This window comes from Chiloscyllium plagiosum, unplaced genomic scaffold (genome assembly GCF_037043375.1).
Source record: "Chiloscyllium plagiosum isolate Xiang-an unplaced genomic scaffold, Cpla_swu_hap1 HiC_scaffold_48, whole genome shotgun sequence".
NCBI lineage: Eukaryota > Metazoa > Chordata > Chondrichthyes > Orectolobiformes > Hemiscylliidae > Chiloscyllium > Chiloscyllium plagiosum.
In genome coordinates, this window is record NW_028270186.1 from 16,638,961 (window position 1) to 16,891,635 (window position 252,675).

The window sequence follows — 252,675 nt, forward strand, 5'->3', positions numbered from 1 at the left end:
GGTAAATTGGCCATGCTAAATTGCCCGTAGTGTTAAGTGTAAGGGGTAAATGTAGGAGAATGGGGTCTGGGTGGGTTGTGCTTCGGCGGGTCAGTGTGGACTTGTTGGGCCGAAGGGCCTGTTTCCACACTGTAAGTAATCTAATCTCGACACAGAGTTTATCGCAAAAGTTCCCAGTGTGATGTAACTGAAATTATATCTTGAAAAAGACCTGGATTGTTTGTTGAGTCTCTCATCTTTGAGAGTGAACATGTCGGTTTCAGTTCTTTCACGTGTAAATCGCAGAACATTTTTTTTTAAAAGTACATTCTCAAGTGAACTTTTAACGCTTGGTGTCATGTCGGCCCAGATAATGCATTGAAGGTGTGAGCTTCCCTGTGCGAGTCTGTCTGTGTCACAGTGGTCAGACTGATTCGAATCTAAAAAAATTGATTTACAGAATCTCACATGGATTCGTGCAGTTTCTTGAGCAAAGTAAAATGTAGTTCTTCAAGCACAAATTCACCCCACAAACGTATATGTGTATGTGTGCATGTGAGTATGTGTGGAAAGGGGTTATGAGTGTCTGTGAGAGAGTGTGTGTATGTGTGTGGGAGTGAATGTGTGAGCGTGGGAGTGAATGCATGAGCATATGGGTCTGTGAGAGAGAAGAGAGTGTGTGTGTGTGTAGGAATGTGTGTGCCTATGTCTGTCTGTGTGTGTGCGTCTGTCTGTGTGTATAGTACAATGGGGTCACCTGTCATGTGACATGACCCCAAGGCCCTGGTTGAGGACATTCCCATCGGTACCAAATCATGAAAAAGCTCACCAAGTGTGATGGTACAGTTTCTTCTTCTTAGAGTTCAAAACCATAGACAGAAGTAGAAAGGGACAATCTCAGAAGGCCCTCCCCAAATGGGTGAGTCTCTACCCTGTTTTTTATTATTTCATGGGATGTGGGGCAACGTTTGTTGTTCATTCCTAATTGGTCTTTCTCAGTCTGGGTCTCTTAGACAGTTGAGAGTCAACCAACTTGGTGTGGGTCTGGAGACATGTAGATTAGCCCAACAAAGTACAGCAGATTTCTTTCGCATGAAACCTCAGGTGGGTTTTTACAGTAGACAATTATTCCATGGGCACAGTGAAACTACCATTCAATTCCAGTTTTTATTAATTTAAGGGTGTAGATGGAGAGGAATTTGTTAAGTGTGAACAGGAAAATTTTCTGATTCAAAATGTGGATGTATACTGAAGAAGGTGCAAAACTTGACCTACGCTTAGGAAATAAGGCAGGGCAGGTGACTGAGGTGTCAGTGGGGGAGCACTTCGGGGCCAGTGACCATCATTCTAATGGTTTTAAAGTAGTGATGGAAAAGGACAGACCAGATCTAGATGTTGAAGTTCTAAATTGGAGGGAGGCAAATTTTGACAGTATTAGGCAAGAACTTTCAAAGCTGATTGGGGGCAGATGTTCGCAGGTAAAGGGCGGCTGGAAAATGGGAAGCCTTCAAAAATGACATGTTGAGAGTCCAGAGACAGTATGTTCCTGTTAAGGTGAGAGGAAAGGCTGGTAGATGTAGGGAATGATGGATGACAAAACAAATTGAGGGTTTGGTTAAGAAAAAGAAGAAAGTATATGTCAGGTATAGACAAGACAAATCGAATGAATCCTTAGAAGAGTATAAAGGCAGTAAGAGCATACTTAAGAGGGAAATCAGGAGGGTAAAAAGGGGATATGAGATAGCTTTGGCAAATAGAATGAAAGAGAATCCAGAGGGTTTTTATAAATACATTAAGGACAAAACAGTAACTAGGGAGAGAATAGGACCCCTCAAAGATCAGCAAGGCGGCCTTTGTGTGGAGCCGCAAAAGATGGGGGAGATACTAAACAAGTATTGTGCATCAGTATTTACTGTGGAAAAGGACGTGGAAGATATAGAATGTCGGGAAATAGATGGTGACATCTTGAAAAATGTTCATTTTACAGAGGAGGAAGTGCTGGATGTCTTGAAACACATAAAAGTGGATAAATCCCCAAGATCTCATCAGGTGTACCCTAGAACTCTGTGGGATGCTCAGGAGGTGATTGCTGCATCGCTTGATGAGATATTTGTACTGTTGCTAGTCACAGGTGAGGTGCCATAAGACTTGAGGTTAGTTAACATGATGCCACTGTTTAAGAAGGGTGGTAAGGACAAGCCAGGGAATTATAGACCAGTGAGCCTGATGTCGGTGGTGGGCAAGTTGTTGGAGGGAATACTGAGGGACAGGATTTACATGTATTTGGAAAGGCAAGGACTGCTTATGGATAGTCAACATGGCTTTGTGCATGGGAAGTCATGTATCACAAACTTGATTGAGTTTTTTTTAAGAAGTAACAAATAGGATTGATGAGGGCAGAGTGGTAGATGTGATCTATATGGGCTTCAGTAAGGCGTTCGACAAGGTTCCCCATGGGAGACTGATTAGCAAGGTTAGATCACATGAAATACAGGGAGAACTAACCATCTGGATCCAGAACTGGCTCAAAGGTAGAAGACAGAGGGCGGTGGTGGAGGGTTGTTTTTCAGACTGGAGGCCTGCAACCAGTGGAGTGCCACAAGGATCAGTGTTGGGTCCACTATTTTTTGTCATTTATATAAACTATTTGGATGTGAACAGAAGAGGTACAGTTTATAAGTTTGCAGATGACACCAAAATTGGAGGTGTAGTGGACAGCGAAGGTTATCTTAGATTACAATGGGATCTTGATCAGATGAGCCAATGGGCTGAGACGTGGCAGATGGAGTTTAGACAGATGTGAGGTGCTGCATTTTGGGAAAGCAAATCTTAGCAGGACTTATACACTTAATGCTAAGGTCCTAGGGAGTGTTGCTGAACAAAGAGACCTTGGAGTGCAGGTTCATAGCTCCATGAAAGTGGAGTCGCAGGTGGATAGGATAGTGAAGAAGGCATTTGGTATGCTTTTCTTTGCCAGTCAGAGTGTTGAGTACAGGAGATGGGAGGTCATGTTGTGGCTGTACAGGACATTGGTTAGGCTACTGTTGGAATATTGCGTGCAATTCTGGTCTCCTTCCTATCGGAAGGATGATGTGAAACTTAAAAGGGTTCAGAAAAGATTTACAAGGATGTTGCCAGGGTTGGAGGATTTGAGCTATAGGGAGAGGCTGGGGCTGTTTTCCCTGAAATGTAGGAAGCTCTATATATCTTATAGAGGTTTATAAAATCATGAGGAGCATGGATAGGATAAATAGACAAAGTCTCTTCCTGGGGCCGGGGAGTCCAGAACTAAAGGGCATAGGTTTAAGGTGAGAGGGGAAAGATATAAAAGAGACCTAAGGGGCAACTTTTTTACACAGAGGGTGGCACATGTATGGAATGAGCTGCCAGAGGACGTGGTGGAGGCTGGTACAATTGCAACATTTAAAAGGTATCTGGATGGGTATATGAATAGGAAGGGTTTGGAGGGATATGGGCTGGATGCTAGCAGGGGGGACTAGATTCGGCATGGACGGGTTGGATCGAAGGGTCTGTTTCCGTGCTGTACATCTCCATGGCTCTATGACTCTATAACTGTCAGACTGGGACTCAGGATTAGAGTCCAGGGATACAGCCACAACTTCAATGTCACACCATGCAGCTAAATATCTTCCTCCATTTAGAAAAATGCACGGCCAATACTGGTGACTGCCTCTGATGTGACTTGTCATTGGCGAGCTGTGACCTAATTCTGCTTTGCCGATAAACCAGTCATTCCCACCCTGGCATGCAAATTAAAGGTGTGCTGCAGAGGCGTGTCAATACTGAGGGAAAAAGAATGATGAATTCCACCTCAACAAATTTGAGGAACTGGTTTGGTTGGTTTTATAGCTCTCCACTTACATTTAGAGTCAAAGAGTCTAAATGTAAACATGCATGGAAACAGAGCCTTCAATCCAACTAGACCACACTAACCATGTTCCCAAACTAAACCAGTCCCACTTGCCTGTGTTGTATCCATATGCCTCCAAACCTTTCCTAATCATGTCTTTTAAATATTCTAACTGTACCTTCATCCATTATGTCTTTGGCAGTTCATTCCACATACGTTCCACTCTCTGTGTCAGAAAGTTGCCCCTTATGTCCTTTTTAAGAATTTCTCCTCTCACCTGAAAAAAACATGGCTCCTTATTTTGAACTCCTCCACCTTGCTATTCACCTGATCTAATTCCCTTGTGACTTTATAAACCGCTGAAAGGTCTCCCCCTCAACCTCCTGTGCTGCAGTGGTTCTGTTCGCCGAGCTGGAAGTTTTTGTTGCAAACGTTTCGTCCCCTGTCTCGGTGACATCCTCAGTGCTTGGGAGCCTCCTGTGAAGCGCTCCTCTTGCTGCACTGAAAAAATTTGCATTCTAGTTTTGAACTCCTGCACCCTGGAGAAAAGACCCTCGCTATTTCCCTCGCGATTTTATAAACCTTTGTAAGGTGACCCCTCAACCTCCTATGCTCCAGTGAAAAAAGTCGCAGCCTATCCCAGCCTATTTTTATAACTCACACCCTCCATTTCCACCAACATCCTGGAAATCTGTTCTGGACCCTCTCCAATGTAGCAGGGTGACCAGAACTGCACACAGTACTCCAGAAGAGGCCTCACCAACATCCTATATGTGATGTCCTAATTCCTACACTGAGCAATGAAGGCAAGGGTGCTAAATGCCTTCTTAATCACCTTGTCTACCAGTGGCACAGATTTCGAAGAACTGTGCACCTGTACCCATCACCCAAAGCCCTACCATTAATTGTAAGTCCTGCCCTTGTTTGTTTTACCAAAATGCAATACCTCACATTTATTCAAATTAAACTCCATCTGTTACTCCTCAGCATATTGACCCAATTGATCAAGATTTCTTTCTAATCTTATCTAACCTTCTTCACTCTAACACCAATTTTTAGTGTCATCTGCAAACTTACCAACCGTGCTTCCTATGCAGGTGAATTCTCCTACACCACATGTTTCTACAACACGAATTGGCCTCAGCCACTCCAATTGGCCGAATTTAGACCAATACTTGTAGAACACAAACTTTCCTTACCTGTATTGGCTGGAACTGGATTCTGGCCCCATTTGTTTAAACGGTGCTGGCATTGCGCACTTTTCTTCTAAAGCAAGATCGCACGGGAACTGAACTATGGTTTTACAAAGGAATCTACCGATATTCTCATCCAAATCCTTCAGATAAATGACAAGCAAGGGTGGACCCAGTACCGATCCCTGTGGAACCCCACTGGTCACAGGCCTTCCGTCCGAGAAACAACCCTCCACCAGCACCCTCTGTCTTCTACCATCAAGCCAATTTTGTATCCAGTTGGCAAGTTATCCATGAATCCCAGGTGATCTAACTTTACAAATTAGTCTGGCCCTGCCAAACTTTGTCAAAGGCTTTATTAAAGTCCATGCAAACAACGTCTACTGCTCGACGCTCATCAATCGTTTTCGTTACTTCCTCAAAGAATACAATGAAGTTTGTGAGACATGATTTCCCTCGCACAAAACCATGCTGACTATCCCTAATCAGTCCTTGCCTCTCCAAATGCACGTAAATCCTATCTTTCAGAATCACCTCCAACAAATTACCCACCACCGATATCAGACGCATAGGTGTAGAGTTCCCACACTTCTCCCCACAGCATTTCTTAAATAAAGGTATGACATTAGCCACCCTCCAGTCATCTGCCAACTCACCTGTGTTATAGATCTTAGAATGTCTACAGTGTGGAAACAGGCCATTAGGCTCAACAAGTCCACACCAACCCTCTGAGGAGTAACCCGTTCCCCAACCCTGTTACTCTACATTACCCCTGACTAATGCACCTAACCTACACATTCCGAGACACTAAGGGCAATTTAGCATGGCCAATTCACCTAACCTGCATAACTTTGGACTGTGGGAAGAAACCAGAGCACACAGAGGAAAGCCATGCAGACTCGAGGAGAATGTACAAACACCTCACAGAAAATCGCCCGAGGCTGGAATCGAACCTGGGTCCCTGGCGCTGCGAGGCAGCAGTGCTAACTGCAGGGCCACTGGGTAGCCCCCACCACAAGTATTTCTGCTAGGGGCCCTGCAATTACTTCCCCAACTTCCCACAACATCGTGGAACAGACTTGATCAGGTCCCGGAGATTTATTCATCTTTGTGTTTTCTAAGACCTCTAGCACTTCCACTTCTGTAATGTGACTGTTTTCAAAGCATCATTATTATTTCCCCCGAGTTTCTTTCTCTACACTAAAAACTGTTGTAAAACATTCATTTAATATCTCTCCCATCACCTGTGGTTCCACATATATTGATCTTTAAGGGGCCCTCATCTCTCTCTGGTTGCTCTTCTGTTTTTAATGTAGTTGTTGATTCTCTTTGGATTTTCCTGAACCATATCTGTCAAAGCTATCCCCTATCGCCTCTCTGCCCTCCTGATTTCCCTGTTAAGAATACCTCTCTACTCTTTACACTCTTCAAGGGATTAATTTGATCCCCATTGTCTATATCTAATAAATGATTCTTTCTTATTCTTGACTACAACTGGAACCATTGTTCTCTACTCTCGCCAGCCTTACCCTTCACTCTATCGGAAACATAATGCCTCTGAATTGTCGTTATCACACTTTTGAAAGCCTCCCGCTTGTCACTCATCCCTTTCCCTGCTAACAGTCCACTTCAAGTTCTTGTCTCATACCATTAAAAATTTGCCTCACTCCAATTAAGCACTTTCACTTTAATGGAAGGCTTATCCTTTTCCATAACTATTTTAAAATGAATAGAATTATGATCACTCATCCCAAAGTATTCGCCTACCAACACTTCAATCACTTGCCCTGCTTTATTTCCCAAGAGAAAGTCAAGTTTTGTTCCTTCTCTAGTAGGTACATTGACATATTGATAAACACCATTTTCTTGAACCCATTGAATAAACTCCTCACTCGCCAAACGTTTAACAATGTGGTAGTCCCAGCCAATGTTTGGAAAATTAAAATCCCCAAATAATTCAACCTTACTACTCTTAGATATATCTGAGATTTCTCTACATGTTCGCTCTTCAATTTCTCCCCGAATATTGGGGAGCCAACAGTGCAATCCCATCAAGATGGTCACCCCTTTCTTCCGTCTAACTTCTACCCACATCGATTCACTAGACAATCCCTCTGAAAAATCCTTTCTGATTCAAGTAATAATGTTTTCCCTTAATCAAAAAAAACTCTCATCTCTTGCCTCCATTTCTATCCTTCCTATCGCATCTAAAACCTTATTGAGCTGCCAGTCCTGTCCTTCCCACAGCCAAGTCTCTGCAGGAACTATAATGTCCCAGTCCCATGTTCCCATACATGTTTGACTTCATCAGCCTCCCCTGAAAGACCCCTTGCAATGAAATAAATGCAGTTTAATTCTTCAGCGTTACCTCATTCTCTGGCCCTCTTGTCTGCCTTTTCTAATTAACTTGCTCTCTTCTGATTCGGAACCATCCTCAACTGTCTTTCAACTTTTACTCCTACTTCGGAACCCCTCCATCTCCCCCTCTCGACCAGTTTAAAAGCTCCCGAAATAGAAATAGGAAATCTCCCCGCTGGGATCTTGGTCCCTTTCCAGATCAGGTGGAATCCATCCCTTTTGAACAGGTCGGTCTTTTCTGCCCTCGAAGGTATCCCAATGATCTAACAATCTGAATCCTCACACACTGCACCATCTCTTCAGCCACTCATTTATCAGTCCTGTCTTTTTTTTTCCCTGCTCTCAAAGAATGGGACACTGGGAGTAAACCAGAGATTTACTATCTTTGAGGTTCTGCATTTTAACCTTCTACATGTGAAAATAGAAATAGAACTGCCCTCCTGAATGATGAGGTCGCACATCTTTGAGAAAAAACATGCATTCCCAACCGTTCCTGCCACAGGGTCCCGGGACAGTCCAAGGGGCTTCAATAGTTAATGATATTCTTTCTGAATTGTACTAATTTGCGTGTAATAAACCCCCATTAGCAGCGAGGTAAGTGATCTAATAATCTACGATACTTACCCAAAGTTTTTAGGCAAAGTTTCAAATGCATTGAGTACAGGAGTTGGGAGGTCATGTTGCTGCTGTACAGGACATTGGTTCGGCCATGTTTGGAATACTGCGTGTAATTCTGGTCTCCTTCCTGTTGGAAAGATGTTGTAAAACTTGAAAGGGTTCAGAAAAGATTTACAAGGATGTTGCCAAGGTTGAAGGGTTAGAGCTATAGGGAGAGGCTGAACAGGCTGGGACTGTTTTCCTTGGAGCATCAGAGGCTGAGGGGGAGCCTTCTCAAGGTTTATGACATCATCAGGGGCATGAATAGGGTAAATAAACAAGGTCTTTTCCCTGGCGCGGATAGTCCAGAATTAGAGGATCTAGATTTTGAGTGAGAGGGGAAAACATTTAAAAGACATCTAAGGGGCAAACCTTTCATGCAGACAGTGGTGCGTGTATGGACTGAGTTACCAGAGGAAGTGGTGGAGGCTGGTACAATTATAACATTGAAAAGGCATCTGGATGGGGACATAAATAGGAAGGGTTTAGAGGGATATGAGCCAAATGGGACTCAATTAATTTAGGATATCCAGTCGGCATGGACGAGTTCCACGGTAGGGTCTGTTTCCATGCTGTACAGCTGTATCTCCTTTGAAACTTCACATTCCCCAGCCATGTGCCTGCCTGGTCTAAGCAAATTTATATGAAAATGAAAAGCACAAGATCAAGATTCCAACACAGCAAAGACTGTCTGTTAAGTGTCTGGAATCTAGTTAAAACAATCTACGGAATTCACAGGAACATTCCCAAACAGAATTTGATGCTGAGCCACATACAGAGATGTTAAAACAGATATCCCAAAACCTGGCCCTGTTTCTCATCTACCTGATACCATTAGTTGAAAGCGCATGTTGGTTCTTACTGCACACCTCTCTCGACCCACATTCACTGTACCTATATTGTCAGACTGCCTATGGTACTGGATAAGCTGAAATTTCTCCTGAATAATCATTGCAATGACCAAAGTCGATTGATTTCCAATCCCACCACAAACTCCCTTTCATAGCGACTAACTTTGTACCTCTCCATTGCAACATTGTGACATGGAACTCAATTGTTTTCAAACGTGTTGCCATAATTGATCCCTAGATTTGTTTCCAATGTTGCCATTCGCGAGACCAACTACTTTCACTTCCTTAAGATGCCAAAAGGCTGAGGCAGAAAGAGGCGAGCCAGTTAACAGAGGTGGAAAATCGATGGTCTTCCCACTACTTAGTTTTGGATTGTTGCCAGGCAACAATCTGGATGTAGTGAAGAAGTCAAGAGATGTGGTGGTGATACAAACTGTGTGCTGTTTGAGGGCATATAGATCGTGGCTTTTTTTTGGTATTGGGCAGCTTGTAGGTGAAGATGGAGGCCAAAGATCAATATTTACAGAACTCCTGAGCAAACCACGCGGGGCTGGGAAATGAAGCCAATAGCAGGAAATTCCATAGTGACTGTTGCTTGAGTAAGGATGGACTTCGGCAACTTCACTCCTATCCAGAGGGGCTCAGTGGTTAGCAATGCTGTCTCACAATGCCAGGTGCCTGGGTTTGATTCCACTCTTGGGCAATTTTCTGTGTGGAGTTTGTATGTTTTTCCTGTCTTTCTTCCAGATGCTCAGTTTCCTCTCACAGTCCAAAGATATGCAGGTTAGGTGGATTGGCGATGCTAAATTGCCTATAGTGTCCAAGGATGTGCAGGCCAGGTGGGTTAGTCATGGGAAATGCAGGGTGACGGGGATAGGGTCGGGGGGTGGGTTGGGTGGGATAGTCTTCAGAGGGTCGTTATGGACTCGACAAACTGAATGAACTGCTTCCACACTGTTGGGATTCTATGTGAAAGGTCGCGGGATTGTTGCCAGCATTCTCCACTCCATTTGTGGGCGGCACCGTGATTCAGTGGTTCGCACTGCTGCCTCACAGTGCAGGGGCCTGGGTTTGATTCCCGCGTCAGGTGACTGTCTGTGTTGAGTTTACACATTCTCCCCGTGTCTGCGTGGGTTTCCTCTGGGTGCTCCGGTTTCCTGCCACAATCCAAAATGTGCAGGTCAGCTGAATGTGGAATTTGCTCATTCTCCCCGTATCTGCGTGGGGTTTCCTCTGAGTGCCCCGGTTTCCTCCCAGAGTTCAAAGATTTGTAGGTTAAGTGAATTGGCCGTGCTAAATTTCCCATTGTGTTCAGGGGTTTGTAGGTTCGGTGCATTAATTGGGGGTAAATGTAGAATAATGGGGATTGGGTTTGGGTGGAATACTCTTCGGAGGGTCGGTGTGGACTTGTTGGGCTGAAGGGCCTGTTCCCACACTGTTGGGATTCTAAGATTAAAAAAAAGAAAAATTTCCCATAGTGCATTAGTCAGGGGTAAATCTTGAGATGAGAAATGGGTCGGGGTGGATTGCTCTTCATAGGGTTGGTGTGGACTTGTTGGGCCAAATGGCCAGTTTCCATACTGTCGGGAATCTAATCTAAAATCATGATTTGGACTTCAGTCGAGACATTCTTGGAGGAAAATAATGTGGTCAACCATGTGAAAGGCTGCAGATAGGTCTCAAGGGTTGGGGGTACAGTTTTCCATTGTTACAGCCACATATGAAAGCATTTGCAACTTTGTAAAAGTCTCCTGGAGTACTGGGGCTGAACCTTGGAGGAATTCAAATATGGCATCCTGTGCAAAGAAGAGCTCAGATTAGGTAGGGAACAGGATTTGGAGGAGGAAGTGGCAGTTGGAGAAATTGACTGTTAATCTTACTCCAAAGAAAACCTTCAAAGAAAATTGCCACCATTCAAAATAGGCTCATAATACCCATGCATATCAAAATTAGGCTCTAACTGGGAATGCATAAAAAAAGGTCTTGCAACATCTTCAAAACTCTTCAATTAGTGCCTTCCGATTGACCGATAACCAGCTATTGCTTTCTCTGTAATTCTACATAAATATATTTGGCCAGACAACTTTATTATAGTGCAGTTTACTGAAAACCGACAGATAGCTCAAGTTTAAATTTAGAAAGGCATGCTTCTGGCAAGACGTGATGTTCCTCGTGGTTATTAAGTGGAGATGAATTAAAGGAAAAATGTTCACTGATGACTAGAATTTGCCGGATCCTTGTATTTGAGACTCTCTCGTTCAGATCTTGTGGTGTCAGAATGGAAAGGAATATCTGATTAAATTTGGAAACTTTAAGAAACAAGGGTCAATCAATTGACTTTGTTTCAGCTCACGACATTTCAAGTTGTTTTTACTTTGAATGCCAGTGTCCTAATGATAACTGACAAGTCTTTGCCAACCCATTCATTTCGTTGCTGCTTCTCGGCTAAAATTAGCACCAAGAAAGGTGTAACCAAATTTTGTTCAAAACTTCGGGTCCAATTGTTGGAGAGGAAAGAAAAAGTTAGCGTTTCCAGTCTTTGGAAGAAGTCATGTGGGAGAGGAAACGTAAACTGTGTTTCTCTCCACAGATGCTGCAGCACCTGTTGAGTTTCTCCAGCACTTCCAGTTAATTTTGTTTCAAGATTCCCAGCAATTGCAGTATTTTTGTTCCTTAATCGCAAAGAGTTGTATGCCCAAACATCGTGGGCAGCAAAGGTTGGGGCATTTCATAACAATGGACTCTCTCAAGCTGCAGGAGAGGCAGAGCAAAACCAGATTCTGGGTTAGTGGTGCTGGAAGAGCACAGCAGTTCAGGCAGCATCCAAGGACCTTCGAAATCGACGTTTCGGGCTAAAGCCCTTCATCAGGAATAAAGGCAGTGAGCCTGAAGCGTGGAGAGAAAAGCTAGAGGAGGGTGGGGGTGGGGAGAAAGTAGCATAAAGTACAATGGGTGAGAGGGGGAGGGGATGAAGGTGATAGGTCAGGGAGGAGAGGGTGGAGTGGATAGAAGGAAAAGGAGATAGGCAGGTAGGACAAGTCATGGGGACAGTACTGAGCTGGAAAATCAGTGTCTTTTTGGGAAAATTAAGAATCATGCAGCACCAGGTTATCGTCCAGCGGGTTTATTTGGAAGCACTAGCTTTCGGAGCGCTGCTCCTTCATCAGGTGGTTGCGGAGAATAAGATTGGAAGACATAGAATTTATCACGTCTATTTGGGAAGGCAGTCAGGGCAGGGATGAGGGTTGCTGAGGGACAGAGTGGAGCCCAGGTCTGGATAGGTATCCATTCCAGCAGCCAATTGGCGGCGGGGTCCCCCAAAGGGCAACGTTCCAAAATGGAACGCGGCCCGGAGCCCGCGCCATGATCGACAGCGGCAGCAGCCAATCCCGGAGCGGCGGTCGCGGTCAGAGGTGGGGGAGGGGACGGGGACTGGGACTCGGACTCGCTCTCGCTCTCGCTCAGCTGTTGCGGCAATGGCGCTGCCCTGGGTACTGTGTTCTCTGCTTGCGGCTCTGCTCAGCCCGGGCCAGGCGGACTCCGGCACCGAGGAGTATCTGAAGCGAGAGCACAGCTTGGTGAAACCCTACCAGGGTAAGGGCTGCCTTTACTTTCCCTTCCTTCCTTCCTTCTGCTGCAAACGTTCGAACGGATTGCATCGAATTGCCTGCAAGCCACTTCCCCCACCCACTTCATCCAATCTCTTACGAGCAAAGCCTCTCGAACCCTTGGGGGTAAAATGCAGGGATGGCAATCACCACATTCAGAGGGAATAGACTTTATTGGTATCCTGTGCACTGTTTGGTCGCCATGTTATGCAGTGAGGGATAGAGAGGCGCTGTGTAAATGTATGCAGGCACAAGCATAAATTAGAAAAGCTAACGACCTTATTGGTTATGGACAGGAGATAACTACAAAAGTAGGAGATTGTAGTCCAGTTACATAGAAAATTAGAGAGACGAGATCTGCACAGTGTAAAGAGAGATATAAGGAACTTCACGAACAGAGAGCAGGATCTTGGGGTGTTTGTCCAAAGATCCCTAAAGGGGGCAGGCCAGGTTAAGAGAGGCAGGATAAACTCAAGTTTTGAAGCGGACAAGATTGAAGGGGTCCGATTTGAGGTGTACAAGATTGAGGAAGCATGAATAGGTTGGTTAGAAATCAGCTGTTCTCCTTAGTTGAAGGGCCAATGACAAGGGCCATCACTTTAAGGAAGTTCCCTCTTTAGAAGGAATTTGGGGAAAAAGAAAACACAGAGTGGTGGGAATCTGAAATGCACTCCCGAGGGAGGATAGATTAGATTAATAGGGAAACAGGCCATTTGGCCCAACAAGTCCACACTGACCTACCGAAGAATAACCCAGAGACCCATTCCCCTACCCTATATTTACCCCTGACTAATGCACCTAACACTGTGGGCAATTTAGCGTGGAGAAAGCTGGAGCACCTGGAGGAAACCCACACCGATGTGGGGACAATGCGCAAACTCCACACAGCGAGTTGCCTGAGGCAGGAATTGAACCTGGGTCCCTAGTGCTGTGAGGCAGCGGTGCTAACCACTGAGTCACTGTGCCACCCTGTCTCCTCACAACTTTTAAAAAGTACTTGAATGAGGACTTGAAATGTGACCACATTCAAGGCTATGGGCTAGTGCTGGAAAGTGGAAGGAGTGCAGATTTACACTAATTTTCTTTTTGTCAGTGCAGACTTGATGGGCTGAAGGACCTCCTCCGTATAGTTTGATTAAATGGAACTAGAAGCAGTTCAGGGAAGGGTTACCAGACGAATACTGGTAAAGGGCAAGGTGTCTTGGGAGCAAAGGTTGGGGTCAGACTAGGTTTGTCCCTGCTGGAATTTAGAAGATTAAGAGGTGATTTGATTGAAAGATGCAAGGTCCTGCTCGGGTGCATGTGGATTCTCCTCATGTGGGAGAATCTCAGATCAGGGGTCGCTGATTATAAATCAGGGGTTATCCATTGAAAGGTGATTCTTTCCTCTGAGGCTGATGAGCCTTTGCAATGCTCCTCCTGAAAAGGCAGAATTTGCAGAGTCCTTTGATTGTAGTCCATGTGGAAATAGATTCTTGATAAGCAAGGGAGTGGGTGAAAAGTTATCGGGCAGTTGGGAGTGCAGATTTGAAGATGTAATCAGGTCGGCCAAGTTCTTATTGAATGGGAGAAGCAGGATCAAAGGGCGGAATGGCCTACATCTTCTTCCACTCACGTTTTTGAGAGTGACAAAGTTGCAGGATTTTGACCCAGTGCCGGGAAAGTAATGATCTAGTTGAAGAGCCCACTCTTGTTTTTTTGGCTCTCTTCCCGGCTAAGTGCTGCTTGTTTCTTTCTCTCTTGTAGGTGTGGGAGCCACAGGTTCTAACACTCACTGGGACCTCCAGGGAAACACAATGGTGACCTCCCATTTTATACGACTGACCCCCGATCTTCAGAGCAAACAGGGAGCCATCTGGAATCGTGTAGTAAGGGTTCATTCCACGTTTTGATGTATTTGTAGGTCTTGGAATAAGCTTGTTAGCACAGGGAAATAAATGCTTTCCACACAAGTGTCAGCATCAATGTGGTGAGTACAAAATGGACTGGGTACAGTGTAAAGCGCTCCCCACATTTTTCCCATCAAACACTCCCAGGACAAAAAACAGCACGGCGAAAGATACAGAGTAAAGCTTGTGTCCATCAAATGCAGGGTTAGATATAGTCTGCAGCTGTCTTTATTCTTAAACAGAAAGTAAAACTCCTTCAATGTTGTACACATCCCTCCCAGGAGAGGGACAGCACCCTCTAAGTTTTTGGCAGAAAATAAAGCCTACTCAACACTGTCCCAATGAACACTCCCCAGACAAGTACAGCAAAGTTATAGGAAAGCCAAGGCTATGTTTTGTTTGTAACTTGTGCATTAACTATCTATCTTGGTCAGTACAAAGCTACATGAAAAGGCATGGTTAAGCAATAAAAATAATCATTTGAAGGACCCGGGCATTACGTCACTGGGCAGATACAGCAGTGACTTGCACACAGAAAAACTCCCTCTACACTCACCCCATCAAACACTTGCAGGACAGGTTAAGTAGAGGGTAGATACAGATTAAATCTCTCTCTGCTCTTTTAGCTGAAAGTCAAGCTTTCTCTATACTATTCCCTCCAAACACTCCTAGGATAGGGAGAACATGGGATTGGATGCAGAGATTGGAGGCAACTTTTAGGATGCATAGGATAGGGAAGGAAACAGCAGGGGATGGGCACCATTGAAATGTGGAGCTTATTTAAGGACCAGCTAGTGTGGGTCTTTGATAAGTATGCACTGGTGAGGCAGGGAGGAAGTTGTCGAGCGTAGGAGCTGTGGTTTACTAAGGACGTTGAATCTCTTGTCAAGAGGAGAAGGCGACTTATGTAAAGATGAGATGTGATGGTCCAGTTAGGGCGCTTCAGAGTTACAAGTTCGCTAGAAAAGACCTAAAGAGAGAGCTAAGAGCCAGGAGGGGACATTTGAAGTCATTGACAGATAGGATCAAGGAAAACTCTAAGGCTTTCTATTACTATATCAGGAATAAAAGAATGACAAGAGTAAGATTAGGGCCAATCAAGGATAGTAGTGGGAAGGTATGCATGCAGTCTGAGGAGATAGGGGAAGCGCTAAATGAAGACTTTTCATCAGCATTCACACAGGAAAAAGACAATGTGGTCGAGGAGAATAGAGATACAGGCTCATAGGCTAGATGGGATTGACATGCATAAGGAGGAGGTGTTAGCAATTCTGGAAAGTGTAAAAATAGATAAGTCCCCTGGGCCGGATGGGACTTATGCTAGGATTCTCTGGGAAGCCAGGGAGGAGATTGCCAAGCCTTTGGCTTTGATCTTTATGTCGTTGTATACAGGAATAGTGCCCGAAGGCTGGAGGATAGCAAATGTTGCTCCCTTGTTCAAGAAGGGCAGTAGAGACACCCCTGAAAATTATAGACCTGTGAGCCTTACTTGGGTTGTGGTTAGTGTTCCAAAGGGTTATAAGAGTTAGGATTTATAATCATCTAGAAAGGAATAATTTGATTTGGGATATTCAACACGGTTTTGTGAAGAGTAGGTCGTGCCTCACAAACCTTATTGAGTTCTTTGGGAAGGCGATCAAACAGGTGGATGAGGGAAAAGCAGTTGAAGTGGTGTATATGGATTTCAGTCAGGCATTTGATAAGATTCCCTATCGTAGGCTATTGCACAAAATACGGAGGCATGGGATTGGGGGTGATTGAGCTGTTTGGATCAGAAGTTGGCTAGCTGAAGGAAGACAGAGGGTGGTGGTTGATGGGAAATTTTCATCTTGGAGTTCATTTACCAGTGGGGTACCGCAAGAATCTGTTTTGGGTCCACTGCTGTTTATCATTTATATAAATGACCTGGATGAACAAAGAACATTACAGCACAGTACAGGCCCTTCAGCCCTCGATATTGCACCAACCTGTGGAACAAATCTGAAGCCTATCTTTCCTACACTATTCCATTCTCATCCATATGTTTATCCAATGACCATTTAAATGCCCTCACCCTCAGTGAATCTACGGATGAGGGCATAAAAGAATGGGTTAGTAAATTTGCGGATGACAGTAAGGTCGGTAGAGTGGTGGATAGTAATGAAGGATGTTGTAGGTTACAGAGAGACAAAGAGAAGCTGCAGAACTGAGCAGAGAGGTGGCAAATGGAGTTTAATGTGGAAAAGTGTGAGGTGATTCACTTTGGAAGGAGCAACAGGAATGCAGAGTACTGGGCTCATGATAAGATTCCTGGTAGTGAAGATGAGCAGAGATCTCGGTGTCCAGGTATACAAATCCTTGAAAGGTGGTACCCAGCTTGATAGTTGTTAAGAAGGCATATGGTGTGTTAGCTTTTATGAGTAGAGGAATTGAGTTTCGGGACCATGAGATCATGCTGCAGCTGTACAAAACTCTGGTGAGGCCAAGTTTGGAGTGTTTTGTGTGCAGTTCTGGTCACTGCATTATCGGAAGGATGTGGAAGCTTTGGATCGGGCTGAGGGACTTGAGGCCATTATTGTTAGAGAGAAGAAGGATGACAGGTGTCTTAATTGAAACATATAAGATAATCAGACGGTTAGATTGGGTGGACAGTGAGAGCCTTTTTCCTTGGATCGCGATGGCTAGCACGAGGGGACATAGCTTTAAATTGGGGGGTGATAGATATAGGGCAGATATCAGGGATAGTTTCTTTACTCCGAGAGTAGTAGGGGTGTGGATTGCACTGCCTGTGATGGTCGCCAGCTTTAAGGGAATTTAAATGGTCACTGGGTAGGCATATGGTCCCTGAGAATGGAATCGTGTAGGTTAGATGGGCTTCAGATTGGTTCCACAGGTCGGCGCAAGGGCCTGCATTGCATTGTAGTGCTATCTGTTCAAGAGTAAAGCTCCCACTACTCTTTTAGACAAAGCTCCATCGACACTATCCCCATCAGATACTCCCAGGACAGACAGAACACAGGGCGAGATACAGAAATCAAGGAAACAATGTGGACTTTGCCTTTTAATGGCTTGGTGCTGTAAGTTACTTGTGCTGTGGTTTCATATTTAATGCCTTCAGCAATTGCCCATGCTCACTCTGTCTCTCTTCAGGCCTGTTTAATGCAAGACTGGGAGGTGCAGGTTCACTTCAAAATTCATGGCCAAGGGAAAAAAAATCTGAATGGTGACGGGTTTGCGATATGGTATACCAAAGATCGCATGCAACCAGGTACAGTGATCTGAAACCTCCAGGTACAGTGGGCTACTGACTATGCTTAGAATGTAGATTCCTGCTTGGGATTTATTGACTCGAACCTAATCATCGATCGGAAAGATACCATAAGAATGTCCCCTCTCTAATACCGTAACGCAAATGTAAAATATCATGGTTGCTTGAAATCTGAAATCACAACAAAAGTGCTGGAGGAACTCAGCAAGTCTGGCAACATCTTGGAGAAACACAACAAATGTTTCAGGTCTGTGATATTTAATCAGAACTGGAATAACGTGATGTGAAGTATGTCACTTATCTGTCGAGTCACAGAGTACAGCAACAGACCCTTCGGTCCAACCAGTCCATGCCGACCATAATCTAAACCAGTACTTTGTCCCTCCAAACCTTTCCTATTCATGTAATTATCCAAATATGTTTTAAACTTTGTAACTGTACTTACATCCACCACTTCCCTAGGAAGCTCATTACACACACGAACCACTCTCTGTAAAAAAAACAAATTGCCCCTCATATCTTCATTAAATCTATCTTCTCTCATCTTAAAAATATACCCCCTCAGGAAAAGACACCTGCCATTCACCTTATCTGTCCCCTTGATTATTTTAGAAACCTCTATAAGGTCCCCCACTCCATTGAAAAAAGGTCCCTGCCCATCCAGCTTCTCCTTCTAACTCAAACAACTTAAATTCCACTTGTTGCTAAGTTTGGAAGTTGTATTTTTGAATCTGTGACAAATGGGTTTTTCTGGGTTCGAAGCGTTTCATGAGTAACCTGTATGTTTTTTTTCCTGCAGCAGTGGTGATTTCTCTTTAAAAACAACTTGATGGAGAAGTGCCTCAGAGAACTAATCGGCTTTTGTATACATGTGAAAAATTTAGCTCAGAGCAATTGCACTTCAGGATTTCTGTTAGAAATTTCTGGACTTTGTTTTTTAAGCTGGAGGGGCGGGGCGAGGTTGTTTTGCAAGTTTGGTGCAGTCCTGCAGAAATTCGTGAATGAAGATTGATGTTTTCCTGGGAACGGGGAAAGATAGACAACAGATTACCTTAAAATAAGACGTGTTGTAATAGACCTGGAATGGATGTGTTTGAGTATAATCTTGAAAAGCTTATTTGAAGCTGAGTAAACTTGAGCTCAAATGTATGATGGGTTTTTTTCCCTGGATTTTTTTCAGATTGAGAGGTGATGTCACAGTTAAGTTAAACCTGTCAAGGTGTTAGATAGAGAAAGGGGCTCCGGTGTGAGTACTGTGCAAGGGGTGCTTTTGGGATGAAGTTTAAACATGTTTCAAAATTTTTATGTTTGTATGATAGGCAAATAGTCTGTTCTATTTTATCTTTGTTTCTTTTGCTTTATAAGCTTCTCATTCATTGTTCAAGTTAATTCTGTAACATTGCATACTTATGTTGCAGTGAGTGACCAGAGAGTCATTGAATGTGGAAACTTGGGTACAGGGCACCCCTCGATCCAACTTGTCTGTAAAAATAAGCCAGGTTTCAGCCTGGGATCTTAGTAATAACAAGCTGGGATCATATCAATAATAAATAAGATGGTAAATACGAAACGCAAATTTAAGCCAGTATATATCTAGGACCTCCATAGCTCCAACTCTATCCTTCTCCCTGCCAACTGTTTGAGACTAATCCTTGATGTCATATTTGACTTTGAGATAGAATTTCTATACAGGACAGGAACAGACCCTTCAGCCGACCATGTCTGCGCCAATCACAATGCCATTCTAAATTAACCCCAGCTGCTTGCACATGGTCTGTATCCCTCTATTTCCTGCCTGTTGATACAGCTTCGAAATGTCTCTTAAACATTGCCATCATATCTGCTTCTACCACCTCCCCTGCAGCGCTTTACAGGCACTTACCACCCTCTGTTGAAAAAAAACTTGCCTCACACATCTCCTTTAAGCTTTCCCCCCACCTCACCTTAAACCTGTGCCCCCTAGTATTTGACATTTCTGCCCTGTGGAAAAAAAGACTCTGACTATCCACCCTATCCATGCCTATCATAATTTTACACACTTCTGACGGGTCGTCCCTTAGCCTTCAATACTCTAGCGAAAATAATCCAAGTTTGTTCAACCTGTCCTTATAGAATATACTCCAAACCAGGCAACATCCTGATTAACTCTTTTACATCCTTTCCAAAGCCTCCACAGTGTGGTGACCAGAACTACACACAGTACTCCAAATGTGGCCTAGCTAAAGTCTTATACAGCTGTAACGGGACGTGCCAACGTTTATACTTAATGCCCCAATCGATGAAGGCAAACAGGTCACGTGCCTTCTTTACCACCTTATCCACTTCTGTTGCCACTCTCAGGGAGCGATGGACTTGCATCCCAGGACCGCTCTGTATATCAATGCTCTTAAGGGTCCTGTCATTTACTGTTTACATTCCCTTTACATTTGATCTCCCAAAATACACACTTCACACTTGTCCGAATTAAACTCCGTCTGCCATTTCTCCACCCAGCTTTCCAACTGATCTATATCCTTGGACAAACTGCCTGACTCTCCATAATTTCACCAATCTTCATGTCATGTTTTCATATCCCTGTCTGACAAAGATCACCTAGTTCGACTTTCTTGTCCCGATTTGACTCCCATCTCAGTTCATCAGCTGCTGACACCCTTGTCTTTCCTTCAGGACTCAGTTACACCAGCACACTCCCACATTCTACCCTCCTTAACCTTCAGCTCACTGAGAACACTGCTGCCTGTGTCTTAACTCAGGGCAAGTCCCATTTTGTACTGTCACCCACCCTGTGGGTGACCTCCTGATCAACTAAGTTCTTGAGTTTTAAAACCCTCATCCTTCTTTTCAAATCCAACTATGTCCGCATCCCCCCCCCACTCAAAAGTTTTTAGAATCTCTTCTTGCCCCACCCCACTCTGAGTTGTCTGTGCTCCTCTGATTTTGGTCTTGTGTTTCCTGGGTTTCAATAACTCCATCGCTATTGATTGGCCCTTCAATTGCCTGGCCCCCAAGCTCTGTAATCAACACACATCTCTGCCCATCTCTCTCTCTCTACCCCCCCCCGACTCCCTCTGTCCATATGTTTCTCTGTCTGTCTCTTTGTGTGTGTGTCTCTCTCTCTCTGCGTCTCTCTCGCTCTCTGTCTCTCTCTCTCTCTCTCTCTCTGTGCAACTCTCTCTGTCTGTCTCCCCTCTTTGAGGACACTGCTTAAAACCAACCTTTTTGACCAACTATCTTGTTGCATGGCACAGTCATGTCTTGTTTTCGAATCTGTTTGTGAAGGTCCTGTGCATGTTTTATGCGATGAAAGGTGATATATAAATACAAGTTGTTCTTGAACGTCTCTTTGGCCAGGTTCCTAAATGACCACTGCCGTTGGAGAGTTGCCTTACAAAAGTTGCCCACCTATCTGTTTGAGATGGGGGAGAAGTTGTGGCGGTGAGTGGGCGGAGAGGGGGAAGGAACCCGATGCCCAGATCGGGGGATCGAGTTTTACAGTTTTAAAAATGCTTTCTCCCCTGCAGGTACAGTGTTCGGAAGTAAGGATCTGTTCTCCGGACTGGGAATATTCATGGATACCTACCCCAACGAGGAGAAACAGCAGGAGGTGAGCTCAGGGATTGCAGTCTAATTGTAATAATTAGCTGCTCTTAAGTATAAAAATTAGTATTATGATAGAATTCTAAACAGCTTTATCAATGCTCTTTGTTGAAACAAGGATGTTGTGAAATAATGATATTATCAATTTAAAATCTGTTTTGATTAATCTATCAGCAGTAATCAAAGGTATTAGTGGCAGCATTGTTTCTTTTGATTGCCAAATTTTGTTAGACCATAAGATATAGGAGCAGAAATGGGCCATTTAGTGCACTGAATATGCTCCATCATTCGATCATGGCTGCTATGTTTCTCTACTCCATTCTCCTGCCTTCTCCCTGTAACCCTTGATCCCTTACCAATCAAGAACTTCTCTGTCTCTGTCTTAAATACACTCAGTGACTTGGCCTCCACAGCTCTCTGTGCAAGTGAGTTCCACAGATTCCCCACCCTCTGGCCGAAGAAATTCCTCCTCACTCTCAGATCTAAAGGCTGTGCCCTCAGGTCCTCGTCTCTCCAACTATCTTCTCCACGCCCCCTCTATCCAGGCCTCTCAGTACTCTGTAAGTTTCAATCAGGTTCTCTTTCATCCTTCTAAACTCCCCTGGCTGGTAGACCCAGAGCCCTCATTACTCATATGACAAGCCCTGCATCCCTGTGAGCTTTCTTGCAAATGTCCTCTGGGCCCCCTCCAATGCCAGCACGTCCTTCCTTGGATACGGGGCCCAAAACTGCTGACAATATTCCAAATGCTGTCTGACCAGAGCCTTACCCAGCCTTACCAATACATCCCAGCTCTTGTATTCCAGCCCTCTTGAACTGAACGCTAACACTACATTCGCCTTCCTAGCTGCCAAGTGAACCTGTATGTTAACCTCAAAAAAATCCTGAACCCAGAACTCCCATTTCTGCTTCAGATTTCTGAGTCCTTTCCCCGTTTTGAAAATAGTCGACTATTTCCATTCAAAGTGCGTAATCTGACATTGTGGGTTTCAGAATCTTAAAAAAAAAACTTACATGCCCTCCCGCTCACTTTGGAGACACTCACTTGCGCTCCAATGACCATTTGCCAGCATTGTTTCCTTTACATCCACACGTGGTCGCAGTCAGGAAAATATATCATTCCACACGGAGTACAGAAGGTTTGCTTGTCAGGGCTGACAGATTTCCGATAGTCTGAAACGCACACTGAAAAATGTGAGTTTGGCAGCCATTCATAGGATCCTCAGCAGGTCCCAGCGAGGTCGCCGAAGTCTGATCAAAATACTCGTGTTTATATCCCATCTCATCGAATCGTCACAAAAGCACCACTTTGTGAATTTAGCATCTAAGTGGCTGGCACCTCTGGCACTGCAGCACTCCCTCAGTTCGACCTGTTCTCTTGCTGATGATCCTGTTCGCCAATCTTGCAGTTCCCTTCCGTTGCACCTTCCCACCCCAAATTGACAAATCACTCGGTGGGGTCGAAAGATTGACCAAAACTGGGCATGGTGCTGAAGGTGGGGCTTGACCAGAACTGGGCATGGTGCTCAAGGTGGGGCTTGACCAGAACTGGGCATGGTGCTCAAGGTGGGGCTTGACCAAAACTGGGCATGGTGCTGAAGGCGGGGCTTGACCAGAACTGGGCATGGTGCTGAAGGCGGGGCTTGACCAGAACTGGGCATGGTGCTCAAGGTGGGGCTTGACTAGAATTATGGGATGTGATCAATTCTGATCCATTTCTCGTTTTCCCCTCACGGTCAAACAGACTGCGACAAAATCAGAAATGGACCCCATCACGATAACATTAAAACCACATCCCTATCCCCAAGTCATTTCCTGATTTCACAATCGGTCACTGTAGATGTAATCCATTGGAATAGCCTCACCTGGAAAGACTGCACCGAGGCTATCATAAGGGCCACTGCAGTCTCCGAGCGGTGAGAGAAATCCATGTGTTTTGTTGCGTGCTGGTCGGTATCAGCAGCAGATTGCTGTTTGCAGGAATTGCATGCCACTCTGTTGACTCCAAGAAATGATAAGTTATTGAAATTCCTGTTTTATCTCATTGCTACTATTTGGGATTGTTACCGGGGATGTGCAGGCTAAGAAGAGGAGATATTCGTCTTCCAACCAGGTAGTCTTGTGTTCCAATCTCCGTGCTCTCTGGCATGTCTCACTTCCTTGCTTTTCTGTCTTGAGTTTATCATACTGCATTTTTTAAAAAAAATATGATTCTAATGCAAGGAAAACTATTAGTTTGCGGTGTTTGAACTTTTTGTCCTGTGGTGTGCTGTCTTCTCCCCACCCACCATCTCCCAAGTGCTTGGAGAGATCAGAGCATCTCTCACAGGCATTGGTTGGGACTAAGATTTCTTTCAGAGGGAGACTGGGGAGATTATTGGATGCTGCGAGGGAGTGGGAGGAGTTTGAAAGCTTGATGGTCAAGCTCCATTGGATTCCTTCTGCATTCTCTCACGTTCAGTTCTGAACCAGTGTGTTTGCACCACAGAGTTCGATGCAGTCTCCTGGAGTGCTGAGTTCAGACGATTACTTATGAATAAGTAACAGTAGAACCGCCTTGAGATTAAGAGAACCTGTATTAAGGAGTTGAATTTGTCTCCTTTCTGTCAGTTTGGAAATCAATAGGTCGCCATTTGCTCCGAGGCCTGTTTTTGAAGGATGTTGAGCTCATTGCTTTGTGTTTGTGGATTGACCTGCTTTTTCCACCCTCTTGCCGCACAGCGAATTTTCCCGTACATCTCAACAATGGTGAACAATGGGAGCCTGTCGTACGATCACTCACGAGACGGACGGCCCATCACCATCGGAGGGTGCTCCGCCCTCGTGCGCAATCTCAATCACGACACCTTTGTGGTGATCCGGTACCTGAAACGGAGGCTCACGGTGAGTGCTACCAGAGGAAGAACAAGTCTTTCAGCTCCCAACAAAATGTGAGGTTTCCCAACTTGACCAATCCCCTTTATCGGGCTACAGATTTTGGATTGAGACGTGAACCTGGGACCCTTACTGGCCCCCTGCGCTAACTGTCTCAGTTTGCTGTAGTGCCTTGTTCAATTCCTGTTGATCTAATTGTTGACCTGTCTTGAACAGACCTCTGTATCCTGCTGACCCGGGCATACAGGCTGCCCTGTTAGTACAAGAGAATTAAAGATCAGCTTTCTGGTCACATGTCAAGAGCAGACAGGAAACATTTTGAAGTGAGTTGATGAATTTATTTTGCAGGTCATGATCAACATTGAAGGCAAGAACGAGTGGAAAGATTGCATTGACATTCCTGGTGTCAAACTGCCTTTGGGTTACTACTTTGGGATCTCATCAGCGACTGGCGATTTGACGGGTATGTTGTGTTTAATCCCTTTCTCGGACCTTGCTTTGCACCGGGTAGCCAGAGAAGTGCTTGAGAAGAGGGACTTGCATTTAGGAACTTCCACGATTACAGGGTTTGCGGCCAGCGACGTCACAAGGTGGGATGTTAGGCAACCAATGTGCACACAGCAAGCTGCTACAGTCCGCAGTGTGAGGATGACTGGGTTCTGTTCTGTAATGTTTGATGGATAGGTCATAGACCCAGAGCACTGGGCAGATCTTACCTGGTCACCTGAGAAATACCGCCATGGTATACTGCTCATAGACTGAGGGAATAAATGAGGCTTCGCCTCAAAGTTAAATCCAAGACTGCCCCCAGTAGTGTTGCACTCCCTCAGTACTGCACTAGTGTTGTCACTCTGGAATTTGAACTCACCTACTCAGGCCACGGGCTGACTCATTTTGAGGAGAGATGGATGGTAGGACTCGTATCTGGATCCAAGGGACTCCAGGGCCGCCTTAAAGACTGTAGGTTCCACGTCAGGTCAGAGGGTGGGAATCCTGCAGAAGTCCCAAACGCACCACCTGACTCTCCAAAGCCTGTAGCACCATTGACAAGACACAAGTCAGGAGTGTGTGATGCAATACTCCCCACTTGCCCTGGATGGGGGCAGCCCCAACAACACTTCAGAAGCTCAACACCGTCCAGGTCAAAGCAGCCCCTGCTTGACTGGCACCATATCCACAAATATCCACTGCCTCCACCTCCGACGCTCAGTGGCAGCTGTGTGTATTAACTGCACGGTGCATTGCAGCAACTCCCCCAGGCTCCTTTGATAGCACCTTCCAAACCTCCTACCACCTATAAGGATAAGACAGACACAAGGGAACGCCATCCTTCCAAGTCACACACCATTCTTACTTGGAAATATATCACCATTCCTTTAGTGTCACTGGGTCAAAATCCTGAAGTTCCCTTTCGAACAGCAATGTGCGTCGACCGCCACCGTAGTGACTGCAGTGCACCACCACCTTGGCAAGGGGCAATTAGAATGAGGCAGTCAATGTTGGCCGAACCAGCAATGCCCACTTCACAAGAATTAGATCAAAAACAGCCGGTTTTCTTGCCTTCTAGTTGGTTATATGAACATTTAGAGCCACACAGCATGGTCCAACCGCTCCATGTCAGCCATGTTCCCAAACAAAACTAGTCCCACTTAGCTGTGTTTGGCCCTTATCCCTCCAAACCTTTCCTATTCATGTACTTATCCAAATGACTTTTAAATGTTGTAACTGTACCCATATCCACCATTTCCTCTGACAGTTTGTCCACACTTGAACCACTCTGTTAAAAAAACAAAATGCCCCTCGTGTGCTTTTTAAACCTTCCTCCTGTCACCTTAAAAATATGCCCCCCAGTTTTGAACTCCCCACAGTCGGGTAAAGATCCTTGACATTCATGTTATCTATGCCCACATGCTTTTATAAACCACTATCATGTCACCCTCAACCTCTTGCACAGCAGTGAACAAGTCGCTGTCGATCCAGCCAGCTTTTTTAATAACTCAAACACTCCAATCCTGGGAAAACCCTGGTAAATCCGTTCTGAACCTATTTGAATTTAATAATAATATTCCAACAGCAGGGCCACCAGAACTGCACACAGTACTCCAGAAGAGGCCTCACCAATTTCCTTTACAACCTCAACATGACATCCCCCCCCCCCTCCTGTGCTCAAAGGTTTGAGCAATGAAGGCAAGCATGCTAAACGCCTTACTAACTACCCTATCCATGTGTGATGCAAACTTTAAAGAATTTTGCACCTGAATCCCTCAGTCTCTCTGTTCCACAACACTACCAAGAGCTCTACCATTAATTGTCTAAGTCCTGCCCTTATTTGTTTTACCAAAATGCATACCATACCTCGCATTTGTCCAAATTAAACTCCATCTGCCACTCCTCAGCCCATTGACCCAGTTGATCAAGACCTCTTGTAATCTTAGATGATCTTCTTCACTGTCCACGACAACCAATTTTGGTGTCGTCTGCAAACTTAGCAACCATACCTGCTATATTCTCGTCCAAATCATTTGTATAAATGATAAACAGAAGTGGACCCAGCACTGATTTCTGTGAAACACCGCTGGTCAGAGGCCTCCAATCCAAACAACAAAACTTCACTCTCTGTTTCCTACCATCAAGCCAATTTTGTATGCAATTGGTAAGCTCTCCCACGTGATCTAACTTTACTCAGTAGTCTACTGTGCAGAACCTCGTCAAAAACTTAGCTAAAGACACCGTGGTTCCTCCCATTGTTGTCCTCCTGGCCTGTGGGTGCACTGTTAGTGACCAGACTTCCCTTCTAAGAGGGAAGTGGTGGTGACGATTGCAGATGGAGGTTTAAATTCAGAAGCAGCCTTTCCCCTTCATCTTTGCTTGTCTTGCCAAAGAAGGGCTGGCACACCCAGGACAAGGACCTTGAGGAGTGGGTAGCTACCACAGATCTGGAGCTCAGGGCCGTAACTGAACTGGCCAAGAGGTAGGAAGTGTAATTTTCGAGTGAGTGACACATGATCAGGTCCTCTGACCCCTTTTTTTTAACAACATGTTTTCCCTGGTAGATAATCATGACATTATATCAGTAAAGGTCTACCAACTGACAGTGCAACGAACAGCTGAGGAGACTGAATCGGATGACATCGTGCTGGTTCCAAGTGTGGATAATCTCAAGTTTGAAGATGGTAGGACAAATTGTTCTGATTTTCCACTTGCAAAGAACAGACACCAGTCTGTAAATGCTCACCATTCTTGGACATTGACAGAAAGCCTTAGAATCTTGCAGCACAGAACGGGGCCATTTGACGCTTTGTGCCTGTGCTGGCTGTTTGGAAGAGCTGTCCAATTACTTTTTCGCGAGAATGTCTGCCCCTTATTTTATCAGAAGGAGTGGAAAGGCGAGAATTAATTTGAAGAAATGTGTTAAGGACAAGCCAGGGAACTATACACCAGTGAGCCTGATGTCGGTGGAGGGTATCCTGAGGGACAGGATGTACGTGTATTTGGAAAGGCATGGACTGATTCAGGATAGTCAGCATGGCTTTGTGCATGGGAAATCATGTCTTACAAACTTGATTGAGCTTTTTGAAGAAGGAGCAAAGAGGATTGATGAGGGCAGAGCAGTAGATGTGGTCTAAATGGATTTCAGTAAGGCGTTCAACAAGCTTCCCCATGGGAGACTGATTAGCAAGGTTAGATCTCATGGAATACAGGGAGAACTAGCCATTTGGATACATAACTGGCTCGAAGCTAGAAGGTGGTGGTGGAGGGTTGTTTTTCAGACTGGACGCCTGTGACCAGTGGAGTGCCACAAGGATCAGTCTTGGATCCACGAGTTTTTGTCATTTGGATAAATGATTTGGATGTGAGCATAAGAGGTACAGTTAGTAAGTTTGCAGAGGACACCAAAATTGGAGGAGTAGTGGACAGCGAAGAAGGGTTACCTCAGATTACAACGGGATCTTGATCAGATGAGCCAATGAGCTGAGGAGTAGCAGTTGGAGTTTAATTTAGATAAATGCAAGGTGCTGCATTTTGGGAAAGCAAATCTTAGCAGGACTTATACACTTAATGGTAAGGTCCTAGGGAGTGTTGCTGAACAAAGAGACCTTGGAGTGCAGGTTCATAGTTCCTTGGAGTCGCAGGTAGATATGTTAGTGAAGAAGGCGTTTGGTATGCTTCCTTTATTGGTCAGACCATTGAGTACAGGAGTTGGGAGGTCATGTTGCAGCTGTACAGGACATTGGTTAGGCCGCTTTTGGAATACTGTGTGCAGTTCTGGTCTCCTTCCTAATGGAAGGATGTTGTAAAACTTTAAAGGGTTCAGAAAAGATTTCCAAGGATGTTGCCAGGATTGGAGGATTTGAGCTATCAGGAGAGGCTGAATAGGCTGGGGCTGTTTTCCCTGGAGTGTTGGAGGCTGAGGGGTGTGACCTTAGAGGTTTATAAAATCATGAGGGGCGTGGATAGGATAAATAAAGTCTTTTCCCTGGTGTGGGAGAGTCCAGAACTAGATGGCATAAGTTTAGGGTGAGAGGGAATGATTTAAAAGGGACCTAAGGGGCAACTTTTTCACACAGAGGATGGTACGTGTATGGGATGAGCTGCAAGAGAAAGTGGTGGAGGCTGGTACAATTGCAATATTTAAAAGGCTTTTGGATGGGTATATGAATAGGAATGGTTTGGAGGGATACCAAACCAGCAGACAAGGGAGGCGCGGTAGTAGTTTGGCGCACCGACCTCTACACCGCTGAGGTCAAACGCCAGCTCGCAGATACCTCCTCCTACTGCCCCCTTGACCATGACTCCACCCCCCACCACCAAACCATCATCTCCCAGACCGTCCATAACCTCATCACCTCGGGGGATCTCCCATCCACCGCCTCCAACCTCATAGTCCCACAACCCCGCACCGCCCGCTTCTACCTCCTGCCCAAAATCCACAAACCTGACTGCCCCGGCCGACCCATTGTCTCCGCCTGCTCCTGCCCCACCGAACTCACCTCCGCATACCTTGACACCGTCCTGTCCCCCTTAGTCCAAGAACTCCCCACCTACGTTCGGATGAACTCGGATTTCACCAGTTTCCTCATTTCCCCTCCCCCCACCTTGTCTCAGTCAAATCCATCGAATTCAGCACCGCCTTCCTAACCTGCAATCTTCTTCCTGACCTCTCCGCCCCCACCCCAGTCTGACCTATCACCCTCACCTTGACCTCTTTCCACCTATCACATTTCCGACGCCCCTCCCCCAAGTCCCTCCTCCCTACCTTTTATCTTAGCCTGCTGGACAAACTTTCCTCATTCCTTAAGAAGGGCTTATGCCCGAAACGTCGATTCTCCTGTTCCCTGGATGCTGCCTGACCTGCTGCGCTTTTCCAGCAACACATTTTCAGCTTGGAGGGATATGGGCCAGGTGCTGGCAGATGGGACTAGATTGGGTTGGGATATCTGGTCAGCATGGTCGAGTTGGATCGAAGGGTCTGTTTCCGTGCTGTACATCTCTATGACTAAACCACCAACTGCCAGCCCTCCCCGTGGAAATCTCAACCGTGACTTCTTTCAAAGTTGCTTTAAGTTCTGAAGAAATAACGCTGGACTCAAAACATTTACTGTGTTTCTCTCTCTGCCAGACCTGCTGAGTTTCCCCAGTATTCTGCTTGTTGTTTCGAGGTCGCTTTATTTCGAGCTTGGCTTTTCCTTCTCCCTTACGCAGATGACCTGGATTACGAGCCGATGAGTGGTTTGACCCTGTTCTTCATTGTTTTCTTCTCCCTCGTTGGCCTGATGGTGCTGGCCGTGATCGGCATCATCGTGTTCCAGAAGTGGCAAGAACAGAGCCGAAAGCGTTTTTACTGAGGCCCAGCTGAGGAGACAACGTTTCAGACTCGGGAACCTTGGGGAGAGGAGGGAGATTGGGCACAGCACGGGTTTATTTTCCTCATCTCTGGTGTCTTCGGATCATCGCCAACTGCAGTTCTTTGATCTTGCTCCCAACTCTACGGAGTACAGTTGGAAAACTGTATTGTGAACTCGTTCACTGCTGAGATTCTGGGACTGACTAACTATCAGCGATAGGCAAAAAAACCCACCTTTATCAGAAGAGGTTTCAGCAAGAAGAAAATCCAAGAGGCAAAATTGTTAGTATTTCTGTTTTTGTCCCTCTTTCCAGATGTGTTTGATACATTTAAAATGTCTTTCATCGGTGTGTCTGTGTATGTATGTCTATAGATATATATGGGTTGCTGTGACTAGTTTCCACAATCTTTCTTCCCTAACTTGAAAATAATCTTGCAGAGTTCCTCCAGACCAGACCGTGGCTTTTGCAGAGTTCAAGAACAGGTTTGCAAGTTGGTCACAACTTATTCAAAAACAAAGGTCAAATTGAGGAAGAATATCATCTCTCGAACTGTTCCCCTTTTTCCTTACATAAATCACTCAGGATTTGGTGCGTAGTCTGTTGTTGATTGGATACAGCATGAGTTTTTTTTAAATTTCAATTTGCGTTTTCCACTTTGGTGAAAATGCATGGTCTTTTTATTTTGGGAAAGGACAGGAAGGGGGATTTTGGGACAGGTGGTGATTTGTTTGGGAGAGCTCCAATGCCTGCTTTCATTTCCTTTTTTTGAATGTTCCTCCCCCCCCTCCCCCCCCCCCCCCCCCCCCCGTTTGCATCAAAAGGCACAACAGTCACAGAAAAGTTGTTTTTTTCCCCTTTCCGGTGAACCTTCCTCTCAATGTGCGGAGTGGCTGTGTTGACTTGATGGGATTGCGTATCAGGCTCGCTCCAAACAGTCAGGATGAGCTCACCCTTGCGAGGTTGCTGGGGCTGTGAGCCCCAGTGAGTGCTATCTTGAGCCAAGCCCTTGCCTGCACAGGGCGGTGGGGTGGTTGTAAATTCCTGGGCGATCACAACGTGAGCTGCTGGGACCAGTCAGGTTTTGACAATCCGTGTTTGTGTGTTGGGTATCTGTGTTTGTCAGGTCGGTTAGCTGTGGTTGCGTGCCCTCCTGTTCAATGATTCCTGATTTTAATGTGAAACCGTGAGAATGATGGGCTGAGAGAGAATGCATTTACATTAAATTTTTAAAACTTTAGTTGCTCGTCATTTGAAGAGGAGGGACGATGTCTCTCTCATCAAGTCTTCATTGACCTGCAATTTGATGAGGTTTTCTTGCGCACTCCTGGACTTAACCATGCTGTAGACAAATTGAGGGAGCCACACTTGAAATTGGATTCTGTGACCCTTCCGGAGGTGCCCATGCACATGAACCTGTCTGAACAAAGGGGCTCCATTTGCTGTTCAGCAGCACTGCTGAGAGGTGCAGCTGTGAAAGGGAGTGTGTTCATGCATGAGTGAAAGTAGAGGATTACAGGGCTGAACCTGATGGCAACATTATTCATTGATGCTCACTCAGTGGAGTGTTCCATCACTCTGACGCAGGCAGGAAAATGCACACAATACTGAAGAGGAGCTTTGCCTCTACAATAGTGAAGTAATCCCTCCTTCTCATAACTGTAAACTGTCAGTCAGTGATGTTGCAGTTTACACATTGTAAAAAATGTAATCTTGCATTCTATACCACCTCCAAGTTGCACAACAAGCACTGAAATACCTTGTAATGCAGAGATGGTAGCCCATTTGTTCACAGCCAGCTCCTGTCAATAGCAAAATGATAATGACCAGATAGCACATTTCTTTCTCCGGTGTTGGTTGAATCATAATCTTGCTCTGTGATCTGGATCTTTCAGGCACAGGCAGAACTGTTTGAGAATGGCAATTTTATCTGAAAGGAATGGGACTGGAAGCTCTAACTCTTCCAACATCAAGTGTCCAACCCTAAGCTGCTGCTATGTGATCAGTGAAGGAAATATGTCAGTTTTTGTTGTCGAGTGAACTCTGTGACCTCATTTGTGGTTGAAGGGCAGAACACGAAGGGATAAATCTGTTCGCTTCAAAATAAAAGCAAGTGAGTCAGGGGATTTGTGAGTTGCTTACAGACAGATCCATGCCAACATAACTGGAGTTCCTACTTGCTTCAGGATGCGGAGATGCAGGGTGGGGTGGGTTCATGTTAATCCCATCCACAATGGCTGTCCCTTGCTGAGTATTACATTTCAGCTTAACAACTGCAAACAGCCTGCAGACCATGGAAACTGAGCCAACTGGTTATTGTGTGGACGCAGTGGTTTTCGCAAGGTGTGGGGCAAAACACAAGCTTCTCTCTCATGTATTGACAAAGTCACTTGAGTTGATTCATATCTAGTTCATCACTGGAATCAATGAAGATGCAAATGTCAGCATTAAAGTGTTTATAACTACTGTACCATTTTTGTTTAGTCTATGGGATTACAAGTGTTTGGATCAAACAAAGTGGCAAATATCAGCTCTGCAGCGGTCTAAACAGTGTGCGCAGCTGAGTTCAGTAGTATATGATCTTGCTTGGGACATAGCAAGGCGACTGACTTTTTTAAAAGTCTTTTGGCATGATCCAAAAGCCAGACATAGAGGAGTATTGATAATTGCTTTTGTTGGTGAACCTATTATCAGACCACTGTTCTTACATGCTGCTGTTTCAATATCAAATAAATCCCATCAGAAATTTACAGGAAAGCAGTGTCTTTATTTTTTTTCAAGCGTGTTCTCTTGGTCACTGTATGTTACTCAAACTTTAATCGCCCAGGATCTTGTAATCAGTGAAGAACCCAGAACTCACATTCAGCACTCCCTGGACAGACACAGCACTGATAACAGATGCAGAGGAAAGTTTCCTCTTTCAAACAGGTAGTAAAGCTCCCTCAATATTGTCCAATCCAAAATTCCAAGCAAAGGGCCAACACTCATTTGAATAGAGAATAAATTTTAACTGAAAATAAAGCCTTCTCTACACTTAAACACAAAGTAAAACTCTCAGATGCTGTCTCCATCATACGCTTTGGACACAGGTACAGAGTCCCTTCTACTCAGTGAAACTGAAGTAAAGCTTTCTCCCCCCTGTCCATATCAACCATTTGCAGTACAGGGACCGCACACTGTTAGACACAAGGTAAAGGTTTCTGCTCTTTTAAACTGCAAATAAAACTCCACTCTTTTATACAGATTGTATGAAGACACTTCTCAATGTCCCCATTTAACACTCCCAAGACAGGGAAAGCACGCAGTTAGATACCAAGTAAAGCTTCCTCTACACTTTTAACCTGAAAGTAAGGTTCTTTCTGCTCTTTTAAAATGAAACTAAAGCTCCCTTGATACAGTTCCCCCATCAACCACTCCCAGGACAGGGACAGCACAGGGTTAGATACAGAGTAAAGCTCTCTCTACACTGTCCCCCCCCCCATCAACCACTCCCAGGACAGGGACAGCACAGGGTTAGATACAGAGTAAAGCTCTCTCTACACTGTCCCCCATCAAACACTCCCAGGATAGGGACAGCACAGGGTTAGGTACAGAGTAAAGCTCCCTGTACACTGTCCCCCATCAAACACTCGCAGGATAGGGACAGCACGGGGTTAGATACAGAGTGTAGCTCCCTGAAAACCATCCCCATCAAACACTCCCAGGCCAGGGACAGTACGGGGTTAGTAACACAGTAAAGCTCCCTCTGCTCTTTTAAACTGAGAGTAGAATTTTCTCTTCAAAACAGAAAGGAAATCTTCTTCGACACTGGATCTAACCCTGGGCTGTTCATCTCCTCAGACTGTTTGGTAGAGACAGAGTTAAAATACTAGCCGGTCTGTCTGATTTCATTCCTTTCTTTAGACTTTGTGGTAATTTGGTACAACTGATTGGCTGGCGAACAATATGCATTTTTACAGTGTTAGTTACATGGTTGACGAAGACCAGCTTTTAAATCCAAAGTTCTTTTTTATTGAGTTCAAACATGATCATTAGCCATGGTGCCATTTGAACCCGTATCCCCAGAGCCTTCGTGTGGGGTGCTATGTTACTCGTCCAGTGACACTAACACCACACCATACCACCCTCCCTTGGGTAATAACTCCTGGGAGTGTCAAAACCACAAAAATACATCTTGAGATTTACACAACTGCCTTATGATTTTGAACTGGGATTATAACTTTGACATCCAACCTCCCCCTCCCCCACCACAGCTTACCCCTCTCATCACATCTCGAGAAGACAATTAAAGGACCCCTTACCTCTTCTTTGAACTTCAGACGTCTCTCAAAAGCCATTCTTCAATCCCCGAACTCCTCAATCAAACTGCCGCCGTGTGGTACCCATTATAGATTCCAAGTATAAACCGTCCCAACTGCTGCATTCGGATGCAGCCTGTAACTTGCTCGAGGGTGTCCATTACTCTACAACAACATGCTTCTCAACCCTTTAATCAGCTTCCAGTCTCTCCCTGTAATCTCTCGGCCCCCCCCAGTGAGAAACAAATAGTCCGTTAAATAACAGCATCTTTGCATTTTATTTACAGTGGGCTGATACATATTTAACAAGTAAAAAATATTTTTTGTATATGTCATCGCGACAAATTCTTTGGAAAAAGAAACAAAGGTCCCCTTTTAAAAACAGTTTTTTTTTTGGGAAAAAAACATGCAAGTAAACGGGAAACTCTCAGATGGGCTGCAAGTGGAAATCCGACATTACAAGTTTCCAAAGCCCTGATTCCTCAAAGCCTTCCATAAAGCGTTCAATTTTGGGTTCATCGACGCGAGTCCGGCATGGAACACAAAGGAGGCTTTTTCTTTCTTTAGTTCAGGCAAGCCTTCTCCGGAATGTTCCACCCACAAACGCAGGACTCTGTTTTACCCCTCTTGAGGCCTGCATCTCTGGCACATGCACGCACGCACACATACACACACATAAAGGCAGGCACGTGGCCAGCTACTGTCAACGCCAAAGTAAGCCGCAGCGTGGAATGAGCTTCTCCCTTTCTGTTACCGCCGTGCCGAGCAACCCCCCACCCTCGACCACGAGGCTGGATGCCTTCCGACTCCAGATGGCCTCTCTCTCTCTCCTCACTTTTTCTTCCTGTGGTATCTGGTGGACTGCAACAAAAAGTTTGCTAGAGCATTCTGTTAAAAAAACAAATTCGAGGAAAGAACACATAATATCCAAGATAGACACCGCCTCCCCCCCAAAAAAACCACAACATCATGGTGGGTGGCGGCTCTGTCACCAGGCAAGTATAGGGGGGTGGGGGTGAGGTGACTGCCAAATGGGGAACCCAATGGCCAGAAGTGCAATGATAGTTCTCCCCTCACCCCCCCCCCGCCCCCCAATTGCCCACGGGCTCAAGTCCTCGGCGTTTTCTCACTTGCACGTTGGCACATCAATTCTCTCCCCTCAGCTCTGAGGGGCAGTCTGAGGAACCTGGTGCAGGAGCCTTGTTTGGAAGGATGAGGGGCCATCTTCTGGAAATTTCTGAGGGGGCTTGACAGAACGGGGTGCTGAGACGCCGCTGCCCTTTGTTGGGAGGGAACCTTGAGGCATGGTTGCAAAGTCAGGCGTCCCAAAACAGAGAGGTGGTGGTCTTGGCCCTCTCGAGGAATTTGGTAAGTGTTTGTATTCCACTTCCACGTGGAGGTTAGTTCAGTGCTGAGTTTGACAGATTACTGATCAATGAAGGAGGTTATGTTACAGTTGGGGGTGGTAAGCAGTAAAATGGCCACAATCAGATAAACCATCCCCCGATCTGATGGCAGAGCAGGATTGGTGAACCGAGCAGCCTCCACCTGCTCCTATTCCTTAGGATGGTTGGGTGAGAGTCCGGATATTGATGCGGGAAGATGAGATATCTGATCTTCCCTCATGAGGATTCCTCACGGGAGCAGTTTGCACGGCAATCTCCTTTCTCCTCCTCCACTTCCCTAACATCGGCATGGGACATCCATACCATCTCCCTGGTGCTACACTGGCTGAGATGAGATGACACAGCACAGGGTGTGCATTTGCACAGAGTATAAAGTGTCAGCAGCAAATGTCGGGAACATAAACTAAGACCAAGTAAACATTTTAACAGCATGCCATTCAATACCAGGCCATTGGTGTCGATTCACTGGGGCCAGAGCGACTTTAGACATTTCAGTTTAAACTCGTGCCTGGTCATTGCATATCTGAGTTTACTGATAACAGAACAATACAAGACAAAACCATAAATGCAGCAATTACTATCCCCAGAAAGTGTTCAGCCTCCGGTACCACAGACAGACATTTGGGAGAAAAACATAGGACTTTTTAGAAGAAAAATCAATTTGACAACTAAATTTCCCCCGTGCCCGCAGATGATCCATCGATCGCTTCACTTTTACCAATTTAAATATTGAAGCTTCTACCTAGAAACGTGTCAGGGCAGGTACAGCACGGGATTAGATACAGAGTAAAGCTTCCTCTACACTGTTTCCCCCATCAAACACTCCCAGGACAGGGACAGCATGGGGTTAGATACAGAGTAAAGCTCTCTCTACACTGTCCCCCCATCAAACGCTCCCAGGACAGGTACAGCATGGGGTTAGATACAGAGTAAAGCTCTCTCTACACTGTCCCCCCATCAAACACTCCCCAGGACAGGGACAGCACGGGGTTAGATACAGAGTAAAGTTCTCTCGACACTGTCCCCCATCCAAGACTCCCCAGGACAGGGACAGCACGGGGTCAGATACAGAGTGAAACTGCCTCTATGTTACCATTAAACACCCTCAAGACTGGGACAGAATGGGGTTAGATATAGAGTGAAACTTCCTCTACACTGTTCCCCATCAAACACCCCCCAGGATGGGGTTAGATATAGAGTAAACCTCCATCTACACTGTCCCCCATCAAACACTCCCAGGACAGAGTAAAGCTTTCTGTACACTGTCTTTTGGAGCTGAGATTCGTGCGGTGTCGCACGGTGTGAGCTTGCAAAGGCAGCAGGGGCTGGTTGACATTAGCTGGTGCTCATATGATTAGGTTAGATTAGATTCCCTACAGTGTGGAAACAGGCTCTTCGACCCAACCAGTCCACACTGACCCTCCGAAGAGTAACCCACCCAGACCCATTTCCCTCTGACTAATGCACCTAACACTACGGGCAATTTAGCGTGGCCAATTCACCTAACCTGCACACCTCTGGACTGTGGGAGGAAACCCACGCAGACACGGGGAGAATGTGCAAACTCCACACAGACAGTTGCCCGAGGCGGGAATTGAACCCGGGCCCCTGGTGCTGTGAGGCAGCAGTGCTAACCACTAAGCCACCGTGCTGCCCCTAATATATAGGTATGCTACCATTTGAGCCCTTTCTCCAGTATTCACTGCAGCTGAGAAACCTGCGTATCTGTGGAAACAAGCAGGTCCAGTTCGGTCCCAGGGACACAGCGCTCCCCCTTCCACAGCGGCAGTCACGTCTGCCTCTCCGGTGTGATGAGGTGCCGAAAGCTGTGGGGTGGCTCAGCACAGGATTCTCAATGTGGCTCTGTGTATTGCAGCCCTTTTGAAATACTTACGGGAATCGCGTGCAGGAGGGCTACGAGGAAGATTACTGGTATCACCAGGAGCAACGTGCAGATAAGCCACCACTTGTACTTGCGCCAGACAATGTGCCTCATCGCCTTCAAGGGAGAACGGAACCACAGGAAGGAGGTATCTGGCCGGCTGTAATCATAAAAAGAAAAGGCTTAAATACTGTAAAACAGGCCCCATAGAAGAAGGTCTCTGTTGGCTGTCAGATCACACATCACCAATATCCAAGGTCAGATACACAAACTGCTGATCTTTTCCTTCATCCTGTCTTGGGAGAAGGGCATAGGATGCCCATTCCAAATTGCCACTGAGCTGAATGTTTCTGAGTGCTGTTCAGAGTCAACAGCGTTGCAGAGGGTTCAGAGTCACCTCCAAGCCAGACTGGGTAAGGACGGCAATGGGCGGCACGGTGGTTAGCACAGCTGCCTCACAGCACCAGAGACCCGGGTTCATTTCCCGCCTCAGGCGACTGTCTGTGTGGAGTTTGCACATTCTCCCCATGTCTGCGTGGGTTTCCTCTGGGTGCTCTGATTTCCTCCCACAGTCCAAAGATGTGCAAGGTAGGGTGGATTGGCCGTGCTAAATTACCCATAGAGTTAGGTGCAGGGGTAAATGTAGGGGAATGGGTCTGGGTGGGTGCGCTTCGGTGGGTCAGTGTGGACTTGTTGGGCTGAAGGACCTGTTTCCACACTGTAAGTAATCTAAGAAATCTAATCTAATCTAAGAAATTAAATCTAAGATTTCCTTCCCGAAAGGGCACAGAGTCATAGAGCTGTACAGCACGGAAACAGACCCTGGGGTCCAATTCCTCCATGCCAACCATATATCCCAACCTAAGCTAGTCCCATTTGCCAGCACTTGGCTCACATCCCTCCAAACCCTTCCTATTCACGTACCCATCCAGATACCTTTTAAATGTAAATGTGCCAGCCTCCACCACTTCCTGTGCCAGCTCATTCAATACATGCCCCACCCTCTGCGTGAAATAGTTGCTCCTCAGGTCCCTTTTAAATATTTCTCCTCTCACCTTAACCCAGTCTAGAGCAGGAAAGGGCCCTTCAGCCCACGGTGAATCTCAATCTCTCCTCACAAGCCAACACTCTAGAATCAACCAGGTGAACTTCCTCTGCTCTCCTGCAGTTCAAATCCCATCACAGCAGATAGTGGAACCTAAACTCAGTTAGTGAAAATATGGAGATGAGAACTCATCTCATCACATCGATGGCAAGTGCATTTGAGAGAAGGAAATCTCCCACCCTCGCTTGGTCTGGCCTACACATAGAGTCATAGAGATGTACAGCACAGAAACAGACCCTTCGGTCCAACCTGTCCATGCCGACCAGATATCCCAACCCAATCTAGTCCCACCTGCCAGCACCCGGCCCATATCCCTCCAAACCCTTCCTTTTCATATATCCATCCAAATGCCTCTTAAATGTTGCAATTGTACCAGCCTCCACCACTTCCTCTGGCAGCTCATTCCATACACGTACCACCCTCTGCGTGAAAAAGTTGCCCCTTAGGTCTCTTTTATATCTTTCCCCTCTCACCCTGAACCTATGCCCCTCTAGTTCTGGACTCCCCCACCCCAGGGAAAAGACTTTGTCTATTTACCCTATCCATGACTCCAGACCTCCAGCAGCATGTTTGGTTCTTAACTGCCCTCCGAAATGGCCAAGCAAGTTACTCAGTCCAAGGGCAGTGAGGGATGGGAATCGAATGCTAGCCGATCCAGCGATTAAAAATTAACACACGGCATGTGTGTCATGCGTACAACAGTCTGGATAGTGGTGGATGTTTCCAGTGATCTCAGGGCTGCTAAAGTCTCTCAGTGACTACACACAACACTCAGTCACTTTTCTCCTTGGCTCATGGCAGGTTGAGGCAGAGGCTCACTCAAAGTGCTTAACATTATCAAAGGGTTTTTTTGGTCACACACCCACAAATTCGGGTCCCTCTGTCCCGTGACGTCATGCAAATCAGTTCAGAATTTGGCAGCTCGCCCTCACACAGTGTGGAGAACTAATGTTCTGTTGCTCGAGTTTCAGTCACGGGCCTCAAAGACTTTGTGAATTCAAACCCTGTTGCATCTCATTGACAAATAGAGTAGCAGGATTCGCACAATCATAGAACAGTGTGGAAGCAGGCCATTTGAACAACTGAGTCCACACTGACCCTCCGAAGAGCATACCACCCAGACCCAACCCCCTTCCCAATATCTCTCCAACCGGGCATTTCCCATGGCTAAACCACATAGCCTGCACGTCTCTGGACACAATGGACAACTGAGCATGGCCAATCCACCTAATCTGCACAGCTCTGGACTGTGGGAGGAAACCCACGCAGACACGGGGAGAATGTGCAAACTTCACACAGACAATCGCCCAAGGCTGGAATCGAACCTAGTTCCCTGGTGCTGTGAGGCAGCAGTGCTAACCACTGAGCCAACAGCCTTAATTCAGCAGGTAACACAGAAAGCTTTGTATTTCTCAAGGAGAAATCAGGACAATTGCAAAACTTCAAAGATAGCGACAATTTATACCACGTGGGAAAAGGGTGCTGATTGGTTGCTAAGTCATCTCCTATTGGTCAAGAGGGTACACCAGGGAATTACCGTCCTCTGCTCATTTGTTTAATTCAAAAACGGCATAATGCCTGGTCATATTCCTTTTGGCTGCAGAGGAGAGGTCCCTCAGAATAAATAATAGCAGGCTTCTGGCAAATACAAGCGAGCCACGTTACAAGCTGGACTGATAATCTTCATTAAGTTGTTAAAGTGATTAGCACACTTGGGATTGTCCAGCCAGTTCTGTCCAATCTTGGAATCACACCTAACATTACGCATTATGTTCTGTGCCATATATTCTGTGTTAGCCAGTTGAGATTACTGGCACAGTGCAAGCCTTGGGGATGTAATTTCTATGTCAGATGGGGGGAATGTTTTGGTGACTCTTGTGTTATGGACATACTTTGGAGGTTCCAGTCTGGGATTCATATTAGGCTCATCTCTTCCCTTCCCGGCTGGCCGCTCTTCAGCTTCACGTTCCGTCAGCAATTCCAGGGTCAATTCCAGTTTTCCCTAAACACATCAAATAAGGAATGAAACATGGAAATGAGACATCAGCTGGTGCTGGGAGTGTAACAGCTTAATGTATGGGCAGTGCAAGGTGAGGAAGATGTGGGCAACGGAACAGGAAGGCTGTGGGGGTGCAGGAGACAGACAGAGAAGAGACAGAGACAAAGAGAGAGGGCTAAGGGTGAGAAACGTGGTGATGGGACACAGAGAAAGGGCAACATGAAAAACAGTCAAGGAGGGCACGGATTCTGAACAATGTGTGTGTGTGTGAGACTGAGAAAGAGAGAGAGAGAGAGAGAGACTAATGGACAGAGAAAAGGAGGAGGGAAAGAGCCAGATACTTGGAGGCAGAAAGATGGATAAAGAAGCAGAGAGAACTGCAGGAGAGAAAGAGTGAGAAAGAACGAGACGGAGAAAGAGAGAGGGAAAGAGAGAGGAAAAGAGAGTGAGAGAGAGATGCAGGCAGTGGCAGAGACAGGCAGAGGGAAGGAGAAGAAAGAGAGAGACTGAGTATCAATTGTGACTGCTGTAACCTCGCATTTATCACAATATGTAAGAAAGACAAGTTTGCACGTTATACACAGCCTTTCTGTAAGAGCAGGAGGAGACCAAATGTACTGTTACTCCCCTCAGCGAGATTCCTTGTCCTCCCATAACCACTGAGGTCAAGACATGGCTCAGTCTGACCTCGCTGTGTCTAAACCCTAAACTCATTCTGTCACCAAGTCAGAGTGTCAAATCCTCCACTCCTGCATTCTCTTTCACTTCCTCTCATTGCCTCGTGAAGAGGTTGAACAGGAGTGAACTGAACTCCATGGGGAGATTCCAGGACTTTAATCAACTCTTCCCCAGAGAGCAGGAAAGTGGAGTTTAACCCATGGCAGGTCAGCCTTGATGAGAATTGAGGGGCCGAATGATCCTACTTCTCCTGCGAACGAGCTCAAGTAATGAAAACAACAAATGCTGGAGGTCATTAATTCCTGGATTTTGATTTTGCTTGGGAACTTTTCAGGCTTCCCTTCATCTCATCTGACCATGCACCAGAACGTGACTTGGGCACAAGGTAATAAATTGTGAGGAAAGGTTGCCTGTCCGAGACTTGAGTACAGAAGATTAAGGGACGGTGAAGTTGGGGGAAGTTTAAGATGCTTGAAGGAATTGATAGGATCGATTCAGGAAACAGGTTGGGAAGTGTGGAGGGGTGGGTAAAGAGTCAGGGAAAAGGCAGAAGAGGCGATATTCAGGAATCTGGAGACATCTCGGAACAGAGGGAAGGCCTTTTATCATGATAGATGCAGGAATGCTCAGCGAAAGGATATTTGCTCTTACTGTCAAATGAGGTTTGCCCTCTTCATATGTGACGCACGGCCACCAGCCTTTAATACTCTTCTGCTTGAAGAGGGAAATCATCTTCTGCAAGCTGTCAGACGAGGAGTCCTCCAGCTTAAAGAACTTCTCCAATGTGCAGTTATCCGCCCACTTTGTTGGGCACCGGAAGGCGTTCAGATTAATCTCAAGGTAGCCTGCCGAGGAGAGAGAGAAAAACCCAAGGGTCAACACAGAGCTGGGCACTCAGGGAGCAATCAGTCAGCCTGAGAAAAGGGTGAGAGAGTCCCAAACAGTTCACCGCAACTCATCAACATCAGTAAACAGTGCGGTGCCATGGTGTGCCGGACAGGGGAATGACAGCAAGGATCATTGCCGTGAATGATAAAATTCCACCCCCAGGTAGAGTGTGGAAGTGAATTCAAGCCAGGATTCCCACTCGCTAATCATCACGGTCTGATGAGTCCAAGAATGTGCAAGTGTGCTGCCTAGCACTGTGGGTACAGCCAGCTGGTGGTGACGCATTCAAGTGGCACATGTTGACATACATGCCTGTTCAATTCTGTGCCTGACTGAAGTGCCCCTCTCTAAAGTGACCCGGGTGTTTGAATCCCCGATGTGGCAATGGACTGCAAATGGGCTGAAGGTGGGGTTGGCTGCTCCATGTCTAATTCTCAACTCCAGAGTATGTGCCAGCAAACAATTAGGATTAGTCTCAGTGACACCACCAACCCTCTCTGAATACAACACTCCTCTGCCCTCACCTGACACCAGTTGGTTAATGCAACTGGACAAATCCAACACTGAAAAACTAACAAGTCTGGAACAAAACACACAGTCACCCAAAACAGGTTTTATTTTAATCAATGGAGTGGCAACAGTCATTGACCCTCTCCCTCTCTGGGCTCTCACCACGAGCAACCTCCTTTACACACACTGTTCTTTCTTAAATACAGGGCACAATGATTTCCCATGTGTCAGGTTTAAGGTCCCTTCTAAGTGGTAACCCAAGTCGCTTAACCCGGTGCTCTCCACTAATGTACAAGTGCTACGTAGTCTGCAACATAAGAACTTAAAATATATGATCTACCTCAACTCTACTGACCTGCACCATCCCTCAGCCTCCTTAAGAATTAGAATTAGAATGAGAATCCCCACAGTACACAAACAGGTCCTTCGGTCCAACAAGTCCACACCAACCCTCCAAAGAATAACCCACCCACACCCATTCCCCTACCCTATATTTACCCCTGACTAATGCACATAGGCTACACATCCCTGGACACTACAGGACAATTTAGCCAATTCACCGAACTTGCATATCTTTGGATTGTGAAAGGAAACCGGAGCACCCAGAGGAAACCCATACAGACACAGGGAAAATGCGCAAACTCCACACCGACAGTGGAGTTAGTATCCAATTTATCAAGTTGTCTTGAATGATATGTGAACAGGAAAGGATTGGGGGGGATACAGGCCAGAAGCAGGCAGGCGGGACTAGTTTAGTTTGGTTTGAGATTATGTTTGGCAATGGACTGCTTGGACCGAAAAGTCTGTTTCCATGTTGTATGACAGAGTCACCAATGCCGTCTGGGGCAGAGAATTCCAAAGGAGTAGCCATGGGCACCCGCATGGCTATGCCTGCCTCTTCGTCGGATATGTGGAACAGTCCATCTTCCGCAGCTACACTGGCACCACCCCCCACCTTTCCCTCCGCTACATCGATGATTGTATTGGCGCTACCTCGTGCTCCCACGAGGAGGTTGAACAGTTAATCCACTTTACTAACACCTTCTACCGACCTCAAATTAACCTGGACCATCTCAGACTCCTCCGTCCCCTTCCTAGACCTCTCCATTTCTATCTTGGGCGACCGACTCAACACATTTACTACAAACCGACCGACTCCCACAGCTACCTAGATTACACCTCCTCCCACCCTGCCCCCTGTAAAAACGCCATCCCATATTCCCAATTCCTTCGCCTCTGCCGCATCTGCTCCCAGGAGGACCAGTTCCAATACCGTACAACCCAGATGGCCTTCTTCTTCATAGACCACAATTTCCCCTCCAACGTGGTCGACGATGCTCTCCACTGCATCTCCTCTACTTCCCGCACCTCCGCCCTTGAACCCCACCCCTCCAATCGCCACCAGGACAGAACCCCACTGGTCCTCACCTTCCACCCGACCAACCTCCGGATACATCGTCTCATCCTCCGTCATTTCCACCACCAGGGATATATTTCCCTCCCCTCCCCTATCAGCATTCCAGAGAGACCACTCCCTCCGCGACTCCCTCGTCAGGTCCACACCCTCCACCAACCCAACCTCCACTCCCGGCACCTTCCCCTGCAACTGCAAGTAATGCAAAACTTGCGCCCACACCTCCCCCCTCACTTTCCTTCAAGGCCCCAAGGGATCCTTCCATATCCATCGCAAGTTCACCTGCACCTCCACACACATCATTTACTGTATCTGCTGCACCCGATGTGGTCTCCTCTACATTGGGGAGACAGGCCGCCTACTTGCGGAATGTTTCAGGGAACACCTCTGGGACACCCGCACCAACCAACCCAACCGCCCCGTGGCTGAACACTTTAACTCCCTTTCCCACTCCACCAATGACATGCAGGTCCTTGGCCTCCTCCATCGCCAGACCTTGGAGGAAGAGCGTCTCATCTTCCGCCTTGGAACCCTCCAACCACACAGGATGAATGTAGATTTCTCCAGCTTCCTCATTTCCCCTCCCCCCACCTTATCTCAGTCCCAACTCCCGGATTCAGCACAGCCCTCTTGACCTGCAATCTTCTTCCCGACCTCTCCACCCTCACCCCTTCTCCGGCCTGTAACCCTCACCCTCACCTCCTTCCACCTATCGTATTCCCAACACCCCTCCCCCAAATTCCCTCCCCCCTACCTTTTATCTCAGCCCGCTTGGCACACCAGCCTCATTCCTGAAGAAAGGCTTATGCCCGAAACATCGAATCTCCTGCTCCTCAGATGCTGCCTGGCCTGCTGTGTTTTCCCAGCACCACACTTTTCAATTCCAAAGATTCACCACCCTCAGAGCGACGAAATTCCCCCTCAGTCTTGAATAGGTGAATTCTCATCCTATGCTTAAGTGTATTATGACGTTCTAAGTGTCCCATCAGCAGGTCCCTGAGAAGACATTTTCCCTGTTACTGACCTGAGCCTAAGTGCCCTATAGTTATAGTTCTCGCTCCTGCATTTTTCTTGAATAAATCCATTCTCAAATTTAGGGCTTCTCAAAAATCTCTTTCATTCTAAGTGAGTGTTGCCAGTGAGGCCCGAAGTTTTTGGCAGTCTCTAATTGCCCTTGAACTGAGTGGCTCGTCCAACCAAGTCAAAGGGCAATTAAATGCCAACCACGTTGCTCTGGGGAATGGAGTCACATGTCTGTGAGGCTGGATAAGGACAGCAGACTACAGGGACAGTAGTGAACCAGGTGAGGTGCTCAAAGCGTGTTTTGCAGAGGCTACCTAGCGACAGCAGTTTCTGGAAACGAAAGCCATACACAGAGCGTCCCAGAGGCTGCACAGTCAAGCAGCTGAAAGGGAGAGTTCCCAGCTACTATGGCAGGGTTTGAACCCGTGTCCCCAGAACATGAGCTGCGCTTCCAGATTATTCGTGCCCCAGGCTGTTACTTGATATCCCCAGAAATTGTGGAAGATCAAACAGCAGAGTCTATTAAAGATTACCTAAGTAGTCATCAAAAGACACTTTATCGTTGTCCCAAAGTTGGAGAATTAGCTTAGGAGGCATCTTCATCTCTGTCTCATCCAAGCTCCAAATGTAGTTCTGAAAGAGGCAAAAAGACTCTCTAATGATTGCTCCTGGCTGAATCACTGAGAAAACAGAGCCCGCACGCAGTACAACTAACATAAAAGCGAAGTACTGGGGCTGCTGGAAATCTGAAACAAACACAAAGTGCTGGAGAAACCCAGCAGGTCTGGCAGCATCTGTGGACAGAGAGAAACAGAGCTAACGTTTCGAGTCTGGTATGACGCCTCTAAGTTTTATGACTGGGAGAATTTGCACAGATAGACAGAATAGACAAAGAAATAAGATTGACAAACAATAACACAAGGCATTTATATCAAACATGCTTTTTGATACACGTTTGTGCTCTCTGCCTGCACTCAGAGAAATGGAAACTCTAACTTGCAAATTGCTTCAACTCAGTATCCCAATGAACCAACCACAGTGATAAGTGGTGGTAAGTGCCCAAGTGTTGGTTAGGGAGAAAATCTGTAGCAATGATTAAAATAAGGAGAGCTAGTGGAATGAATTTACATTTGCTGGTGGGAAATGGAAAGATGCAAGAAAACTGAACAAGTTCAAATGAGTGGGCAAGATGCAGAAAGTGAAAAATAATGTGGAGAAATGTGGAATTACATATTTTTTAATACAGTCGTGGAATGGGGTTTCACTGGCTGGGCCCAGCAGTTATTGCCTGTCCCTAAGTGCCCCCTTGAGAAGATGGGGGTGAGCTGCCTTCTTGAAACACTGCAGTCCATGTGATATAGGGACCCCCACACAGTGTGGGTAGGGAAAAAGTTCAAGGATTTTGACCCAGTGACACTGGTGATATATTTCGAAGTCAGGATGATGTGTGACTTGGAGATGAACTTGCAAGTAGGGATAGTGTTCCCATGTATCTACTGTCCTTACCCTTCTATATGGTAGTTTTTTGTGGATTTGGAAGGTTGTGGATTTCAAGAGAACCTGGGTGAGTTGCTGCAGTGCATCTTGTAGATGGTACACACTGCTGCCACTCAGTGTTGGTACGGAGGGAGTGAATGTTTGTCAATGTTGTGCCAAACAAGATGGCTGCTTTGTCCTGGATGGTGCCCAGTCTCTTGAGTGTTGTTGGAGCTGCACCCATCAGGCAAGTGGGGACTTGACCATCATACTCTTGTGGATGGTATGCAGACTTTGAAGAGTAAGAAGGTGAGTTACCTGCAGCCTCTGACCTGCTTTTTAGCTACAATATGTATATAACTGGTTCAGTTCAGCCTCTGGTCAATCTCTGGAATCACAGGTGGTAAAAGGTCTTACTGCAATTGTATGAGTGGAAATGGTTTGAATCATTGGGATTCCATACAATGAAGTGAATTAGGAAGGGGATGGATCCATTATTTCCTTCTAATTGTACACAATGAGAGTGGAAGGTTTGATCGACAGGGATGGTATACAAGAGTGGGGATTCATTCATGAGATTTGTATACAACGGGAGTAAAGAATGGGGTTTGATGTATGGGCACAGTATACAATGGGAGTAAAGGGATAGGGTTTGATGCACTGGAATTGTATACAATGGGAGTAAAGGGATAGGGTTTGATGCACTGGAATTGTATACAATGGGAGTAAAGGGATAGGGTTTGATGCACTGGAATTGTATACAATGGGAGTAAAGAGATAAGATTTGATACATTGGGATTGTATACAATAGGAGTGAATGAGAAACGACATATTTCATTTTGATTGTAGACAATGAGCTTCAAAGGGATGTCAGGTATACAGTTACATGATCCCTCCATTGCTGGAATAAACCATTCCCACCTTTCAGTATAACTCAGCTCCTCACCTTCTTGTTGATGACAAGGACTCGCTCCACTGTTAAATATTCAAACTGGAAAATAAACCTCCAGTTGAAGTTGCCCTCTCCATCTAGTGACCTGTAGTGCACGTCAGTATTCTGTTTCTGCTCCTCCAACCCAACCATCCAACTGGTGAAGGAACAAGAGGTTTGATTAATAGCCAAAAGATCTGAGGAAAAAGAAATTCCCAAAGTCTTTTCTTTCTTCTGGGCCTTGGGTTGTTATTTTGCTTAACTGTGTCGAGGTGGTGGTTGCAGAGGGTGGAAGCCTCTAGTCGTGATGGTAAATCAGCTTTTATTGCCAGAGGGTACAAGAGCAAAGAATTCTTACATGGGCATTGGTGATACCACATCTACATTATAGGGAACAGTACTGATCTACCTTAGGGGAAGCACAATAATCATGGGATTGATGCCGGGCATAATAAGGGTATCCTATGAAAAAGGATTCATTGGGCTAGGCCTACACTCGCTGGAGTGTGGACAAATGAGACAAATCAGTTGAAATATATGAAATTCTGAGAGGACTTGACAGCAAAAAGCTGACAGACTGAGCAGTCAGTCCATGGGTTTGGAAGTGGGGGGGGGGGGGGGGGGGGGGGGTGGTGGGGTGGTCAGACACTTACTCTGACAAGGAGAAATGTCTCCCTTCAGAAACTCAGAGACTTTTGAATCCCCTACTCCAGAGACTTGAACGAGATCAACAGATTTTCGGGAAGGGAATCAAGGGATCGGGCTGGAAGGAAACTTGGTGGCAGAAGATGAACAAAGGTCTTACTGAATGGCAGGACATGTTCAAGGGTTTACTTTTGAGGACCGTGGCAAAACATCGCTCGACACCTATATTCCAAAATAACTCGGGGGAGGTGGGGAAACTGAAGTGCAAAAGTAGTGTTGGGGAAAAAAAACAAAAGTGCTGGGAGGATCGCCAGCAGGTTGGAGTGCAGCTGAGCAGAGTGAAGCAGGGTTGTTCTTCAGTGTGTGTGTGTGTATGAGTGTGAGAGTGTGTGTGTGTCTGTGTGTGTGTGTGTGTCTGTGTGTCAGTCTGTCTGATCCATTGCCAAGTCCATCAGCAACGGGCTCACTGGCCATTCTGCACCAGAGCACACAAAAAGCATTGAGGTGAATGGTCAATGAGCCTGTTCCTTGCAGTGCTGTAGGGAGAAACATCAGCCAGGAGAGCTCTCTGCTCAGCAGTTTAATCTCTGATTCAATGAATATTCACAGTGTTTTGCCTTCTCAATATTGCGCTGAACTGTCAAGTCCAGCTGATATAATTGCCGATAAAAAGAGATGTGCTGCCAAGGCTTTACCATTTTGCATTCATCAGGACACCACTGCAAGAACAGCAAATCTCAAAGAGAACCACAATTTCCTGTATGAGAAAAGGAATGTTGATTGGTGGGAAAGCACCCTTCCTCGTGCTCCTTTGGAAATTTGGCATTCTTGCATTAGTCCTGAAAAGTGCAGGATGAAAAGCGTTGATAACATGCCTCTTTTACTTCAGGAATACTCAAGTTCTGTACGACTGGCGAGGGAATTACACAAGGATCTATAATTTACTTACCCTTTAATATATATATCACTCATCCTTTCGCCCATTATATTGGTTTCCTGCAGAACTACGTCGCTCGTGTTCCAGACTATACAGCGCAGAACATACCTGAAGAATCCAGAACAAAATTCAGAAATCAAGGCAGAGCTGTAAACAGTCCCTGACTCAAGCCTTGCCCCTTTACCAGGCAGGTTAAACAAAAGTTGCTATAGGGCCCACCCTCATTACAGAAAGGTTAAGGGTCACCACACCTTGGGTGAGGGTGAAATTTGAGAAGGCAGGAAGGAACGTTCATGGTGTGGGAATTGAACCAGAGCCCTGCATTCCAAACCAGCTGTCCAGACAATCAAGCTAGCCAATGGCCACCAGATAGGGTTAGTCAAGTACAGGATTTTCAGTGATCAAGTCTCCCATTGGCCTCATTGCAGCAACTCTGCTCTCCAGGAGCTGTACAGTGGAGCTGTCTCGTGTTTAACTCGATCGTAGAATGAGGAGACCACTGGCTGGGCCAGCACTTATTGTCCTTCCCTCATTACACTGGAGACTGTGATGGTATGCTGCCATTTTGAACCGCTGGAGTCAGAGGTATAATTATGACCCTCATCAGCGAAAGCAGAAAGAGAATTTCTACACTGTAAATCATTGACCCTTGACTTCGGCAATGCTTGGGATGAACCTTGTCCCAAGATGTGCGCCTTCATGGCTGAAAGGGTGAAAATTGATGAAACAATTAAAAGCCTTGCCTTTCATGGTGCAGATGTCCCATGATATTAGACAACCAATGAATCATTATGACACTGCAGGCAATTCAATGAGGAAGACTGGATGATCAGGTTTGCTTGTGATTATCGATAAAGGATATGCACTGGGGATGGCTCTCCAGTTCCTACAAATAGTGAGATTTGTTTTACAGCCACTTGAGTGGGCATGGGGGCCTCAGTTAATATCTCGTCCAAAAAGATGACACCGTTGACCAAGTGGCATCCTGCACCAGAATGTTCGTCCAATTGTGATGCTCACATTCTTAAACCTTAAACCTATAACCTCCTGACTCTGAGCAGAGTGCTGATCCAAGAGGTGATAAGAAAACATCAGAAAATTAAAGCCATGGATGTACAGACTTTTGACCTCCAGTGTGTAGATGGCCAGCATTAGCAGTCACATGCAAACTCTCTCAGTCATTATTACCAGCAATTAAGTTCACTCACCGGACAGGACCCCGAGGGGTGATGTTAAAAGGTGGACCAGGGAGACCCAACTTCTTTGGAAAGATGTCGATCCACATTTGCAGTTTCCCCTGTGCAAAGAACAAATGTTAGTATAACCAATGTTTTAAAAGAAAGAGAGACGTGTAGCGATTGTCTTTTCGTCTCGCAATCATCAGGCCAGATGCAAGAATGCTCCATTTTAAAAGGGAGCAACAGTGTGCACTATACAAGAAAACAGTCAATTACTGCTTCACAAGTTGACTCCAATAGCTCAAGGCTTTGGCACAGAGAATGCACCAAGGCTCTACTATCCCCCAGTCTTTTGTTTAATTCCAATTCCTGGTCTTGTTCCTTTACCCCATTTAAATAATATTATGTTCTTTCCTTCTCCCTTCCAAAATGACAGTGAATATACATAGCTTCTAATGAGTGTAAATACTTGCAAGCTGAACTGATAATCTTCAAATGACAATGTAATTCTTAGCATTCCCCCGATTGTTCAACAAACTGATGTCAATTTACAGAATCATTCTAAAGTTATACATTACATTCTGTGGTTTAAAAGCACATGCCAGTTGGGTCTGGACGGTACTCTGCTCACAGTCAAAGGGACACGCCACTTCATAAGATTCCCTCAGTGCTAGGATGTACCTCTTCAGGATCTGACATCACAACGGCACTGAAATTTGTACTTTCCTCATTTACATGATAGGCCATAAATCAAAGGAAACGGTGGGAGGGTCGGCCATTCCATTCAGCCCCTTGAGCCTGTCCCACCATTCAGCAGGATCACAACTGATCCGATATTCCCCATCACCCTTGATTCCCATACCGATCAAAAATCTATCAATCTTAGCCTTAAATATAAACAAGGGCTCTGTCTCCACAGTTTTCTGTGGCAAAGACTCCCAACCCTCTGACAGAAGAAATTTCACCTCATCACAGTCTTCAGTTGGTGCCCCTTTATTCGGACAGTGTGCCCTCCGGTCCGAGACTCTCCTGTGAGGGGAAACATCCTCTCAGCATTTGTCCCTGAACACTGCTTTGAATTTAAATCAGTAGAGTCCCAAACTGTTTAGCCTTGGCTCATGAGAACAATCCCTCATATCAGGGATCATCTCAGTGAACCTTCTCTGAACTGCCTCCAATGAAATAATATCCTCCTTTAAACGAGAGGACCAAACCTGCTCACAGTGCTCCGGATGTGGTCTCACCAGCACCTTGCCCGGTTGCAATAAGATTTCCCTATTCTCATACTCCAACCTTCTTCAATTAAGGGCCAACTTTCCAACAGCCCTTCCTGATTACCTGCTGTACCTGTGTGCCAGCTTTCTGTGTTTCGTGCACAAGTCCTCACAAATCCCTTTGCCTTACAGCTTTCTGCAGTCTTTGTCCATTTAAATAATACCCTGTTCTTTTGTTCTCCCTTCTGAAATGATCAACTTCACATTTTCCCACACTGTACTCCATTTGCTAACTTTTGGCCCATCACGTAACCTATCAACATCTCTCTGTCAACTGTTGGTATCCCTCTTGCAACTAACATATATTAAGACACCGTCTGGACAATGGCGTGTCGCGGCGAACAACTGAGCTGAGCTGCAGATAGCTGTGTTGCACAGTCAACACACACGTGCACAGATAAAGAGTCTGGGATCTCACATGGAGAACTGCCACACTCAGGCTGTGAAGATAATACGAGATTAGGGTGACCATCTAATTCATCTGGTACCCTCCACCCCCACTCCCGAACATTAGCTTATGAGGAAAGGTCAAGTGGTTTCAGCGGATGTTCACTGGAGCTTTGAAGAATGGGTGGTGATCTTATTGAAAGATAAGATTCTGAGGGGGATCTAACAGGGTGTTTGCTCAGAGGAGGTTTCCCTCTGTGGGAGAGTCTGGAGTGAAGGGACACAGTTTATAAATTAGAGGCTATGAAGATCAGGAGGATTTCTTTCTCTCAGAGGGTCATGAGTCTGTGGAATTCTCTTCCCTGGAGAGCAGTGGAGGCTGGGTCATTGAATATATTCAAGATGTGGAGGTATTGGTGTTGGAATGGAGTGGACGAAGTTAAAAATCACACAACACCAGGTTATAGTCCTACAGGTTTATTTGGAAGTACAAGCTTTCGGAGTGCTTGCTACCTAACAAAGGAGCAGCGCTCTGAAAGCTTGTATTTCCAAATAAACCTGCTGGGCCTATAACCTGGTGTCGAATATATTCAAGGCTAACTTAGACAGATTTTTGACTGACAGGAGTCCAGGGTTCTGAGGCACAGTCAGGAAACTGCAGTTCAGGTCATACCAGAAACACCATGGCTGTACTGAACGCTGCAACAAATCCAATGGGCCGAATGGTCTATTGCTCCCCATACTTGTGTTCTTCTTGCGTTGTGTGTTGCAGTGCTTGACAAACCATGCAGGCACATCCAGGAAGAGTCAACATCTTCAGAAGAGGTGGTGCTGGTCTGGGGGAAAATACAGTGGCTGACTTTAACACCAGCTTCAGCCATGTGGAGGGGAAGGAATGGTGACAAGCTCAATAGTTGTGAATGTGAGGAACCGGTGGACAGCCCTGACTGCTGGAGGATTCACAAAGTTTCACGCCACAGGTCAAGATCCAAGGGAATGAGCAACGGTGAAAGATTGCTTTTTGGGGACACAATTCATGGTGTACATTGAATTAAGCTAAGCACTCGACCTGATGATAAGCACAAACATAGACCGATTCAACCCAAGAAACCAGTTTTGACTTTACTTACAATTTCCAACAGTCGACAGGACACGTAACCAAACTAGCCCTTGCTGGCATTTCTACTCCATATAGATCTTCTCCAAGTTTTCTGTTTCTTTCGCCTTCATGTAATCATCCAACTCCCCTTACAATGCATCTCTGCTATTTACCTTAGCTACACTGTGTGAGAGAGAGTTCCACATTCTCACTAATCTCTTGGAGTTCAGGTTCATAGTTCTTTGAAAGTGCAGTCACAGGTAGACAGGGCTGTGAAGGAGGCTTTTGGCACACTAGCCTTCATCAGTCAGGGCACCGTGTATAGAAGTTGGGAAGTTATGTTGCAGTTATACAGGATATTGGTGAGGCCGCACTTGGAGGATTGTGTTCAGTGTTAGATTAGATTAGATTATTTACAGTGTGGAAACAGGCCCTTCAGCCCAACAAGTCCACACCGACCCGCAACCCACGCATTCCCCTAACACTACGGGCAATTTAGCATGGCCAATTCACCTGACCTGCACATCTTTGGACTGTGGGAGGAAACCGGAGCACCCGGAGGAAACCCACGCAGACACGGGGAGAACGTGCAAACTCCACACAGTCGCCTGAGTCGGGAATTGAACCCGGGTCTCTGGCACTGTGAGGCAGCAGTGCTACAGGAAGGATGTTATTAAACTGTTAAGAGTGCAGAAGAAATTTACAAGCATGTTCCCTGGACTCAAGGGTCTGAGTTATAGGGAGAGGTTGGAGCAGCTAGGACTCTTTTGTTTACAGCATAGGAGACTGAGGGGGGGGTGGATCTTAAAAAGGTGTCTAAGAGCATGAGAGGCATGGATAGGGTGAGTGCACTCACTCTTTTTCCCAGTGTTGGAAAATCGAGGACTAAAGGGCATCGGTTTAAGGTTAGAGGGGAAAGAATAAAAGTGAAACTCAGGGGCAACGTTTTTACACAAAGGGTGGTACGCATATGGAACGAGCTGCCAGCGGAAGTGGTTTATTTACATTAACATTTAAAAGGCATTTGGACAAATACACGGATAGGAAAGGTTTAGAAGGATATGGCCAAGTGCAGGGAAATGGGGTTAGCATGGACGGGTGTCTTGGTCGGCATGGACCAGATTAGGCTGAAGGACCTGTCTCCGCGCTGTAGGACTCTATGATTCTCAATAAGGTTCTGCTGAATTCTCGAGTAGATTTGGAATTGTAATTCAGAATTGGAAGACAATCTCCACGTTTTTTAGGATTGTGACAGCTCAGCCTTCTCTCTTCTCCAACAAAGAATTACAGCCTATGCAGTTCTTACAGTCTCTCAGCTCTGCTATAATCTGGATGTTGGTTTGCTCGCTGAGCTGGAAGGTTCATTTCCAGGTGTTTCATCACCCTACAACTCTTTGGGTTGGTGATGTCATTGCCTAAAATGATGTCATTTCCCATGGTGAAGTCATTTCCTGTTCTTTTTCTCAGGGGGTTGTAGACGGAGTCTAACTCGATGTGTTTGTTGATAGAGAAACCCAAACATATAAACAGAAAGCAGGAATCATTAGCAGTGCTTCGCCCAGAGGCCCACTGAAGATGTTACCTCGTAGGGTGATGAAACATCTCAAAAATGAACCTTCCAGCTCAGTGAGCAAACCTACATCCAGAACCTCAACATGAGCTACAAATCTTCTTAAAACTCACTCTGCTATCATTGTTATAATTTTTCCCTAGTATCTTTATGTCCTGTTTTTGTGTTAAATGGAGACCAGGACAGTGCATGGTACTCAAGAGTTCCCTAATCGAGAGTGTGTACAAGTTTAATGTTACCTGGGCTTGGAATTGTGGCTCGCCAAGGCTGTGCCACCTGGGGCTTCTGAGGGAGGATAACAGACAGAATGGGCAATTCAGAACCAAAGGCTGGCTGCTGCAGACCCAGTGGATAGCTCCTACCTGCTCAATTCCTGGTTGAGTGCTGTTGAACAAAGTCCGGGTTTCCACGTGTTCTGGCACCAGATTTTGCAGTCGCAGAATGTGGAGAGCGAGTCGTTCTTCTGGGGGACCAGGGAAGCTGTAAGGAAGTTTCCTCGGCTCTGCAAGGTGAGAGACAAAAGGAGGAGGGGTGGGCATTTAGGAAGGAGACACAGTGGAAAAATACCGTCTGAAACAGTTTGTGTGTATGCAGTGTATCCACTCTCATAAAACATCCCAATCTGCTGCACTATACTTGACAACCAGTCATACTGAGGAGGTACAGGGGCAGGCAGGCTGGAGTTTCGAGTTGCAGGCAAAGAGACAGTGAGCTTTAGGAAGGCAGCCTCAAGCCTAGGAGGGTGAATTTCCAAGTGGCTCTCGATGTCCTACCACTGCTGATTGTGCCAGTTATTTTCATCCCCCCCGCACCCCCTCAACCCAACCCCCCCGCACCCCCCCAACCACCCCCCCCCCCCCCCCCCACCACCACCACCCCCCCCCCCCCCCCCCCCACCAAAACCAGCAAGCAAGGAAAATCTTGCCACCTGGATCTGTTGAGGTAGACCACTGCCTGGAAGCAGAGGTGGTCTCGTGGCACAGTGGGTAGCGTCCCTAGCTCTGAGCCAGACGCTCCCAGGTTTGTGTCCTGCCCCAGGTTGAGGTTGAATCTCAATCTGTGGGCCCTTCCAATGCACACCAACAGTTGTGCCATCGCTGGACATGGCTTTCCGCTACAACGTACATGTAAAATGTGGAGGCTGCACAGCAACCCTTAGTGAAATGGAAGACACATACCATCCCTGTTTGAAACACACTCCCAGAGAAAATGATCCTGTCCCCGAACAATTTTCCCCTCTGTCCAAGGAGAAATCTGTCGCTCAGCAAACCTTTTTAAGAAAAAAGTCAAACAAAAACTCAAAGAACTGTTGATGCTGTAAATCAAGAGACAAAAAAATAGACATGTCTGGAAATGCTCAGCAGGTCTGGCAGCATCTGTGGAGAGAAGTTAACTGAGTTCTGAGGAAGGATCACTTGACCTGAAACACCAAGTCAAATAAGAATTTGACCCATCACTTTGGCACCGATCAACAAAGATCTGAGTACACTTATCAACTCTTCCTTCTTAGCCCTGAAGGCTATGGCAATGTAGGTGGATATTTAAACACCGGTTCAATATTGCAAGAGTTTCTGACTTAACCACCTTTTCATGAAGTGTGTTCCAGACATCTACTGGGTGAAAATTCCTCTCCAACCCTCCTCTTAAGCCTACCATCTCCTACCTTAAAGCTATGCCCCTCCTTACTGCTCCTTCTACTATTGGAAGAAATGTCATCTATGTCTCTCAGAACCTTATACACCTCGATCAGGTCCCCTCTCAACCACCGCAGATCAAAGGAAAAATACCCCAGTCTATCCAAACTTCCCTCATGGCCAGAGCCACCAGCCCAGTCAGCATCCAGGTAAATCTCCTTTGCACCCTCTCTGGTGCAATTACTCCGATAATGTGGTGACCAGAACTGCATGCACTACTCCAATTGTGGCTGAACCAACATTCTTTGATTTCATTTATTATTGTCCCATAGAGTCACAGAGTCACAAAATATGCAAACAGACCCTTTAATCCAACCCGTCCATGCTGACCAGATATTCTAATCTAGTCCCACCTGCCAGCACCCAGCCCATATCCCTCCAAACCCTGCCTATTCACAGACCCATACAGATGCCTTTTAAATGCGTATTTGTACCAGCCTCCACCACTTCCTCTGGCAGCTCATTCCATACACGCACCACCCTCTGTGTAAAAAAGTTGCCCCTTAGGTCTCTTTTATATCTTTCCCCTCTCACCCTAAACCTATGCCCTCTAGTTCTGGACTCTCCCACCGCAGGGAAAATTCCTTGTCTATTCACTCTATCCACGCCCCCTCATGATTTTATAAACCTTGGTAAGGTCACCCCTCAGCCTCTGATGCTCCAGGGAAAATAGCCCCAGCCTATTCAGCCTCTCCCTGTTGCTCAACCCACCAACCTTGGCAACATCCTTGTAAATCTTTTCTGAACCCTCTCAAGTTTCACAACATCCTTCCGATAGCAGGGAGACCAGAACTGAACACGGTATTCTAAATATGGCCTAACCAATATCCTGTACAGCTGCAACATGAGCTCCCAATCTCTAGACTCAATGCACTGACTAATAAAGGCAAGCATATCAAATTCCTTCTTCACTATCCTATCTACCTGTGACCCTACTTTCAAGGAGCTATGAACCTGCACTCCTTTTGTTCAGCAACACTCCCTAAGGCCCTACCATGATAACCTGATTTGTACCTTGGTACAGTGGAAAAACTCTGTGTTGCGTGCAGTACAGACAGATCATACAAAACAAAGAATGATCGAACGGAGCGGGGAAAACAAAGTTACGACTGCGAATTAGATGCACGAAAAGCATGATCAACATTATATTTGAAATTTGAGAACTCTATGATACATGTGTTTACGCGTTTGTATCTTCTGTTTGACAGAAGAGGGCGGAAGAGAGTATAACGGGTGGGAGGGGTCTTCGATCATGTTGGCTGCCTTTCTGAAGCAGCGAGAAGGATAGATGGAATCCGTGGATGGAAAGTGATGGACTGGGCTATGTTCACAACTCTCTGTAGTTTCTTACAGTCCTGGGCAGAGCTATTGCAGTACCAAGCTGCGATTGCATCTGGATAGGAAGCTTTCTACGGTATAATTCACGTCCAGCTAACCAACTTGTTGGATGCCACTTTGGAGCAGGATCTTCAGTTGTCGGCACGTCACTTCCGGAGGCTTGTGAAGACTGGCGAGTGAGCAGTGTCTCACTTTAACAGTACCTGGGACTTATGGCTTTCTGTAATGCACGGAGATAAGAGAAATTGGGATTGTTCGCCTGAGAGAAATTAAGGGCAGGAGGGATTCAATAATCAGAACCACGAATGAGAGAGTAAGTAAGGAGAAACGGTTTCTCATGACAGGAGAGTAAGTAACGAGAGAACTCAGACTGGAGTTAACTGAAAGGAATCACAGAAGATAGGAGGAGAATTTCTTTTGAAAATGCAGCGGGAATGTGCTGCTTGAAAGGCGGTGGAAGCAGACTCTTTCAGACTGGAACAGGGCAAAGAGGGAAGAGTGAGATTGTTAGGCAAAACAAACGACTCTTTCAAGGTAACTGCAAGAGCACAATGGGCTGAATGAGCTCCCTCTGTGATGTCACATCCTGTCGGTCGAGATAAACCAGGAAGCCAGGAATCCACTCAACTCTGCGGTTACATGGTGTCAAAAGCCTTCAGCTAACAACAATACCCTGCTGTTTCCCCGTCCAGCCCACACTCCTTACCAAAGTCATCCAGAGAAAACTCCTTCTCGCCGATGGTTATCTTTTGCCCGTTGTTTCGAATGACAGGCAGGGCATAGTTCTTCATGGTGCTCAGGTTTTTCAGCAGCTCTATCGGGGTCAGCTGATCACGCCATTGTGTCGAGCCTGATCTGGGGTGGGCAAGAAGACAGCACTGTCAAGTACAACCCCTTTCCTTCTCCTGATTCCTTTTCGTGTACTTTACATTCCTTCCCTCTCCCCCAGGCTGCAGACAGTGACGTCAGACATCTCGGCTGCCTGGCGAATGTCTCACAAGGGACTGAGATGAAGCCACCGAGAACCACCTCCAGGGGACTGCTTACCTTCCTTCCCCCCCCTCTGCCTAGGCCGTCGCCCTGTCGGAATGACAGTGCTGCCCTCCCTCAGGACTAGCCCTCCAATACCACTCCTCCAACATGATTTGGAGATGCCGGTGTTGGACTGGGGAGTACAAAGTAAAAAAATCACACACCACCCGGTTAGAGTCCAACAGGTTTAATTGGAAGCACGAGCTTTTGGAGCACTGCTCCTTCATCAGGTAGTTGCCACAACCACCTGGTGAAGGAGCAGCACTCCGAAAGCTAGTGCTTCCAATGAAACCTGTTGGACTCCAACCTGGTGGTGTGTGATTTTTAACTTTGTACTCCTCCAACAGTGCAGCACTCCCTCTAATGTCCCTTTCTGAGTGGAGCACACAGTTGTCCAGAAATGCTTCCACAGCACCTTTTTTAAGAGCTGGGAGATGTTCCCACGATCCTGGGACAGCTTTTATTCCTCAGTCAACACCACAGGAAGAAACTATCCGGACAGTGTCACATTGCTGTCTATCAGAGCTCACTGTGAGCAAATTGGGTGCCACACTTCCGACACAGCTAGTGATGAACGTTGCCAGTGGTTCATTGGCTGGGAAGAGAGTTTTCAGACATTTACTGGGCCCTGAAAAGTGCCGAGTAAATATAAGCCTTTCTTTTTTATATAAAGTACCAGCTTACATGCAGTAGGTCCTGGGCAGGCCACAACGCGCTCCAAACCGTGACAGGTACCGGTTTTCCAAGTCGATCACCGTCTCTCCGATTTTGTCATCCTGGGAGACTAGATCGTAGTCGTACACAGACACCTTGAGATCTTTATTCAGCGGGACGGTGGCGTACAGCTGAAACATTCTGCAGAAAGAACCCATGACATCAGAAGGGGTTTCGCTCTCTCAAGCGGCGTCCTCCCTGTCTCGCTCCCGACACTCCCTGGAGCCCAACACCAACAGCCTCTCTCCTGGCATCCACCCCACACAACCAGCTGGTGTCTAGTGGTTATTCCACAACGCAAGGCATCACACTCGAGTATGACTCTCCTGGTAACACTCAAATGGATGCACAGGTTCACAAATGCAGCCAAGCACTCGCGATCTCGCAGACATGCGTGTAACACTGTTAATAGGAGAGTAGCCCATGTTTGATTTTGAACAGGATTGAGGTGCTACTCCCAGAGTTTGCACCACTACCTTTACACGAGAGCTGTTCATTCAAAGATCTAACCAAGCTCCCACCCAGAGAAAAGACACTCCGGCTTTAGGGAGAATATAGCAAAGGGAAGGTCATGGAGTTTTCACATCGGGGAAGATGCCCTTTGGGCCATCGGGTCCTGCTGGATGAACTAGATTAGACTCACTTATGTTACCGAGTTCACACCAGCTCTCTGTACAACAATCTAGCTCTGTCCCACTCCCCTGTTCTCTGCCCCCAGCCCTGCCTTGAGACTGGGGAGCTCAGCACTGGAATCTTTCTTAAAAGAGAAACAAGTTGCCAAAGCTTTTCATCCTGCACTCACCAGGGCAAAACACAGGAGCAGCCAATTTCAATTACAACAATTTGTATGACAGCAGAAAAAAGTGCTGATTACTTGGATAGTCAATGGCTAGTTGGCTGAAGTGTTGCCATGGCATCAGTTAGAATTCTTTGTGGAGGTAATGAGCAAATTAGACAAAGCAGTGCTGGTGGATGTGATCTATTGGATTTTCCAGAATGCCTCTGACAAGGTGCAGCACAGGACGCTGCTCAATAGGGTAAGAGTCCAAGGTGTTAAGGCATGGATACAGGACTGGCTGACTGGCAGAAGGCAGAGGGTAGGTTTAATAGGGTCCTTCTCAGGATGGCAGCTGCCGACTAGTACAGTTCTGCAGGGGTCCATGTTAGGACACAATCTGGATGAGGGAACTAAGGGCTCAGTTTGCAGATGCCACAAAAATTGGTGGAGGGACAGGTAGTGTTGAGGAAGTGGGAGGCTGCAGAAGGACCTGCACAGCCTAGAAGAGTGAGTGAAGAAGTGACAGATGGAATACAATGTGGGAAAGTGTGAGATAATGGACTTTGGTCGGAAGAACAGAGGCAAAGACTGTTTTCTAAATGGGGAAAGGCTTGGGAAATCTAAAACTCGAATGGACTGAACAGTCCTAGTTCAGGATTCTCTGAAGGTTAACATCCAGGTTCGTTTAGTGGTTAGGAAAACAAATGCAGCATTAGCATTCATTTTGAGAGGGCTAGAATACAAGAGCAGGGATGTACTGCTGAGACAATATCAGGCTTGGGACAGACCGCATTTGGAATAATGTGAGCAGCTTTGTGCCTGCATCAAAGGAAGGATGTACTGGCCTTAGACGGGGTCCAGGCAAGGTTTACATCCAAGGGATGAAAGGCTTGGCAGATGAGAAGCGGGTGAAGACTCTGGGTTTATACTTGGTGGAGCTTAGAAGGATGAGGGAGGGGGATCACATTGAAACCTAGAGAGTACTGACAGGCTTAGATAGTGTGGACATGGGAGATGTTTCCACTAGTTCAGTACAGTCTCAAAGTGACCCTTTAGAACTAGGATAAGATGACATTTCTTCAGCCAGTGGTGAAACTGTGGAACTCATTGCTGCAAAGGCCTGTGCAGGTCAAGTCATTCTGTCCAGTTAAGACAGAGACTGATTGGTTCTTGATTGGTGAGGGGACCCAGGGTTACAGGCAGAAGTCAGGAGAGTGGGCTGGAGAAACATATCAACTGTGATCAAATGTTGGAGCTGACTCAATGGACCGAATGGCCTAATTCTGCTTCTCCATCTTACCGTTTTATGGAGCTTAATGGTTCCCCAAGTATCTGACTAATTGAGAAAAGGTCCAAGGCTTGACATTTCCTTTTGTTTACAGGGAAGGGGCATGAACATGTGTCAATTCTAGCCAGTGTAAATGAGCCACATTAGGAGCTCAAGTGAGTTTCCGACATTGGTTGCTCGGGGCAACTGTTCATGCATTCAGAATTGCTCAGCAAGTGCTGTCCAAACACAACATCATTTCTCAAAGTAGATGTTTTGCGTTTTACAAATACAGACAAGTGTAGAATCCCTTTCGCGTGGAAGCAGGCCATCCAGCCCATCGAGTCCACACCGACCCTCTGAAGAGCATCTCACCCAAACCTATTCCTCTACCCTATGCCTGTAACCCCACATTTCCCGTGGCTAATCCACCTAGCCTGCACATCCCTGGGCACTATGGGACAATTTAGCACGGTCAATCCACCCTAACCTGTACATCTTTGGACTGTGGGAGCAAATCCGCAGCATCTGGAGGAAACCCACGGGGAGAATGTGCAAACTCCACACAGAGAGTCACCCAAGGTGGAAATCGAACCTGGGTCCTGTGAGGCAGCAGTTCTAACCACTGAGCCACCGTGCCACCCATATGGTCTGTACTCTAGCTTAAACAACTGAAGAAACGTGTTGTATGATTCAATCAGCCAGTTGTGGGAACATACTGCCGACCTATGAAATGGAGCATTTTTGCATTTGACTGAATGAGTGCAAGAGGAAACACTTCAGCAATGCGACCTCTTAGCTATTATGAGGATAGGAGGGCAGAGTGAGCGAGAGTCTTCAAATGTGGCACATCAGCAAGGCAAATCAGCCTCGGATGATTGTAAAACCAGCCGTTTGCCCGACTGATAACTTGGTTTTCGCTTGTCACTCCAACAGTCGCACTCTGGTCACCCGAATGTCACACGGCCATGGCAGACCCCAATAGATCTATGACAGAGCGAACAATCTTCTGTTCATTGAACTTTAATAATATTGTTGGGCTATAGGTGAAGACTGCTAAGAGTGCACGAGGACCTGTTACAAGATTGGGAAAGGAATTAGCCAATAATAGAAAGAATGATTCCAAAGTAAAACAGAACTTACTTGCCAAAGACAGGGTTGAGATTATTAGCAATGTAATGCTCACGATCATCGATGGTCTCCTTGCCCAGCGAGATTTTAATGTAAGGATCACACTAGCAAAAGAGGAACAAGAGGTCAGTGAGCGTGCAAACACGTTTGATGAGCTACTCTTTGCTGAGAGCCCTCTCCCTCTCTGGAGCTTCCTCAGTCTGCAAATATGAAACAAGTATTCCATTCGATTCAACTCTTGTGGCCTTGTGCCCTGAGGGGTGCTTCATGGAAAAACAAAATCTGACGCTGAACTGAAACAAGCTGAGTCAAGTGTCTTAAAGGAAGAGAAAGTGGGGAAGAGGTTTACGGAGGGAAATCAAGAGCTTGACGTGCCTTGGCAGCTAAAGGTGCAGTCCCCAACTGGTGATATGATACAAGAAACAGGATCGGGGTCAAGAAACTATCTTAGGGTTACCCAACATGGAACAGGTGCAAAGGGCCACTCTTTTACTCAAAGTCCAATGAGTGGATCAGAGTAGGAGACAAGTTCACCTGGATCCGAGACCTACCTGACTCAGGAGTGATCCATGGCCGCACTTGATCGGTAATGAATGCAAAATTGCAACCGCTCCCCCTCTGGAACACTCTTTGTCCCAGTGAGATCAAAGTTCGCCGAGCCAAGGTGGTGCCAAGATCCAGGGGCTCACTGTAACCTGACCCATCCTTGGAAAACTGAGAGGGATTGGAGGAAATCCTGGACTTGATATTGGACTCCATGGATCAGGTAAACAGGAAGGAGAAAGGAATAGAAACAGAAATTGCTGGAGAGGTTCAGCAAGCGTGACAGCACCCTGTCGAGAGAAAGCAGAGTTTACATTTCAAGTCCTTTCTCCAGAACTGATGGTAGCTAGGAAAATGCAGCAGATAGGGGGTAGGGGGCTTCCCTGCATGGATAGCATTGTCAGAACAGATGTGAAGGGTCGAAGAAATTGGGAAAAGGGCAAGGAGTCCTTAAAGGATGCAGGGTGTGGAGTTGTACAGTCCGAGTAACTGTGGGAGATGGAGGGTTTGTAATGGTTATCAATGTGCAGCCCATCACCAGAAATGGAAACAGAGATGTCAAGGAATGAGGAGTCAGAGGTGGATCAGGTGAAGGGGACAGTAGGGTGCAGTTTGGAAGTGAAAGTGATAGATTATCCCAGTTGTGAACAAGAGAGGGATACTGTTGATGTACTGCAGAGAGAGTTGTGGGATTGGGACAAGGAATGTTTCACATACCCCACAAAGAGACAGACATAACGGGGTTCCACGCTGGTACCCAGGGCCACACTTTTGGACTGAAGTAAATGAGAGGAGTTACAGGAGAAGCTGTTCAAAATGAGGACAGGCTTTGTCAGGTGGGGGGAGGGTGGTGGTGAATGGGGACAGTTCAGGCCTTCTTTCCAGTAAGAAGCAGAGAGCCCTGAGACTACCCTGATGGGGTTGGACATAGAGTCATAGAGCTGTACAGCACGGAAACAGACCCTTTGGTCCAACTCGTCCATGCCGACCAGATATCCTAAACTAATCTAATCCCATTTGCCAGCACTTGGCCCATATCCCTCTAAACCCTTCCTATTCATATACCCATTCATATATATGTCATTGTACCAGCCTCCACCACTTCCTCTGGCAGCTCATTCCATACACGCACCACCCTCTGTGTGAAAAAGTTGTCCCTTAGCTCCCTTTTATATCTTTCCCCTCTCACCTTAAATCTTTGCTCGCTTGTTTCCCCACCCCAGAGAAAATACCTCATCTATTTACCCTATCCGTGCCCTTCCAGATTTTATAAACCTCTCTAAGGTCATCCCTCATCCTCCGACGTTCCAGGGAAAACAGCCCCTGCCTGTTCAGCCTCTCCCTGTAGCTCAAACCCTCCAACATCCTTGTAAATCTTTTCAAGTTTCACAACATCCTTCCTATAGCAGGGAGGCCAGAGTTGCACGCAGTACTCCATGTCGAGGAAGAAAGGAATATTGGGTTAGATGAGAAAGAGCAGAGGAGGCTTGAGTGGAGCAAGATTGGTTTCTGATCATCTGTCATTTCATCTCTCATCTTGCTTCCCCACTGTCTTTCAGCTCCTGCAACGTTCCAATGCAGCTCAACTCAAGGTTAAAAAAAAAGCACTTTATTTTTCGATTAAGCACTGAGTTTATTAATTGGCATGGGGCCAATTTTCTTTCCTTTCCTTTAAGTTTTTGGGTCTCATTCTTGTCTTTGCATTTGGGGTTTTGTCATTCTCACACCTCCTCCAGACACATCTTTTGTCTCATAGACTGTCCCATTCCCACTCCTTTTACCCTTCCATGGGGCATTCTTTTGCCAATTACTATCTCCTGAATTCCACACGATCATAAACCTCCCTCCTGTCCCCAAGTATTACTATTTGCTCAAAATATTTCTCAGTTCCAAGGAAAAGTCATCGAGCTGAACTATTAATTGGGCACCTCTCTCCCCATGGATACTGCCAGATCCACTGAGCATTGCCAGCATTTTATATGTCTGGTATCGGTGGGATAAATGGTTTGGCTCTGGGCTGCAAATTCAGCAGAGGAGGCCACTCAGCCCAATGAAAGTGCTGGTCAGTCAGTTCCCACTGTCCAGCGTTTTCAACAGAACCCTCGGTCCTTCAAATAGCTGTTCAATTCCCCCTTGGAAAGTTGCAATCGAACCTGTCTCCAGCACCCTTAAAAGCAGTGGATTCCAGATCACAGCAGCTCAGTGTGGACAAGGTAACCCGCATAAAATGCCGGCCAGCGTTCTCCCGCTTTTCGGAAGGTCAGCCACACCCATTGTGAATTCGTGAATTGGTCATATGTTATCTCTGTGTGCGGAGACGGCCAATACGTACTGTCCCGGAGCGATCCTTCGGCTGGAGGCTGAGCGCGCGGACAATGTAAACTCTGACTAAACAGATCTGCGGCTCGCTCGAGGGCAGCTGGCGGAACTGTGGAGGGGGCACAGGCTTTGCTGGATCTTCTGGCAGAGGGTAGATCCGAAACGAACCCTGAAGGAGCAACACAACCGAACTGTGAATGAGGGCAGAATAAAATTGCGACAGAGAAATGCGTTAAGAATTCCCAAAGGCTGTCTGGGATTAAACAAAACACGATCATTCGGTCAATCGAGTGACTCTACCCCTAACGCAGAATCGAACAATCTGAAACCACCCTGCGAATTCAAAATTCACGAGTAATCTTTGGGTCTCAGTCTTTCGTCAGTTGAAGCTGTGTCCCTTGGCTTTTGACCCTTCAACACAGCAAACAGTCCCTCCTATTTCCTCCACTGTAAGCCCACTCCCTCAGTCAAATCGTCCCCTCTGCTGCAGGAGAACCATCCCAACATCCCTGGTCCACATCCGTGACTGTAGTCTCTCCAGTGTCATCACAGCGTCCACATCTTCCATTAAGGTGTGGGGCCCAGAACTGGATTGATTCAGCCTTGAGGCTGAACAGGTACTTGGCACAGTCAGCTTATAAAGGAAAATACTCCTGACAGACCTAATTTCACCCATTTGCATTTCCCCCACACAGAATTTCTGACAGCAAGTTCAAGTGATCTCCTTGAGGTATATACAGGATGCCCTGATGGTCTGGGATGAGGTTAACAGTCATTATCAGCAGCAGAATAGGAAATCCAATAGAAGGATGCCTGGGATCAGTGTGGGACACTAACACCGAATTAGCTCCCTTGGGCACACCCATTGTTTGGCCACACCAACCAATCAGAGCTGAGTTAAACCAAACTCGAGCAGGAAATGAAAGGAAACTCTGGGGCGGTGGCTACAAAGGGTAGGCGATGGTCTTGTGGAAATATCACTAGACTATTAATCCAGAGACCCAAGTAATGCTCTGGGGACCTGGGTTCAAATCTTGCTGTGACAGATCATGGAATCTGAATTAAATAATAACGAGTCTGATGATGACCATGAATCGATGGTCAGAAAAAAACCCATCTGGTTCACTAATGTCCCTTAGGGAAGGAAATCTGCCATCCTTACCTGATCTGGCCGAGGCGTGACTCAGCAACGCGGCTGACTGTTAACTGTTAATGAGGGATGGGGAGCAAACGTCAGCCGAGACAATGAATGAGGTAAAATAATGACCTCACCCACATCCTGAACTGGCACCAAGAGACCATTCAAACACAAGTGGAACGTGGCCGGTTTATCATGTTTGGCCAGATCGCTCTGTGTTGTTTAAAGGGTGTTGGAAAAAGGAGAAAGAAACGTTGTCACCGCTGTGGTTCATGCCCACATGACGGCACCGAAAAGCTGCTGCTCACGCTGACAGCAAGGTCCAAGATGCCACATTGTTTTCAGAGTGTGGAGCACCACCCACTGTGTACGAGGCTGATCAGAATGCCTGGATGACTTCCAGAGATTTGGAGGCCAGGAGCAGGAGGATGCACCAAATTATTCAAGGGAAGGCTGTCACCCCAATGACCCTCTGAGAGTTTGCTGAATACCCAACCTCTGATGTTCCCGTCTCTCGGGCTGCAGCCATAGAAATGTTCCACAATTTCGCACTGCAGCGCGGAAATCATGGGAAAAACGTTGGACAGCACTGACAAGAGTACTCAGCAGGGACAAGCTTTTCCAGCGCTGACTCCATCGCTAACTCCAGCCAGTCAGGACAGGCTGTTACAAAGACTGAACAAATTGAGAAGTAGAGGCTTTTTAAAAAAATATACTGACTGCCTCAATCCATTTTCACTGGGGGTCTTTCACATACAGCATGTCTGGAGGCAAACTGGGTTACAGAGGGCTACCTCAACACTCTATTTAATGTGAAATTGTCAGCAGGTCCCCCCTGTGATGATGTACTGCAATTTGACGTTGTTGAAAGAACCCAGTCAACCGACTCAAAGGCCTGTTAACAGAGGAGTGGCTTTTGCAGTCTGCTGAAGCACTTTTGAAAGCTTTAACGAAGGAACCATGGCAGCTAATTCGTGCCCAGGAAAGGTCTCTGAGCTGCAGTGAGTTAATGACGTGACAATCTGTCTCTGTGGTGCCAATCGAGGGATGCATGTATTGGGTGGGAGCTCTCCTTCAAAATAACAGTACCCCCAGCTTGGATTCTGGATTGGATATCGCTGCAGAGTGAGAGAGCTACCTACTGAGGCATGGCTGAGCCCAGGAGGTCAGCGGGGCTCCCCGATAGTAGAAATATAGCAGAACCGAGTACTGGTTATGAGCCAATCTCAAGCAGCAATCTTTTTTCATTATTCATTCACAGGATGAGCGTGCTGCTGGCTATTTATTGCCCATCCTGGGGGCCAGCCACACTTCATCACGGAATCCCCACAGTGTGGCATGAGGCCTTTCAGCCCATCAAGTCCACACCGACCCTCTGATAGTGTCTGACCCAGACCCAACCGTATCCCCATGAGTGGGTACTTCCACCCTAATCTGCACATCTTTGGACCGTGGGAGGAAACCAGAGCACCTGGAGGAAACCCACGCAGACACGGGAGCAATGAGCAAACTCCACTCAGATAGTTGCCTTAGGATGGAATCGAACCGGGTCCCTGGCGCTGTGAGGCAGTGGTATTAACCACTGAGCCATTGTGCCACCCTCAGAATGTTAACCTGAGGTCCTGGATTGCTAGTCTCGTTACAATTTCACAACCACGCTCCCCCAGAGCACAGGCAGTTAAAAGCAAGACAACCAGTTGAAATCAGGTGAAGTCAGACAGAATGGATGACCCAAGAAAATCTCTTGAACTGTCAACTGTGTGCCAAATAACTCCTTTGTTCATTACCTTAAATTCGCCTACAACCATCGGATCCTCGATATCCCCGTACACTTTCCCCCGGTACAGTTTGAAGGTGTGGCAGAAATCCTGCAGCCCCTTAAACTGAGGTATATCTTCCAGGGGACATGGGTAAATCTGTACAAGTACGGGAGACGGTGTGGGGGATGGGGGAGTCAGCAAGGAGAAAGAGGCAGAGAAAGAACGAGGCGGAGTGAGATGGGGTGGAAGAGTTAGAGAGGTGGACAAAGCAGTCAGAGAGAGAGAAGCAAATCGAAAGGTGGAGAGAAAGACAGATAGGTGGGGCAGAGAGAGAGAGCGGGGGTCAGGGAGAGAAAAAAAAATCACTGTGAGCAACTCTAACAACTTCGGATAGCCCTTACCATGGGTGAGGGGCAACTATATACACACAGGTGCTGGGAAATCGCAAGAAAAGTGTCACTGCAGCACCAAAGCGGAAATGCTACATAATTCAATGAGCTGTCCGACCAGAATGTTTACAGCACAGGAGGCAGCCATTTGGTCCATCATGTGTGTACTGGCTCTCGGTTAGACCTCAATTCTAATCTCAAACCTCCATCTTTGCCCTACAGGTTGGTGGTTTTACAATTCCTCAGAGAGTTCTTTCATTCTCTCGTGAATTAAAACTGCTTCCAGTACGCTCTGGCAAGTGCGTTCCAGGCTGCAGTACCAAATTCTGAGCTCTGGGAGCTCTCAGGAAATGGGTTGGCATATAATTTCTACATCCACCACTTCAATGCTTCCCGGTGCATTAATCATTTGAATCCCCAAAATAAGTGACGAGTGAAATGAAAATTTCGCCCAGATAAAGAGACACAACAGTTGCAGCTTCTTATACTCATGATCACCAGTCGCCTTTCATGAATAAAAACAAGCTAGCCTCTAGTTTACCTCAAAATCAAGGTCAAACTCTTTAAAAAAAAAATCTAAGCCGAGTCAAATTTACATTTTATAGCAATCTTATTTGAGAATCATTATTCTAAAGTAATATCAAAGTGCAAATATCTATTAATCTCAGTTATGAATATGCATGTTATGTCAATGCTTGGTAAATGTGTCGATTTTTAAAGAAATGTGAAGCATGGAACTAGCTTCTGATATTAAACTTTCCACGGTCTTGGGTTTCACAATGGATGTAAATGATGTAAAGTTCCACAGCCACACTGAGACAACAAATAAGGTCAAACGATATATTCATTAAAGATTTATAACCTATCGCAGCAGCATCTGCCTCTGAATAACAGTGACTCCTGCTAGTAGTTTTAGATCTGGAGAGGGGAAATCAGTGTAAAATCTGAATTCATTTGGGAACGGGTTCACGGATGGTGGTTTTCTGTCATTGAAGTTAGAATGACTGTGAATGCGTGTGAAGAAAGAGAGAGAGATTGAGAGGATGAAAGGGAGAGAGGAGAGAGAAAGTGTATGAGAGCATATGACAGTAAGTAACAATGATTGTGTGTGCATGAGGAGTGATTGCGTGAGCATGAGAATGGGACTGCGTGTGAGAGTGACTACGCATGCGAGTGATTGTGTGCATCATTGAGTGTGATTCGGTTGTAAGAGTGATTGTGTATGCATGATTGTGTGTATGAAAGTCACAATGTATGACTGTGGCTATGAAAGTGATTGTACGTGTGTGTGCTTGTGTGCATTAATTAACACAGTGCACATTTTTGAATGATTGTGTTAGAGCGTGTGTGTGTGTGTGTGAGAGAGAGAGAGAGAGAGAGAGAGAGAGATTGTGTGTGAGAATACCCCATACACACTCTCTCTTACAGCCTTTCCTCGCTCCAGCTGCCCTTTTCACCCCTCCCTGTCCCCCATTCTATTCACAGTGATTTTCCTATCACTGCACATCAGCTGAAACAATCTTGTTAAATCTTATTGTCATTTATGACAGAAGGAGGGAAATGTCGGTGACAAGAACGCAGGGGGATTTGAAATCAAGGATGCAGCCTTGAAAACTGAGGTGACACTGCACTGGGAATCAAGGAACGTGTGCAAGCACAGGGCAAGGAGGCTGGCTGGTGAAGGGGCACAGACCGCAGCAACATCACAAGACGATTGCAAATCATCGTGGGCATGGAGTTACCCAGAGGGTGGAAAAGCCCTATTACCTTGATTGTGTCATACCCCTGCAACAGATAGTCTGTGTAATCGTCATGCTCCCCTGACGAGGCATAGAACTTACACCACCAGTCAATGGTGTCATCTTCCTTGAAAGAGAAAGCAAACAGAAAAACGTTATCGTTACTGGATTCGTGGCAAACGCGCCCCAAAGCTGGGTGTCAGGAGCCAATGCTGTTAGCTTCCATCCTCTGGGAATCCTGGGTCGCTGGAGGAAGCCATTCAGACCACTGTGTCGATGGAAATCATCATCCAATTTCATACCACCCCTCTCACAGCCCTGCAATTTTTTCCATTCCCCTTTATTTCCCCTTTTCCCCAATGAACCTGTTTCCACCATCCTTTCAGGCAGCTCACTGCATTAAAAGCATACCAACTAGGATCAGGAGGAAAGGCTAGTCAGTCTGTTCCACCATTCAGTAAGACCGAATGTGTGTTTCAAATTCCACATTCTCCTCCAACCCCACCGATAAGCTTATTTAGAATGTCTCGCAATGGCAGATGAAATGAACAAATATTTTGCTTCTGGTGATACAGGTACAATCATTAGAGATGACCTTCGTTCAAGAGATCAGGATGTAGAATTGGTTTGAGTGGAGATGAGGGATTTGGGCGGTAAGATGTGACAAGTGCCACAAGGATCAGTGCTGGGCCCTTTACTTTTTGTCATTTACATAAATGATTTGGATGTGAGCATAAGAGGTACAGTTAGTAAGTTTGCAGATGACACCAAAATCGGAGGTGTAGTGAACAGCAAAGAAGGTTACCTCAGATTACAAAAGGATCTGGACCAGATGGGCCAATGGGCTGAGGAGTGGCAGATGGAGTTTAATTCAGATAAATGCGAGGTGCTGCACTTTGGGAAAGCAAATCTTATCAGGACTTATTCACTTAATGGTAAGGTCCTAGGGAGTGTTGCTGAACAAAGAGACCTTGGAGTGCAGGTACATAGCTCCTTCATAGTTGAGTTGCAGGTAGATAGGATAGTGAAGAAGGTGTTTGGTATGCTTTCCTTTATTGGTCAGAGTATTGAGTACAGGAGTTGGGAGGTCATGTTGCAGCTATACAGGGCATTGGTTAGGCCACTGTTGGAATATTGCGTGCAATTCTGGTGTCCTTCCTATCGGAAAGATGTTTTGAAACTTGAAAGGGTTCAGAAAAGACTGACAAGGATGTGCCAGATTTGGAGAATTTGAGCTACAGGGAGAGGCTGAACAGGCTGGCGCAGTTTTCCCTGGAGTGTCGGAGGCTGAGGGGTGACCTTATAGAGGTTTACAAAATTATGAGGGGCATGGATAGGATAAATAGGCAAAGTCTTTTCCGTGGAGTCGGGGAGTCCAGAACTAGAGGGCATAGGTTTAGGGTGAGAGGGGAAAGATATAAAAGAGACCTAAGGGGCAACTTTTTAACACAGATCATGGTACGGGTATGGAATGAGTTACCAGAGGAAGTGGTGGAGGCTGATAAATTGCAACATTTAAGAGGCATTTGGATGGGTATGAATCGGAAGGGTTTGGAGGGATATGGGCTGGGTGCTGGCAGGTGGAACTAGATTGGGTTGGGAATATCTGGTCGGCATGGACGGGTTGGACCGAAGGGTCTGTTTCCGTGCTGTACATCTCTATGACTCTATGGCTCTAAGTGGGAGCAGCCGATAGGCCCCACAACAGTAACCACAATGTGGGACAAAGTACATATGGTGCAATACTGGACACTTGTGATAAAGGGACACCCCAATCAAATGTCCCAACATCAGCTGCTCAAAGGAGAACAGTCCTGGCTTCTGCCGCATTTCCGTCTAAGTTGGTTTTCTGAGGGGAAACAGCGCTGTGGTAAACAAAGGCACCTGAGACAGCATTTTCCAAACCTACAACCTCTGTCTTCTTGATGGACAAAGGAGGCAGATGCACGCGAACACCACTCCATGTAAGTTCCCCTCTAAGTCCCACACCTTCCTGACTTGGAAAAATATCAACGTTCCTTCAGTGTCACCGGGTCAAACTCCTCGAGCTCCCTCCCTAAGGGCGCTGTGTGGGGGTCCCTACACCACACGGAGTGCAGCGGTTCAAGAAGGCAGCTCACCCCCCAACCTTCTCACAGGAGCAACTAGGGATGTGCAGTAACGGTTCTAAAGTCTGGTTTCTCACCTTAGCTATTCTGCTCAGTAAAGAGACCAAACTAGTTTGCTGACAGGATTCTCAAAATGACTGAGAATTATTTCTGCATCCAAGTGCTTCCCAACTCCTGGGAACGCAGCAGGATCTGCAGAGGAAGCCTGGAGTCTGCAGAGATTCCAGGAACAACAGGATAGAAAAATGTTTCTGCGGGCTGAGAGCTGAGATACAACCGTGACAACAGAATGCCCCGTCGCAACTCACGAGCAGCCCTTCCGTGGCTTCCTGTTCTGATTTCTGAGCATCCTCTGCAGCTGTACTCTGAAAGACAACAAATTTCACCTCATCAGATTTATAATTATTCGGCCCATCGAAAACTCCCAGGACAGGGACAGCACGGGGTTAGATACAGAGTAAAGCTCTCTCTACACTGTCCCCATCAAACACTCCCAGGACAGAGACAGCACGGGGTTAGATACAGAGTAAAGCTCTCTCTACCCTGTCCCCCCATCAAACATTCCCAGGACAGGGACAGCACGGGGTTAGATACAGAGTAAAGCTCTCTCTACACTGTCTCCCCATCAAACACTCCCAGGACAGGGACAGCACGGGGTTAGATACAGAGTAAACCTCTCTCTACACTGACCCCATCAAACACTCCCAGGACAGGGACTGCACGGGGTTAGATACAGAGTAAAGCTCTCTCTACACTGTCCCCCCATCAAACACTCCCAGGACAGGGACAGCATGGGGTTAGATACAGAGTAAAGCTCTCTCTACACTGTCCCCCATCAAACACTCTCAGGGCAGGGACAGCATGGGGTTAGATACAGAGTAAAGCTCTCTCTACACTGTCCCCCATCAAACACTCTCAGGGCAGGGACAGCATGGGGTTTGATACAGAGTAAAGCTCTCTCTACACTGTCCCCCCATCAAACACTTCCAGGACAGGGACAGCACGGGGTTAGATACAAAATAAAGCTCTCTCTACACTGTCCCCCCATCAAACACTCCCAGGGACACGGACAGCACGGGGTTAGACACAGAGTAAAGGTCTCTCTACACTGTCCCCCATCAAACACGCCCAGGGACAGGGACAGCACAGGGTTAGATACAGAGTATAGCTCTCTCTACACTGTCCCCCATCAAACACTCCCAGGACAGGGACAGCACGGGGTTAGATACAGAGTAAAGCTCTCTCTACACTGTCCCCCATCAAACACTCCCAGGACAGGGACAGCACGGGGTTAGATACAGAGTAAAGCTCTCTCTACACTGTCCCCCCAAATACACCCAGGACAGGGACAACACGGGGATAGATACAGAGTAAAGATCTCTCTACACTGTCCCCAATCAAACACTCCCAGGACAGGGACAGCACGGGGTGAGATACAGAATAAAGCTCTCTCTACACTGTCCCCCCAAACACTCCCAGGACAGGGACAGCACGGGGTTAGATACAGAATAAAGCTCTCTCTACACTGTCCCCCCATCAAACGCCCCCAGGACAAGGACAGCACGGCGTTAGATACAGAGTAAAGCTCTCTCTACACTGTCCCTCCATCAAACACCCACAGGACAGGAACAGCACGGGGTTAGATACAGAGTAAAGCTCCCTGTACACTGTCCCCCCCCATCAAACACTCCCAGGACAGGGACAGCACGGGGTTAGATACAAAATAAAGCTCTCTCTACACTGTCCCCCATCAAACACTCCCAGGGACAGGGACTGCACGGGGTTAGATACAGAGTATAGCTCTCTCTACACTGTCCCCCATCAAACACTCCCAGGACAGGGACAGCACGGGGTTAGATACAGAGTAAAACTCTCTCTACACTGTCCCCCATCAAACACTCCCAGGACAGGGACAGCACGGGGTTAGATACAGAGTAAAGCTCTCTCTACACTGTCCCCCATCAAACACTCCCAGGACAGGGACAGCACGGGGTTAGATACAGAGTAAAGCTCTCTCTACACTGTCCCCCCAAATACACCCAGGACAGGGACAGCACGGGGACAGATACAGAGTAAAGCCCTCTCTACACTGTCCCCCATCAAACACTCCCAGGACAGGGACAGCACGGGGTGAGATACAGAGTAAAGATCTCACTACACTGTCCCCCCAAACACTCCCAGGACAGGGACAGCACGGGGTTAGATACAGAATAAAGCTCTCTCTACACTGTCCCCCCATCAAACGCCCCCAGGACAAGGACAGCACGGGGTTAGATACAGAGTAAAGCTCCCTGTACACTGTCCCCACCCATCAAACACTCCCAGGACTGGGATAGCACGGGGTTAAATACAGAGCAAAGCTCTCTCTACACTATCCCCCATCAAACACTCCCAGGATAGGGATAGCACAGGGTCAGATACAGAGTAAAGCTCTCTCTCCACTGTCCCCCCCATCAAACACTCCCAGAACAGGGACTGCACAGGGTTAGATACAGAGTAAAGCTCTCTCTACACTATCCCCCATCACACACTCCCAGGACAGGGACAGCACAGGGTTAGATACAGAGTAAAGCTCTCTCTACACTATCCCCCATCAAACACTCCCAGAACAGGGACAGCACGGGGTTAGATACAGAGTAAAGCTCTCTCTACACTGTCCCCCATCAAACACTCCCAGCACAGGGACAGCACGGCGTTAGATACAGAGTAAAGCTCTCTCTACACTGTCCCCCATCAAACACTCCCAGGACAGGGACAGCACGGGGTTAGATACAGAGTAAAGCTCTCTCTACACTGTCCCCCATCAAACACTCCCAGGACAGGGACAGCACGGGGTTAGATACAGAGTAAAGCTCTCTCTACACTGTCCCCATCAAACACTCCCAGGACAGGGACAGCACGGGGTTAGATACAGAGTAAACCTCTCTCTACACTGTCCCCCATCAAACACTCCCAGGACTGGGACAGCATGGGGTTAGATACAGAGTAAAGCTCTCTCTACACTGTCCCCCCATCACACTCCCAGGACAGGGACAGCACGGTGTTAGATACAGAGTAAAGCTCTCTCTACACGGTCCCCATCAAACACTCCCCAGACAGGTACAGCACGGGGTTAGATACAGAGTAAAGCTCTCTCAACACTGTCCCCATCAAACACTCCCAGGACAGGGACAGCACGGGGTTAGATACAAAGTAAAGCTCCCTCCACCCTGCCACCATCAAACACTCCCAGGACAGGAACAGCACGGGGTTAGATACAGAGTAAAGCTCCCTCTACCCTGCCTGCATCAAACACTCCCAGGACAGGGATAGCACGGGGTTAGATACAGAGTAAAGCTTCCTCTACACTGTCCCCCATCAAACACTCCCAGGACAGGGACTGCACGGGGTTAGATACAGAGTAAAGCTCACTCTACTCTGTCCCCCATCAAACACTCCCAGGACAGGGACAGCATGGGGTTAGATACAGAGTAAAGCTGTCTCTTCACTGTCCCCCATCAATCACTCCCAGGACTGGGACAGCATGGGGTTAGATCCAGAGTAAAGCTCTCTCTACCCTGTCCCCCCATCACACTCCCAGGACAGGGACAGCACGGTGTTAGATACAGAGTAAAGCTCTCTCTACACTGTCCCCATCAAACACCCACAGGACAGGGACAGCACGGGGTTAGATACAAAGTAAAGCTCCCTCCACCCTGCCACCATCAAACACTCCCAGGACAGGAACAGCACGGGGTTAGATACAGAGTTAAGCTTCCTCTACACTGTCCCCCATCAAACACTCCCAGGACAGGGACAGCACGGGGTTAGATACAAAGTAAAGCTCCCTCTACCCTGCCTGCATCAAACACTCCCAGGACAGGGATAGCACGGGGTTAGATACAGAGTTAAGCTTCCTCTACACTGTCCCCCATCAAACACTCCCAGGACAGGGACAGCACGGGGTTAGATACAGAGTAAGGCTCACTCTACTCTGTCCCCCATCAAACACTCCCAGGACAGGGACAGCACGGGGTTAGATACAGAGTAAAGCTCTCTCTACACTGTCCCCATCAAACACTCCCAGGACAGGGACAGCACGGGGTTAGATACAGAGTAAAGCTCTCTCTACACTGTCCCCATCAAACACTCCCAGGACAGGGACAGCACGGGGTTAGATACAGAGTAAAGCTCTCTCTACATTGTCCCCCATCAAACATTCCCAGGACAGGGACAGCACGGGGTTAGATACAGAGTAAAGCTCTCTCTACACTGTCCCCATCAAACACTCCCAGGACAGGGACAGCACGGGGTTAGATACAGAGTATAGCTCCCTCTACACTGTCCCCATCAAACACTCCCAGGACAGGGACAGCACATGGTTAGAGAGAGAGTAAAGCTCTCTCTACACTGTCCCCCATCAAACACTCCCAGGACAGGGACAGCACGGGGTTAGATACAGAGTAAAGATCTCTCTACACTGTCCCCCATCAAACACTCCCAGGATTGGGACAGCACGGGGTTAGATATAGAGTAAAACTCTCTCTACACTTTCCCCCCATCAAACACTCCCAGGACTGGGACAGCAAGGGGTCAGATACAGAGTAAAGCTCTCTCTACACTGTCCCCCATCAAACACTCCCAGGACAGGAACAGCACGGGGTTAGATACAGAGTAAAGCTCTCTCTACACTGTCCCCATCAAACACACCCAGGACAGGGACAGCACGGGGTTAGATACAGAGTAAAGCTTCCTCTACCCTGCCCCCATCAAACACTCCCAGGACAGGGACAGCATGGGGTTAGATACAGAGTAAAGCTTCCTCTACACTGTCCCACATCAAACACTCCCAGGACAGGGACAGCACGGTGTTAGATTCAGAGTAAAGCTCACTCTACTCTGTCCCCCATCAAACACTCCCAGGACAGGGACAGCACGGGGTTAGATACAGAGTAAAGCTCTCTCTACACTGTCCCCATCAAACACACCCAGGACAGGGACAGCACGGGGTTAGATACAGAGTAAAGCTTCCTCTACCCTGCCCCCATCAAACACTCCCAGGACAGGGACAGCATGGGGTTAGATACAGAGTAAAGCTTCCTCTACACTGTCCCACATCAAACACTCCCAGGACAGGGACAGCACGGTGTTAGATTCAGAGTAAAGCTCACTCTACTCTGTCCCCCATCAAACACTCCCAGGACAGGGACAGCACGGGGTTAGATACAGAGTAAAGCTCCCTCTACACTGTCCCCCATCAAACACTCCCAATACAGGGTTAGATACAGAGTAAAGCTCCCTCCACACTGTCCCCCATCAAACACTCCCAGGACAGGGACAGCACGGGGTTAGATACAGAGTAAAGGTCTCTCTACACTGTCCCCCATCAAACACTTCCAGGACAGGGACAGCACGGGGTTAGATACAAAATAAAGCTCTCTCTACACTGTCCCCCCATCAAACACTCCCAGGGACACGGACAGCACGGGGTTAGACACAGAGTAAAGGTCTCTCTACACTGTCCCCCATCAAACACGCCCAGGGACAGGGACAGCACAGGGTTAGATACAGAGTATAGCTCTCTCTACACTGTCCCCCATCAAACACTCCCAGGACAGGGACAGCACGGGGTTAGATACAGAGTAAAGCTCTCTCTACACTGTCCCCCATCAAACACTCCCAGGACAGGGACAGCACGGGGTTAGATACAGAGTAAAGCTCTCTCTACACTGTCCCCCCAAATACACCCAGGACAGGGACAACACGGGGATAGATACAGAGTAAAGATCTCTCTACACTGTCCCCAATCAAACACTCCCAGGACAGGGACAGCACGGGGTTAGATACAGAATAAAGCTCTCTCTACACTGTCCCCCCATCAAACGCCCCCAGGACAAGGACAGCACGGCGTTAGATACAGAGTAAAGCTCTCTCTACACTGTCCCTCCATCAAACACCCACAGGACAGGAACAGCACGGGGTTAGATACAGAGTAAAGCTCCCTGTACACTGTCCCCCCCCATCAAACACTCCCAGGACAGGGACAGCACGGGGTTAGATACAAAATAAAGCTCTCTCTACACTGTCCCCCATCAAACACTCCCAGGGACAGGGACTGCACGGGGTTAGATACAGAGTATAGCTCTCTCTACACTGTCCCCCATCAAACACTCCCAGGACAGGGACAGCACGGGGTTAGATACAGAGTAAAACTCTCTCTACACTGTCCCCCATCAAACACTCCCAGGACAGGGACAGCACGGGGTTAGATACAGAGTAAAGCTCTCTCTACACTGTCCCCATCAAACACTCCCAGGACAGGGACAGCACGGGGTTAGATACAGAGTAAAGCTCTCTCTACACTGTCCCCCCAAATACACCCAGGACAGGGACAGCACGGGGATAGATACAGAGTAATGCCCTCTCTACACTGTCCCCCATCAAACACTCCCAGGACAGGGACAGCACGGGGTGAGATACAGAGTAAAGATCTCTCTACACTGTCCCCCCAAACACTCCCAGGACAGGGACAGCACGGGGTTAGATACAGAATAAAGCTCTCTCTACACTGTCCCCCCATCAAACGCCCCCAGGACAAGGACAGCACGGCGTTAGATACAGAGTAAAGCTCTCTCTACACTGTCCCTCCATCAAACACCCACAGGACAGGAACAGCACGGGGTTAGATACAGAGTAAAGCTCCCTGTACACTGTCCCCCCCCATCAAACACTCCCAGGACAGGGACAGCACGGGGTTAGATACAAAATAAAGCTCTCTCTACACTGTCCCCCATCAAACACTCCCAGGGACAGGGACTGCACGGGGTTAGATACAGAGTATAGCTCTCTCTACACTGTCCCCCATCAAACACTCCCAGGACAGGGACAGCACGGGGTTAGATACAGAGTAAAACTCTCTCTACACTGTCCCCCATCAAACACTCCCAGGACAGGGACAGCACGGGGTTAGATACAGAGTAAAGCTCTCTCTACACTGTCCCCCCAAATACACCCAGGACAGGGACAGCACGGGGACAGATACAGAGTAAAGCCCTCTCTACACTGTCCCCCATCAAACACTCCCAGGACAGGGACAGCACGGGGTGAGATACAGAGTAAAGATCTCTCTACACTGTCCCCCCAAACACTCCCAGGACAGGGACAGCACGGGGTTAGATACAGAATAAAGCTCTCTCTACACTGTCCCCCCATCAAACGCCCCCAGGACAAGGACAGCACGGCGTTAGATACAGAGTAAAGCTCTCTCTACACTGTCCCTCCATCAAACACCCCCAGGACAGGAACAGCACGGGGTTAGATACAGAGTAAAGCTCCCTGTACACTGTCCCCACCCATCAAACACTCCCAGGACTGGGATAGCACGGGGTTAAATACAGAGCAAAGCTCTCTCTACACTATCCCCCATCAAACACTCCCAGGATAGGGATAGCACAGGGTCAGATACAGAGTAAAGCTCTCTCTCCACTGTCCCCCCCATCAAACACTCCCAGAACAGGGACTGCACAGGGTTAGTTACAGAGTAAAGCTCTCTCTACACTATCCCCCATCACACACTCCCAGGACAGGGACAGCACAGGGTTAGATACAGAGTAAAGCTCTCTCTACACTATCCCCCATCAAACACTCCCAGGACAGGGACAGCACGGGGTTAGATACAGAGTAAACCTCTCTCTACACTGTCCCCCATCAAACACTCCCAGCACAGGGACAGCACGGCGTTAGATACAGAGTAAAGCTCTCTCTACACTGTCCCCCATCAAACACTCCCAGGACTGGGACAGCACGGGGTTAGATACAGAGTAAAGCTCTCTCTGCACTATCCCCCATCAAACACTCCCAGGACAGGGACAGCACGGGGTTAGATACAGAGTAAAGCTCTCTCTACACTGTCCCCATCAAACACTCCCAGGACAGGGACAGCACGGGGTTAGATACAGAGTAAACCTCTCTCTACACTGTCCCCCATCAAACACTCCCAGGACTGGGACAGCATGGGGTTAGATACAGAGTAAAGCTCTCTCTACACTGTCCCCCCATCACACTCCCAGGACAGGGACAGCACGGTGTTAGATACAGAGTAAAGCTCTCTCTACACGGTCCCCATCAAACACTCCCCGGACAGGTACAGCACGGGGTTAGATACAGAGTAAAGCTCTCTCTACACTGTCCCCATCAAACACTCCCAGGACAGGGACAGCACGGGGTTAGATACAAAGTAAAGCTCCCTCCACCCTGCCACCATCAAACACTCCCAGGACAGGAACAGCACGGGGTTAGATACAGAGTAAAGCTCCCTCTACCCTGCCTGCATCAAACACTCCCAGGACAGGTATAGCATGGGGTTAGATACAGAGTAAAGCTTCCTCTACACTGTCCCCCATCAAACACTCCCAGGACAGGGACTGCACGGGGTTAGATACAGAGTAAAGCTCACTCTACTCTGTCCCCCATCAAACACTCCCAGGACAGGGACAGCATGGGGTTAGATACAGAGTAAAGCTCTCTCTACACTGTCCCCATCAAACACTCCCAGGACAGGGACAGCATGGGGTTAGATACAGAGTAAAGCTGTCTCTTCACTGTCCCCCATCAAACACTCCCAGGACTGGGACAGCATGGGGTTAGATCCAGAGTAAAGCTCTCTCTACCCTGTCCCCCCATCACACTCCCAGGACAGGGACAGCACGGTGTTAGATACAGAGTAAAGCTCTCTCTACACTGTCCCCATCAAACACCCACAGGACAGGGACAGCACGGGGTTAGATACAAAGTAAAGCTCCCTCCACCCTGCCACCATCAAACACTCCCAGGACAGGAACAGCACGGGGTTAGATACAGAGTTAAGCTTCCTCTACACTGTCCCCCATCAAACACTCCCAGGACAGGGACAGCACGGGGTTAGATACAAAGTAAAGCTCCCTCTACCCTGCCTGCATCAAACACTCCCAGGACAGGGATAGCACGGGGTTAGATACAGAGTTAAGCTTCCTCTACACTGTCCCCCATCAAACACTCCCAGGACAGGGACAGCACGGGGTTAGATACAGAGTAAGGCTCACTCTACTCTGTCCCCCATCAAACACTCCCAGGACAGGGACAGCACGGGGTTAGATACAGAGTAAAGCTCTCTCTACACTGTCCCCATCAAACACTCCCAGGACAGGGACAGCACGGGGTTAGATACAGAGTAAAGCTCTCTCTACACTGTCCCCATCAAACACTCCCAGGACAGGGACAGCACGGGGTTAGATACAGAGTAAAGCTCTCTCTACATTGTCCCCCATCAAACATTCCCAGGACAGGGACAGCACGGGGTTAGATACAGAGTAAAGCTCTCTCTACACTGTCCCCCATCAAACACTCCCAGGACAGGGACAGCACGGGGTTAGATACAGAGTATAGCTCCCTCTACACTGTCCCCATCAAACACTCCCAGGACAGGGACAGCACATGGTTAGAGACAGAGTAAAGCTCTCTCTACACTGTCCCCCATCAAACACTCCCAGGACTGGGACAGCACGGGGTTAGATATAGAGTAAAACTCTCTCTACACTTTCCCCCCATCAAACACTCCGAGGACTGGGACAGCACGGGGTTAGATACAGAGTAAAGCTCTCTCTACACTGTCCCCCCATCAAACACTCCCAGGACTGGGACAGCAAGGGGTCAGATACAGAGTAAAGCTCTCTCTACACTGTCCCCCATCAAACACTCCCAGGACAGGAACAGCACGGGGTTAGATACAGAGTAAAGCTCTCTCTACACTGTCCCCATCAAACACACCCAGGACAGGGACAGCACGGGGTTAGATACAGAGTAAAGCTTCCTCTACCCTGCCCCCATCAAACACTCCCAGGACAGGGACAGCATGGGGTTAGATACAGAGTAAAGCTTCCTCTACACTGTCCCACATCAAACACTCCCAGGACAGGGACAGCACGGTGTTAGATACAGAGTAAAGCTCACTCTACTCTGTCCCCCATCAAACACTCCCAGGACAGGGACAGCACGGGGTTAGATACAGAGTAAAGCTCCCTCTACACTGTCCCCCATCAAACACTCCCAATACAGGGTTAGATACAGAGTAAAGCTCCCTCCACACTGTCCCCCATCAAACACTCCCAGGACAGGGACAGCACGGGGTTAGATACAGAGTAAAGGTCTCTCTACACTGTCCCCATCAAACACTCCCAGGACAGGGACAGCACATGGTTAGAGAGAGAGTAAAGCTCTCTCTACACTGTCCCCCATCAAACACTCCCAGGACAGGGACAGCACGGGGTTAGATACAGAGTAAAGATCTCTCTACACTGTCCCCCATCAAACACTCCCAGGATTGGGACAGCACGGGGTTAGATATAGAGTAAAACTCTCTCTACACTTTCCCCCCATCAAACACTCCCAGGACTGGGACAGCAAGGGGTCAGATACAGAGTAAAGCTCTCTCTACACTGTCCCCCATCAAACACTCCCAGGACAGGAACAGCACGGGGTTAGATACAGAGTAAAGCTCTCTCTACACTGTCCCCATCAAACACACCCAGGACAGGGACAGCACGGGGTTAGATACAGAGTAAAGCTTCCTCTACCCTGCCCCCATCAAACACTCCCAGGACAGGGACAGCATGGGGTTAGATACAGAGTAAAGCTTCCTCTACACTGTCCCACATCAAACACTCCCAGGACAGGGACAGCACGGTGTTAGATTCAGAGTAAAGCTCACTCTACTCTGTCCCCCATCAAACACTCCCAGGACAGGGACAGCACGGGGTTAGATACAGAGTAAAGCTCCCTCTACACTGTCCCCCATCAAACACTCCCAATACAGGGTTAGATACAGAGTAAAGCTCCCTCCACACTGTCCCCCATCAAACACTCCCAGGACAGGGACAGCACGGGGTTAGATACAGAGTAAAGGTCTCTCTACACTGTCCCCCATCAAACACTTCCAGGACAGGGACAGCACGGGGTTAGATACAAAATAAAGCTCTCTCTACACTGTCCCCCCATCAAACACTCCCAGGGACACGGACAGCACGGGGTTAGACACAGAGTAAAGGTCTCTCTACACTGTCCCCCATCAAACACGCCCAGGGACAGGGACAGCACAGGGTTAGATACAGAGTATAGCTCTCTCTACACTGTCCCCCATCAAACACTCCCAGGACAGGGACAGCACGGGGTTAGATACAGAGTAAAGCTCTCTCTACACTGTCCCCCATCAAACACTCCCAGGACAGGGACAGCACGGGGTTAGATACAGAGTAAAGCTCTCTCTACACTGTCCCCCCAAATACACCCAGGACAGGGACAACACGGGGATAGATACAGAGTAAAGATCTCTCTACACTGTCCCCAATCAAACACTCCCAGGACAGGGACAGCACGGGGTTAGATACAGAATAAAGCTCTCTCTACACTGTCCCCCCATCAAACGCCCCCAGGACAAGGACAGCACGGCGTTAGATACAGAGTAAAGCTCTCTCTACACTGTCCCTCCATCAAACACCCACAGGACAGGAACAGCACGGGGTTAGATACAGAGTAAAGCTCCCTGTACACTGTCCCCCCCCATCAAACACTCCCAGGACAGGGACAGCACGGGGTTAGATACAAAATAAAGCTCTCTCTACACTGTCCCCCATCAAACACTCCCAGGGACAGGGACTGCACGGGGTTAGATACAGAGTATAGCTCTCTCTACACTGTCCCCCATCAAACACTCCCAGGACAGGGACAGCACGGGGTTAGATACAGAGTAAAACTCTCTCTACACTGTCCCCCATCAAACACTCCCAGGACAGGGACAGCACGGGGTTAGATACAGAGTAAAGCTCTCTCTACACTGTCCCCATCAAACACTCCCAGGACAGGGACAGCACGGGGTTAGATACAGAGTAAAGCTCTCTCTACACTGTCCCCCCAAATACACCCAGGACAGGGACAGCACGGGGATAGATACAGAGTAATGCCCTCTCTACACTGTCCCCCATCAAACACTCCCAGGACAGGGACAGCACGGGGTGAGATACAGAGTAAAGATCTCTCTACACTGTCCCCCCAAACACTCCCAGGACAGGGACAGCACGGGGTTAGATACAGAATAAAGCTCTCTCTACACTGTCCCCCCATCAAACGCCCCCAGGACAAGGACAGCACGGCGTTAGATACAGAGTAAAGCTCTCTCTACACTGTCCCTCCATCAAACACCCACAGGACAGGAACAGCACGGGGTTAGATACAGAGTAAAGCTCCCTGTACACTGTCCCCCCCCATCAAACACTCCCAGGACAGGGACAGCACGGGGTTAGATACAAAATAAAGCTCTCTCTACACTGTCCCCCATCAAACACTCCCAGGGACAGGGACTGCACGGGGTTAGATACAGAGTATAGCTCTCTCTACACTGTCCCCCATCAAACACTCCCAGGACAGGGACAGCACGGGGTTAGATACAGAGTAAAACTCTCTCTACACTGTCCCCCATCAAACACTCCCAGGACAGGGACAGCACGGGGTTAGATACAGAGTAAAGCTCTCTCTACACTGTCCCCCCAAACACTCCCAGGACAGGGACAGCACGGGGACAGATACAGAGTAAAGCCCTCTCTACACTGTCCCCCATCAAACACTCCCAGGACAGGGACAGCACGGGGTGAGATACAGAGTAAAGATCTCTCTACACTGTCCCCCCAAACACTCCCAGGACAGGGACAGCACGGGGTTAGATACAGAATAAAGCTCTCTCTACACTGTCCCCCCATCAAACGCCCCCAGGACAAGGACAGCACGGCGTTAGATACAGAGTAAAGCTCTCTCTACACTGTCCCTCCATCAAACACCCCCAGGACAGGAACAGCACGGGGTTAGATACAGAGTAAAGCTCCCTGTACACTGTCCCCACCCATCAAACACTCCCAGGACTGGGATAGCACGGGGTTAAATACAGAGCAAAGCTCTCTCTACACTATCCCCCATCAAACACTCCCAGGATAGGGATAGCACAGGGTCAGATACAGAGTAAAGCTCTCTCTCCACTGTCCCCCCCATCAAACACTCCCAGAACAGGGACTGCACAGGGTTAGTTACAGAGTAAAGCTCTCTCTACACTATCCCCCATCACACACTCCCAGGACAGGGACAGCACAGGGTTAGATACAGAGTAAAGCTCTCTCTACACTATCCCCCATCAAACACTCCCAGGACAGGGACAGCACGGGGTTAGATACAGAGTAAACCTCTCTCTACACTGTCCCCCATCAAACACTCCCAGCACAGGGACAGCACGGCATTAGATACAGAGTAAAGCTCTCTCTACACTGTCCCCCATCAAACACTCCCAGGACTGGGACAGCACGGGGTTAGATACAGAGTAAAGCTCTCTCTGCACTGTCCCCCATCAAACACTCCCAGGACAGGGACAGCACGGGGTTAGATACAGAGTAAAGCTCTCTCTACACTGTCCCCATCAAACACTCCCAGGACAGGGACAGCACGGGGTTAGATACAGAGTAAACCTCTCTCTACACTGTCCCCCATCAAACACTCCCAGGACTGGGACAGCATGGGGTTAGATACAGAGTAAAGCTCTCTCTACACTGTCCCCCCATCACACTCCCAGGACAGGGACAGCACGGTGTTAGATACAGAGTAAAGCTCTCTCTACACGGTCCCCATCAAACACTCCCCGGACAGGTACAGCACGGGGTTAGATACAGAGTAAAGCTCTCTCTACACTGTCCCCATCAAACACTCCCAGGACAGGGACAGCACGGGGTTAGATACAAAGTAAAGCTCCCTCCACCCTGCCACCATCAAACACTCCCAGGACAGGAACAGCACGGGGTTAGATACAGAGTAAAGCTCCCTCTACACTGCCTGCATCAAACACTCCCAGGACAGGGATAGCATGGGGTTAGATACAGAGTAAAGCTTCCTCTACACTGTCCCCCATCAAACACTCCCAGGACAGGGACTGCACGGGGTTAGATACAGAGTAAAGCTCACTCTACTCTGTCCCCCATCAAACACTCCCAGGACAGGGACAGCATGGGGTTAGATACAGAGTAAAGCTCTCTCTACACTGTCCCCATCAAACACTCCCAGGACAGGGACAGCATGGGGTTAGATACAGAGTAAAGCTGTCTCTTCACTGTCCCCCATCAAACACTCCCAGGACTGGGACAGCATGGGGTTAGATCCAGAGTAAAGCTCTCTCTACCCTGTCCCCCCATCACACTCCCAGGACAGGGACAGCACGGTGTTAGATACAGAGTAAAGCTCTCTCTACACTGTCCCCCATCAAACACCCACAGGACAGGGACAGCACGGGGTTAGATACAAAGTAAAGCTCCCTCCACCCTGCCACCATCAAACACTCCCAGGACAGGAACAGCACGGGGTTAGATACAGAGTTAAGCTTCCTCTACACTGTCCCCCATCAAACACTCCCAGGACAGGGACAGCACGGGGTTAGATACAAAGTAAAGCTCCCTCTACCCTGCCTGCATCAAACACTCCCAGGACAGGGATAGCACGGGGTTAGATACAGAGTTAAGCTTCCTCTACACTGTCCCCCATCAAACACTCCCAGGACAGGGACAGCACGGGGTTAGATACAGAGTAAGGCTCACTCTACTCTGTCCCCCATCAAACACTCCCAGGACAGGGACAGCACGGGGTTAGATACAGAGTAAAGCTCTCTCTACACTGTCCCCATCAAACACTCCCAGGACAGGGACAGCACGGGGTTAGATACAGAGTAAAGCTCTCTCTACACTGTCCCCATCAAACACTCCCAGGACAGGGACAGCACGGGGTTAGATACAGAGTAAAGCTCTCTCTACATTGTCCCCCATCAAACATTCCCAGGACAGGGACAGCACGGGGTTAGATACAGAGTAAAGCTCTCTCTACACTGTCCCCATCAAACACTCCCAGGACAGGGACAGCACGGGGTTAGATACAGAGTATAGCTCCCTCTACACTGTCCCCATCAAACACTCCCAGGACAGGGACAGCACATGGTTAGAGACAGAGTAAAGCTCTCTCTACACTGTCCCCCATCAAACACTCCCAGGACTGGGACAGCACGGGGTTAGATATAGAGTAAAACTCTCTCTACACTTTCCCCCCATCAAACACTCCGAGGACTGGGACAGCACGGGGTTAGATACAGAGTAAAGCTCTCTCTACACTGTCCCCCCATCAAACACTCCCAGGACTGGGACAGCAAGGGGTCAGATACAGAGTAAAGCTCTCTCTACACTGTCCCCCATCAAACACTCCCAGGACAGGAACAGCACGGGGTTAGATACAGAGTAAAGCTCTCTCTACACTGTCCCCATCAAACACACCCAGGACAGGGACAGCACGGGGTTAGATACAGAGTAAAGCTTCCTCTACCCTGCCCCCATCAAACACTCCCAGGACAGGGACAGCATGGGGTTAGATACAGAGTAAAGCTTCCTCTACACTGTCCCACATCAAACACTCCCAGGACAGGGACAGCACGGTGTTAGATACAGAGTAAAGCTCACTCTACTCTGTCCCCCATCAAACACTCCCAGGACAGGGACAGCACGGGGTTAGATACAGAGTAAAGCTCCCTCTACACTGTCCCCCATCAAACACTCCCAATACAGGGTTAGATACAGAGTAAAGCTCCCTCCACACTGTCCCCCATCAAACACTCCCAGGACAGGGACAGCACGGGGTTAGATACAGAGTAAAGGTCTCTCTACACTGTCCCCCATCAAACACTCCCAGGACAGGGACAGCATGGGGTTAGATACAGAGTAAAGCTCTCTCTACACTGTTCCCCATCAAACAATCCCAGGACAGGGACAGCACGGGGTTAGATACAGAGTAAAGCTCTCTCTACACTGTCCCCCCATCAAACGCTCCCAGGACAGGGACAGCACGGGGTTAGATACAGAGTAAAGCTCTCTCTACACTGTCCCCCCATCAAACGCTCCCAGGACAGGGACAGCACGGGGTTAGATACAGAGTAAAGCTCTCTCTACACTGTCCCCCCATCAAACGCTCCCAGGACAGGGACAGTATCACCTATTCAAATTATTACAGACACCACAATTTGTGATTTCAATCCTCTCTCATGACTTAGGATGCAACACCTGCTAATCCTAAGGGCTGTGAAAATCCCATCGGATCACCTCTGAACAATCCAGCTGCGAGATGTTGGTACACGGGAATGCATTATGGGATATGCATGTTCAGAACTGGAAATGGGATGAATGTGCTGGAGGAGGATCTGAAATTATTGTCGAAATTACTGTCAAAATAACTAGGAACTACTGGAGTTCCTGCCTTCCATTTCACTGCTGTGCCTCACCACTTCAGTAACTCGCGCCCCCCTGCACTTGCTGGTTATTTTGTAGAAATTATCTTACCTCAATGTTGGGTGTTTCCACATGAAAACTCTTGTTTGACATCATTGCGACATCTGTGGGGTGAGAAAAAGAGCGATTTGAATGAAGAAAATGCAAAAGCATTGGTTTCAGTTACGTTTGGAGGACAGTAAAACCTGGCCTCCTTCTGAGTGGTAACCCCAGTGGGTGTTTGGGGAACTGCAAGGTCCTAAGCTTCCCTGGTGTCTTGTTGGGACCCCACCACCAGAGATATATTCCTCTCCCAACCCCTATCAGCGTTCCAGAAAGAGCCATTCCCTACGTGACTGCCTTGTCAGATCCACACCCCACTTCTGGCATCTTTCCCTGCCACCACAGGAAGTGCAAAATCTGCGTCCACACCATTCCCCTCACCTGGGTCCAAGGCCCGAAGGGATCCTTCCACATCAGTCAGAAATTTACCTGTCCCTCTACCAATGTCATCTACTGCATCCGCTGTATCCAGTGTGGTCTCCTCTACAGTGGGGAGACCGGACACCTTCTTGCGTATCGTTTCAGAGAACATCTCTGGGACACCTGCACCTAACAACCCCACCGCCCCGTGGCTGAACACTTCAACTCCCCCTCCCACGCTGTCAAGGACATGCAGGTCCTGGGCCTCCTCCATCACCAAACCCTGACCACCCGACACCTGGAGGAAGAATGCCTCATATTCTACCTTGGGACCCTGCAAACACACAGGATAAATGTGGATTTCAACAGCTTCCTCATTTCCCCTCCCCCCGGCAATGTCCTAGTCCCAAGCCTCCAATTCAGCACCGCCCTCCAGACCCGTCCATCACTCCCCCTCTGATCTATCACCTTCTCCCTCACATTCATCCACCCTATCGTTTTCTCAACGACTTTCTCCCCAACCCCACCCCCCCCTCCCATTTATCTCTCAGCCCCCAGCCCACAAGCCTCATTCCTGATGAAGGGCTTCTGCCCGAAACGTCGATTCTCCTGCTCCTCAGATGCTGACTGACCAACACTCTCGACTTCAATGGTGTCCCCAAGTTCCAATGAAAAGACCTCCTCCATCTGAACACTTCACTCAGATTATAAAAAGGATAACAAACTTGTTTTCTAAGTTGAGTTCAACAATGTCAGGTTCCTTCAATTTGCTCTACAGTCAATTTAGTCCTTTGGAAGTGTAGTCTAATGGGAGGTGGTATATTGCTAATGTCACTGTGCAGCTCATCTTCTGGCGACATGGGCTCAGATCCCAACAAAGACAGATGGTGAAATTTGCATGCAATAAAAAACTTGCCTAATGTCAATTGTCATAGCAACCCACCTGGCTGACTGAGGTCCTTTAAGGAAGGACATTCGCCTCATCTGGCCTACACACGAGACTCCAGGCCCATAATAATGTGGTTGACTCTTACCTGGCCCCCCCCGGACATTCAATGCTGGCTGAGCCAGCAACACCCATATTATCCCTATGCATTAATAAAACAAATGTCACAGTTGCAACGTAGCTGCCAATTTGTGCACAGCAAGCTCCCAGCAAACGTAACAGGACAATCTCTTTTTTGTCATGCTGATTTCAGGATAGCGATTGGGCCGGTCACCATGGATAAACATCCTGCTGGTACCTGAAATAGTACGATGGATTCTTTTACATCAGACAAGGTGGAACTTGAACCGGAAACTGAGGTGTGATTGATGCTCCTGGGAGGCTGGTAACCACGGGAAGATCCCATGTGTGGTGATGCTATCACTTTCAGAGATGATTTTGTCCTGGTTTTTATTTTGAAGTGAGGTTGTAAGCCAGAGGACCGGAGCTATCTCTGAGAAAGTAAACAATTTGATTTGATTTATTCTTGTTGTCACGTGTACCTCAGCTTGGTGTTATTTTTTTAAACTGGAACAACGGAGGCAGCTCTCACACACCAGGCTTTCTCGTTTCCAAGTTTCCTTTTAAGCAGAAGCCCTTGGGGTCTGAAAAGAATTGGAAGCTTCAGCGAGTGTCTCCTGGCTGCTCGTCTCTCTGAATCTTCTCTCGATGTTTTTATCCCTCCGTGACTGGAGAACTGCATGTGAGAATCTGTATTTGAATTTGCCATTTTGCCAAGGGGTGTGTTTATGAGATGTTACCATATGGGAACAGTTTCTTACAGATAGGTATTATATCTACTGTTCAGTTAAGTTTTCCAATTGTTATTCTAAATTCCTCTTTCTGCTGTTTGTATCTTCAGTAGTGTTGAAATAACTTGTGTTTTGCTGAAAGTCTCGTAGTTTTGACCAGTGGCATCATATCTGGAACACGGCACTTCACGTTTACCTTTAAAGTAAGAAAATATTAGGGTCTAGGCTAAAATATTTTGAGGGAGTCCAGTCTGGCCCATAACACTTGTATGAAAACTTAATGCACATCGATTGAGGTACCCACAGGTTACCTTCAGTTTCGAGTGAGCCAGCGAAAGGATCGCACATAAACTCGCTGAGAGATTTCACTGTCGTCTGCCCGACCACTGGTTTGTACCCGAACGGTCGATAATCCAGCACCTTCAGCACAATGGGAGGGCTGTAGATGGAATCTACAGGGAGAAACTGAGGCAAAGTGACAATCATAAATCACAGTATTATCACTGCGGAACAACCACAAAGCTGGCACGTTTGATCATTCATCCCCGTAGAAGTGAGGCTGAGGCTTAAACCCTATCTGGGTACCCTGCCCGCAATTCACACAGTGATCACCCGTACCCAGGATGAGAGAGTTTTATAACCTTGTGCGATCTCTCCAACTCGTTCTGCAATTTCCCTCCCTCCTGTACAAGGTGATTTTGCAATTACTCCCACGAGAACCCATTGGCATTGAGAGTTCGACCATCTGCTATCGAGGGGAGACTGTTATGTAAGGGATTATGTCACTGGATTAGTAATCCAGAGGGTCAAGATAAGGCTTTGAGTTCAACAAACCCCAACACACCAGGTGGTGGAATTTCACGTTTCATTCATTAAAATCTAGCCAGTCTCAGTGATGGTGACCACAACACTATCGTCAATTGTTATATAAACTCATCGCATTCATTAATGTTATTCAGGGTAGGAAGTCTGCTGTCCTTAGCCAGTCTGCCTGCAATTGGTCCCAGACCCATAGCAATGGAGCTGACTCTTAACTGTTTCTGAAATGGTTGAGTGAGCTACTCAGGTCAAGGGCAATTAGGAATGGGTGATGGCAAGTATGGGCCTCAACAGTCGCACCCACATCACATGGAAGAATTAAAAAAAATCAAAAATCGCAGCGCCAACAGCAACTTAAGAAGCAAACGTTGAAGCAGCTAATGACCAAAAGATATGGCGGTAGAAGTAAGCCATTCAGTCCATGAAGTCTGATCTTCCACACTCCAATCAATATTCAGCCTTTAGGTGTCTCCACTTCCACCAGTTAGACCTTTGGTCAACAAGGTGTCACGGTCACCCTGGGTGTTCAACTGGGCCACAGTTCCCAAGGAACGTTCGAGATTTGAACCTCCAGTTAGAATTTGCTCATCCAAGTGTCAATGAAATGTGACAATTAGCCTCAGCACCAGTGGGTGCTGAACCCTGGGTTAGAGAGAGAAAGGTGAGGGGAAATGAGGCAGGGTCCTTATACCTGATCAGTGCCCACTGACCCCAGGGCAAATCAGCCAGGGTCCCTATACCTGATCACTGCCCACTGATCCCAGGGCAAATCAGCCAGGCTCCCTATACCTGATCACTGCCCACTGATCCCAGGGCAAATCAGCCAGGGTCCCTATACCTGATCACTGCCCACTGATCCCAGGGCAAATCAGCCAGGGTCCCTATACCTGAACACTGCCCACTGACCCCAGGGCAAATCAGCCAGGTCCCTATACCTGATCACTGCCCACTGACCCCAGGGCAAATCAGCCAGGGTCCCTATACCTGACCACTGCCCACTGATCCCAGGGCAAATCAGCCAGGTCCCTATACCTGATCACTGCCCACTGACCCCAGGGCAAATCAGCCAGGTCCCGATAACTGATCACTGCGCACTGACCCCAGGGCAAATCAGCCAGGTCCCTGTATCTGATCATTGCCCACTGACCGCAGGGCAAATCAGCCAGGTCCCCATACCAGATCACTGCCCACTGACCCGAGGGCAAATCAGCCAGGGTACCTATATCTGATCATTGCCCACTGACCCCAGGGCAAATCAGCCAGGTCCCTATACCTGATCACTGCCCACTGACCCCAGGGCAAATCAGCCAGGTCCCTGTATCTGATCATTGCCCACTGACCCCAGGGCAAATCAGCCAGGTCCCTATACCTGATCACTGCCCACTGACCGCAGGGCAAATCAGCCAGGTCCCTATACCTGATCACTGCCCACTGACCCCAGGGCAAATCAGCCAGGTCCCTATGCCTGATCACTGCCCACTGATCCCAGGGCAAATCAGCCAGGGTCCCTATACCTGATCACTGCCCACTGATCCCAGGGCAAATCAGCCAGGGTCCCTATATCTGATCACTACTCACTGACCCCAGGGCAAATCAGCCAGGGTCTCTATATCTGATCACTACCCACTGATCCCAGGGCAAATCAGCCACGGTCCCTATACCTGATCACTGCCCACTGACCCTAGGGCAAATCAGCCAGGTCCTGTATCTGATCACTGCCCACTGACCCCAGGGCAAATCAGCCAGGGTCCCTATATCTGAACACTGCCCACTGACCCCAGGGCAAATCAGCCAGGTGCCTATACCTGATCACTGCCCACTGACCCCAGGGCAAATCAGCCAGGGTCCCTATACCTGAACACTGCCCACTGACCCCAGGGCAAATCAGCCAGGTCCCTGTATCTGATCACTGCCCACTGACCCCAGGGCAAATCAGCCAGGGTCCCTATATCTGATCACTGCCCACTGACCCCAGGGCAAATCAGCCAGGGTCCCTATACCTGACCACTGCCCACTGATCCCAGGGCAAATCAGCCAGGTCCCTATACCTGATCACTGCCCACTGACCCCAGGGCAAATCAGCCAGGGTCCCTATACCTGATCATTGCCCACTGACCCCAGGGCAAATCAGCCAGGGTCCCTATACCTGACCACTGCCCACTGATCCCAGGGCAAATCAGCCAGGTCCCTATACCTGATCACTGCCCACTGACCCCAGGGCAAATCAGCCAGGGTCCCTATACCTGACCACTGCCCACTGATCCCAGGGCAAATCAGCCAGGTCCCTATACCTGATCACTGCCCACTGACCCCAGGGCAAAACAGCCAGGTCCCTATACCTGATCACTGCCCCCTGATCCCAGGGCAAATCAGCCAGGTCCCTATACCTGATCACTGCCCATTGACCCCAAGGCAAATCAGCCAGGGTCCCTATACCTGATCACTGCCCACTGATCCCAGGGCAAATCAGCCAGGGTCCCCATATCTGAACACTGCCCACTGACCCCAGGGCAAATCAGCCAGGGTCCCTATATCTGATTACTGCCCACTGACCCCAGGGCAAATCAGCCAGGGTCCCTATACCTGAACACTGCCCACTGACCCCAGGGCAAATCAGCCAGGTCCCTATACCTGATCACTGCCCACTGACCCCAGGGCAAATCAGCCAGGGTCCATATACCTGACCACTGCCCACTGATCCCAGGGCAAATCAGCCAGGTCCCTATACCTGATCACTGCCCACTGACCCCAGGGCAAATCAGCCAGGGTCCCTATACCTGATCACTGCCCAGTGATCCCAGGGCAAATCAGCCAGGTCCCTATACCTGCTCACTGCCCCCTGATCCCAGGGCAAATCAGCCAGGTCCCTATACCTGATCACTGCCCACTGACCCCAGGGCAAATCAGCCAGGGTCCCTATACCTGATCATTGCCCACTGACCCCAGGGCAAATCAGCCAGGTCCCTGTATCTGATCATTGCCCACTGACCCCAGGGCAAATCAGCCAGGTCCCTATACCTGATCACTGCGCACTGACCCCAGGGCAAATCAGCCAGGTCCCTGTATCTGATCATTGCCCACTGACCGCAGGGCAAATCAGCCAGGTCCCTATACCTGATCACTGCCCACTGACCCGAGGGCAAATCAGCCAGGGTACCTATATCTGATCATTGCCCACTGACCCCAGGGCAAATCAGCCAGGTCCCTATACCTGATCATTGCCCACTGACCCCAGGGCAAATCAGCCAGGTTTCCTATACCTGATCACTGCCCACTGACCCCAGGGCAAATCAGCCAGGTCCCTATACCTGATCAGTGCCCACTGACCCCAGGGCAAATCAGCCAGGGTCCCTATACCTGATCACTGCCCACTGACCCCAGGGCAAATCAGCCAGGGTCCCTATACCTGATCATTGCCCACTGATCCCAGGGCAAATCAGCCAGGGTACCTATACCTGATCATTGCCCACTGACCCCAGGGCAAATCAGCCAGGGTCCCTATACCTGATCACTGCCCACTGAACCCAGGGCAAATCAGCCAGGTCCCTATACCTGATCACTGCCCACTGACCCCAGGGCAAATCAGCCAGGGTCCCTATATCTGATCACTACCCACTGATCCCAGGGCAAATCAGATAGGGTCCCTATATCTGATCACTGCCCATTGACCCCAAGGCAAATCAGCCAGGGTCCCTATACCTGATCACTGCCCACTGATCCCAGGGCAAATCAGCCAGGTCCCTATACCTGATCACTGCCCACTGACCCCAGGGCAAATCAGCCAGGGTCCCTATACCTGATCATTGCCCACTGACCCCAGGGCAAATCAGCCAGGTCCCTGTATCTGATCATTGCCCACTGACCCCAGGGCAAATCAGCCAGGTCCCTATACCTGATCACTGCCCACTGACCCCAGGGCAAATCAGCCAGGGTACCTATATCTGATCACTGCCCACTGACCCCAGGGCAAATCAGCCAGGGTCCCTATACCTGATCATTGCCCACTGACCCCAGGGCAAATCAGCCAGGGTCCCTATACCTGATCACTGCCCTCTGAACCCAGGGCAAATCAGCCAGGTCCCTATACCTGATCACTGCCCACTGACCCCAGGGCAAATCAGCCAGGGTACCTATATCTGATCATTGCCCACTGACCCCAGGGCAAATCAGCCAGGTCCCTATACCTGATCCTTGCCCACTGAACGCAGGGCAAATCAGCCAGAGTCCCTACACCTGATCACTGCCCACTGACCCCAGGGCAAATCAGCCAGGTCCCTATACCTGACCATTGCCCACTGACCCCAGGGCAAATCAGCCAGGGTCCCTGTACCTGATCATTGCCCACTGACCCCAGGGCAAATCAGCCAGGGTACCAATACCTGATTATTGCCCACTGACCCCAGGGCAAATCAGCCAGGTCCCTATACCTGATCACTGCCCACTGACCCCAGGGCAAATCAGCCAGGGTCCCTATATCTGATCACTACCCACTGATCCCAGGGCAAATCAGCCAGGGTCCCTTTTCCTGATCACTGCCCACTGATCCCAGGGCAAATCAGCCAGGGTCCCTATACCTGATCACTGCCCATTGACCCCAAGGCAAATCAGCCAGGGTCCCTATACCTGATCACTGCCCATTGACGCCAAGGCAAATCAGCCAGGGTCCCTATACCTGATCACTGCCCACTGATCCCAGGGCAAATCAGCCAGGGTCCCTATACCAGATCACTGCCCACTGACCCCAGGGCAAATCAGCCAGGGTCCCTATACCTGATCACTGCCCACTGATCCCAGGGCAAATCAGCCAGGTCCCTATATCTGATCACTGCCCACTGACCCCAGGGCAAATCAGCCAGGTCCCTGTATCTGATCATTGCCCACTGACCCCAGGGCAAATCAGCCAGGTCCCTGTATCTGATCATTGCCCACTGACCCCAAGGCAAATCAGCCAGGTCCCTATACCTGATCACTACCCACTGACCCCAGGGCAAATCAGCCAGGGTCCCTATACCTGATCACTGCCCACTGACCCCAGGGCAAATCAGCCAGGTCTCTGTATCTGATCATTGCCCACTGACCCCAGGGCACCTATATCTGATCATTGCCCACTGACCCCAAGGCAAATCAGCCAGGTCCCTATACCTGATCCTTGCCCACTGACCGCAGGGCAAATCAGCCAGGGTTCCTATACCTGATCATTGCCCACTGACCCCAGGGCAAATCAGCCAGGGTCCCTATACCTGATCATTGCCCACTGACCCCAGGGCAAATCAGCCAGGGTCCCTATACCTGATCACTGCCCACTGACCCCAGGGCAAATCAGCCAGGGTTCCTATACCTGATCATTGCCCACTGACCCCAGGGCAAATCAGCCAGGGTCCCTATACCTGATCATTGCCCACTGACCCCAGGGCAAATCAGCCAGGGTTCCTATACCTGATCATTGCCCACTGACCCCAGGGCAAATCAGCCAGGGTCCCTATACCTGATCACTGCCCACTGACCCCAGGGCAAATCAGCCAGGGTCCCTATACCTGATCATTGCCCACTGACCCCAGGGCAAATCAGCCAGGTCCCTGTATCTGATCATTGCCCACTGACCCCAGGGCAAATCAGCCAGGTCCCTATACCTGATCATTGCCCACTGACCCCAGGGCAAATCAGCCAGGTCCCTGTATCTGATCATTGCCCACTGACCCCAGGGCAAATCAGCCAGGTCCCTATACCTGATCACTGCCCACTGACCCGAGGGCAAATCAGCCAGGGTACCTATATCTGATCATTGCCCACTGACCCCAGGGCAAATCAGCCAGGTCCCTATACCTGATCACTGCCCACTGACCGCAGGGCAAATCAGCCAGGTCCCTATGCCTGATCACTGCCCACTGACCCCAGGGCAAATCAGCCAGGGTCCCTATATCTGATCACTGCCCATTGACCCCAGGGCAAATCAGCCAGGGTCCCTATATCTGATCACTGCCCATTGACCCCAGGGCAAATCAGCCAGGTCCCTATACCTGATCACTGCCCACTGACACCAGGGCAAATCAGCCAGGTCCCTATACCTGATCACTGCCCACTGACCCCAGGGCAAATCAGCCAGGTCCCTATACCTGATCACTGCCCACTGACCCCAGGGCAAATCAGCCAGGGTACCTATATCTGATCATTGCCCACTGATCCCAGGGCAAATCAGCCAGGGTCCCTATATCTGATCACTGCCCATTGACCGCAGGGCAAATCAGCCAGGTCCCTGTATCTGATCACTGCCCACTGATCCCAGGGCAAATCAGCCAGGGTACCTATACCTGATCATTGCCCACTGACCCCAGGGCAAATCAGCCAGGTCCCTATACCTGATCACTGCCCACTGACCCCAGGGCAAATCAGCCAGGGTGCCTATACCTGATCACTGCCCACTGACCCCAGGGCAAATCAGCCAGGGTCCCTATACCTGATCACTGCCCACTGATCCCAGGGCAAATCAGCCAGGTCCCTATACCTGATCACTGCCCAATGACCCCAGGGCAAATCAGCCAGGGTCCCTATACCTGATCATTGCCCACTGACCCCAGGGCAAATCAGCCAGGTCCCTGTATCTGATCATTGCTCACTGACCCCAGGGCAAATCAGCCAGGTCCCTATACCTGATCACTGCCCACTGACCCCAGGGCAAATCAGCCAGGGTACCTATATCTGATCATTGCCCACTGACCCCAGGGCAAATCAGCCAGGGTCCCTATATCTGATCACTGCCCACTGACCGCAGGGCAAATCAGCCAGAGTCCCTACACCTGATCACTGCCCACTGACCCCAGGGCAAATCAGCCAGGTCCCTATACCTGACCATTGCCCACTGACCCCAGGGCAAATCAGCCAGGGTCCCTGTACCTGATTATTGCCCACTGACCCCAGGGCAAATCAGCCAGGTCCCTATACCTGATCACTGCCCACTGACCCCAGGGCAAATCAGCCAGGGTCCCTATATCTGATCACTACCCACTGATCCCAGGGCAAATCAGCCAGGGTCCCTTTTCCTGATCACTGCCCACTGATCCCAGGGCAAATCAGCCAGGGTCCCTATACCTGATCACTGCCCATTGACCCCAAGGCAAATCAGCCAGGGTCCCTATACCTGATCACTGCCCATTGACCCCAAGGCAAATCAGCCAGGGTCCCTATACCTGATCACTGCCCACTGATCCCAGGGCAAATCAGCCAGGGTCCCTATACCTGATCACTGCCCACTGACCCCAGGGCAAATCAGCCAGGGTCCCTATACCTGATCACTGCCCACTGATCCCAGGGCAAATCAGCCAGGTCCCTATACCTGATCACTGCCCACTGACCCCAGGGCAAATCAGCCAGGTCCCTGTATCTGATCATTGCCCACTGACCCCAGGGCAAATCAGCCAGGTCCCTGTATCTGATCATTGCCCACTGACCCCAAGGCAAATCAGCCAGGTCCCTATACCTGATCACTACCCACTGACCCCAGGGCAAATCAGCCAGGGTCCCTATACCTGATCACTGCCCACTGACCCCAGGGCAAATCAGCCAGGTCCCTGTATCTGATCATTGCCCACTGACCCCAGGGCACCTATATCTGATCATTGCCCACTGACCCCAAGGCAAATCAGCCAGGTCCCTATACCTGATCCTTGCCCACTGACCGCAGGGCAAATCAGCCAGGGTTCCTATACCTGATCATTGCCCACTGACCCCAGGGCAAATCAGCCAGGGTCCCTATACCTGATCATTGCCCACTGACCCCAGGGCAAATCAGCCAGGTCCCTATACCTGATCACGGCCCACTGACCCCAGGGCAAATCAGCCAGGGTCCCTATACCTGATCACTGCCCACTGACCCCAGGGCAAATCAGCCAGGGTTCCTATACCTGATCATTGCCCACTGACCCCAGGGCAAATCAGCCAGGGTCCCTATACCTGATCATTGCCCACTGACCCCAGGGCAAATCAGCCAGGGTTCCTATACCTGATCATTGCCCACTGACCCCAGGGCAAATCAGCCAGGGTCCCTATACCTGATCATTGCCCACTGACCCCAGGGCAAATCAGCCAGGGTCCCTGTACCTGATCATTGCCCACTGACCCCAGGGCAAATCAGCCAGGGTACCTATACCTGATCATTGCCCACTGACCCCAGGGCAAATCAGCCAGGGTCCCTATACCTGATCATTGCCCATTGACCGCAGGGCAAATCAGCCAGGTCCCTGTATCTGATCACTGCCCACTGATCCCAGGGCAAATCAGCCAGGGTACCTATACCTGATCATTGCCCACTGACCCCAGGGCAAATCAGCCAGGTCCCTATACCTGATCACTGCCCACTGACCCCAGGGCAAATCAGCCAGGGTGCCTATACCTGATCACTGCCCACTGACCCCAGGGCAAATCAGCCAGGGTCCCTATACCTGATCACTGCCCACTGATCCCAGGGCAAATCAGCCAGGTCCCTATACCTGATCACTGCCCAATGACCCCAGGGCAAATCAGCCAGGGTCCCTATACCTGATCATTGCCCACTGACCCCAGGGCAAATCAGCCAGGTCCCTGTATCTGATCATTGCTCACTGACCCCAGGGCAAATCAGCCAGGTCCCTATACCTGATCACTGCCCACTGACCCCAGGGCAAATCAGCCAGGGTACCTATATCTGATCATTGCCCACTGACCCCAGGGCAAATCAGCCAGGGTCCCTATATCTGATCACTGCCCACTGACCGCAGGGCAAATCAGCCAGAGTCCCTACACCTGATCACTGCCCACTGACCCCAGGGCAAATCAGCCAGGTCCCTATACCTGACCATTGCCCACTGACCCCAGGGCAAATCAGCCAGGGTCCCTGTACCTGATTATTGCCCACTGACCCCAGGGCAAATCAGCCAGGTCCCTATACCTGATCACTGCCCACTGACCCCAGGGCAAATCAGCCAGGGTCCCTATATCTGATCACTACCCACTGATCCCAGGGCAAATCAGCCAGGGTCCCTTTTCCTGATCACTGCCCACTGATCCCAGGGCAAATCAGCCAGGGTCCCTATACCTGATCACTGCCCATTGACCCCAAGGCAAATCAGCCAGGGTCCCTATACCTGATCACTGCCCATTGACCCCAAGGCAAATCAGCCAGGGTCCCTATACCTGATCACTGCCCACTGATCCCAGGGCAAATCAGCCAGGGTCCCTATACCTGATCACTGCCCACTGACCCCAGGGCAAATCAGCCAGGGTCCCTATACCTGATCACTGCCCACTGATCCCAGGGCAAATCAGCCAGGTCCCTATACCTGATCACTGCCCACTGACCCCAGGGCAAATCAGCCAGGTCCCTGTATCTGATCATTGCCCACTGACCCCAGGGCAAATCAGCCAGGTCCCTGTATCTGATCATTGCCCACTGACCCCAAGGCAAATCAGCCAGGTCCCTATACCTGATCACTACCCACTGACCCCAGGGCAAATCAGCCAGGGTCCCTATACCTGATCACTGCCCACTGACCCCAGGGCAAATCAGCCAGGTCCCTGTATCTGATCATTGCCCACTGACCCCAGGGCACCTATATCTGATCATTGCCCACTGACCCCAAGGCAAATCAGCCAGGTCCCTATACCTGATCCTTGCCCACTGACCGCAGGGCAAATCAGCCAGGGTTCCTATACCTGATCATTGCCCACTGACCCCAGGGCAAATCAGCCAGGGTCCCTATACCTGATCATTGCCCACTGACCCCAGGGCAAATCAGCCAGGTCCCTATACCTGATCACGGCCCACTGACCCCAGGGCAAATCAGCCAGGGTCCCTATACCTGATCACTGCCCACTGACCCCAGGGCAAATCAGCCAGGGTTCCTATACCTGATCATTGCCCACTGACCCCAGGGCAAATCAGCCAGGGTCCCTATACCTGATCATTGCCCACTGACCCCAGGGCAAATCAGCCAGGGTTCCTATACCTGATCATTGCCCACTGACCCCAGGGCAAATCAGCCAGGGTCCCTATACCTGATCATTGCCCACTGACCCCAGGGCAAATCAGCCAGGGTCCCTGTATCTGATCATTGCCCACTGACCCCAGGGCAAATCAGCCAGGTCCCTGTACCTGATCACTGCGCACTGACCCCAGGGGAAATCAGCCAGGTCCCTGTATCTGATCATTGCCCACTGACCCCAGGGCAAATCAGCCTGGTCCCTATACCTGATCACTGCCCACTGACCCCAGGGCAAATCAGCCAGGGTACCTATATCTGATCATTGCCCACTGACCCCAGGGCAAATCAGCCAGGTCCCTATACCTGATCACTGCCCACTGACCGCAGGGCAAATCAGCCAGGTCCCTATGCCTGATCACTGCCCACTGACCCCAGGACAAATCAGCCAGGGTCCCTATATCTGATCACTGCCCATTGACCCCAGGGCAAATCAGCCAGGGTCCCTATATCTGATCATTGCCCATTGACCCCAGGGCAAATCAGCCAGGTCCCTATACCTGATCACTGCCCACTGACACCAGGGCAAATCAGCCAGGGTCCCTATACCTGATCACTGCCCACTGACCCCAGGGCAAATCAGCCAGGTCCCTATACCTGATCACTGCCCACTGACCCCAGGGCAAATCAGCCAGGGTACCTATATCTGATCATTGCCCACTGACCCCCGGGCAAATCAGCCAGGTCCCTATACCTGATCCTTGCCCACTGACCGCAGGGCAAATCAGCCAGGGTCCCTATACCTGATCACTGCCCACTGACCCCAGGGCAAATCAGCCAGGGTCCCTATACCTGATCACTGCCCACTGATCCCAGGGCAAATCAGCCAGGTCCCTATACCTGACCATTGCCCACTGACCCCAGGGCAAATCAGCCAGTGTCCCTGTACCTGATCATTGCCCACTGACCCCAGGGCAAATCAGCCAGGTCCCTATACCTGATCACTGCCCACTGACCCCAGGGCAAATCAGCCAGGGTACCTATATCTGATCATTGCCCACTGACCCCAGGGCAAATCAGCCAGGGTCCCTATATCTGATCACTGCCCACTGACCGCAGGGCAAATCAGCCAGAGTCCCTACACCTGATCACTGCCCACTGACCCCAGGGCAAATCAGCCAGGTCCCTATACCTGACCATTGCCCACTGACCCCAGGGCAAATCAGCCAGGGTCCCTGTACCTGATTATTGCCCACTGACCCCAGGGCAAATCAGCCAGGTCCCTATACCTGATCACTGCCCACTGACCCCAGGGCAAATCAGCCAGGGTCCCTATATCTGATCACTACCCACTGATCCCAGGGCAAATCAGCCAGGGTCCCTTTTCCTGATCACTGCCCACTGATCCCAGGGCAAATCAGCCAGGGTCCCTATACCTGATCACTGCCCATTGACCCCAAGGCAAATCAGCCAGGGTCCCTATACCTGATCACTGCCCATTGACCCCAAGGCAAATCAGCCAGGGTCCCTATACCTGATCACTGCCCACTGATCCCAGGGCAAATCAGCCAGGGTCCCTATACCTGATCACTGCCCACTGACCCCAGGGCAAATCAGCCAGGGTCCCTATACCTGATCACTGCCCACTGATCCCAGGGCAAATCAGCCAGGTCCCTATACCTGATCACTGCCCACTGACCCCAGGGCAAATCAGCCAGGTCCCTGTATCTGATCATTGCCCACTGACCCCAGGGCAAATCAGCCAGGTCCCTGTATCTGATCATTGCCCACTGACCCCAAGGCAAATCAGCCAGGTCCCTATACCTGATCACTACCCACTGACCCCAGGGCAAATCAGCCAGGGTCCCTATACCTGATCACTGCCCACTGACCCCAGGGCAAATCAGCCAGGTCCCTGTATCTGATCATTGCCCACTGACCCCAGGGCACCTACATCTGATCATTGCCCACTGACCCCAAGGCAAATCAGCCAGGTCCCTATACCTGATCCTTGCCCACTGACCGCAGGGCAAATCAGCCAGGGTTCCTATACCTGATCATTGCCCACTGACCCCAGGGCAAATCAGCCAGGGTCCCTATACCTGATCATTGCCCACTGACCCCAGGGCAAATCAGCCAGGTCCCTATACCTGATCACGGCCCACTGACCCCAGGGCAAATCAGCCAGGGTCCCTATACCTGATCACTGCCCACTGACCCCAGGGCAAATCAGCCAGGGTTCCTATACCTGATCATTGCCCACTGACCCCAGGGCAAATCAGCCAGGGTCCCTATACCTGATCATTGCCCACTGACCCCAGGGCAAATCAGCCAGGGTTCCTATACCTGATCATTGCCCACTGACCCCAGGGCAAATCAGCCAGGGTCCCTATACCTGATCATTGCCCACTGACCCCAGGGCAAATCAGCCAGGGTCCCTGTATCTGATCATTGCCCACTGACCCCAGGGCAAATCAGCCAGGTCCCTGTACCTGATCACTGCGCACTGACCCCAGGGGAAATCAGCCAGGTCCCTGTATCTGATCATTGCCCACTGACCCCAGGGCAAATCAGCCTGGTCCCTATACCTGATCACTGCCCACTGACCCCAGGGCAAATCAGCCAGGGTACCTATATCTGCTCATTGCCCACTGACCCCAGGGCAAATCAGCCAGGTCCCTATACCTGATCACTGCCCACTGACCGCAGGGCAAATCAGCCAGGTCCCTATGCCTGATCACTGCCCACTGACCCCAGGACAAATCAGCCAGGGTCCCTATATCTGATCACTGCCCATTGACCCCAGGGCAAATCAGCCAGGGTCCCTATACCTGATCACTGCCCACTGACACCAGGGCAAATCAGCCAGGGTCCCTATACCTGATCACTGCCCACTGACCCCAGGGCAAATCAGCCAGGTCCCTATACCTGATCACTGCCCACTGACCCCAGGGCAAATCAGCCAGGGTACCTATATCTGATCATTGCCCACTGACCCCCGGGCAAATCAGCCAGGTCCCTATACCTGATCCTTGCCCACTGACCGCAGGGCAAATCAGCCAGGGTCCCTATACCTGATCACTGCCCACTGACCCCAGGGCAAATCAGCCAGGGTCCCTATACCTGATCACTGCCCACTGATCCCAGGGCAAATCAGCCAGGTCCCTATACCTGACCATTGCCCACTGACCCCAGGGCAAATCAGCCAGTGTCCCTGTACCTGATCATTGCCCACTGACCCCAGGGCAAATCAGCCAGGGTACCAATACCTGATTATTGCCCACTGACCCCAGGGCAAATCAGCCAGGTCCCTGTATCTGATCACTGCCCACTGACCCCAGGGCAAATCAGCCAGGGTCCCTTTTCCTGATCACTGCCCACTGATCCCAGGGCAAATCAGCCAGGGTCCCTATACCTGATCACTGCCCATTGACCCCAAGGCAAATCAGCCAGGTCCCTATACCTGATCATTGCCCACTGACCCCAGGGCAAATCAGCCAGGGTCCCTATACCTGATCACTGCCCACTGACCCCAGGGCAAATCAGCCAGGGTCCCTATACCTGATCATTGCCCACTGATCCCAGGGCAAATCAGCCAGGGTACCTATACCTGATCATTGCCCACTGACCCCAGGGCAAATCAGCCAGGGTCCCTATACCTGATCACTGCCCACTGAACCCAGGGCAAATCAGCCAGGTCCCTATACCTGATCACTGCCCACTGACCCCAGGGCAAATCAGCCAGGGTCCCTATATCTGATCACTACCCACTGATCCCAGGGCAAATCAGATAGGGTCCCTATATCTGATCACTGCCCATTGACCCCAAGGCAAATCAGCCAGGGTCCCTATACCTGATCACTGCCCACTGATCCCAGGGCAAATCAGCCAGGTCCCTATACCTGATCACTGCCCACTGACCCCAGGGCAAATCAGCCAGGGTCCCTATACCTGATCATTGCCCACTGACCCCAGGGCAAATCAGCCAGGTCCCTGTATCTGATCATTGCCCACTGACCCCAGGGCAAATCAGCCAGGTCCCTATACCTGATCACTGCCCACTGACCCCAGGGCAAATCAGCCAGGGTACCTATATCTGATCACTGCCCACTGACCCCAGGGCAAATCAGCCAGGGTCCCTATACCTGATCATTGCCCACTGACCCCAGGGCAAATCAGCCAGGGTCCCTATACCTGATCACTGCCCTCTGAACCCAGGGCAAATCAGCCAGGTCCCTATACCTGATCACTGCCCACTGACCCCAGGGCAAATCAGCCAGGGTACCTATATCTGATCATTGCCCACTGACCCCAGGGCAAATCAGCCAGGTCCCTATACCTGATCCTTGCCCACTGAACGCAGGGCAAATCAGCCAGAGTCCCTACACCTGATCACTGCCCACTGACCCCAGGGCAAATCAGCCAGGTCCCTATACCTGACCATTGCCCACTGACCCCAGGGCAAATCAGCCAGGGTCCCTGTACCTGATCATTGCCCACTGACCCCAGGGCAAATCAGCCAGGGTACCAATACCTGATTATTGCCCACTGACCCCAGGGCAAATCAGCCAGGTCCCTATACCTGATCACTGCCCACTGACCCCAGGGCAAATCAGCCAGGGTCCCTATATCTGATCACTACCCACTGATCCCAGGGCAAATCAGCCAGGGTCCCTATACCTGATCACTGCCCATTGACCCCAAGGCAAATCAGCCAGGGTCCCTATACCTGATCACTGCCCATTGACGCCAAGGCAAATCAGCCAGGGTCCCTATACCTGATCACTGCCCACTGATCCCAGGGCAAATCAGCCAGGGTCCCTATACCAGATCACTGCCCACTGACCCCAGGGCAAATCAGCCAGGGTCCCTATACCTGATCACTGCCCACTGATCCCAGGGCAAATCAGCCAGGTCCCTATATCTGATCACTGCCCACTGACCCCAGGGCAAATCAGCCAGGTCCCTGTATCTGATCATTGCCCACTGACCCCAGGGCAAATCAGCCAGGTCCCTATACCTGATCACTGCCCACTGACCCCAGGGCAAATCAGCCAGGGTCCCTATATCTGATCACTACCCACTGATCCCAGGGCAAATCAGCCAGGGTCCCGATACCTGATCACTGCCCATTGACCCCAAGGCAAATCAGCCAGGGTCCCTATACCTGATCACTGCCCATTGACGCCAAGGCAAATCAGCCAGGGTCCCTATACCTGATCACTGCCCACTGATCCCAGGGCAAATCAGCCAGGGTCCCTATACCAGATCACTGCCCACTGACCCCAGGGCAAATCAGCCAGGGTCCCTATACCTGATCACTGCCCACTGATCCCAGGGCAAATCAGCCAGGTCCCTATATCTGATCACTGCCCACTGACCCCAGGGCAAATCAGCCAGGTCCCTGTATCTGATCATTGCCCACTGACCCCAGGGCAAATCAGCCAGGTCCCTGTATCTGATCATTGCCCACTGACCCCAAGGCAAATCAGCCAGGTCCCTATACCTGATCACTACCCACTGACCCCAGGGCAAATCAGCCAGGGTCCCTATACCTGATCACTGCCCACTGACCCCAGGGCAAATCAGCCAGGTCTCTGTATCTGATCATTGCCCACTGACCCCAGGGCACCTATATCTGATCATTGCCCACTGACCCCAAGGCAAATCAGCCAGGTCCCTATACCTGATCCTTGCCCACTGACCGCAGGGCAAATCAGCCAGGGTTCCTATACCTGATCATTGCCCACTGACCCCAGGGCAAATCAGCCAGGGTCCCTATACCTGATCATTGCCCACTGACCCCAGGGCAAATCAGCCAGGGTCCCTATACCTGATCACTGCCCACTGACCCCAGGGCAAATCAGCCAGGGTTCCTATACCTGATCATTGCCCACTGACCCCAGGGCAAATCAGCCAGGGTCCCTATACCTGATCATTGCCCACTGACCCCAGGGCAAATCAGCCAGGGTTCCTATACCTGATCATTGCCCACTGACCCCAGGGCAAATCAGCCAGGGTCCCTATACCTGATCACTGCCCACTGACCCCAGGGCAAATCAGCCAGGGTCCCTATACCTGATCATTGCCCACTGACCCCAGGGCAAATCAGCCAGGTCCCTGTATCTGATCATTGCCCACTGACCCCAGGGCAAATCAGCCAGGTCCCTATACCTGATCATTGCCCACTGACCCCAGGGCAATTCAGCCAGGTCCCTGTATCTGATCATTGCCCACTGACCCCAGGGCAAATCAGCCAGGTCCCTATACCTGATCACTGCCCACTGACCCGAGGGCAAATCAGCCAGGGTACCTATATCTGATCATTGCCCACTGACCCCAGGGCAAATCAGCCAGGTCCCTATACCTGATCACTGCCCACTGACCGCAGGGCAAATCAGCCAGGTCCCTATGCCTGATCACTGCCCACTGACCCCAGGGCAAATCAGCCAGGGTCCCTATATCTGATCACTGCCCATTGACCCCAGGGCAAATCAGCCAGGGTCCCTATATCTGATCACTGCCCATTGACCCCAGGGCAAATCAGCCAGGTCCCTATACCTGATCACTGCCCACTGACACCAGGGCAAATCAGCCAGGTCCCTATACCTGATCACTGCCCACTGACCCCAGGGCAAATCAGCCAGGTCCCTATACCTGATCACTGCCCACTGACCCCAGGGCAAATCAGCCAGGGTACCTATATCTGATCATTGCCCACTGATCCCAGGGCAAATCAGCCAGGGTCCCTATATCTGATCACTGCCCATTGACCCCAAGGCAAATCAGCCAGGGTCCCTATACCTGATCACTGCCCACTGATCCCAGGGCAAATCAGCCAGGTCCCTATACCTGATCACTGCCCACTGACCCCAGGGCAAATCAGCCAGGGTCCCTATACCTGATCATTGCCCACTGACCCCAGGGCAAATCAGCCAGGTCCCTGTATCTGATCATTGCTCACTGACCCCAGGGCAAATCAGCCAGGTCCCTATACCTGATCACTGCCCACTGACCCCAGGGCAAATCAGCCAGGGTACCTATATCTGATCATTGCCCACTGACCCCAGGGAAAATCAGCCAGGGTCCCTATATCTGATCACTGCCCACTGACCGCAGGGCAAATCAGCCAGAGTCCCTACACCTGATCACTGCCCACTGACCCCAGGGCAAATCAGCCAGGTCCCTATACCTGACCATTGCCCACTGACCCCAGGGCAAATCAGCCAGGGTCCCTGTACCTGATCCTTGCCCACTGAACGCAGGGCAAATCAGCCAGGGTCCCTGTACCTGATCATTGCCCACTGACCCCAGGGCAAATCAGCCAGGGTACCAATACCTGATTATTGCCCACTGACCCCAGGGCAAATCAGCCAGGTCCCTATACCTGATCACTGCCCACTGACCCCAGGGCAAATCAGCCAGGGTCCCTATATCTGATCACTACCCACTGATCCCAGGGCAAATCAGCCAGGGTCCCTTTTCCTGATCACTGCCCACTGATCCCAGGGCAAATCAGCCAGGGTCCCTATACCTGATCACTGCCCATTGACCCCAAGGCAAATCAGCCAGGGTCCCTATACCTGATCACTGCCCATTGACGCCAAGGCAAATCAGCCAGGGTCCCTATACCTGATCACTGCCCACTGATCCCAGGGCAAATCAGCCAGGGTCCCTATACCAGATCACTGCCCACTGACCCCAGGGCAAATCAGCCAGGGTCCCTATACCTGATCACTGCCCACTGATCCCAGGGCAAATCAGCCAGGTCCCTATATCTGATCACTGCCCACTGACCCCAGGGCAAATCAGCCAGGTCCCTGTATCTGATCATTGCCCACTGACCCCAGGGCAAATCAGCCAGGTCCCTGTATCTGATCATTGCCCACTGACCCCAAGGCAAATCAGCCAGGTCCCTATACCTGATCACTACCCACTGACCCCAGGGCAAATCAGCCAGGGTCCCTATACCTGATCACTGCCCACTGACCCCAGGGCAAATCAGCCAGGTCTCTGTATCTGATCATTGCCCACTGACCCCAGGGCACCTATATCTGATCATTGCCCACTGACCCCAAGGCAAATCAGCCAGGTCCCTATACCTGATCCTTGCCCACTGACCGCAGGGCAAATCAGCCAGGGTTCCTATACCTGATCATTGCCCACTGACCCCAGGGCAAATCAGCCAGGGTCCCTATACCTGATCATTGCCCACTGACCCCAGGGCAAATCAGCCAGGGTCCCTATACCTGATCACTGCCCACTGACCCCAGGGCAAATCAGCCAGGGTTCCTATACCTGATCATTGCCCACTGACCCCAGGGCAAATCAGCCAGGGTCCCTATACCTGATCATTGCCCACTGACCCCAGGGCAAATCAGCCAGGGTTCCTATACCTGATCATTGCCCACTGACCCCAGGGCAAATCAGCCAGGGTCCCTATACCTGATCACTGCCCACTGACCCCAGGGCAAATCAGCCAGGGTCCCTATACCTGATCATTGCCCACTGACCCCAGGGCAAATCAGCCAGGTCCCTGTATCTGATCATTGCCCACTGACCCCAGGGCAAATCAGCCAGGTCCCTATACCTGATCATTGCCCACTGACCCCAGGGCAATTCAGCCAGGTCCCTGTATCTGATCATTGCCCACTGACCCCAGGGCAAATCAGCCAGGTCCCTATACCTGATCACTGCCCACTGACCCGAGGGCAAATCAGCCAGGGTACCTATATCTGATCATTGCCCACTGACCCCAGGGCAAATCAGCCAGGTCCCTATACCTGATCACTGCCCACTGACCGCAGGGCAAATCAGCCAGGTCCCTATGCCTGATCACTGCCCACTGACCCCAGGGCAAATCAGCCAGGGTCCCTATATCTGATCACTGCCCATTGACCCCAGGGCAAATCAGCCAGGGTCCCTATATCTGATCACTGCCCATTGACCCCAGGGCAAATCAGCCAGGTCCCTATACCTGATCACTGCCCACTGACACCAGGGCAAATCAGCCAGGTCCCTATACCTGATCACTGCCCACTGACCCCAGGGCAAATCAGCCAGGTCCCTATACCTGATCACTGCCCACTGACCCCAGGGCAAATCAGCCAGGGTACCTATATCTGATCATTGCCCACTGATCCCAGGGCAAATCAGCCAGGGTCCCTATATCTGATCACTGCCCATTGACCCCAAGGCAAATCAGCCAGGGTCCCTATACCTGATCACTGCCCACTGATCCCAGGGCAAATCAGCCAGGTCCCTATACCTGATCACTGCCCACTGACCCCAGGGCAAATCAGCCAGGGTCCCTATACCTGATCATTGCCCACTGACCCCAGGGCAAATCAGCCAGGTCCCTGTATCTGATCATTGCTCACTGACCCCAGGGCAAATCAGCCAGGTCCCTATACCTGATCACTGCCCACTGACCCCAGGGCAAATCAGCCAGGGTACCTATATCTGATCATTGCCCACTGACCCCAGGGAAAATCAGCCAGGGTCCCTATATCTGATCACTGCCCACTGACCGCAGGGCAAATCAGCCAGAGTCCCTACACCTGATCACTGCCGACTGACCCCAGGGCAAATCAGCCAGGTCCCTATACCTGACCATTGCCCACTGACCCCAGGGCAAATCAGCCAGGGTCCCTGTACCTGATTATTGCCCACTGACCCCAGGGCAAATCAGCCAGGTCCCTATACCTGATCACTGCCCACTGACCCCAGGGCAAATCAGCCAGGGTCCCTATATCTGATCACTACCCACTGATCCCAGGGCAAATCAGCCAGGGTCCCTTTTCCTGATCACTGCCCACTGATCCCAGGGCAAATCAGCCAGGGTCCCTATACCTGATCACTGCCCATTGACCCCAAGGCAAATCAGCCAGGGTCCCTATACCTGATCACTGCCCATTGACCCCAAGGCAAATCAGCCAGGGTCCCTATACCTGATCACTGCCCACTGATCCCAGGGCAAATCAGCCAGGGTCCCTATACCTGATCACTGCCCACTGACCCCAGGGCAAATCAGCCAGGGTCCCTATACCTGATCACTGCCCACTGATCCCAGGGCAAATCAGCCAGGTCCCTATACCTGATCACTGCCCACTGACCCCAGGGCAAATCAGCCAGGTCCCTGTATCTGATCATTGCCCACTGACCCCAGGGCAAATCAGCCAGGTCCCTGTATCTGATCATTGCCCACTGACCCCAAGGCAAATCAGCCAGGTCCCTATACCTGATCACTACCCACTGACCCCAGGGCAAATCAGCCAGGGTCCCTATACCTGATCACTGCCCACTGACCCCAGGGCAAATCAGCCAGGTCCCTGTATCTGATCATTGCCCACTGACCCCAGGGCACCTATATCTGATCATTGCCCACTGACCCCAAGGCAAATCAGCCAGGTCCCTATACCTGATCCTTGCCCACTGACCGCAGGGCAAATCAGCCAGGGTTCCTATACCTGATCATTGCCCACTGACCCCAGGGCAAATCAGCCAGGGTCCCTATACCTGATCATTGCCCACTGACCCCAGGGCAAATCAGCCAGGTCCCTATACCTGATCACGGCCCACTGACCCCAGGGCAAATCAGCCAGGGTCCCTATACCTGATCACTGCCCACTGACCCCAGGGCAAATCAGCCAGGGTTCCTATACCTGATCATTGCCCACTGACCCCAGGGCAAATCAGCCAGGGTCCCTATACCTGATCATTGCCCACTGACCCCAGGGCAAATCAGCCAGGGTTCCTATACCTGATCATTGCCCACTGACCCCAGGGCAAATCAGCCAGGGTCCCTATACCTGATCATTGCCCACTGACCCCAGGGCAAATCAGCCAGGGTCCCTGTATCTGATCATTGCCCACTGACCCCATGGCAAATCAGCCAGGTCCCTGTACCTGATCACTGCGCACTGACCCCAGGGCAAATCAGCCAGGGTACCTATATCTGATCATTGCCCACTGACCCCAGGGCAAATCAGCCAGGTCCCTATACCTGATCACTGCCCAATGACCGCAGGGCAAATCAGCCAGGTCCCTATGCCTGATCACTGCCCACTGACCCCAGGACAAATCAGCCAGGGTCCCTATATCTGATCACTGCCCATTGACCCCAGGGCAAATCAGCCAGGGTCCCTATATCTGATCACTGCCCATTGACCCCAGGGCAAATCAGCCAGGTCCCTATACCTGATCACTGCCCACTGACACCAGGGCAAATCAGCCAGGGTCCCTATACCTGATCACTGCCCACTGACCCCAGGGCAAATCAGCCAGGTCCCTATACCTGATCACTGCCCACTGACCCCAGGGCAAATCAGCCAGGGTTCCTATACCTGATCATTGCCCACTGACCCCAGGGCAAATCAGCCAGGGTCCCTATACCTGATCATTGCCCACTGACCCCAGGGCAAATCAGCCAGGTCCCTATACCTGATCACGGCCCACTGACCCCAGGGCAAATCAGCCAGGGTCCCTATACCTGATCACTGCCCACTGACCCCAGGGCAAATCAGCCAGGGTTCCTATACCTGATCATTGCCCACTGACCCCAGGGCAAATCAGCCAGGGTCCCTATACCTGATCATTGCTCACTGACCCCAGGGCAAATCAGCCAGGGTTCCTATACCTGATCATTGCCCACTGACCCCAGGGCAAATCAGCCAGGGTCCCTATACCTGATCATTGCCCACTGACCCCAGGGCAAATCAGCCAGGGTCCCTGTATCTGATCATTGCCCACTGACCCCAGGGCAAATCAGCCAGGTCCCTGTACCTGATCACTGCGCACTGACCCCAGGGGAAATCAGCCAGGTCCCTGTATCTGATCATTGCCCACTGACCCCAGGGCAAATCAGCCAGGTCCCTATACCTGATCACTGCCCACTGACCCCAGGGCAAATCAGCCAGGGTACCTATATCTGATCATTGCCCACTGACCCCAGGGCAAATCAGCCATGTCCCTATACCTGATCACTGCCCACTGACCGCAGGGCAAATCAGCCAGGTCCCTATGCCTGATCACTGCCCACTGACCCCAGGACAAATCAGCCAGGGTCCCTATATCTGATCACTGCCCATTGACCCCAGGGCAAATCAGCCAGGGTCCCTATATCTGATCATTGCCCATTGACCCCAGGGCAAATCAGCCAGGTCCCTATACCTGATCACTGCCCACTGACACCAGGGCAAATCAGCCAGGGTCCCTATACCTGATCACTGCCCACTGACCCCAGGGCAAATCAGCCAGGTCCCTATACCTGATCACTGCCCACTGACCCCAGGGCAAATCAGCCAGGGTACCTATATCTGATCATTGCCCACTGACCCCCGGGCAAATCAGCCAGGTCCCTATACCTGATCCTTGCCCACTGACCGCAGGGCAAATCAGCCAGGGTCCCTATACCTGATCACTGCCCACTGACCCCAGGGCAAATCAGCCAGGGTCCCTATACCTGATCACTGCCCACTGATCCCAGGGCAAATCAGCCAGGTCCCTATACCTGACCATTGCCCACTGACCCCAGGGCAAATCAGCCAGTGTCCCTGTACCTGATCATTGCCCACTGACCCCAGGGCAAATCAGCCAGGGTACCAATACCTGATTATTGCCCACTGACCCCAGGGCAAATCAGCCAGGTCCCTGTATCTGATCACTGCCCACTGACCCCAGGGCAAATCAGCCAGGGTCCCTTTTCCTGATCACTGCCCACTGATCCCAGGGCAAATCAGCCAGGGTCCCTATACCTGATCACTGCCCATTGACCCCAAGGCAAATCAGCCAGGGTCCCTATACCTGATCACTGCCCATTGACCCCAAGGCAAATCAGCCAGGTCCCTATACCTGATCACTGCCCACTGATCCCAGGGCAAATCAGCCAGGGTCCCTATAACTGATCACTGCCCACTGACCCCAGGGCAAATCAGCCAGGTCCCTATACCTGATCACTACCCACTGACTCCAGGGCAAATCAGCCAGGGTCCCTATACCTGATCACTGCCCACTGACCCCAGGGCAAATCAGCCAGGTCCCTGTATCTGATCATTGCCCACTGACCCCAGGGCACCTATATCTGATCATTGCCCACTGACCCCAAGGCAAATCAGCCAGGTCCCTATACCTGATCCTTGCCCACTGACCGCAGGGCAAATCAGCCAGGGTTCCTATACCTGATCACTGCCCACTGACCCCAGGGCAAATCAGCCAGGTCCCTATACCTGATCATTGCCCACTGACCCCAGGGCAAATCAGCCAGGTCCCTGTATCTGATCATTGCCCACTGACCCCAGGGCACCTATATCTGATCATTGCCCACTGACCCCAAGGCAAATCAGCCAGGTCCCTATACCTGATCCTTGCCCACTGACCGCAGGGCAAATCAGCCAGGTCCCTGTATCTGATCACTGCCCACTGACCCCAGGGCAAATCAGCCAGATCCCTATACCTGATCACTGCCCACTGACCCCAGGGCAAATCAGCCAGGTCCCTATACCTGATCACTGCCCACTGACCCCAGGGCAAATCAGCCAGGGTCCCTATACCTGATCACTGCCCACTGACCCCAGGGCAAATCAGCCAGGTCCCTATACCTGATCACTGCCCACTGACCCCAGGGCAAATCAGCCAGGGTCCCTATACCTGATCACTGCCCACTGACCCCAGGGCAAATCAGCCAGGTCCCTGTATCTGATCATTGCCCACTGACCTCAGGCACCTATATCTGAACATTGCCCACTGACCCCAGGGCAAATCAGCCAGGTCCCTATACCTGATCATTGCCCACTGACCCCAGGGCAAATCAGCCAGGGTCCCTATACCTGATCACTGCCCACTGACCCCAGGGCAAATCAGCCAGGTCCCTGTATCTGATCATTCCCCACTGATCCCAGGGCAAATCAGCCAGGTCCCTATACCTGATCACTGCCCACTGACCCCAGGGCAAATCAGCCAGGGTCCCTATACCTGATCACTGCCCACTGACCCCAGGGCAAATCAGCCAGGTCCCTATACCTGATCATTGCCCACTGACCCCAGGGCAAATCAGCCAGGTCCCTGTATCTGATCATTGCCCACTGACCCCAGGGCAAATCAGCCAGGGTCCCTATACCTGATCACTGCCCACTGACCCCAGGGCAAATCAGCCAGGTCCCTGTATCTGATCATTGCCCACTGATCCCAGGGCAAATCAGCCAGGTCCCTATACCTGATCACTGCCCACTGACCCCAGGGCAAATCAGCCAGGGTCCCTATACCTGATCACTGCCCACTGACCCCAGGGCAAATCAGCCAGGTCCCTATACCTGATCATTGCCCACTGACCGCAGGGCAAATCAGCCAGGTCCCTGTATCTGATCATTGCCCACTGACCCCAGGGCAAATCAGCCAGGGTACCTATATCTGATCATTGCCCACTGACCCCAGGGCAAATCAGCCAGGGTCCCTATACCTGTTTGCTGCCCACTGACCCCAGGGCAAATCAGCCAGGGTCCCTATACCTGATCATTGCCCACTGACCCCAGGGCAAATCAGCCAGGTCCCTATACCTGATCACTGCCCACTGACCCCAGGGCAAATCAGCCAGGGTCCCTATACCTGATCACTGCCCACTGACCCCAGGGCAAATCAGCCAGGTCCCTATACCTGATCACTGCCCACTGACCCCAGGGCAAATCAGCCAGGGTCCCTATACCTGATCACTGCCCACTGACCCCAGGGCAAATCAGCCAGGTCCCTATACCTGATCATTGCCCACTGACCCCAGGGCAAATCAGCCAAGGTACCTATACCTGATCATTGCCCACTGACCCCAGGGCAAATCAGCCAGGGTCCCTATAGCTGATCACTGCCCACTGATCCCAGGGCAAATCAGCCAGGGTCCCTATACCTGATCACTGCCCACTTGCACCCAAACCTGCTGGTTGAGAGTATCCAGCGATTATCTGTCGAACCCACCACTGTGAGGAAGTAGATCGGGTTTGGAAAGTTTGGGTTTTTCTTGTAGTTTTTGATGGGCGCTGTTTGAATTGTCTCGCCATTGCACTCCACCACCAGGCTGGGACTTGTCACCTTCATCATATTGTAGTTTTTGATGTTTCTCAATCCCCAGGCAAGGATCTGAAGGTGAACACAGACTGACGTCAGATTGGAGGCACACACCGACTGCTTCACAGTCCACAATGGACTTCGCTTTTTGGGAAGAAGCAAAGGCAGCGGCCAGCCGGCACACAGGAAGATCCCACACAGAGTGACTGGACTTGTTGGCAGGATGACAGTTTGTCGGGGGGGAGGGGAGGGGAGGGGGGGGGGGGGGAGGTTCTTCTTCAGCTTCTGAACTGCCAGAGAGACTGATGGAGGCGACTACAATAACAGCATTTAAAAGACATTTGAAGATGGATTGGAAAGGTTTCGTGGGATATGGGCCAAACACAGGCAAATGGGACTCGTTTAGATTAGGAAATCTGATCAGCATGGACATGTTGGGCCGAATGGTCTGTTTCCGTGCTGTATGACTCTACAAGTAACTACCAGCTACAAAGGGAGGAATAGTCAGTCTGAATAACACGGGGCTGGATCCTCCTAACTCTTTCCTGATTCAGTATGTGGATGTACCTACTGCAAAACTTGACCTACTCTTGGCAAATACGAAGGGACAGGTGACTAAGGTATCAGTGGGGGAACACTTTGGGGCCAGTGACCATAGTTCTATTAGTTTTAAAATAGTGGTGGAAAGGGATAGACTGCATCTAAAAGTTAAAGTTCTAAATTGGAGGCCGATTTTGACGGTATTGAGCAAGGACTTTCAAAAACTGATTGGAAGCGGATGTTAGCAGGTAAAGAGACGACTGGAAAATGGGAAGCCTTCAGAAATAAGCTGAGAGTTCAGAGACAGTATGTTTCTGTTCAGGTGAAAGACAAGGCTGGTAGGTGTAGGGAATGCTGAATGACGAGAGAAATTGAGGTTTTGGTCAAGAAAAAGAAGGAAGCATATGTCAGGTACAGACCGCAGAAATCAAGTGAATCCTTAGAAGAGTATAAAGGCAGTAGGAGTATAGTTAAGAGAAAAATCAGGAGGGCAAAACGGGGACTTGAGATAGCTTTGGTAAATAGAATTAAGGAGAATCCAAAGGGTTTTACAAATACAATAAGGATAAAAGAGTAATCAGGGAGAGAATAGGATCCCTCAAAGATCAGCAATGGGGCCTTTGTGTGGAGCCGCAGGAGAATGGGGGAGATACTAAACGAGTATTTTGCATCAGTGTTTACTGTGGAGAAGGACGTGGAAGATATAGAATGAGGGGAAATAGATGGTGACATCTTGAAAAATGTCCATATTACAGAGGGGTGGTACTGGATGCCTTAAAACGTATAAAGGTGATAAATCCCCAGGATCTGATCAGGTGTAGCCTAGAACTCTGTGGGAAGCTCGGTAGGTGATTTCTGGGCCCTTTGCTGAGATATTCCTATCATCGATAGTCACAGGTGAGGTGCCGGAAGACTGAAGGTTGACTAACATGGTGCCACTGTTTAAGAAAAGTGGTCAGGATAAGCCAAAGAACTACAGACCGGTGAGTTTGACATAGGTGGTGGGCAAATTATTGGAGGGAATCCTGAGGGACAGGATGTACATGTATTTGGAAAGACAAGGACTGAGTAGGAATAGTCAACATGGCTTTGTGTGTGGGAAATCATGTCTCACAAACTTGATTGAGTTTTTTGAAGAAGAAATGAAGAGGATTGATGAGGACAGAGCAGATGATGTGATCTATATGGACTTCAAAAGGCGTTCGACAAGGTTCCCCATGGGAGACTGATTAACAAGGTTAGATCTCAAGGAATAAAGGGAGAACTAGCCATTTGGATACAGAACTGGCTCAAAGGTAGAAGACAGAGGCTGTTGGTGGAGGGTTGTTTTTCAGACTGGAGGCCTGTGACCACTGGAGTGCCACAAGGATCGGTGCTGGGTCCACTGCTTTTTGACATTTATATAAATGATTTGGATGTGAATGTAGGATGTTTAGTTAGTAAGTTTGAAGATGAAACCAAAATTGGAGGTGTAGTGGATAGCGAAGAAGGTTAGCTCAGAATGCAAAAGCAACTTGATCAATTGGGCCAATGGGCTGAAGAGTGGCAGTTGGAGTTTAGTTTAGGTAAACGTGAGGTGCTGCATTTTGCAAAGTCAAATCAGGGCAGGACTTAATGATAAGGTCCTGGCGAGTGTTGCTGAACAAAGATACCTTGGAGGGCAGGTTCCTTGAAAGTGGAGCCCCAGGTAAATAGGATAGTGAAGTCGTCATTTGGTATGCTTTCCTTTATTAGTCAGAGCATTGAGGATAGGAGTTGGGAGGTCATGTTGGGGCTGTACAGGACATTGGTTAGGTCACTTTGGAATATTGTTTGCAATTCTGGTCTCCCTCCATTGGAAGGATGTCATGAAATGTGAAAGGGTTCAGAAATGATATACAATGATCTTGCCAAGGTTGGAGGGTTTGAGCTACATGGAGAGGCTGAATACGCTTGGGCTGTTTTCCCTGGAGTGTCGGAGTCTGAGGGGTGATGTTACAGAGGTTTATAAAGTCATGAGGGGCATGGATAGGATAAATATATAAGGTAATTTCCCTGAGGTGGGGGAGTCCAGAACTAGAAGGGATAGGTTTAGGATGACAGGTGAAAAATTTAAAAGGGATGTAATGGGCAACATTTTGACGCAGAGAGTGGTGTGTGTGTGGAATAAGCTGCCAGAGGAAGTGGTGGAGGCTGGTACAATGACAGCATTTAAAAGGCATTTGGATGGGTAAATGAATAGGAAGGATTTGGAAGGATATGGGCCAAGTGCTAACAAATGGGACTTGATTAATTTAGATATCTGGTCGGCTTGGACGGGTTGGGCTGAAGGGTCTGTTTCCGTGCTGTACAACTATGACTCTATAACTCAAGAGAAGGGGAGGGGGGAGGAAGAGAGTGTCAGAGGATAGGAAGGGGCAAAGGGTGAGGTCAGGGAAGAGTTGAGGTGTTGCTGTTCAGTGGGTGGAGGGCAATAGGCAGCTATGTGCACAGGGCCGGAGTGCGCGTGGGGAAGAGAGAAGAGGGTACATCACCTCAATCGTGCTCAACTGCAGCTGCGGCCTGACTCCCAGAGGCACCATGTACGATTCGGAGTCTCTCATTGGCGGTCGCGGAGGTAAATTCTGATCCCCATCCTGAGCGATCACAATACAAACAAAGTCCGACATCATAAAGGCACAAGGCTGACTGGTCCGCCATCTAAAACCTTCCCCCTGAACTTTTGTTTCTGCCACACGGTGCTCCATTGCTTTTGCTCGGTACAATGATTATCCCAATCATGACTAATGGAGTGACATGGAGGTACTTCACTGTAAACATAACCAGGCCCTCCCCTTCACTTTCCTCCCAATCCGGGTTTGCCAGAAGCCCTGGCATTCCAACCCTGATCCTTCTTCCTGTTGAAAACTAAGATGCATGGAAATCTGAAATGGGAATGGGGCAGCACGGTGACTCAGTGGTTAGCACTGCTGCCTCACGGCGCCACGGACCCGGTTTCGATTCCCGCCTCGGGTGACTGTGTGGAGTTTGCACATTCTTCCCGTGTCTGCGTGGGTTTCCTCCGGGTGCTCCAGTTTCCTCCCACAGTCCAAAAGTGTGCAAGTCAGGGTGGATTGGCCATGGGAAATTGCCCATAGTGCTCAGAGATGTGCAGGTTAGGGTGGATTGGCCGTGCTAAATTACCCATAGTGCTCAGGGATGTGCAGGTCAGGGTGGATTGGCCATGCTAAATTACTCATAGTGCTCAGGGATGTGCAGGTTAGGGTGGATTGGCCGTGCTAAATTACCCATAGTGCTCAGGGATGTGCAGGTCAGGGTGGATTGGCCATGCTAAATTACCCATAGTGCTCAGGGATGTGCAGGTCAGGGTGGATTGGCTATGCTAAATTACCCATAGTGCTCAGGGATGTGTGGGTCAGGTGGATTGGTTTTGCTAAATTGTTCCATAATGCTCAGGGGTGTGCAGGTTAGGCTGAATTGGCCATTCTAAACTGCCCATAGTGTTAGGTGCATTAGTCAGAGGGGAATGGGTCTGGGTGGGTTACTCTTTGGAGGGTTGGTGTGGACTTGTCAGGTCGAAAGGCCAGCTTCCACACTGTAGGGACTCTAATCTCTCATCTAAAAGTTTGCGTCGAATAGTTTTTGGGAAGGTGTGGTAGTGTTGGGGGGGGGAAGGGGAGTTCAAGGACTGAAGAGATGGAAAGCAGGAGCGACTGAGTGAGGAATGAGTTCATCGTCCAGGGTCAAAGGGAAGGGAGATAGGGTGAGAAACAAGGTAAGTGCTGAGAACCAGTGAGCTGCTAACTGTGACAGGATTCAGGCTCACTTCGGCACCAAAAGAAAAAGGAAGATCAAGCCGAAACAAGCAAAGGACGCACAACGGCAAAAGATAATACTCTCAAATTGTTGACTCAGAGGTTACGGTGGCTTCATCATTGGATTCTTCTGAAGCAGCGACAGACAAGCTTTTGGGGGTCACAACATATCGAGGAACAGGGGAGAAAGTTGAAAATGTGAACGAGGAGCAGAAATGGGCCCTTCGGCCCCTCAAGCTGGTCCTGCCATTCAATAAGATCGCGGATGACCTGTTTGTGTTTCAAATTCCACTTTCCCATGGAAGCCCAATGACCGTCCATTCCTTTGTCTGTCTATAGAAGGTCAGCCATCATTGTACCAAGTGGGGCAGCAGGCTCCAGCAGCCAAGTTGCGTCCACTCCTGCTCTGGTTGTTTTGCTGCTATCCCTTCCACAGTGCTGATTGGCCTGGCTGAGTCTGACAGATCTCTACCCCAAGCTGAGAGAATGCCAAGAAAAACACCCAATCCTGTTAGCTTCTGGCCCAGAGCCAATCAGCACAGGAGGAGGCCACTAGGCCATCACTTTGCCAGCTTTATCTGACTGGTCTCACTCTCCATTGCCCTTCCCTGTCGCCTTGCAAACTTTTACGTTTCAAGTACTGATCCAATTCTCTTTCTGAATGTTATCCACTGAATCTGCTTCCAAAAGCTTTTCAGGCAGCACATTCACAGATCACAGAATCCCTACAGTGTGTAAGCAGGCTGATCGGCCTATCGAGTCCACACCGACCTTCTGAAGAGCATCCCAACCAGACGCAACCCTCTACCCTGTCCTTGTAACCCTGCATTTCCCACCCAGCTTGCTCAACTCTGGACTGTGGGAGGAAACCAGAGCACCTGGATGAAACCCACGCAGACATGGGGGGGGGGAGAACATGCAAACTCCACACAGACAGTCACCCAAGGCTGGAATCGAGCCTGGGTCGCTGGCGCTGCGACAGAGCAGTGCTAACCACTGAGCCAGATCAGAGTTCAATAGTGTGGGTGCTGGAAAAGCACAGCCGGTCAGGCAGCATCCAAGGAGCAGGAAAGTCGACATTTTGAGCATAGGCCCATCATCAGGTCAACCTCACCCTCGACACCCCTAAATCTCAACCCCAGGTTCTTCTGCCCAATATGTTAAATCCTCGAATCCCTGTTACCAACTCCCCTGCCACTGGGAAATGCTTGACTTTCATTCCAAAGCCTTCAGGGTTCAGAATGCCTCTACTCAATCCCAGCTTAAGCTTCACTGCTTGCATGAGACTCGACATCGGGTTGGCAAAAAATCAAGTTAGCGATCCAGTAGCTCAGTACACGCACTTCTAACAAGGTAAGAAAACTCAATTACTCTCTGCTTCATGAGTAGTTCAAAGGAAACCAGCAGCTCGCCACTGAACCGTTCTCCCCGGAAGACAGGATGCCACTGGAGAGCAGAGACGTACTGTGCCGTTGAGTCTAGCCTCACACTCGGGAAGCACAGGGCAGCACCCAAATATTCGTGTTTGCTCTGTCAAAACAGAGGAGGAAACATCAGCACTTCTCCCCGTTCTCCCAACACCACTTTACTCAGAGCACCAATCAGTTCCATGGTCCGAACGGGAGACAGGATTCAAGTCACCCAGTGAGGGATGAACTCGATCAAGGGTCAAAGAGTGCAGTGGGAAAATAGAACAAAGGTCAAAGAAAGTTTACAGCCCAGGAACAAGCTCTTCGGCCCTTCAAGCCTGAGCCGATCTAAATCCACTGTCTAAACCTGTCGGCCAATTCCTCAGCATCTGTATCCCTCTGCTCCCCACCTACTCATGCATCTGTCCAGACATCTTAAATGAATCTACTGTGCCTGCCTCTACCACCTCTGCTGGCAACGTGTTCCAGACGCCCACCACCCTCTGTGTGAAGTACTTGCCGCGTGCATCCCCCTTAAACATTCCACGTCTCACCTTGAAAGCGTGACCTCTCATTATTGAATCCTTCACCCTGGGAAACAGCTCGTCTCTATCCACCTTGTCGATACCCTTCATGATTTTGTAAACCTCAATCAGGTCCCCCCTCAATCTCCTTTTTTCTAATGTAAACAAACCTAAACTACTCAAGCTCTCTTCATAGCTAGCACCTTCCATACCAAGCAACATCCTCGTGAACTTTCTCTGCACCCTCTCCAAAGTGTCCACAGCCTTTTGGAAATGTGGTGACCAGAACTGTACACAGTATTCTAAATGCAGCTGAACCAATACCTTGTACAATTTTAACATGACCTGCCAGCTCTTAGACTCGATACCCCGCCCAATGAAGGCAAGCAAACTATACGCCTTCTTGACCACTTTAGCCACCTGTGCAGCAACCTCCAGGGTACAACTCAAGGGCTGAGTTTGAATCCCACAGTAGGGGCTGTTAGATTTTAAACAGAATTAATGAATAATTCTGGAATAAAATTATCGGATCTCATTAAGAGCAATCACAACCTGTTGGATTGCTGGAAAAACCTATCTGGTTCACTGGTACCATTCAGGGAAGGAAGTCTACCATCCTTACATGACGTGACCTAGACCCTAGACGCTCTCATCCCATCAATCAGAGTCGGAGAGTCATACAGCACAGAAACAGACCCTTCAGCCCAACCAGTCCATGCTGATCATAATCCCAAACCAAACTAGTTCCCCCCACCGCCTGCGTTTGACCCATATCCTTTCAAACCTTTCCTATTCATGTACATATCCAAACGCCTTTTAAACGTTCCAACTGTACTTGCATTTACCACTTCCTCTGGGAGTTCATTCCACACACAAATCACACTCTGTGTAAAAAATGTGTCTTTTTAAATCTTTCTTCACTCACTTTAATAATATGCCCTGAGTCTTGAAATGCCCCACCCCAGGGAAAAGATATCTGCCATTCATCTTACATGTGCCCCTCATGATTTTATAAACCTTTAGAAAGGTCACCTCCCAACCTCCCGTGCTCCAGTGAAAGAAGTCCCAGCCTGTCCAGCCTCTCTCCGAACTCAAACCCTCCACTCCCAGCAACATTCAGGTAAATCTCTTCTGAACCCTCTACAGCTTAATAGCATCCTTCCTACAGCAGGTCGACCAGAACTGAACCCTACCCCAGAAGAGGCCTGACCAAAGTTCTGAATAGCCTGAACGTGATGTCCCAACTCCTATACTCAACGGTCTGAGCAATGCAGGCAAGTATGCTGAACACCTTCTTAACCCTGTCAATATGTGATGCAAACTTGAAGGAGTTACGTACTTCAATCTCTCGGTCTCTCTGTTCTACAACACTACCAAAGGTCCTACTTTCAATTGTCTAAGTCTTGCCTTTGCTTGTTTCATCATTTATCACATTTATCCAAACTAAACTCCATCTGTCACTCTTCAGCCCATTGACCCATTTGATCAAGATCTCTTTGTAATCTTCCATAACCTTCTTCACTGTCCATTATACCATTAATCTTGCATACTTAGTAACCATGCTTCCTCTATGTTCGTTTATATAAATGACAAATAAAAAATGGACTCATCAGCAATCCCTGTGGAACACTGCTTGGCAAAGAACAGAAGAAAATCTCTGCCAATGGGCTAGCACAGACATCGCTGGACTGAGTGGCTTTCCACAGTCTGCAGAATATTCTCTACCACAACGTTTACAGACACTGTGGCACGCTGGCATGTAGTAGGAGTTATCTTAATACATGGGACCCTGATTTTACAGACAAAAAGATCATATATCCACACCGTGCCTGCTTCAATTCAACACAATAGGTAGCAGCCATTCACAAGGCAGGGTAATGTCTTGATCACCCAGTCCATCTGCCTGGTTCACAATGTAAATAAAGCCTGGCAGTTAACTGTCACTCATCATGAACTGGTGATGATCCACAAGGAGGCTACTAACTTGCAACAGTCAAAAGGCATGAATGGAATAGGAATGAATATGAATATGAATAGGAAGGGTTTGGAGGAATATGGGCCGGGTGTTGGCAGGTGGGACTAGGTTGGGTCGGGATATCTGGTCGGCATGGATAGGTTCGACCGAAGGGTCTGTTTCCATGCTGTACATCTCCATGGCTCTATAATCAGGGTCCACATATTAGCCAATCAGTGTTCTCCTCTCATTTGGTATTAATGTTGAGTCACCCATGAATTGGTATTAATACGAATTATCCTGAGGAGCGCAAGATGGAAGGTTTTGATAAAATATTTGCTGTTCAGCAAAACTGAAGTTATGCATCACGAGATTACAAAATGCCAACTTTCTCAAGGAAGGAATAACCAGTAAATTGGGGCGGTGGGGGGGGGGGGGGGGGAGCGATGCGGATGAGACCATGCTTCAGAAACAGACAAGGGCAGCAATGGTATAACTCTGCTGTTGGTGGATAGTGTTACATTGCCCAGCAGACTGCTTGCCCAGATGGACCAGTTGGCTCTCAGCTCCAATGAATGGGACAAGGGAAATAACACAAGCACGAGGTCACAGGTTAGACCAAAGCACGGCTGGGATTTTTAGTTTCGGAAGGAAAGGCCCAGCGCAGTGTGACTTACTGCACGGTTACTGTCAAAGAGTTCCAGCGAGACAAAAGGTGGGCACTCAACTACTTCCCTCAGATTGCCGTAGATTTCCACCTCCTCAAAAATCAGCGTCTGGTCCCAGATAGGGTTCAGAGTCCCTCTGATAATGTCTGTGCGTTTGCTCTGGTGCAGGAGTGACACTTGAATGTAAGGGTCTGAAACAAAAGGAGAAATTATACAATTAAAGGTCAGAGCCCTGGGTACGGGATATCTCCTGTTTGGATGCATACAGTGACAATGATACGTCTGACCAGAGCGCCATGGAGTGAGAATCACGAAGCATGACCCTGTTTTGCAGCAGGAGAAACTGACAGAATCGAATCCTGGATCACACTCACTAATGCCACAGTCGCAACTTCCTGCCAATACAGGTGTCACTTCCAGGACAGCACGGGGTGAGATACAGAGTAAATGCCCCTCGACACTGTCCCCCCATCAAACACTCCCAGGACAGGGACAGCACGGGGTTAGATACAGAGTAAACGTCCCTCGACACTGTCCCCCCATCAAACACTCCCAGGACAGGGACAGCACAGGGTTAGATACAGAGTAAAGCTCCCTCTACACTGTCCCCATCAAGCACTCCCAGGGCAGGGACAGCACGGGGTTAGATATAGAGTTAAAGCTCCCTCTACACTGTCCAACCATCGAAAACTCCCAGGACAGGGACAGCATGGGGTGAGATACAGAGTAAAGCTCTGTCTGTACACTGTCCCCCCCATCGAACACTCCCAAGACAGGGATAGCGCGGGTTTAGATACAGAGTAAAGCTCTCTCTACACTGTCCCCCCCATCGAACACTCCCAAGACAGGGATAGCGCGGGTTTAGATACAGAGTAAAGCTCTCTCTACACTGTCCCCCATTGACCACTTCCAGGACAGGGACAGCACGGGGTTAGATACACAGTAAAGCTCCCTCTACACTGTCCTCCATCAAACACTCCCAGGACAGGGACAGCACGGGGTTAGATACAGAGTAAAGCTGCCTCTACACTGTCCCCCCCATTGAACACTCCCAGGACAGGGACAGCACGGGGTTAGATACAGAGTAAAGCTCCCTCTACACTGTCCCTCATCAAACACTCCCAGGACAGGGACAGCACGGGGTTAGATATAGAGTAAAGGTCTCTCTACACTGTCCCCCATCAAACACTCCCAGGACTGGGACAGCACGGGGTTAGATACAGAGTAAAGCTCCCTCTACACTGTCCCCATCAAACACTCCCAGGGCAGGGACAGCACGGGGTTAGATACAGAGTAAAGCTCTGTCTGTACACTGTCCCCTCATCGAAAACTCCCAGGACAGAGACAGTACGGGGTTAGATACAGAGTAAAGCTGCCTCTACACTGTCCCCATCAAACACTCCCAGGACAAGGACAGCTCGGGGTTAGATACAGAGTAAAGCTCCCTCTACACTGTCCCCCCATTGAACACTCCCAGGACAGGGACAGTGCGGGGTTAGGTACAGAGTAAAGCTCCCTCTACACTATCCTCTATCAAACACTCCCAGGACTGGGCCAGCACGGGTTTAGCTACAGAGTAAAGCTCCCTCTACACTGTCCCCTTCAAATACTCCCAGGGCAGGGACAGCACGGGGTTAGATACAGAGTAAAGCTCTGTCTGTACACTGTCCCCCCCATTGAACACTCCCAGGACAGGGACAGCATGGGGTTAGATACAGAGTAAAGCTCTCTCTACACTATCCTCTATCAAACACTCCCAGGACTGGGCCAGCACGGGTTTAGCTACAGAGTAAAGCTCCCTCTACACTGTCCCCTTCAAATACTCCCAGGGCAGGGACAGCACGGGGTTAGATACAGAGTAAAGCTCTGTCTGTACACTGTCCCCCCCATTGAACACTCCCAGGACAGGGACAGCATGGGGTTAGATACAGAGTAAAGCTCTCTCTACACTGTCCCCCATCAAACACTCCCAGGACAGGGACAGCATAGGGTGAGATACAGAGTAAAGCTCTCTCTACACTGTCCCCCATCAAACACTCCCAGGACAGGGACAGCATAGGGTGAGATACAGAGTAAAGCTCTCTCTACACTGTCCCCCGATCGAACACTCCCAGGACAGGGACAGCACGGGGTTAGATACAGAGTAAAATTGCCTCTACACTGTCCCCCCCTTCAAACACTCCCAGGACAGGGACAGCACAGGGTTAGATGCAGAGTAAAGGTTCCCTACGCTGTCTCCATGCAAAACCAGGACAGATAAAGCCTGGGGTTAGATACAAAGCATACACGAGCACAATCCTGCTCTACATGTGGACCGCCTGCACATCCGACTGCACACAGATCTAAGAACTTATACCTTGTTAACCTACTAACCTGCAGAGCTGCTGATATCAGTGGGGAGCAAACCTCTTGCCTGATAAATGTAGCCACGAAACTGGAAGGCATTGGGTGCTGTGTAAAGGAAGAGAAGATGACGGAATGGATCAAGAGAATCGCTAACCATTGTGCAAAAATGTTCATCCTCCCCCCTCACTGAGACGAGCGGACCGATATCCTGCTCATGCTATAACCACACAATTACTCGTTGAGTCTTTCTGATCCCACCATGTTAAAACAGGACACTCCAATGTATTATCACGGTTTGAACAAAGAATTTTTCTTTTCCTCAGTATCACAGAATGGAGGCACACGTTGTCAACACCACATTCATCAGGACAAATGCCAAAGTTCAAATGCCCACTACATTTTATACTGCGGGGTTCTGATCAGTTTGCAAGTTAACTCTTACTGGCCACGTGTTGCCTGCAAAAATAATATTAACAACTTGTGCGTTTTTGCAATTACTGCAGGTCGGAGGGACCCTGCAGTTGCCGGTTGCTTTTGCCTCAGCCAATCAGATTATAAATTGTAGCGATCATTTGAAACTTGGCATTCGCACATTTGTCCTGATCAGCGCAAGACAAAAGTCGGCCACAACCTGCCTCTCGGTTCAGTGAGATTCTGGTTTGAATTTCCCCTAAAGCTTCATCTTAAAACGGGAGTTGAATATTGTAATGCTTTAAATATATACTCTCCGCCCGAATGCCTCAGTCTCAAGACAACAGGAAATTTGCTGAAGTGAATCTCAGAACTGGAAGCGCAATCCGTGTGGATAATGTAATCTAAAGGCTGGAGGGGAAAACAGGGAAAGACCTGCATTTCCGTATCATCTTTCACCCCCAACTCAGGACAGCCAATGAAGAATTTCACAAAGAGGAGTCCGTGCTGTATGGCAGGAAATGTGGCAGCCAGTTTGCATGCAGCAAGCTCCCACCAAAAGCAAGGTGAACGATGACTGAATCATCTGGTTTGGTCATGTCGACTGAGGGACAAATATTGACCAGGGCGAACTCGCCCAGCTCTCCTTCAATGAGCATCATGTGACCTTTCACATCCTCTTGAGTGGACAGAGAGGGTCCAGTTTAATATCACAGTGAAACGACAATGAAGCAGTCCATAAGTACAGCACTGGAGTGGTGAGAGTGCCACAGTTCTCGCAAACCACCTTAAACTTACGGTCCAGAATGCAAGATATAAAGGGCGCAGTCATCCCGTAAAGTTCCTGATGGCCAACAGGCTTCTCCTGTTCCTCAAGATCCTCTAGGTGCACCTCACTGCTTTCCCGACACTAGAAAAGGTAACAGGCAGGCTCTCACACACAGCACTTCCTCAACGAACACTCATCAACCCACCAATTCTCTACCCAAATGTCGAGGCAGCTCTCACTCTGTATCAGCTCGCACTCATCAAGCGAAGCATCTCTGCTTTACAGAGATTACAGCCCCTTCTTAAACTTCAGGCAGCCTGTGGTAACACCGAGTACTGCGTACAGAGCACAGTTAGAACCAGAGAAATGGTTCCTCTGCACTGTCCCCATCAAACACTCCCAGGACAGGGACAGCACGGGGTTAGATACAGAGTAAAGCTCTATCTACACTGTCCCCCATCAAACACTCCCAGGACAGGGACAGCACGGGGTTAGATACAGAGTAAAGCTCTATCTATACTGTCCCCCATCAACACTCCCAGGACAGGGATAGCACGGGGTTAGATACAGAGTAAAGCTCTCTCTACACTGTCCCCCATCAAACACTCCCAGGACAGGGACAGCACGAGGTTAGATGCAGAGTAAAGATCTCTCTACACTGTCCCCCCATCAAACAATCCCAGGACAGGGACAGCACGGGGTTAGATTCAGAGTAAAGCTTCCTCTACACTGTCCCCCCATCAAACAGTCCCAGGACAAGGACAGCACGGGGTTAGATACAGAGTAAAGCTCTCTCTACACTGTCCCCCATCAAACACCCCCAGGACAGGCACAGCACGGGGTTAGATACACAGTAAAGCTCCCTCTACACTGTCCCCCCATCAAACACTCCCAGGACAGGGATAGCACGGGGTTAGATACACAGTAAAGCTCTCTCTACACTGTCCCCCCATCAAACACACCCAGAACAGGGACAGCACGAGATTAGACAGAGAGTAAAGCTCCCCCTACATTCTTCCCATCAAACACTCCTAGAATAAAGATGCCTGTATTGTTTTCATGTGAAAGTGAAGTTCTCTCTACTTTGTCCCCATCAAACATTCCAAGGAAAGGTCCAATCAAGAGTAGGTACTATTTTCAGAAATGTCAAGGAAAGGCAGCATAGATGGCAGAAAGGTTCAGTGGTTCGCGCTGCTGCCTCACAGTGCCAGGGACCCGTGTTCGTTTCCACCCTGGGGTGACTGTCTGTGTGGAGTTTGCATATCCTCCCTGTTTCTGTGGGGGTTTCCTCCCACAATCCAAAGTTGTACAGGTGAGGGTGGATTGGCCATGCTAAATTATCCCATAGTGTCCAGGCTAGGAAAGTGAGCCTTGAGAAATGCAGGGTGACCGTAGGTCGGGGAGGAATGCTCTTGAAAGGGTCGCTGTGGCCTGTTGCCACACTAAGGTGTCGATGATTCTATGAAGCCACGTTAACACTTCATAATTCACTGGCAAGGCTTCAGGTGAAGGATTGTGTCCAAATTTTGGTGCTGGGGCGCTTGAGGATGCAAGTCACTGGAGAGGATGCAGAGGGGACTCAACCCAGGATGGTACACAAAACCTTCCATTTACTGGTGGGCCGAAGAGCCTGCTTCCACACTGCAGGGATTCGATGGTTTGGAGGTGAGAACGGAGAAGGTGGACTTTGATTCTCCTTCAAAAATAACCACACCACCTGAATGGGTATTGGGGGCCGATTCTATAGCCACTTTCAGAAGGAAAGTTTGATAAATGCAGGCAATTTTCAGGGCAGTGGAGAAATGAATAACTGGATTGCGTTTTCAAGGTGATGACACAGGCAATGGATAGGCTGAAAGACCTCCCTTTCCACGCAGTGCAAATCTATACCCGATCACTGCTCTGTGGTGCTATCGTAGCTGTCATCTACTAACAACCAGTGTGGGTCAGTTTTTTGGCAAACCCCTCCTCCCTTCTGGTTGACAAGTTTCAGCTAATTTGGTCCCAAAGTACCGTTGAGCAAGTGACTGACCGCCTAACAGCACCGGGAAACATACCAAAGAGCCTTCCAGCCTGAAAATGGCCGCCGGGCCCATCTGCTCCTTCGGGATTAGTCGTCTTCTCCAGCGCCTGCGGCGGTAAATGTCTCCCTTGTTCTGTTTTATATGGAACTTCCAGCCAAACAGAGGGGCGTACTCCCAGCCATCCTGATCAATCTCTTCTCTCTGTGTGAGGAACATCAGATCGTAAATTGGAACGCCCATGTTTCAAACAGTCATGGTGCGGCCCTAGGAATGCTCCTAAAAGGAAGCCCCTGACTGGTTGCACACGTCCTCACTCGATGTGAAGGCTTGAGGGTGCACTGTTTTGATCAACTGAGGGCAATCACGATCTTCAAGTTAGAGTCAGGACACTTAGAAGTGAAATGTGAATGTTTTAAGGAGGGAATTCCAGAACTTGGAGTCCAGGGGACTGACAGCACAGCTGTCAATGGTATGATTAAAGTCAGGATCGCTCCAGAGGCCATGAATGCAGATAAATGGAGAGGAGTGTAAGGTCGGGAAGATTACAGAGCTCGGAAAGGAATGAGGCCTCAGAGGAATTTGAGAATTTTAAGATCGAGGTGTCGTTGACTAGGAGCTTAGGGCAGGGGATGACAGGGGAAGTGGACTTGAACATCGAAAGACAGGCCACAGAATTTTGAGTGACCTCGACAGAGTGTGGGAGACCAGGCAGGTGTGTTTTGGAATAGTCAAGTCAAGAGGGAATGGAGGCAGGGATGAGGGTTTTAGTCACAGGTGAGTTGGTGTTATGTGGGAAAGGCAACAGCTAACGAAAGTACAGCAACCTCCCATCAACGATGACATGATGACGATAAGGTGAGCTGGTTTATTTGGGGAAAATAACCACCGACGGGACACCAGGGACAAGTCCCCTGCTCTTTCTGAAAATAAGCCAAGGGTCCCTCAACGTCCACCCGAGGTAGGGGGAAATGGTTTAAAGTTTCAAACGGCAGATGGGTTCCTCCAATATAATCGCTGGAACCCACTTCCCCCCCCATCCACACGAACGTGGCACGTACCGATACTGTGACAGCCCACCTTCATCTGGCGAGAGCGATCAGGCTTCCTCATGCGCTCGCGCTTCCACCGTCGTCGCCGGTTTGTGTGGTAGGCTTTCTCCGTGGGGTTCCAGTGCCTTGGCATCGTCTCTGGTGGTACAGCCTTTCCATACTCCCATCCTGCAAAATGGAGCAGAGGGCACGTTGTGGTAACAACCACCAAATCGCCTTGGCCCCCCAAGGTGAGGAATCAGCAACCGGAGAGGGGCGGTGTCAAAGGGACTCACACCACAGACTTGGTGAGGGCCCCTGGAGTTGTAGACACTGCTGTAGTGTTGGGCACAGACAGCTCCAACAAGCAGCAGGTATATATGACCAGGTAGGCTGCTTCACTGACCAGCATGGTGGGATGAATATTGGCCTCTCTTTGAAATAGTGCAGACACTGCTTTTACACTCACTTCACTTCTTTGTATGAAAATTGACACCCTCAACTGGGCCATCGACTTTCACTGTTGTCTGACAGTGCAATGCTTCGTCAGTGCAGTTGCTCAGGATGCGCTGCACTGCAGCAACACAGACACACAGACAGTGCGGCGCTCCCTCAGTACTGACCCTCCAACAGTGCGCCGCTGCCCCAGTACTGACGTTCCAACAGTGTGGCACTCCCTCAGCACTGACCCTCTGACAATGTGGCACTCCCTCAGCACTGACCCTGTGACAGTGCGGCACTCCCTCAGTACTGACCCTCTGACAATGTGGCACTGCCTCAGCACTGACCCTCCGACAGTGCAGTACTGCCTCAGCACTGACCCTCTGACAATGTGGCACTCCCTCAGCACTGAGCCTCCGACAGTGCGGCACTCCCTCAGCACTGACCCTGTGACAGTGCAGCACTGACCCTGTGACAGTGCAGCACTGACCCTGTGACAGTGCAGCACTCCTTTAGTCCTGACTCTCCGACAGTGCACTGTTGCCTCAGTGTTGAAATGGAATGCCTTCCTGGACCCTGTGTTCATTTATGTGTGTTAGAACATACACATGCAATGTCCTAAATCAGAGCTGAAGTCTCATGCACAGAACAAAGATGACAATTTTGGCATGCAGTAATGAGGAAGAGCATATGGGATGGGGTTCTTGAAGCCTTGAAGGACTGAGAGAGAAGGGCAGTTGAGCACTCAGTTTCCTGACCTTGATAAATAACACTGAAAACTGGGTTGAGGTAACAGGAGCCAGATTCATCGATAATCCAGAAAGGATCAACTTTAACAAAAGAAGGTAGTTACAGTTCAATAGTGCCAAGTCTTTGGCCAGTCCCACTGGCACATGCCTACTTACCATGTTCATCCACTGCCCGATAAAGATCTGCTATCCAGTCCTCCTTCCATTCCCACCCAACAGGGCATTCAATCTCTTCCATTGGCAAGTGTCTATTCCCTTTCTGAAATCCAAAAGAAAAAACATTGGGTGGACTTGCCAGGAGAAAGTGAGGACTGCAGATGCTGGAGATCAGAGTTGAGAGTATGGTGCTGGAAAAGCACAGCAGGTCAGGCAGCATCTGAGGAGCAGGAGAATCGACGTTTCGGGCATAAGCTCTTCATTAGGAATGAGGCCTCATTCTGAAACGTCAATTCTCCTGCTCCTCGGATGCTGCCTGGCCTGCTGTGCTTTTCCAGCACTCACTCTCTGGACACAAGAGCATTTGCATCAAACTCTTCTCAAGCAACTGTGATCAAAACGGCACGGTGGCTCAGTGGTGAGCACTGCTGCCTCACAGCACAGGGTCCCAGGTTCAATTTCCCACCTCGGGTGAGTGTCTGTGTGGAGTTTGCACATTCTCCCCGTGTCTGCGTGGATTTCCTCCGGGTGCTCCGGTTTCCTCCCACCGTCCAAAAATGTGCAGGTTAGGGTGAATTGGCCGTGTTAAATTGCCCGTAGTGTTAGATGAAGGGGTAAATGTAGGATAATGGGTCTGGGTGGGTTGCACTTCGGCGGGTCGGTGTGGACTTGTTGGGCTGAAGGGCCTGTTTCCACACTGTAAGTAATCTAATTTAAACAAAAACTGTGTTCCCCATCTTGTACGTATCAACAGTAAAGCTCTGATAAGGCCACAAGTGGAGCACAATGCCCAATTCTGATCTCTGCACTTCAGGAAGGACGTGAGAGTCCTCAACATGGTGCAGACGGGGATGGACCAGAATGGTTCCGGGGTGAATGATTTTCGCCACAGGCCTCTGTTGGAAAAGCCTGGGGTGTTGTCCTTGAAGTGAAGGCGATTGAGGGGGGATTTGGACAAGATTCTGACACGTTCAGATATTGAGTGATACAGCACAGAAACAGATCCTTCGGTCCAACCAGTCCAGGCTGACCATAATGCCAAACAAAGCTAGTCCCGTCTGCCTGCGCTTGGATCATGCCCCTCCAAACATGTCTTATTCCTGTACTTATCCAAATATGTTTTAAACGTTGTAAGTGTACCTGCATCCACCACTTCCTCTGGAAGTTCATTCCACACACAAATTACTCAGTGTGTAAAAAAGGTTGCCCCTCGTGTCCTTTTTCAAATCTTTCACCTTTCACCTCAAAAATATGCCACCTTGTCTTGAAATCCCTAACCAAAGGGACCACCCACCAAAACCTCTCGAAGGTGACGCCTCAACCTCCTGCATTCCAGTGAAAAAGTCCCAGTGTCTCCAGCCTCTCCTCATCACTCAAACCCTCATTCCCGGCAACATCCTGGTCAATCTTTTCTGCACCCTCTCCAGCATAATAATAGCCTTCCTTGAGCAGGTGGGAGGCGGAGAAGTATTGTTCCCATCACGTGATGATGCAGAGCTTATTTGGGAGACACGGATTTCATATTTTGGGCAAGAGATAGAAGGGGAGGATGTACGATCAAACGTTTTTCCACAGCGAGTGGTAATGAGCTGGAACTCACAGCCCATGAGTGAGGAGGAAGCAGAGATAATGAATGACTCCAACATAAAATCAGACTTAAAAATCACACAACACCAGGTTATAGTCCAATAGGTTTAATTGGAAGCACTAGCTTTCAGAGTGCTTCCAATGAAACCTGTTGGACTATAACCTGGTGCTGTGTGATTTTTATCTTTGTGCACCCCAGTCCAACACCGGCACCTCCAAATCATAAAATCAGACAGGTGCTTGAGGGAAATAAACTGCAGGGAGGAGTAGGGCAATGGGACTGACTGGATTTCTGTTCCGGACTGACAATATGACCCTCTGCCCTTTTTTAGCTCCACGAGCTGGACTGAAGTCCGGCCCAATTATAGGAACTATGAGTCTTTTCTTTCTCGCATTCATCAAGAGTCCACCACATGTGCCATGTTTAACTCCTGCGGACATTTCGGTCAGATTTCTCAGAAGGAGTGAAACACCTACTTTGTCTGTCCACTGTTCCAAGGCTGGGCTCCATTCCCCTCCAGCCAAATGGGTTTCATTCTCGTAAACTTCGTCAGTGAATTCATTGTGGCCTGCATCAGCGTCAAACAACAAACTGTAAAAGAGAGGGAGAAACAGAATTGGACAAAAATGTCCATGGAAATGCAGAGACAGTGACCCATCCTCAACTCGACCCTTTCCAAATTCCTCTGTCAGTCCTCCTCCGTCCTCAACCTCAAATGCATGCAACGCACTCCCCATCCCTCCCTCAATCATTCCTTGTCGCTCTGTCTGGTCGACAGCGCGTCCTTGGCTTGCGAGGGAGCACTGAGTCAGAAAGGTCATGGGTTCACGTCCCATTCCAGGATGTGAGGGTGTGCTTCAGACTGACGCCCCACTGCGGCATCGAGGGAGCACTGCTGTGTGGGAGACGCCGTCTTTCGGGGTGAGGTGCCCGCTGACGGCCCAAACAAACCCTTGTCCCGTGAACACAAGTAAAAAGGTGTGCATGATGATCAATCGCAATGCTTTGGAAGACCCCCTCCCCCCACTGCAAGAAGGCAGGAAGCAAACTCACCACCGCTCAGGGTCGATGGTCCATTTTCCGTCCCACTGCCAGCCCCGGAGAGGGTAGAAGTCCTTTCTCGACAGCCTTATTTTACCCGACGCATCGGAGAACGCTGGATGCTGCAGCAACCCACTGGTGCCCCAGTGGCCCATGACCCGCGCCTGGTTTTCATACTGCAAACAGAACCACAAGAAGGCGTTTGGTATGCTTTCCTTTATCGGTCAGAGTATTGAGTCCAGGAGTTGGGAGGTCATGTTGCGGCTGTACAGGACATTGGATAGGCCACTGTTGGAATATTGCGTGCAATTCTGGTCTCCTTCCTATCGGAAAGATGTTGTGAAACTTGAAAGGGTTCAGAAAAGATTTACAAGGATGTTGCCAGGGTTGGAGGATCTGAGCTACAGGGAGAGGCTGAACAGGCTGGGGCTGTTTTCCCTGGAGCGTCGGAGGCTGAGGGGTGACCTTATAGAGGGTTACAAAATTATGAGGGGCATGGATAGGATAACTAGACAAAGTCTTTGCCCTGGGGTGGGGAGTCCAGAACTAGAGGGCATAGGTTTAGGGTGAGAGGGGAAAGATATAAAAGAGACCTAAGGGGCAACTTTTTCAGGGTGGTACGTGTATGGAATGAGCTGCCAGAGGAAGTGGTGGAGGCTGGTACAATTGCAACATTTAAGAGGCATTTGGATGGGGACATGAATAGGAAGGGTTTGGAGGGATATGGGCTGGGTGCTGGCAGGTGGGACCAGATTGGGTTGGGATATTTGGTTTGGCATGGACGGGTTGGACCGAAGGGTCTGTTTCCGTGCTGTACATCTCTATGACTCTAAGTCATGACACATCGTACAGACAGCCCTGCCCAGCGTGGAACGGAGAGGCACGAGACCAGGAGGGGCTCGGCTTCACTGTGACCAGGACAAGGGAACGTGATATTCGCCGGAAGTGAGGAGGTTTCACCTACGGAAACATTGCCATAATGTAGCCTGCGACTGACACCACCCCCAGCCTTGCTCCTGCGAGACTCCACTCGTTCTTGCGAGCTTCCAGACACTCCCAGGAGCCTCCAGAAAACAGCCCTGAATTGCTAATGGGGCACTGCAGAGGACGAGAGATGGACTGGGCACGGGAAACTGCCAGGAATGAGCACCGAATCTCTCCAGACTCCCTCACAGCTCAGTGCGAGTTCCCCCTGACAATCAGGTGGCCATGAACAAAGATCAGTACAGCACAGGCTCACCAAGTCTTTCGAAATTAAAAACCTTCTGCATCTACGCGGCCCGTATCCCTCTATCCCCTGTCTATTCACGTATCTGCCTCTTAGATGTTTCCATTGCATGCACCTCCAACATTTAAGAGGCATCTGGATGGGTATATGAATAGGAAGGGTTTGGAGGGATATGGGACGGGTGCTGGTCGGTGGGACTAGATTGGGTTGGGATATCTGGGACAGCATGGACGGGTTGGACCGAAGGGTCTGTTTCCGTGCTGTACATCTCTATGACTCTATAACCTCCTTTGGCAGTGTAATGCAGGCACTTACCATCCTCTGTTAAAAACAAAACCTGCCTCTCCCATCTCCTTTAAACCTCCAGATCGGGCAACACCTTGGTGAAATTTTTCTGTACCATCTCCAAAGCCTCCATATCTATCTGGCCGTGTGGTAACCAGAACTGTCCGCAATAGTCCAGGTGCCACTTTCAGGGAGCTGTGCATCTGGACACGTCTATCCCTCTGTATTTTAATGCTTCTAAGGGTTCTGCCATTTACAATGTGCTGCTCTCCTGCACAAGACCTTCCAAAATACATCACCTCGCATTTGTTCGGATTAAATTCTGCCTTCCAAATCTTCTGCTCAAGTCTCCAGCCTATCGATATCCTGCTATAACCACAACCCCACTACAACAACAACCACACCACCCTGTGGCCGACCACTTCAACTCCCCTCCTCCCACTCTGCCAAGGGCATGCGAGTCCTGGGCCTCCTCCATCGCCAAATCCTAGCCACCCGACGCCAGGAGGAAGAACGTCTCACCTTCCGCGCTGGGACCCTCCAATCACACGATATCAATGTCGACTTCACTAGTTTCCTCATCTCCCCTCCCCCCACCTCATTCCAGATCCAAACCTCCAACTCGGTACCGCCCTCTTGAACTGTCCCACCTTCCACCCTCCCCTCTGACCTAACATCATTACCCCCACCTGCATCCATCTAATGCCTGCATCCACCTAATGCCTTCCCAGTTACCTTCGCCCCAAAGCCCCACCTCCCCCAATTTATCTCTCAGTCCCCTTCCCCCACCTCCATATTCCTGATAAAGGGCTTATGCCCGAATCATCAATTCTCCTGTTCCTTCGATACTGCCTGACCCCGCTGTACTTTTCCAGTGCCATACCTTTCGACTCTGATCTCCAGCATCTGCAGCCCTCACTTTCTCCCATGTCCTGCTACACCCTCACTATCCGCAGCTCCCTCATCTGCAAACCTACTGATCAGACCACCTGCATTCTCATAGAATCACACAGCAAGGAAACAGACCCTTCGGCCCAACCAGTCTGTGCTGACCATAATCCCAAACTAAACTAGTCCCACCTGCCTGCTCCTGGCCCATATTCCTCCAAACCTTTCCTGTTCATGGACTTATCCAAATGTCTTTTAAACATTGTACATCTACCACTTCATCAGGAAGTTCATACCACACATGAACCACCCTCTGTGCCTCAGATTTGCCCCACTGTCTTTTTAAAATCTGTCTCCTCTCACCTTAAAAATGTGACCCTTTGTCTTGAAATCCCCCATTCTCAGGAAAAGACAACAACAATGAACTCTATCTATACCTTTCATTTTACAAACTTCCATAAAGTTGCCTCTCAACCTTCTACACTCTAATGAGAAATGTCCCAGCCTATCCAGCCTCTTTTCAGAACTCAAAGCTTCCATACCTGGCAACGTCCTGGTAAATCTCTTCTGAACCCTCTCCAGCTTAATAATATCCTTCCTATAACTGGGCGACTAGAACTGGATACAGTGCTCCAAAAGAGGCCTCACCAATGTCCTGTACAACCTCAACATGACGTCCCAACTGCTCCACTCAAAGGACTGAGCAATGAAGGCAGGTGTGCCAAAAGCCTGTCTACATGTGACGCAAACTTCAACCTCCAAAGTCAATGATACATATCACTAACAGCAGGGGTCCCAGCACTGAGCCCAGTGGAACACCACTGGTTACAGATATCCAGTCAGAAAAACACACTTGAACTGCTACCCTCTGTCTTCTATATATGCCAGCTGTGTATCCATCTCACCAGCTCACTGCAGATCTCATATGACTTCACTTTTTGTGGATCAGCCTGCCATAATGGACCCTGTCGAAGGCCTTGTTAACATCCAGGGAGACAATACCCACTGCCCTGCCCTCATCAATCATCTTTGTCACTTCCTCAAAAACTTCAATCAAGTTTGTGAGACATGACCTCCCCTGCATGAAGCCATGCTTCCGATCATTAGTAATTCCACGTTTTTCCAAATGTCAGTAAATCCTGTCCCTAAAATTCTTCTCCAATAATTTCCCTACCATCGGCCAGTAACTTCCCGGATTATCACGATTGCCACACTGAAACAAAACAGCAACGTTGGCTGTTGTCCAATCCTCTGGGACCTCTCCTGTAACGAAAGCGGATGCAAACCTTTCAGACAATGCCCCCAGCCATTTCTTCCTTCATCTCCCTCAGTATTCTGAGACAGAGCCACTCGAGTCCTGGGGACATGTTTGCCTTATTGCTTTTCACAACTCCCAACACCTCTTCCTTTTCTACATCAACATGTCCTAGAATATCAACATATATCTCTTGAGACTCATCATCTGGAATACTGCTGCAAAGTATTTGTTAAGGACCTCACCAACGTCCTCCTACTCTACACACAGGATTTCCTCCTTGCCTGCACCTACCCTTTCCCGAGCTACTCTCTTGCTCCTTCTATACATATAAACTGCCTTTGGATTTTTGTTAATCCTGCTTGCCAAGAACATTTCATGGTCCCTTTTAGCCTCCCTAACTCCTCGTTTAAGTTCTTTGCTGGGTTTTTAAAAATATTCTTCAAGGGCTCTGTCCATCTTCAGTTTCCTCAACCTTATGTAACCCTCCTTTTCCTTTTTTGGACTAAGTTCAAAATTTCTCAGTATCCAAGGTTCCCAAATCTTGCCATCCTTACTCTTCATTGTCACAGGAACAGGCTCATCCTGAACTTCATTCAACTGGCATGGGTTTCCTCCCCAATCCAAAGATGTACAGGTTACGTGGACTGGTCATGTTCAATTAGATTCCCTACAGTGTAGAAAGAGGCCCTTCAGCCCAACAGTCCACACCGACCCTCCGAGGAGTAACCCACCTGGAGCCATTCCCAGAATAACGCACCTAACACTATGGGCAATTTCGCACAGCCAATTCACCTGACCTGCACATCTTTGGAGTGTGGGAGGAAACCGGAGCACCCAAGGGGAACGTGCAAACTTCACACAGACAGTCGCCCAAGGCTGGAATCGAACCTGGGTGCTATGAGACAGCAGTGCTTACCACTGAGCCACCATGCTGTCCAGAGATGTGCAGGCTAGGTGGGTTGGCCATGGGAAATGCAGGGTTATTGGGTGGGGGGGGAGTGGATATGAATGGGCTGCTCTTTGGAGGGTCCGACGGGCTGAATGGCCTGTTTCCACACCGTAGGGATTCTATGATTCTATGAAATGCACTGCAAAGATAAATAAATGCAAAATACCAACAGCAACCCAGGACTGCGAGACTCACTCTTTCTGCAGCGACTAAAATTTTCCCATCGATGTACTTTTCAAACTCCTCTTCGTCAGTAGACAGGCCCATCCAGATCCGCACTCGGAGCTGAGCGACAGTCCTCTGGTTTTGGGACTTGTCCAGTGGTTGCTGTGAACATCGGTGTGAGAAATGACGTTACTCATCATTGGAAAGCATCAGGTGGCCTGACAGGCAACTCAGTGCTTCACAGACAAGAACAACCAACCTCACGTTCCCTTGCCTCACTAACTTTAACTCCGCTGCACATTTTCAAATAACCAAAGAGGAATATACAAATAGAAAGTGTTTCGAGGGATAAGGGCCGGGTGCTGGCAGGTGGGATCAGATTGGATTGGGATATCTGGGTTGGCATGGACGGGTTGGACCGAATGGTCGGTTTCCCTGCTGGACATCTCTATGACTCGATAAATTTGAATCATACTCAGAAAATATCCTGTGGATGGTAATCCAACAGTCAAAACATACATGCAACTGTTCTAGACGTTAAACATTGTCAACCAGAAGGGAGTTTCAAAAGCTTAATGACTTCATGGACTTCATCTCTCTCATGGGACTTTCCATTGTGATACTTTGAAAGGGAATGCAATATAAAAGTAGGGAAGTCTTGCTCAAACTGTACAAGGCTCTCATCAGACACCACAGCTGGAACACTGCAAACAGTCTTGGGGCCATATATCTAAGGGAAGATCCATTACCATTGGAGGCAGTCCAGAGAAGGTTCACTCGGCTGATCCCAGATATGGAGGGACTGTCTCATGAGGTGAGGTTGGGCCTGTACTCATCAAAGCTCAAAAGAACAAGAGGTGACCTTATTAAAGTGGACACGATTCTCAGAGAGCTGGACAGGTTGCTTGCCCTTATGGGAGAGTCTCAGATCGGAAGGAGATGCACACTGAAGGGAGATAGGAAGGGGAATTCCTTCATTCAAAAGTAAGTAGCTCAGAAGGTCCCCTGACCTGACTGGGTGCTTTCATGTGAGATCATGTTGGCCTTCAGCACATGGCATACTTCAGGGTCACGTACTTCATGAGGCGTCCTTCAAGTAGGGTGGCACGGTGGCTCCGTGGTTAGCACTGTTGCCTCACAATGTCAGGGACCCGAGTTTGATCCCTGCCTCGGGTGACCGTCTGTGTGGAGTTCACACATTCTCCCCGTGTCTGCGTGGGTTTCCTCTGGGCGCTCCAGTTTCCTCCCATAATCCAAAGATGTGCAGATTAGGTGAATTGGCCATTGCTAAACTGGGCTCATTAGTCAGGGGTAAATATCGGGTCGGGGAAAGGGTCTGGGTGGGTTACTGTTTGGAGGGTCAGTGTGGACTTGGGCCAAATAGGTTGCATACTGTAGGGAATCTCATCTTGGGTCTTCCGTGATCAGTCAGCACTGCTGAGGGTCACCATCAAGAAAAGATTTTTGCATCTACTTTCATCCTTCTCTGATTGACTCTGGATCCAATTACAAATGCATGACACACGCTCACACGCACCCACACACATAAAGACACACACAGACACACACCGTACAAAGTCATGTGTCCGTACCCACACACCCCAGCACAAGTGTGGACTGGGGAGGTACGTGGACTTTGCAATGCAGAACCAAGTCAGGTCCGTCACCGGCACCGACACCCACCCGAAGTGAGCTGTGACCCACCTTCATGAACACTGTTTGCAACTTCCCGCAGAATTTGCCACACGATTTCTCACTGTCCCTGGAAAACAGGACCGAGTGTGCTTTAATCCGAGCGTAGGCGACTCGCTTCTCACCAGCCAGCATCCAGAGAATCACATCAGGCAGGCTGTTCTGAGGCTGGGAGGGGCACACGAGGAGAGTGCATGAGATTCCAGTGGCTCTGGCTGCCAGGACCTACGTAGCCCACCATCCCTGTTCCTGGCATGTAAACCGTGCACAAAGTGAAACGGACTGGCCTGCAGTTTAACTGTCAGAACACGTGCTTCCCAATAGAATTCCGTGCATGACCAGGAAACCCTCCCTCTTCCTAAATGTTCCCCTTTCTGTTCAACAATCCTGTGCAAGGCATGATGCTGGACAAAATATTAGAGCAAATTTACCAATAAGTGGCAACAACCTGCTTCACAGAGGACAGTCACCAACTTAGAGCAAATCTTGATGACTTACTACAGCACAGTACAGGGTATGTGCCAGTGTTGAAGAGTCAGTGCTGAGGCAGTGCCACACTGTCAGAGGGTCAGTGTTGAGGGAGTGCTGCACCGTCAGAGGTTCACTACTGAGGGAGTGCCGCACTGTTGGAGGGTCAGTGCTGCACTGTCGGAGGGTCAGTACTGAGGGAGTGCCGCACTGTCGGAGGGTCAGTACTGAGGGAGTGCCGCACTGTCGGAGGGTCACTACTGAGGGAGTGCCGCACTGTTGGAGGGTCAGTGCTGAGGGAGTGCCGCACTGTCGGAGAGTCAGTGCTGAGGGAGTGCTGCTCTGTCGGAGGGTCAGTACTGAGGGAGGATCGCACTGTCGGAGGGTCAGTGCTGAGGGGAGTGCCACACTGTCAGAGGATCAGAACTGAGGGAGTGCCGCATTGTCGGAGGGTCAGTGCTGAGGGAGTGACGCACTGTCGGAGGGTCAGTACTGAGGGAGTGCTGCACTGTTGGAGGGTCAGTACTGAGGAAGTGCCAAACTGTCAGAGGGTCAGTGTTGAGGGAGTGCCGCACTGTCGGAGAGTCAGTACTGAGGAAGTGCCAAACTGTCAGAGGGTCAGTGTTGAGGGAGTGCCGCACTGTCAGAGGGTCAGTACTGAGGGTGTGCCGCACTGTCAGAGGGTCAGTGTTGAGGGAGTGCCGCACTGTTGGAGGGTCAGTGCTGAGGGAGTGCCGCACTGTCAGAGGGTCAGTACTGAGGGAGGGTCGCACTGTTGGAGGGTGAGTGCTGAGGGAGGGCCGCACTGTCGGAGGGTCAGTACTGAGGGAGGGCCGCACTGTCGGAGGGTCAGTGCTGAGGGAGTGCCACACTGTCGGAGGATCAGTGCTGAGGGAGTGCCACACTGTCAAAGGGTCAGTACCAAGGGAGTGCCATGTTTCCTAAACTACAACGCAAAACAATGAAGTGGTTATAATTCTGTTTTGCGACATGTCCTCCTTTCAACAAGGACAACATGGGCAAACCCCACTCTCTTCCACCTGCAGCCAGTATCAAAAGCAAACCTCCTCAGCCAGTACAGACAGCCTCTCGAGCCACTCTTCAACTTCAGGCAGCTTTTCCTTCACATTGATGTTTCTGTCTCTCAGCTTCTCTGCCGACTTCCTGATCTTCTTAAGCAGCAAAACCTGCTGGTCATACAGCTGCTGATCGAGGGCAGTCACTTGAGGAAGCCTTTTCAACGGTGGCAGGGAGCGACTGCAACAAACAGGGCAAGCAAAGAGTACCAATCAGGGTCATTCACCATTGGGTCACCACCAAGTGATGAAGCGTCAATATCTACAAAGCCAAGTCTGTTCTTGGCCTTTTATCGTGACTTAAAAATATAAAGTAAGTCATCAGGAAACCAGAGAATTGCTACTATCCTACTTGACGTCACAAATGATAGAATCAGAGCATTACAGCATGGGAAGAGACCCTTCAGCTACCTTTTCTGCACCAGTCTTCAAACATCTATCTCTGCTAATCCATCTGGCCCTTCAAGTCTCAATAAGATACAATTAAAAGTCGGGCCTTGGGTAGTGTTGTAGAACAGAGGGACCGAGGGGGGTTCAGGTACATAATTCTTTGAAGTTTGTCTCACATATCGACAGGGTGGTGAAGAAGGCATTTGGCACGCTTGCCTTCATTGCTCAGACCTTTGAGTATAGGAGTCGGGACGTCATGTTGAGGTTGTACAGGACATTAGTGAGGCCTCTTCTGGAGTACTGTGTCCAATTCTGGTCACCCTCTTATAGGAAGGATATTATTAAGCCGGAGAGGGTTCAGAAGAGATTTACCAGGACGTTGCCAGGTATGGAAGGTTTGAGTTACAAAGAAAGGCTGGATAGGCTGGAACTTTTTTGACTGGACAGTAGGAGATTGAGAGGCGACCTGATAGAGGTTTATAAAATAATGAGGGGCACAGATAGGATTAATGGGAGTTGTCTTTCCATCGGCTGAAAGGTGAAAGGAGAGAAACTTTAAAAAGACATGAGGGGCAAAGTTCTTACACTGAGGGTAGTTCACGTGTGGAACGAACGTCCTGAGGAAGTGGTGGGTGTGGGCACAATTACAACATTTAAAAGACATTTGGATAATCCATGAACAGCAAAGGTTTGGAGGGATGTGGGCCAGGAGCAGGCAGGTGGGACTAGTTTCGTTTGGGATTAGGGTCAGCACGGACTGGTTGGGCCGGAGGGTCTGTTTCGGTGACTATAATGCGGGTGACTCTTCTCCCTGAAATGGCCCAGCAAGCTACTCAGTTCAAAGGTGACTGGGGTGGGTGACAAATGCCCACTCCGGAGCGATGATAAAATCCGAGGAATGAATAAAGAAAATCAACAGAGAAGTGTTGAGAGGTGCCACGGGGAGAGGGAATATTTCAATCTAACCAATCAGAGAGGGCCTTCCGTGTCCAATGACCAAGTGTTGAACCAACCATTGGACTTTTTGTGGGCATTTGGTTGCGTCTGGCACCTACTTGCAATCCTTCACGACCCTGTCGAGCATCTTCACCCACATGCCAGTGAGGCGACTTCCTTCAGATGGCAACGTTGTCCTGATCTCCTCCAGGTTGGCTCTCTTAAAAAAAATGTGAGAACACCAACAGTGTGGCAAAGACGATATCCCTCGACACCAACAGCCACCCAATCGACCCAAGCAGGGGCCAGCGGTACAGAAATTCCTCACAGGTGCTAGCGCTGAGCAGGCACCATTGAGTTGGTGCTGGTTGAACTCAGGAACTGACACTGTGTTCCAGAGGAACATCGAGCACACGGTTTGCTCATGCCCACTGACAGCCAGTTGAGAAACTTCTGTCCCCACTGATGCACCTCCATACCCACCACGAGCGCCCACATTTCTCGCGCAATGTTGACCCTTAGCAGCCGTGTGCTGGCTTTGTTGGAATAAGGAATGACTGAGAGAGGCCCATCAGATTGGCAAACCCTCCTCTACCACCTCCGCTGGGAGTGGGTAAGTAGCCACCGTCACGCATCGTGGACTAATGCCTGTTAGTTGGCTGGCCGGTTCCAATTCGGGGATGCCTTTGGGATCTCTCTGGCCCCAGACTGGCCAAGCAGCCTCCTCCTGTCCTGACAGTATTCACATGGGTGTGGGACAACGGGGGGAAATGGATGGCGTGGAACTGATTTGAAAACTGAAGACAACAAATGAAGGAACGAGATCCCCCATGCAGTCCACGCCTCCCAATACTCTCTGCTGCAGTTTCCCTCCATCTGCACAGTGAAGTGCGTCTGGTCAAACTACTCTGAGGGAGGCTCGAACAGGACGGGGGAGCAGTGAGAAGAGCCCCTCAGGAATCGGAAAAGGGGGAGCAGCTGGAAATATCTGGCGGGGAAGAGAGAGACAAACTGAGTGACGTCAGAAGTGTTCTGAAAGAGCCCCACTCTGCTTCGCCCTGCACAGTGGGCACTCACCAGCTTGTCAATGATTTTGAGGAGGATGTTCAACCTGTCCAGCCTGTGCTCGATGTTCTCCCAGTGTGATGTCAGGGCGGCCACTGGCTTTGTGTCGCACCAGGGCAGGTAGTAATAATAGTTACCTGCAACGACACGGAGACCGGGAGAGATTAGTGCCCCCCGCCCCCAATGACTGTCTGCAAGCATCATGTGCAGTTGGATCCTTTGGCCGTGCTTTGCAAGTGCCGGGAGGAAGCAAGAAACGAAGGTGAGCCAGATTCCACTAACACTTTTTGTTGCCCTCAGGCGAACGTAGGCTTTTTCAGCGACCTGTGGGGCAGGCACAGTGGTTCAGTGTCTCACAGCGGCAGGGACCCAGGTTCGATTCCACCCTCAGGGGGCGACTGTCTGTGCGGAGTTTGCACATTGTCCCCCTGTGTCTGCGTGGGTTTCCCTCAGGTGCTTCCTCCCCACAGTCCAAAGATGTGCAGGTTAGGGTGGATTGGCCGTGCTGAATTACCCAGAGTGCTCAGGGATGTGCAGGTTAGGGTGGATTGGCCGTGCTGAATTACCCAGAGTGCTCAGGGATGTGCAGGTTAGGGTGGATTGGCTGTGCTGAATTACCCAGAGTGCTCAGGGATGTGCAGGTTAGGGTGGATTGGCCGTGCTGAATTACCCATAGTGCCGAGGGATGTGCAGGTTAGGGTGGATTGGCCGTGCTGAATTACCCATAGTGCTCAGGGATGTGCAGGTTAGGATGGATTGGCCGTGCTGAATTACCCATAGTGCTCAGGGATGTGCAGGTTAGGGTGGATTGGCCGTGCTGAATTACCCATAGTGCTCAGGGATGTGCAGGTTAGGGTGGATTGGCCGTGCTGAATTACCCATAGTGCTCAGGGATGTGCAGGTTAGGGTGGATTGGCCGTGCTGAATTACCCAGAGTGCTCAGGGATGTGTAGGTTAGGGTGGATTGGCTGTGCTAAATTACCCAGAGTGCTCAGGGATGTGCAGGTTAGGGTGGATTGGCCGTGCTGAATTACCCATAGTGCTCAGGGATGTGCAGGTTAGGGTGGATTGGCCGTGCTGAATTACCCATAGTGCTCAGGGATGTGCAGGTTAGGGTGGATTGGCCATGCTGAATTACCCAGAGTGCTCAGGGATGTGTAGGTTAGGGTGGATTGGCCGTGCTGAATTACCCATAGTGCTCAGGGATGTGCAGGTTAGGGTGGATTGGCTGTGCTGAATTACCCAGAGTGCTCAGAGATGTGTAGGTTAGGGTGGATTGGCCGTGCTGAATTACCCAGAGTGCTCAGGGATGTGCAGGTTAGGGTGGATTGGCCGTGCTGAATTACCCAGAGTGCTCAGGGATGTGCAGGTTAGGGTGGATTGGCCGTGCTGAATTACCCATAGTGCTCAGGGATGTGCAGGTTAGGGTGGATTGGCTGTGCTGAATTACCCATAGTGCTCAGGGATGTGCAGGTTAGGGTGGATTGGCCGTGCTGAATTACCCAGAGTGCTCAGGAATGTGCAGGTTAGGGTGGATTGGCCGTGCTGAATTACCCATAGTGCCGAGGGATGTGCAGGTTAGGGTGGATTGGCCGTGCTGAATTACCCAGAGTGCTCAGGAATGTGCAGGTTAGGGTGGATTGGCCGTGCTGAATTACCCATAGTGCCGAGGGATGTGCAGGTTAGGGTGGATTGGCCGTGCTAAATTGCCCCGTAGTGCTCAGGGTTGTGGTTAGCAATGGGAAATGCGGGGTTATCGGGACAGGGTTGGGGGAGGTTGGGTCTGGGTGAGATGGTCTTCAGAGGGTCGGCGTGGACTCGATAGTCCAAATGACGCGCCTCCATACTGTAGGGATTCTATGATTCTCATCAGGGAACATTACACTGTATTTAAAGCACAGAAATGGCCTGTGGGCCCATCAAGTCGATGCCAGTGCCAGGGAAATCTCTTCCCACCCTTCCTCATCTCATCTTATGACCAAAGGTTTGCATTCCAGTCTCCTTCGTGCTTTTACATCAGTTTTCTTTACATTGAGGCGGGACGGTGACTCAGTGGTTAGCACTGCTGCCTCACAGCACCAGGGTCCCAGGTTCAATTCCAGCCTTGGGCGACTGTCTGTGTGGAGTTTGCCCATTCTCCCCGTGTCTGTGTGGGTTTCCTCCAGATGCTCCGGTTTCCTCCCACAGTCCAAAGATGTGCAGGTTAGGGGGAATTGGCTGTGCTAAATGGCCCATTAGTCCGGTCCATTAGTCAGAGGGAAATGGGTCTGGGTGGGTTACTCTTCAGAGGGTCGGTGTGGACTGGTTGGGCCGAAGGGCCTGTTTCCACACTGTAGGGAATCTAATCTACTGATGTCATCTCCTTCACCACCAACTTGGGGAGATTGCATGAGGACGCAAAGGATTTCCTTGGCAAAGCAAAACGTGGCTTTTTTTGTGATTAGCGGAGTGAATTTTAAGGTTTTTGACTTGCAGCTCCAATTATTTGATGGAATTATGCAGCAAGTGCCACATTCCCTCCCTTGTCTGGACTGAAAGTGTTCTCCTGCCCTCCCTGTTGGGCACATTATTTGGTACCACATACTTGGGAGGCCTTGTCGAGCAGTGGTAGAGTCCCAGCCTCTGGGCCGGGAGCTCCAGATTGGAGCTTGACTTGAAGCGGTGTTCATGACAGGTAGACAAACAGGAGGCTGGAAGAACACAGCAAGTCAGGCAGCATCAGGAGGTGGAGAAGTTAACGAGGGTTATACCCAAAGAAAGGTTGACTTCTCCACCTCCGGAGGCTGCTTGGCTTGCTCTGTTCTTTCAGCCTCCTGCTTGTCTCGCTTCGATTCCAGAATCTGCAGTTTCTTTGTCTCGAACTGTGTTCATGGCGGGGCCAAACATGTCAAACATCGACCCGCAAATCCTTCCAACATCTGTCAACGGCTGGCAGTACAACAGTGGGAGGCAGCTGAGGGAAATAAACATCCAAAGCTGCAGGCATGTAACAATGAGTGTTGCCACTGAAACACACCGACTCCTTCAGCGAGGTGTAACACACCACTGCCTGTACCTTCTGTGCTAGCGTCGCTGGGAATGAGTGTCAGGTTGGAATGGGGCATTGGGAGACGTGAAGGAGGCGAAGATGGAATAGGGATCAAAGGAAGAATTTTGCCCATCGGAGATCCGAATTTCACCACACATGCTTTGTTGGATGTAGAGAGTTCGGCACAGTGTTAAGCCTTTATCGTTCTGTTAGCGCATAGCCCTCCGTGTACCCGAGGCAACCACTTACCATCAAACACGGCGTGGCTGTACTGTGTTGTGGAGGCGTGCAGCTTGCACGACTTGTCAAACTTATTGCCGTAATTGCCCACGCTGACCTCAAACTGGACGGGCTCCTTCACCTCCTGCATTTGCGTAGCTGAGTAGAACACGACGCAGAGACTGTACCGCCGCCTGTGCAAGTATCTCTGAAAGTGGCAAATCAAAGAGAGCCTTCACTTTGTCGGAGGTACAGACAACCAAGAAGCTTTCTTTGTAATGCAGTAGTACAGCTCCTTTCACACACGATGGAACGCCTTCAGCGTGCAAGCAGGTCATTCGGCCAGTTGAGTCCAGACCAACCCTAACCTGCACATCCCTGGACACCATGGATAATGTCGCATGGCCAATCCACCCTAACCTGCACATCCCTGGGCACTATGGGTACTGCAGCATGGCTAATCCACCCTAACCTGCACATCCCTGAGCATTGTGGGTAATTTAGCACGGCCAATCCACCCTAGCCTGCACATCCCTGAACACTAGGGAATAATTTAGCATGGCCAATCCACCCTAGCCTGCACGTCCCTGAACACTCTGGGTAATTTAGCATGGCCAATCTACCCTAACGTACACATCCCTGAACACTATGGGTAATTTAACATGGCCAATCCACCGTAACTTGTACATCCCTGGGCATTATGGGTAATTTAGCATGGCCAATCTACCCTAACCTGGGCGGCATGGTGGCACAGTGGTTAGCACTGCTGCCTCACAGCGCCAGAGACCCGGGTTCAATTCCCGCCTCAGGCGACTGACTGTGTGGAGTTTGCACGTTCTCCCCGTGTCTGCGTGGGTTTCCTCCGGGTGCTCCGGTTTCCTCCCACAGTCCAAAAAAAATGTGCAGGTCAGGTGAATTGGCCATACTAAATTGCCCGTAGTGTTAGGTAAGGGGTAAATGTAGGGGTATGGGTGGGTTGCGCTTTGGCGGGTCGGTGTGGACTTGTTGGGCCGAAGGGCCTATTTCCACACTGTAAGTAATCTAATCCCTGGACATTATGGGTAATTTAGCATGGCCAATCTACCAAAACCTGCACATCCCTGTACATCATAGACAATGTAGCATGGCCAATCCACCCTAACCTACACATCTTTGGACCAGTCCCATCTGTTTCTCCCTTTGTGCATTACAAGATCAGGCAGCATCAAAGGAGAAGGAGAATCGACGTTTTGGGCATAAGTCCAGGAAGAAGGGCTTATGCCCGAAACGTCGATTCTCCTTCTCCTTTGATGCTGCCTGACCTGCTGCACTTTTCCAGCAACACATTTTTAAGCTCTGATCCCCAGCATCTGCAATCCTCACTTTCTCCATTACAAGATCAACCAGTCACATCCCAATGTGATACCTGAACACAGGACCTTCAGGCCCAGAGAGAGGGTTACTGCAGCTGTGCCAAAGCACCCTCTGATTCTCCCCAATTACATTTTTAATCAACATGTTCAGAAATGTTGTTACTCACCTCTGGAGCAGGTGGGACTTCAACCTGGGTCTCCTGACCCAGAAACAGGGACACTACGTATGCTGAGCCCTAATCCCCCATTGCATCTACCCTGTCAATCAATAACCTGACACCCATTTGCATGCCAAGTAAGTAATAATTACAACAGCTTGCAGGTATTTTTTTAGATTACATTACAGTGTGGAAACAGGCCCTTCGGCCCAACAAGTCCACACTGCCCCGCCGAAGCGCAAACCACCCATACCCCTACATTTACCCCTTACCTAACACTACAGGCAATTTAGCATGGCCAATTCACCTAACCTGCACATCTTTGGACTGTGGGAGGAAACTGGAGACCCGGGTCTCTGGCGCTGTGAGGCAGCAGTGCTAACCAGTGTGCCACCGTGCCGCCCACTATATAGCAATATTAACATGAGGAAAGCATAATCAGATAGAACAGAGCCACCTCAGGAAACTGGACAACAACACAGTGGTGGGTTTTAAATAAGGGATAAAGGGAGGGGGAATTCCTGAGGGGCTCAGGGAGGAGGAGGACTTGGTTTCAACCTCATTCATGGGATACCGGTTTCATTTCTGTTGCCCAGCTCTAAGCTGCTGAGAAGCTTCTTGAACCACTGCAGACTGTGTGCCTTAAAGTTTACGCACAGTGCCTCACTCTGTCGTGGTTTGATAAAAGTGAGTGCCTGGGTCGGCTTGTTCACATCGCTGAGTAGGCCAGACCGGGTAAGGGTTGCAGATTTCCTTCCCTGAAGGACATCCGTGAACTCCAGTTGCCACAGTGGAAGTGAGAACCCAAGTGTCATTAGTCCAGGATCGCTATTCCAGTAACATGGCCACTATGTTACCAGCAATGACAAAGGAGTCAGCAGAGATAGAGAGGGCGCAACATCATGAGGTATTTGAAAATGAGAGCTTCAAGGTTGTGCCAGACCAGGAGCCAATGTTGGTCAATAGGAACCTGGCTTACAGGCTTGGTCTGATTAAAAATACAAAGGGACTGGTTCAGACAAATTACTGTCCGTGAAGATGGGAGGTCAATCAGTGAAGTGTCGAAATAGTCACGTCTTGAGGTGACTAAGGCCTGAGAAAGGGTTTCAGCAGCTTGGTGACTTGAGGGGTAGCTGGGTTGTGCAAAACCATGAACGAGAGCAAATTTCCTTAAACAGTTCAGCGCAATGAAGGCCTTCAATTATGTGGAGAAGCAGAGCAGGGGGGTTGCTCACCTTACAGCAGAGATGGTGAAAGAAAAATGTGATTGATGATCAGTAGTACCTACGTTTTTGTAGCTAGGTAACTTCATACCTAAGATGGCGACACTGTACACTTCCTGTACTTGAGTACGCGTGACAATAAAGCTAAAATCTTAGTAAGATTAGATTAGATTAGATTAGATTACTCACTGTGTGGAAACAGGCCCTCGGCCCAACAAGTCCACACCGACCCGCCGAAGCGCAACCCACCCAGACCCATTCCCCTACATTTACCTCTGCCCCTAACACTACGGGCAATTTAGCATGGCCAATTCACCTAACCTGCACATTTTTGGACTGTGGGAGGAAACCCACGCAGACACAGGGAGAATGTGCAAACTCCACACAGTCAGTCATCTGACCGGGTCTCTGGCGCTGTGAGGCAGCAGTGCTAACCACTGTGCCACCGTGCTGCCCACAAACTTTCAAAAGGGAGCCTAACAACTGATTGTGGTGGAAGGCAGCTGCAGGACCCAGTGATGCAGGGATAGGGGGCATGGGGGAAGAGCAGTGGGTATAACTGGATCGCTCCAACACAGGCTAGATGGGCCAAATTACTTCCCTTGTGTTGCCTCATCAGGATTCCTTTATTCAACACTGGAGCCTGAACAAAAAGGCAGGCAGATTGGTGGACAGCAGACATTCTTTCTCTCTCTGTCTCTATTGATATGGGAAGAAGGAGCATCACCAATTGCAAATGACAGAGGCAAGGAGAGAGCCTTGAACGCTTGTGAAGAGACCTGGAAACTTCCACCCAACCAAGTGGAGACACAGAACTCCTCACCTTCCACTTCTCATGACCAAACAAAATGAAACTTGACTTCGAGTAGACCGAAGGAACACAATGTTGGTCAAACCAAATGCCGCCATTGGTAAATTAACAGCAGCAGCACTTAATCCTTCTGCTCGCAGCAACAGGAGCACTCAAACAAACACTCACTCTTCCACACAAGAAATCCTCAATTCCCCATGCTCGGAATCAAACCAAGGATCAATTCTGGAAAAGGACAGCTTTACGGCACGAATACCTGTACAATCGAGAAATCTTCGAGCAACAGGTCGTCAATGGTTTTCCCCGAGGTCTCGTCCATCCTCGTGACCAATTCTATCAAAATCCTCCCTCGATAGGCGACTCCTTCACTCTGTGAGCGAGAGCGTGAGGAGAAAAGTCAGAGTGTTACACGAAGATGATGTGCCAGATCTCATCTCAACACTTCACTGTGCAATTTGTTCAACCAAGCACGCCCATCTAAGCCCTTTTGTGTTGAAAATTAAATGCATACTTAAGCAGGATAACCACTGAACTATCATTCATTCCAGCTATTCCTTCTCATTCCTTCCCAGCTAGTCCCCTCTGAACTCAAGTGAATCTTTCTCCACATCTCCGCCCTTGAACACACTGTACCTCCTCTTGTTTCCTTAATAGCTTTGACCATCATCCGAATATTCTGTTGCTCCCATTGGAACAGACAGAAATGAACTCTTCTGTTACGGAGACCCATCTTTCCCTGATAAACACACCCCTCTCAGCCTCTCCCAATGAAGTTAAATACTTTGTACTCTTCACTCTCAAACATCCTGAGGGTGAAACATTCTTCTCCCTGTCCTGACTCACCCTGTTGAAGTGAAGACCCGCCTCTTGTATGAGTCTACCTTGAATTTCTGCAGTGTCCACCCATTCTCTGACAAGCCTACGAACTTTAAAAACACATTTTTTTCAAAATCCACTTAATCTTAGATGTGGATGTCACTGGCGGGAGTAGCATTTAACGCCCTGTTCCCCCTAATTGCCCCCTTAACAAGGTGGTGGGGGGGCTGAGCCATCTTCTACCGCTGCAATCCATGTCGTACAGGGACAGTGCCCTGAGGGAGGGAGTCCCAGGATTCTGACCCAGCGACACTGAAGGAACGGGCGATATATTTCGAAGTCGGGACGGTGAGTGACTCAGAGGGGAACTTGCAGAGAGAGTGGGGTTCCCTTGTCCTTGTAAATGAAAGAGGCCGTGGGTCTGGGATGTGTGCTGAAGGATGAGTTGCAGCAATGCACCTTGTAGATGGCACACATTGATGCAACTGAATATTTGTGGTGCCATACAAGTTGGCTGCTTTGTCCTGGATGATATCGAACTTCTCGAGTGTTGCTGGAGCTACACTCATCCAGGGCAAGTGGGGAGTATTCTCTCACACACTCCTGACTTGTGCCTTGCGAATTATGGTCAGGCTTTGGGGAGTTATTCCCAGCCTCTGACTTGCTCTTGCAGCCACTGTACATATATGGCTAGTCCAGTTGAGTTTCAGATTAACAGTAATCCCCAGAAAGTTACAGCGGCCGGTGGCAGAGGGGGTCGAATTTTATGATGGTGATGCTGTTGAATGTCAAGAGCAGGTGGTTCGAGGATAGGGGCGTCATTGCCTGGAACTTGTGAGTTGCAAATTTTACTTGCCACTTATCAGTCCAAGACACAACATTGCCTAGGCCTTGTTGCATACTGTCTGACAAAAGAAATTGAGAGATAATGATCAAAAATATTTTGCAGGAAACCGTTCCCACTAACAAGGGGATTAGCAGTGAGGGAACAGGTCCAAAACATTGGAGGTCAGGATGCGAAGTTTTTTTAAAACACCAAAGTGTGATCCGAGATGCACTTCTTGATGAGTCAGTGGATATATATTTGGAACTTACAATCAAACCTTGCATTTACAGGGGACAGGATCAGAAAGAAATGAAGTGAGCTCTTTGAAAAAGCCAGCATAGGAATAATGGGCCAAATGGATACTTCCTGTCCCATGACAGACGCAGCACTGCCCTTAATGTGAATTGGCCTTTTTTACCCTCTTTGAAACCGCCGAAGCCACAGACGGGTCAAACCTTGCCCCACGTCATTGAGGAAAGAGAAACAAAGCCAGTCACCTTTCCGAGGTTCAGCTCATCGTATTTGTCTGAACCGTCCAATCCTTCCCGGGGGCTCCCGTACAGGTTCAGGAAGCACGGCCCAAACGTTGGCAGGAACCCGGGCGTCTCGTCGTCTGCTCAATTAGAAAACAATGTGCGTTATTACCGACTCGGAAAGCGAGGCTCCAACGCAGCAGCCACGGGCAGCAGGACATGCAAGGAGGTGTAGGCCGAAGCAGGGTGTCAGGGTCCTTCATAAACGACGGTCATTAATAAGCCCAATAGCGAAGTCAGGAGAAACCTATGCTCAGTCTGTGGAACCCACCGAAACACCGTGAATAACTTCGACAGGGAAAATAGATTAGTGCAAGAGGCAGAAAGGAATAGAAGGGTCTGCTGACGGAGTGTGATGAAGCAGCAGACAGGAGGGTTCATAAATACTGGCACAAATCAGGAGGGCCGAATGGTCTGTTTCTGTCCCGTGAAGTCTGCTAATATTATTCTGCTGTCTAGTTTAGAGCAGTTTAGAGCGGTGCTGGAAATGCACAGCAGGTCAGACAGCACCCGAGAAGCAGGAAAATAAACGTTTCGGGGAAAAGCCCTTCATCAGGAATAGAGCTGATGATTACTGGGGGGGGATACTACAGAGGAAAGTGGAGTTGCAGCCACTATCAAATTAGCCATAATAGTGGGGTATGTCAAAGGAAGCTCGCTGGGCTGAATGATCTATTCTTAGTCCTAATTTTAACATACAATGGAAAGTATAAGGTAATTGAGAATGCACAGTCTCACTGAATCAAGATCGACATTGCAGCCGTGTCAGTTTGGACAATAAATCCAATTAAAAGGCCCAATTTCACCGTGTCATTTAGTTGGTTGATACGTTCTACAGAACGAGACATCACGACTGCATCAACATTTTCAGAAAGCCAATTTATCATTTGATGTTTCAGAAAGGGTCGAACTATTTACAAAGATGTTGCCTGGATTGGAGCGTATTTGCTACAAGGAGAAGTTAGACAAACTTGGATTGCTATCGCTAGAGTGTTGGAGGCTGAGGAGTGACCTCAGAGAAGTATGTGAGATAATGAGAGACACGGATTGGATGGATATCTAATGTCAAACACTGGGCGCATCAGGTCAGAGTGTACATTGTGCCCCTACACTCTCTCAAGCAACATCCCTTCCCTGCCATTCTCTCCACCCCCATCATGACTCCCAAGAAAGGGTTCAGAAAATATTTACCAACACGTTGCCAGGACTAGAGGGTCAGAGTTATAAGGAGAGGGCAGATAGGCTGGAATTTTTCTCACTGGAACACAGGAGGTTGAGGGGTGAAAATGTGTTGCTGGAAAAGCGCAGCAGGTCAGGCAGCATCCAAGGAACAGGAGAATCGACGTTTCGGGCATAAGCCCTTCCTCATTCCTGAAGAAGGGCTTATGACCGAAACGTCGATTCTTCTGCTCCTTGGATGCTGCCTGACCTGCTGCGCTTTTCCAGCAACACATTTTCAGTTCTGATCTCCAGCATCTGCAGCCCTCACTTTCTCCTCGAAGGTTGAGGGGTGACCTGACACGAGGCTATAAGATCGTTAGCGGTATAGGTAAGGTGAATGACAGGTGTCTTTTCGCTGAGGGTGGGTAAGGTCACAACTGGGGCATATTTTTAAGGTGAGAGGGAAAAGATTTAAAAGGGACCTGAGGGGCAACGTTTTCACACAGAGGGTGGTTCATATGTGGAACAAACTACCAAAGGAAGTGGTAGATGCAGGTACAGTTACAACATTTAAAAGATATTTGGACAGATAAATTAATAGGTAAAGTTTCGAGGGATATGGGTCAAACAGGGACAAGTGGCTGTAGCTTAGTTTGGGAGACTTAGTCAGCACAGACCACATCGACCTCAGGGTCTGTTTCCACGCTGTATGACTCTATGACTCTTTGAATGAGGTACCCAAGGATAGATGTACAGGTCTTCACTAAACTGTTGGGCATCACAAGTGAGATCCTGAATGTAAGATCGAGGTCAGAACGGCCACAGATGTGGACACAAGGGTATTGTGGTTACCTTAGGTCGATCGGGATCTCAGTTCAATCAAATGGCCATCTGTGTTCTGCTCTGATCCTGAAGACAGGGCATCAAAATCCAGGCAGGCACTCCCACCTTCAGTACTGTCAGAGTGCTGGACTGTCTGAGATGCTGCCTTTCCCATCTGCCCCCTCTGGGGGACGTACAAGATCCCAACAGGGGTGCTCAGGAGTCCTCCCCAGCAGTACTGGCTAACATTCACTTCCTTACTAACACTTCAAACCAGGTAAGCTGGTCAATGATCTGCCGGCTGAGGGAGTTGGATGTGTGCACGAATTGGCCGCACTGCTCTCCTGACAGTTACTGCTTGTTGAGAAGTACTCCCTTCTCCGCCTGGGGACATCCTGGGGATAAGAAAGATGCCAAAGAAAGCAAAGCATTCTTAAGTGTCATGCCATGCCTCTGCACTCACAGATCTGACTTGGCACAATCTCACAAGGTCGACGGGTGTTTTCCAGCACCACACTCTTCGACTCTGATCTCCAGCACCTGTAGCCCTCACTATCTCCTCACAATCTCACAAAGAGCTCGTCATCAGAACCAAGCCGGTGTGGAGAGTCCAGGGACATGTTCGGTGGAAAAATGGAAGCCAAGGTCACAACTGACCTGAAAGGTGAAGCTGTCGCAGGAAGCTCCTGGTGAACCTGTAACATTCCTTACCTTCTGACCCTGTCATCGAGATCTTTGAGATGCTCAGGTGTGTTGTTCCTACGGGGTGGCTTTTCACAGCACTCTTCCTGAAAGTAGTGATCACAAAAAATCTTAGTGACCTGGGAACAGGGTTGGGGATGGGGCACAGTTTCGGTCAAACTAGACGTTTTAGCATTTTAAAACACCAAGTACACTCTGACATGTCCCACAACCATTACAATCGCCATGAACTTTAATGGAGTACTTGCGAACTGTGTTTGATAATTTTCCGAGTGTGTGTCATATTGCCTCAACAGACAGAAGGGAGATCGAGGGGGCTGTGGCTATCGCTGCCGAGATTAACACAGGTAACTGTTGTAACTGTACAGCATTTAAAGAAAGTTTGTGACCCACACCCCAGCAGTCTAAGTAATAGAATCGTAATATTATACAGGACGAGGCTACTTAATCCTCATGTCTGTCCTGACTTCCAAAAGAGCTGTCCAGCTAGTTCCATATACCAGTTCAATCTCAGTAGCTCTCCAAATGCATTCTGTTCAAATATACATCCAGCTCTCCTTTGAAACCTTCTACAGAATCCACCTGCACCACTCTCCCAGGTAGCTCAGTCCAAATCCCAACAACTCTGAGTAAATAAGTCTGTCCTTATCTCACTCCTTGCTGACAATTTTGAAACTGTGACCCACTTGTTACTGACAGAAACAGAATAACCTTCTTAACCCTGTCAAAGCTGTTCATAATTTTGAACACCTCAATAAGGTCCCCTCTTAATCTTCTCTGCTCCAAGGGGAAAGGACCAAGCTCTCTAATCTTTCCGTGTATCTAAAAATTCCTCATTATTGATATAATTCTCGTAAATCTCCTTTGCACTCTCTCCAGCACTTTAACATCCTTCCTCAATAAGTTGCCCGCAACAGTCCGAACAGAGTCTGACCAACGATTTGTATTTTTAGCTCACCCACTGTGTAGCACCATATCAAATGCTTTCTGAGAGCCCAAAAATACAACATCTACAGCCTTTACCTGTGTCACCTCTTCAAAGAACTTTATCAATTTGTCAGACGTGGCCTGCCCTTGATAAAGCCATGTTGACTGTCTTATATTAACTTATTTTCCTTCAGGTGTATATTTACCTTATTCCATATTATGGCCTCCAAAATGATATCATTTTGACAGGTCTGTAGTTTCCCGAGTTATCCTTTGGCCCTTTCTTAAACAGCAGCATCACATTTGCAATCCTCCACACCCTCCGGGACTGATCCTGTGTTCAGAGAGGCCTGGAAAAATTCTATCAATGACTCCACAACTAGCTCCCTCATCTCTCTTGGCAATCTGGGATGCATCCCATCCAGGCCTGGAAACTTCTCTCCTTGGGAGTGCTGCCAGCCTTTATAGCACCTCTCCCTTATCTAGCCCCATACAGCTCAGTTGCTGAACACCAACATTTTTAACTGGGCTATTGTCATCATTTTCTGATTTATTAAAGACAGAAGCAAAGTGTTAATTTTGAACTCTGCCATTCCCTTTGCTTCAGTGAGCGGCTTATCCTGCCCCACTCTATTCTTCAATCATCTTTTACTAATTATATTTTCTAACAGCATTTTGCTGTTTCTTTTAGCGCAGTCTGCCATCCTTTCCTCTGGCTTCCTCTTAGCCTTCCTTATTCCAGTCCTAGCCCCTGCATTTGAGATTTGTATTGACATTATTAATGCGGTGTGCCTCATATGTGCTGTGCAGACAGAAGCCTGGGGAGTGGACTCATTCAGTGGGTAACACTCCCAATATAGGACTGAGATGAGGAAACATTTATTCACCCTAAGGTTAGTGAACCTGTGGAATTCTCTACCACTGGAGAGCGTGGAGGCTGGATCACCCAATCTATTCAAGAATCAGAGAGATAAATGTTTGGATTTTAAAGGTATCGAGTGGTATGGGAGAGAGCAGGCATATGACATTGACAACGAAGGTCAGCCATGACCCTACAGAAAGAACTCTGGCAGCTAGTTTCTACATTTCTTCCTTCCCACTGTTACTTTTATTGAAATAGTGGCTCCTCGCGTCTCCCATCGCTGACCAACTTCTGGACTGAGTAATATGAAACAACCAGCTTGGTAACATGCTCTACTATTGCCCCCTGGCTATTGCTTTTAGTATGTCAGGCGAGCTGCTGATTTCAGCAACCAGGATTATTGGGACTGGACCAGGGGATGGGCTTGCTGTCACTTCTCTTCTAAGTGGCCCCTTAACAACCTCTTCCAAAAACACACACTGTGGGGGCAGACTGTAACACCCAGCCATAGGTTACAGGAGTCTTGCAAGGGAGCATCAGCTCTCACAGCCCAAGGTGTAGCCCTTCCCAGCTGGAAGAGTGCAAGAAGCAACCTCTCACTTACCGTTCACACACCGTGAAGCGAATACTCTCACACAAGGAGGGAAACTGTGGAGAGAATAAACACAAACAATGACTTCATCAAGAGCTCGGAAACATTCCTGAATCCCAAACCCTGTGGGACCCTGTCCTGACAGTGCAGCGTTTTGCTGATGAGAAACCTGATTTCATTCCCGTTCTGTGTCTAAGCTATACCATCCATCCGCTTTGGCTGTCTGGCTAACACTCCTCCACATTATTGCCTCAATATCAGACACATCAAGCTGATTCCCCATTGCAGCCAAGTGGCGTGGGCATCAGCTCTCGATCTATCCAATCAAACCCTTTTGGTCATCTGTGAACACTCCTGACTAGATCAGGCAGCACTGTTGCTCAGTGGTTAGCGCCAGGGACTCGGGTTTGATTCCACCCTTGGGTGGCTGTCTGTGTGGAGTTTGCACATTCTCCAAGTGTCTGTATGGGTTTCCTGTGGGTGCTCTGGTTTCCTCCCACAGTCCCAAAATGTGCAGGTTCGGGTGGATTGGCCAGGTTATAATGCTCACATTGTCCAGCGATGCGCAGGTTAGATGGGTTAGTCATGGGACATGCAGGGTTAGAGTTGGGGTAATATGGTGGGTCTGGGTGAGAGTCAACAGTGTGGTGCTGGAAAAGCACAGCAGGTCAGGCTGCATTTGAGGAGCAGGAGAATCGATGTTTCGGGCATAAGCCCTTCACCAGGAATGCTGGGTGAGATGCTGGTCAGAGGTGAGGTCTGTACTCAAAGGGCCAAATGGCCTGTTTCCATACTCTAGGGATTTTACGATTGTAATTTGTCAAATGTTAGCAGATTGCCCCTTTTCGGTCTCCCATATGAAAGGAAACACAAACCAGGCTGTGCAAGTCTTCATCACGTAACCCCTTTCACCCCAGTGATGGCCAAATTGGCATTAAATAGTTGAACACAGACCTCCGGGTTTTACCTCTCTGATTTTAAACTCCTTCAAGGGTTAATACCATAACCAGTGCATCAACTCTTTCACACAAGCAGCCTCTCCATGGGCAGGTATCACTGCAGCTCTGTGCACAGTTGCACTAACCCTCACCCTGTGTGACCTGTGAGTGTGGGTGTGGGATGGAAAAGGGATCGTGGGAAACTCACCCTGCTCTTCAGGTAGATCACTTGGTTCCATTCAGGATTTATATGGTTCTCAACAACCTTTGTCGCTATCTGCGAGAAGAATAGAGCATCAAATTCCTACCTTGCACCAGTTATTTTCCCATTAAGTCCCATTTAACCCTCAACGGTTGGAAGACCATCACAGATAGGCCACTTTCCCGTTAAGTTCCATTTAACCCTCCGCCTTTAGAAGACCATCACAGATAGGAACCAGTGAAGTATTGAGTGCGCGTCAATTCATCGCATGACCAGGAACATGCGTTTACACTGGGTGCACAGAAGGTTTACCAGGATGTGGCCTAGGCTGCAAGGTCCGAGCTATGAGGAAAAATTGGGTAGACTGCCGCTATTTTGAGCAGCAAAAAATCGAGAGGGGACCTGATAGAGGTTTGTACGGTTTTGACTGGCATTGGTAGCATGGATGGGAAGGCACACTTCCCATCAGTATTGGGGACAACAACTAGGAGGATAGATTTAAGCTAAGAGGCAGGAGACAAATTGGAGAGTTGAGGAAGAGAATTTTTTTTCCACCCAGACGGTGGAGGGAGCCTGGAACACACTTGGTGGCTGAGTCGGAACCACTTGTAATATTTAGCAGTATCCAGGCATTCAACTTGTCACAGCCTCTAGGACCACGGGCCAAGAGGTGGAACGAAGAGATTAGTGTAGTCAGATTTCTGCTGACTGTTGCGGACACTGTGGGCTGAATGACCACTGTCTGTGCCGTACATGTCTCTGAGAGTACGAGATGGAGGAATGGTGAACCAAGCTCCAGTAGGGTGCAACCTCTGTCGTTGGTGTGAGGCTGCATTTGTGGACTGCAGAAATAAAAAGCAGAAGTGCTGGAAATATTCTCTGTTGAGAGTGAAACAGTTAACCTTTCAGGCCCAATGGCAGCACAGTGGTTAGCACTGCTCCCTCACCATGCTAGGGACTCAGGTTCGATTCCACCCTTGGGTGGCTGTCTGTGTGGAGTTTGCACATTCTCCCAGTGTCTGTGTGGGTTTCCTCTGGGTGCTCTGGTTTCCCCCCACAGTCCAAAGATGTGCGGGTTAGCATGGATTGGCCATGCTGCATTGCCCAGTGTCCAGGGACGTGCAGGCTGGGTGGATTGGCTCTGGGAAATGCAGCGTTACAGCGATAGGGAGGTTGGCCTGGGTGGGATGCACTTCGGCGGGTCGGTGTGAACTTGATGCCAATTGGCCTGCTTCCACACTGCTGGGATTCGATGATTCCCAGGACTGGGAAAGATTTTAAAAGAAACAGCAATCAGTTTGAGCCGGGGTTGAGTGTGACAAGGACAAAAAGGGAAAATTGGTGATAAGGTGGAAAACAGGACAGACTGAACAACTGAACAGTAGGTCTTCCAGAGCCATCATGAATGGAGACGGGGTCAGAATAATAAACAAAGTATGTCTCGCGGAGGTGCGCTGCTGATTAAAAGAAGGAAAAGAAAATAAGAAAAGTCCCAAAACAAGCAAACAAAATGGGGGCAGAGATTGTGGTTAAGAATTGCTGAAGACAACAGTGTGTTCAGAAGGCTGGAAGATAATAGACAATAGACAATAGGTGCAGGAGTAGGCCATTCTGCCCTTCGAGCCTGCACCGCCATTCAATATAATCATGGCTGATCATTCCTAATCAGTATCCTGTTCCTGCCTTATCCCCATAACCCTTGATTCCACTATCTTTGAGAGCTCTATCTAACTCTTTCTTAAATGAATCCAGAGTCTGGGCCTCCACTGCCCTCTGGGGCAGAGCATTCCACACAGCCACCACTCTCTGGGTGAAGAAGTTTCTCCTCATCTCTGTCCTAAATGGTCTACCCCGTATTTTTAAGCTGTGTCCTCTGGTTCGGCACTCACCCATCAGTGGAAATATGCTTCCTACTGCCAGAGTGTCCAATCCTTTTATAATCTTATACGTCTCAATCAGATCCCCTCGCAGTCTTCGAAACTCAAGGGTATACAAGCCCAGTCGCTTCAGTCTTTCAGTGTAAGGTAATCCCTCCATTCCAGGAATTGACCTCGTGAACCTACGCTGCACTCCCTCAATAGCCAGAATGTCTTTCCTCAAATTTGGAGACCAGAACTGCACACAGTACTCCAGGTGTGGTCTCACCAGGGCCCTGGACAGCTGCAGAAGCACCTCTTTGCTTCTATACTCAATTCCTCTTGTTATGAAGGCCAGCATGCTATTAGCCTTCTTCACTACCTGCTGTACCTGCATGCTTGCCTTCATTGACTGGTGTCCAAGAACACTCAGATCTCTCTGTACTGCCCCTTTGCATAAATTGATTCCATTGAGGTAGTAGTCTGCCTTCCTGTTCTTGCCACCAAAGTGGATAACCATACATTTATCCACATTAAACTGCATCTGCCATGCATCTGCCCACTCACCTAACTTGTCCAGGTCACCCTGTAATCTCCTAACATCCTCATCACATTTCACCCTGCCACCTAGCTTTGTATTATCAGCAAATTTGCTATTGTTATTGCTGATATCATCTTCTATATCATTAACATATATTGTAAAAAGCTGCGGTCCCAGCACGGATCCCTGCGGTACCCCACTGGTCACTGCCTGCCATTCCGAAATGGAGCCGTTTATCACTACCCTTTGTTTCCTATTAGCCAACCAATTTTCAATCCAATCTAGTACTTTGTCCCCAATACCATGCGCCCTAATTTTACTCACTAACCTCCTGTGTGGGACTTTATCAAAAGCTTTCTGAAAGTCCAAGTACACTACATCTACTGGATCTCCCTCGTCCAACTTCAGAGTTACATCCTCAAAAAATTCAAGAAGATTAGTCAAACATGATTTCCCCTTCATAAATCCATGCTTACTCTGTCCTATCCTGTTACTACTATCCAAATGTGCAGTAATTTCATCCTTTATAATAGACTCCAGCATCTTTCCCACCACTGAGGTCAGACTAACTGGTCTATAATTTCCTGCTTTCTCTCTCCCACCTTTCTTAAAAAGTGGTATAACATTAGCCACCCTCCAATCCTCAGGAACCGACCCCGAATCTATTGAACTCTGGAAAATAATCACCAACGCATCCACGATTTCCCGAGCCACCTCCTTCAGTACCCTGGGATGCAGACCATCAGGCCCCGGAGACTTATCAACCTTCAGCCCTAACAGTCTCTCCAACACCAAATCCTGGCAAATATAAATTCCCTTAAGTTCAGGTCCTTCAGCCACTGTTACTTCAGGGAGATTGCTTGTGTCTTCCCCAGTGAACACAGATCTGAAGTACCCATTTAATTCCTCTGCCATTTCTTTGTTCCTAGTAATATATTCCCCTATTTCTGTCTTCAAGGGCCCAATTTTTGTCCTAACCAATTTTTTGCCTTGCACATACCTAAAAAAGCTTTTACTATCCCTCCTTAATATTCTTGGCCAGTTTACCTTCGTACCTCATTTTTCTTCTGCGTATTTCCTTCTTAGTAATCCTCTGTTGCTCTTTAAAAGCTTCCCAGTCCTCAGTTTTCCCACTTATCTTAGCTATGTTATACTTGTTCTCTTTTAACTTTATATGTTTCTTTACTTCCCTCGTCAGCCACGGCTGCCCATGCCTCCTCCTGGGATCTTTCTTCCTTTTAGGAATGAACTGATCCTGCAACTTCTGCATTATACACAGAAATATCCGCCATTGTTCCTCCACGGTCATCCCTGCTAAGGTATTGCACCTTTGAACTTTGGCCAGCTCCTCCCTCATAGCTCCATAGTTCCCTTTATTCAACAGAAGTACTGTCATTTCCGACTGTACCCTCCTTCACTTCGAGGCCTCTGACCAATCCTGGTTCGTTACACAATACCAGATCCAGAATTGTCTTCTCCCTGGTCGACTCCAGCACCAGCTGCTCTAAGAATCCATCTCTGAGGCACTCCACAAAGTCTGTTTCTTGAGGCCCCATACCATCCTGATTCTCCCAGTCTACCTGCATGTTAAAATCCCCCATAACAACTGTAGTGACATCTTTGAGACAGGCCAATTTCAGCTCCTGATTTCACTTACATCCGACATCCAGACTACTGTTTGGGGACCTGTAGATGACTCCCAAGAGGGTCTGTTTACCCTTAGTATTTCGAAGCTCTATCCACACTGACTCTACATCCCCTGACTCTAGGTCCCCCCGCGCAAGGGACTGAATATCGTCCCTTACCAACAAGGCCACCCCACCCCCTCTGCCCGTCAGTCTGTCCTTACGATAGCACGTGTAGCCTTGAATATTCATTTCCCAGGCCCTGTCCACTTGAAGCCACGTCTCAGTTATTCCCACAATATCGTATCTGCCAATTTCCAAAAAAGCCTCAAGCTCATCCATCTTATGCCTAATGCTTCGTGCATTCATGTATAGTCTTTTTAATTTGTTACTGCTCTCACCCTTCCCATCAACCCTTATTTCACTCAACCTTACAGCATGATGCCTTTCCGAGTTTTCTGCCTCATTGATACAGTTGTCAATGCTTAGCCCAAGTCAAGATGCTGTTCCTCATGCTTTACCAAGACTCACTGAAGCAGTCACATCAACTCCAAATGGAGTATACAGGCCCTCAGGACATTCAGCAGCAATTGCACAGTGAGCTTCCATTCCAGCCACAACAAGGTCAAACCTGTGACTTGCTACCTTGAGGCCGGCATATCCAAAGGAACACCATCCCCCGTAAGGTCCCTCAAAGGTTAAATGTTGGATTAATTCATCATGGCTAGATCTAAACCCTCCCTCGCAGCACTGAGGGTGCACCTACACCCAACAGACTGGAGGATGGCAAGACGAGCATTTGTACCATATTTGAAGTGACCACTGTATTTTAGAGCTAATTAAATACCTTTTGAAAAATAATCACTGCTCTAATGTCAGAGATGTAGGAACCAACTTGTGCACAGCAAACCCCCGCAAACAGCAACATAATAGGAAAGTGATTTGGAAGTGAGGAGGTTAGAGAGCCACAGAGACAGGACTGGAGAGTGGGACGACCCAGGTAGTTCTTTCGTTAAACTGTACAGACATAGAGTCATAGAGTCACAGAGATGTACAGACAGAAATAGACCCTTCGGTCCAACTCATCCATGCCGACCAGATATCCCAACCCAATCTAGTCCCACTTGCACCATATCCCTCCAAACCCTTCCTATTCATGTCCCCATCCAGATGCCTTTTAAATGCTGTCATTGTACCAGCCTCCACCACATCCTCTGGCAGCTCAGTCCATACACGCATCACTCTCTGCATGGAAAAGTTGCCCCTTCGGTCTCTTTTATATCTTTCCCCTCTCACCCTAAACCTATGCCCCTCTAGTTCTGGACTCCCCCACCCCAGGGAGAAGACTTTGTCTATTTATCCTCTCCATGCCCCTCATGATTTTATAAACCTCAATAAGGTCACCCACGGCCTCCAGGGAAAACAGCCCCAGCCTATTCAACCTCTCCCTGTAGCTCAAATAGCCTCCTTCTGTATTGTCAAATTCTACGATTTCATGATGACAACCAGACAATCAGATTTTTTTGTGATGCCAACTGAAGGATAAGTAACATAAGACCATAAGACACAGGAGCAGAAATTAGGCCATTCGGCCCATCGAGTCTGCTCTGCCATTCAATCATGGCTGATAAGTTTCTCAATCCCATTCTCCCACTTTCTCCCCTTAACCCTTGATCCTCATCTTGAACTCCAGGAAGAATACACCTGTTCTTATACAAAATACTTCCACAGGATTATTTCACAATTGTTCATCTGAGCGGGCAGATGTTTAAACTCAGTTTAAGGTCTCGTCAAAAAGCCAGCACCTCACGCAGTGCAGCACTCCCTCGGTGCTCTCAGCCTGGATGTTCATACTCAAGGGGCAGGACGGAAACCTGGAGCCCCGCCACTCAGAGAGAAAAAGAGCTACCCACCGAGTCAACGAACGCCACAGACAGCTCACCGTCACCTTCTGAGGGGCAATAACAGGAAATGGGCATCAGAAGCTGTCCTGGTCTCCAGCCTGGGATTGAATCATGGAACCTCCAATTTGCTGTCCTGGGACACTCTCCCCTACTCAGATACTCCCTCACCCTTCAGAAAAACTGGGGCGGCGCAGGAGGATTCCAACTCCACTCTCTCCTGACCGCTGCAACTCACTGTCCAAAGCCAGTGCACGACTGGGTGGCCCACCACGAAGGGTTGCGCGCGGCTCACCTTTCTGCCGGCGAAACTAACTTCCAGAAATGAGTCGACACCTTCCTTATCCCTGTCTCCCCCGAACACGTGCTTCAAGTTCGACATCAGCCCTTTGGACACTGGAAATTAAGGAAGACGGTAAGTGCTTCAGCCAATGAGTGTTTGTGCCTGCACTGTCCCTCTCCATTTCCTTGGTCACGTGTGACATTGTGGTGCTCAGAGTCAACCTCCTCCTTCCTCTCCCTGTCTTGTCCATAGCCCCGGAGACTGGCATCGCACAAGTGGGTGTGCTCCCGGCTTCGGTAGTTTCGTCTGCCTTCACCGAGAACAAAAATGGGAGCCGCGTGAAACCTGTCGGCGGGACAGGAAGGAGAGGGGCTGTCACAATCCACTCCTGCAGGAGTCAGGCTGCCCCGTGACACACACAGAGTTGCACTCAGGCACAGGCACCTGGGGATCTGTATGGAGACTCCAAACAACACAGAGGACAGGGAGAGGACACCTGACACATGGAGCTGCAGTGGTACATCATTCAGGAGGGGCTCAGAGTAAGGCCCCAGAGACATGGGTTCAAATCCTTCCACATCAGGTGGTGGGATTTACATTTCCAGAATAAATGTGGAAAAAATAATTTGTATCAGTATTGGCGACCGTAGATAATCAGTGTTGATTGTCATAAATACACAGCAACTAATGGAATTAAACTGAACCAAAAGAACAAGAATCTGGAATCGAAGGCTAACCTCAGTTATGGCCTACAGTCTTAGCAATTGTTGTAAAGCCCCACCAGGTTCAAGAGGATTGGAGTGTAAAAGCAGTGACGTGCTACTGAGATTTTATAAAGCTCTGGTTAGGCCCCATTTGGAATACTGTGTCCCAGTTTTGGACCCCTCACCTCAGGAAGGACATACTGGCACTGGAGCGTGTCCAGCGGAGATTCACACGGATGATCCCTAGAATGGTCGGCCTAACATGCAATGAGCGGCTGAGGACCCTGGGATTGTATTCATTCGAGTTCAGAAGATTGAGGGGAGATCTAATAGAAACTTACAAGATAGTGCATGGCTCAGAAAGGCTGGACATTAGGGAACTGTTTCCTTCAGGCGGGGATACGTGGATCGGTGGGCACAGCCTTAGAATTAGAGGGGGTCAATTCAGAACGGAAATGAGGAAACATTTCTTCAGCCTGAGAGTGGTGGGTCTGTGCAATTGCCACGGAGTGCAGTGGAGGCCGGGACGTTAAACGTCTTCAAGGCAGAGATTGATAAATTCTTAATCTCGCAAGGAATCAAGGGGAGAGTGCCGGTAAGTGGCGTTGAAATGGCCATCAGCATGTGGACCCGATGGGCCGAGCGGGCTTACTTCTTAGGCTCACTGCTGTTCTGAAGGTACACGAGGTCCTTACGCCACTCGACCTACACTTGGTGTCACACCCACAACAATGTGATCATCTCTTTCAAACCCTCAAACTCACGACGAGAAACAGGTAGTAAGTGCAAGACCCACATCCTCGTAAATGAATAAAAACAGGGAGGGGACAGGGGGGAGCCAATGGCTGTGGAGGGGATGCTGTAAAACTCAGCCAGGATGCGCTCATACTCTCAAAACCAAGCACTCGCGTCAAAGCAATGCTTCTCGGTGTTTCTGTGACGTACTGTGCGAGATGTCCTCCGCTCGATAGATCTTCACCTCAAAGGTGACCCATCGGGAAAGGACGCCTGCTGGCTGCAGTAGGTTACTCTCAACATCATCCTCTTCATTTGTCCCTCTCTTGTCTATCTGGTACAGCAAAGGGATTTCAATTACAACAACAACAAAAGCATTTCTTTGGTGCCTTCTCATTTCCCAAAAAATTCCCAGCAATGAAAAGGAAAGCATTCACCTCCATGCTCGCAAACTTCCATTCATAATTACAACCAATCACCTTTTTTTCCTTATCATTATCAAATAATCCTTACCATAAGGATATTATTTAATCGGAGGGGGTTCAGAAGAGATTTACCAGGATGTTGCCAGGACTGGAGGGTGAGAGTTATGAGGAGAGGCTGAAGAGATTGGGACTTTTTTCACTGGAGCGTGGGAGGTTGAAGGGTGACCTTACAAAGGTTTATATGGTCATGAGGGTGAGAGATAACATAAACGGTGATGTGTTTTCTTTCCCTCGTGGGGGGGATTTTCAAGACTAGAGGGCATATTTTTAAGGTGAGAGGAGAAAAATTTAAAAAGGACACAAGGGGCAATTATTTTTAACACAGTCAGTGGCTCGTGTGTGGAATGAACATCCGGGGAAGCGGTGGAATCGGGTACAGTTACAATGTTTAAAAGACGTTTAGCTAAATACATGAATAAGAAATGTTGGGAGAGACACTTGCCAAATGCAGGTTGGTGGGACTAGTTTAATTTGGGAACATGGTCAGCATGGACAAGTTGGGCCAAAGAGCCTGTTCCTGTGCTGTGTGATTCTATGAGTCTATCTCCTTCAATGCTGTAGTGACAACCAGGGAGTGACTGAAGGAGTTTCAGTTCACTCGCATTGTCTCCAAACTCCACACTCCCCTTCCACATCACTTCCTTCTACATTCACCCCCAAGTCTCTGAGAACAGCACCACCAACCATACCTCAATCTCAACAGACTGTTAATGTATTCAGTTGGTGCTAGATATGCAATGTGTCTTGCTGTAAAGTAACGTTTACAAGTGAACAAAGTCTCGGCCACAGTTCCACATTTTTACTTCCTGGCTCTCTGAGTCTTTGACCGTCCGTTCACCATCTCCTCACCAACACTCATGAAACCATTGTCCTGATCCAATTCTTGATTGTATCACATTCTGACCATTTCTCTAAAGACACTCTCCATCACAAGAAACACGCCCGACTGCACAATTGATCCTGTGAAGTTCCCACTGCTTCTAGGTACCGCTATGCTCTCCCTCCCTGTCCTCAAGGCCAACCTCCCTCTCCTGAACCACATGGCCGCCATTTTCCATGTCCCTGAACGACGTGCTTGTCATCTTCCCTTCCCCTGAACGACATGGCCGCCATTTTCACTTCCCCTGAACCACGTGGCCGCCATTTTCACTTCCCCTGAACCACGTGGCCGCCATTTTCACTTCCCCTGAACCACGTGGCTGCCATTTTCCCCTTCCCTTGGGCCATGTGCCCACCATTTTCCTTTCCCTGAACAAGTGCTCACCACTTTCCCTTCCCCTGAACCATGTGGCCCCCATTCTCTCTTCCCCTGAACTATGTGGCCCCCATTTTCTTTTCCCCTGAACCACTTGGTAGCCATTTTCCCTTCTTGGCTCCTGCCTTAGATGGCATGACAAATTATTCCCAACTCCAGCCACTTGCCCGCTCTTCTGTCAAAATCATCATCAATATCCCAGAAGCCTCAAAAGGTCCAACCTGTCCTTGCAAACATCCACTTTTATATCCAACCTCTCCTGCTCTCCTAAGGTCTTTGAACATGCTCCTCCAACTAACCCCTTGTTTCTAACTCTCCAGGTCAGGTTTCCACACTAAAGCCATCATCTCCATAGCGGTTTTTCTCTGAAACCTGAGCAGGGGGTGGGGGGGGTTAATCACACTATGCTCTTCCAACACCCTCCTTCTCTCGACCAGCTGGGTGCAACTGAGTTCACTCTTGCGTTTGTAAATGGAACATCCCCACCACCAGCCATATGAGTGCTCCTTCCCTCCTACACACAGGCCACAAGACACAGGAGCAGAAGTAGACCACTCGGCCCATCGAGTCTGCTCTGCCATTTAACGAGATCACAACTGACCTGGTAATCCCACTTTCTGGTCTTTTCCCCAGAAACGTAGATCCCCCTCACTGATTAAAAAATCCGTCCGTTTCATTCTTGAAAGTACACCGTGACCCATCTCCAATGCCTCTTGTGACCCCCTTTGCCAATCTCAGTGCTGCGGGACTGAGTATCTGAGGGCCAATCCTGGACCAGACACGGTTAGCTACGCCCGATGGTCCAGGGGAGAGGCGTGGTGGGGGAAAAAGGAGTGTTTGTGTGTGCAAGTTCAGGGATGAGTAAGGGTGAATTCAGGAACCCGAAGGCAGCAAAGAATTCATTCTGTACCCCTTGATGGAGTGTTACGCCACTCCCCCACAGGTGGACAAATGCACATGGTTATCAAAGTGGTACACCCCTGCAATAACAACATCATCCCTTTCTCCCACCCTCCCTCCATCCCACAACTGGAATCAATGTTCAAAGAGTGACGTTCCACACAGCAGGAATATTTTGCAATCCCCGACTTGCCAGAGTGCTTTCCGAGATGGAAATGTGTTGCTGGAAAAGCGCAGCAGGTCAGGCAGCATCCAGGGAACAGGAGAATCGACGTTTCGGGCATTAGCCCTTCTTCAGGAATGAGGACAGTTTGTCCAGCAGGCTAAGATAAAAGATAGGGAGGAGGGACTTGGGGGAGGGGCGTCGGAAATGTGATAGGTGGAAAGAGGTCAAGGTGAGGGTGATAGGTCAGACTGGGGTGGGGGCGGAGAGGTCGGGAAGAAGATTGTAGGTTAGGAAGGCGGTGCTGAATTTGATGGATTTGACTGAGACAGGCTGGGGGGAGGGGAAATGAGAAAACTGGTGAAAACTGGTGCTTTCCGGGCAAGAACGTACTCAAAAGGAACAGATCCCATACGACCAGGAAAGTGTGGTTGTGCTCACCGGTGCTTCGTCCCCCGCTGTCAGGATGATGATGCTGACTTTCAGGTAGCCTTTGGCCATGGACTGCACATCATCTGGCTCGTACAGGAGTAACCACTTCCGTAACACTGCGTGATCTGTGACAGAACACCACCGCAGCACTGTTACAAAGAGCTCAAACAGTAGGGGAACCCAACTGGTCAGTGCTGGCCCACAGGAGCCTCAACGCGTTCGGTCCCTTTCTCCCCCACAACTTTATCCGGCTGCAATGCAGCCAAGTTTGAGATGACGCATTTGGGGAGGAAGACAATCAAAAGATAGGTCTAAAGTAGGGGGTCCAATTCGAAAGGGGAAGCAACGGCAGAGGGACTTGGGGGTACATGTGCACAGATTATCAAAGGAGGCAGGAGAGTAAACAGAGCAATTAATGAAGCCTATAGTGTCCTCAGCCTTATTAACAGGGCCACAGAGTACAAGAGCAGGGAGGTGATGTTGAACTGGTACTTGTCAGACCTCAGCTGGACTACTATGGCTCGAGGCACCACACTACAGGGAAGCTGTGAAGGCACTGAAGAGATTGCAGAAGCAATTTCCCCAGAACAGTTCCAGGGATGGAGAATTTTGGTTATGAGGACAGACTGAAGAAGTTTGGACTATTCTCCTTGGGAGAGAAGACGACAAAGAGGGGATCTGATAAAGCATTCAAAATGACGAGGGTGCTGGATTGAGAGGGAGAAATCATTCCCACCCGTAGAAGGAACAAGGTCGAGAGGGCAATGCTTTTGAGTGCTTTTGCAAAAGAAGCAAATGTCAGACAAGTTTTTTTTACACACCGAGTAGTTTGGAATTTACCCGGAAATGCAGTGTAGACAGAATCAATTGAGACGTCAAGAGGGCATTAGAGGATTATCTGGATAGAAATAATGCATAAGGGTATGGGGGTGGGGGAGGGGAGAACGCAGGAAATTGGCAGGAGGTAACAATGCACATTTGAAATGCAGATTCAATGGGCCGAATGGCTTCCTCCTGAGCTCTTACAATTCTTAATTCTCCTGTGATTCACTTTAACTGAATCGCTGCTATTCCCCTCAGCCACTCCACGTGTACCAAGTTTAACTGAATCCCTTCTTGGTGAGACGAAGGTGTGGTGCTGGAAAAGCGCAGCAGGTCAGGCAGCATCTGAGGAGCAGTAGAATCGACGTTTTGGGCATAAGCACTTCATCAGGAATGCTGAAACGTGGACTCTCCTGCTCCTCGGATGCTGCTTGACCTGCTGTGCTTTTCCAGCACCACACTCTCCACTCTGATCTCCACCATCTGCAATCCTCACTTTTTTCCCTGCTTGGTTAGCATGTTAATTTTACACCCCCTAACTTTTACAGCCTCTCCCCTTTATCACCTTCCCGACTTCTAACCTATCAAACCCCTCTGTAGTTTTAAAGACCTCTATTTATTCACTCCTCACATCCGAATCTAAACTACTTTGACCCATCTTGGTTCCTCTTGAGTTTGATGCCCATCTCCGATTAAGAAGACTTTCTCTCAGATTGAAAGTTTTTAACTGACCTCCTGCCTCGAAGGAATTTTGGAGAGCAGTTCCAGATTTCAATTCTGTCCTCACGCCTGAAGAACCTGGCTCTAACATTAAGGTTTTGCTCCCTTGGTCTGGACTCCAGAGCAAACAGGTTCTCTCCCTCTGCAGCCTCTCAAATCCATCATACACCTTGAATCTCCGCAGAATAGACAGGAGCAGGAGCATGCTATGGGGCCTGTCTATCTGCCATCCAACATGATCGCACCTTTCCATTTTCCTGTCTGCCCCCATTTCCCCTTCTCTTCAGTGGTACCCAAAAATCTGTCCAACTCAGCTGTGAATACATTCAATGACCTAGCCACCACTGTTCCCTGGGGAAAAGAGATATCCAAAGACAGCAAATTCATCCTCACCTCCATCTCAATGACCCTAGAAAAGCCCTCTCAGAATCCAGCCTGCTAAGTCCCCTCAGAATATTTAATGTTTCAATAAGATCATACACCTCATCGCTCTAAATGCAAATTTGCATTTGACAAAAATTCCTATGCAGGGTGAGGACATCACCTTGTTGTCCTTGAGATGGTGTAGCAAGCTGCCTTCTCGAACCGCGACAGTCCACATGTTATAGGGAGACCCTCAATACCCTTTGGGAGGGAAATCCAGGATTGCGACCCAGTGATGCTGAAGGAATGGCCAATATACTTCCAACTTGGAACGGCGAGTGACTCAGAGGGGAACCTGCAGAGATTGGGGTTCCCATCTATCTGCTGCCCTTGTCCTTCCAGATGGTCGAGATCATGGGTTTGGAAGTTGTCATCTTAGGAAATTTGGTGAGTTGCCACAGTGCATCATGTGGATGGTACACACTGCTGCTGCTGAGCGTTGGTGATGGAGGAAGTGGGTGTTTGTGGACGCGATCTTGCACCGCCCCACCTGCGCCCCCAACCTTTCTTCAATACTGTTTACAGAGGTTTACTTATATTAAAAAACCTTAGCCACCTATAAAGGACCATACACGTTTCTCTGAAGGGAGATAACTTTTAAGTGCAGCCATTACATAACGACACGCACTCTTGTGGGTCCAAATTGAGAGATGGAAGAGAGTGCAAGATTGATGCTCCCTTGCAGTGCATGTTACAAGTTGCTCAACCTTCCCTCACATTAATCAACCCCTTAATCTTCAAGCCAAGACAGTGAAACTTGTCCTTAGAATTTAAATCCTCTTAGCCTCACATAGTCATAAGTCTCCCTCTGACACTATGGAGCGTTTACATTGCCCAGAATGAAGGTAACATTACATACCTGGAAGATCATAGACAGAGCCGATATCCAGCTGTAAGGGATGATAATGTACAATTTAAAGAAACTCTTCCTAAATCATGAAGTAAGTTTTTACTCAGCTATCTCGCGACTTCCACTTAGAGGAGACTGTAGCATTACCCAGGTAGCTCCTTGGTCTGGCAATTTATTTATTAAAATAGTAATAGAGAGGGACAAAACTGGTCCACACATTCAAGTCCTAATTTGGGGCAAGGTGAATTGTGATGGAATTAGACAGGAGCGTGCAGGGGTTGATTGGAGCAGTTTGTTTGCAGGCAACAGGACCTCCAGCAAGTGGGAGACCTTTAAAAGTGAGATGGCTCGAGTTCAAGGTCTATGTGTTCCTGTGAGGTTGGCAGAAATTGGGAACCCTGGTTGACAAGACATGTTTTGACCAGAAAAAAGGAGGCGTGGATCAGGGACAGGCAGCTGGGATCAAGGGAATCCCTGGAGTTAAACAGGGAATACAGGAGTTTACTAAAGAAGGAAATCAAGAGGATGTAAGGGGGGCACAAGAAAGCATTGGCTGAGAAGATTAGGGTGAATCCAAAGAGGCACTTTAAGTATATTAAAGGAAAAAGAATAACTAGAGAGAGAACAGGACCCCTCAAGGACCAAAGGGGACGTGTGTGCTTAGAACTGCAAGAGATGGTTGTGAGGTTCTCAAGGAATATTTGTTCAAAGTTTGTGAGAAGATTTGTAGCTCAAGTGCTCGTTGTTGTGGTTCTGTTCGCCGAGCTGGGAATTTGTGTTGCAGACGTTTCCTCCCCTGTCAAGGTGACATCCTCGGTGCTTGGGAGCCTCCTGCAAAGGACAGCTGGAACTGACAACCGGAAGCGGCAGATTCAAACCACTACAAATGCCGGAGGAAAGATCACAGAAGCGCTTCACAGGAGGCTCCCAAGCCCTGAGGATGTCACCTAGACAGGGGACGAAATGTCTGCAATACAAATTCCCAGCTCGGCGAACAGAACCACAACAGGAATATTTGTCCTCTGTGTTTATCATGGAGAAAGACATGGGAATTTGGGGAAGTTAGTGGTGACATATTGGGGACACTCCATGTCACATTGGAGGTGGTGTTGGATGTATTAGAATGTACAAAGGTGGATACATATCCTGGTCCTGCAAGAGGCGAGAGAAGAAACTGCAGGGACCCTTGCTGATATTTTTGCATCATCGTTAGCCATGGGTATAGTCCCAGAAAACTGGAAGGTAATTAATGTTGTACTATTATTCAAGAAGCACTGCAAATAAAAGCCTGGGAACTACATACCAGTAAGCTAACCTGGTTGGTAAATTACTTGAGATGATTCTGAGAGATAAGATGCACATGCATTTGGAAAGACAGAGTTTGATTAGGATTAGTCAGCATGGCTTTGCGCGTGGGAGATCATGCCTCACAAATTTGTTATGAATTGTTTGATGAGGTGGCCAGGAAGGTTGATGAGGGGAGGGCAGGGCAGTAGACGTAGACTATATGGATTTCAGTAAGGTCTTTGATAAGGTTCCATATGGTAGGCTGCTGTGGAAGGTTACATCACATTGAATCCAAGGGGAGCTGGAAAATTGGATACACAGTTGACTTGATGGGATTGTAATAGTGGAAGGACGCTTGTCAGACTGGAGGCCTGCGACTCGTGGAGTGGTGCTGGACCCATTACTGTTTGTTATCTATATCAATGTTTGAGAATGTACAAGGCAGTGATTAGTAAGTTTGCTGATGACACTCAAATATCGTGGACAGTGAGGAAGTTTATCAGAAACTGCAGCAAGCCCTTGATCAGTTGGGGAAGTGGGCCGAGAAATGGCAAATGGCATTTAATACAGATAAGCGTGAGGTCTTGCAGTTTGGAAAGTCAAATCAAGGCTGGAGTTTCATGGTGAAAGGTAGGGCCTTAACGAATCTAGTGGAACAGAAGGTCCTTGGAGTTCAGGTGCACGGTTCTCTGAAAGTGGAGTCCCAGGTAGACAGGGCAGTGAAGAAGGCTTTTAGCACACTGGCCCTCATCAGTCAGGGCACGGAGTATAGACGTTGGGAAGTTATCTTGCAATTAGACAGGATGTTGGTGAGGCCGCACTTGGAGTATTGTATTCAGTGTTGGGGTCACCTTGCTACCGGAAGGATGTTAATCAACTGAAAAGAGTGCAGAAGAAATTTACAAGGATGTTGCCTGGACTCCAAGGTCTGAATTATAGGGAGAGGTTGGACAATTAGGACTTTTTTGTTTAGAGTGTAGGAGACTGAGGGGAAGGGGGAATCTTATAGAGGTGTATAAGAACATGAGAAGCATGGCTAGGGTGAACGCACTCAGTCTTTTTCCCAGGGTTGGAGAATCGAGGACTAGAGGACATCAGTTTAAGGTTAGAGGGGAGAGAATAAAAGGGAACCTGAGGGGCAACATTTTTACACAGAGGGTGGTACGCATATGGAATGAGCTGCCAGCCGAAGTGGTTGAGGCGGGCGTATTAATAACATTTAAAAAGCATTTGGACAAATACAGGGATAGGAAAGGATTAGAAGGATATGGGCCAAGTGCAGGGAAATGGGGTTAGCGTGGACAGACATTTTGGTCGGCACGGACCAGTTTGGGCCAAAGGGCCTGTCTACGTGCTGTGGGGACTCTCTGACTCTCTAACTCTATGAACAGTTCTCTCTCAAAGCCCTAACAGCTGGAGCTGGAGTTGCAATGTTGAAAATGAACCAAGTGCAACCAAATTTTAAAAAACGGCAAAGACGAAAGAGAAGATTAAAAGCATGCTCAAATCAGGTGAATCTTGCAGCCATCCCCAACCCGTCTTCAGTGCTTTTAACTGTTTACGGGACATTGTTGCAGGCAAGGTTCTGTCAGGGTTGCCTACATTAAACATTTTTTTTGCTACCCATGTCCCCTTATTGTGTGAATCTCTTTCTAATATCCCCACGGGTTAAGGGCTACGTATTTTCATATGAAGAGACATATGATTTATATCATCCATCATGTATTGAACACATACTTCAGAGTAGAGCGATGGAAGCGAGCGCAAACTTGATGCTCCCATGTAGTAACATCAAAGGCTGTGACACTGAACCTTAGAGAACTGTGAACCAAGTGCAGATCGAGGTCAGATCTAAGAGATGTGGATTGTCGATGAACACAGACGCAAACACAAGACGAATCATTCTGTGCATGGAGCAGAGATCACCCTGGAGAGAGGGGTGTGTACTACAGTTCACTCAGTAAGTCCCAGTTGCTGTGACAGCATGGATCTTTGCGCATAGTGATGGCAGAGGCTCCAATGTCAATTGATCAGAAATCACTCCCAACTATCACCGATGTGCACTGGAAGGATTTACCAGTCAGTGTTCCAATTGGTTGAGCATATTCTGCACACACTTTCCTTGATGGGTCTTGAACCTGGAACTTCTGGTCCAGATATATTGGCACTACTCACAAGACTGGAGGGTTTCTTCCAGCATTGTTGGTACATCCCCCAAGAGCTTGACACGACACCTTACAAAACAGCTTTGGAGAATATGACAGAATGGGGACCATTTGGTCCATCACATTTTTGACTCCATGACCAATTGGTCACATCCTCGACCTGTTCCCCTTATTTCTCCCAAACCTACGAGATTCCTCGTGCATTGTGACCCAGCAATGAAGCAATGAAGACATGCTCATGATACGTTGAGCAGTTTTACCAGGCAGTCCAAAAGCAAAGCTGCTTTATTACAAAAATCTGTCGTGTACCTGAAATATGTGAGGCCTCAAGTTGGCATGGAAAAACTCACCTTGAATACACCGATCATGGAATCAGCTCGAAGTGAGTGCGAATTTAATACCTGCAAAAAGAAAGACAGGGAGTGATCCATGAGGGTAATAGGCAGCTACCACTCTGAAAGCTAAAGAACTGGCGATACCCGGCTCTGTATCGGTCGCACAAAACGTTGCTGAGTGCCCTGGGGGTACCACATGGGGAATCCCAGATGTCCAATGCATGGTAGAATTTGACCAATAAGGGCACACTTAATTCAGTCAACATTTCAAACCTGCAAGCCCCATCTTTCTTTTCCAGTGAGGACATTTCGATTTTACGTTAATTACGACTCACAGGAGAATGCACAAAAACAAAGGCAGTGAGTTTGGACGATACAAGTCAGAAACAGCTGGAGAAGCTCAGCGGATCGAGCAGCAGTCTGTGGAGAGAGAAAGCAGAGTCAACATATTGGGTCCAGTGGTCCTTCTTTGGAAGGTTGACTCTGCCTTCTCTCCACGGATGCTGCCAGACCTGCTGAGTTTCTCCAGCTATTGCTGCCAATGTTTTGGATTTCCAGCACCTGCACTTGTTTTGGAACATGCAGGTTTCTCCACAGTTCAGACCGGCTGAGAAGTGCAACACAGCGCCATCGCTGGCCAAGAGATGTGGTTACAGCATGACAAGTTTAAACAGGTCACTCCCATTATAAACACAAACACTAAGGTGTCCCATGGCACACTGGTATTGTCCCTACCTCTGAGTGAAAAGCTTGAAGACACACCCCAAGTAATTCAATGCGGACACGGGAATTCAAAACAGTAAGACAGAAGCGAGGGTTGCAGACAAACAGGCAGTCTAGATTTTACCTTTTTCATTGATTTCTACACGAGATTGAGTTACAATTCATCCTGACATTACAGTACAGAACTGTGATGCCTTCTCTGGACAATACAAGTCATACAGTTTCCAGTGCAAGAGGCCATTTGGCCTGTTTTCCCGGTGCCAGGTCTGAAATATCAACTCGGAGATTAATCCCATCCACCATTCATTGAGACCTGTATCTCAACATTTCCCTGTACACTGGAAAGTCTTCATGATCCTTTTAAGGAAGACTGTCATCATCAAGTGTAAGAAGAATTTCAAGCTCACACAGTCTGGCTGTGGATTGTCACACCAGAGAAAACAGGTTTGCTCCACCTCCCCTTTTCAAATCCCAGTTTCATTTTAAGCAAATGGGAGACAGCACACAGCGACCATTTTCTGATCTCTCGCCCCAGTGTTGATCCTTTCCCCACAAAGCCAGGCAGGAAGTCAGCGGGTAGGCCAACTTGGGATGGAAACCCTGCTGAAATCAAACCTTCCTTTTAACTCAGGACCAACCACTGAATTTAGTATCAGTCAACAGCCAGGTTTACAAGTCTCTGAACCCTGCTTCCATTAGGAAGCTTCAATAGATAGTGATCATGGTGCAATTCTGTCATGGAGAAAGGCCATTCAGCCTATCGAGTCCATGCTGTATGTTCAGCAATCTCTCCTCTCCCTGTGCTTTTGCAGTACAGCCCTGTGAGTTTATTACCCCCAAGTGTCTGTCCAATTCCCTTCTGAAATCATTCCCTGTCTCCACTTCTACTGCCTTCACAGGCAGGGAGATCCAGCTCATTACTACTCACTAAAGAAACAAGATCTTCCTCACATGTGCCCCTCAGTATCTCTTGCCCAGAACCTTAAACCTTGTGTGCCCCCACTAGTCCTGGAATTGTCAGCTGATTGGACCAGCTCCTTTTTGCCTGCCTTACCTGGAACCTGTGATAATCTTGTCCAAATTCCCTCTCAATCTACAGGAGGACAGTCCCAGCTTCTCCAACCCAACCCTGTCACTAAAATCCCTCCTCCCCTGGAACCATTCTGGTCAATCCCCTCCGGGCCTGACCAACGGGCAGAAGTGGGAATTCAGTTTGTCCTGAGCCCAGGGTTTGGATGGAGTTACATCAGCCAGCAGAGAGATCTGTTTGCAGAACAGATAGGCTGGCCCCCACCAGACATTCACTAGCTCGACTTAATGGGGCTGAGTGAGGAACACACTGGGGTCAGGATACCATGCATTGGTGTGGGGGAAGACACAATCACACCCATCAAATGGATTATACTGACGCACAGTGACAGGAAGCTGGCGTGCTGTTACAGACCAGCACATGGCATGATTCTGAGCTGCAAATCCAACAATTCTTTTCGACTCTTGACTTGAGAGCAATTTAAAATCTGTTAACCTACCTGCAGGTGTATAAGTGTGTTGAAAACCTCACTTGGGGGTTTATGAAAATTCTGGAAGAAAAGCTGTCAAACAGAAAAGCAGCATTATTTATCTTGCAGGGGACAACTTGAAACTACACAAAGCTGGACATGTGAACAAAACTGTCCATCCTGCGCTCAGTAGGACAAATGCAAGAAGGCCAAATTTCAAACCATCACAACTACTTATGGTGCAGGACGAAGGATGCTGATTGGCCAAGGCCATGCCATGGAGAAACGCCAAGTTCCTCAGCGTTGTGTCCTCAGCCCAACCATCTTCAGCTGCTTATTCAATCACCTTCGCGTCACAGGTCAGAAGTGAGAATGTTCGGAAATGTTCAGCACCATTCGCAACTCCTCAGATACTCTATCAGTCCATGTCAATTTGCAGCAATACCCTGAACAACAATTAAGTTTGGGATGACCAATGGTAAGGAACCAGTGGTAAGTGCCAGGAAATGACCATCTCCAACATGATAGAATCTGACCATCACTCTTTATCATTCAATGGCATTACCATCAATGAATACTCCATTATCAACATCCTGCAAGTTACTATTGACCAATAGCTGAACTGGGCCAGCCATATAAATACTTTGGTTACAGGCTGGAAATCCTGCAGCAAGTAATTCACCTCTGATTCCCCAAAGCCTATCCCCACCATCTATAAGTCTTACAACACAGGGGAAACCCTTAATTTAAACCAGCAACACAGTAAAGATTTAACCCATGCAGTAATCTGTGAAAATTCAAGAGGCCAAGAACTAAAGTAAAAATTAACAACTTTATTTCTTAAAGTATAACAGAGAATAATTAACTGACAACTATTTACACCTCCTTTCTCTAACCTATCTGTTACCTTTCCTACTCATTTGATAAAACTCCCAATTAAGATTTACAGGAAAATTCAAATTTTAACACCAACCAGCAGTTGAATCTTCTCTTTATCTTCGTCAGTAGATTGGCTCTCCAGATCAGTGTTGAGGTTTTTCTCTGTGCAAACTCCTTCTCTTAGACCCCCCAAAGCATCGGATTGTGTCATTGGCTTTAAAGGTTGTCAATATACTCAATTCAAAGTTGTTTGGAATTTAGTATTTTTCGGGGTATAATTTAAACTGATTGGCCTAATTCGAATCTGTTTTGTCATTTCCAGGCAGCCAGCTACTCCAGTCGCTGGAGCACAAGTTACATCGTGTCTCATTGAGAACACTTGGTGCTGTCACTGGTATCTTTTACTCTCTCAAAAGGTGTAGTTCACCCACATCTTCATAACAATAAGGCACAAGTCAGGAGTGTGATGGAATACTTCCCACATTTCCAGGTAAGTGCAGCTCCAACAACACTCAAGAGGCTTGAGACCATCCAGGACAAAAGCAGCCTGTTTGATTGGCACCACATTCACAAACATCTCTCTCTCCACTACTGATACGCAGCAGCAGCAATGTGTACCACCCAGAAGATGTACTGCAGCAATGTACCTAGGCTCCTTTGAAAGCACCTTCTAAAACAACAGTTTCTATCTCAAAGGATAAGGACAGCAGGTACATGGGGCACCGCCACCTACAAATTCCCCTCCACGCCACTCATCATCCTGACTGGGAAAGAGAGCAACATTCCTTCACTGGCATTGGGTCAAAATCCTGGGAACTCCCTCCTTAATGGCACTGTGGGTGCACCCCCACCGCACGGACTGCAGTAGTTCAAGAAGGCAACTCACCAGCACATTCCTAAGGGTGGGTAATAAATGCTGGCCGTCCAGCAATGCCCGCATTCCATGAGTTTACAAGATTACTGATAAGGCCCAGGGAGTAATATGAATTCCAACGTGTACACTGACTGGGGAAGTAATCCAATGTGGTCAAGTAATCCACGACCTCCAGGGTTGCTCGAGAAATATTGATATTATTTTCATGAGCACGGATAAAAGCTGGAAATGCGGGAGCCAGGTTTACACCTAGCCGGACTCTGCTATTTGTAAACAAGTGGAGCTGGAACAGACAAGCCAAGCCTTGGAGAGTCAACTTCCCGTCGAAACCAGACAGGCCTGGTCCTACCTGATGAGGTGCTAACGGCCACACTGTTTCAGAATGAACCATTCTTTCCACCTCCAATCAACCTGCTTTTTTAGATTAATGATACCCAGACTGGGTGGCACCCACCTCAGTAGGCAAAAACGCGACAAGGAACAGCTGAAGGTTCAAAACCATGTTCTGTGACCTCAAGGTACTGAAATTAATCACCTCATTGGATCTTCCTGCCCCCGCCTGATTGGACAGTATTGGACACAAGCCACGGAATCGCCGAGAAGGTGTGAAGAGGTGTGAAGAGGACAATCTGGAGATCCACTTTGCTCTGCTTTGACACCCTCAAGACCGTTGGGCAGAAGTGGATACTGCAGATGCTGGAAATCAGAGTCTAGATTAGAGTGGCGCTGGAAAAGCACAGCAGGTCAGGCAGCAACCGAAAAGAAGGAAAATCAATGCTTCGGGCAAAGGCTTTTGCCCGAAGCGTTGATTTTCCTGCTCCTTGGGTGCGGCCTGACCTGCTGTGCTTTTCCAGCACCACTCTAATCTCGACCCTCAAGACAGCGTCTCTGACCGACAGCCGAGCTACACAGCATCTCCAGCTCCTTGTACCTTGTGATGAGTGTCATCAAACTGACCAGACCCAAAGAGACCACCTCAGTCAGGTGACCCCGAGACCAGAACTGGCCTGAGACGAGACAGGAAGCTCAAAATCGACAACTGCAGATCCTGAAACATCAGCCAATCCTCAAGGACCAAGGAAAAGCCTTTCCCAGCTTTATTGAACAGGTATTCCCAATCTTTTCAGACAACAGCTTCAGTACAGAGGTCAGGACCTCTGCATAGGGTGTAACGAATCCTCAGAAGCCCATATCAGAAGTGGATAGCCGGTGTACATTTGAAACTGTTTACTTAGAATTTTAAGGCTGTTTACTAAAGAGCCCTGTGAAGAGATGGTTTGAGAAATTGTAATTAAAAGTACAATAATACAGTCTGATAAATATTGTTTTTTTCTTGATAAACTATTCAATTAAGGTGTGTTGGACCTTCCCCTGACTTGTGCCAACTCCCAAATGGTCTATCTTGCCACATAATGCTCTTGAGTTAAAAATGGTTATTGCAAACTGACCAAGGTTGGTCACCTTTCACTTCACAATAGTTAGTTCACAGTCACTAATACTCAAGAACTCTCTGTTTCCATGACTGGGAGTCACTTGCTTAACAATCCTTAAGTGTGCCAACAGCTGCATGAACAACCAACGTCACATAATGGATTGAGCTGGTAACGTGACTCATTCGAGTTTGTCAGAGGTAACACACATTCACGCACAGGGATCCTTTCTCCGGAAAAAATTAGGAAAATACGTTCAAAGCTTGAGCCTTTTCTTGGACTACCCAGGGGTTTGGGAGTCTGTTATTCACTCACTTCTGGCACGCACAACTCCACAAGAGATCTGGAGGAATCATTTCCTGCCCACTAGACCAGGGCACCGCAATAAGCTTTAGCTCCCAACCTCCTTCCCCAGCTGGGAGATCGATGACTTGGCCAAGCTCTTGAGTTGGTCGCTCACCTACTCGTATGGGAACAGGAGGTGCCACTCAAGCCTGTCCTGTCAGCTGATGATCATGGCTTCACACAAAAATCAAACCGGGTCTTCAATTTCTGCATGTGTACAAATCCGAACACTGCAACTGACAGTCGAAGGGACAGTTAGTAATTGTTGCTTGCGTACGTGGCTGTAGCTGTATGAAGCTGTACCTACCTGGCTGGAAGTAGTCTTCATTGAGAAAATGACTGGATGTGGGTGAAGCTTTTTGTTTCGGAATGCAATAGATTAGGAGTTAATGTCAGAGGCCCAGGGTACATTGAAAATCAAGGACATATCCTTTCCAACTGGTCAACTGGCTCAAAAGATTTCTAAAACATGGGGCAAATTAATTGTTTTGGATAGCAGAAAGGAAGTCATAGAGTTATACAGCGGAAACAGACCCTTAGATACAACTCATCCGTAACAACCAGGGTTCCTAAACTGATCTCATCCCAAATGCCAGCGTTTGGACCATATCCCTCCAAACCCTTCCTACTCACATTCCCATCCATTTAATGCTGCCATTGTACCAGCCTCCACCACTTCCTCTGGCAGCTCATTCCAGACACGCACCACCCTCTGCGTGAAAATGTTGCCCCTCAGGTCCCTTTCAAATCTTTTCCTTCTCACCTACAACACTCTGGTTTTTGAGTTCCTTTACCCTGGGGAAAAGACCTTGGCTATGCACCCTATCCATACCCCTCATCATTTTACAAACCTCTATCAGCTCACCCCAAAAGAGCCCCAACCTATTCAGCCTCTCCCTACGGCTCAAACCCTCCAATCTTTTGTAAATCTTTTCTGAACCCTTTCAAGTCAAACATCTTTTCTATCGCAGGGAGACCAGTATTGAATGCAGTACTCCAAAAGTGGCCTCACCAATGTTCACCATCCCTCACATTGCCATTTATCGTGTATCCCCTTTTACTGTTTGACCTCTCTCTCTCTCTCTCTCTCTCACACATGCATCACCTCACGCCTATGAGCTGAACTCGATCTGCCACTTTCCTGCCCTCCTCACCATACCATCGACATCACTTTGGAGGTCTCCTCCACACCATCCACTACACGTCCAATTTTTGTGTTGCCTTGAACCACACTCACTCCAGGGAGAGGGAATGCACCAACAAGATGGCCTACCTCTACACAGGTTCGGAGAAACCCATACAGGTATGGAATCCAGCAGAGACGGGGGTTTAAGGAATCAGAGGAAGAAAACTCCAAGTCAAATCCATTCAAATTTGTTCTCCGTGACTGAGACAGGGAAGGCTGTTCAGACATTACTTGGAAAACCCTGCAGTAGTTCGACTCAATAAACCTTTCCAGTTTGCAACAGCTTGACAGTCCTGTTGTTGTCTTACCCCGAGTACTTAAATCCTCACTCGCCAACAACCATCTCAATCAAATTTCAAAGGGTCTCGTGCAGGAGTGAGCCAGTTGCAAGTTTGCACCACACTGGCCCCTCTCTGCCACCAGTCACACAGCCAAGGTGGTTGCCACTCAGCTCCTGCAGTGGCAAGGGAAATCTCCTTACCTCGTCGAAGATAGGGTTGTTACCCCGTTTGATTCTGGTCCGGAAAACGGTGTCGCCTACATAGACCTTCACCACGGGCCGGATGTTGGCACCCTGCAGCTGACGGCCCTCAATAATCCGGACTCGAACCTGATAAAGAAACATCGCAGAGAAGGAGGAGGCAGCCAGTCAGCCCCTTGTGCTCGCCAATCCCACTCCCCTGCTCTGTACCCACACAATATTGTCATTTATTTTCCTCTCTTAATTTTGCCTCATGAAACGGATTCATTTTGCGGAGATTTGAATGAGTCTGTTTCCCCCCACTGCCCTTTCAACCAGTGCGTGACAACTCGCTGCGAGAAATATTTCCTTACATTCTCTCCTCAACTCCATCTCCTCTGGTCTCTGGTGACCAACTCTCCCGCCAGTGGGAAATGTTTCTTCCACATCCATGCATTTTCGATCAGAGATCCCTAGTTTTGAAATACTCCGCTCCCCCCCACCCCCACCCACCCCCCCCCCAACTCCACCCCCCCCCCCCACCCCGACCCCAACCGGGTCTAGATACACCCATGCGGAATAATGTGCTCTCAGCATGCAGCCTGTCACCCTCCCTCAGAATCTGACAGGTTTCAATCAGATCGCCTCTTGTATTTTAAACCCCAATGGGTACAGGCCTAACCCTACCAGGTAGGATCACTCCCTGTGTTCCAGGAATCAGCCAAGTGAACCTTCTCTGGACTGCTTTCTGTGCAACAATATTCCTTCTTCAGTAAAGAGAACCGAACTGTACACAGTTCTCCGGATGTGGTCTCACTACTCCCTGTACAGCTGTAGCAACCTGCTATCAAACTCCAGAATGGGCCAAACTGGATTGTCTGATTGACAGGGTGAATATTCGCCAAGAAAACTGCAAAGAGTAATTTGCTCTTTGTTCAACAGTGTAATGGCATGCTGACTAACTAGGTGTTCATAGATCATATAACCCATACAGTATGGAAGCAGACCGTTCTGCCTACCGAGTTCACACTGATCCCACCCCTGTAATTCCCATTGCCAATCGACCTAACCTGCACATCTTTGGGCTGTGGGAGGAAACTAGAGCAACCGGAGGAAACCCACAGTGGAGAATGTGCAAACTCCATGCAGACAGTCGCCCAAAGGTGAAATCGAACCCAGGTCCCTGGCGCTGTGAGGCAGCAGTGCTAACCACTGATCCACCATTTAACACCCTCGATACAAGGCTCTTGTGTGCAGCTAAATAATCCAAGTCTTACCTTTCCATCTCATCTTTTTCTCTCCCAACTGACTAAACAAGGGAAGTGCAGCAACTGCATTGCTCCCATCTTGAGTCAGGTCCTATATAACCTGCACAGTGCCTCAGGTCATTGGGCCTAGGCCTGACATAAGCCCTGAACCTTGTGCCCCCCCCCCCCCCATCCCCATGTCTGACCACCATCCTACTACCGCATTTACCTGGAAGTCCTGTGGTTTATCAGAAACTTTCTGCGCGAACTTGGCAGTTCCCCTAACGGAGGCATTTTCTGGCGATGGTGATTGAGACCTCAGTGGGATCTCCTGTAATCTGGGAACATTAATGGTGTCATCCTGTTCTGGATGGCCTGGCTTCCCTGAGAGGGAAACAGATCAAATCGCGTCGACACAGTGTACTGTACATACAAATACATGCAAAACAGGCGCAAACACACACACCCGCCCAAGGAAAGGTGAATCACACACACAAGAAACCATGTTAAATGGAGATGGGGAAGCAGGAGAGGGAGGGGATATAGTCACAGCCACACGGTCTCCACAGGATTGATGCCCGGGAAGGACACACATTTAAGAGCAACAGAGGCTTTCTTCTCTCCAGCTTTGCCTGTCAGCTCACCCAGTCAGAAGGCAGTTAAAATACTGTAAAAGGGCAGACTAAACATCGACTGGGTGAGCATCTTGCAGAACATTTCCAATTCAGTCGGAAGGCAGTACTCCAGTGGCCTGTCACTTCAATTCTCACCCTTGTTCTCCACACTGACATCTCTGTCCTTGGCTCTCTGCAGTGTCCCAGTGAAGCTCAGCATTTGCTTGAGGAGCAGCGCCTCATTATTCAATGAGGCACCTCCGCCACCCAACCCCACTCACTCCAACCCTAGCTTTGCGCAAAGCCTATTACGTTGCTGTTTGTGCAGACCTGAAGTATTAATTCTGCTCCTCTCTCTATCCCTGTCTCCCAAAACCGATGCTCCCTGACCCACCAAGTCTTACCACAATTTCCAGTTTCTATTCAGTTTAAGGGCTCGCCTGTGTTTAGATTAGATTCCCTACAGTGTGGAAACAGGCCCTTTGGCCCAACAAGTCCACACCGACCCTCCGAAGAGCAACCCACCCAGACCCATTCCCTATATTGAACCCTGACTAATGCACCTAACACTTTGGGCAATTTAGCATGGCCAAATCACCTGACCTGCACACCTTTGGATTGTGGGAGGAAACCGGAGCACCCGGAGGAAGCCCACGCAGACACAGTCAAGGAATAGAACGCTTTTGCATTCAAGACAACCTGCAACGAGGGATACCTGGGGAGGTACAGCATGGTCAGATGGAGAGGAAAGATCCCTTGAAGTCTTGTGGCACAGTGGATAGTGACTCCCTGAACGAGGCAAAAGTTAACAGCTTGAGTGCTACCCAGGTCACGGAAGGCAAGGCAAGCGTGCTCATAACACAAACAAAACATGCAGCAATCTACAAATGCTTCCAACGCATGCTGGTGGCAGGGGATAGGAGCGGGACACACACACACACACACACACACACACACACACACACACACACACACACACACACACACACACACACACACACACACACACAATGAGGCCATTCAGCCCCTTGCACCCATACTGGCACTCAGTAAGATCACAGATTATCTGCATCCACCTTGCCTCAACAGCCCTTACTACCCTCAACTGATCGTGGATGTCAAGTTATTCACTGAGATAGCATCCCCTTGTTTTTCACGGGAGGGAGCTTGGCACTTTGGCCATCCCTTTCTCTTCTGAACGGCCTGGCACTGACTTCAAGGTTGCGTTCCCTGGGTCCTCGACACCTCCCACCAGTGGGGAAAGTTTGTGAACCCGATCAATCCCTTCTGCAGTCCTGACAGAGTCTCTTGCCAACTCTCAATATTTCTGGTGAACATAAGGCTCTCTCTGCTCACCATTCGAGCCAGGGTTGTGTATTGCTGTAACCGTAAGAAACAGGAACAATTTCAATACGAAAATGACATTCCAGATCCGCTTTCCCGTAATCCCAGATTCCCCAGCAAAGCTCCCTCTCTCCTGTAACCTGGAATTATGAGTATTTTTTTCCATTGTGTTTTCTTGATTTGCTTTAGTGTGTGGCTTTGAGCTTTGCATTGATCTGTGTACATGGAGATAGATAGGGCATTCCTTTGGCATCTGATGACTCAGCCTCTCTGTGGGCCTGTAAAACCACTTTGTTCACCTCCATTTGCAACACTTGGATCTGTCCCCTTTGTGGTCCCACCTCACACTTACCGGCTGTGAAATCCATTCACTGCAGCTTCCAGTCACTGGATCCAGTCTCATTTACCTCCACAACGTTAGGTAGCTCTCACTACCATATTGCCGAGCCGACTGTGACGGTCCCGTGTTTGCGACTGCTCAACACAAGACCCACGCAGAAAGACAATTCGCACAGCGGCCCACTTACCTTCTTTCGTTTCTTTTTTATTGACGAGGGGTGGTTCATAGACGATTTCAAAGCTGAGCAGGTTCTGCAAACGAAACACATGAATCCCTAAACAAAGCTGTCTTCCCGTTGTAACACCGCCGTCCTCCCCAAAACAAGCAGCTTGACCAACTCAGGCACCCTGAATCACCCCCCTTCGTGCCCATGGCCTGCGCAAAATTGGTGTTTCACAGGAGCATAGGAGGTCAGAGCAGGAGTGAGGCCTTAAGAGTTAGGAGCACAGATCTCGATTAAACAAGGACGTTTTCTTGTTAAAAAGAGCACCTGCAAGGGGAAGAGGGTGGCAGACTGGCAGTGAGGTCGAGGGACGGAACTCAAGATGTTAGGGACCAGGCAGCTGCAGGCATGGCCACCGATGGTGGGTGACGAAGTTCAAAGGCTGGAAACTGGGGGAGCTCAGAGATCTCAGAAGGTGGCAACAAGTTACAGAAACAGGGCAAGACAAGAGCATGCAGGGATTTCAATTTTAAATCCGCATTTTCTGGATCGCAAGCCAATAAAAGCCTGAAGACATAGGGCAATAAGCAAATGGGACTCAGTCCCAATTCGGATCCAAGCTGCCAATTTTTGGCAGAGCGCAGATTTGCAATGGGCATAATCTAGGAATACAGGCAGGAGCGAGATCAGTCAGCTCTGCGTCTCCATAGAAACATCACCTTCGTTTTTTGCTTCTTCTTATCCAGCAGAGGGACTTTGACAAAAGATATATTTCTGCTCCTCTCCCCAACTAGATTGGCGAGCCGGACATTGACGGATCCTAGGAACCTATAGAGGACGAGTGAGATCAAATCCAGTTACAACAGACTATCACTAAATGCAGTGGTATCACACATCCACTTAGCAAACTTCATCATTGGCAACTTAAAACAGAAACCAAGTTTACATTCAAGGGTGGGGGAGGCAAAGGGTTACAGGTTCATAAATCATAAAGCACAGGAGACTGTTCAGTCCACTGGAAGATGGTCTTGGGTTTGGAAAATGCTGAATCTTATAGACAGCACAACAAGCAGTGAACACAATGTGCTGCTGAACGCCAAATTCCAACATACACCCTCCTGCTCCTTGGGAATCAGTTCAGAGGAGGTTTACTCGATTCATCCCTGGAATTAGCAGGTTGACTTGTGAGGAAGGTTAGACAGGCTGGACTTGCTTTCAGCACAGTTCAGAGCTGAGTTCCAGAGGTGAGGTTAGAGTGACTGCCCTTGACATGAAGGCCACATTTGACCGAGTGTTGTATCAAGGAGCCCTGGCAAAACTGGAATCAATGGGCATCGGGGGGCAAACTCTCCACTGGTTGAAGTCATACTTGACATATAAGAAGGTGATTGTGGTAGTTGGAGGTCAGTCATCTTAGCTCAAGGACATCTCTGCAGGAGTTCCTCAGGGTAGTGCCCTAGGCTCAACCACCTTCAGCTGCTTTAGCAATGACCTTCCCTCTGTCGTAAGGTCCGAAGTGGGGATGTTCGCCAATGATTGCACAAGTTTCAGCATTATTTGCAGATCCTGAAGCAGTCCGTTGTTCAAACGCAACAAGACCGGGACCGTGGGCGGCACGGTGGCACAGTGGTTAGCACTGCTGCCTCACAGCGCCAGAGACCCGGGTTCAATTCCCGCCTCAGGCGACTGACTGTGTGGAGTTTGCACGTTCTCCCCGTGTCTGCGTGAGTTTCCTCCAGGTGCTCCGGTTTCCTCCCACAGTCCAAATATGTGCAGGGTCAGGTGAATTGGCCATACTAAATTGCCCGTAGTGTTAGATAAGGGGTAAATGTAGGGGTATGGGTGGATTTCGCTTCGGCGGGTCGGTGTGGACTTGTTGGGCCGAAGGGCCTGTTTCCACACTGTAATCTAATCTAATCTAATCTCATCTAATATCCAGGTTTGGCCTGATGAGTAGGAGAAAGTGAGAACGACAGATGCTGGAGATCAGAGTCGAGAAAGTGGTGCTAGAAAAGCACAGCGGGACATCCGAGGAGCAGGAGAATTGATGTTTCATTCCCAGTGAAGGGCTTATGCCCGAAACATCGATTCTCCTGGCCCTCGGATGCTGCCTGACCTGCTGTTGTTTTCCAGCACCACACTCTCGATTCTTGGGCTGATAAGTAGCAAGCAACATTCCTGCCATACAAATGCTTGGCAATGGCCATCTCCAATAAGAGACAATCTGATCACTGCCCCTTGACATTCAATGTCACCATCACTGAATCGCCCACTATCCGTGGACTCGAAACCCCACCGGACTCACCATATAAACATAGTGCACTAAGAGCAGGTCAGAGACGAAGAATCTTGCAGCGAGTAACCCACATCCTAACTCCCCAAAGCCTGTCCACTATTTACACGGAGCGTGATAGAAAACTCCCCACATCTGGATGAGTGCAGCTCCAACAACACTCAAGAAACTTGACACCATTCAGGGCAAAGCAGCCCGTTTGATTGTCCCCACATCCACAAACATCCACTCCCCCCACCCCCATCGACACTCAGTAGTAGCAGTGTGTCTTATCTACAAGATGCAATTTACCGAAGATCTTTAGGCAGCACCTTCCAAACCCATGACCACTTCCATCTAAGAAGGACAAGGGCTGCAGGTACATGGGAACACCATCTCCTGCAAGTTCCCCTCTGAGCCACTCCCTGCCTGCGACTTTCAAACATATTGGCCGTTCCTTCAGTGTCCAAATTAGGGGTTGCAAATTTCAGGATAGAGATGAGGAGGTTTTGTTTTGTCTGTCAGAGGGTTGAGTATCGTTGGAACTCTCTGCCTCAGACAGCAGTGGAGGCAGGGTCACTGAATCTTGTTAAGGAGTGTGTGGATAGATTCTTGTTAGGCAAGGAAATGAAGGCTCTTTGGGAATAGAGAGGAAAGTGGAATTCGAGATGCAAACAGACCAGCCACAATCTTATTGGATGGTGGAGCAGATTCGAGGGGCCAAATGGCCTAATTCTGTTCACAATCCCAACAGCGTGAAAGCAGCTCATTCAACTCATCGAATCCACATTGACCCTCTGAAGAGCATTCCTTCCAGCCTCAACCCCAACCCTATTCCTGTTATCCTGCAATTCCCCACGGCCAATCCACCTAACCTGCCCATCTTTGGACTGTGGGAGGAAACCCATACAGACACGGGAGAACGTGCAAACTCTACACAGACAGTTCCCCGAGGAGATGGAATCGGACCTGCGTCTCTGGTGCTGTGTGGCAGCAGTGCTACTGACTTTGGTGTCTCCCTAACTACCAGAGCCACTCCTCATTTTGGAGACAGGGAGGAACGGCACCCATAGGCTGACAGATGTAGAACTAGAGGACACGGATTGAGGTCAAACGGCCAGACAAACTGGAAGAGAAATGTTTTGACGTGGCGAGGGATTATGATCTGCAATGCACTGCCTGAACTTTCCCATCTAATCTTTCTTCCTCCTGTACAGACCTCAGAGGTCAGTGCATGGCATAAGTCTTCAATACTGGGCATCAAGACAATCAGCATGTGCGGTGCTTCCCAGCAGCTGTAATGGTGTCAGGGGAACGTTGCTCCCAGAGGGAGGTGGACACTGGCTCAAAGTTGGCTTTCCAAAGGGAACTGGATGGATTCTCAGAACACAAAGGAAGTGCAGGGCTGTGGGGAAAGCGGACTGAAGTGAGTCGTTCCTTAAAGGGGACCTGATGGACCGAATGGCCTCACATGTTATATCTATCCAAGGAGAATGGAGATGCTGCCCCAAGTCTTCAGAATGGCCTTGGTGAAGTGGGCTGGGAATCGTACAGCCGCAGAAACAAGCTACGGCTCACCATGGAAACGGCGAAGGTTCACTAGATTGGTCCCTGAGAGAGGGGGCTGTCTTAGGATGAGAGACTGTGAAAGCTGTGTCTTCCCCAGAGTTGAGAAAAATGAGAGATGATTCCAATGAGACACGCAGATTCTGAAGGGGCTTGACAGAGTGGACACAGAGATTGTTGGCTGGGGGACCTTGAAGAGACAGAACGAGGGGCTGATCGTTTCAGATCGAGGTGAGGAGAAATGCCTTCACACATGGGAGTTGTGAACCTTGGGAATTCTCAGCCCCGGGATGCAAGGCTTTTCAGGAAGGTTCTCCTGGGGAATCCGGGTATTTGGGGAGCAGCAACTCGGCACAACAATGAGGCCGAGCCACATGTTGCATCAACATTAACCGAGCAAATAAAAACCATAATGAATAAATAAAATTTTAAAAATGCAAATAATCAACGGGTACGTTGAAAACAGAACCATCCTCTGCTAAAGGGCGGGGGGGGGGGTGGAAGAGACGTACAAAAAATGCCCATGAAGATTAATAGTCGGGCACTCCTGCATTAAATTTATCTAAAAAATAAAAAAAAAAGTGGACGGCACGGTGGTTAGCACTGCTGCCTCACAGCGCCAGAGACCCGGGTTCAATTCCCGCCTCAGGCGACTGACTGTGTGGAGTTTGCACATTCTCCCCGTGTCTGCGTGGGTTTCCTCCGGGTGCTCCGGTTTCCTCCCACAATCCAAAAAAAATGTGCAGGTTAGGTGAATTGACCATGCTAAATTGTCCGTAGTGTTAGGTGAAGAGGTAAATGTAGGAGTATGGGTCTGGGTGCTATACGCTTCGGCGGGTCGATGTGGACTTGTTGGGCCGAAGGGCCTGTTTCCACACTGTAAGTAATCTAATCTGTAAGTAAGTAATCTAATCAGACGGAAAAGTGGAGTTGGAGTAGGAAACCAGCCACGATGGAGGGAGATGGCAGAGCAGGCTCAAGGGGCCAAATAGACTCCTTCTGCTGCTGCTGTGTTGTACAGTAACTGGTCTGTGCCAACGCTCCACACAAGCCTTCTCTCTCTCTCCACTTCATCTCACCTTAGCAGTGCATCCTTCTGATTCTCACACTTGCACCCTCTCTCTCTCTCTCTCTCTCTCTCTCTCCTCACACAAACTCTGCAAGTGACCCACTGTTCAAAACATGGAGATGAGAGTCTGGTAAACAACTGTGACTGTGCTTGGAAGCAGCTGCCAGCAGTGATTTTCCTCCGGGTGTTAAATTTTTATTTTAAATAATTTACTGACGGTTTTCGTCCTGAATCCCCCCATTGACGTGGGGCGACTGTTCCTTCACAAAGCACAGAATAAGGTTACCTGCCCTTTCCAACTTTGTCTTTGCCTTTCAGGTGAATCTGAAGAGAGGATTTGGCATCAAGAGGATTTCCTTTCAACTTGAACTCCAGCACCTAAAAGATTGAGATGGGAACCATGACGATCACAAACATCCAACATGGGCAGCAGCTGTCCATAGAGTCATAGAGATGTACAGCACGGAAACAGACCCTACGGTCCAACCCGTCCATGCCGACCCAGATATCCCAACCCAATCTAGTCCCACCTACTAGCACCCGGCCCATATCCCTCCAAACCCTTCCTATTCATATACCCATCCAGATGCCTCTTAAATGTTGCAATTGTACCAGCCTCCACCATTTCCTCTGGCAGCTCATTCCACACACGTACCACCCTCTGTGTGAAAATGTTGCCCCTCCCTTTCGTATCTTTCCCCTCTCACCCTAAACCTATGCCCTCTAGTTCTGGACTCCCCCACCCCAGGGAAAAGACTTTGCCTATCCACTCCCCTCATAATTTTGTAAACCTCTATAAGGTCACCCCTCAGCCTCCGACGCTCCAGGGAAAACAGCCCCAGCCTATTCAGCCTCTCCCTACAGCTCAAATCCTCCAACCCTGGCAACATCCTTGTAAATCTTCTCTGAACCCTTTCAAGTCTCACAATACCCTTCCGATAGGAAGGAGACCAAAATTGCACGCAATATTCCAACAGTGGCCTAACCAATGTCCTGTACAGCTGCAACATGACCTCACGGCTCCTGTACTCAATACTCTGACCAATAAAGGAAAGCATACCAAACGCCTTCTTCAATATCCTATCTACCTGCAACTCCACTTTCAAGGAGCTATGAACCTGCACTCCAAGGTCTCTTTGTTCAGCAACACTCCCTAGGACCTTACCATTAAGCGTATCCGTACTGCTAAGATTTGCTTTCCCAAAATGCAGACCTCACATTTATTTGAATTAAACTCCATCTGCCACTTCTCAGCCCATTGGTCCATCTGGTCCAGATCCTGTTGTAATCTGAGGTAACACTCTTCGCTGTCCACTACACCTCCGATTTTGGGGTCATCTGCAAACTTACCTCTTATGCTCACATCCAAATCATTTATGTAAATGACAAAAAGTAGAGGACCCAGCACCGATCCTTGTGCCACTCCACTGCTCACATGCCTCCAGTCTGAAAAACAACCCTCCACCATCACCCTCTGTCTTCTACCTTTGAGCCAGTTCTGTATCCAAGTGGCTAGTTCTCCCTGTATTCCTTGAGATCTAACCTTGCTAATTAGTCTCCCATGGGGAACCTTGTCGAATGCCTTACTGAAGTCCATATAGATCACATCTACCGCTCTGCCCTCATCAATCCTCTTTGTTACTTCTTCAAAAAAACTCAATCACGTTTGTGAGACATGATTTCCCACGCACAAAGCCATGAAAGCCATGCCCCCACCTCCGCTGCATTCCCTCTGCCCATTACAATATATTTCATTACTCGGACCACAGCGAGAATTTTGCAAGCACGCTTATCCAAGGGAAGGTAGACTGACATTACAGGCAGTCCAGAGAAGGTTCATTAGGCAAACCTGGGAATGGAGGAGAGGTTGAGCAGGTTGGACTTGTACTCGTTGGAGTTTAGAGGAACAAGGCAACCCTATCGAAATATTTAAAATTCTTAGGGGACTTGACAAGATAGATACAGAGAAGTTGTTTCTCACTGTGGGAGGCAACGACCAGGAGGGTAATCTCAGAGTAAGGTTTGCCCATTTAAAACAGAGAATTCTTTACCTCAGAGGACTGGGGGATTAAGCATATTCAAAGGTGAGATGGCCAGATCTTTATGCAGAAAGGGAATCGAGGGTAAAGGACTGTAAAATGGAGGGAAGGATTATCAGCCATGACGTCATTGAATAGTGGAGCAGACTCGGTTGGCCAACATCTGCTCCGAGGAGAAAGTGAGGTCTGCAGATGCTGGAGATCAAAGTTGAAACTTTATTGCTGGAACAGCACAGCAGGTCAGGCAGCATCCAGGCAACAGGAGATTCGACGTTTCGGGCACAGGCCCTTCTGTCCCCGCCCCCAGGCCTAACCCCGCCCCCACATCCAGCTCCAGTCCCACACCAGGTCCTAGCTCCCCGCCCTGCCGTGTGTTCACCATCTCTCCAGACTTGCCCCTCTCTGAGGATGAAAGATCAGTCCTCAGCAGAGGTCTCACCTTCGTTCCCACACGTTCTCGGGTCAATGAATTCAATACACGGAGTGACACCAAACAATTCTTCCGCCGCCTTCGCCTCCGCGCCTTCTTCTTCAATCAAGACTCTCGCCCACCCTCTGACGACCCCTTCTCCCACCTCCAACACACCCTGTCCACCTGGACACCCCGTGCTGGCCTCCTACCTGCCCTCGACCTCTTCATAGCAAACTGCCGCCGCGATATTAACCGCTACCTGAACTCCCACACCCCTCCCACCCACTCCAACCTCTCACCCTCGGAACGCGCAGCCCTCCACTCCCTCCGTTCCAACCCCAACCTCACCATCAAACCAGCTGACAAGGGAGGCGCAGTAGTAGTTTGGCGCACTGACCTTTACACCGCTGAGGCCAAACGCCAGCTCGCAGATACCTCCTCCTACTGCCCCCTTGACCATGACCCCACCCCCCACCACCAAACCATCATCTCCCAGACCATCCATAACCTCATCACCTCAGGGGATCTCCCATCCACCGCCTCCAACCTCATAGTCCCACAACCCCGCACCGCCCGTTTCTACCTCCTGCCCAAAATCCACAAACCTGACTGCCCCGGACGACCCATCATCTCAGCCTGCTCCTGCCCAACCGAACTCATCTCGGCATACCTCGACACGGTCCTGTCCCCATTAGTCCAAGAACTCCCCACCTACGTTCGGGACACCACCCATGCCCTCCACCTCCTCCAGGATTTCCGCTTCCCCGGTCCCCAACGCCTCATCTTCACCATGGACATCCAGTCCCTGTACACCTCCATCCCCCATCACGAAGGACTCAAAGCACAGATTCCTGAAGAAGGGCCTGTGCCCGAAACGTCGAATCTCCTGTTCCCTGGATGCTGCCTGACCTGCTGTGCTGTTCCAGCAATAAAGTTTCAACCAACATCTGCTCCGACCTCTTCTGGTCTACAGAGCTCACGTGGCTCTCACATGCCTCGCACATATCTCCCCATGTACTAACATATCTCCCCCTGTGCATCTCAGTCAATTTTCCTTCACCCTCTCGTCCTGCCCTCCTCTGTCTGTTCTATCTCCCTCCCTGTTACCTCCCTACCACCATTACGTGCGGGGACACCTCCCACCTTGTACATGGCAGGTACTCATGTGACTCAGCCAATGTTATCTATCTTATACGTTGCAGGCAAGGATGCCCGGAGGCATGGTACACTGGGGAAACCGAGCAAAGGTTAAGACAATGGATGAATAGGCACCGCACAACAATCAACAGACAGGAGGGTTCCCTCCCAGTTGGGGAACACTTCAGTGGTCCAGGACATTCAGCCTCGGACCTTCGGGTGACCATCCTCCAAGGTGGACTTCGGGACAGGCAGCAGAGAAATGTGGCCGAGCAGAGGCTGATAGCCAATTTCGGTACTCGTAGGGAGGGCCTGAACCCGGACTTGGGTTCATGTCACATTACAGGTGATCACCATTGCACTATACACACTCACAGATACTCCTACACACACACACACACACACAGGCATTCCTATACACACATACACACAGACGTGCACACACCCACACACACCCTTACAGACACACACACTCCCATACTCACACATGCACCCCCTCACAGACTTAAGACACTCTGCACTCACTATACACACACACACACACTTTCTCACACTCACAACCCCCACCCCAGACAGACACACACACACAGAGACAGACAAAGACCCACATGCGCACGTATATTTTGTGGGGTGAATTTGTACTTGCAGGGTTACATTGTACTTTGCTCAAGAACTGCATGCATTCATGTAGAACTCCGTTATCTCACTTTTTAGATCAGAATCAATCTAAATATCATGGCATAGACACCTTCAACATATTGTCTAGCTATCACCATTGTTAACAGCTAACCCGAGAATGCAACTTTTTTAAAAAAAGGTTTTGTGATTTACACATGAAAGAAGTGAAACTATCTCTGTATTCTAACAGATGAAAGGCTTAACAGGCAATCAATTTTTCAATGTATAATTTCAGTTACATCACACTGTAAATTCTTGCTATAAATTTTGTGTTAGGATTGAGCCCTCCACTATCACCTGAAGAAGGAGCGACGCTCCGAAAGCTAGTGTGCTTCCAATGAAACCTGTTGGACTATAACCTGGTGTTGTGTGACTTTTAACTTTGTACACCCCAGTCCGACACCGGCATCTCCAAATCCTGTCACCAAGGTCACTCTTGCCCATCCTGAGCAAGGCTCCAACTGGGCCGTGTCAGGCTGATCACCTCTAAACTGCAACTCTAACTGGAGATTGTTGCTCCTGATGCATGAGCATTTTTCTGTGACTGTGTGTAAGGTGCCTAGGTTGACCCAGGGAGTGCTTTTCCACTTGCCTCATTCCACTTTACGTTCTTCTCCTCGTCTGATAGGCTTGTTCTCTTCTTTTTCCCTGGAAAGGTGCAAGAAAAAGAAAATCAGAGTCGGGTATTAGTAGATATGGCTCACCAACACTTCCTGCCCTTTCAGTTACCGCCCTTCCTCAGAAGGGGAAATGGCAGACAGGACATATTACGTGAACCAAACTGAGAGAAAGCAGAATGGGGCCTCATTTCTCAGAAGCCCAAGGGCCATGAGCAGAGGGATCTAAAGTACAGACACTAACGGCGATATTGCAGATTAATTAGAGCACGAGAAAAATATACCAGAAACAGCAATTGCTGGAAAAGCTCAGGGGGTCTGGCAGCATCTGTGGAGGGAAAGGTGTCTGTTGCTGATTACGCTCCTGCCTGTTTGATTGGCACCCATCCATTACGGCCACATGGCTCCGTTTGAAGCAACAAACTAACATCAGTCCAAACTACATCGGCCGTTCCTTCACTCTTGCTCTCTCCCTAACAGCAGCGTGGGTGTATGTAAACAGGATGGAGTCCAATGGTGCAAGGCACCTCACCACGACCTACTCAGGGTCAAATGGAGGAGGAGGGATCAGCTACAAATGCTGGTGTCACTAGCGATCCCGGAGTGGTTAAATTGTGAATGATCAGAAGCCACAAGGCACTCGAATTGTCGCTTCTTCCTCGAATGCCCGAGATGCCTTTATGCAGGAGGTAGTTAAGACTGAAGGAATGGGTTGCCAATAATATTGGTAATGCAGACACAAAATCGGATGTACAGGTATACCACAGTGGTATGGCAGCATTGCTATGACCAAGAGTTAGCACTACCACGACTTACAACGAGAGAGCGCTGTTCACGCACTGTTAGTTGCCAAACAGAAGCAATATCAATTAAAAAAAAACACCAAGTCACAGAAGTAAATGGTAAGGAGCCCCTTGAAGAAGAATGAACCACTGTGGCTCAGTGAATAGCACTCTCACAAGATCCTGTGTTCAAGAGTATAGGAGTTGGGAGGTCATGTTGAGGCTGTGCAGGATATTGGTTAGGCCACTTTTGGAATTCTACATGCAATTTTGGTTTCCCTGCTCTGGTGTTGTGAAATTCAAAAGGGCTCAGAAAGGATTTACCAGGATGTTGCCAGGACGAGAGGGTTTGAGCGAAAGGGAGAGGCTGAATAGGCTGAGGCTGTTTTCCCTGGAGCATCAGAGGCTGAGGGGGTGACCTTGTAGAGGTTTATAAAATCACGAGGGGTACGGATAGGGTGAATAGACAAGGTCTTTTCCCAGGGGTGGGTGAGTCCAGAATGAGAGGGCATAGGTTTAGGGTGAGAACGGCAAGATTTAAAAGGGATCTAAGGGGCAACTTTTTCACACAGAGAGGGGTGTTGCCAGAGGAAGTAGTGGAGGCTGGTACAACGACAACATTTAAAAGGCATCACCATTATTAATGAGGGTATGGAAAGCTGGTAAATAGGAGAAAATCAGTTTAGGGTGTCTGGTAGGTGCAGATGAGTTGGACCAAAGGGTCTGTTTCTGTGTTGTACAACTCTATGACCCTAAGTAAAGAAATTCCTTCTCATGTCAGTCGTCAACTATCATTCCCTCATCTGAAAACTGTGTCCCTTCTCCATGGTCTAGATTCCCAAGCCAGAGGTGAAACAACTTCTCAGTGTCTACCCTGTCGAGCGCCCTCACAATATTGTTGCATTCCAACGGCTCTCCTACCATTCTGCCAAACTCCAGGGAATTTTAGACCCTATTTGTTCAGCATCTCATCATTGCTTACGAGGGGTTCGTCCTGAGTTAACATTTCAAGTTGCGTGACCTTTCAGCAGAATGGATTGGAGCTCAGAAATTGGAGGATAAATGCTCCAGACAGGGGCTGGGGATGGGTAAAGAAGCGAGAGAACAAGTGGAGACCAGAGATTGGTATAACAGGAAGGAGGAATACCGGCATTGGGACCACAAGTATGTAAAAAATAGGTTGGCTGAGCTGAAAGTAGCCTATTTGAAGACAAGGCCTTAGGTATGGGAAATGGAAGGCGTCCTTAACTTTAAATTATTGATTATAGGCATTGAGTCCTGAAAGTGGAAAATGAGATGCTGCAATTCCAGCTTGCGCTGAATTTCACTGGAGCATTGCAGCAAGCCAGAGACAGAAATATTGGTCAGGGAGCATGTTGTGTTGAAGAGGCAAGCAGCTGGAAGCCCTCACCCTTACCCCTCATCCAAAGGACATTCCTGTGAACCTTCACTGCACCAACTGCAATGCAAGTTCATCCTTCAAGCATGGAGTCAGAAATTGCAGATGGTACTCCAGTTGTGGTCTCACCAAAGCCATTTATAGTTACAGTTAAGATTTCCCTGTTCCTGTGCTCCAGTCCCCTTGTAATAAAGGCCAACATGCCACCTGAGTGTGAAAGGTACTAACATTCATGGAGAAAAAAAATTTGTGGTTTAGCAAATCTATCGCTCCAAAAAAGTCACAAATACAGCCAAAGATGAGATAGGTGGAAATCTGGCTTAAGCAAAGACTTCTGTACCCCGCTCCAGGACTGGACACAGAAGTGGAGTTGAGAAGGGGGAAGCGGGTTGAAAGCGATACCACAACAAGCTGAGAAATTGCTTTCTCGGGAATGATAGGTCACATGGGGTGAGAAGATCACAGGGGTGCCTTGACAGCAAGTGTGGATCGGAATGTTTGTACAAAGGGAGGGATTTATGGAAGAGAGGAAGCTTGTGAACTGGGAGAGGTATGACGAATGGCGACAGAGGCTGAAATCACCACACAAGTGTGGAAAGCTACTTGCGACATAGTTTGAGGCAGGAGAAGAGGAGATCGGCGAGGAACTTGCTGTGATACAGGACAAAACAAAGAGAGAGTAGGTGGAACAAAGTGTAGTGTTCCAACGAGGAGACAGAACAAGTTCTGTGGTTCACAGAGAAGGGGCAAGTGATGTGGAGTACAGCCAGATGAAGAAGCAGTACGAGGGAAGAAGCCCTTAACCTCACCTCCATCAAGACCTTGATGTTGGTGTGAAGGCAAGGGCTTTATGCACTGACTAATAAATGTTTTGGAGGCAGTTTCAGACAGACAGTAACAATAATCACTCTGCTGAAGATCAACGGGGCAAGGAAAGCTGTGGGAACAAATGGGAGGCATCCGGGCTGGCATAAACTGAGAATCCGACTTGCAGAGAGTCACAACTGTGCTGAAGGAGCCCATTCAACCATCAAGCCCACCATGGCAGCTCTCAGTGAAGCACACCAATCAGTCACTTGTTCCGGGTTTGAAAACTGTTAGTCAATGACTTGAGGAAGGTTGACGCTGAGGCAAAGGCAGAGCTGTCCACAATGTAGATGGTGAAGGTCACTGAGAATGCATGGCCAGAACCACAACCTCTCCCCAACCCCCGTCCCCACCACAAACACTGCTCACCTCTGAAGAGCACAGACACGTGGAGTTGGGAGCTCTCCTGCCTGTGGGCGGCCAGTCCGCCCACACGCAGCATCCTCTCAGCCGTTCGGCCCTTACTTCGCTCTCATTCCCGGTTTGGCTGAAGCTCATGTCTGTCCCCGGGTGCTCCTGCCCGCTGTGGTCCGTGCCCCTGCCCCTGTTCACTGGCAGAATTCCCCATTTCTACCCAACCCCTCCCCCCCCTCCCCCCCGGAATGAGGGCAGCTTCACCGAGTGTAGCAAGGAGAGTCACGTGACAGCAGACAACAATGAGGAATCACGTGACAACTGGATGGAATTCAGGTCACACGACAAGGTGACAGTGGGCAACAATGGGGGTCACGTGACAATGGGTAGAATCAGAGTCCTGGGACAGCATGTAACAATGGATAGAATCATGGTCAGGTGGCAACAACGGGCATCACATGACAATGGGTAAATCGTAGTCAGGTGACAGCAAGGAACAATGGGCACTGCTGGAGAACTGGGCAAACAAACTGGTTGATGATTGCTTATGCCTCCCTCTTCTGACAGAATGCTCGGTCACAGTTCTGGCTGGTTAATTTGAGGAGCAGCAGAGGGAGGTGAGATCCCATGCCGATGAAAGCACAGGTGAAAGAAGAGCCGCTTTTGCGTCCTTCAAACTGGCCAAAGCACCCTAGCGCCAATGCAGCGCTTCCCAAAGCGTAGCCGTGGTTGCCAAACAATGCGGAGGCCTTTTTTTTAACGTACAGTTAAGTTCCCACAAACAAATATAAATCTTATGGCACAAAAAGGGGCAGGTTCTCATGCTGGCTAACGAGAAAAAAAACCGATGTACACAACAGGAATATTGAATAAATTCTCAGCAATTTGTCTTTGCCTTTCCCGACAGTACGGAAACAGGCCCTTCTGCCCAACGAGTCCACACCAACCCTCTGAGGAGCAACCCACCCCAGACCCAGTCCCATATATTTACCCCTGATTAAGACATCTAATACGATGAGCAATTTAGCATGGCCAATTCACCGGACCTGCACATCCTTGGACTGTGGGAGGAAACCAGGACACCCGGAGGAAACCTACTCAGACACAGGGAGAATGTGCAAACTCCACACAGTTACCTGAGGTGGGAATTGAACCTGGGCCCCTGCTGCTGTGAGGCAGCAGTGATAACCACCGTGCCGCCCAGACTAATCAAATTGCCCCGTTCTTACGAGAAATGATGGAGCTTTGAGGTTAACTCAAATTAACACACTCAGTACCCGGAAATGGGATGTCAGTGGTGAGTGGCCCTGTCTCCGAGCTCCTAACCCTAACTTGACAGCCAAGGAAAGCTCAGTCACAACAACAGCCACAGCCAAACAACACGGACATCGGCTGGAAAACCATTCCAATGTGCACACAGAGTGCAGGCAGTAAGAGTGGGAGAGATTCCTGGTCGAAGGAAGGAAGGAAACTGGAGCCTACCCTATCCCGAGCTGCAGGCTCCAAACTCCAGTGGACATTGCAACAGCCACTCTGAATCCTTTTGAGGGGCTGAACAGGTCGGTTCCGTTGGCTGGACGGCTGGAATGGATGAGGTCAGTGCCGACAGCATAGGGATTAGATTCCTGTTCTGGCAGGGGGCATGAGGAAGCATGGTAAGGGGATTGAGGACCTGCCTTATCATGGGGAAGTCACAGCATGGAAAGGCAGACCTGTTTTCAGGCAGGGAATGTGAGAAGACAATCTAGAAATATTCTTTTCATCCATTCTGTCCACCTTGAACATGTTTCCGCTGATGGGTGAGTGCCGAACCAGAAGACACAGCTTAAAAATACGGAGTAGACCATTTAGGACAGAGATGAGAAGAAACTTCTTCACCCAGAGAGTGGTGGCCCAGAGGGCAGTGAAGGCCCAGTCTCTGGATTCATTTAAGTAAGAGTTGGATAGAGCTCTCAAGGATAGTGGAATCAAGGGTTATGGAGCCCTTCCTGAAGAAGGGCTTGTGCCCGAAACGTCGATTCTCCTGTTCCTTGGATGCTGCCTGACCTGCTGCGCTTTTCCAGCAACACATTTTCAGCTCTGATCTCCAGCATCTGCAGTCCTCACTTTCTCCTTATGGAGATAAGGCAGGAACAGGATACTGATTAAGGATGATCAGCCATGATGATATTGAATGGTGGTGCAGGCTCGAAGGGCAGAATGGCCTACTCCTGCACCTACTGTCTATTGAACTAGAAATGAAATTATAACATGAGGTTGACTCCAAATTTCAGTAGTTTGTAAAGATTTCACTCTGACTGCCACATCACCATGAACTTCTTCACCATGTCACTGAAATCTGTATGCATCAAATTCCAAATACAACCTCTTTCCCCAGTCACCTCAATGCCCTAATTCTTGAATCTTTCTGTCCCATCTATCATCACTTAAACAGGCTTGCTCTTTCCACACTAATTCAGAGATTGAGTCACTCAAGAAGTTGATGTAATGAGTCATTGTAACAGAGTGGCTTACTTAGCCATTTCAGAGAGCAATTAAGAGTCAACCGCATTGCTGTGGGTCTGGAGTCACATGCTGGCAAGACCCAATAAGGATGGCAGATACCCTTCCATTGATAATTGCTTCATGCTTATCAGTAGTTTCTTAATTCCAGATTTTTTATTGAATTCACCGTGGAGCGGCACTGTGGCTCAGTGGTTAGCACTGCTGCCTCACAGCGCTATGGACCCAGGTTCGATTCTAGCCTCGGGTGACTGTATGGAGTTTGCACATTCTCCCCGTGTCTGCGTGGGTTCCCTCCGGGTGCTCCGGTTTCCTCCCACAGTCCAAAGATGTGCAGATTAGGTGAATTGGTCATGCTAAATTGCTCGTAGAGTTAAGTGCATCAGTTAGGGGAATGGGTCTGAGTGGGTAACTCTTCAGAGGGTCGGTGTGGACTAGTTGGGCTGAAGGGCCTGTTTCCACACTGTAGGGAATCTAATCTAACCTAATCAAATTCCACCACCTGCCACTGTGGGATTCGAACCTGGGTCCCCAGGACATGAGCTGAGTTTCTGAGCTAAGATTCTCGCGATAATATCACTCGGCCATTGGCTCCCCTCAGAGATTCTCTCAGAAATTCAGTTAGTGTTCCCTCGGAATCTAAAACAGAAGTTGCTGGAAAAGCTCAGCAGGTCAGTGAAGAGAAATCAGAGTTAACGTTTCAGGTTCAGTGACCCTCCCTCAGAACTGATGGTCGCTAAGAAAATGTCAGTTTCTGTGCAGAAGATAGGTGGGTGTGGGGGGGAAGGGGTAAGGAGTAAGGAGTTAATAATAGAGTCCAAAGAGAGAGGAGACAAAGGAATTCATAACAATCTGGCTGGGGGGGGGGGGTGAATAGCTGTTAATGGAGACTCTTCGCGGCTAACAATAGGTAGCGTGCAATGGTAGATTATGTGATAAGGCCTGATACGTGGGGTGGGTACTGGGACATAGGAGACTTCAGGCCCGAAAATTATTGAACTGGCTATAGAGCCCAGAGAGCTGCAGGGACCTGAAGCAGAAAATGAGGTGTTGTTCTTCCAACTTGTGCTGAGCTTCACGAGAATACTGCAGTTAGCCCGAGTCAGGGATATTGGCCAGGAAACAGGGTGTGTTGATAAAGTGGCAGGCAACTGGAAACTCAGGAGCATTTTTTGCCGGCAGAACATACATGTTCTACAAAGCGGTCAGGGAGAAAGTGAGGACTGCAGATGCTGGAGATCAGAGCTGAAAATGTCTCGCTGGAAATGTGCAGCAGGTCAGGGAGCATCCAGGAAACAGCAGAATCGACGTTTCGGGCATGAGACCTTCTTCAGGAAAGCGGTCACCCAGACTACGCTTCATTTCCCCAATGTGGAGGAGACCACACTGTGAGCAGCGAATGCAGTCAACGAGATTGTAAGAAGTGCAGGTGAAGCGCTGCTTCACCTGGAAGGCACGTTTGGGCCCTTGGATACTGAGGAGGGAGCAGGTAAATGGGCAGGTGCCCTTCAGCAGTTGCAGGGGAAGGTGCCATGGCGGGGTGTTGGGAGTGAAGGAGGAGTAAATTAGGGCATGTCCCAGAGGGAACGGTCCCTGCAGAAAGCATACAAGGGAGGGGAAGGGGATATGTGTCTGGTGGTGACATCTTGCTGGAGGTGACGGAAATGGCAACTGATGACCTTTTGAGTACGGAGTTTGGTGTTTCTTTTATTTAGCATTCCCTCATAATCTATTCCTGATCATCTTTTTCCCATTTGAAAAGTTTACATTGCCAATAGCTACCCCAGACTTCTTTCTCCGTAACGAACACTTTACATAACTTTTACATCATTAAACCATTCTGTTATATCTGCTCTGAAGGACCCCCTGGACCTTTATAACGGTGCAGCGTAACTTCATTTACGAAACCCAGGATCCCCATGTGCTTCACAACCCAGCTTCTTGGGCTGTCCAGCCGCCATCAACTGACAAGATGAGGAAGTGTAATGGGGACTGCCACATTGAAACAGGAAGAAACAAGTTATGGATAACAGCTCGTCAGTTTGGACATTTTAATATCTCCAACAATCAGTGTGTTTCAGCAGTATGGAGTGAAGTGGTGCCTGATTTGGGTCTGCATTGCTGCCGCAATGAGCAAACAACGAGACAAGAAAATCCTGGTCTCCAGCTGACCCATCAGATGGCCGCAAGTGGAGTGTGAGGACTGCGCACGTACGTTGACACAACTCGAGTCACTGGACCGGTGCAGCCACGTGCTGTAGTGACTGAAGAAGCCAAGGCCAGTGTTGAAAATGACGCACTGGCAGGACAGTTCCGCCAGCGCAGCAAGCCCTGGAAAGCAGGTATCACGTCGATGTCCCGGGCCAAAGCCACTCCTTCAATTCCGGCTGGTCCGCGACCAGGTCATGGGGAGTTCTGGAGCGCCTGTCCCGCACCGTCCTCAAGGCTGGATTCTGCTGCAGCAAAACCTTGCACACCTCCTGGTGACCCCTTTCTGCAGCCTGACGGACAAAAGACACCCATCAGAAGAGTGGAGCACAGTGGGGCAAGGGGGTTGAAAATCTGCGACAGTCAGGAGATGCAGGCGGGGGGGGGGGGGGGGGGGAAATCACACGCTTGCAAAGCAAATATCACAATTTGGCATGACGACCCTCCTGGTCTTCGCCTCCCTAAAACCTATCGACATCTGGGACAAAGTGGCAGCCATTCAGACTTAGAGTCAAAAAGTCATAGAGATGTACAGCACGGAAACAGACCCTTCGGTCCAACCCAGATATCCCAACCCAATCTAGTCCCACCTGCCAGCACCCGTCCCATATCCCTCCAAACCCTTCCTATTCATATACCCATCCAAATGCTTCTTAAATGTTGCAATTGTACCAGCCTCCACCACATCCTCTGGCAGCTCATTCCATACACGTACCACCCTGTGTGTGAAAAAGTTGCCCCTTAGGTCTCTTTTATATCTTTCCCCTCTCACCCTAAACCTATGCCCTCTAGTTCTAGACTCCCCACCCCAGGGGAAAGACTTTGTCTAGTTATCCTATCCATGCCCCTCATAATTTTGTAACCCTCTATAAGGTCACCCCTCAGCCTTCGACGCTCCAGGGAAAACAGCCCCAGCCTGTTCAACCTCTCCCTGTAGCTCAGATCCTCCAACCCTGACAACATCCTTGTAAATCTTTTCTGAACCCTTTCAAGTTTCACAACATCTTTCCGATAGGAAGGAGACCAGAATTGCACGCAATATTCCAACAGTGGCCTAACCAATGTCCTGTACAGCCGCAACATGACCTCCCAACTCCTGTACTCAATACTCTTACCAATAAAGGAAAGCATACCATACGCCTTCTTCACTATCCTATCTACCTGCAACTCCATTTTCAAGGAGCTATGAACCTGCCCTCCAAGGTCTCTTTGTTCAGCAACCCTCCCTAGGACCTTACCATTAAGTGTATCCGTCCTGCTAAGGTTTTGTTGCTTAAACACTGCTTCTTGCTGCTGTCAAGGCAAACATCTGCATCTCTGTCATACTTTCCGTGACCCCAGGACGATCAAAAGGTGATTTCCAGTCTTCTGCAGAGTCATCGCTGTTGCCGTGTAGGAGGTGCAGCAGCCAATGTGCTCCCCCAAACAATGGAGGAACAATATCCTGGTTATGTGTTATTTACTTTTAAGTGGTGTTACTTCGGTGAGCAAATTGCCCATGACCAGATCGAACTGCGCCCTTTTAAATCTGACCTCTGGCACATCCCCTGATTTGAGTCACTCGACCCTCAGCAGAGGGTGACGTACATTATTCTGGACATTCCCTCCTGAAGCTGCCCACCTCTTTCTCCACTGCGGAGGTGTTTGATAAAACGTACACTTCTCCGATCTTTTGGTCATGCGTCCCCAGTCTTGCCTCTTGTGGGTCAGGGTCCTATCTGGTTCAGTTACTCTACGTAGATGCAGGTTGTTGTTGAGCTGAGAGAACTGCGTCGCTTTGGGAGGCGCGTATTGCGCCACCAAATGGTCATAAAGTGAAATGTGTCAGCAAAGGGAATTAACTAAACATGGAGGAAGGTTTTGGGGAGTTAAGCTCTTTACACAGAGTGCTGGGTGCGTGAAATGCACTGCCAGCAGTGGTAGTACAGTCAGATACATGATGGACAATCAAGCTACTCTTGGATAGGCACATGGATGATGTAGGTTAGTTTGATCTTAGAGTAGGATAAAAGGTCAGCACAACATTGAGGGCTGAAGGGCCTGTACTGTGCTGTACTGTTCTATGTTCTACATCTCCCTGGATTTAAGTATCAGCAAAAATAGCAAATGTGTTCTTTCAGGGATGGGGCAGTAGGAAACGTGCTGAGAGTGTTACACTACCTTGTGTAAAGGAGTCGTACCATCATCGTCTGTGATTGCAGGGATTGCTCCATAGGTCAGTAACAACTGGAGAACGGAGAGATGGCCACAGTAGGCTGCTCTGTGAAGCGGGGTCACCCCTCCTTTGGTCTGAACGTTGCTGTCTGCTCCCTTCCTCAGCAAGTACTCGCAGATCTCGTAATCACCACGGCGACTGGCGTAGTGCTGTAGAGATAGATGACAGTAACTGTTCGGTGACGATCAAACCTGATCCTCAGACTGTTACTGAGACCCTCTCTTGTGTTTTTCACCGAAACATCGCACACAGAAGGCCCTTCGGCTCATTATACCTGTCACAGCCCTTTGAAAGGCTGATCCAATTGGTCCCACTCCCCTAATCTTTCCCGAACGCGCTGAATTTGTCTTTTGAAGATTAAATCACCTTTCTCTGGCCCTGCAAACAGGACGTTCTGCATCCTCTCTGTTGAAGTCTGTGGTATAGTGGTAATGTCATTCAAATAGTAATTCACATTGAGTCGTAGTCAGAGTCAGACAGCATGGAGACAGACCCTTCGTTCCAACCAGTCCATGTTGACCATGAGCCAAAACTAAACTTCGTCCCACCCGCCTGCTTCTGGCTCATGTCTCTCCAAACATGTCTTATTCATGAATTTATCCAAATGTCTTTTAAACGTTGTAACGGTATCTGCATCCACCACTTCCTCAGGAGGTTCATTCCACACATAAACTACCGTGTGTAAAACATATGCCTCTCATGTCATTTTGCAATCTTTCGCCTCTCACCTTAAAAATATGCCTCCATGCTTTGAAATCTCCCATCCTGGGGAAAAGATACCTGCCTTTCATTTTACCTAAACTCCTCACGATTTTATAGATCTCTATGGTCACTCCTCAACCTCCTACAGTCCAATAAAAAAGCATCCCAATCTACCTCGCCTCTCCTTATAACTCAAACCCTCCATTCCAAATGAAAAACAATGAACTCTACCCCATTTGGTATCTGTTAAAGTTTGTCATGCATATAAATGGGATTCAAATTAAGGATAGAGTAAGACACAAGAATCCACCCTAACTTGCACATCCCTGAGCACTATGGGTAATTTAGCACAGCCAATCCACCCTAACTTGCACATCTCTGAGCACTATGCTAATTTAGCACAGCCAATCCACCTTAACTTGCACATCCCCGAGTTCTATGGGTAATTTAGCACAGCCAATCCACCCTAACTTGCACATCCCTGAGCACTATGGGTAATTTAGCATGGCCAATCCACCCTAACTTGCACATCCCTGAACACTATGGATAATGTAGCATGGCCAATCCACCCTAACCTGCACATCTGCATCCACCACTTCCTCAGGAAGTTCATTCCACACATAAACTACTGTTTACAGAGCTCTTAAAGATAGTGGAATCAAGGGTTATGGGGATAAGGCAGGAACAGGATACTGATTGAGGATGATCAGCCATGATCATAATGAATGGTGGTGCTCGCTCGAAGGGCAGAATGGCCTACTCCTGCACCTATTGTCTATTGTCTATCCCTGAACACTATGGGCAATTTCCCCATGGCTAATTCACCCTAACCTGCATCTCCCTGAGCACGATGGGCAATTTCACATGGCCAATCTGCCCTAACCTACACATCTTTGGACTGTGGGAGGAAATCGGAACACCCGGAGGAAACCCACGCAGACACGGGGAGAACGTGCAAGCTCCACACAGTCCCCCGAAGGTGGAATCGAACCCAGGTCCCTGGCGCTGTGAGGCAGCACTGCTAAGTAACCAAAACTTCAAAATAGAAAATCAGAACACAAAGGACAAACTAATCAAGGTTTAAAATTTAAGGCTGTTTGAAATGTAACACTTTTATTAGGTGTCACATAACTGGTAACCCAATGGTCCACTTTTCTGTGTAATGGCTAAAATAAATACAATAGACATAAAATGAATTAGAGTCATAGAGGGTTGGACTGAAGGGTCTGTTTCCATGCTGTACACCTCTATGACTCTCATTCATTTTGCCCAGAAAAGTGGACCATTGGGTTACCAGTTATGTGGCATCTAATAGAAATGTTACATTTCAAACAACCTTAAATTGGCAGGATGTGCAGGTTAGGGTGGAGTGGCCATGGGAAATTGCCCATAGTGTTCACGGATAGACAATAGGTGCAGGAGTAGGCCATTCTGCCCTTCGAGCCAGCACCACCATTCATTATGATCATGGCTGATCATCCTCAATCAGTATCCTGTTCCTGCCTTATCCCCACAACCCTTGATTCCACTATCCTTAAGAGCTCTGTAAACGTCGATTCTCCTGCTCCTTGGATGCTGCCTGATCTGCTGCGCCTTTTCAGCAACGCATTTTCAGCTCTGATATCCAGCATCTGTAGTCCTCACTTTCTCCTCGAAGATTTTAACCTACTGCAAATCCTCTTACAAGGATGCCTTCCTTGAAGAAGCTCTCTTCATCCGGAAGAAGGACTCATGCCCGAAACGTCGATTCTCCTGCTCCTCGGATGCTGCCTGACCTGCTGTGCTTTTCCAGCAACACATTTTCAACCTTAAATTTTAAACCTTGGTTAGTTTGTCCTTTGTGTTCTGATTTTCTTTTTTTGAAGTTTTGGTACTTAGCAGTGCTGTCTCACAGCACCAGGGACCCGGGTTCGATTCCACCTTCGGGCGACTGTGTGGAGCTTGCACGTTCTCCCCGTGTCTGTGTGGGTTTCCTCTGGGTGCTCTGGTTTCCTCCCACAGTCCAAAGATGTGTAGGTTAGGGTGGATTGGCCAAGCTAAGTTACCCAGAGTATCCGGGGATATGCAGGTTAGGGTGAAATGCAGAGATACAGTCGGGGTGGGAATGTTCTTTGGACGAGTGGTGTGGACACGATGGGCCGAATGGCCTGCTTCCACATTGTAGGGATTCGATTCAAATTAACTTAAAACTGACAACAGAAAGATTTGCATTCAGTGAATGGCATTTCACGGTAGCTGATGGAATTTCGTCTAAATTTTAATTAAGAACTCCTCTTGGATGAGCATGAAATTGTGCAGTTAGCTCAAGGGCAAGTAGGGATGGTCAGCACATGTTAGTCTTGCTAGAGATATCCATATCCTGTAAATGTAGAAAACGTCTGTGCCCAGAAACGAACACGGTCCTGTAGGTGGGACTGAACCATAAATGTTTATCGTGTCTCCTTTGCTTTTGTAGTGAATGGCTCTGTAATAAATTTGAGAGTCCACAGGAAAATAACCTTCTCAAGCTGCCCAACACTCACTGTCGGAGTTGAAAAATGTGGTGCTGGGAAAACACAGCAGGCCAGGCAGCATCCGAGGAGCAGCAGAATCGACGTTTCGGGCATAAGCCCTTCTTCAGGAATGAGGCTGGTGTGCCAAGCGGGCTGAGATAAAAGGTGGGGGGAGGGAATTTGGGGGAGGGGCGTTGGGAATATGATAGGTGGAAGGAGGTGAGGGTGAGGGTGATAGGCCGGAGAGGGGGTGGGGGCAGAGAGGTCGGGAAGAAGATTGTAGGTCAAGGGGGCGATGCTGAATCCGAGGGTTGGGACTGAGATAAGGTGGGGGGAGGGGAAATGAGGAAGCTGGAGAAATCTACATTCATTCCTTGTGGTTGGAGAGTTCCTAGGCGGAAGATGAGACGCTCTTCCTCCAGGCGTCGTGTGGCCAGGGTCTGGCGATGGAGGAGGCCAAGGACCTGTATGTCCTTGGCAGAGTGGGAGGGGGAGTTAAAGTGTCCAGCCACGGGGCGGTTGGGTTGGTTGGTGCGGGTGTCCCGGAGGTGTTCCCTGAAACGTTCCGCAAGTAGGCGGCGTGTCTCCCCAATAGAGAGGAGACCACATCGGGTGCAGAGGATACAGTAGATGATGTGTGTGGAGGTGCAGGTGAATTTGTGACGGATATAGAAGGATCCATTGGGGCCTTGGAGGGAGGTGAGGGGGGAAGTGTGGGCGCAAGTTTTGCATTTCTTGCGGTTGCAGGGGAAGGTGCCGGGAGTGGAGGTTGGGTTGGTGGGGGGTGTGGACCTGACGAGGGAGTCGCGGAGGGAGTGGTCTCTCCGGAACGCTGATAGGGGAGGGGAAGGAAAAAGATCCCTGGTGGTGGGGTCTGTTTGGAGGTGGCGGAAATGACGGAGGATGAGACGATGTATCCGGAGGTTGGTCGGGTGGAAGGTGAGGACCAGTGGGGTTCTGTCCTGGTGGCGATTGGAGGGGCGGGATTCAAGGGCGGAGGTGCGGGAAGTGGAGGAGATGCGGTGGAGAGCGTCGTCGACCACGTCGGAGGGGAAATTGCGGTCTTTGAAGAAGGAGGCCATCTGGGTTGTTCGATAGTGGAATTGGACCTCCTGGGAGCAGATGCTATGGAGGCGGAGGTGTAATCTAGGTAGCTGTGGGAGTCGGTCGGTTTGTACACCTCCTCCCACCCTGCCCCCTGTAAAAACGCCATCCCATATTCCCAATTCCTCCACCGCATCTGCTCCCACACCTCCCCCCTCACTTCCCTCCAAGGCCCCAATGGATCCTTCCATATCCGTCGCAAATTCACCTGCACCTCCACACACATCATTTACTGTATCCTCTACATTGCGGAACGTTTCAGGGAACACCTCTGGGACACCCGCACCAACCAACCCAACCGCCCCGTGGCTGAACACTTTAACTCCCCCTCCCACTCCGCCAAGGACATGCAGGTCCTTGGCCTCCTCCATCGCCAGACCCTGGCCACACGACGCCTGGAGGAAGAGCGTCTCATCTTCTGCCGAGGAACCCTCCAACCACACGGGATGAATGTAGATTTCTCCAGCTTCCTCATTTCCCCTCCCCCCCACCTTACCTCAGTCCCAACCCCCGGATTCAGCACCACCTTCTTGACCTGCAATCTTCTTCCCGACCTCTCCGCCCCCACCCCCTCTCCGGCCTATCACCCTCACCCTCACCTCCTTCCACCTATCATATTCCCAGCGCCCCTCCCCCAAATTCCCTTCCCGCCACCTTTTATCTCAGCCCACTTGGCACACCAGCCTCATTCCTGAAGAAGGGCTTATGCCCGAAACGTCGATTCTGCTGCTCCTCGGATGCTGCCTGGCCTGCTACGTTTTTCCAACTCTGGTCTCCAGCATCTGCAGTCCTCACTTACTCACTGTCGGAAACCAAGCACTGAGTGCAAACAGACTGCTCTTGCATTCCACCTTGTGGCTGCTTCAAGTACATCACCCTGGGCCTCAGAGTGCTTTCATCAGAACAGGAAGCAGTGGAAATAAAATGATCCAAACCAGTGATTCCAGCCCCACCCACAGAGTAAATGGTGACGTTCCAAACTGCTGGGGTTCCAGCAAGCGACAGGACATGGGGAATAAGCTATGAGTGGGATACTTGCCTTGTGTTGGTGAGGGATTGAGTACAAGGGCAGGGAGTTTAGGATGGAGCTGGATAAGGCATTAGTGAGGCCACAGCTGGAGGACTGGGTGCAGATCTTGTCACGACGCTGTAGGAAGGACGTGATTTGCACTGGTGAGAGTGCAGAGGAGATGCACCAGGATGTTGCCTGAGCTGAAGCTATGGCAACAGATGAGCGAGGCTGGGTTGTTTGCCTTCAAGCAGAGAAGGGTGAGAGAGGACCTGATTGAGGTATACAAAGTTATGAGGGGCACAGACATTCCCCCTTTTCCGAGGGGTCAATTAACTGGGGAGGCAGGGGTGGGGGCACAGTTTTAAGGTGTAGAGCACGAGGGGATTTGAAGTAATATTTTTTCCATTCGTGGGTGGTGGGTATGTGCAATTCTCTGTCTGAAAAGGTGGCAGAGGGTGGGAACCCTGAAGAAGAATTTAGACAGTACAAGGCTACAGAGCAAGTGCTGAGAAATGGGATTAGAATGGACAGATGTGGACATGATAGGCTGAACATCCTTTTCGCACATGACTCTCTCGACCTCATCTGAACTTAGAAAGATGTGACATTGATCCGCCTGGCATTCTCCCCAACTTGGAAGCAACCACACATCTGCGTACCCTCCGTGACCCGAATCACTTCCTCTCCCCAATGGCTGTCCAAGGCTCCCTCTTGGTTTAACTGAGCCTTAACCCCTGAATTTGAGTTCTCAGCACGCAGCCTGTGACTCTCTGCCTTTGGAGAGCGCTCGAAAGAGCTCAAGCATCACTCACCAAAGCAGTGTAGCCCGACAGGTCAGGCAAATTCGGGTCCGTCCCCTTCTCCAGAAACTTCCGGACTCTGTTGAAGTCGCCACTACTGGCTGCTGACCAGATACCTACGTCGGGGGAGGGAGAAAGAGAGAAATGGTGTCAGATGCCATGCAGCTTATTTAACCGACAAGTCTTCCATTTCAAATGTACTTCCAAGGCCTCGATTAATTATAGTTTCTACTCTAGCTACTTTCAGGGGTGCAAGCCTGACCTTCACAGCCTTCTATGTTAAGAAATTTTGGAGAGGCAGTGGCAGACTGGTCATGTCACTGGTCCAGACTGACCTGACGAGCACGGGTTTGAGTCCCACCCTGGCAGCTTGTGGAATTTAAATGCAGTGAATAAAATATGGATTTTGATTGCCATGGTGACCATGAGATAATCACTAACTGTTGTTAAAAACCCATCCGGTTCTCACCAATGTCCTTCAGGGAAGGAAATCTGCCATCCTGGCCTGGTACCATGTGAACCCAGAGTCACTGCGAGCGTGGCTGATTCTCAGCTGCCCACAAAAATGGCCCAAGGGCCACTCAGTTCAAGAGCAGTTCGGGATTGGCAGCATTTGTGAAGAGAAGGCAGAGTTAACCTGTCACGACCAGTGACCTTTTCTTCAGAATGGCTCCTTCACTTCTGAAGGAGAGTCACTCAGCTTGGAAAATGAACTCTGTTCCCTTTCCATGGACGCTGCCAGACCCTGCTGAGTTTCTCCAGCAATTTCTGTTTGTGTGCAAAACACGTTATAAAGCAAGCTGACAAAAGAAATAGGAGCAAATGACGACCATTTGGCCCGTCAAGGCTGCTGCATCATTCAACGCATCGTGGCTGGTGTTGGGCATCCACTCCACCTTCCTGTCCTCTCATATATTCCCCACTTCCCTGAGAGAATCCAAGAAATCCATCTAAATAAAACAAAGAACTGCAGATGCCGGAACCTGGACCAAGCCATATCAAGAAGGGTCACTGGATTCGAAAGCTTAACTTTATTTTCTATTCACAGATGCTGAGTTTCTCTAGATATTTCTGCTTTTGTTGCTCAAAGATGCAACTAGCACAGCCCTAAATATATTCAACGATGGAGTGTCCACAACCCACTGAAAAAAGACCAAAGAATCACCACCTCTGAGTGTAGAAATTCGTCCTAATCCATCAGACCCTTCTCCAAATTCTCCATATTGTAAATCTCACTCTCGGAGAAAGTGAGGACTGCAGATCAGAGTTGAAAAGTGTGCCGCTGGGAAAGCACAGCAGGTCAGGCAGCATCCGAGGAGCAGGAGAGGCGGTGTTTCAGGTATAAGCCCTTCATCAAGAATGTGGGGGGGGGGTGGGAGGTGAAGGGGGGCTAAGAGATAAATAGGAGGGTGGGGATGGAGGGGGGAGGTAGCTGGGAAGGTAGATGCAAGTGAGGGGTGATTGTGATAGGTCGGTAGGGAAGGTGGAGTGGATAAGTGGAAGGAAGATGGACAGGTAGGAGAGGTCAGGAGGGCAATGCCGAATTGGATCCAGAATGAGTTGGGGGAGAGGCGATTAGGAAACTCGTGAAATCGATGTTGATGCCTTATGGTTGGAGGGTCCCAGGGCAGAAGATGAGGTGTTCTTCCTCCAGTTGTCAGGTGGCTTGGATTTGACAGTGGAGGCGGCCCAGGACTTGCATGTCCTTGGCGGAGTGGGGGGGGGGGGGGGGGGGAGGGAGTTGAAGTGGTCGGCCACAGGGCGGTGGGGTTGTTTGGTGTGTGCGTCCCAGAGATGGTTCCGGAAATGTTCCGCGAGTTGGCGGCCTGCCTCCCCGACGTAGAGGAGACCACACCGGGAGCAACAGACACAGTAAGATGAGGTGTTTGGAGGTGCAGGAAAATCTCTGCCATATGTGAAAAGATCCTTTGGAGCCGGGGTCAGAGGTGAAGGGGGAGGTGTTGGTGCAGGTGCAGGTTTTACATCTCTTACTGGGCGTGGAGGGTGGGTTGATGGGGGTGCGCGTGGGCCTAACGAGGGAATCATGGAACGCACATCGGGGTGGGAAGGGAAATATCTCTCTGATGGTGGGGTCTGAATGCACTGTATCTGCAGATTAGTGGGGTGGAAGGTGAGGACTGGGGGTTTCTGTCCTTGTTGCAGTTGGAGGGGTGGGGTTCAAGGGTGGAGGTGCAGGAAATTTAGGAGATGCACTGGAGGGCATTATTGATCAAATGGGAGGGGAAATTGTGGTCCTTGAAATAGGAGGCCATAAAGGATGTCCTGGAGTGGTACTGCTCCTCCTGAGACCAGATGCAGTGGGAGCAGAGGAATTGGGAGTAAGGGACAGCGTTTTTACAGGAGGGGAGGTGTAGCCCAGGTAACAGTGGGAGTCGGGGGGTTTGAAATATATGTTTGGGTTGAATCGGTTGCTGGACATGGAGATGGAAGGGGTGGGAGGTGTCCGAGATGGTCCAGATGAACTTAAGGTCGGGGTTCAAAGTGTTAGTGAAGTTGATGAACTGTTCAACCTCCTCATGAGAGCAAGAGGTGACGCTGATATACTCGTCAGTGTAGAGGAAGGAAAGGTGGGGAATGGTGCCAGTGTAACTGCAGAAAATGGACTGTTCCACTTATCCGATGAAGAGCAGGCATAGCTAGGGCCCACGCAAGTGCCTATGGCTACCCCTTTGGTCTGAAGGAAGTGGGAGGATTTCAAGACGTTTTTGAGGGTGAAGACCAGTTCCACCAATCGAATGAGTATGTCAGAGGAGGGGTGAAAATGTGTTGCTGGAAAAGCGCAGCAGGTCAGGCAGCATCCAGGGAACAGGAGAATCGACATTTCGCGCATAAGCCCTTCTTGTCAGTGGAGGGGTACTGGTTGGGTTGCTGGGAGAGGAACAAACAGAGGGCTTGGAGGCTTCTGTCAACTCTGTTAAGCCTCTTCACAAGCTTTTAAATTTTCCCACTCAGTCAGAGAGACGTCCAGCACGGAAACAGACCCTTCGGCCCAACTCCTCCATGCCGACCAGATATCTTAAACTAATCTAGTCCCACTTGCCAGCACTTGGCCCATACCCCTCTAAACCTTTCCTACTCAAATACCCAGATGTCTTTTAAATGTTGTAATTGTACCATGCTCCACTACTTCCTCTGGCAGCTCATTCCATACCCACACCCTCTCTGTGTGAAAAAGTTGCCCCTTAGGTCCCTTTTATGTCTTCCCCTCACCTTAAATCTAGTTTTGGATTCCCTTACCCCAGGGTAAAGAATTTGGCTATTCACCCTAGCCACGCTCCCTCATGATTTTATAAACCTTTATCAGGTCACCCCTCAGTCTCCGATGCTCCAGGGAAAATAGCCCCAACCTGTTCAGCTTCTCCTTCTGGCTCAAACCCTCCAACCCTCAACCTGACAACATCCTTGCAAATCTTTTCTGAACCCTTTCAAGTTTCACAACATCTTTCCTAAGCAGGAACACGGCATTCCAAAAGTGGCCTAAACTATACAACGGCAACATGTCATTCCAACTCCTAAACTCAATGCACAGTCCAACAAACTTGAGAGGAAAGATATAAAAGAGACCTAAGGGGCAACATTTTCACAGGGGGTGGTACGTGTATGGAATGAGCTGTCAGAGGAAGTGGTGGAGGCTGGTACAATTGCAACATTTAAAAGGCATTTGGATGGGGATATGAATAAGAAGGGTTTGGAGGTACATGGGCCAGGTGCTGGCAGGTGGGACTAGATTGGTTTGGGATATCTGGTCGGCATGGACGGGTCTGTTTCCATGCTGTACATCTCCAAGACTCTAAAAGCACTTAAATAAAAATAGGCTGATTCATTGGGGCACTGCCAATAAACACTTAAATAGCATTATCTACCTCTGTCAAAATCCATCTCCTCTAGTGTTTGGTGTACACTACTTGGCACTGAGGAGCCATGAGAACAGCACCTACAATCCAAACTATGGTCATCAGACGTCATGAGTCCTGGCGGTGTTGCTGTTGGCGGCTCTGCCTCAACCCAGCTGCAGAAGAGAACAGAGACACAACTAAGTGGAAATTTATCAATCTCTTTTGACCCAAGTTTGCGTTCCACAATACATGTTACAACAGTGCACATGCGTTCGGATAAAATTCCACCGTCAGCCATCCCCTGGAGAGAAGACTGACAGGAGATCTGATCAAGGTTTTCAAAACCATTGGGTGGGGGGGGGGGGAGCTGGATAGAACAGATAGGCTCCCACTTGTAAAATTAACAAGACGTGAGAGAGCACAGATTTAAAGTAATGTGCAAAAAAAAGCAAGGGTGACATGAGAAATAAATGTTTGCACACAGCGAGCAGTTCAGGCATTGCCTGGAAGTCTGGCGGAGGCAGGTTCAATTGAAGCATTCAAAAGAGCATTGGATGATTTTTTTTGGAGTGGGGGGGGCAGAAAAACAGGGGATTGGCACGAGGTAATAATGCTCTTTTGGATTCGTCTCAACGCTTCAGTGATTCTGTATTAACTGGCATTAACGAGGCGGCACGGTGGCTCAGTGGTTAGCACCGCTGCCTCACAGCATCAGGGGCCCGGGTTCAATTCCCGCCTCAGGCAACTGTCGGTGTGGAGTTTGCACATTCTCCCCTGTGTCTGCGTGGGTTTCCTCCCACAGTCCCAAAGACATGCAGGCCAGGTGAACTGGCCATGCTGAATTGCCCATAGTGTTAGGTGCATTAGTCAGGAGTATATATAGGGCAGGGGAATAGGTCTGGGTGGGTTACTCTTTGGTAGGTTGGTGTGGACTTGTTGGGCCGAAGGGCCTGTTTCCATACTGTAGGGAATCTAATCTAATAAATGAACTGAATTAGCTTTTTCGACATGTCCTCATATGAGTACAGTGAAAGGTCATCTCTTACAATGCCATCTGAAGGTACCCAGGCACAGATTCTGATGTACAAATTCTTAAGAAAGAAAATATTGAAAAATAAAGAGTTCGGTATCACAGTCCTTCTAACCCAGTGCACACAGGCACCGAGCCCCCTGTAACTGAAGGAGATTTCTCCACCTGCGCTGGATACATCTCTTCACTGCTGGGTCCACCATATGCAGGAAAATAGGGATCACATAAGGATGCATTAGCGCAGCATCTTTGCTCAAAGGTTACAGGTTTGAATGTCAGTCTGAACTGATTTAGTGGTTGTCTGACAGCTCGACATCACAACCCAGGCTCCTTATCTCTCACCAATCACTCGTTGCCCCCCAAACCCATCTCCCCCATGTCTTCACCCAGACAGCGGGGAGAATGTGGCACCTGGGGTCACAGGGAGTATTTCTCAGCTCGGGTGGATGCAACTGGCAACTGTTTCGAAGAACAGTGGAGGAAAGCTCTCCCCAGCACCTGGACCAATATTTAGCCTTCAACCCACATCATAAGAAAAGATCTGATCTGCCATTTATGGGAGCTGTTGTGTGCCAATTGGTTGCCATCTTCCTTCACATAACAACACTAAAGTGGCTACACTTCAAAAGTACCTTATTGAGGCCAACAGACTTGGAGCTATTTGGTGATTATGAAAAGCACTATATTTGTTTAAAAAAATTCCTTTTGCCATTTAATTACTCCCACCGGCTACATCAACCCACATTGGCATCTCCCAATGCAGGAGGAGGTCATTCAGCCCATAATTCCAATGTGTGGCCAGCAACATGAAACATTGACACAATCCCTCCGTATCCACATATGCTGAGCATTCCCGGCATTTTCCATTTTGTTTCTTCAGGAACGTTGATGTGGTCAAAAGACCACATTGTACTTGGTCCAAGATGCTCAAGGATTTTGAAGTAATTAAAATGTGACAGAGTGTAACACATATGATTAGATTAGATTAGATTACATTACAGTGTGGAAACAGGCCCTTCGGCCCAACAAGTCCATACTGACCCGCCGAAGCGCAACCCACCCATACCCATACCCCAACATTTACCCCTAACCTAACAGTATGGGCAATTTAGCGTGGTCAATTCACCTAACCTGCACATCTTTGTGACTGTGGGAGGAAACCGGAGCACCCGGTGGAAACCCACGCAGACACAGGGAGAACGTGCAAACTCCACACAGAGAGTCGCCTGAGGTGGGAATTGAACCCGGGTCTCTGGCGCTGTGAGGCAGCAGTGCTAACCACTGCTCCATATGATCCATAAAAATCTCTGAAGAACAACTTCTTCCTGGCTGTTAACAAACTTGTGAACGGACCTCTCCTATATTCAAGCTGATCTTTCTCTGCACCTTCTCTGTGGCTGGAACACTCTGCGCTGCATTCTATTCTATTACCCTGTCTTACTTACCTAAGGTACAATTTGTCTGGTTGGCATGCAATGCAACACTTTTCACTCTATCTCAGTACATGACAATAATAAAGGGGGGGTGGTGGCATAGTGGCATTGGACAAATAATCCAAATGCCCAGGCTGATGGTCTGAAGAGGGAGAGTTAGCCAAATGATGACTAATGTGACCACCAATGAATGAGGGAAGGAAATCTGCTGCCCTTATCCAATCTGTGATGTGGAGGCGTTAGTGTTGTACTGGGGTGGGCAAAGTTAAAAATCACACAACACCAGGTTATAGTCCAACAGTTTTATTTGGAAGTACAAGCTTTTGGAGCACTGTTCCTTCATCAGGTCCAAATAAACCTGTCGGACTGTAACCTGGTGTTGTGTGACTTTTTTTAACCTTCTCCAATCTGGTCTACATGAGACTCCAGACCCACAGCAATGTAGTTGACTCTTAACTGCCCTCTAGTCAATTCGGGAATGACAATAAACATTGGTCCAGCCAGTGGCGCTCACAGCTCATGAACGAGTACAGAAAAACCACAATCAATTATTGCTGAAAATCTGTCTGGCTCACAAAATGTAATTTAGGGAAGGAAATCTCCAGTTCTTGTCCAATCTGGCCGACATACGACCCACAGAAATATCCTCACAGCACCAGGGTCCCAGGTTCAATTCCAGCCTCTGGCGACTCTCTGTGGAGTTTGCACATTCGCCCCGTGCCTGCGTGGGTTTCCTCCGGGTGCTCCGGTTTCCCCCCACAGTCCAAAGATGTGCAGATCAGGTGAATTGGCCGTGCTAAATTGCCCATAGTGTTAGGTGCATTAGTCGGAGGGAGGTGGGTCTGGGTTGGTTACTCCTCAGAGGGTCAGTGTGGACTGGTTGGGCTGAAGGGCCTATTTCCACACTGTGGGGAATCTAATCTCATCTTTGACTCTTAATTACCCTCTGAAATGGCCCAAGAAGGCAAGCTCGCTTCAAGGGGCAAGTGGGAAGGGTTACAAATACGTTAGCCCACACCCTACGTAAAGGGGCAAACCTTTTGCCAGAACGTCAGGCCCCATCGAAACAAATTTTTAAAAAAAACTCCGGGAGGTCTGTTGCTGAAATGCTGGAGCGCAGCGCTGACTGAACGTGCACACTGCCAAGCAAGCCTCGGTGAGTCAGCAATTGCCAAACCCGCCCGCCCGCCGAAGCCGAGCCGCTAACGCCAGGGGAGCAGCAAGCTTCAACTCTAGAGAGTGTCAGTCCAAACGCCATAGCTCCAACTCACCTCCTCTCCGGGAGAGATGACAGACAGGTGCTGCTGTAACTGACAGGGCGAAAAGATACAACGCAGCTTGGCAACCAATCAGGCAGCCCAGAAAGTGTATCCATTGGCGTCCAGGAACCAATCAGATTCGCTGTCCACGCTCCACCCCCCCCCCCACTCCCAACCTCCTGCGATCCCTTTATCAAATCCTCCAACAGTCACAAAACAAAACAAATTCAGCAATTGATGCATTCACCAAATTGCAACATGAGTTTGCAGTGAACGGTGGGCGAGGTTCATTGCTCGCCTCCACGCCGTGGTCAGAATCTTCCATTCGTCTTTCAAACCCCTGTGTGCTTGTGTGTGTGAGAGACTGTGTGCGTGTGTCGTGTATGTATGTGTGTGCGTGTTTATTTGTGTGTCAGTGTATGCCTCAATGCGTGTATTTATTTGTGTGTATGTGTGTGACTATGTATGTGTCAGTGTGTGTTTATTTATGTGTTAGTATGTGTGACTGTGTGTGTGTCAGTATGTGTGTGACTGTGTGCACGTGTGTCGGTCAGTATCTGTATGCGTTTTGTCTCATAGACGGCCACCTCTTATAGTCCATCACCCCCTCAGTAGTGGACGGGCGCAAGAGCCGAAATGTTGCATTCGGGGCAATGGAGCACGACTTGAAATGTGTGCCTCGGACCTGAAAATGGTTCACAGCAACACACACGGTCAAGTTGATCACTGGGACACTTGACTCAAAAGCACCGTGAGGGTGCCATTTTTAGCACGGATGTCTCTGATGACTGGGAAAGTTCATCAGCTTCATTTTTCGCCTCCCCAGTTCCGTACTCTCACAGTGGGCAGCCCGCAACTACATAACAAAACTCAGACAGCAACAATTGCATTTATGTAGTGCCTTTAATTTAGTAAGGCACCCTAAGGTGCTTCTCTGGAACATTAAACGTGATTCGACATCAATCCACACTCAGAGACATTAAAGACGGTCAAAGAAGCAGGATTTAAAGAACATCTCAAAGGAGGAGAGAGCCGCACTTGGCGCAAAATCAAAACAAGAAACATCACGTCTGGCAGCTTCCTTCGGGAGACGAACGGAGTGGGCATCTAGGTCTGTCTGTGCCCAACTCCGCTTCTCCTCGTGGGCACCACCAGACCTTCCTATTTACAGCATTTTTGTATGCCCTGCCTTCCTCCCCTTGGTATATGTAACACTTTGATTTTGGATGAGTGACTTGCTGAGGACCAGGATGCAGGCAGCAGAGTTTTGAATGACCTCTGCTTTGCAAAGGACCCGAGGTGGCATGCCAGCCAGGAGAGTACAAGGATAGTCAGGTCCAGACGTAACAAAGGCACAAGGTGAAGGTTTCCACAGCAGATTGACTGAGGCAGGGATGGAGTTAGTTAGTGCTACAGAAATTATCTTTGAGATGGAAGGGAGATGTGACTGGAAACTTATCTGGAAACCAAACACAACTTCTAATTTCAGAACAGTCTGACCCAGATATAAGGCAGTTGGCAGGGAGAGGGCTGGAACCCACCAAGTTGGAAGGCAGTGGAAATGTCACAAGCCTTAACAATCCAGAACCTCAGGCTCATGTTCTGAAGCCATGGGTTCGAAAACCACCCTGGCAGGTGGTGAAATGTAATTCAATTTTTACAAAATTCTGGAATTAAAAGTCTGGTGGAATAGTGAACAGCCACTGTCAATTGTCATTCAAAACCCATCTGGTTCACAAATGCGCATCAGCAATCTATCATCCTTACCCAGTCTCACCTATATGTGACACCAGACAGGCAGGTCAGGATGCGCAATAGATGCTGGCCTCACCAGGCACACCCACATCTTATGGGGGCATAAATAAAATTTCACAGCCACAATTGCCTCCCCTGGAAAGTCTCACAATTTTGTGCTTTTATTGGTAAATAAAGTGCAAGTCTTTTATTTGTAATATACCAAATGCAGCAAAAACACCACCGATGGTTTCCACCAACATTCTGGAGTTGTTCAGGGAGAGGTGGGCACCGCAGGGAGTGGAGTGCATTATTTCCCCCCCAACTCTATTTTGATTTAATCCCTGCCCTCCCCTTCATTGTTTGATCACACAGCATTGCCCTTTGATGTGAAGGGCACTGTTTGTCACTGGCCACTCGGGTGTTTCCTTTCTTCCTGGTGCTGGAAACCGAATAAAGATTCATGCACCTTGTGTCTCACACCTGCACACACACAACATGGGTGCTGGGGAAAAAAAATAAGCACTACCGCAGTTAGGTGGTAGTGTAAAAAAAATAACAGCACCGAGCTGACATGACTGGGTGTAATTTGCAGTGAACTTGAATGAATGCAGTGCAAAGATCTCTGAACACTCAACATGCACACAAGTCAGAGCCAGTCACTTGATTAGTGCCCCTGTCCCGAGATTCAATATCGAGCAATGCCCTGTGGCTGCAATGTGCATGATGAAATGCAGAAACCAATTATGGTCACTTTGATGCTTTCTCTCTCTCTCTCTCTCTCTGTCTGGAGACTCATGATGTCACAGGTCTGGTTGCTGCCTCCAGAATATTGATAGTTGTTCCTCTCTCGTTCACAGAGGTCAGTGACTGGTACTTCTGAAGTGCCAATTTGGGCCAACAGTATTTGATACTCAAATGGTACGGAGGATGCACATAGACACAATCATTCACCAAAGTGAAAACTGCTGCTACAGACAGGATTTATTCTAGAGGAATAATAACAGACAGTGCAGGAGAAACTCAGAAGGTCTGGCAGCATCTGCGGAAGGAAAAAAATGGTTAATGTTTCATGTCTGATATCACTGCTCTTCAGTTCTCACTGCGGTTTCTGGACAGCACTATGGTAAACTGGTTGCTGCATTGCCAGATAGTAAAACCAGGACTAACTTCAAAAACACCTCGTTGTCTACATAAGTCTTAAGGAGATCCTGAGAAGTACTCTAAAAATGCAACTTACAGATCCCCAGGTGTGGAGAAGAACTGAGAGAGGAAAATATTCAACAGAAAAGAATGAGTATTTTTCTCTTCTCAGCTCTGTGTTAGAACGTTAGAGGTTCAAGTCCATTATAGGACCTCAGCAGACGATCTGGGCGGACACTCCAATGCAGTACTGGAGGAATGCTGCACATTCAGACTTGCTGTCTTTAGTTGTGAAACCAAGACTCCAGATGCGTCTGATAGAATGCACTATTCAAAGAGCAGCAGGTGATCTCAGTACCATGTTTCACTTTCAGCAACACCATCACTTAAAAAGAAAAAAATATCTCCATTGCTATTGCTGGAACTTTGTTGCTTTGGTCTCCTGCACTTGAAAAATAATAAGTTGTGAAGCATGTTGTGGCATAATGAGATGCTATACTATAAGTACAGATTGTTATTCAGATCTGTTGGTCAGGCACATTGTATGGAATCATGAAAAAAGTCAAAAACTATTATTGTTTTGAATTCGTTTTCAGAGTTTTTTTGTGATCACTGTTATGTGTTCTGCAAGGATAAAAATGTGCATTTTGAATGGGCCCTTATCTGCTGCCAATGATACTTTCCAAGATGGCAAACGGAAGGTGTCAGGTGATTGCTCGTACTGAGAGTGTCCAACACAAGTGTCTCCAGTGCTGACAGACTCTCAGGACATGGAGAAAACAAGTGTAGCATTTCTGCAGATATCACAGCACATCTCTGACTTTTGTTTTTTGAGACATACTGCAACACAAACTTGAGCCAATATCCCCGACAACAGAAAGGAATCAACCCAGGTAGAAGCAGAACACCCAGTTCAAATTGACTTCTTGTCGGTGAGCTTTGTTTAGTATTTGCATGATATATCAGCAACTTCCTACACTGGAGAGGAAGGAAACCAAAACGGAGCTGATGCTCACAAGGAGATTTAAATTACTACGATGCAGTTTCAACATCTAAAGAAATGAGTGCTTTGGATTGCAAGTTGCAGAGTCAAACATATTAAGTGCCATTAAATACAACTGGTCCTCCACTGGTCATTCAGAGGCGATCAAGCCTTCAAACTCACACAAGTTTCAACTTGAGATCTTCATCAAACTTCAAGCTCGATTCCGAAGTTCCTTTTGCGTCCCCTTAGACCGGTGTTTGGGATTTTCTTTCTCTTACCTACCTCCCAAAAAAAAGAGGTGACAGCGATGGCCGAGCGACTCCCTGATTTCAGTGGATATTAATGGTGGCGAGGGAAGGGCTAAGCTCGAGGCTTTGTTCTGGAGATGGCTGCTGTTCTCTGTACTCAACGTGTCCATTCCGGTGATGACCATACTCCAGCTTAATTCTCATTTCCCCGATCTTCAATTTGGGCAGAATATCTGGGATCCATTCAATGATAAATGGAGTGGGTTCCTTCTGCTCAGGCGACATGTTGCCTTGATGCAAAGGAAAATCCTACAGTGAACTTTATGCTTGACATAAACAAAAACTCTAATTTTACAGCTACTCAACATCCACAGGCAGAAAAATAAACAAAATGGACTGAATTTTGAGATCAGAGGTATAAGGAATTTATGCTGCACATATTTGTCTCAGGGCATTTTAAGTAGCTTCAGAGGTGCAACAACACTTCTCTTGATCTAACACCCATAGTAAAATAAAATGTGCCAAAGCACTTCAATGAAAGAAACATGACACCTGGCCACACAAGGAGATATATGGGTCAAACAGGTCAGTTTTATGGAATGTCTTCAAGGAGGAGAGTGAGAGAAGGGGAGGAGAGGCATATGGAGAGTATGGTGGATTTTAGGACCCAGCCATCGATGGTAGAAGGATCAAAACTGTAAGACCATAAGACATGAGAGCAGACGTATGCCAATCAGCCCAATGAGTCAGTTCCGTCGTTCAGTGGGATCACGGCTGATCCGATAATCCTCAACTCCACTTTCTTGCCTTTTCTCTATAACCTTGGATTCCCTTAATGATTAAAAATCTACCTCAGCTTTGAATATATTTAATGAACCAGCCTCAGGAAGAGTCACAAGTGGAATGCAGACATCTCAAGAGGCTTATAGGTCTGGAAGAGATTAGAATAAGGGAGAGGACAGGTCAGATTACTGACTGCAGGAATTACAGAGGCAAAGAGAGACTCAGAGTAGATTAGGAGGTAACAAAAAAGGGTGTCCAACAATTTTTAGAAAAACATCAACAGTAAAAAGATAGTCAAAACAAAGAGAGAGTTCCTCAATTATGACCATGAAGACTGACTTGGCGGCAGTCGAGGGCAGGGTGGAAGTAAGAAATGTGTACTACGTATCTTGTCTTCACTAGAGAAGAGGATGATGCCTGTTACAGTGAAGAAGATGTTGCAGCAAAACAAAGGAGAATGTATTGAAATGGTTCACGTTCCTAAAAACAGAGAAGTCCCTGGTCTGGATAGGATATTTCTTAGGTCAACTGAAGGAAAGCAAGTGTGGAACTGCTGAGGCTTTGAATACAATCTTCCAATGCTCCTCAGATATCGAGGTCCGGTCAGAATTTGAATATGCTGCACTCCTGTTTAAAATGGGGAAAGGGATCAACCAGCCTAACCACTGACTGGGGAGGGGCGGGGGAGCTTCTCGTGAAAATTATCATGTGTAAAATTGAATAGCAAATGGAAAAACCTGTGTTTGTAAACACAAGCTGGCCGAGATTAGTTAAAGAAAAACCATGTTTGATAGGCTTTATCTTCTCAAGCAGAGTATACATGAATGTCGCATGCCTGGACTCTCAAAACATGCTTTGACAAACTACCACGACAGACTTGTAAGCAAAGTTAAACTTTTAAGGGACTATGAGTGTGGGTAATATCTTTTGGACACCAGATTCTGAAAAATAATCTCCCAAATAGCAAGACCAAATTATTTACCAACTCTCAGGAAAGTCTTGAGTTCCAGTGGTCGAATGCTTGGCTGTTTCTCCACTCGGCCATAGGCCTCGGCAATGCTCTCTACCTGCACCTTTGGACACTTAAACAGCTCGTAGGTGCCATCGCGGTTTTCAACAAAACTCCGAGTGACCTCCAGGGGCATCTGAAAGGGAGAACAAAGGGTGCTGGATTATGTCCTTACAAGGTTCTAAAGGGTTGTTAAACTTCCCAGAAACCATTTTCTACCGCACTTTGGAGGATGCAGAGGCTGCAATGACAAAAAAGTTGCTGAGAACAGTTCCAGGGATGAGGAACTTCAGCTGCTTGGGGGGACTGCAGAAGCTGGGAGTTGTTCTCCTTGGAGCAGACGTGTTCACAATCATGAGGAGTTCAGGCACAATAGGCGAGGAAAGACAGAGGGCTGAGAAGCTGCAGCCACTGACTTAAAGCGATTTGCAAAAGGCAACATGAGGAAATACAATACCTTTTCCAAAAACCAAGCCTGTGGGCTAGGATTCAGAGTGGGCTGAATGTAAACATTCATTGATTAAAAAAAAAACTCTCCCATTCATAAAATCAGGCAATAGCCTCAGAATCTCAGCAGTTTTCCAAAAAACAGGCCACTTGGCTAAGGTTTCTGCTGAGAGACGTTTCATGCACAAAAACAGAAATTGCTGGAGAAACTTAGCAAGTCTAACAGCATCGGGGGAGAGAGGAAACAGAGTTTCAAATCCACTGACCCTTCTTTTTGCATCGACATCTGTCACTCTTCCAGCCAGTGTGTCCCAGATTCGGCAGCAATTTCTGTTTTTGTGTGTTTCACATCTCCAGCATCCATAGTTCTTTGTTTTATTGTTCTCAAGTACCTTCACCCAATTTTGAATCTAATGTCAAGTGCCAGATTCAGACAGTTGAATGGTAAATTGAAAATAAAAGGCGTCCACAAGGGGTTACTGCTAAGTTCTCAAATGGCCCCAGAGATGAAGGACTTGCATTATGTGCAGAGACAGGAGAAGCTTCTTTAACAGAGCTATACAAAATTAGGAAGAGTTTTGATAAGACACAGGGAGATCAGTAACCACAGACATGCCACAATTTTGATATAATTAACAAAAAGACTAGAAGACAAAGGGAGATAATTTTCTTTATGCAGCAAGTTGTTGTAATCGGGATCACATTTGCCGAGTGTGGAGGACATAGTTACTTATAAAGGTGAACATGATACACACTCGACTAAGGATGAGCTGCAGAGCTATAGGCAAACAGCTTTCCTCACAAAGAGTCAGCACAAACATGATGGGCCAAATGGGCTCCCTCTGTGCTGACTGATCCCACATCAGCCACCTTCCCAAACTTCGTGGGAGTCCGGGTTTGCTGAAATGCAGTGGTCAGCGTTTTTTTAATGGACTGATGGTCAACTTTTTGCTCATCATGAACTGATGTCGCCTTGAAGAAAGTGAGGACTTGCGATGCTGAAGATCAGTGTCCAGAATGTAGCGCTGGAAAAGCACAGCCGGTCAGGCAGCATCCAAGGACCGGGAGAATTGACGTTTCGGACATAAGCTCTTCGTCAGGAATAAGCATAACTTGACCTGCCTGACCTGCTGTGCTTTTCCAGCACGAATGTAGTCTTTTTGCAGATGCCTTCACCTTCCCCTTCCCACCTACCTCTGGGGTATCAAATATCTGCTTGACCTGAAGAATGTTTGTGATCTGCCAAGTGTATTTGGAGAATGTCCCCAGAGGCAATGCATCCTTCCGAACGAATCCTACAAAACACAATGTGCACACTTTACAACTCCAAGTGTCAAAAAAAGGATGACAAGAGGGTCAAAGGGTTATTTTGTGCCAGATAAGGCCACTTCTCCCGAAGGTGTGAGCAGCAGTTGTAAAAGCAGTAACCTGTCGCCAACACCTGGGCAGTGAGAGATCTCCGCTTGTCTCCAGGAAGTGGTTATTTCAATGGAGAGGTCAGGAGAAACATCTTTATCCAGAGAGTGGTAAGAGTGTGGAAGCTGTGCCCAAGGCCAGTAGCATTGGTGCATTGAAGAGGAAGGAGGTAAGGAAAGTACAGGATTCACTGATGATGAAACAGAGTGGACAGAGGAACAATCATCAATGTGAAACATTGCTCCACCTGCTCTCCCACTGCAGACGCTGCCTTACCTCCTCAGCTTTCCATTATGTTGCACAATGGGTCACCTCCATATCATCCTTGATAAATTTTTGGATAATTACATCCAACAGCCTCTTCAACTCATCAGTGCCCTCCCAGCCAACTGAGCTCACCACTGTGCTACATAGCAGGTAAACGTTGGCGTACGGGCAGAACTGCTCACAATCAAGGTTGCTGCTGCCATTCTCCGAAAGTGCAGGGAAGTTCACGGCCTGCTTGGTCCGGTGGGATTTATAAGAAAACTACTTTCTGGTCTAATTCAAAGGGTCTTGTATTAACAAGATATAGTTTATTGCATGTGAGCAGCTAAATATAGGTTACATTGCTGTGATAGATGTTGTTACTGAGACTTTGAGCAGGACCAGAAGTTTAGCCTCATTGCGACATGTTAAGCGATTTTGTTGACAAATCCAATTGACATGATCATAGTAAGGGGTGCACATGCCATTCCACAACATTAAACCTTCCAAATCTATGTCAAGCTTCTTTTTCATTTTGAACACAGTACATCTTGTATCTAAACATTCATTGCTACTCACTCGGAGAGCCAATGGTCTCGTGGTATTATTGCTAAACTATTAATCCAGAAACCCAGCTAATGTCCTGGGGACCTGGGTTTAATTCCCATGGCAGATGTTGGAATTTGAATTCAAATTTTTTTAAATCTGGAACTATGCCTTTACCGATGACCATGAATCCATTGCTAATTGGCAGAAAAAGCCATCTGGCTCACTAATATCCTTCAGGGAAGGATATTTGCCATCCTCACATGGTCTGGCCTCTGTGTAACTCCAGATCCACAGCAACGTGATTGACTGTCATTTGAAATGACCTAACAAGCCAATAACTCAAGGGCAGTTAAGGATGGGTAAAAAGTGCTGGTCAGCCAGCAATGCCCACGTCAAAGAGTCATAGAGATGTACAGCACGGAAACAGACCTTTCAGTCCAATCTGTCCGTGCTGACCAGATATCCCAACCCAATCTAGTCCCACCTGCCCAGCACCCGGCCCACATCCCTCCAAACCATTCCTATTCATATACCCGTCCAAATGTCTTTCAAATGTTGCAATTGTACCAGCCTCTACCACTTCCTCTGGCAGCTCATTCCATACACGTACCACCCTCTGCGTGAAAAAGATGCCCCTTAGGTCTCTTTTATATCTTTCCCCTCTCACCTTAAATCTATGCCCCCGAGTTCTGGATTCCCCCACCCCAGTGAAAATACTCCGTCTATTTATCCTATCCATGCCCCTCAATTTTGTAAACCTTGATAAAGTCACCCCTCAGCCTCCAACGGTCCAGGGAAAACAGCCCAGCCTGTTCAGCCTCTCCCTATAGCTCTAATCCTCCAAGCCTGGCAACATCCTTGTAAATCTTTTCTGAACCCTTTCAAGTTTCACAATATCTTTCCAATAGGAAGGAGACCAGAATTGCATGCAATTTTCCAACAGTGGCCTAACCAATGTCCTGTACAGCTGCAACATGACCTCCCAACTCCTGTACTCAGTACTCTGACCAAGAAAGACAGCACGCCAAACGCAACTCTACTTTCAAAGAGCTATGAACCAGCACTCCACGGTCTCTTTGTTCAGCAACACTCCCTAGGACCTTACCATTAAGTGTATAAGTCCTGCTAAGATTTGCTTTCCCAAAATGCAGCACCTCACATTTATCTGAATTAAACTCCATCTGCCACTCCTCAGCCCATTGGCCCAGATCCTGATGTAATTAATCTGAGGTAACCCTCTTCGCTGTCCACTAGACCTCCAATTTTGGTGTCATCTGCAAACTTACTAACTGTACCTCTTATGCTCACATCCAAATCCTTTATATAAATGATGAAAAGTAGAAGACCCAGCACCGATCCTTGTGGCACTCCACTGGTCACAGGCCTCCAGTCTGAAAAACAACCCACCACCACCACCCTCTGTCTTCTACCTTTGAGCCAGTTCTGTCTCCAAATGGCTCGTTCTCCCTGTATTCCATGAGATCTAACCTTGCTGATGTGTCTCCCATGGGGAACCTTGTCGAACGCCTTACTGAAGTCCAGATAGATCACATCTACCGCTCTGTCCTCATCAATCCTCTTTGTTACTTCTTCAAAAAACTCAATCAAGTTTGTGAGACATGATTTCCCACGTACAAAGCCATGTTGACTATCCCTAATCAGTCCTTGCCTTTCTAAATACATGTACATCCTGTCCCTCGGGATTCCCTCCAACAACTTGCCCACCACTGAGGTCAGGCTCACTGGTCTATAGTTCCTTGGCTTGTCCTTACCACCCGTCTTAAACAGTGGCACCACGTTTGACAACCTCCAGTCTTCCGGCACCTCACCTGTGACTATCGATAATACAAATATCTCAACAAGAGGCCCAGTAATCACTTCCCTAGCTTCCCACAGAATTCTAGGATACACCTGATCAGGTCCTGGGGATTTATCCACCTTTATGCGTTTCAAGACATCCAGCACTCCCTCCTCTGTAATATGGACATTTTTCAAGAAGTCACCATCTATTTCCCTCCATTCTATATCTTCCTTCTCCTTTTGCACAGTGAATACCAATGCAAAATACTAGTTTAGTATCTCCCCCATTTTCTACGGCTCCACACAAAGGCCGCCTTGTTGATCTTTCAGGGGGCCTATTCTCTCCCTCGTTACCCTTTTGTCCTTAATATATTTGTAAATACCCTTTGGATTCTCCTTAATTCTATTTGCCAAAGATATCTCATGTCCCCTTTTTGCCCTCCTGATTTCCCTCTTAAGTATACCCCTACTGCCTTTATACTCGATTCACTCGATCTATCCTGTCTATACCTTACATATGCTTCCTTCTTTTTCTTAACCAAACCATCAATTTCTTTCGTCATCCAGCATTCCCTGTCCTTACCAGCCTTTCCTTTCACCCTAACAGGAATATACTTTCTCTGGATTCTCGTTATCTCATTTCTGAAGGCATCCCATTTTCCAGCCGCCCCTTTACCCGCGAACATCTGCCCCCAATCAACTTTTGAAAGTTCTTGCCTAATACCGTCAAAATTGGCCTTTCTCCAATTTAGAACTTCAACTTTTAGATCTGGTCTATCTTTATCCATCACTATTTTAAATCTAATAGAATAATGGTCGCTGGCCCCAAAGTGTTCCCCCACTGACACCTCAGTCGGCTGCCCTGCCTTATTTCCCAAGAGTAGGTCAAGTTTTGCACCTTCTCTTGTAGGTACATCCACATATTGAATCAGAAAATTTTCTTGCACACTCTTAACAAATTCCTCTCCATCTCAACCCTAAACACTATGGCAGTCCCAATCTATGTTTGGAAAGTTAGGTCTCGTAAGTAAATTTTTAAAAAATTCTTCCCAAGTCTCTGCCTTCTCAATTTCAGTATTCTCTTTGAAACCATTCCTTTCAGTCTTGGAAGCAGCGTTCCCTCTAATTTTCTTCCCGGCTGGTTGGGCCTCTGGGTTCAAAGCACAGCAGTGAGTTCTTGGACTGGAAGTCAATGCCGCGATCAGAGGGAACATTGCTTGGAAGACTGGTCATTAGCTGTGTTGATTGTGATTCTCTTCCTGGCGGTCTGAGATCTGTTGAATCCTTGCATTATTAAGTTCCCTAATAGGTTTGTCCCAGTCGACCAGAGGTGGATGGTTAAGCCATAATGGGGCAAGGGTCCTGCAGTTACTTCATACAACCCCTTCAGTGGTTTGACAGTATACAATTCCTGCTGGTTTGCAGCTCCTTGGATGAGCACACCACACTGTAAAATGGTGTCAGTGCTCAGACGATGTTTCATGGTCAACCCACTGGAACTCTGACCAACTAGCCAACCTTTAACCCAATCCTGACAAATGTTGAGACATCCCCTGTTCCTGAAATGCTCCTGTTGAATCTGGTTAAGCCAATTGTGACTTGCTGACCATTGCACCACTGCAATTTGACTGTACGATTCCATTTGGTAAATGGACTGATCGTGATTCTGGAGGGTGTTATCGTCTGCACTTTTCCCTGCATGTGTACTGTTTCTCTGATGGAACCGTGAAACAAAGACAAATTTCCTTGTATTCTTGAAGCCATTCTTGCTCCTTCTTTCTCATCCAGTAGAGAAAGCACTGGTCCTAAGCCTCCAGCTGAAGCACCGGTGCACTGATGGTTGCAAAGAATGGATTAGAGTGCGCTAAAACATCAATGGACTCCAGATGTCCTTGATCCTCTGAACAGCGTTCTCTTGATGTGGGTTCCAACACCATCGCTAGCTTCTTGAGGAGCTGCCTCAAGAGTTTTGTAGCTGAGTGGGGCATTAACTGTGCTTAAGTTTATTCCTGGATTGAGTATTCAGCTTCCCCAACCTTTTAAATAATTTACAAATACAAAGGAGCTCCTTAGATTCTGCTGTATAACCACTTCCAACTTTCAAATAATGTTGAGCATGAGACATGCCTTCCTACTCGAGCAAGTAGTTTTGACTGTCAGCTATGTACCGGTTTCCTACTATTTTCCCCTACATTGGAGAGTCGCTTGTCATGTATTTTTCCTCAACCACGTCACTGCATGGTTGTTGCCTGTAGACAGGATTTTCTTAATCACGCTACCTGATAGTACAGTGACACTTGGCCTCAGTATCCAACATGAAATTCCTAAGCTCAGCACTGACGTAAGTGTCCGCTTCCTGAAATCCAAGTTACAGATTATCCACTTCCCCTGGGAACACTTCAGACTTCACTTGCACTATAGGCAGTTCTCTCTCAGTAACCTCCTTATGTGAGGGGGTTAACTGGTTTCTTGCTTTTCTGAAACCTTCTCTCACTTCTGCACATTTTATGAAAGCGTTGTTTGTTGTAGTTTGGGTATTAAATGGACTCAGCTTTGTACCAAGGTTGATACTCTCCTTTGAGGATTAATCTACGCTGCTTCACGGCTTGTGCTTCACTCACAGTCTGTATGGCTTTCTCTACAGTCAGGCCTTCTTTGAACTGTAATGAATCTGGCAAAGACTCTGCAGCAATACCTACAACAATTTGAACTCTTGTGAAATCTGACTTGAATCACACTTCATTACGAATCTGCAGAGAGCGTTAATTAAATTGTGTAAGCATTCTACTGGATGCTGAACTCACCTATCAATCTTCCTCTATCAAGCAATGTTGGTGATGAAGAGAAAAAGGTGGGGTGCTGTCATTTGTATCCTCACAGTCAATAACAAGCTAGGGGCTCCTTCAAGAGCTACAGAAGGCAGAAACTATGAGGAATAAACTTCATTCCAAGTTGTGATGAAGTGTGCCTTTGACAGATTTGTTCTGTCCTGTTTCTCTTGATGATGCCTGGTGCTAAGGTGTCTGCTCCACAGAAAGCGGTCAATAGCCATGGGTTTTTTTTTTAAATAAGACAAAGGAATCATGAGTGGGTGGAGTCAGGCTTACAAAGACCCAAGGTTTTGGTTTTGCTTTCAGTTGTTGAAGTTGGGATTTTGGAGTTGAAGCTGCGAGATACAGCACTCTCTCTCCCCACAAAAAGCTAGAGTTCTCTCACTGCTGCTAGATTCATTCTGTTGGTGTTCCTTCTCCTGCACTGGAGGATTTAACAAGTCAGCAAAATCGCTTTTGCTGAATTTGCCTTTGTCAAGGGTGTATTTATGGCAAGCTGCTATATTGGAACAGTTGATGTGTAGTAGTTAAACAACACTTTTTTTGTATTTCCACAGAGTTAAAGTTATGCCTGTTCTTTATATGTTTGTATTCTAACTTTCGTGTAAGAATAAAATGGGTTTTGCTTCAAGCCTAGTAGTTTGACCAATGGATACTTGTCTTTAAATAAGATAAAAGTTAGGGTCTCAGCTATCTCCTTGATAGGTTTTAAGGGGATTTGGTCTTCTCGAGAGTAAGTATTGTTGGACATTTGCAGAGTGGGTGGTGTTTCTGCAGCTACGACAGAAACCAGACACAACTCATTACATTTGCTGAAGGTGGTGTAAAGCAGAGAGAGAGACAGACAGACAGACAGAGAGGGAGACAGAGAGAGACAGACAGACAGAGAGAGGGAGACAGAGACAGACAGCAGAGAGAGAGAGGGAGACAGAGACAGACAGAGAGAGGGAGACAGAGAGAGGGAGAGAGAGAGAACATAATGCAAAACAATAATCAGGATTTTATTTATAATCAGTTCTTTGAAAATTACTTTTAGATTTTTTTGAAGTGCACCATTGTGGGTAATTGTGGGGAGACTCTGACGTAATGGTAAAGCCATAGGTCGAGTAATCCCAAGGCTTTGGCTAATTCACTGAGAACATGGGTTCAACTGCACCACAGAAGGATCTTAAATTCAATCAATTTCTCAATTATGGGATTTGAATCTAGTCTCAGTAATGGCAGCCATGGAAAGCTTGATTGTTGTGAAAAACATCATCTGATTTACTGAAGTCCTTTGTGGAAGGAAATCTGCCATTGTTTCCTGTCTGGCCGAACATGACTCCATTCCAAAAGCAGTGTGTGTTAATGTGATGTCAGTTGTATTGTTATGGTTAAGGATACAGAGGGGAGAGGGTATTGCTCAGGCACTGGGTTGATGAGGAGGTAGGTGTCAGGGATCTATAATACTGCATTCTGTGAATAGACCTGCTATCGTCAGGGTTATTAAATTTATTATTCTGAACCTAGATCGGTGCCCTGTTTCGTACTTCATCCTGTGTCAAGGGGCCATGTAATAACATGGATGCATCCTAACTGCCCTCTGAAATAGCAAGCCACAATTAAAGGGCAATTAGGGATGGTCCACAAATGCTGGTCACCCACATCCCATGAAACAATGAAAAGAAAATGTTCCTCTCATAGTGGTCGTTCAGCATCACCATCAGACGTAGAGCAAAGCTAACTTCCTTCCAACCCCATCAGCGACCATCTTTGAGATCAAATCAGAATGTACCAATTCCCGACATCATGTTTTCTCTGACAGCAATTCCCCCATTTTAGATATAAACCCTGAGCAATTTTGCACTGAGAAGAATGACATAGAACCCACATCACATAATAAGGCTGCTTCGTCCAATTGGTCCACAAAACTGATAACGCTCCAGAAAAGCCTCCTCTATCTCTCTTAGGCTCATCCTATCAGCTTCCCCTTGTGGTTCTTTCTCCTCGAAGGCTTTTTATTAAATAGGTCGATGCTATTGTTTCTCACTCTCCCTGTGGTATTGAGCTCCAACGTGATATTAAGTAGTCCTTCTTGAATTCTCCACCTGCATCATTGGTGACAATTTTATATACACAACCTCTGGTTTTGTTCTACACCAGAAGCGGAAACTGGATCATCACCAGTCTGAATGCAATTTCCCTGGGGGCGATGGCAACGGAAAAAGGCCATTCATTCCAGCTCACTGAATCTGAAGTCAGGTTTGCAGCAGTGGCAGTATCAGGGGGTTGTGCAACTTTTCATAACGTCACATCAGAGATGCCATATACTCGTCTGCCACGCACTTGCATCCCGAAACATTTGTCCCAGGATTTGCCGCAATGCCGTGCCTGTGCAGGCAGTAAGACGGATTACCTGTGGTGGAGTTGGGAAGGCGTTTCTTTTTGCTTCCCATCGAAATCCTCTGCTGCAGGGCATCGAAAAACATCTGAGGAACATGGAACACCAGTGGTTCAGGCTTCCCTGCAAGAAAAACAATGTGCATTTTACTAGGGCCTGCAATGAACTCACAGTTCTGTCACTCTTTTAACAACAGTATACCTTGAGAATGGCAAGAGCTGGTCCTCAGGCGGTGAGACTCGGGTTCAAATCCCACTTGCTCCAGAGGTGTGTAATAACATCCTTGAACAGGTTGATCGAAAAAGTACACAGGAGTGGAAGCAGACAAAAAAATATTTTGATGCCAAGACACACAAAGTGGTGGATACTACAATGTGTCTTACAGGAGGAGATAGTTGGGGAGGTTCAGGAAAGGAAATGCAATAGCTAAGGGCTCTGTAGGTGGTTCCAGTAGCTGGGGAAAACAAAAGGAATTGCAACTTACTGTCCACAAGGGGACTGAAAATAGGGAGATTGAAGATGCTGAATGGTCTTGACAATGTGGATATGTGTGTGCTTGTGTAGGATGGGGCCGGGGGCATTGTCTGAAAATTAGGGGATTAGGGATTGTCCTTTTCGGACAGGGTTGAGGAGTAACTTCCTTCTCCCAGAGAGGACTGGATAACTTTGAAACTCTGCCTCAGAAGTTGGGTGGAGGCAGGATCATCAGATATTTTTAAGGCAGAATAAGGTAGATCCTCAGTAGGGTAAGGATTCAAAGGCTGTCAGGCATCAATGGGAATGCGGAATTCAAAACACAAACCAATCAGCCATGAGCCTACTGAATGGTAAAGCAGGCTCAAGGGGCCGAATGGGCCACTTCTGTTTTCAGTTCATGTGTTCTATAAACGATTTCAATAGGGAACTGGATAGTTATTTGAGGAAAATAGGCTATGGGGCAGCGTGGGAAAATGGTTCTGCCCCAGGAAATCTCACATCAGGATTAAATTGGAGAAATGAAAATTTCTTTGAGGATTGTAGGGTTAGAAGAGGTTATGGAGGTAGAAAGAGGGTGATAGCATGGAGGAATTTGAACAAAAGGATGAGAAACCTAAAAGCAAATTGGTCATGTGCCTGAAGCAAACGTCGGTCAGCAAACAGATTGGTGACATACTGTTGTAATTAAACTCACCAACTCGGGTATAATTACTTGATTAATTTTAAACCATTGGGGCATCACATGCAAAGCTGTCAAGACAGAATAGCTGGCAGCAAAGACTGAAGGCTCATACACTCCTGATTAGCACCGAGTTTGAACAGTGATAATGTGGGACCGGATGTGGCTGGCACTGACAATTTCCAGGGTGAGAATGGAATATCCTGGAATTAAGGGTTAATCTCCTCCTCACTACTGTGAGCAAGGGGCAGCATCCAAAGAGCAAGGAGTCGACGTTTCGAGCATAAACTCTTCATCTGGAACGCCTGAAACGTCGAATCTCCTGCTCCTCGGATGCTGCCTGACCAGCTGTGCCTTTCCAGCGCCACACTCTCAACTCTGATTTCCAGCATCTGCTGTCCCCACTTTCTCCTGTTACTGTGAGCAACTCCAGCAAAAAACAAACAAATCCCAGGGCCATTAAACCAAGTGTTTTCTTTCAATCTTTCTCATTTACGAGTTAGAAGGGTGTAGGAGATGGGGAGGAAGAAGTCTAGGTAGCTTGTTATGGATCAGGCCAGACTCCCTCAAAACACTTTAAGAAGGTAGCCCAGCCCCTAACTTTTTATTTTCTTTTAAGCAGATGTAGAATGGATATTCCAGGAGTGATGCAGCTGGTCAGATCACTCAGCTTTAAACAATACAGAATTGATTTAAACATTATGAATGAAATACAAACAAAAGAAAACAGAAATTAGAATAGCAACTCATTTGATAACTCAAGCAACATAATATCACAACTTAACAAAGCCGTTCCAATCCCTGTAATATCCCATTAACACAGCCCTTGGCAAAAAGTAAATTCAAACACAAGTTCTTACAGGTAGGAGAGGTTTCAGAGAGAAACATGTGTTGAAGCATGGATCCTCTTTTCACTGCAGCTGCTTCTCCAAGTCCCCAGCAGTTTTCTGACAGCCTGCTAAAACCCAACCAAACTAGAAAAAACCTGAGTCAAAAAGTGTGGCGCTGGAAAAGCACAGCAGGTCAGGCAGCATCCGAGGAGCAGGAGAGTCGATGTTTCGGGCATAAGCCTGACAAAGAGCTTATGCCCGAAATGTTGACGCTCCTGCCCCTCGCACGCTGCCTGACCTGCTGTGCTTTTCCAGCGCCACACTTTTCAACTCTGATCTCCAGTATCTGCAATCCTCACTTTCTCCTGGAAAAATCCTGAACTGGGAGAACTGGCCACTCCCCCTTTCATTGTACAACTGTTTTTAAAAAAAAAACCTCAAGGGCTCCTCCGATTGTTGACGTAGGCAGTTTCTGTCAGCCATTTCGGCATCACTGCCCTTTATGATCCCTCTTGGAAAAAACCAAGGACAACACAACCTTGTTAAAGGGGCAGTATTGTCACAAACTTGTAACCAGGACAAGCCATCAAGAGGTCACGCGACAAAGCCTCCTGGAATACTTCCAACCTGACCTGGAATGGTGTAGCCGGCAACAATCAGCTGATCACAGCATTGGAAACACTCCACTCCCACGCTTTATTCTTGTGGTGTAGTACAGTTTGGAAGATGAGTGGCAACAGAATAGCAGTCACGAACATGCAACTGACAAATCTGATCCTGTGGAGGCTTCCATTTCACAAGGTCAGACGAGCTACGTGGATGCAAGCTATCTTTGTCAAGCTGGTGCGCCTTCTCCAGGTCAGACTCCCCAAACTATTCATCTTTTCACAAATACTTTTTTTCCAACACTTGGAATGGGCTCAGTAATTTTAAGAATGATCTTTCTGCAGGATACAAGTGCAAGGCTTTAAAGCTAAGTCTCTGATTGCAGAAATGGCAAAAGTTACTGCATCATCATGAAAGTCCATCGGTCTCTCTTGCTCATCGACGGCGGAGGATGGGTTCCTCAATTTATTTCAGGCTGACTTCAACTATTATGGTGGTGAGGTGAGTGCCCAGGTAGGAAACTGGTTAAGGCCTTAATAATTATCAAATCGAATTGTGGAGCAGGCTGGAGGGGCCAAATGGCCCACTCCTGCTCTTAATTCTTGTGCGTGCACTTGTGCAGTAACTGTTTCTGCTGACTTTTCGCACTGTGGATTGTCGACGCTCAACAGCAGTGGGCACGTCACAACCAGATGGTTTTCCTCAACAGACATCATTACATGAAATTACACTGTCGCAAGCCCACTGCAGCTATTGAAAATGTGAAATAGGTGATGAATTATTCGAGTGAAGTTGTCAACACCAACAATTAAGATATCAGTCTGCAGAAGATTACTTCCAAATAAATAATCGCTGCCTCTTTAGGAAAGCTATCGACTTTGCAAAAACTTATTACTTACCGTCGAACTGGTAATGCATTGTTTGATTGATGCGCTCCGTGACACTAGCGAGCCAATCTTGAAATGTCAGTGTCACCTGGGATTCATCGATGGGTTGACTCACTAAAAGAGAGAATGAATCAGATGGGGGGGGGGGGGGGTGTGAAAGAGCGAGCGAGAAAGGTGGGAGAGCACGCGAGAAGGGGGGGAGAGCGCGCGAGAAGGGGGGGAGAGCGCGCGAGAAGGGGGGGAGAGCGCGGAGAAGGGGGGGAGAGCGCGGAGAAGGGGGGGAGAGCGCGGAGAAGGGGGGGAGAGCGGCGAGAAGGGGGGGAGAGCGGCGAGAAGGGGGGGAGAGCGCGCAAGGGGGGGAGAGCGGCGAGAAGGGGGGGAGAGGGCGCGCGAGAAGGGGGGGGAGAGGGCGCGCGAGAAGGGGGGGAGAGGGCGCGCGAGAAGGGGGGGGAGAGGGCGCGCGAGAAGGGGGGGGGAGAGGGCGCGCGAGAGAAGGGGGGAGAGGGCGCGCGAGAGAAGGGGGGGAGAGGGCGCGCGAGAGAAGGGGGGGAGAGAGCGCGCGAGAAGGGGGGGAGAGAGCGCGCGAGAAGGGGGGGAGAGAGCGCGCGAGAAGGGGGGGAGAGAGCGCGCGAGAAGGGGGGGAGAGAGCGCGCGAGAAGGGGGGGAGAGAGCGCGCGAGAAGGGGGGGAGAGAGCGCGCGAGAAGGGGGGGAGAGAGCGCGCGAGAAGGGGGGGAGAGAGCGCGCGAGAAGGGGGGGAGAGAGCGCGCGAGAAGGGGGGGAGAGAGCGCGCGAGAAGGGGGGGAGAGAGCGCGCGAGAAGGGGGGGAGAGAGCGCGCGAGAAGGGGGGGAGAGAGCGCGCGAGAAGGGGGGGAGAGAGAGCGCGAGAAGGGGGGGAGAGAGAGCGCGCGAGAAGGGGGGAAGAGCGCGCGAGAAGGGGGGAAGAGCGCGCGAGAAGGGGGGAAGAGCGCGCGAGAAGGGGGGAAGAGCGCGCGAGAAGGGGGGAAGAGCGCGCGAGAAGGGGGGAAGAGCGCGCGAGAAGGGGGGAAGAGCGCGCGAGAAGGGGGAAGAGCGCGCGAGAAGGGGGGGACAGCGCGCGAGAAGGGGGGGACAGCGCGCGAGAAGGGGGGGACAGCGCGCGAGAAGGGGGGGACAGCGCGCGAGAAGGGGGGGACAGCGCGCGAGAAGGGGGGGACAGCGCGCGAGAAGGGGGGGACAGCGCGCGAGAAGGGGGGGACAGCGCGCGAGAAGGGGGGGACAGCGCGCGAGAAGGGGGGGACAGCGCGCGAGAAGGGGGGGACAGCGCGCGAGAAGGGGGGGACAGCGCGCGAGAAGGGGGGGACAGCGCGCGAGAAGGGGGGGACAGCGCGCGAGAAGGGGGGGACAGCGCGCGAGAAGGGGGGGAGAGCGCGCGAGAAGGGGGGGAGGAGCGCGCGAGAAGGGGGGGAGAGCGCGCGAGAAGGGGGGGAGAGCGCGCGAGAAGGGGGGGAGAGCGCGCGAGAAGGGGGGGAGAGCGCGCGAGAAGGGGGGGGAGAGCGCGCGAGAAGGGGGGGGAGAGCGCGCGAGAAGGGGGGGAGAGCGCGCGAGAAGGGGGGGAGAGCGCGCGAGAAGGGGGGGAGAGCGCGCGAGAAGGGGGGAGAGCGCGCGAGAAGGGGGGGAGAGCGCGCGAGAAGGGGGGGAGAGCGCGCGAGAAGGGGGGGAGAGCGCGCGAGAAGGGGGGGAGAGCGCGCGAGAAGGGGGGGAGAGCGCGCGAGAAGGGGGGGAGAGCGCGCGAGAAGGGGGGGAGAGCGCGCGAGAAGGGGGGGAGAGCGCGGAGAAGGGGGGGAGAGCGCGGAGAAGGGGGGGAGAGCGCGGAGAAGGGGGGGAGAGCGCGGAGAAGGGGGGGAGAGAGCGCGCGAGAAGGGGGGGGAGAGAGCGCGCGAGAAGGGGGGGAGAGAGCGCGCGAGAAGGGGGGGAGAGAGAGCGCGCGAGAAGGGGGGGAGAGCGCGCGAGAAGGGGGGGGAGAGCGCGCGAGAAGGGGGGGAGAGCGCGCGAGAAGGGGGGGAGGGCGCGCGAGAAGAGGGGGGAGGGCGCGCGAGTAGGGGGGGAGAGGGCGCGCGAGAAGGGGGGGGAGAGGGCGCGCGAGAAGGGGGGGAGAGGGCGCGCGAGAAGGGGGGGAGAGGGCGCGCGAGAAGGGGGGGGAGAGGGCGCGCGAGAAGGGGGGGAGAGGGCTCGCGAGAAGGGGGGGGGGAGAGGGCGCGCGAGAGAAGGGGGGAGAGCGCGCGCGCGAGAAGGGAGGGAGAGAGCGCGCGAGAAGGGGGGGGGAGAGCGCGCGAGAAGGGGGGGAGAGGGCGCGCGAGAAGGGGGGGAGAGGGCGCGCGAGAAGGGGGGGAGAGGGCGCGCGAGAAGGGGGGGAGAGGGCGCGCGAGAAGGGGGGGAGAGGGCGCGCGAGAAGGGGGGGAGAGGGCGCGCGAGAAGGGGGGGGAGAGGGCGCGCGAGAAGGGGGGGGGAGAGCGCGCGAGAAGGGGGAGAGCGCGCGCGCGAGAAGGGAGGGAGAGAGCGCGCGAGAAGGGGGGGAGAGCGCGCGAGAAGGGGGGGAGAGCGCGCGAGAAGGGGGGAGAGCGCGGAGAAGGGGGGAGAGCGCGGAGAAGGGGGGGAGAGCGCGGAGAAGGGGGGGAGAGAACGCGCGAGAAGGGGGGGAGAGAGCGCGCGAGAAGGGGGGGAGAGAGCGCGCGAGAAGGGGGGGAGAGAGCGCGCGAGAAGGGGGGGAGAGAGAGCGCGCGAGAAGGGGGGAGAGAGTGCGCGAGAAGGGGGGGAGAGAGAGCGCGCGAGAAGGGGGGGGAGAGCGCGCGAGAAGGGGGGGGAGAGCGCGCGAGAAGGGGGGAGAGAGCGCGCGAGAAGGGGGGGGAGAGCGCGCGAGAAGGGGGGGGAGAGCGCGCGAGAAGGGGGGGGGAGAGCGCGCGAGAAGGGGGGGGAGAGCGCGCGAGAAGGGGGGGGAGGAGCGCGCGAGAAGGGGGGGGAGGGCGCGCGAGAGGGGGGGGAGGGCGCGCGAGTAGGGGGGGAGAGGGCGCGCGAGAAGGGGGGGGGAGAGGGCGCGCGAGAAGGGGGGGAGAGGGCGCGCGAGAAGGGGGGGAGAGGGCGCGCGAGAAGGGGGGGGGAGAGGGCGCGCGAGAGAAGGGGGGGAGAGCGCGCGCGCGAGAAGGAGGGAGAGAGCGCGCGAGAAGGGGGGGGGGAGAGCGCGCGAGAAGGGGGGGGGAGAGCGCGCGAGAAGGGGGGGGGGAGAGCGCGCGAGAAGGGGGGGGAGAGCGCGCGAGAAGGGGGGGGGAGAGCGCGCGAGAAGGGGGGGGAGAGCGCGCGAGAAGGGGGGGGAGCGCGCGAGAAAAGGGGGAGAAGAGCGCGCGAGAAGGGGGAGAAGAGCGCGCGAGAAGGGGGGGAGAGGGCGCGCGAGAGAAGGGGTGGGAGAGAGCGCGCGAGAGAAGGGCGGGGAGAGCGCGCGAGAAGGGGGGGGGAGAGCGCGCAAGGGGGGGAGAGTGCGCAAGGGGGGGAGAGCGCGCGAGAAGGGGGGGAGAGCGCGTGAGAAGGGGGGGGGAGAGCGCGCGAGAAGGGGGGGAGAGCGCGCGAGAAGGGGGGGAGAGCGCGCGAGAAGGGGGGGGAGGGCGCGCGAGAAGGGGGGGAGAGAGCGCGCGAGAAGGGGGGGAGAGGGCGCGAGAAGGGGGGGAGAGGGCGCGAGAAGGGGGGGAGAGGGCGCGAGAAGGGGGGGAGAGGGCGCGAGAAGGGGGGAGAGGGCGCGAGAAGGGGGGGACAGCGCGCGAGAAGGGGGGGACAGCGCGCGAGAAGGGGGGGACAGCGCGCGAGAAGGGGGGGACAGCGCGCGAGAAGGGGGGGACAGCGCGCGAGAAGGGGGGGACAGCGCGCGAGAAGGGGGGGACAGCGCGCGAGAAGGGGGGGACAGCGCGCGAGAAGGGGGGGGGACAGCGCGCGAGAAGGGGGGGACAGCGCGCGAGAAGGGGGGGACAGCGCGCGAGAAGGGGGGACAGCGCGCGAGAAGGGGGGGGACAGCCCGCGAGAAGAGGGGGACAGCGCACGAGAAGGGGGGGAGAGCGCGCGAGAAGGGGGGGAGAGCGCGCGAGAAGGGGGGGAGAGCGCGCGAGAAGGGGGGGAGAGCGCGGAGAAGGGGGGGAGAGCGCGGAGAAGGGGGGGAGAGCGCGGAGAAGGGGGGGAGAGCGCGGAGAAGGGGGGGAGAGCGCGGAGAAGGGGGGGAGAGAGCGCGCGAGAAGGGGGGGAGAGAGCGCGCGAGAAGGGGGGAGAGAGCGCGCGAGAAGGGGGGGGAGAGAGAGCGCGCGAGAAGGGGGGAGAGAGCACGCGAGAAGGGGGGGAGAGAGAGCGCGCGAGAAGGGGGGGAGAGCGCGTGAGAAGGGGGGGGAGAGCGCGCGAGAAGGGGGGGGAGAGCGCGCGAGAAGGGGGGGAGAGCGCGCGAGAAGGGGGGGGAGGGCGCGCGAGAAGGGGGGGGAGGGCGCGCGAGTAGGGGGGGAGAGGGCGCGCGAGAAGGGGGGGAGAGGGCGCGCGAGAAGAGGGGGGAGAGGGCGCGCGAGAAGGGGGGGAGAGGGCGCGCGAGAAGGGGGGGGGAGAGGGCGCGAGAAGGGGGGGGGAGAGCGCGCGAGAAGGGGGGGGAGCGCGCGAGAAAGGGGAGAAGAGCGCGCGAAAAGGGGGAGAAGAGCGCGCGAGAAGGGGGAGAAGAGCGCGCGAGAAGGGGGGGAGAGGGCGCGCGAGAGAAGGGGTGGGAGAGAGCGCGCGAGAGAAGGGCGGGGAGAGCGCGCGAGAAGGGGGGGGGAGAGCGCGCAAGGGGGGGAGAGCGCGCAAGGGGGGGGAGAGCGCGCAAGGGGGGGAGAGCGCGCAAGGGGGGGAGAGCGCGCAAGGGGGGGAGAGCGCGCAAGGGGGGGAGAGCGCGCAAGGGGGGGAGCGCGGCGAGAAAGTGGGGGAGCGCGGGCGAGAAAGGGGGGGAGCGCGGGCGAGAAAGGGGGGGAGCGCGGGCGAGAAAGGGGGGGAGCGCGGCGAGAAAGGGGGGGAGCGCGGCGAGAAAGGGGGGGGAGCGCGGGCGAGAAAGGGGGGGAGCGCGGGCGAGAAAGGGGGGAGCGCGGGCGAGAAGGGGGGAGCGCGGGCGAGAAAGGGGGGGAGCGCGGCGAGAAAGGGGGGGAGCGCGGGCGAGAAAGGGGGGGAGCGCGGGCGAGAAAGGGGGGGAGCGCGGGCGAGAAAGGGGGGGAGCGCGGGCGAGAAAGGGGGGGAGCGCGGGCGAGAAAGGGGGGGAGCGCGGGCGAGAAAGGGGGGGAGCGCGGGCGAGAAAGGGGGGGAGCGCGGGCGAGAAAGGGGGGAGCGCGGGCGAGAAAGGGGGGGAGCGCGGGCGAGAAAGGGGGGGAGCGCGGGCGAGAAAGGGGGGGGAGCGCGGGCGAGAAAGGGGGGGAGCGCGGGCGAGAAAGGGGGGGGAGCGCGGGCGAGAAAGGGGGGGAGCGCGGGCGAGAAAGGGGGGGAGCGCGGGCGAGAAAGGGGGGGGAGCGCGGGCGAGAAAGGGGGGGGAGCGCGGGCGAGAAAGGGGGGAGCGCGGCGAGAAAGGGGGGGAGCGCGGGCGAGAAAGGGGGGGAGCGCGGGCGAGAAAGGGGGGGAGCGCGGGCGAGAAAGGGGGGGAGCGCGGGCGAGAAAGGGGGGGAGCGCGGGCGAGAAAGGGGGGGAGCGCGGGCGAGAAGGGGGAGCGCGGGCGAGAAGGGGGGGAGCGCGGGCGAGAAAGGGGGGGAGCGCGGGCGAGAAAGGGGGGGAGCGCGGGCGAGAAAGGGGGGGAGCGCGGGCGAGAAGGGGGAGCGCGGGCGAGAAAGGGGGGGAGCGCGGGCGAGAAGGGGGGGAGCGCGGGCGAGAAAGGGGGGGAGCGCGGGCGAGAAAGGGGGGGAGCGCGGGCGAGAAGGGGGGGAGCGCGGGCGAGAAAGGGGGGGAGCGCGGCGAGAAAGGGGGGGAGCGCGGGCGAGAAAGGGGGGGAGCGCGGGCGAGAAAGGGGGGGAGCGCGGCGAGAAAGGGGGGGAGCGCGGGCGAGAAAGGGGGGAGCGCGGGCGAGAAAGGGGGGGAGCGCGGCGAGAAAGGGGGGGAGCGCGGGCGAGAAGGGGGGGAGCGCGGGCGAGAAAGGGGGGGAGCGCGGCGAGAAAGGGGGGAGCGCGGGCGAGAAAGGGGGGGAGCGCGGGCGAGAAAGGGGGGGAGCGCGGGCGAGAAAGGGGGGGAGCGCGGGCGAGAAAGGGGGGGAGCGCGGGCGAGAAAGGGGGGGAGCGCGGGCGAGAAAGGGGGGGAGCGCGGGCGAGAAAGGGGGGGAGCGCGGGCGAGAAAGGGGGGGAGCGCGGCGAGAGGGGGGAGCCGGCGAGAAAGGGGGGGAGCGCGGGCGAGAAAGGGGGGGAGCGCGGGCGAGAAAGGGGGGGAGCGCGGGCGAGAAAGGGGGGAGCGCGGGCGAGAAAGGGGGGGAGCGCGGGCGAGAAAGGGGGGGAGCGCGGGCGAGAAAGGGGGGGAGCGCGGGCGAGAAAGGGGGGAGCGCGGGCGAGAAAGGGGGGGAGCGCGGGCGAGAAAGGGGGGGAGCGCGGGCGAGAAAGGGGGGGAGCGCGGGCGAGAAAGGGGGGGAGCGCGGGCGAGAAAGGGGGGGAGCGCGGGCGAGAAAGGGGGGGAGCGCGGGCGAGAAAGGGGGGGAGCGCGGGCGAGAAAGGGGGGGAGCGCGGGCGAGAAAGGGGGGGGAGCGCGGGCGAGAAAGGGGGGGAGCGCGGGCGAGAAAGGGGGGAGCGCGGGCGAGAAAGGGGGGGAGCGCGGGCGAGAAAGGGGGGGAGCGCGGGCGAGAAAGGGGGGGAGCGCGGGCGAGAAAGGGGGGGGAGCGCGGGCGAGAAAGGGGGGGGAGCGCGGGCGAGAAAGGGGGGAGCGCGGGCGAGAAAGGGGGGGAGCGCGGGCGAGAAAGGGGGGGAGCGCGGGCGAGAAAGGGGGGGAGCGCGGGCGAGAAAGGGGGGAGCGCGGGCGAGAAAGGGGGGAGCGCGGGCGAGAAAGGGGGGGAGCGCGGGCGAGAAAGGGGGGGAGCGCGGGCGAGAAAGGGGGGGAGCGCGGGCGAGAAAGGGGGGGAGCGCGGGCGAGAAAGGGGGGGAGCGCGGGCGAGAAAGGGGGGGAGCGCGGGCGAGAAAGGGGGGGAGCGCGGGCGAGAAAGGGGGGAGCGCGGGCGAGAAAGGGGGGAGCGCGGGCGAGAAAGGGGGGGAGCGCGGGCGAGAAAGGGGGGGAGCGCGGGCGAGAAAGGGGGGGAGCGCGGGCGAGAAAGGGGGGGAGCGCGGGCGAGAAAGGGGGGGAGCGCGGGCGAGAAAGGGGGGGAGCGCGGGCGAGAAAGGGGGGGAGCGCGGGCGAGAAAGGGGGGGAGCGCGGGCGAGAAAGGGGGGGAGCGCGGGCGAGAAGGGGGGGAGCGCGGGCGAGAAGGGGGGAGCGCGGGCGAGAAAGGGGGGGAGCGCGGGCGAGAAAGGGGGGGGAGCGCGGGCGAGAAAGGGGGGGAGCGCGGGCGAGAAAGGGGGGGAGCGCGGGCGAGAAGGGGGGGAGCGCGGCGAGAAAGGGGGGGAGCGCGGGCGAGAAAGGGGGGGAGCGCGGGCGAGAAAGGGGGGGAGCGCGGGCGAGAAAGGGGGGGAGCGCGGCGAGAAAGGGGGGGAGCGCGGGCGAGAAAGGGGGGGGAGCGCGGGCGAGAAAGGGGGGGAGCGCGGGCGAGAAAGGGGGGGAGCGCGGGCGAGAAAGGGGGGGAGCGCGGGCGAGAAAGGGGGGGAGCGCGGGCGAGAAAGGGGGGGAGCGCGGGCGAGAAAGGGGGGGAGCGCGGGCGAGAAAGGGGGGGAGCGCGGGCGAGAAAGGGGGGGAGCGCGGGCGAGAAAGGGGGGGAGCGCGGGCGAGAAAGGGGGGGAGCGCGGGCGAGAAAGGGGGGGAGCGCGGGCGAGAAAGGGGGGGAGCGCGGGCGAGAAAGGGGGGGGAGCGCGGGCGAGAAAGGGGGGGAGCGCGGGCGAGAAAGGGGGGGAGCGCGGGCGAGAAAGGGGGGGAGCGCGGGCGAGAAAGGGGGGGAGCGCGGGCGAGAAAGGGGGGGAGCGCGGGCGAGAAAGGGGGGAGCGCGGGCGAGAAAGGGGGGGAGCGCGGGCGAGAAAGGGGGGGAGCGCGGGCGAGAAAGGGGGGGAGCGCGGGCGAGAAAGGGGGGGAGCGCGGGCGAGAAAGGGGGGGAGCGCGGGCGAGAAAGGGGGGGGAGCGCGGGCGAGAAAGGGGGGGAGCGCGGGCGAGAAAGGGGGGAGCGCGGGCGAGAAAGGGGGGGAGCGCGGGCGAGAAAGGGGGGGAGCGCGGGCGAGAAAGGGGGGGAGCGCGGGCGAGAAAGGGGGGGAGCGCGGGCGAGAAAGGGGGGAGCGCGGCGAGAGGGGCGAGAAAGGGGGGGAGCGCGGGCGAGAAAGGGGGGAGCGCGGGCGAGAAAGGGGGGGAGCGCGGGCGAGAAAGGGGGGAGCGCGGGCGAGAAAGGGGGGAGCGCGGGCGAGAAAGGGGGGGGAGCGCGGGCGAGAAAGGGGGGGAGCGCGGGCGAGAAAGGGGGGGAGCGCGGGCGAGAAAGGGGGGGAGAGCGGGCGAGAAAGGGGGGAGAGCGGGCGAGAAAGGGGGGGAGCGCGGGCGAGAAAGGGGGGGAGCGCGGGCGAGAAAGGGGGGGAGCGCGGGCGAGAAAGGGGGGGAGCGCGGGCGAGAAAGGGGGGGAGCGCGGGCGAGAAAGGGGGGGAGCGCGGGCGAGAAAGGGGGGAGCGCGGGCGAGAAAGGGGGGGAGCGCGGGCGAGAAAGGGGGGGAGCGCGGGCGAGAAAGGGGGGGAGAGCGCGGGCGAGAAAGGGGGGGAGCGCGGCGAGAAAGGGGGGGAGCGCGGGCGAGAAAGGGGGGGAGCGCGGGCGAGAAAGGGGGGGAGCGCGGGCGAGAAAGGGGGGGAGCGCGGGCGAGAAAGGGGGGGGAGCGCGGGCGAGAAAGGGGGGGAGCGCGGGCGAGAAAGGGGGGGAGAGCGGGCGAGAAAGGGGGGGAGAGCGGGCGAGAAAGGGGGGGGAGAGCGGGCGAGAAAGGGGGGGAGAGCGGGCGAGAAAGGGGGGGAGAGCGGGCGAGAAAGGGGGGGAGAGCGGGCGAGAAAGGGGGGGGAGAGCGGGCGAGAAAGGGGGGGAGAGCGGGCGAGAAAGGGGGGAGAGCGGGCGAGAAAGGGGGGGAGAGCGGGCGAGAAAGGGGGGGAGAGCGGGCGAGAAAGGGGGGGAGAGCGGGCGAGAAAGGGGG

General features: G+C 49.6%; 4 protein-coding genes across 7 annotated transcripts; 1 reads left to right on the plus strand and 3 right to left on the minus strand.

The window, feature by feature from the left end:
* Positions 1-12,356: 12,356 nt before the first annotated feature.
* lman2la (lectin, mannose-binding 2-like a) lies at positions 12,357-32,725 on the plus strand. 3 transcript variants are annotated; one of them, XM_043681602.2, is made up of 9 exons: positions 12,357-12,503; positions 14,264-14,385; positions 17,536-17,653; positions 21,175-21,257; positions 23,331-23,363; positions 23,972-24,133; positions 24,473-24,587; positions 27,178-27,297; positions 29,828-32,725. In XM_043681602.2, exons 1-9 carry the CDS (start codon positions 12,386-12,388, stop codon positions 29,968-29,970), a joined length of 1,014 nt encoding a protein of 337 aa, XP_043537537.2. In that variant the 5' UTR covers positions 12,357-12,385; the 3' UTR covers positions 29,971-32,725. The 3 variants fall into 3 exon arrangements, with proteins under 3 accessions (XP_043537537.2, XP_043537538.2, XP_087840581.1); XM_043681603.2 differs by lacking the exon at positions 23,331-23,363; XM_087984455.1 differs by lacking the exon at positions 12,357-12,503 and having other exon boundaries at positions 14,351-14,486.
* Positions 32,726-34,525: 1,800 nt separating this feature from the next.
* Positions 34,526-203,818, minus strand: LOC122542980 (myoferlin-like). Its single transcript, XM_087984303.1, has 53 exons — positions 203,746-203,818; positions 200,304-200,359; positions 195,732-195,823; positions 191,258-191,366; positions 190,563-190,626; positions 188,307-188,461; positions 186,852-186,980; positions 181,687-181,749; positions 179,450-179,500; positions 175,657-175,687; positions 172,842-172,957; positions 169,808-169,931; positions 168,171-168,271; positions 161,959-162,027; positions 160,825-160,868; positions 158,441-158,517; positions 155,711-155,826; positions 153,828-153,941; positions 150,058-150,235; positions 146,793-146,917; positions 145,835-145,935; positions 144,378-144,570; positions 142,858-143,013; positions 141,184-141,315; positions 136,393-136,556; positions 135,816-135,930; positions 133,752-133,854; positions 132,455-132,594; positions 131,411-131,578; positions 129,383-129,494; positions 128,201-128,278; positions 125,837-126,018; positions 122,644-122,802; positions 119,992-120,093; positions 116,849-117,010; positions 91,430-91,583; positions 89,031-89,083; positions 72,927-72,983; positions 70,539-70,637; positions 68,410-68,538; positions 65,498-65,653; positions 62,635-62,726; positions 59,417-59,587; positions 58,407-58,555; positions 55,031-55,170; positions 50,369-50,457; positions 49,173-49,268; positions 47,594-47,735; positions 45,705-45,804; positions 41,988-42,181; positions 40,552-40,661; positions 37,567-37,714; positions 34,526-35,154 (listed from the first exon to the last, which is right to left on the minus strand). The coding sequence occupies exons 1-53, from the start codon at positions 203,816-203,818 to the stop codon at positions 35,098-35,100; spliced, it is 6,090 nt and encodes a 2,029-aa protein (XP_087840429.1). The 3' UTR covers positions 34,526-35,097.
* Positions 203,819-208,269: 4,451 nt separating this feature from the next.
* On the minus strand, positions 208,270-224,474 carry ankrd39 (ankyrin repeat domain 39). Of its 2 annotated transcripts, none has more exons than XM_087984185.1 (5): positions 224,357-224,474; positions 220,650-220,795; positions 216,778-216,881; positions 210,621-210,804; positions 208,270-208,733 (listed from the first exon to the last, which is right to left on the minus strand). In XM_087984185.1, exons 1-5 carry the CDS (start codon positions 224,458-224,460, stop codon positions 208,636-208,638), a joined length of 636 nt encoding a protein of 211 aa, XP_087840311.1. In that variant the 5' UTR covers positions 224,461-224,474; the 3' UTR covers positions 208,270-208,635. The 2 variants fall into 2 exon arrangements, with proteins under 2 accessions (XP_087840311.1, XP_043537541.1); XM_043681606.2 differs by having other exon boundaries at positions 210,601-210,804; positions 224,357-224,460.
* A 754-nt stretch (positions 224,475-225,228) lies between these two features.
* Positions 225,229-243,503, minus strand: cunh2orf42 (chromosome unknown C2orf42 homolog). The gene is made up of 5 exons (XM_087984219.1): positions 243,407-243,503; positions 239,931-240,038; positions 231,888-231,988; positions 230,220-230,382; positions 225,229-228,744 (listed from the first exon to the last, which is right to left on the minus strand). Exons 1-5 carry the CDS (start codon positions 243,423-243,425, stop codon positions 228,536-228,538), a joined length of 600 nt encoding a protein of 199 aa, XP_087840345.1. The 5' UTR covers positions 243,426-243,503; the 3' UTR covers positions 225,229-228,535.
* Between the last annotated feature and the right edge of the window lie 9,172 nt (positions 243,504-252,675).

Excerpts from the sequence above, each read along its gene's own strand:
- ankrd39 (XM_043681606.2), bottom strand. The coding sequence starts at position 224,460 with ATGGATACACTTTCTGGGCTGCCTGATTGGTTGCCAAGCTGCGTTGTA. Across the intron at positions 220,796-224,356 it reads TCATCTCTCCCGGAGAGGAG|CTGGGTTGAGGCAGAGCCGC; the intron begins GTGAGTTGGAGC and ends TCTCTTCTGCAG. Across the intron at positions 210,805-216,777 it reads TGTCGGGCTACACTGCTTTG|CACTACGCCAGTCGCCGTGG; the intron begins GTGAGTGATGCT and ends CTATCTCTACAG.
- lman2la (XM_043681602.2), top strand. The coding sequence starts at position 12,386 with ATGGCGCTGCCCTGGGTACTGTGTTCTCTGCTTGCGGCTCTGCTCAGC. Across the intron at positions 14,386-17,535 it reads GAGCCATCTGGAATCGTGTA|GCCTGTTTAATGCAAGACTG; the intron begins GTAAGGGTTCAT and ends GTCTCTCTTCAG. Across the intron at positions 17,654-21,174 it reads CAAAGATCGCATGCAACCAG|GTACAGTGTTCGGAAGTAAG; the intron begins GTACAGTGATCT and ends TCTCCCCTGCAG.
- LOC122542980 (XM_087984303.1), bottom strand. The coding sequence starts at position 203,818 with ATGCTGCGTGTGGGCGGACTGGCCGCCCACAGGCAGGAGAGCTCCCAA. Across the intron at positions 133,855-135,815 it reads TGGAACAGTGGACAGACAAA|AAAGGGAATAGACACTTGCC; the intron begins GTAGGTGTTTCA and ends TTTGGATTTCAG. Across the intron at positions 65,654-68,409 it reads TGGTTGTAGGCGAATTTAAG|GGTTCGTTTCGGATCTACCC; the intron begins GTAATGAACAAA and ends TTGCTCCTTCAG.
- cunh2orf42 (XM_087984219.1), bottom strand. Across the intron at positions 230,383-231,887 it reads AGATATTTGATACCCCAGAG|ATGCCCCTGGAGGTCACTCG; the intron begins GTAGGTGGGAAG and ends TCTCCCTTTCAG. Across the intron at positions 228,745-230,219 it reads CAAGACTTTCCTGAGAGTTG|GCAACATGTCGCCTGAGCAG; the intron begins GTAAATAATTTG and ends CTTTGCATCAAG.